Source organism: Bos javanicus, chromosome 23 (assembly GCF_032452875.1).
Source record: "Bos javanicus breed banteng chromosome 23, ARS-OSU_banteng_1.0, whole genome shotgun sequence".
Classification (NCBI taxonomy): Eukaryota; Metazoa; Chordata; class Mammalia; order Artiodactyla; family Bovidae; genus Bos; species Bos javanicus.
This window is the reverse complement of record NC_083890.1, coordinates 29,145,784-29,434,141: the sequence shown is the minus strand read 5'-3', so window position 1 is coordinate 29,434,141 and position 288,358 is coordinate 29,145,784. Positions and strand designations below refer to the sequence as shown.

The window sequence follows — 288,358 nt, the reverse complement described above, 5'->3', positions numbered from 1 at the left end:
CAGCATAGTCATTCATTATTTTTACAGATCATGCTCCATTAAAAGTTATTACAGGATAATCACTATAATTCTATCTGCTACACAATGTATCCTGGTTGCTTATCTCTTTTCTTTTTTAATGGATAAGCAACAAGGATACATTGTGTAGCACAGAGAATTATATTATTATATTACCTTTCCTTTTTCTTTTTATTTATTTCTATTTATTTATTTATTTTTAGGCTTCCCTCATAGCTCAGTTGGTAAAGAATGCGCCTGCAATGCAGGAGACCCTGGTTTTACCCCTGGGTTGGGAAGATGTGCTGGAGAAGGGATAGGCTACCCACTCCAATATTCTCAGGCTTCGCTTGTGGCTCAGCTGGTAAACAATCTGTCCACAATGTGGGAGATCATGGTTCAATCTCTGGGTTGGGGAAGATCCCCTGGAGAAGGGGAAGGCTACCCACTCCAGTATTCTGGCCTGGAGAATTCCATGGACTATATAGTCCATGGGGTCACAAAGAGTAAGACACGACTGAGCAACTTTCACTTTTATTTTTTTTTAAGTTTTATTTTTATTGGCGTATAGCTGATTAACAATGTTATGTAGGTTTCAGGTAGACAGCAAAGGGACTCAGCCATACATACATCTGTATTCATTCTTCCCCAAACTCTCCTCCCATTCAGGCTACCACGTAACACTAAGCAGTGATCCACGTGGTAGAGATCAATCTCTCTCTCTCTGGCCCAATTATATTTCTTTGCAGTTTGCTGATATGGACAACCTGCTTTTGACTGCCATGGGTATCAACTGCTACGCTGCCATCTGCCATCCTCTGCACTATGCACTCCTTTTTTTTTTTATTTTTTTATTTTTAAACTTTACAAAATTGTATTAGTTTTGCCAAATATCAAAATGAATCCGCCACAGGTATACATGTGGTCCCCATCCTGCACTCCTAATGACTCTTTGCAGATGTGGGCTGCTGGTGGGTGGGTCATGGGGAGTGGCCCACTCTGACTCTTTGACCCAAACCTTGATGCTAACCTATCATTCTATACTAATCTAGAGATGCCTCATTTTTTGTGTGTGATTTTAAACCTCTCTTAAGGCTTTCCTGCTCTGATGCCCACCTTAATGATGACCTGATGATGGTTCTGACAGGACTCTGAGGAATCAGCCCTCTCTTCTGCATCATAAGCTCTTATGCCCATATATTCCTTGCTGTAGCTTGGGTTCCATCAGCACAGAACAGAGGATAAAGAAAGCCCTGGCCACATGCACCTCCCACCTCTCCATGGTCATCCTCTTCTATAGCTCGGTCTTTGCCACCTACCTGAAGTCCCCAAGCCACTGGGGAGTGGAAGAAATGAAGCTGGCTTATGCATCTGAAGAAAGAAATTGCCTTGTGAATAGAGATGGAGTCTTCCAGCAATTTTGGCATCCCTTTAAAGATGTAGAGATTGTCAAGGAAGGACAGAAATAAAAACATGTGAAATCATAACAATAACTTAAACAAAGAGCACATAATAATTATTTATTTGTTATATTCATGGCATACTATAACAAGCAATTATTATAATGAATATATAATGAACTGCAACGCAACAAAAATGAACTGTGATACATGGACAAAGTACATGGCATATACAACAATAATTAGAATGCTTGGATCCATGTCACATTGCATATAGGTATTCCTTGGATGAAGCAGAAAGAAGATTGTTACCTAAAGGGTACAGCAATAAGTGAAGATACACATTGGAGAGACCAGCCTCAGTCTCCTGGAGATAAATGTGAGCTTTCGGGGTCCCAAAATTAAAGAAAATATTTAAATGTTACTACCAGCGGTGAATAGTCAGATTTGAAAGGCACAAAAGCAATACTACTTCTTCCTAGTCCTCTTTTTTGTTTTCCATAGAATCACAGGAATAAATGAGTATAATATTTTAATGATAATCAATTTTCTGTATGGATCAATGGGATCTGACTGGCCCTCATTCCTTAACGGTCATTGCCCGATTTCCTTCCATTTTTCCATGGAAGTCCTCAACATGAGAAAGTGTATCCAAATCTCTGTCCCAGGAAATGAAAGGTAATTAAAGAAATCCTGAGGCCCTTGAGAACTGTACTGTCTGTGGTTATGAAACTAAGAAAGAAAGAGAGTAAGGAAGGAAAATAAGGAAAAAATGGAACTCAAGATCAAAATTCCCCAAGGAGAATTCTCTTATATTACAGGTATAGAAAGGTAACTTGTTTATTCTTTCAATAATCCTCCCAAACCCCAGGGACACTCTCTCTCAGGCTTTGAATATCTCAAGATCTGTGGATCATAAAAGACAGGCAGAATTTCAGAAAGAAGAGATTTCAGAAGATGAAGAGCTTATGCTGTAATTCCAGTATAAACTATCACATCAAATATTTTTCTACTCTTTATTTTTCAAAAACTTTTCTACTATTTACTTTTCAGAAGTGTCAATCTGATAAGCCTTCTTAGCTATGAATTTGAACACTCAATCAGGTAGGAGAATGAACCAGGAGACAGGCTGGGGAGTTGCCCATATCCTCTGTCTTCTTGCCTGTATTAAATGTACAAGTCAAGGATTTAGACCTGTTTCCTATCTTACCATGAACCTTGTCTTTGTGGATTATGAAGAGTCTTTGTTGCCTACATTTTTATTTCCATATCTCTAGGTAGTCTCCAAAGTAAATATGTAATTGATAAATATTCAAGATGCAGTGAAATAAATATTTGGTACAGAAAATCTCATTGTTATTTTCTTTAAATGTTAGGGAAAGATTTTGCCCCCAAGGGAATTTTTTTAATATAATTTTCTTTTGCAAGCAGAGAATCAAAAACGATGTTTGACATATGTGTATCTTGATCAAGAGTGATAAAGTTTAACAGTATACAAAATATACATGGCTATCAAGGAAGGCTACTCTGAATTCCTGAAGCCATCTTTACAAAAAGGATGTGCAGCGTCCAGCACAGCAGGTGAGAAAGACCTGAAACCTGGGGGGGGGTGGGGGGGGGGTGGGGGGGGGGCACGTAATGAAAAGACAGATATATATATAATTTGGCAAGCGGGGAGTCAGGGGGCCCTCCTGCTCTCCATGGCAGGAAGACAAGATGGCTCCTTTCAGCCCTCACTTTTATTGGCACAAGTCCCATGAGATCATTAGGAAATAGCTATACTGGGGAGTTTGATCATCACACCATCAAGAGGAAGTAAAATTAAGGCTCTGCTGTTAATCAGGAACATCTTGCTTGGTTTCCATGAGGACGGACACAGGGGCAGCCAGTGAGGCAGAGCAGAGAGCACGGCCAGCTCCACATATGTCTGTCGAGCGTGCTTACTAGGACAATCTCGGGGGCGCGGTTTGCCGCACCCTCCTGTCATGGGGCAGGTTCTGATCTCTGCCCTGCCAGGCTGCAACAAATATGTAATAAAGGTTAGATAATTTCTCAGAATTTTCTCTAGCTACAAAAGTGATAATCCCTGGGGATCTCTGGCAATGTTCTCTAGTTGATTCACTTTTTTATTCTAGTCAAATCAAATCTTTCTCCTTTCAGAGATTCCCCAAACTTTGAATGATTCGTTTTTATAGGAAGTGCTCCAATGTCTGCATCTCGATTCAGATTTCCTTATAGCTCTTATTATTGTCTCATTGTCTATTTTTCTTAAGCAAAGACTTCAGATGGTTTCTTCCTAGGTCAAGAGATAGCACTGTGGTGGAGTGCTTAAAATTTACCTGCTTTTGGAGTTGATTTAGGATGATAAAAGGCAAGTTGTATCAGAGAAGATGATTGTCTGGCTAAATCCTGGAGAGAGAAAAATATTAATGATAAATCTAATTCTTAAACTGTTTGAGTAACAGTCCATAACCAACACGTGACCTTATTTAAATAGCAATATTCCTCAAAAATTTTATTGTCTAGATGGGAAATCCTCAGCTGTGGGACTCTGTTCCCATCAGATATCGCATTCCATATGTTATTTCCTCAATCACTGAATTTCTCCTGCTGGGAGTGACAGACATCCAAGTACTGCAGCCTGTTCTTTTCCTGATTTTCCTTGCAATTTACATTGTCAATGTGGCTGAGAATGCAGCCATCCTGATGGTTGTCATCTCTGATCCAAGACTTCATTCTCCTATGTATTTTTTCCTGGGAAACCTGTCATGTCTAGATATCTGCTACTCCACAGTGACTCTGCCAAAGATGCTGGAGAACTTCCTCTCTACACACAAAACAATTTCTTTCTTGGGATGCATAAGCCAGCTTCATTTCTTCCACTTCATGGGCAGCACAGAGTCCATGTTGCTGGCCGTGATGGGTTTTGACCGCTTTGTGGCTATCTGCAAACCACTTCGTTACCCTCTTATCATGAGTCATCGGGTCTGTGTCCAGATGGCTATCACTGTCTGGATTATTGGGTTTTTCCATGCCCTGCTACACTCAGTAATGACCTCTAGCTTAAACTTCTGTGGTTCCAACCACATCCATCACTTCTTCTGTGATGTTAAGCCATTGTTGGAGTTGGCCTGGGGGAACACTGAGCTCAATGAGTTGGCTGCTCAATACTGTCACGGGGACCTTTGCCGTTGGCCCATTTTTTCTAACACTTCTATCTTATTCCTACATTATTATCTATCTTTTTTTCAAGACCCATTCTTGCAGCATGCTCCATAAAGCACTGTCTACTTGTGTCTCCCACTTCATGGTAGTTGTTCTTTTCTATGCTCCCGTAGTTTTCACTTATATTCGTCCTGCCACAGGTAGCTCTGTGGAGCAGGAACGGATCATTGCCATTATGTACAGCGTGGTCACTCCTGTGCTAAATCCACTGATCTATACTTTGAGGAACAAGGAAGTGAAGGGGGCCTTGAGGAGAGCGACCAGTAGAAGATTCTAACCTGAAGTCTAGAGAATTCTTCTGAGGCACAAATATAAAGGGGCAATGAGAAAATTGACATGTGAAGTTATACTGCTTTTCTAATTGTTTACCATTTGTAAAAACAGAAGGAAGTATATAAAGGAAATGTAAATGGGTAAATCCAGTATATTTTGTTAAATAATGCATTTCTAGATAATATAATGGAAACTTAAACAAACAGACGTGGAATCTTAATGCTGAATCTGTTTGGGAGATATCTATTGATGAAACTGATTTGCTATGTATTCTTTTGTGTTCTTGAATAAAATTAGATACAGAAATTTGTCTTAGTTACCCATTCACTCTGTAGTTGAATAGTATTTATGTCTGTTTACCTGTGTGTTCCCTGTAAGTTTATATATCAAAATGTGAACAATAAAAGTCTTATGCTGTAATATTTTAAGGTATTGCATTAATGGCCCTGATTACTCAACCTGAAAAATAAATGGTAACTCACATATGAGCCAAAGGATATTTTTAAGTGATAAATCATATATGTCATGATTTGTTTTTCTCCAATCCAGAAGCAAGTAAGTACTTAAAGCAAAACATATTTTGAGTATTAATTAACAGAGATAAAATAAACAAAGGTTTATCTAAAGAATTTTGTGAACTCTGACTCCAAATATGTTTTATAAGTCAAATGGACCACCTGTCAAAGATAATTGTAAAATATTGTTATAAGTGGAGGCAACTTAAAAAAAATGTCTCGGGAATACCTTTCTTGCCCATTGGTATATTTTCCCCTCAATTTTTGGTCTCTTGAAAATTGAGTTTCAAGACTTTGAAATATCACTGATTATGATATTTCCTTATATCATATAATTATGATTATAATTATATTACATCATATTATATCACACTGTAATCTGTGAAAGTAAATATAGAAATCAAAAATAAAATATATTAAATGGAAAAGTCTTGAACTGAATTTTCAAGAGATCAAAAATTGAGGGGAAAATATACCAATGGGCAAGAAAGGTATTTCTGAGACTTTTTTTTTAAGCTGCCTCCATTTATAACAATATTTTACAATTATCTTTGACAGGTGGCCCAATTGATTTATCATTCAGGTATGATCTAAATCAAGTCCCTTATGATTATACAGTGGAAGTGAGAAATAGATTTAAGGGCCTAGATCTGATAGATAGAGTGCCTGATGAACTATGGAATGAGGTTCGTGACATTGTACAGGAGACAGTGATCAAGACCATCCCCGTGGAAAAGAAATGCAAAAAAGCAAAATGGCTGTCTGGGGAGGCCTTACAAATAGCTGTGAAAAGAAGAGAAGCAAAAAGCAAAGGAGAAAAGGAAAGATATAAGCATCTGAATGCAGAGTTCCAAAGAGTAGCAAGGAGAAATAAGGAAGCCTTCCTCAATGATAAATGCAAACAAATAGAGGAAAACAACAAAATGGGAAAGACTAGAGATCTCTTCAAGAAAATTAGAGATACCAAGGGAACATTTCAAGCAAGGATGGGCTCGATAAAGGACAGAAATGGTATGGACCTAACAGAAGCAGAAGATATGAAGAAGAGGTGGCAAGAATACACAGAAGAACTGTACAAACAAGATCTTCACAACCCAGATAATCACGATGGTTTGATCACTGACCTAGAGCCAGACATCCTAGAATGTGAAGTCAAGCGGGCCTTGGAAAGCATCACTATGAACAAAGCTAGTGGAGGTGTTGGAATTCCAGTTGAGCTATTCCAAATCCTGAAAGATGATGCTGTGAAAGTGCTGCACTCAATATGCCAGCAAATTTGGAAAACTCAGCAGTGGCCACAGGACTGGAAAAGGTCAGTTTTCATTCCAATCCCAAAGAAAGGCAATGCCAAAGAATGCTCAAACTACCACACAATTGCACTCATCTCACATGCTAGTAAAGTAATGCTCAAAATTCTCCAAGCCAGTCTTCAGCAATATGTGAACTGTGAACTTCCTGATGTTCAAACTGGTTTTAGAAAAGGCAGAGAAACCAGAGATCAAATTGCCAACATCCTCTGGATCACGGAACAAGCAAGAGAGTTCCAGAAAAACATCTATTTCTGCTTTATTGACTATGCCAAAGCCTTTGACTGTGTGGATCACAATAAACTGTGGAAAATTCTGAAAGAGATGGGAATACCAGACCACCTGACCTGCCTCTTGAGAAACCTGTATGCAGGTCAATAAGCAACAGTTATAGCTGGACATGGAACAACAGACTGGTTCCAAATAGGAAAAGGAGTACGTCAAGGCTGTATATTGTCACCCTGCTTATTTAACTTCTATGCAGAGCACATCATGAGAAACGCTGGACTGGAAGAAGCACAAGCTGGAATCAAGATTGCTGGGAGAAATATCAATAACCTCAGATATACATATGACACCACCCTTATGGCAGAAAGTGAAAGGAACTAAAAGGCCTCTTGATGAAAGTGAAAGAGGAGAGGGAAAAATGGGCTTAAAGTTCAACGTTCAGAAAACGAAGATCATGGCATCCGGTCCCATCACTTCGTGGGAACTAGATGGGGAAACAGTGGAAACAGTGTCAGACTTTATTTTTGGGGGCTCGAAAATCACTGCAGATGATGACCGCAGCCATGAAATTAAAAGACGCTTACTCCTTGAAAGGAAAGTTATGACCAACCTAGATAGCATATTCAAAAGCAGAGACATTACTTTGCCAACAAAGGTCCATCTAGTCAAGGCTATGGTTTTTCCAGTAGTCATGCATGGATGTGAGAGTTGGACTGTGAAGAAAGCTGAGCACAGAAGAATTGATGCTTTTGAACTGTGGTATTTGAGAAGACTCTTGAGAGTCCCTTGGACTGCACGGAGATCCAATCAGTCCATTCTGAGGGAGATCAGCCCTGGGATTTCTTTGGAAGGAATGATGCTAAAACTGAAACTCCAGTACTTTGGCCACCTCATGGGGAGAGTTGACTCATTGGAAAAGACTCTGATGCTGGGAGGGATTGGGGGCAGGAAGAGAAGGGGACGACGGAGGATGAGATGGCTGGATGGCATCACTGACTTGATGGACGTGAGTCTGAGTGAACTCCAGGAGTTGGTGATGGACAGGGAGGCCTGAGGTGCTGCAATTCATGGCATCTGAAACAGTCAGACACGACTGAGCAACTGAACTGAACTGAACTGAACTGAATATCAGTGAAATATGAAGAACTCATCCAAAATTTCTCTTGTTTTCCTTACCTGTCATCAAGCTTATAATACGTGAAAACTATTAAATAGTAATTTCTGAAGTATTTTTTGGAGTTAATAGACAAGAATTACTATGTTCCTCACTTTCTATCACATCCAGAGAGATCCAGACCGCCGTGCGCTTGCTGCTACCTGGGGAGCTGGCCAAGCATGCCATGTCCGAGGGCACTAAAGCTGTCACCAAGTATACCAGCTCCAAGTAAATATAATATGCCTTGCCGCTGTTAACGGAGAAGGTAATGGCACCCCACTCCAGTACTCTTGCCTGCAAAATCCCATGGACGGAGGAACCTGGTGGGCTGTAGTCCATGGGGTTGCTAAGAGTCGAACATGACTGAGCGACTTCACTTTCACCCTCTAAGTTCTTAGAAGAGTCACTGGACCTGAAACCATGGGGAGTGCCAGCACTTACAACTATTAGAGATACAGGATTCCCTGGTGTCCCTGGAGTGGTTAGGACTATGCACTTCCACTGCCAAGGGCTGAGGTTCAATCCCTGGTTAGGGAACTAAGATTCCACAAGCTGGGCAGCACAACCACAGGAAAAAAAAAATAATAATAAGTAACTAAAATAGAGATAAATACAGGTAAGAATATAGGAGGATATTTTGAGGTTACGGACTGATCGTTCACATTGTTTACATTCACTTTTGTAGATCCAAAGAATTTGGTTCTAATCTTACTCACATGGTTCTTCAACTCTACCTTCTTTGGTCCAGTTTTGTTTCAGTGACAAAACAGTGACGATTCCAGTTTTGTTTATAAAACAAAGTGTTTGGGGAGAAGGCATCTTAACCCTGAACTATCTCAGACCAGAATTTCTATGGATCAGAATTTTTTACATAATCTAACCTTCATAGAGACTAAACTATAGAGGAGTGCATGGCTACCTACAGCTGCATGACACACTGTTTCCCAAAATACAGAAGTTTAAACACATTTAATTAAGCTGCATTATTCTGTGGTTCAGAAATTGGGAAGAGTACAGCAGGGAAGCACTGGCTCCATTTAATATATTTCAGGTCTCAACTGAGATGACTTTATCAATAGATGTATGAAAATAATTTTATAAACTTCAATATATTTTATGACAAAAGTTCAGAGCACTAAAAATAAAAGGACACATATGATAGAGTGTAGCTGTATATCAGTCTCTTCAAGTTATTCTTACATAAGGAGACAGAGCAGTGAATAGTAGAAGTTTTGTGTTTTAAGTAATTTTTCTAAGGTACTTCCAAATCAATGTTAGGCTTCTGTTTAATTGTTAAGTTGCATCCTCAACCCTATCTACAGGAAACTTTCTCAACAGAAAATTCCTCTAGGTTTTTCACTAATGAGTAACTTTGGGAACTGAGTCTCTAAGCCAGAAAGATTTCTTTTGCAGCCAAACTCTTTCAGGTCCCAAGAGAAATGAAGATTGATAATGCTCAGCTCCTAAATGCATTGTCTTTAGCTGGTACATCAGAGTATTCCAAGCCCTAAAATTCTTTGTTCTTTCCCATCCACCTGCCAATAACATTGGATAGAATGAATATTTCTAAGGTCATCACTTATGGAATAAAGATTAGAGAAACCAGAGGCAAGGGTTGAAGATGTCATGTGGCAAATGGAGTAATGGAATCAGCTTTCAAAATGGACCATAGAGAGTTCAAGTTCCGTACTTGGTGGGCTACAGAACATAAAAAGTCTCTTTTGATTTGTGTATCTGTTTCCAAGGCAGTATATAAATCAAACCAGCTGAAAGAACATATCTTAAATGGTAAAACTGCTATTGTAGAAATGTTTAGTTGGAAATTAAATATATATGTCTAGAGTTAGAAAAATAAGTTGAAATTAAAGGTATAATTTGAAAGCTATGTGTTTACAGATATATGAAACACAAAAGACAGAAAAGAGGAGAGGTACAAAAGTGAATAAGAAGAAGGAAGAGCAGCAAGCAGCCAAGGAGACTGAAAACAAGTCTGCACTGGAAAGTGAGAGCTTGATGGGTATTCTGAAAGCAAGGTTTTTTTGTTTTTGTTTTTGTTTTAAGTGTTTGAGGTAAGAAGAAAACGATCAAGTCTGTTAAGTGTTACTGAGAGGTCAAGTAATTTAAAGACTGAGAACTGAACTTTGATGTTGACAAGAGTGAATTCAGTGGAATGGTAAGAGCAAAAGTTTGAAGTCAGTTCAAGAGAAGATTAAAGGCAAATAGTTTGAAAGGAATTGGCAGTGAGTAGTGGAGACACTGAGCTTTTTGAAGACTTTGCTCTAAAATCAGAGAAGTGGGCCATCATCTGGAGAAGGCTACGGGAACTCACCAGGTTTAGGGTATGCTCTGAGGCCAAAATTTTAAAGATGGATAGAAAACCCTCATTACTTTGAGGTGTTGAAACAGTATTTAGGTAATTTCAGTATTGAGCCACACTTGTGCTGAGACCTAAGGTAAACCATCCATTCTCTAGAGTTTTAAATATATATACATATATATAATAGTATAATTCTCTCATTTATACTATAATTGAGAGGTGGATATAATATTAACCTAGAGGTGGGTATAATAACAGTGAGACTATTCAGTAACAGTCAAGAAGGCACAACCTGAGAGATTTGAAATGTGAGAATTATGGCCCTGTCTGAGCTGAAGAAGTAATATTCTAAAACGATAAGTGGAGAAAGAAATGGCAACCCATTCCAGTATTCTTGCCTGGAAAATCCCATGGACAGAGGAGCCTGGCACGCTACAGTCCATGGGGTCCCAAAGAGTGGAACACAACTGAGTGACTGAACTGAAAGAAATAAAGGAGTACAGGAAGACTTAATCTTGTAAAAGTTGGAAATCTTTCAGTTCTCAGTAAAAAAGGATAGAGAAAATGAAAGCAAAAAGAGTAATACAGATTATAAAAGAATGTATTTTGCTATATTTGAATTCTACACAGCACATTAATGACATCCACATCATGTGATGTTGGAGAATGATAGAAAAGCAAATTTTCATGTTCCGCCTCAGACCTCTTAAATCAGAACCTCTGGGTGGATCCCAGGAACCTGGGACTTTACTGACTCAGCAAATGATCCTTAAACATGCTAAGGTTTCAGAATCTCTGTTCTTGCATATTTTTCAACGCTTGGCTTGAAGAAGGAAACCATTATGTTTCTTTATCCTGAGTCAGTTCACATTGGAACATTTAAAGTTTGTTAGAAACAAGGGAGGAATGATACTATCAGTGGAAAAGAAAATGTAACTGAGCCTATCACAAGATTCCTTATAAGACTTTGATTATAGATGCCACAGACTGCAAAAATGTTGAAGATCATCTACTTTACACAACTCATTATTAACAGACACAAATAAAACTTTTATTCAAGTGTAATTGACTATTTCCAAGAAGCAGAGTATAGCTCATCTCTTCACTGTGGTTGACAGAAAGGGCATTTTCTCCTCTACTCACACATGAGAAATGCATAGATATCCTCATGTTTTGAGAGCAACTACTGAACAATAATCCTTGGAAACAACCATATACTCATGTCTTAGGCAGTGCTTAAAATATTTTAAAGAACCATCATCTCTACTGGGCTTCCCAGGGGGCACTAGTAGTAAAGAACCTGCCTGCAAATGCAGAAGATATAATGTATCTTTAATCCCTAGGTCAGGAAGACCTACAGTCTTGCCTGGAGAATCCCATGGACAGAGGAGCCTGGCAGGCTACAATCCATAGGATTACAAAGAGTCAGACACGACTGAGTGACTTAGCATGCATGTGCTCATGCATGGTCCCTACTCCCAGGAATTTATACTACAATTGAGAAAAGGAGAATGAATACTGCTGAGTAATGGAAAATCTTATCTCATTGATTCGAGGATGCAGATGCAGAAGTTCTTGATAAAGAGGCACCAGTGGATATGTGATGCAACATGAAAGAAGATATTAGAAAAATATAAACCAGGGAGAATCAGGCCCAAAGAAGAGAGCCCTAAAATTTATGGCAGATGCTGACAGCTTGGATCTTAGCAACTAGAGGTAGAGACAGTGAAGCCTGTTAGCTGCTGGTGAAACTAACTGGGAATGAGTTGACTAGAGAAAGCTCAAAAAGGATAACAATTAAAAAAGTGAGAAAGAGTCTGAAATGAAGGACGTTTCATAGGAAATAAAACTTATCATACTTGGTCACAACTTGATGAAGGAATTAGATGAATCAATGTTTCAATCCATGTTACTAGGACAGTTTTTGTCGGAAAGAAATTTTATTCTTGAAATGGAGAAATACTTTTGCAGGAAGACAACCCATCATCCTCTCCTACCTTCATTTATCATTTATTTCATTTTCTGACATATACTATACTTTGTATTCCAAGCACTGGAGAGGAAAATCTAATTCAGTCTCAGCCATAATGATCTTATCATTTTGTGAGGGAGACCAACATTAACTAAATAACTTAAATATTTAAATAAATGTGATTGTGATTACATCCTCCATATTACAATAGCAGTAAACTACCAAGGTGCCATGAGAACACAGAAAAGGAAGCATTGTCTTAGACAAAGAGGCAATGGAGGACTTTCCTAAGAAAGTTAGAGGTTAGAAGGATGAACAAGAACTGACTTAAAGCAGAGAATGAATGTGGTGTATGTAAGGTTATGCAGTCAGCCAGTGTTGCTGGGGAACAGACGATAAATGGACAGTGAGACACCTCGAGGTCAAAACCAAATGAGCTTTTTAAGACGTGACAGGGTATTTTTCATAAGAGCAATGGTTCTCTGGAGATTCAATTTTTTAAATCTAATTTAAATATGGTTGATTTACAATATTGTTTTGTTTTTTCCCTTTTAATAGCTTTTATTTTTATGTATTTATTTTTAATATAAATTTATTTATTTTAATTGGAGGCTAATTACTTTACAATATTGTATTGGTTTTGCCATACATCAACATGAATCTGCCACAGGTGTACACATGTTCCCCATCCTGAAACCCCCTCCCACCTCCCTCCCCATACCATCCCTCTGGGTCATCCCAGTGCACCAGCCCCAAGCACCCAGTATCATGCATCGAACCTGGACTGGCGATTTGTTTCATATATGATATTATACATGTTTCAATGCCATTCTCCCAAATCATCCCACCCTTTCCCTCTCGACAGAGTCCAAAAGACTGTTCTATACATCTGTGTCTCTTTGCTGTCTCGCATACAGGGTTATCGTTACCATCTGTCTAAATTCCATATATATGCGTTAGTATACTGTATTAGTGTTTTTCTTTCTGGCTTACTTCACTCTGTATAATAGGCTCCAGTTTCATCCACCTCATTAGAACTGATTCAAATGTATTCTTTTTAATGGCTGAGTAATACTCCATTGTGTATATGTACCACTGCTTTCTTATCCATTCATCTGCTGATGGACATCTAGGTTGCTTCCATGTCCTGGCTATTATAAACAGTGCTACAATGAACACTGGGGTACATGTGTCTCTTTCAATTCTGGTTTCCTCGGTGTGTATGCCCAGTAGTGGGATTGCTGGGTCATAAGGAAGTTCTATTTCCAGTTTTGTAAGGAATCTCCACACTATTCTCCATAGTGACTGTACTAGTTAGCATTCCCACCAACAGTGTAAGAGGGTTCCCTTTTCTCCACATCCTCTCCAGCATTTATTACTTGTAGACTTTTGGATAGCAGCCATTCTGACTGGCATGAAATGGTACCTCATTATGGTTTTGATTTGAATTTCTCTGATAATGAGTGATGTTGAGCATCTTTTCATGTGTTTGTTAGCCATATGAATGTCTTCTTTGGAGAAATGTCTATTTAGTTCTTTGGCCCATTTTTTGATTGGGTCATTTATTTTTCTGGAGTTGAGCTGTAGGAGTTGTTTGTATATTTTTGAGATTAGTTTTTTGTCAGTTGCTTCATTTGCTATTATTTTCTCCCATTCTGAAGGCTGCCTTTTCACATTTATAATAGTTTCCTTTGATGTGCAGAAGCTTTTAAGTTTAATTATATCCCCTTTGTTTATTTTTGCTTTTATTTCTAATATTCTGGGAGGTGGGTCATAGAGGATCCTGCTGTGATGTATGTCAGAGAGTGTTTTGCCTATGTTCTCCTCTAGGAGTTTTATAGTTCCTGGTCTTATGTTTAGATCTTTAATCCATTTTGAGTTTATTTTTGTGTATGGTGTTAGAAAGTGGTCTAGTTTCATTCTTTTACAAGTGGTTGACCAGATTTCCCAGCACCACTTGTTAAAGAGATTGTCTTTAATCCATTGTATATTCTTGCCTCCTTTGTCAAAGATAAGGTGTCCATATGTGCGTGGATTTATCTCTGGGCTTTCTATTTTGTTCCATTGATCTATATTTCTGTCTTTGTGCCAGTACCATACTGTCTTGATAACTGTGGCTTTGTAGTAGAGCCTGAAGTCAGGTAGGTTGATTCCTCCAGTTCCATTCTTCTTTCTCAAGATAGCTTTGGCTATTCGAGGTTTTTTGTATTTCCATACAAATTGTGAAATTATTTGTTCTAGCTCTGTGAAGAGTACCGTTGGTAGCTTGATAGGGATTGCAATGAATCTATAAATTGCTTTGGGTAGTATACTCATTTTCACTATATTGATTCTTCCAATCCATGAACATGATATATTTCTCCATCTATTAGTGTCCTCTTTGATTTCTTTCACCAGTGTTTTATAGTTTTCTATATATGGGTCTTTAGTTTCTTTAGGTAAATATATTCCTGAGTATTTTTTTCTTTCCGTTGCAATGGTGAATGGAATTCTTTCCTTAATTTCTCTTTCTGTTTTCTCATTATTAGTGTATAGGAATGCAAGGGATTTCTGTGTGTTGATTTTATATCCAGCAACTTTACCATATTCATTGATTAGTTCTACTAATTTTCTGGTGGAGTCTTTAGGGTTTTCTATGTAGAGGATCATGTCATCTGCAAATAGTGAGAGTTTTACTTCTTCTTTTCCAATTTGGATTCCTTTTATTTCTTTGTCTGCTCTGATTGCTGTGGCCAAAACTAACAAAACTATGTTAAATAGTAATGGTGAAAGTGGGCACCCTTGTCTTGTTCCTGACTTTAGAGGAAATGCTTTCAATTTTTCACCATTGAGAATAATGTTTGCTGTGGGTCATATATAGATTTTATTATTTTGACGTATGTTCCTTCTAGTCTCCCTTTCTGGAGAGTTTTTATTATAAATGAGTTTTGAATTTTGTCAAAGGCTTTCTCTGCATCTATTGAGATAATCACATGGTTTTTATTTTTTAATTTGTTAATGTGGTGTATTACATTGATTGATTTGCGGATGTTGAAGAATCCTTGCATCCCTGGGATAAAGCCCACTTGGTCATGGTGTATGATCTTTTTAATGTGTTGTTGGATTCTGATTGCTAGAATTTTGTTAAGGATTTTTGCATCTATGTTCATCAGTGATATTGGCATGTGGTTTTCCTTTTTTTGTGTGGCATCTTTGTCAGGTTTTGGTATTAGGGTGATGGTGGCCTCATAGAATGAGTTTGGAAGTTTATCTTCCTCTAAAATTTTCTGGAAAAGTTTGACTAGGATAGGTGTTAGCTCTTCTCTAAATTTTTGGTAAAATTCAGCTGTGAAGCCATCTGGACCTGGGCTTTCGTTTGCTGGAAGATTTCTGATTACAGTTTCAATTTCCATGCTTGTGATGGGTCTGTTAAGATTTTCTATTTCTTCCTGGTCCAGTTTTGGAAAGTTGTACTTTTCTAAGAATTTGTCCATTTCTTCCACGTTGTCCATTTTATTGGCATATAATTGCTGATAGTAGTCTCTTACGATCCTTTGTATTTCTGTGTTGTCTGTTGTGATCTCTCCATTTTCATTTCTAATTTTATTGATTGGATTTTCTCCCTTTGTTTCTTGATGAGTCTGGCTAATGGTTTGTCAATTTTATTTATCCTTTCAAAGAACCAGCTTTTGGCTTTGTTGATTTTTGCTATGGTCTCTTTTGTTTCTTTTGCATTTATTTCTGCCCTAATTTTTAAGATTTCTTTCCTTCTACTAACCCTGGGGTTCTTCATTTCTTCCTTTTCTAGTTGCTTTAGGTGTAGAGTTAGGTTTTTTATTTGACTTTTTTTCTTGTTTCTTGAGGTATGCCTGTATTGCTATTAACTTTCCCCTGAGGACTGCTTTTACAGTGTCCCATAGGTTTGGGGTTGTTGTATTTTCATTTGTTTCTATGCATATTTTGATTTCTTTTTTTATTTCTTCTGTAATTTGTTGGTTATTCAGCAGTGTGTTGTTCAGCCTCCATATGTTGGAATTTTTAATAGATTTTCTCCTGTAATTGAGTTCTAATCTTACTGCATTGTGGGTCAGAAAAGATGCTTGGAATAATTTCAATTTTTTTGAATTTACCAAGGCTAGATTTATGGCCCAGGATGTGATCTATCCTGGAGAAGGTTCCATGGGCGCTTGAGAAAAAGGTGAAATTCATTGTTTTGGGATGAAATGTCCTATAGATATCAATTAGGTCTAACTGGTCTATTGTATTGTTTAAAGTTTGTGTTTCCTTGTTAATTTTCTGTTTAGTTGATCTATCCATAGGTGTGAGTGGGGTATTAAAGTCTCCCACTATTATTGTGTTATTGTTAATTTCTCCTTTCATACTTGTTAGCATTTGTCTTACATATTGCAGTGCTCCTATTTTGGGTGCATATATATTTATAACTGTTATATCTTCTTCTTGGATTGATCCTTTGATCATTATGTAGTGACCTTCTTTGTCTCTTTTCACAGCCTTTGTTCTAAAGTCTATTTTATCTGATATGAGTATTGCTACTCCTGCTTTCTTTTTGTCTCTATTTACATGGAAAATCTTTTTCCAGCCCTTCACTTTCAGTCTGTATGTGTCCCCTGTTTTGACGTGGGTCTCTTGTAGACAACATATATAGGGGTCTTGTTTTTGTATCCATTCAGCCAGTCTTTGTCTTTTGGTTGGGGCATTCAACCCATTTATGTTTAAGGTAATTATTGATAAGTATGATCCTGTTGCCATTTACTTTATTGTTTTGGGTTCAAGTTGTGTTTCCTGTCTAGAGAATATCCTTTAGTATTTGTTAGAGAGCTGGTTTGGTGGTGATGAATTCTCTCACCTTTTGCTTGTCTGTAAAGCTTTTGATTTCTCCTCCATATTTGAATGAAATCCTTGCTGGGTACAGTAATCTGGGCTGCAGGTTATTTTCTTTCATCACTTTAAGTATGTCTTGCCATTCCCTCCTGGCTTGAAGAGTTTCTATTGAAAGATCAGCTGTTATCCTTATGGGAATTCCCTTGTGTGATATTTGTTGTTTTTCCCTTGCTGCTTTTAATATTTGTTCTTTGTGTTTGATCTTTGTTAATTTGATTAATATGTGTCTTGGGGTGTTTCACCTTGGGTTTATCTTGTTTGGGACTCTCTGGGTTTCTTGGACTTGGGTGATTATTTCCTTCTCCATTTTAGGGAAGTTTTCAACTACTATCTCCTCAAGTATTTTCTCATGGTCTTTCTTTTTGTCTTCTTCTTCTGGGACTCCTATGATTCAAATGTTGGGGCATTTAACACTGTCCTGGAGGTCTCTGAGATTGTCCTCATTTCTTTTAATTCGTTTTTTCTTTTTTCCTCTCTGATTCATTTATTTCTACCATTCTATCTTCTAACTCACTAATCCTATCTTCTGCCTCTGTTATTCTACTATTTGTTGCCTCCAGAGTGTTTTTAATTTCATTTATTGCATTATTCATTATATATTGACTCTTTTTTATTTCTTCTAGGTCCTTGTTAAACCTTTCTTGCATCTTCTCAATCCTTGTCTCCAGGCTATTTATCTGTGATTCCATTTTGATTTCAAGATTTTGGGTCATTTTCACTATCATTATTCAGAATTCTTTATCAGGTAGATTCCGTATCTCTTCCTCTTTTGTTTGGTTTGGTGAGCATGTATCCTGTTCCTTTATCTGCTGGGTATTCCTCTGTCTCTTTATCCTGTTTATATTGCTGAGTTTGGGGTGTCCTTTCTTTTTTCTGGCAGTTTGTGGAGTTCTCTTTATTGTGGAGTTTCCTCACTGTGTGTGGGTTTGTACAGGTGGCTTGTCAAGGTTTCTTGGTTAGGGAAACTTGTGTCGGTGTTCTGGTGGGTGGAGCTGTATTTCTTCTCTCTGGAGTGCAATGAAGTGTCCAGTAATGAGTTATGGGATGTCTATGGTTTTGTAGTAACTTTGGGCAGCCTGTATATTGGAGCTCAGAGCTGTGTTCCTGTGTTGCTGGAGAATATGCATGGTATGTCTTGCTATGCTTGGTTTCAGTGTAGGCATGGAGGCGTTTGATGAGCTCCTGTCAATTAATGTTCCCTGGAGTCAGGATTTGGACTTAAGCCTCCTGCTTCCGGTTTTCAGTCTTATTTTTACAGTAGTCTGAAAACTTCTCCTTCTATACAGCACCACTGATAAAACATCTACGTTAAAGATGAAAAGTTTCTCCACAGTGAGGGACACCCAGAGAGGTTCACAGAGTTACATTGAGAAGAGAAGAGGGAGGAGGGAGTTAGAGGTGATCCAAATGAGATGAGGTGGAATCAATAGAGGAGAGAGCAGGCTAGCCAGTAATCACTTCCTTATGTGCACTCCACAACTGGACCACTCAGAGATGTTCACGGAGTTATACAGAGAAGAGAAGAGGGAGGAAGGAGACAGAGGTGGCCAGGAGGATAAAAGGGGGCAGTGAAAAGGAGAGAGACAGATCCAACCAGTAATCAGTTCCCTAAGTGTTCTCCACCATCTGGAATACACAGAAATTCACAGAGTTGGGTAGAGCAGAGAGGGGTTACGGAGGAGATACAGGTGACCTGGTGGAGAAAAAGGAGAGTCCAAAGGGGGAGAGAGCAATCAAGCCAGTAATCTCACTCCCAAGTGAAAATGGGTACTGAAGATTGGGTTCTTAAAGGTACAAAATTGATAACAAATACCAAAAAGCAAAAATTAAAAATCTAGAGTTTGGAATTTCAAAAAATATAATGTTAAAGAAAAGAAGAAGAAAAAGAAAGAGAGAAAAAAACAAAGTCACAAAAATTATAAAGAAAATATAGGTACAAAATTGATAACAAATACCAAAAAGCAAAAATTAAAAACCTAGAGTTTGGAATTTCAGAAATACAATGTTAAAAAAAAGAAGAAGAAGAAAAAGAAAGAGAAAAAAAAGTCACAAAAATTATTTTTAAAAAATATAGGTACAAAATTGATAACAAGTACCAAAAAGCAAAAATTGAAAATCTAGAGTAGAGTTTGGAATTTCAAAAATACAGTGTTAAAGAAAAGAAGAAAAAAAAAAAAAGAAAGAGAAAAAAAGTCAAAAAAATTATAAAAAATATATATATGAAGTTTGCTTTTTTTAAAAAAAAAGGGAGTCTTTTTTTGCAAAATAATAGTAGGTTATAAAAGTAAAAATTAAAGGAATAATAGAGGACTTAAAATTTTTTTAAAAATTTTTAAAAAAAGAAAGAATGATCGTAAAAATATATCTAGGACTTTCTCTGGTGGTGTTGTGGGTATTGTGGGGTCAGTTCATTTTCGGCTAGTTCCTTGGTCCGGCTTATATTTCTCGAGATCTATAGGCCCCTTCCTATGTAGTCAGCACTAACGACAGGGTTTTAATCTATTGCACCTGTCACTTCAATGCGGTTCCCTCTGTTTTAGCTTCTTCTGTTCGCCGGTCTCTTCAGTATCTGATTTCTGCCCTGACACAAAGAGGGCGGTGGTAGAAACTTTTTTTTTAAGGCTCACTTGTTCAGTCGTGCTGAGGGGAGGGAGGGACACTGCAAACAAATAACACTGGCATGTGCTCGCAGTGTCTCAGCCACACTGGGCCTGTCTCCGCTCACGGTGCGTGTACCCTCCCTGCCCACGCTGCTCAGGCTCTAGGTTGCTCCACCGAGAACCATCTGAGGCTGGCCCTGGGCTGCGTGCACCTCCCAGATCTAAGCTGCTCAGGTTCAGGCACTCGGGTAGTCCTCCGAGGTGCAGACTCCGTTGGGCCTGCGTTTTGTGCCCTTCCCAGGTCCGAGCAGCTCAGGTGATGAGGTGTTTGGCGAGCGCAGTCGCTGCGACTTATTGCCTCCAGACCGCTCAGTTTTCTGGGTGTACAACCGGCGCACCTTCTCAGGCGGATGTTGACCGTCCAGAACCCCAAGAAGTCTTAGTTAGCAAAGAAGCCTGCTTACAGTTTTGTAGATAATGTCTTTCTGGGTCTGTGATTGCCCCCTTCCGGCTCTGGCTGCCTGTCACCAGAGGGGGATGGTCTGCAGCCCGCTATCTCTGTTCAGTCCTTTACTCTGTGCGCAGGCCTGGCAGTGTCTTAGGTTAGGGCTGGCTTTTCGCGTGGTAGTTATCCCACAGTCTGGTTTGCTAGCCCAAGTTAGTTCACTCAGATAGTGCTTGGAGCATTCTGGCCAGATCCTTACTCTAAGCAATGCAGCCCATGCCTCCCTGCCCAGCCCCCGCTTGCTAGTGGCGGGTGCAGACGTCTGCACTGCTTCTCCGCTGGGGGAGTTACCGTTGGGCTCATAATCTGTGGGTTTTAATTGTTTATTTATTTTTCCTCCCTGTTATGTTGCCCTCTGTGCTTCCAAGGCTCGGCACAGACTCAGCAGTGATAGTGTTTCCTGGTGTTTGGAAACTTCTCTCTTTTTAAGACTCCCTTCCCGGGACAGAACTCTCCCTCCCTCTTTTGTCTCTTTTTTTGTCTTTTATTTTTTTTCCTATCTCCTTTCGAAGACAATGGGCTGCTTTTCTGGGTGCCTGATGTCCTCTGCTGGCTTTCAGAAGTTGTTTTGTGGAATTTACTCGGCGTTTAAACGTTCTTTTGATGAATTTGTGGGGGAGAAAATGGTCTCCCCGTCCTATTCCTCTGCCATCTTAGCTCCTCCCTTGTAGACTTTTTAATGGTGGGCATTCTTACTCAAGTAAAGTGGTACCTCATTGTAGTTTTGATTTGCATTTCTCTAATAATTAGCAATGCTGAGCATCTTTTCATGCACCTATTGCCCATTTGTATGTAGAGACTCATTTTTTAAACAATGAAGTGACATGATGAGATCTTCTTTTTTGAAAAGACCATAGTATGGAGAATGTATTGGATGGGGCATGAGCCTTGTGAAAACAGTTAGGAGGATACTGAATGTGTAGGTGGGTAGGTATTTATTGAGCCCCTTCTATGTGTCAGGCATTAAGCTAGATACTGAAACACAGCCTCTGCCTTAAAAGATTCATGATTCTGTGAAGAAAACAGATTAACAAGCAAGTAGTTAAATCACCAATTATACAAAGTATCATTCAGAAAACCCTTTACACTTTAATACCTCCAGGGAATCTCTGTTGTTTCTCTCATTCTCTTACCTTGATGTCTCCTTAATTTGACCATCTTTTGTGAGGTACACCTCTTGTCTTCCCCACTGTTATTTTGTTTATCCATTCTTCCCATTGGTAGTATAAGTAAAACCCATCGCCAAGAGAAAGGATCCAAGGTTTTATCCATCTGCAGCTAACTGAGTGGGAGAAGGCAATGGCACCCCACTCCAGTACTCTTGCCTGGAAAATCCTATGGACAGAGGAGCCTGGTAGGCTGCAGTCCGTGGGGTCACTAAGAGTTGGACACGGTTGAGCAGCTTCACTTTCACTTTTTACTTTCATGCACTGGAGAAGGAAATGGCAACCCACTCCAGTGTTCTTGCTCGGAGAATCCCAGGGATGGAGGAGCCTGGTGGGCTGCCGTCTATGGGGTTGCACAGAGTTGGACACGACTGAAGTGACTTAGCAGCAGCAGCAGCTAACTGAGTAAATCCTCTTCATGCTGATTCTTTTCTTGTAGCCCATCAAGACCAGAAATGAACCGCAGCAGGAACCCTGACTTTGTCCTCTCAGGACTGTCCAGTGACACAGACAAACCACAACTCCTCTTTGGTCTCTTCCTGGGCCTCTACTTGCTGAGTCTCTTAGGAAACTCACCACTGTTGCTGGCTATTGTTGCTGACATCCACCTCCACACCCCCATGTACTTCCTCAGCCAGCTCTCCCTGGTCGACCTCTGCTTCACTACCACCACAGCCCCCCAAACCCTAGAGGCACTGTGGACCAGCAGCAGATTGATCTTCTCTGAGTGTCTGGCCCAATTAAATTTCTTTGCACTTTTTGCTAATGGACAGTCTGTTTTTGATGGCCACAGCAATCAGCCACTATGCTGCCATCTGCGATCCTCTGCACTACCCATGCCTAATGACTCCTTGCAGATGTGGGCTGCTGGGGGGTGGGTCATGGGGAGTGGCCCACTCCGACTCTTTGATCCAAACCTTGATGCTAACCCAACTATCATTCTATACTAATCTCAGAATTCCCCACTTTGGGGAGATTTCAGCCCACTCTTAAGGTTTTCCTGCTCTGATACCCACCTCAATGAGGACCTGATGATGGTTCTGACAGGACTCTTAGGAATCGGCCCCCTCCTCTGCATCATAAGCTTCTATGCCCATATTTTCCTTGTTGTAGCTTAGGTCCCCTCAGCATAGGGCAAAAAGAAAGCCCTGGCCACATGCAGTTCCCACCTCTCCATGGTCATCCTCTTCTACATCTCAGTCTTTGCCACCTACCTGAAGTCCCCATCAGCTTCTCATGCCTCTGGGGAGCTGGGTGCTGCTATCATGTATGCCCTGGTAACCCCCACTCTCAATCCTTTCACTTATAGTCTGAGAAATAAGGATGTGAAGAGTTCCTGAAAAGTGTTCATGGCATTAGGAATAATCCCATAAACAAGTATTTAGGGGAAAAAAAAAAAACACACACTCTCCACCACCACACTGATAAACACCAAGTCAGTTAACACCAAGGCCATTGCACAGTATGTTATGCTATAGTGTAAAGAGCACTAAACAGGAATTAGAACTAATTTCTAGAACCCTTTTAACTGCTAGATTTAGGTTTATATATTATCTATATTATTATATCAAAATATGTCAGTAATATGTCAAAGTGAAATTGTTAGTCACTCAGTTGTGTCTGATTCTTTGTAACCCTATGGACTGTAGCTCATCAGGCTCCTCTTGTCCATGGCAAGAGTACTGGAGTGAGTTGCCATTCCCTTCTTCAGAGGATCTTTCTGACACAAGGATTGAATCTGGGTTTCCTGCATTTGCAGGCAGATTCTTTGCAGTCTGAGCCACTAGGGAAGCCCATTTCAGGTTGTGGTGGTTTAGTTGCTAAGTCATGTGGGACTGTTGCAACCCCATGGGCTGTAGCCCTCCAGGCTCCTCTGTCTATGGTATTCTCCAGGCAAGAATACTGGAGGTGGTTGCCATTTCCTTCTCATGTATATATGAATACAATATATATTATAATATAAATAATTAGGTATATTAGCTAAAAATAATATACTTAAGAGTGGATTGGATGAGCTGTTCTTTATATATTTTTTTAAATTTTATTTTATTTTTAAACTTTACAGTATTGTATTAGTTTTGCCAAATATCAAAATGAATCTGCTACAGGTATACATGTGTTCCCCATCCTGAACCCTCCTCCCTCCTCCCTCCCCATACCATCCCTCTGGGTCGTCCCAGTGCACTAGCCCCAAGCATCCAGTATGGTGCATCGAACCTGGACTGGCATCTCGTTTCATACATGATATTTTACGTGTTTCAATGCCATTCTCCCAAATCTTCCCACCCTCTCCCTCTCCCATAGAGTCCATAAGACTGTTCTATACATCAGTGTCTCTTTTGCTGTCTCGTACACAGGGTTATTGTTACCATCTTTCTAAATTCCATATATATGCGTTAGCATACTGTATTGGTGTTTTTCCTTCTGGCTTACTTCACTCTGTATAATAGGCTCCAGTTTCATCCACCTCATTAGAACTGATTCAAATGTATTCTTTTTAATGGCTGAGTAATACTCCATTGTGTATATGTACCACTGCTTTCTTATCCATTCATCTGCTGATGGACATCTAGGTTGCTTCCATGTCCTGGCTATTATAAACAGTGCTGCGATGAACATTGGGGTACACGTGTCTCTTTCCCTTCTGGTTTCCTCAGTGTGTATGCCCAGCAGTGGGGTTGCTGGATCATAAGGCAGTTCTATTTCCAGTTTTTTAAGGAATCTCCACACTGTTCTCCATAGTGGCTGTACTAGTTTTCATTCCCACCAACAGTGTAAGAGGATTCCCTTATCTCCACACTCTCTCCAGCATTTATTGCTTGTAGACTTTTGGATCGCAGCCATTCTGACTGGTGTGAAATGGTACCTCATAGTGGTTTTGATTTGCATTTCTCTGATAATGAGTGATGTTGAGCATCTTTTCATGTGTTTGTTAGCCCTCTGTATGTCTTCTTTGGAGAAATGTCTATTTAGTTCTTTGGCCCATTTTTTGATTGGGTCATTTATTTTTCTGGAGTTGAGCTGTAGAAGTTGCTTGTATATTTTTGAGATTAGTTGTTTGTCAGTTGCTTCATTTGCTATTATTTTCTCCCATTCTGAAGGCTGTCTTTTCACCCTGCTAATAGTTTCCTTTGATGTGCAGAAGCTTTTAAGGTTAATTAGGTCCCATTTGTTTATTTTTGCTTTTATTTCCAATATTCTGGGAGGTGGGTCATAGAGGATCCTGCTGTGATGTAGGTCAGAGAGTGTTTTGCCTATGTTCTCCTCTAGGAGTTTTATAGTTTCTGGTCTTACATTTAGATCTTTAATCCATTTTGAGTTTATTTTTGTGTATGGTGTTAGAAAGTGTTCTAGTTTCATTCTTTTACAAGTGGTTGACCAGATTTCCCAGCACCACTTGTTAAAGAGATTGTCTTTAATCCATTGTATATTCTTGCCTCCTTTGTCAAAGATAAGGTGTCCATATGTGCGTGTAAAATGGACAATGTGGAAGAAATGGACAAATTCTTAGAAAAGTACAACTTTCCAAAACTCGACCAGGAAGAAATAGAAAATCTTAACAGACTCATCACAAGCACGGAAATTGAAACTGTAATCAAAAATCTTCCAGCAAACAAAAGCCCAGGTCCAGACGGCTTCACAGCTGAATTCTACCAAAAATTTAGAGAAGAGCTAACACCTATCCTGCTCAAACTCTTCCAGAAAATTGCAGAGGAAGGTAAACTTCCAAACTCATTCTATGAGGCCACCATCACCCTAATACCAAAACCTGACAAAGATCCCACAAAAAAAGAAAACTACAGGCCAATATCACTGATGAACATAGATGCAAAAATCCTTAACAAAATTCTAGCAATCAGAATCCAACAACACATTAAAAAGATCATACACCATGACCAAGTGGGCTTTATCCCAGGGATGCAAGGATTCTTCAACATCCGCAAATCAATCAATGTAATACACCACATTAACAAATAGAAAAATAAAAGCCACATGATTATCTCAATAGATGCAGAGAAAGCCTTTGACAAAATTCAACACCCATTTATGATAAAAACTCTCCAGAAAGCAGGAATAGAAGGAACATACCTCAACATAATAAAAGCTATATATGACAAACCCACAGCAAACACTACCCTCAATGGTGAAAAATTGAAAGCATTTCCTCTGAAGTCAGGAACAAGACAAGGGTGCCCACTTTCACCATTACTATTCAACATAGTTTTGTTAGTTTTGGCCACAGCAATCAGAGAAGAAAAAGAAATAAAAGGAATCCAAATTGGAAAAGAAGAAGTAAAACTCTCACTATTTGCAGATGACATGATCCTCTACATAGAAAACCCTAAAGACTCCACCAGAAAATTACTAGAAATAATCAATTAATATAGTAAAGTTGCAGGATATAAAATCAACACACAGAAATCCCTTGCATTCCTATACACTAATAATGAGAAAACAGAAAGAGAAATTAAGGAAAGAATTCCATTCACCATTGCAACGGAAAGAATAAAATACTTAGGAATATATCTACCTAAAGAAACTAAAGACCTATATATAGAAAACTATAAAACACTGGTGAAAGAAATTAAAGAGGACACTAATAGATGGAGAAATATATCATGTTCATGGATTGGAAGAGTCAATATAGTGAAAAAGAGTATACTACCCAAAGCAATTTATAGATTCAATGCAATCCCTATCAAGCTACCAGCAGTATTCTTCACAGAGCTAGAACAAATAATTTCACAATTTGTATGGAAATACAAAAAACCTCGAATAGCCAAAGCGATCCTGAGAAAGAAGAATGGAACTGGAGGAATCAACCTACCTGACTTCAGGCTCTACTACAAAGCCACAGTTATCAAGACAGTATGGTACTGGCACAAAGACAGAAATATAGATCAATGGAACAAAATAGAAAGCCCTGAGCTGTTCTTTAAAGTTGACTTATAACACTAATAGTATTGAAACTTAAGCATCTGTTCTTATATTACCACCATTTTGACCATCATTTCCATGGCTATCACTGGTTTAATAATGAAGATTCTCACCATCAGTTTTACTATAGTCAGTATCATCTTTTTGTCATTAGCATAATCTTACAAATTACCATCATCAGTTCTTTCCCCATCAATACTGCCAGTACCATCACCATGAATAAGAGAGTGGAAACTGGTTCTATGCATTTTTTTTATTTTTAATGCCTCATTTTTCAGAATCTTCTATTTCTTTGTGTCTTCATGCTATGTTGATAATTGCGGGAAGTATCATAATGGCATGGTGGATATCTTTTATAAAAATGTCTTAATAAATTTGAGAATATAATAAATATTTACATTTGGAACACATGATTACATAGTTCATATAACATAATACATACACAATGTCTAAAACTTTCTTTAAATTATTCCAGAAAAAAAGGAATGCTAGATATTTGGCACAATATTGGCAAAATGTTGATGTCAAAGCAAGATGATAGCTACAGAAAAGTTTTTACACCACTGTCTGTATTTTTCTGAATGTTTAAAATTTTCTACATTAAACATTAAAATGAAAAAGTAAAGTGAATTCAGCTTTAAATATTTTTTAAAATATCAATGTCTTTAGATACAACAATCAATCCATAAAGAATGTATCAAGGTAAATTCTGAATATAAATAATACTTTTATAGGAAAAGAATTGACTACAACTAAAACTTTCCAGTGCTAAATGTTTATTTATTTGGAATTCTCCAGACCAGAATACTGGACTGGGTAGCCTTTCCCTTCTCCAGGGTATCTTCCCAATCCAGGGATCAAACCCAGGTCTCCTGCATTGCAGGCAGATTCTTTACCAGCTGAGGACACTAATTTAAGAAAGCATTACAATATCAAACAACAATGCAAAAACCACGATTACTTTTGCACCAAAGATACAGCAGGGCTTCCCCCAATGGCCCAGCAGGTAAAGAACCTGCCTGCAATGTAGGAAACACAGCTTTGAGCCCTAGGTCGGGAAGACCCCTGGAGGAGGGCATGACAACCCGCTCCAGTATTCTTGCTGGGGAAATCCCATGGACAGAGGAGACTGCTGGGTCCAATGTGGCCTGAAGGGTCAGATGTGACTTGAGCAACTGAACCCAAAGGATACAGCAAGAAGTGAAGGCACTTTGGAGAGACCAGCCTCATTCTCTTAGAGAGAAATATGAATTTTGGGAATCCCAAAATTAAAGAAAATATTTTAACATTATCACTAACAGTGAAGAGTCAGATTTAGAAAGAACAAAAGCAATACTACTTCTCCCTCTTCTTTTTTTTTTTTTTCATAGAATCACAGTAATAAATTAGTAGAATATTTAAAAGATAATCATCTTTCTGTATGGATCCATGGGATATGACTGGCCCTCATTCCTTAACTGTCATTGCCCAATTTCCTAATATTTTATACAAAGTTTTTCCAGGGAAGTCCCCAAGACAAGAAAGAATATCCCTCTGTCCCAGCAAATGAAAGGTAGTTTAAGAATTCCTGAGGCTCTTGAAACTGTACTGTCTATGGTTCTGAAACTGAGAGAGAAAGATAATAAGGAAAGAAAACAGGACCAATGAAAAAAATAGAACTCAAGATAGGAATCCTCCAAGGAGAATTTTCTTATATTGCAAGTATAGAAAGGTAGCTTGTTTATTCTTTCAGTAATCCTCCCTAACCCCAGGGACACTCTGTCGCAGGGTTTGTATATCTAAAGATCTGTGGATCATAAAAGACAGGCAAAATTTTAGAAAAAAGATGTTTCGGATGATGAAGATCTTATACTGTAATTCCAAAATAAATGATCACATCAAATACATTTCTACTCTGTTTTTTCATAATTTTTTCTACTATTTACTTTTCAGGAATGTCGACCTGAGACGCCTTCTTAACTGTGGATTTGAACAGTCAATCAGGTAGGAGAATGAACCAGGAGACAGGCTGGAGAGTTGCTCATATTCTCTATCTTCCTGCCTGTATTAAATTTACATGCCAAGGATTTAGAGCTGAATCCCTATCTTATGATGAATATTGTGTTTGTGGATTTTGAAGACTTTTTACTAGCTGCATTTTTATTGCCATATTTCTAGGCATTTTTCAAAGTAAGTATATAGTTGATAAATATTCAGGATGCAGTGGAATAAGTATTTAGTACAGAAAGTCTGATTGCTCTTTTATTTAAATGTTAGGAAAAAGTTTTTTACCCCAAGTGAATTTTTGATACAATTTTGTTTTGTGAGTAGAGAACCAAAAACAATGCTTGGCATGTGTGTTTCATAAGCAGGAATGATAAAGTTTAACCATATACAAGATATATATGGCTATTGAGGAAAGTTACTCTTAATTCCTTAAAGCCAGCCTTCAACAAACGTTAAATAATTTTATTTAATTAAATAATTTCTCAAAATTCTCACTACATTTAAAGGTGATAATCTCATGGGATTTCTAGAAATGTTCCCTACTAAATTCACTTTTTTATTCTAGTCACATCATATCTTTGTCTTCTCGTTTCATGGGTTTCCCAAATATTGAATGATTCCTTTTAATAGAAAGCACTCTAATATTTACATCTCCATTCAGAGTTCTTTATAGCTCTTATTATTCCCTCACTGTCAATTTTTCTTAGGTTAAAAACCCTTCAAATGATTTTGTACTAAGTCAAGAGACAATAGTGTGGTGGAGAGCTTAATAATTTACCCTCTGTTAGAACTTAGGATGATAAAAGACAAGTCTTTATCAGAAAAGATGGTAGGCTGGCAATTTGCTCTGAATTCTTGGAAAAAAGAAAAGATTTTCTCTTGAAAAGAGGTATGTGTGTGTATATGTGTGTATATATATATTTATTTATTTAAAAAGATATGTCAAAAAAAGTGAGTAACAATCCATAAACAGCATATAATGTTAATATTTAATAATCTAGTGATCCAAATATTGTATAATCTGTGATGCTGAGATTATTTAAAACATCACTGCTCTCCTTCAAAATATTACTGTCTAAATAGGAAAATCCTCAGCTGCGGGACACTGGTTCCCATCAGAGATAGCATTCCATATGTTATTTTCTCTTTTCTTTCAAGTGATGCTGAATCAAACCTCAGTCACTGAATTTCTCCTCCTGGGAGTGACAGACATCCAAGAACTGCAGCCTGTTCTCTTTGTGGTTTTCCTTGCAATTTACATTGTCAGCTTGGCTGGAAATGGAGCCATCCTGATGGTTGTCATCTCTGATCCAAGACTCCATTCTCCTATGTATTTTTTCCTGGGAAACCTGTCATGTCTGGATATCTGCTACTCCACAGTGACTCTGCCAAAGATGCTGGAGAACTTCCTCTCTACACACAAAGCAATTTCTTTCTTTGGATGCATAAGCCAGCTTCATTTTTTCCATTTCCTGGGCAGCACTGAGTCCATGTTGCTGGCCGTGATGGCCTTTGACCGCTTTGTGGCTATCTGCAAACCACTTCATTATACTCTTATCATGAATCATCAAGTCTGTATCCAGATGGTTGTCACTGTCTGGATCACTGGTTTTTTCTATGCCCTGCTGCACTCAGTAATGACCTCTCACTTAAACTTCTGTGGTTCCAACCATATCCGTCACTTCTTCTGTGATATTAAGCCATTGCTGGAGTTAGCCTGTGGAAACACTGACCTCAATGAGTGGCTGCTCAATACTGTCACAGGCACCATTGCCATGGGCTCATTCTTTCTAACATTTCTGTCCTATTTCTATATTATTATCTATCTTTTCTTCAAGACTCATTCTTGCAGCATGCTTCATAAAGCACTGTCTACGTGTGCCTCCCATTTCTCGGTAGTTGTTCTTTTCTTTGTCCCTGTTGTTTTTATTTACATTCATCCTGCCTCAAGTAGCTCCATGGACCAGGATCAGATCATTGCTGTTATATACAGTGTGGTCACTCCCGTACTAAATCCACTGATCTATACTTTGAGGAACAAGGAAGTAAAAGGGGTCTTAAGGAGGGTGATGTGAAGGAGGCTCTGACTTGAAGATATCTGAAGAACTCTTCAGAGGCATAAATAAACTGGTAATGAAAAACTGAAGATAGCGAGTTTATACTGCTTCTCAAATTGTTTACACTTTGTAAAACAGAGTGCGTGTGTGCTAAGTTGCTTCAGTTGTGCCTGACTTTTTGTGACCCTTGGACTGTAGCTTATTGGGATCCTTTGTCCATGGGATTCTCCAGGCAAGAATACTGGAGTGGGTAGCCATTTCCTCCTCGGGGGGTCTTCCCAACTCAGGGATTTAACCCACGTCTCTTATGTCTCCTGTATTAGCAAGTGGGTTCTTTACCACTAGTCCCACCTGAGAAGCCTATGAAACAGAGGCAATAGTATAAAGAAAAAATAAATGAAAAAGCCCAGTAATTTGTTAAACAGTGCATTCCTAGGGAATATAAGGGAAATTTGAATAAATGTACACTATTCATGGAATCTGAAAGTTGAATTTGTTTGGGAGATATTGGTTGATACAACTGATCTGTCATGTTTGTGCTCTTAAATAAAATCCAGTACAGAAAGTTGCCTCAGATACTCATACACTGTATAGCTGGAAAGTGCTTAGGCCAATTAATATGTGTGTTTACTGCAAGTAAACATATTATAATGTGACCAGTAAAATTATTATGCCATTATATTTTAAGAATTTAGGATCATGGGCTCAAATGGAAAAGTAAATATTAACTCACACATGAGTGAAAGGACATTTTTAATCAGTATGTCGTGATTTCCTTTTCTCTAAGCGGGGAGGCAAGTAATTAAAACAAATTTTGCTGTTACTTCTACTTAACAGAGGTAAAGTAAACAATGGTTTATCTAAAGAGTTTTGTGAACTCTGACTACAAAGATGTATTATAAGTCAACTGACAACCTGTCAAAGATTACTGTAAAATATTGTTAAAAGTATAGTCAGTTTGAAAAAAATCTCAGGAATATATTTCTGGCTTTTAGCATGTTATTTTCCCCTCAGTTTTTGGTTATGAATATTGAGTTTCAGAACTTTCCCTATCATTTATTTTGTTCTTTGATTTTTATACTTATTTTCACAGATTGTAATGTGATATCAGTTCAATTCAGTTCAGTCGCTCAGTCGTGTCCGACTCTTTGTGACCCCAAGAATTGTAGCATACCAGGCCTCCCTGTCCATCACCAACTGCTGGAGTTCACTCAAACTCATGTCCATCAAGTCAATGATGCCACCCAGCCGTCTCATCCTCTGTCGTCCCCTTCTCCTCCTGCCCCCAATCCCTCCCAGCATCAGAGGCTTTTCCAATGAGTTAGTTCTTCACATCAGGTGGCCAAAGTACTGGAGTTTCAGCTTCAGCATCATTCCTTCCAAAGAACACCCAGGACTGATCTCCTTTAGAATGGACTGGTTGGATCTCCTTGCAGTCCAAGGGACTCTCAAGAGTCTTCTCCAACACCACAGTTCAAAAGCATCAATTCTTTGGCACTCAGCTTTCTTCACAGTCCAACTCTTACATCCATCCATGACCACTGGAAAAACCATAGCCTTGACTAGACGGACCTTTGTTGGCAAAGTAATGTCTCTGCTTTTGAATATGCTATCTAGATTGGTCATAACTTTCCTTCCAAGGAGTAACTGTCTTTTAATTTCATGGCTGCAATCACCATCTACAGTGATTTTGGAGCCCCAAAAAATAAAGTCTGCCACTGTTTCCACTGTTTCCCCATCTAGTTCCCATGAAGTGATGGGACTAGATGCCATGATCTTCGTTGAGCTTTAAGCCAACTTTTTCACTCTCCTCTTTCACTTTCATCAAAAGGCTTTGTAGTTCCTCTTCATTTTCTGCCATAAGAGTGGTGTCATCTTCATATCTGAGGTTATTGATATTTCTCCCGGCAATCTTGATTTCAGCTTGTGCTTCTTCCAGCCCAGAAATATAAAGAATTCATCAAAAATTTGTCTTACTTTCTTTATCTGTCACCAAGCTATACTAAGTGAAAGTTATTAAATAATAATTGCTGAAGTATGTTTGGAGGCTAATAGACAAGAATTACTATGTTCCTCACTTTCTAAGTTCCTAGATGTGCCACTGAATCTGAAACCATGGTGGGTGCCAATACGTACAACTATTTAGAGATACAGAATTCCCTGGTGTCCAGTGTTTAGGACTCCATATTTTCCCTGCCGAAAGCACAAGTTCAATTCCTGGTTGGGGAACTACAATCCCACAAAACAGGTAACACAGTCAATAAATTAAAAGTAAGAATAATATATAAATAAAAAAGAGATATAGACAGATAAGACAAGACTATAAAAGAATATTTTGAGGTCACAGACGTACTGTTCAAATTTTTTACATTCACTTTTGTAAACCCAAGAAATTTGGTTCTAACCTTACTCACATGGTTCTTCCATCTTCGACCTCTACCTTCTTTGGTCTCTTGATTCCAATTTTGTTTAGAAAAGAATGTGTGTGGGAGAAGGCATCTTACATCCTGCACTATCTCAGACAGAATTGCTATTGAACGGAATTTTTGGCATAATCCAAGCTTCGTAGAGACTGTAAACTGTAGAGGAGCACATGGTTACCTATTGCTCTATGACATGCTGTCACCCTAAACACAGATGATTAAACACCTATTTAATTAAACTGCATTATTCAGTGATTCAGAAATTCGGGAAAGTACAACAGAAAAGCACTGACTCTATTTAATGTTTCAGGTCTCAACTGAGATGACTTTATCAACAGATGAATGAAATAATTTGTTAAACATCAGTGTATTTGTATGACAAATGTTCTCAGAACAATAAAAAGACACATATAATGTGTTATGACCATATGGCAGTCTCTTCGAGCCATTCTTATATAAGGAGACAGGGCAGTGACTAAACAGAAATTGTGAGTTTTAAGTAATCTTTCTGATTTTATGTCCAGATCAGTGTTAGACTTCTGTTTATTGATTTTATTCCTCAGCCCTATCTATAGGAAATTTTCTCAAGAAACAATTCCTCCAGGTTTTTCTCTAATGAGTAACTCTGGGAACTGATCTCTAAGGCCAAAATGATTTCTTCCTCAAAATCCTTCTGATCACAAGAGAGATAAAGATTGATAATGCTCGGCTTCTAAGCTACATTATTTTTACCTGGTCTCATCAGTGTATTCCAGGGCCCTGGCTTCCTTGTTCTTTCCCATCTACTCACCAATATCATTGGGTAGAATGGATAATTCCAAAGTCATTGTTTATAGAGATTGGGGTAGCCAGAGGCAAGTGCTTAAGCTGTCATTTGGCAAATGGAGTAATAGGATCGCTTTCAAAGCGGACTATAGAGAGTTCAAGTTCTGCACTTGGTGGACTGCATAAGGTTGACGGTCTATTTGATTTGTGTATCTGTTTCCAATGCAGTATGTAAATCAAGCCAGCTGAAAGAAAATATCTTAATGGTTAAGACAGCTACTGTAGAACTGCCTAGTTGGAAGTTAAATATATAAGCCAGAGTTAGGAAAATAAGTTGAAATTAGAAGTATAACTTGAGAGTTATCTGTTTATAGATATATAAAGCACAGAACTAGAAGACAGAGAAGAGGAGATGCACAAAAGTGGATAATAAGGAGGAAGAGCAGTAACCAGCCAAGGAGACTGGAAAGGAGTCACCATGGTGGCTCTCCTGAATGCAGTTGTTTTTTTTTAATTGGAATATAATTGCTTTACAAGGTTGTGTTAGTTTCTGCTGTACACATAAATCAGCTATGCTGCTGCTAAGTCGCTTCAGTCGTGTCCGACTCTGTATGACCCCACAGGTGGCAGCAAACCAGGCTCCCCCGTCCCTCGGATTCTCCTGGCAAGAACACTGGAGTGAGTTGCCATTTCCTTCTCCAATTCATGAAAGTGAAAAGTGAAAGTGAAGTCGCTCAGTCGTGTCCGACCCTCAGCGACCCCATGGACTACAGACTTCCAGGCTCCTCCATCCATGGGATTTTCCAGGCAGGAGTACTGGAGTGGGGTGCCATTGCCTTATGTACACACTTATCTTTTCAAAATGTGTTTCAGATGCCAATGGCATGGATGCTGATGGCATGGGCATTAGTAATTGAGGGTAGAGACAGTGAGCCTGTTAAGCTGCTGATGAAATTAATAATTAAGAAATTATTAATGTGATGAATATATTATGAAATTCGGCAAAAATGAAACACAATGGAAAAGTGGTCAGAGTACACTGCATTTGTAATGGTAATTAGAAAGCTTGGCTAGATGTTGAATTGCATATAGATATTCCTTGGATGAAGCAGATAGAAAGCTACTACTAAAGAAAGCAAGAAGTAAAGATACACTTTAGAGATATCAGCCTCATTCTCCTAGGGAGAAGTGTGAGGTCTGGGACACCAAAACAAAAGAAAATATTTGAGTGTTAATATCAACTGTAGGAGAGTCCTGGTGGTCCAGTGCTTAAGAATCTGCCTGCCAATGCAGGGGACACAGGTTTGATTACTGGTCCGGGAAGATCTTATATGCTGCTCAGCAGCCAATCCCGTGTGCCACAACTCTTGATCCCAAGCTCTAGAGCCTGTGAACCACAACTACTGAAGCCCGCATCCTCTAGAGCCCATGCTCTGCAACCCGAGACGCCACCACAATGAGAAGCCCGTGCACCACAACGAGGGAGTAGCCTGGGCTCACCACAGCTGGAGAAAGGCAGCGCACAGCAGTGAAGACTCAGTGAGGCCAAAAATAAACAAATAAAAGTTTTAAAAAAACACCAACAGTGAAGTGTCAGACTCAGAAGGAACAAAAGCATTACCGCTTCTCCTCATTCCCCTCTTTTGTATTCCATAGAACCACAGTAATAAATGAGTAGAATACCTAAACGATAATCATCTTTCTGTGCAGATCAATAGGATGTGACTGGCGCTCATTCCTGAAGTGTCATGGCCCAATGTCCTTCCATTTTATATAGAATTCTCCCAGAGCAGTCCCCAAGATGAGAAAGTATATCCATACCCCTGTCCCAGGAAGTGAAAGATAATTTTAGAGAGTGCGATACTAAGTGAAGTGAGTCAGAGAAGGAGAAATATAATATGACATCTTTTGTATATGGACTCGCAAAGAAATGATACAAATGAACTTACTTGTGGGACAGAAAAAGACTCACAAACTTAGAAAATGAACTTACAGGTGCCAGGGGAAGGGAGAGTTAGGGACTTTGGTATGGTTGTGTACACACTGCTGTATTTAAAATGTATAACCAAAAAGAACCTATTGCATGGCACATGGAACTCTCTCAGTGTTATGTGCTGGCCAGGATGCGAGGGGAATTTGGAAGAGAAGAATGGATACATTTACTTGTATGACCTGAGTCCCTTCACTCTTCATGTGAAATTACCACAACATTGTTTATTGGCTATACTCCAATTAAAAATAGAAAGTTTAAAGTTTGGGGGAAAAAAAGAAAATGTAGGCCATTGAGTGGAGAAGGCAATGGCAACCCACTCCAGTACTCTTGCCTGGAAAATCCCAGGAACGGAGGAGCCTGGTGGGCTGTGGTCCATGGGGTCACTGCAAGTCAGGCACGACTGAGCAACTTCATTTTGACTTTTCACTTTCCTGCATTGGGGAAGGAAATGGCAATCAAGTCCAGTGTCCTTGCCTGGAGAATCCAGGGGACGGGGGAGCCTGGTAGGCTTCAGTCTATGGAGTCGCACAGAGTCAGACACGACTGAAGCGACTTAGCAGCAGCAGCAGCAGCAGGCCATTGAGACCTATGCTGTCTGTGATTCTTAAACTAAGAAAGAAATACAGTAAGGAAAGAAAATAGGAATGATGGAAAAAAACAAAAATGAAACTCAAGATAGGAGTTCCCCAAGGAGAATTCCCTCATACTGCAGGTATAGAAAGAGCCTCCCAAACCCCAGGGATATTCTCTCTCAGGGTTTGTCTGAAGATCTGTGGAACATAAAAGACAGGCAGAATTTCAGAAAGAAGAAGTTTTGGAAGATGAAGAGCTTATATACTTAGTCCCCATGTAAGCTGTCACTTCAAATATATTTTTACTCTTTATTTTTCTCAATGTTTTTCTACTATTTACTTTACAGGAGTGTCAACCTGGTAAGCTTTCTTAGCGGTGAACTTGAACACTCAAACAGGTAGGAGAATGAGCCAGGAGACAGGCTGGGGAGTTGCTTTCTTGCTAGTATTAAAGTTGAATGCCCAGGATTTAGGGCTAGTTTTCTATCTTATGATGGACTCCCCATTGTGTCTGTGGATTATGAAGGCTCTTTACTGCCTACATTTTTATTGCCTTTCTCTAAGTGTTCTCCAGGGTAAATATGTGATCTTTAAATATTCAGGATGCAGTGAAATAAATCATTTGGTACATAAAGTCTGATTACTATTATCTTTAGATGTTAGGAAATGGTTCTCTTCCGAAGGATTTTTGAAACAATTTTGTTTTGAGGGGAGAGAACCAAAAATGATATTTGGCATATCATGCATCTCTTAAGCAGGAGTGATAAAGTTGAACAATATAAAAACATACATGGTTATCAAGGAAAGCTACTCTGAATACCTGGAAGCCAGCCTTCAATAAAGGTGAAATAATGGTTAGATATTTACTCAAAATTTTTTCTAGCTATAAGGGTGAGAATCCCATGGGATTGCTAGAAATGTTCCCTACTGAATTCACTTTTTAATTCTAGTCACATCAACTCTTTTTCTTCTCCTTTCAAGGATTTCCCAAACTTAAAATGTTTCCTTTTTATAGAAAGCATTCCATGGTTTGCATCTCTATTTCAATTTCCTTAGAGATCTTACTGTTCTCTCTTTGTTGATTTCTCTTAAGTAAATCAAATGAGTTCTTACTTTGTTAAGAAAAAGCAGCGTAGTGGACTATTTAAAAATTGACTCTCTGTTAGATCTTAGGATGGTAAAACACAAGTGTTATTAGAGAAGACGGTAGGCTGGCAACATGCTCTGAATCCCTGGAAGAAAGAAAAATATTGATAAATCTAATTTTTAAAAAGTGAGTAACAGTCCACAAACACCATGTAACTTCAATATTTAATAATCTAGTGGTATAAACATTGTACAACCTGTGATGCTGGGACTATTTAAATAGCAATGCTCTCTCTCAAAATATTATTGTCTGGGTGAGAAAATCTCAGCAGGAGGACTCAAGATCCCATCAGAGAAGGCATTCCATGTTATTTTGTTTTTTCTTTCAAGTGATGCTGAATCGAACATCAGTCACTGAATTTCTCCTCCTGCCAGTGACAGACATCCAAGTACTGCAGCCTGTTCTTTGTGCTTTTCCTTGCAATTTACATTGTCAATGTGGCTGGGAATGGAGCCATCCTGATGGTTGTCACCTCTGATCCAAGACTCCATTCTCCTATGTATTTTTTCCTGGGAAACCTGGCATGTCTAGATATCTGCTTCTCCACAGTGAGTCTGCCAAAGATGCTGGAGAACTTCCTCTCTACACACAAAGCAATTTCTTTCTTGGGCTACGTAAGCCAGCTTCATTTCTTCCACTTCATGGGCAGCACAGAGGCCATGTTGCTGGCCGTGATGGGCTTTGACCGCTTTGTGGCCATCTGCAAACCACTTCATTATACTCTTATCATGAATCAAGTCTGTATCCAGATGGCTGTCACTGTCTGGATCATTGGTTTTTTCCATGCCCTGCTGCACTCAGTAATGACCTCTCGCTTAAACTTCTGTGGTTCCAACCAGATTAATCACTTCTTCTGTGATGTTAAGCCATTGCTCAAGTTGGCCTGTGGGAACACTGAGCTCAACCAGTGGCTGGTCAATAATGTCACAGGCACCATTGCCACGGGGTCATGCTTTCTAACATTCCTGTCCTATTTCTATATTATTGTCTATCTTTTCTTCAAGACCCACTCTTGCAGCATGCTTCGTAAAGCACTGTCTACGTGTGCCTCCCACTTCGTGGTAGTTGTTCTTTTCTACGTCCCTGGTGTTTTTGTTTACATTCATCCTGCCTCAAGTAGCTCCATGGACCAGGATCAGATCAGTGCCATTATGTACAGTGTGGTCATTCCTGTGCTAAATCCACTGATTTATACTTTGAGGAACAAGGAAGTAAAGGGAGCCTTGAGGAGGGTGATTTCAAGGAGTCAATGACTTGAAGAAATCTAGAGAACTTTTCTCAGGCATAAATCAACAGACAATGAGAAACTGGAGATATGGAATTATACTGCTTGTCAGAGTGTTTACTATCTGTGAAACAAAAGGAACTGTCTAAAAGAATAATAAATGGAAAATCCAGTAAGTCATGTTAAACAATGCACTCCTACATAATGTAAGGAAAACTTGAATAAATGGGATACTGTCCATTGAATTTGATTGTTGAATTTGTTTTGGAGATATCAGTTGATAAAAATGATTTGTTATCTACTTTTTGTGTTCTTAAATAAAATCAGATACAGAAATTTGCCTCAATTACTCATACATTGTATAGTTGGATGGTACTTAAGTATGTTTACCTATGTGTTCCCCGCAAGTGAACATATCATAATGTGAATAATAGAATTATTCTGTTTCAGGGACTTCTCTGGTGGCCCAGTGGTTAAGACTCCAAGCTCCCAGTGCAGAACATACAGGTTCAGTCCCTAGTCAGGAAACTAAGATCCCACATGTTGCATGGCACAGCCAAAAAATAAAATAAATTTAAGAAATATTACACTTTAAATTAAACTGTTTTCTTAAACTGCTACACTTTAAGGATTTTAATTTAGGGCCATGGACTCCACAAGAAAGAAAATGTAAACTCATATATGAGTTAAAAGGACATTTTTAAGCAGTAGGTCATGATTTATTTTTCTCTAAGCAGAGAGGCAAGTAATTAAAATAAACAGTAGTCTGAGTTCTAATTAATACAGGTAGTGTAACTAATGGTTTATCTAAAGAGTTTTGTGAACTCTGACTCCAAAGATATTTAATAATTCAATTGAATAACCTGTCAAAGATTACTGTAAAATATTGTTCAAAGTGGAGTCAGCTTGAAAAAAATCACAGGAATATCTTTCTAGTTCATTATTATGTTATTTTCCCCTCAATTTCTGGTCATGGAAAATTGAGTTTCAAAATTCTTCCTTTTTATTTAGCTTTTTGATTTCTATACTTATTTTCACAGACTGTAACATGATATATTATACGATGAATATATATATATACATGAATATATCATGGTATAATATGTCATTGGTAATATCAATGAAAAATGCTGCTGCTGCTGCTAAGTCACTTCAGTCATGTCCGACTCTGTGCGACCTCATAGACAGTAGCCCACCAGGCTCCCCTGTCCCTGGGATTCTCCAGGCAAGAACACTGGAGTGGGTTGCCATTTCCTTCTCTAATGCATGAAAGTGAAAAAGGAAAGTGAAGCCGCTCAGTCATGTCCAACTCTTAGCGACCCCAACAACTGTAGCCTACCAGGCTCCACCATCCATGGGATTTTCCAGGCAAGAGTACTGGAGTGGGGTGCCATTGCCTACTCTGATGAAATATGAAGAATTCATAAAAATTTTTTGTCTTGTTTTTCTTTTCTGTCACCAAACTTATACCAAGTGAAAACTATTAAATAGTAATTGCAGAAGTATTTTTGGAGCTAATTGACAAGAATTACTATGTTCCTCACTTTCTAAGTTCCTAGAAATGCCACTGGACCTGAAACCATGGTGGGGGCCAGCACTGAAAACTATTTATAGATACAGAATGCTGAGGCAGTTGAGTGGTGAAGAGTCTGCACTTTCACTCTCGAGGGTCCGGGTTCAATCCCTGGTTGGGAAATTAAGATACCACAAGACAGGCAGCACAGCTAATAAAAAAATATATTAAATAGAGATACAGACAAATAAGACTGTAAAAGAATATTTTGAGCTGATAGACTATTCAAATTGTTTACATTCAGTTTTATAAATCCAAAGATTTTGGTTCTGATCTTACTCACATGTTTCTTCTATATTCCAACTCTACCTTCTTTGGCCTCTTAATTTCAGTTTTGTTAATAAAAGAATGTATGTGGGGGGAAGATATCTTACACTCTGGACTATCTCAGAATTTCTGTTGAACAAAATTTTTGACATAATCCAACCTACATGGAGGCTGTAAACTATAGAGGAGTACATGATTACCTATAGCTGCATGATACACTGTCACCCTAAACAGAGAAGGTTAAGCACTTATTTAATTCAACCGCATTATTTTGTGATCCAGAAATTGGGAAGAGTACAGCAGGGAAGCACTGACTCTGTTTAATGATGTTACAGGTCTCAACTGAGATGACTTTATTTACAGATGTATGAAAATAATTTGATCAACTGCGATATATTTTCATGACAGAAATTCTCAGAACAATCAAAATAAAAGGACATATATAGCAGTCTATGCCTGTATGTCAGTCTCTTCCAACTATTCTTACCTAAGGAGACAGGGCAGTAATGAGGCAGAAATTTTCAAGTTTTAAGTAATCTTTCTAATTTTATTTCCAAATCAATATTCAGCTTCTGCTTAATTGTTGATTTTATTCCTCAACCCTATCTATAGAAAATTTTCTCTAGAAAAAAATGTCTCCAGGTTTTTCTCTAATGAGTAACTGTGGGAACAATTGAGATCTAGTTTCTTAGCAAGTTTAATAACTTTTATCTTTTTTAAATTGAATTATGGTTTATTTACAATATTATCCTACTATCAAGTGTACAGCATAGTTATTCATTATTTTTACAGATCATGCTCCACTAAAAGTTATTACAGAATAATCACTATTATTCTATCTGCTACACAATGTATCCTGGTTGCTTTTCTCTTTTCTTTTTTAATGCATAAGCAACATGGATACATTGTGTAGCACAGAGAATTATATTATTAAATTACCTTTCCTTTTTCTTTTTTTTTTTCCAACTACAATTTTATTTTATTTTTAAACTTTACAAAATTGTATTCGTTTTTTAGGCTTCCCTCATAGCTCAGTTTGTAAAGAATGCTCCTGCAATGCAGGAGACCCTGGTTTTACCCCTGGGTTGGGAAGATGTGCTGGAGAAGGCATAGGCTTCCCACTCCAATATTCAGGCTTCACTTGTGGCTCAGCTGGTAAACAATCTGCCCACAATGCGGGAGACCAGGGTTCAATCTCTGGGTTGGGGAAGATCCCCTGGAGAAGGGAAAGGCTACCCACTCCAGTACTCTGGCCTGGAGAATTCCATGGACTGTATAGTCCATGGGATCACAAAGAGTAGGACACGACTGAGCAACTTTCACTTTTTTTTTTAAGTTTTATTTTTATTAGAGTATAGCCGATTAACAATGTTATGTAGGTTTCAGGTAGACAGCAAAGGGACTCAGCCATACATATATCTGTATTCATTCTTCCCCAAACTCTCCTTCCATTCAGGCTACCATGTAACACTGAGCAGCGATCCATGTGGTAGAGATCAATCTCTCTCTCTCTCTGGCCCAATTATATTTCTTTGCAGTTTGCTGATATGGACAACCTGCTTTTGACTGCCATGGCTATCGACCGTGACACTGCCATCCGCCATCCTCTGCACTATGCACTCCTAATGACTCCTTGCAGATGTGCACTGCTGGTGGGTGGGTCATGGGGAGTAGCCCATTCCAACTCTTTGACCCAAACCTTGATGCTAACCTATCATTCTATACTAATCTAGAGACGCCTCATTTTTGTGTGTGTGATTTTAAACCTCTCTTAAGGCTTTGCTCTGATGCCCACCTCAATGAGGATCTGATGATGGTTCTGACAGGACTCTGAGGAATCAGCCCTCTTTTCTGCGTCATAAGCTCTTATGCCCATATATTCCTTGCTGTAGCTTGGGTTCCATCAGCACAGGGGAAAAAGAAAGCCCTGGCCACATGCACCTCCCATCTCTCCATGGTCATCCTCTTCTATAGCTCACCCTTTGCCACCTACCTGAAGTCCCCATGCCACCGGGGAGTGGAAGAAATGAAGCTGGCTTATGCATCTGAAGAAAGAAATTGCTTTGTGAGTAGAGACGGAGTCTTCCAGCAATTTTGGCATCCCTTTAAAGATGTAGAGATTGCCAAGGAAGGACAGAAATAAAAACATGTGAAATGAGAACAATAACTTAAACAATGAGCACACAATAATTATTTATTTATATTATATTCATGGCATACTATGACAAGCAATTATTGTGATGAATATATAATGAATGAAATGCAACAAAAATGAACTGTGATAGATAGACAAAGTACATGGCATTTACAACAATAATTAGAATGCTTGGATCCATGTCACATTGCATATAGGTATTCCTTGGATGAAGCAGAAAGAAGATTGTTACCTAAAGGGTACAGCAATAAGTGAAGATACACATTGGAGAGACCAGCCTCAGTCTCCTAGACATAAATGTGAGCTCTGGGGATCCCAAAATTAAAGAAAATATTTAAATGTTACTACCAGCAGTGAATAGTCAGATGGAAGGCACAAAAGCAATACTACTTCTTCCTAGTCCTCTTTTTTGTTTTCCATAGAATCACAGGAATAAATGAGTATAATATTTTAATGATAATCAATTTTCTGTATGGATCAATGGGATCTGACTGGCCCTCATTCTTTAACTGTCATTGCCCAATTTTCTTCCATTTTTCCATGGAAGTCCTCAACGTGAGAAAGTGTATCCAAATCTCTGTCCCAGGAAATGAAAGGTAATTAAAGAAATCCTGAGGCCCTTGAGAACTGTACTGTCTGTGGTTATGAAACTAAGAAAGAAAGAGTAAGGAAGGAAAATAAAGAAAAAAATGGAACTCAAGATCAAAATTCCCCAAGGAGAATTCTCTTATATTGCAGGTATAGAAAGGTAACTTGTTTATTCTTTCAATAATCCTCCCAAACCCCAGGGACACTCTCTCTCAGGCTTTGAATATCTCAGGATCTGTGGATCATAAAAGACAGGCAGAATTTCAGAAAGAAGAGATTTCAGAAGATGAAGAGCTTATGCTGTAATTCCAGTATAAACTATCACATCAAATATTTTTCTACTCTTTATTTTTCAAAAATTTTTCTACTATTTACTTTTCAGAAGTGTCAATCTGATAAGCCTTCTTAGCTATGAATTTGAACACTCAATCAGGTAGGAGAATGAACCAGGAGACAGGCTGAGGAGTTGCCCATATCCTGTCTTCTTGCCTGTATTAAATGTACAAGTCAAGGATTTAGACCTGTTTCCTATCTTACCATGAACCTTGTCTTTGTGGATTATGAAGACTCTTTGTTGCCTACATTTTTATTGCCATATCTCTAGATAGTCTCCAAAGTAAATACGTAATCGATAAATATTCAAGATGCAGTGAAATAAATATTTGGTACAGAAAATCTCATTGTTATTTTCTTTAAATGTTAGGGAAAGATTTTGCCCCCAAGGGAATTTTTTTAATATAATTTTCTTTTACAAGCAGAGAATCAAAAACGATGTTTGACATATGTGTATCTTGATCAGGAGTGATAAAGTTTAACAGTATACAAAATATACATGGCTATCAAGGAAGGCTACTCTGAATTCCTGAAGCCAATTTTTACAAAAAAGATGTGCAGTGTCCAGCACAGCAGGTGAGAAAGACCTGGAACCCGGGAGTGGTGGGGGGCGGGGGGCCGGGGCACGTAATGAAAAGACAGATACATATAATTTGGCAAGCGGGGAGTCAGGGGGCCCTCCTGCTCTCCATGGCAGGAAGACAAGATGGCTCCTTTCAGCCCTCACTTTTATTGGCAGAAGTCACATGAGATCATTGCTGCTGCTGCTGCTAAGTCGCTTCAGTCGTGTCCAACTCTAGGCGACCCCGTAGACCGCAGCCCACCAGGCTCCCCCGTCCCTGGGATTCTCCAGGCAAGAACACTGGAGTGGGTTGCCATTGCCTTCTCCAATGCAGGCAAGTGAAAAGTGAAAGTGAAGTCTCTCCGTCGTGTCTGACTCTTAGCGACCCCATGGACTGCATCCCACCAGGCTCCTCCGTCCATGGGATTTTCCAGGGAAGAGTACTGGAGTGGGGTGCCATTAGGAAATAGCTATACTGGGGAGTTTGATCAGCGCACCATCAAGAGGGAGTAAAATTAAGGCTCTGCTGTTAATCACGAACATCTTGCTTGGTTTCCGTGAGGACGGACACAGGGGCAGCCAGTGAAGCCGAGCAGAGAGCACGGCCAGCTCCACATATGTCCGTCGGGCATGCTTATTAGGACAATCTCCGGGGCGCGGTTTGCCGCACCCTCCTGTCATGGGGCAGGTTCTGATCTCTGCCCTGCCAGGCTGCAACAAAGATGTAATAAAGGTTAGATAGTTTCTCAAAATTTTCTCTAGCTACAAAAGTGATAATCCCTGGGGATCTCTGGAAATGTTCCCTAGTTGATTCACTTTTTTATTCTAGTCAAATCAAATCTTTCTCCTTTCAGAGATTTCCCAAACTTTGAATGATTCCTTTTTATATACGAAGTGTTCCAATGTCTGCATTTAGATTCATATTTCCTTATAGCTCTTATTATGCTCTCATTGTCTATTTTTCTTAAGTAAAAACTTCAGATGGTTTCTTCCTAGGTCAAGAGATAGCACTGTGGTGGAGTGCTTAAAATTTACCTGCTTTTGGAGTTGATTTAGGATGAAAAAAGGCAAGTTGTTTCAGAGAAGATGATAGTCTGGCTAAGAAAGTCTGGCATTTTTCTTTCCTGGAAGAAAGAAAAATATTAATGATAAATCTAATTCTTAAAATGTTTGAGTAACAGTCCATAACCAACACGTGACCTTATTTAAATAGCAATTCCTCAAAATATTATTGTCTAGATGGGAAAATCTTCAGCTGTGGGACTGTTCCCATCAGAGATCGCATTCCATATGTTATTTTGTCTTTTCTTTCAAGTGATGATGAATCGAACATCAGTCACTGAATTTCTCCTCCTGCCAGTGACAGACATCCAAGTACTGCAGCCTGTTCTTTTCCTGATTTTCCTTGCAACTTACATTGTCAATGTGGCTGGGAATGCAGCCATCCTGATGGTGGTCATCTCTGATCCAAGACTTCATTCTCCTATGTATTTTTTCCTGGGAAACCTGTCATGTCTAGATATCTGCTACTCCACAGTGACTCTGCCAAAGATGCTGGAGAACTTCCTCTCTACACACAAAGCAATTTCTTTCTTGGGCTGCATAAGCCAGCTTCATTTCTTCCACTTCCTGGGCAGCACAGAGTCCATGTTGCTGGCCGTGATGGGTTTTGACCGCTTTGTGGCTATCTGCAAACCACTTCGTTACCCCCTTTTCATGAGTCATCAGGTCTGTGTCCAGATGGCTATCACTGTCTGGATTATTGGGTTTTTCCATGCCCTGCTGCACTCAGTAATGACATCTCGCTTAAACTTCTGTGGTTCCAACCATATCCATCACCTCTTCTGTGATGTTAAGCCATTGTTGGAGTTGGCCTGCGGGAACACTGAGCTCAATGAGTGGCTGCTCAATACTGTCACTGGGACCTTTGCCATTGGCCCATTTTTTCTAACACTTCTATCTTATTCCTACATTATTATCTATCTTTTTTTCAAGACCCATTCTTGCAGCATGCTCCATAAAGCACTGTCTACTTGTGTCTCCCACTTCATGGTAGTTGTTCTTTTCTATGCTCCCGTAGTTTTCACTTATATTCGTCCTGCCACAGGTAGCTCTGTGGAGCAGGAACGGATCATTGCCATTATGTACAGCGTGGTCACTCCTGTGCTAAATCCAATGATCTATACTTTGAGGAACAAGGAAGTGAAGGGGGCCTTGAGGAGAGCGACCAGTAGAAGATTCTGACCTGAAGTCTAGAGAATTCTTCTGAGGCACAAATATAAAGGGGCAATGAGAAAATTGACATGTGAAGTTATACTGCTTTTCTAATTGTTTACATTTGAAAAAACAGAAGGAAGTATATAAAGGAAATGTAAATGGGTAAATCCAGTATATTTTGTTAAATAATGCATTTCTAGATAATATAATGGAAACTTAAACAAACAGACATGGAATCTTAATGCTGAATCTGTTTGGGAGATATCAATTGATGAAACTGATTTGTTATGTATTCTTTTGTGTTCTTGAATAAATTTACATACAGAAATTTGTCTTAGTTCCCCATGCACTCTGTAGTTGAATAATGTTTAGGTCTGTTTACCTGTGTGTTCCCTGTAAGTTTATATATCAAAATGTGAACAATAAAAGTCTTATGCTGTAATATTTTAAGGTATTGCATTAATGGCCCTGATTACTCAACCTGAAAAATAAATGGTAACTCACATATGAGCCAAAGGATATTTTTAAGTGATAAATCATATATGTCATGATTTGTTTTTCTCCAATCCGGAAGCAAGTAAGTACTTAAAGCAAAACATATTTTGAGTATTAATTAACAGAAATAAAATAACCAATGGTTTATATAAAGAATTTTGTGAACTCTGACTCCAAATATGTTCTATAATCAATTGGACCACCTGTCAAAGATAATTGCAAAATATTATTATAAGTGGAGGCAGCTTAAAAAAAAATGTCTCGGGACTACCTTTCTTGCCCATTGGTATATTTTCCCCTCAATTTTTGGTCTCTTGAAAATTGAGTTTCAAGACTTTGAAATATCACTGATTATGATATTACCTTATATCATATATAATTATGATTATAATTATGATATTACATCATATTATATCACACTGTAATCTGTGAAAGTAAATATAGAAATCAAAAAGAAAATATATTAAATGGAAAAGTCTTGAAACTGAATTTTCAAGAGATCAAAAATTGAGGGGAAAATATACCAATGGGCAAGAAAGGTATTTCCAAGACTTTTTTAAAGCTGCCTCCACTTATAACAATATTTTGCAACTTTCTTTGACAGGTGGTCCAATTGATTTATCATTCAAGTATGATCTAAATCAAATCCCTTACGATTATACAGTGGAAGTGAGAAATAGATTTAAGGGCCTAGATCTGGTAGATAGAGTGCCTGATGAACTATGGAATGAGGTTTGTGACATTGTACAGGAGACAGGGATCAAGACCATCCCCATGGAAAAGAAATGCAAAAAAGCAAAATGGCTGTGTGGGGAGGCCTTGCAAATAGCTGTGAAAAGAAGAGAAGCAAAAAGCAAAGGAGAAAAGGAAAGATATAAGCATCTGAATGCAGAGTTCCAAAGAGTAGCAAGAAGAGATAAGGAAGCCTTCCTCAACAATCAATGCAAAGAAATAGAGGAAAACAACAGAATAGGAAAGACTAGAGATCTCTTCAAGGAAATTAGAGATACCAAGGGAACATTTCAAGCAAAGATGGGCTCGATAAAGGACAGAAATGGTATGGACCTAACAGAAGCAGAAAATATGAAGAAGAGGTGGCAAGCATACACAGAAGAACTGTACAAAAAAGATTTTCATGACCCAGATAATCATGATGGTTTGATCACTGACCTAGAGCCAGACATCTTAGAATGTGAAGTCAAGTGGGCCTTAGAAAGCATCACTACGAACAAAGCTAGTGGAGGTGATGGAATTCCAGTTGAGCTATTTCAAATCCTGAAAGATAATGCTGTGAAAGTGCTGCACTCAATATGCCAGCAAATTTAGAAAACTCAGCAGTGGCCACAGGACTGGAAAAGGTCAGTTTTCATTCCAATCCCAAAGAAAGGCAATGCCAAAGAAAGCTCAAACTACCGCACAATTGCACTCATCTCACAGGCTAGTAAAGTAATGCTCAAAATTCTCCAAGCCAGGCTTCAGCAATATGTGAACCGTGAACTTCCTGATGTTCAAGCTGGTTTTAGAAAAGGCAGAGGAACCAGAGATCAAATTGCCAACATCCTCTGGATCACGGAAAAAGCAAGAGAGTTCCAGAAAAACATCTATTTCTGCTTTATTGATTATGCCAAAGCCTTTGACTGTGTGGATCACAATAAACTGCGGAAAATTCTGAAAGAGATGGGAATACCAGACCATCTGAGCTGCCTCTTGAGAACCTGTATGCAGGTCAGGAAGCAACAGTTAGAACTGGACATGGAACAACAGACTGGTTCCAAATAGGAAAAGGAGTACGTCAAGGCTGTATATTGTCACCCTGCTTATTTAACTTATATGCAGAGTACATCATGAGAAACGCTGGACTGGAAGAAACACAATTGGAATCAAGATTGCCGGGAGAAATATCAATAACCTCAGATATGCAGATGACATCATCCTTATGGCAGAAATGAAAGTGAAAGAGGAGAGTGATTTAAGTGGGCTTAAAGTTCAACATTCAGAAAATGAAGATCATGGCCTCTGGTCCCATCACTTCATGGGAACTAGATAGGGAAACAGTGGAAACAGTGGCAGAGTTTATTTTCTGGGGCTCCAAAATCACTGCAGATGGTGACTGCAGCCATGAAATTAAAAGACACTTACTCCTTGGAAGGAAAGTTATGACCAACCTAGATAGCATATTCAAAAGCAGAGACATTACTTTGCCAACAAAGGTCCATCTAGTCAAGGCTATGGTTTTTCCAGTAGTCATGCATGGATGTGAGAGTTGGACTGTGAAGAAAGCTGAGCACAGAAGAACTGATGCTTTTGAACTGTGGTGTTGGAGAAGACTCTTGAGAGTCCCTTGGACTGCAAGGAGATCCAGCCAGTCCATTCTGAAGATCAGCCCTGGGATTTCTTTGGAAGGAATGATGCTAAAGCTGAAACTCCAGTACTTTGGCCACCTCATGCGAAGAGTTGACTCATTGGAAAAGACTCTGATGCTGGGAGGGATTGGGGGCAGGAGGAGAAGGGGACAACAGAGGATGAGATGGCTGGATGGAATATCTGACTCGATGGACGTGAGTCTAAGTGAACTCCGGAATTTGGTGATGGACAGGGAGGCCTGAGGTGCTGCGATTCATGGGGTCGCAAAGAGTCGGACACGACTGAGCGACTGAACTGAACTGAACTGAACTAAATATCAGTGAAATAAGAAAAACTGATCCAAAATTTCTCTGGTTTTCCTTACCTGTCATCAAGCTTATAATACGTGAAAACTATTAAATAGTAATTTCTGAAGTATTTTTGGAGTTAATAGACAAGAATTACTATGTTCCTCACTTTCTATCACATCCAGGGAGATCCAGACCGCCGTGCGCTTGCTGCTACCTGGGGAGCTGGCCAAGCATGCCATGTCTGAGGGCACTAAGGCTGTTACCAAGTATACCAGCTCCAAGTAAATATAATATGCCTTGCCGCTGTTAACAGAGAAGGTAATGGCACCCCACTCCAGTACTCTTGCCTGCAAAATCCCATGGGCAGAGGAGCCTGGTGGGCTGTAGTCCATGGGGTCACTAAGAGTCGGACACAACTGACAACTTCACTTTCACCCTCCAAGTTCTTAGAAGAGTCACTGGACCTGAAACCATGGGGAGTGCCAGCACTTACAACTATTAGAGATACAGGATTTCCTGGTGTCCCTGAAGTGGTTAGGGCTATGCACTTCCACTGCCAAGGGCTGAGGTTCAATCCCTGGTTAGGGAACTAAGATTCCACAAGCTGGGCAGCACAACCACAGGAAAAAAAATAATAATAAGTAACTAAAATAGAGATAAATACAGGTAAGAATATAGGAGGATATTTTGAGGTTACGGACTGATCGTTCACATTGTTTACATTCACTTTTGTAGATCCAAAGAATTTGGTTCTAATCTTACTCACATGGTTCTTCAACTCTACCTTCTTTGGTCCAGTTTTGTTTCAGTGACAAAACAGTGACGATTCCAGTTTTGTTTATAAAAGAAAGTGTTTGGGGAGAAGGCATCTTAACCCTGAACTGTCTCAGACCAGAATTTCTATGGATCAGAATTTTTTACATAATCTAACCTTCATAGAGACTAAACTATAGAGGAGCGCATGGCTACCTACGGCTGCATGACACACTGTTTCCCAAAATACAGAAGTTTAAACACATTTAATTAAGCTGCATTATTCTGTGGTTCAGAAATGGGAAAGGGTAGAGCAGGGAGACACTAACTCCATTTAATATATTTCAGGTCTCAACTGAGATGACTTTATCAATAGATGTATGAAAATAATTTTATAAACTTCAATATATTTTATGACAAAAGTTCAGAGCACTAAAAATAAAAGGACACATATGATAGAGTGTAGCTGTATATCAGTCTCTTCAAGTTATTCTTACATAAGGAGACAGAGCAGTGAATAGTAGAAGTTTTGCGTTTTAAGTAATTTTTCTAAGGTACTTCCAAATCAATGTTAGGCTTCTGTTTAATTGTTAAGTTGCATCCTCAACCCTATCTATAGGAAACTTTCTCAACAGAAAATTCCTCTAGGTTTTTCACTAATGAGTAACTTTGGGAACTGAGTCTCTAAGGCCAGAAAGATTTCTTTTGCAGCCAAACTCTTTCAGGTCCCAAGAGAAATGAAGATTGATAATGCTCAGCTCCTAAATGCATTGTCTTTAGCTGGTACATCAGAGTATTCCAAGCCCTAAAATTCTTTGTTCTTTCCCATCCACCTGCCAATAACATTGGATAGAATGAATATTTCTAAGGTCATCACTTATGGAATAAAGATTAGAGAAACCAGAGGCAAGGGTTGAAGATGTCATGTGGCAAATGGAGTAATGGAATCAGCTTTCAAAATGGACCATAGAGAGTTCAAGTTCCATATTTGGTGGGCTACATAACATAGAAAGTCTCTTTTGATTTGTGTATCTGTTTCCAAGGCAGTATATAAATCAAACCAGCTGAAAGAACATATCTTAAATGGTAAAACTGCTATTGTAGAAATGTTCAGTTGGAAATTAAATATATATGTCTAGAGTTAGAAAAATAAGTTGAAATTAAAGGTATAATTTGAAAGCTATGTGTTTATAGATATATGAAACACAAAAGACAGAAAAGAGGAGAGGTACCAAAGTGAATAAGAAGAAGGAAGAGCAGCAAGCAGCCAAGGAGACTGAAAACAAGTCTGCACTGGAAAGTGAGAGCTTGGTGGGTATTCTGAAAGCAAGGTTTTTTTGTTTTTGTTTTTGTTTTAAGTGTTTGAGGTAAGAAGAAAACGATCAAGTCTGTTAAGTGTTACTGAGAGGTCAAGTAATTTAAAGACTGAGAACTGAACTTTGACGTTGACAAGAGTGAATTCAGTGGAATGGTAAGAGCAAAAGTTTGAAGTCAGTTCAAGAGAAGATTAAAGGCAAATAATTTGAAAGGAATTGGCAGTGAGTAGTGGAGACACTGAGCTTTTTGAAGACTTTGCTCTAAAATCAGGGAAGTGGGCCATCATCTGGAGAAGGCTATGGGAACTCACCAGGTTTAGGGTATGCTCTATCTGAGGCCAAAATTTTAAAGATGGATAGAAAACCCTCATTACTTTGAGGTATTAAAACAGTATTTAGGTAATTTCAGTATTGAGCCACACTTGTCTTGAGACCTAAGGTAAACCATATATTCTCTAGAGTTTTAAATATATATACATATATATAATAGTATAATTCTCTCATTTATATTATAATTGAGAGATGGATATAATATAAACCTAGAGGTGGGTATAACAACAGTGAGACTATTCAGTAATAGTCAAGAAGACACAACCTGAGAGATTTGAAATCTGAGAATTATGGCCCTGTCTGAGCTGAAGAAGTAATATTCTAAAGCGATAAGTGGAGAAGGAAATGGCAACCCACTCCTGTATTCTTGCCTGGAAAATCCCGTGGACAGAGGAACCTGGTGGGCTAGAGTCCATGGGGTCCCAAGAGTGGGACACAACTGAGTGACTGAATTGAGAGAAATAAAGGAGTACAGGAAGACTTAATCTTGTAAAAGTGGGAAATCTTTCAGTTCTCAGTAAAAAAGGATAGAGAAAATGAAAGCAAAAAAGACCAATATAGATGATAAAAGAATGTATTTTGCTATATTTGAATTCTACACAGCACATTAATGACATCCACATCATCTAATGTTGGAGAATGATAGAAAAGCAAAGTCTCATGTCCCACCTCAGACCTCTTAAATCAGAACCTCTGGATGGATCCCAGGAATCTGGGACTTCACTGACTCAGCATATGATCCTTAAGCATGCTAAGGTTTCAGAATCTCTGTTCTCACGTATTTAAAAATGCTTGGATTGAATAAGGAAAGTGTTAAGTCTCTTTATCCTGAGTCAGTGAACACTGGAACATTTAAAGTTTGTTAGAAACAAGGGAGAGATGATACTACCAGTGGAAAAGAAAATGCAACTGTTCCTATCACAAGATTCCTTATAAGATTTTGATTATAGATGCCACAGACTGCAAAAATGTTGAAGATCATCTACCTTATACAACTCATTATTAGCAGACACAAATAAAACTTTTATTCAGGTGTAATTGATTACTTCCAAGAAGCAGAGTATTGTTCATCTCTTCACAGTAGTTGACACAAAGGGCATTTTCTCCTCTACTCACACATGAGAAATACATAGATGTCCTCATGTTTTGAGAGCAACTACTGAACAATAATCCACGGAAACAACCATATACTCATGACCTAGGTGGTGCTTAAAATATTTTAAAGAACCATCATCCCTACTGGGCTCACAGGGGACACTAGTAGTAAATAACCTACATGCAAATGCAGAAGATATAATGTATCTCCAATCCCTAGGTCAGGAAGACCTCCTGGAAGAGGGCATGACAACACACTTCGATATTCTTGCCTGGAGAGTCCTATGGACAGAGGAGGCTGGCAGGCTACACTCCATAGGATTGCAAAGAGTCAGATACCACTGAGAGACTTAGCACACATGCACTCATGCATGGTCCCTACTCCCAGGAATTTATACTATAATTGAGAAAAGGAGAATGAATGCTGCTGAGTAATGGAAAATCCTACCTTATTGATAGGAGGATGCAGATGCAGAAGTTCTTGATAAAGAGGCACCAGCGGATATGTGATGCAACATGAAAGAAGATATTAGAAAAATGTACACCAGGGAGAATTAGGCCCAAAGAAGAAAGCCCTAAAATTTATGGCAGATACTGACAGCTTGGATCTTAGCAACTAGAGGTAGAGACAGTGAAGCCTGTTAGCTGCTGGTGAAACTAACTGGGAATGAGTTGACTAGAGAAAGCTCAAAAAGGATAACAATTAAAAAAGTGAGAAAGAGTCTGAAATGAAGGACATTTCATAGGAAATAAAACTTATCATACTTGGTCGCAACTTGATGAAGGAATTAGATGAAGCAATGTTTCCAACCCATGTTACCAGGACAGTTTTTGTAGGAAAGAAATTTTATTCTTGAAATGAAGAAATACTTTTGGGGGAAGACAACCCATCATCCTCTCCTACCTTCACTTACCATTGATTTCATTTTCTGACATATACGATACTTTGTATTCCAAGCACTGGAGAGGAAAATCTGATTCAATCTCAGCCATAATGATCCTATCATTTTGTTAGGGAGACCAACATTAACTAAATAACTTAAATATTTAAATAAATGTGATTACATCCTCCATATTACAATTGCAGTAACTACCATGACACCACCCTTATGGCAGACAGTGAAGAGGAACTAAAGAGCCTCTTGATGAAAGTGAAAGAGGAGAGTGGAAAAGTTGGCTTAAAGCTCAACATTCAGAAAATGAAGATCATGGCATCTGGTCCCATCACTTCCTGGGAAATAGATGGGGAAACAGTGGAAACAGTGGCAGACTTTATTTTGGGGGGCTCCAAAATCACTGCAGATGGTGATTGAAGCCAGGAAATTAAAAGACACTTACTCCTTGGAAGGAAAGTTATGACCAACCTAGATAGCATATTCAAAAGCAGAGACATGACTTTGCCAACAAAGGTCCATCTAGTCAAGGCTATGGTTTTTCCAGTGGTCATGGGTGGATGTGAGAGTTGGACTGTGAAGAAAGCTGAGCACCGAAGAATTGATGCTTTTGAACTGTGGTGTTGGAGAAGACTCTTGAGAGTCCCTTGGACTGCAAGGAGATCCAACCAGTTCATTTTAAAGGAGATCAGTCCTGGGTGTTATTTGGAAGGACTGATGCTAAAGCTGAAACTCCAATACTTTGATCACCCCATGCGAAGAGTTGACCCAGAGGACGGTTCAGGATGGGGAACACATGTATACCTGTGGCGGATTCATTTTGATATTTGGCAAAACTAATACAATTATGTAAAGTTTAAAAATAAAATAATATTAAAAAAGAAGAAGAAGAAAAAAAAAAGAAGAAGAGTTGACCCATTGGAAAAGACTCTGATGCTGGGAGGGGTTGGGGGCAGGAGGAGAAGGGGACAACAGAGGATGAGATGGCTGGAGGGCATCACCGACTTGATGCACATCCATTTGTGTGAACTCCAGGAGTTGGTGATGGACAAGGAGGCCTGGCGTGCTGCAATTCATGGGGTCACAAAGAGTCAGACATGACTGAGTGACTGAACTGAACTGAACCAAGGTGCCATGAGAACACAGAAAAGGAAGCATTGTCTTAGACAAAGAGGCAATGGAGCATTTTCCTAAGAAAGTTAGAGGTTAGAAGGATGAGCAAGAACTGACTTAAAGCAGAGAATGAACATGGTGTATTAAGGTGATGCAGTGAAGCCAGTGTTGCTGGGGAACAGACGATGAATAGACAGTGAGACACCTCGAGGTCAAAACCAAATGAGCTTTTTAAGACGTGACAGGGTATTTTTCATAAGAGCAATGGTTCTCTGGACATTCATTTTTTAAAATCTAATTTAAATATGGTTGATTTACAATATTGGTTTAATTTCTGCTGTACAGCATAGTGACTCAGTTATACATATTTTATTTTTCATGTTCTTTTCCATTATGGTTTATCAGGGAATATTGAATATGTTCCATGTGCCACATAGTAGGATCTTGGTGTTTATCCATCCTGTACATAATATTTTGCTTTGCTAATCCCAAATGCCCAATACTTACCTCCTCCACCTGTTTCCTCCTCTTCCCGCTCCCCCTTGGCAACCACATGTCTGCTCTTTTTTGTCCCTGCTGTTAGAGGACTTTAGTTCCCTGACCAGGGATTGATCCCCGGCCATGGCAGGCAGTGGGAGCAATGAGTCCTAACTATCGGACTGCAAGGGAACTCGCACAAGCCTGTTCTCTAGTCCTGTGAATCTGTTTCTGTTTCATAGATATGTTCATTTGTGCCATTTTTTAGATTCCACATATAACTGATATCATATGGTATTTGTCTTTCCCTTTCTGATTTACTTCACTTAGTATGATCATCTCTAGGTCAATCTATGTTGCTGCAAATAGCATTATTTCCTTTTTTTAATGACTGAGTAATATTCCATTGCAATAACCTCAGATATGCAGATGACACCACCCTTATGGCAGAAAGTGAAGAGGAACTAAAAAGCCTCTTGATGAAAGTAAAAGAGGAGAGTGAAAAGTTGGCTTAAAGCTCAACATTCAGAAAACTAAGATCATGGCATCTGGCCCCATCACTTCCTGGGAAATAGATGGGGAAAGAGTGGAAACAGTGGCAGACTTTATTTTTCTGGGCTCCAAAATCGCTGCAGATGGTGATTGAAGCCATGAAATTAAAGACGCTTACTCCTTGGAAGGAAAGTTATGACCAACCTAGATAGCATATTCAAAAGCAGAGACATGACTTTGCCAACAGAGGTCCGTCTAGTCAAGGCTATGGTTTTTCCAGTGGTCATGGATGGATGTGAGAGTTGGACTGTGAAGAAAGCTGAGCACTGAAGAATTGATGCTTTTGAACTGTGGTGCTGGAGAAGACTCTTGAGAGTCCCTTGGATTGCAAGGAGATCCAGCCAGTCCATTCTAAAGGAGATCAGTCCTGGGTGTTCATTGGAAGGGCTGATGCTAAAGCTGAAACTCCAATACTTTGGCCACCTCATGCAAAGAGTTGACTCATTGGAGAAGACCCTGATGCTGGGAGGGATTGGGGACAGGAGGAGAAGGGGAGGACAGAGGATGAGATGGCTGGATGGCATCATCTACTCGATGGACATGAGTTTGAGTAAATTCCGAGATGGACAGGGAGGCCTGGCGTGCTATGATTCATGTGGTCGCAAAGAGTCAGACACGACTGAGCAACTGAACTGAATTGAACTGAATATTCCATTGTGTTCTATGTTTACAACATCCTCTTTATCCATTCATCTGTAAATAGGTATTTAGGTTTTTCCATGTCTTTGTTATTGTAAATAGTGTTGCTATGGACATAGGAGTACATGTGACTTTTTTAGTCATAGTTTTGTCTGGGTACATGCCCAGAAATGAAACTGCTGGGTCATATGGCAACTCTATTTTTAGTTTATGGAGGAACCTCCATACTGTTTTCCACAATGGATGCAACAATTTACATTCCCACCAACAGTGTAAGAGGGTTGCTTTTGCTCCATGCTCTTCCCAGCATTTATTATTTTGTAGACTTTTTAATGGTGGGCATTCTTACTCATGTAAGGTGGTACCTCATTGTAGTTTTGATTTGCATTTCTCTAATAATTAGCAGTGATGAGCATCTTTTCATGCACCTACTGGCCATTTGTATGTAGAGACTCATTTTTTAAACAATAAAGTGACATGATGAGATCTTTTTTGAAAAGACCATAGTGTGGGGCATGATCCTTGTGAAAACAGTTAGGAGGATACTGACTGTGTAGGTGGGTAGGTATTTATTCAGCCCCTTCTATGTGGTCTAGATACCGAAACACAGGCACTAAGCTAAATACTGAAACACAGCCTGTGCCTTGAAGGACTCATGGTCTTGTGAAGAAAACAGATTAACAAGCAAGTAGTTAAATCACCAATTATACAAAGTAACATTAGAAAACTCTTTACACTGTAATACCTCCAGGAAATCTCTATTGTTTCTCTCATTTTCTTTTCTTTTTTTTTTTTAATTAATTTTATTTTATTTTTAAACTTTACATAATTGTATTAGTTTTGCCAAATATCAAAATGAATCCACCACAGGTATACATGTGTTCCCCATCCTGAACCCTCCTCCCTCCTCCCTCCCCATACCATCCCTCTGGGTCGTCCCAGTGCACTAGCCCCAAGCATCCAGTATCGTGCATTGAACCTGGACTGGCATCTCGTTTCATACATGATATTTTACATGTTTCAATGCCATTTTCTTACTTTGATGTTTCCTTAATTTGACCATCTTTGTGAGGTATGCCTCTTGTCTTCCCCACTGTTATTTTGTTTATGCATTCTTCCCATTGGTGGTATAAGTAAAACCCATTGCCAAGAGAAAGGATCCAAGGTTTTATCCATCTGTAGCTAACTGAGTGAATGCTCTTTATGCTGATTCTTTTCCTGTAGCCCATCAAGACCTGAAATGAACTGCAGCAAGAACCCTGACTTTGTCCTCTCAGGACTGTCCAGTGACCCAGACAAACCACAGCTCCTCTTTGGTCTCTTCCTGGCCCTCTACTTGCTGAGTCTCATAGGAAACTTGCTACTGCTGCTGGCTATTGGCGCTGACATCCACCTCCACACCCCCATGTACTTCTTCCTCAGCCAGCTCTCCCTGGTCGACCTCTGCTCTACTACCACCACAGCCCCCAAAATGCTGGAGACTTTGTGGACCAGCAGCGGATTGATCTCCTTCTCTGAGTGCCTGGCCCAATTATATTTCTTCGCAGTTTTTGCTAACATGGACAACCTGCTTTTGACTGCCATGGCTATCGACCGCTATGCTGCCATCTGCCATCCCCTGCACTATGCACTCCTAATGACTCCTTGCAGATGTGGGCTGCTGGTGGGTGGGTCATGGGGAGTGGCCCACTCCGACTCTTTGATCCAAACCTTGATGCTAACTCAACTATCATTCTATACTAATCTAGAGATTCCTCACTTTTTTTGTGATTTCAAACCACTCTTAAGGTTTTCCTGCTCTGATACCCACCTCAATGAGGACCTGATGATGGTTCTGACAGGACTCTTAGGAATCAGCCCTCTCCTCTGCATCATAAGCTCCTATGCCCATATTTTCCTTGCTGTAGCTCGGATCCCATCAGCACAAGGTAAAAAGAAAGCCCTGGCCACATGCAGCTCCCACCTCTCCATGGTCATCCTCTTCTACATCTCAGTCTTTGCCACCTACCTGAAGTCCCCATCAGCTTCTCATGCCTCTGGGGAGCTGGGTGCTGCTATCATGTATGCCCTGGTAACTCCCACTCTCAATCCTTTCATTTATAGTCTAAGAAATAAGGATGTGAAGAGTTCCCTGAAAAGGATTCTGAGTGTGAAAAGTTCTTGGGATTAAGGATAATCTCCATAAAAAAGCATTTGGAAAAAATCTCTCCCCACTTCATCACGACATTTACAAAGTGCATCAGTTAACATCAAGATTCTCACAGAGCATTACATAGACAACTGGAAATAAAACTGATATAGAAACCAGGACAACTTCCATATTTAGGGAATATTTCACGCAGGGAATTCCCAAGGTTGTGAATCAACACATGAGCAATCCCACTCACCAAGAAAGCAAAGATCAGAGTTTGAAACATGGGGTACCTCAAGCAACTAAAAGTTATAGAATAAGGCACAAGAGAAGAGGGATCTTTGCAGAAGATATCCAAAAATAGTTTGGGGGAAACAGATGCTGTGGCTGTGGCTGACTTCAAGGTATGAATGGAAAGACCACTTTAGACTTATCAGAAAGAAGCTGCTATAGGATTGAAATAAAATACACTAGAAGTGGAGCAGGGCTTGGAGAAGAGCAGTACCAGGAAAGTGGGTTGCTCTGCACACCTTATTAATACTCTTGTTATCAAACTATCACTCTTAAAGTCCAAGTCTTAAGAGTAAAAATCACATCCTTGAGTAAGCCCTACACTAGACCCGACTGAACACAGGCTAAATCCAAACCCCTGACCATGACACCAGGAAGAGAGAATTTGGAGGCTGAGTCATATCACAAAAGAGAGTGACACCTTGGGCTTTCCACAAATCCATACTCCCAGAGCATAAAACCAAGCCTACTTGATTCAAGATGATCTTCAAGTTCAAGATGACCTTCCATGACTTGAAATGTCTGCTAGAACAAAAACCAATCTTCTTCTAAAGAAAGTAAGAGAATCCAGAGTTTCCTCAACAACCTATATTTAATCAAAAAATTATTAGTCATACAAATAATTGGTAAAATCTGATCAATATTCAAGAGAAAAGGAAATGAATAAAAACTAAATTTGATGTGGCCCAGATATAGGAATCCACAGACAAACGTTTTACAACAGCTACAAATACATTCAAAACATTAAAAGAAAATATATGTTCAAATAATTAAATCATTTTGGCATTAATCAGCAACTTTTATCAACTTTTATCACCTAAAGATATTAGGTGAAAATCTGATTGAAAACTGAATACACAGATCAGACAGATGCCGCCTGAACCCTCTGGTCTATAATATAAATAGCATCACTAAAAATAGGACAACCAATCATTGTGCACCTCATGATATGGTGCAGTAGAAATCACAGGAGCTCTATGATATTCTGCTAAAAAGCTAACCCAGATCCAGTCAAGCTTCTATCTTAATATTAGTTTTGTAGTTTAAGTGCCTGATAATTACCCTTTTTATTGTAATGTAAATGTTTGACATGAAGGTTCTGATTGCCAGGCATTTATTTCAAACACATTTATCTCAAATAAATGTATAGTCAACTACACATCTAGATAAAGAGCTGGGCCACCCCACCCATGAAGTTCTTCTTTTAGAAAACCCTGGATGACCTCCATTAACTGACCACTTGAGTTACTCTGCTTTTCCCACCCTTTCTTTAATTCCTGCTCCCATGTTTTATATTCACCTATAAAGAGTGAACCTATGAAACCCTAGGCACCGCCCACCCTTGACCCTAATAACTGCAGAGCCTCTGTCTCTCTTTCTTTCTCCCTAAATTATCTTTGTGTGGCCCCAGGTGTTCCATGCAACCTCCAAGACCTATGAATAACAAACCTTATTTTTTCAGGGCTTTCCTGGTGGCTCAGATAGTAAAGAATCTGCCTACAATGCAGGAGACCTGGGTTTGACCCCTGGATTGGGAAGATCCCCTGGAGAAGGGAACAGCTACCTACTCCAGCATTCTGGCCTGGAGAATTCCATGGACAGAGGAGCCTGGCAGTCTACAGTGAGCCTGGCAGCCTACAGAACTTTGAAAAAACAAGGTTTGAAAAAACCAACCTTGTTTTTTCAAAGTTCTATCATGCTGCGGTTCATGGGGTCGCAAAGAGTCAGACACGACTGAGCGACTGATCTGATCTGATCTGATCATGATTGTTGCTGAGGTGCATCCTGCAATCATAATAAGAACCACAAGGGTCAGCCCAGCCACATCATTGGCCTTTATCAGAGAAATGTCTGTGGGGTCAGCCCAGGTGAGTGCCCCAGGCATTCTTAGCTGATAGCATCGCAACACCATCAATAGGCTGAGACCAAAACAAAACAATTTTATATAAAATACAAGATATAGGGATAGACACCAAACAAAACCATAAGTCAGAAGAAAGTCTAATGTAGAATATAAACTGTTCTACAGATAAAGAGATTTCTCCAATAAGTCAAAGGCATGAAAAAAAAAAGAGAGAGAAGGACTGCTATGAAATAAAGGACTAAGAAATATAAGATACATTGTGTGAACTTTGTTTACATCTTAATTTTAAGAATTTACTTAAAGATAATTAGAGAAATTTGAACCCAGTCTGTGTATTAGATGCCACTGGAATAGTATTTTAAAATATTGTAGCATCAGGTTTGGCACTTTTTTTTCTTTAAATGCCTTTATCAGTCACCGAGCATACCAAATACAGTAGACCCTTGAACAACACCAAGATTAGGGGCAATGAACCACTGAGAAGGTGAAAATCCACCCATAACCTTGAGTTGATCCTCCATAAACATGGTTCCTCTGTACACATGAAGTTCCCTATGCACAGATTCAACCAGCCACAAATCCTGTACTGCTGTAGTTTTTACTATTGCAAATGTCTGCCTGTGAGTGGACCTGTGCAGTTCAAACCCATGTTGTTCAAGAATCACACAGAATACAATTCTTGCACACAGAATACAATTTATACAACACACACAACACAATACTTATAAAACTGAAATTTGCTCCAAAATTTTCCAGAAAAAGAAAAAAGAAGAAGTTTTAGGCAGTAGAAATAGGATTGGCAAATATTTATATTGATGCTAGATGATGGCTGTATGGGGTTCATTATAATGTTCTATCTACTTTTGTGTACATTTGAAATTTTCTACAACAAAATAGCTAAACAATTAAAATGCGTTCAGCTTTAAATTTATCTTAATATGCTTTTCCGTAAACGTGGCAATTCAACTCCTAAGAATTTATTGTAGGAAAATCTAAATGTGAACTATATTTGTATGGTGAACTAAGAGCTTTGACAATAGAAGATTACTTAAATCATGTTTCAGATCAGATCAGATCAGTCGCTCAGTCATGTCCGACTCTTTGTGACCCCATGAATCGCAGCACGCCAGGCCTCCCTGTCCATCACCAACTCCCGGAGTTCACTCAGACTCACGTCCATCGAGTTGGTGATGCCATCCAGCCATCTCATCCTCTGTCGTCCCCTTCTCCTCTTGCCCCCAATCCCTCCCAGCATCAGAGTCTTTTCCAATGAGTCAACTCTTCGCATGAGGTGGCCAAAGTACTGGAGTTTCAGCTTTAGCATCATTCCTTCCAAAGAAATCCCAGGGCTGATCTCCTTCAGAAAGGACTGGTTGGATCTCCTTGCAGTCCAAGGGACTCTCAAGAGTCTTCTCCAACACCACAGTTCAAAAGCATCAATTCTTCAGCGCTCAGCCTTCTTCACAGTCCAACTCTCACATCCATACATGACCACAGGAAAAACCATAGCCTTGACTAGATGAACCTTTGTTGGCAAAGTAATGTCTCTGTTTTTGAATATGCTATCTAGGTTGGTCATAACTTTCCTTCCAAGGAGTAAGCGTCTTTTAATTTCATGGCTGCAGTCACCATCTGTAGTGATTTTGGAGCCCAGAAAAATAAAGTCTGACAGTTTCCACTGTTTCCCCATTTATTTCCCATGAAGTGATGGGACCAGAGGCCATGATCTTCATTTTCTGAATGTTGAGCTTTAAGTCAACTTTTTCACTCTCCACTCTCACTTTCATCAAGAGGCTTTTTAGTTCCTCTTCACTTTCTGCCATAAGGGTGGTGTCGTCTGCATATCTGAGGTTATTGATATTTCTCCCAGCAATCTTGATTCCAGCTTGTGTTTCTTCCAGTCCAGCGTTTCTCATGATGTACTCTGCATATAAGTTAAATAAACAGGGTGACAATATACAGCCTTGACGAACTCCTTTTCCTATTTGGAACCAGTCTGTTGTTCCATGTCCAGTTCTAACTGGCGCTTCCTGACCTGCATACAAATTTCTCAAGAGGCAGGTCAGGTGGTCTGGCATTCCCATCTCTTTCAGAATTTTCCACACTTTATTGTCATCCATACAGTCAAAGGCTTTGGCATAGTCAATAAAACAGAAATAGATGCTTTTCTGGAACTCTCTTGCTTTTTCCATGAGCCAGCAGATGTTGGCAATTTGATCTCTGGTTCCTCTGCCTTTTCTAAAACCAGCTTGAACATCAGGAAGTTCACGGTTCATGTATTGCTGAAGCCTGGCTTGGAGAATTTTGAGCATTACTAGCGTGTGAGATGAGTGCAATTGTGTGGTAGTTTGAGCATTCTTTGGCATTGCCTTTCTTTGGGATTGGAATGAAAACTGACCTTTTCCAGTCCTGTGGCCACTGCCGAGTTTTCCAAATTTGCTGGCATATTGAGTGCAGCAATTTCACAGCATCATCTTTCAGGATTTGAAAGAGCACAACTGGAATTCCATCACCCCCACTAGCTTTGTTCATAGAGATGCTTTCTAAGGCCCACTTGACTTCACATTCCAGGATGTCTGGCTCTAGGTCAGTGATCACATCATCGTGATTCTCTGGGTCATGAAGATCTTTTTTGTACAGTTCTTCTGTGTATTCTTGCCACCTCTTCTTCATATCTTCTGCTTCTGTTAGGTCCATACCATTTCTGTCTTTTATTGAGCCTATCTTTGCATGAAATGTTCCTTTGGTATCTCTGATTTTCTTGAAGAGATCTCTAGTCTTTCCCGTTCTGTTGTTTTTCTCTATTTCTTTGCATTGATTGCTGAAGAAGGCTTTCTTATCTCTTCTTGCTATTCTTTGGAACTCTGCATTCAGATGTTTATATCTTTCCTTTTCTCCTTTGCTTTTTGCTTCTCTTCTTTTCACAGCTATTTGTAAGGCCTCATCAGACAGCCATTTTGCTCTTTTGCATTTCCTTTCCATGGGGATGGTCTTGATCTCTGTCTCCTGTACAATGTTATGAACCTCATTCCATAGTTCATCAGGCACTCTATCTATCAGATCTAGTCCCTTAAACCTATTTCTCACTTCCACTGTATAATCATAAGAGATTTGATTTAGGTCATACCTGAATGGTCTAGTGGTTTTCCCTACTTTCTTCAATTTAAGTCTGAATTTGGCAATAAGGAGTTCATGGTCTGAGCCACAGTAAGCTCCTGGTCTTGTTTTTGCTGACTATATAGAGCTTCTCCATCTTTGGCTGCAAAGAACATAATCAATCTGATTTCGGTGTTGACCATCTGGTGATGTCCATGTATAGAGTCTTCTCTTGTGTTGTTGGAAGAGGGTGTTTGTTATGACCAGTGCATTTTCTTGGCAAAACTCTATTAGTTTTGCCCAGAAAATGACATTGGAGAAGGGAATGGCAAACCACTTCAGTATTCTTGCCTTGAGAACCCCATGAACAGTATGAAAAGGCAAAACGACAGAATACTGAAAGAGGAACTCCCCAGGTCAGTAGGTGCCCAATATGCTACTGGAGATCAGTGGAGAAATAACTCCAGAAAGAATGAAGGGATGGAGCCAAAGCAAAAACAATACCCAGCCGTGGATGTGATTGGTGATAGAAGCAAGGTCTGATGCTGTAAAGAGCAACATTGCATAGGAACCTGGAATGTCAGGTCCGTGAATCAAGGCAAATTGGAAGTGGTCAAACAAGAGATGGCAAGAGTGAATGTTGACATTCTAGGAATCAGCAAACTTAAATGGACTGGAATGGTTGAATTTAACTCAGATGACCATTATATCTACTACTGCGGGCAGGAGTCCCTCAGAAGAAATGGAGTGGCCATCATGGTCAACAAAAGAGTCCGAAATGCAGTACTTGGATGCAATCTCAAAAATGACAGAATGATCTCTGTTTGTTTCCAAGGCAAACCATTCAATATCACAGTAATCCAAGTCTATGCCCCAACCAGTAACGCTGAAGAAGCTGAACGGATCTGTGAAGACCTACAAGACCTTTTAGAACTAACACCCAAAAAAGATGTCCTTTTCATTATAGGGGATTGGAATGCAAAAGTAGGAAGTCAAGAAACACCTGGAGTAACAGGCAAATTTGGCCTTGAAATACGGAATGAAGCAGGGCAAAGACTAATAGAGTTTTGCCAAGAAAATGCACTGGTCATAACAAATCATGTTTAGCTATGCTAAAAATCTCACAAGAATAAATAAGTACATACTGGTCAAAATAAAAAGAGATTCAAGACATAGTCATCAATGAAAACTAGATTACAAACTTCAATGATTCAACTTGTTTTATATATATAATATAGGTAGCCAAGATCTCTAGATTTGCTTTGTGTTGTTATTTTTGCATAGCTATTTACTATAGGAAATATTGACAGCCTATTTAATAAAGAAATAATAAAATATTAAAGTAAAATGTTTTAAGTAAGCACCTTAAAGTTATTGTTCTACAATACCCATTTTTAGTATAACTATTAAACTTATCACAGAGGGAAATGTCAAAATGGAAGTTATTCCTACCCAACCAATCCTGGAAGACATGCCAAAGTCCAAATAACATCTTTACCACCATCCTCCTTCAATCGTTTCAGTTTGCTTAACATACAGAAGCCTCCATAGTGCCTGTTGAACTTCCTTATTCCTCAGAGTATAAATCACAGGATTGAACACAGGAGTGACCACAGTGTAGAGCAGGGCAAAGACCTTAGTGAGGAGCTGGGAGTGGACAGCAGAGGGCGCAATGTACAAGACCATGAGAGAGCCATAGAATGTGGACACTACAGCTAGGTGGGAGGAACATGTAGAGAAAGCCTTCCTTCTGCTGGCCCCAGCAGGAACTCTCAGCACAGCCACCACGATCCGGCCATAAGATGTCAGAATCAGTCCAAAGGGAACAGTGAGGCAGACCACAGACAGAATGAATGTTGTCCTCTGGGCTACACTGGGATCTGAGCAGGCCAGGCTCATTAAAGGCATGAAATCACAGTAAAAGTGGTCAATGTGGTTGCGGCCACAGAATCTCAGTTGGGCTGTGAGGGCTACAACCAGTCCATCTACCATGAAGCCAGAGAGCCACGCTATGACCACCAGCCCCAAACACCATCTGGGTCCCATCAGGAGAGGGTAGCGGAGCGGGTAGCAGATGGCCAGGTAGCGATCATATGCCATGACAGCCAGTAGGAAGCACTCAGCAGTGGCTAAAGAACCAAAGATAAAGAACTGGAGCAAGCAACCAGCCACAGAGATGGCCGCCTCCTGCAAGAAGCCCTCCAACATCTTGGGCACCACTGAGGAAGTATAGAGGATCTCCAGGAAGGACAGATTAGCCAGGAAGAAATACATGGGTGTGTGGAGCCTCTGAGAGCTAACCACCGCCACAATGATTAGCATGTTCCCTAGGATGATGGACGCATAGATGACAGTGAACACAATAAAGAGAAGGAGATGCAGCTCAGCTTTGACATAGAAACCAAGAAGGACAAATTCAGTAATCGTTTGGTTTCCTATGGAGACCGTTTCCATGAAGATCATCCAAGTTTCTGCAGTGATTAAGTGACAGATTCTAGTGCTTCTTTGCATCTTCTACACCAAGCCCGAGATAAGTAGAGCTAAAATGAAAAAGATAAAAGTGAATCTCAAAAACAAGAATCTTTAACACACGTTGTCCTTTTCTCTCCCTTTTTTAGTTGCTTACTGCTTTTCCAACTCCTGTCCTCCACTGCATTCCTTAACTATGCACATATTCAAGACTCAAGAAAGTTGGCCCAAACTCACAGTTTTCAGTCTTCAGAAACCTTAACCTATTAGTTCAATCTAATATTTTTATGATATAATACATTCTACCTTCCCAATCTCTATAACCAGTCATAGAGCCTTCCTCGTGAGCAACAGTATAATGCCATTCAAATGTCTGCTTTGTGTCCTATCACAGCTTACAATCAGCATGATTTTTTTTAAATCTTTTTTTATTATTTTATTTTATTTTTTAACTTTACAATATTGTGTTGGTTTTGCCATATATCAACATGAATCAACAGGTATACATGTGTTCCATATCCTGAACCCTCCTCCCTCCTCCCTCCCCGTACCATCCCTCTGGGTCATCCCAGCGCACCAGCCCCAAGCATTCACTATCGTGCATCGAACCTGGACTGGCAATTCGTTTCATATATGATATTATACATGTTTCAATGCCATTCTCCCAAAAATAAATAAGTAAAGGTTTAAAGGGCAAAAGTCCAACATGAATTATTTTAAATTTTCATATGTTTCCCCTAATATTGTTAGATTACCAGTCTCTATCTGGACATTTTAGTTAGATACAATATCTAACTAATATTTTAAATAAAATATCTAAAAATTTAAAAAATAAAATAAAAAATCTCTTTTATCTTTCCTGAGCACAACCAGCTCCATTGTGAGTGGTTTGAAAATTCTGCCTGATACTCAAGTTTGCTGTATTGTCGTCATCTTTATCTTAACACTGTCTCTTATTCCTCTAGCACCTTATCAATTGTTGCTTGGGAAATTCTTATATAGCCCCTCTCTGCTATCCCACCATTAGTGTCATGACCTCTTTAGGACTATCTTAGCACAATTTTGGCCTCACAGTCTCTAGATTCCCCTCTCCCTTACCAAAATAATCTTCTTTACATTCTAGTTTCATACAAGGTTTTATACTACAAACATGACAAATAATAAGATTGAGGAATGTACAGGTGCCACGTGAGTAGAGAGAAACTCAACCCAGACTAGGATCTGAGGGAGTGTAATAATCAAGGTCAGAGAGGTTCCCTGAGGAAGTAATTGTAGGTAAAGTCTTGAAGAACAAGAGTCAGCCAGGCAAAGGATAGGAGAGTGAGCTCAGCATTCTAGGCAGGAGAGACACAATGGAAAGCAAAGATATGTAACTGAGTGAAGAGCTGAAAATACACCTGAGTACCTGCGAGGAAGATCTCATATGCTATCCAAAGGGATGTGTGTGTGTTTATTAAAAATGAGAATGCATCGAATGATTGGAAGCAGAGGGGAAAAGTATAGGGAAAATGCAGCTATTCCTGTGTGTGTGTGTTATCACAGAATCAGCTAGTAGAGTTTGTGAAAATATGGTTGTCATCTCTACACGAGACTGTTCTTGGGAATGTTTTAAAAATTTACTCAGGTACTTCCATAGAGGTCCAGTGGTTAAGACTGTGCACTTCCACCACAGGGGCATGGGTTTGATCCCTGGTCAGGGAACTAAGATCCTGCCTGCTATGCAGCCAAAAACTGTTAATAAAATAATTTTTTTTTTAATTCACTCACATGAAAACTATTTTCAAATCATAACACAATCCTGGTTTTTCAGATCACCACATTTTCACTCTATTTTTCAAGGGTTGGGGAAGTGGGAATAAAGAAGGAAAACAGAAGATAAAAGGAAGTGAGGATTATAGAGAAATGGGAAAGTTTTAGTGGAAGACGTTGCAACACTGGAATTCCAGAGGACAACTGGGATTTCTTCAAATGCCTTTGAAAAACAGACTTTTGACTCTCTGGGTTAAACAAAATGTGTTTATGATCAGAGGAGAAAACCCCATAAATACCAATTCTTTACCTATATTTTAAAGAGTCTGTGAACTAAGCTGTAAACAATTATACAAAAATAAGAAACTCACCTGCAAGCACTTCCAAAGGAAAAAAATTGTGAAAAGCAGACTATGTGCTAAGATCTTCCAAAGAGTTCAGATTATTGAAGTTTCCCAACTTCAACTCCTCCCTTCTTGAGCTCAACCTGAAATAATGTAGGACATTGATTAGAAATGTCGCACCTGTCACCTTCCACTTCCCAGAGTCATTCTCTCTTCCACTCTCCATCTCCTTTTCTAGGTCCCCAATTCCTTTGGCTTTTCTTTGTTGTAGGTCCTTCCCTTTATCACAAAAGAGGGCTGACAATTGCCTAGAGGGGAGGGGCCCCTGAGAACCAATTACAGATTGACTGGAGAGAAACCTTAAATGAAAAGGAAATATCAGCCCCCTGAGATATTTGTCTTTCTCCAGAGGAGGTTCCTGATCTGTTGGCTTGACCAAAAGTAGAGCAGAAATCAAGGGTTATATGGAAACCCACCTTTCCATCTCCATGGGGGCTAATGCTCTCCACTAAGCTCTCAATCCTTCCACCCTACACCCAGCTTTCATACCTTTCACCATCCCAGAAAAGTATTTCAGTTGAGACAGCCCTTGAGGAGTCGTTTATGTGGGTTATCAAGGCCTTGCCAATGCTGGGCCTGATTCAAGGGGAAGGAAGCTGGTACATTATTACAAAGTAACATCTACATGATTATATGGCCTTTCAGTGTCCTCCATGCCCAAATGCCTGCCTGACAGCTCGTCTCCTACTATTCCCTTCTGCAAATTCTCCACAGATACCAGGCTGATCTATTGACTTCTCATCCCCAGCAGTGTGTTCAGTCACTTCGTCATCCATCTGAGTCAAACCCTTACTTCATTCCCATTGCTTTTCTAACAGACCAACAGGGAAAGCCCCCTTCTTTGAACTCCTGTAAGGTCCACTGTCTACAGCCAAAAGTAAATGCCGCCTACATTCTTTTTTAATTCTATAGCTTAAATTGTAACTATAATACACCCTAACTGTAACAATTCAAATAAAATAGTAATCTCTAAAAAAAAAAAGAAGATTCTCTTTTTCTTCCCCCCAAACACTCCACACAACTGATGAAATCATTGTGAAATGTTGGTGTCTGTCTTTAAATATCTTTCTGTTTACTTACAAAAACATATGCAGACATAATGTTGGTGCTCAGTTGCTCAGTCATGTCTGACACTTTGTGACCCCATGGACTATCTGTAGCCCACTTGCTTCCTCTACCCTTGAAATTTTCCAGGCAAGAATGCTAGATCAGGTTGACATTTCCTACTCCAGAGGATCTTCCCAACCCAAGGCTCAAATCCATGTGTTGTGTTGTGTCTCCTGAACTGACAGGTGGATTCTTTACCAAAGTGCCACTTGGTTAGCCATAGTATCCAATGATTATTTCCAATGGTGCCAAAGAATTCCATGATACTTGTCAAACAGAAAAAATAAAGTACAAAATAGTATGTTTAGTATGTTCCCATTTGTGTAAAAAGCATAAAATAAACCACTCATATCTGTTTATATGGGCATAGTCAAGAAACTGAGACAGGCCTAGTAGCTGGGACCTTTTGCTATAGTGCTGCAAAGCTTGCACATGGACACACCTCTCTTCCAGCTACAAAATACAAAGAAACTATATGAAACTAAAGATAACTGTGGGCCTGGGCGAGTTCTGGACCAAAAGATACAAAAGACTAAAGACCCAACTGCCATTTCTGAAGAGCTAGGAGCAAAAACTGGGTGTTGGGAGCAAAAGCAGGGTACTGAGGATGCCCCCCTGCACTTAACAATACAAAATGGTAGGCAAACAATCTAAGCCACCCCTCTGGCCCCATCCCTCTTCCCACCCTCAGCCTCACCTCATGTAAGGAAGGAGCTCATCCTTCCTCTGTAGCAAGCAATCGAATCTGTTACTTGTTTTCACTCCTTCATGCAGGGAGTGAAGGAGCCCCAGTAAAGTCTTGCCTGAATTTCTTGTCTGGCTTCTAGTCAATTTCTATTGACTGGGGAAAGTCAAGAACCCTGGTGGGTATCAAAACTACTCTATCTGTACCTGGATTCTAGGTAAGCATATCAATGGTTTCAGGTGATGGAAAGATATAATTTTCATTGTATACATTTAAAAAAATTTACTGTGTAAAAACTTTACCAGGTTTAATTTTTTACATTTACCAGTTATCATATAAACAGCTCTTTAAATTTTTTATTTATTTATCAAATTCCCAAAGTAATAGATTCATATTATAATAAATGAAAACATAATGGGTCCCCCATGTCTCTAGGCTATTTCACAAACCAGAGCCCAGTTCTCTTATCTGGTTATTATTAATAGTTCCCCGATCCCTTCCCTTGGATCTTAAGAAATTTGCACCCAAGGAGTCTTTAACAACAGGATTTCATGGACCTAACTTGAAATATTATTTTATCCCATACCTTCCAAAACTTCTTGAAGATCAGAGATTCAATTTTACACAAAAGAGATGGTATTCTATCCAGCCAGATTTTAACAAGACAAATCATAGCCTTTTGTGGTTTCTATTAGAAATTTAGCCTTCTTCTTCACTAGACTCAAGCTAGAAATAAGTAATAATACTCAGTAATACTTAGCGCATCCTATTCGTCTTTGTTCCAGAAGTACATTGTAGTTGTTTCATAAGTGGTTAGCAAAACAATGAATAGAAATGCCTTCATGGATGCCTAAATGAAAAACATGGGTATTTGACTCATAATCCTTGGCTTTCTGAAAATGTCTTAAAGTTTCAGCTGTGAAGAAAACACCAAAGATTGCAAGAGTAGAGAAGATTAGAATAGTCAATATTCATAATTTGTATATTCAGTATTTGTCAAAACGCTTGCTCTCTAAAATTTATGTGTAATCCTAAAATCAATATTTTCAGTACTTTTCTACTTATGCATGGGTGTTAGCATGTGCACATGGCAAAAAATTGAGTCAGCTGATAGACATGTTGCCAGCTTAGGTTGAACAAGATAAAGTTTTGCCCTCTTACTTCAGTTCTATGCTATAAGTAAGTGGCCTTTTCATAGTATATTTAGTGCCACGTTTTTCACAGTTTGGGATGTTTTTTGGTGATCTCACTGGTCCCCAAGTGTAGTATTAAAATGCTGTCTAATTTACCAAGGGCAAAAAGACTGTGATGGGCCTTACAGAGAAAAATGCATGTATTAGATAAGCTCTTTTCAGCCATGGGTTACAGTGCTATTCGCTGTGAGTTCAATGTTAATGAATGACATATATGTAGTGTCTTTAAGCAGAAGCACACTTAAAACAAGACTACACGTTCATCAGTGGACAAAAAGGTGGCCAAGGGCTTGTAAGAATATAACTCTGAATTTCCCCTAGAGCAAAAATAAGCATTTGATACTCACAAACAACTTCAGTGTTCAAGGAAATTTTATATAAAAAGCATAACTATGGCAAATAGCAAGACATTGTTGCATCTCACTTTTTTAAATTAAGTCTTCATTGAACTTGTGACAATATGGCCTCTGTTTTATGTTTTGTTTTTTTGGCCAGGAGGCATGTGGGATCTTAGCTCCTGGACCAGGAATCAAACCCACACCCCCTTCACTGGAAGGCAAAGTCTTAACCACTGGACTACCAAAGAAGTCCCTGTAATCTCATTTGAAAATGAGAAATCTAAACGCCTATCCTACTCAAACTCTTCCAGAAAATTGCAGAGGAAGGTAAACTCCCAAACTCATTCTATGAGGCCACATCACCCTAATACCAAAACCAGACAAAGATGCCACAAAAGAAGAAAACTACAGGCCAATATCACTTACGAACATAGATGTAAAAATCTGCAACAAAATTCTAGCAAACAGAATCCAACAACATAATAAAAAGATCATACATGATGACCAAGTGGGCTTTATCCAGGGATGCAAGGATTCTTCAATATTTGCAAATCAATCAATGTGATACACCACATTAACAAATTGAAAATTAAAAACCACATGATTATCTCAATAGATGCAGAGAAAGCCTTTGATAAAAGTCAATACCCATTTATGATAAAACAAAACTCTCCAAAAAGCAGGCATAGAAGGAACATACCTCAACACAATAAAAGCCATACATGATAAACCCACAGCCAACATTATCCTCAATGGCAAAAAGTTGAAAGCATTTCCCCTAAAGTCAGGAACAAGACAAGGGTGCTCACTCTCACCACTACTATTCAACACAGTTTTGGAAGTTTTAGCCACAACAATCATAGAAGAAAAAGAAACAAAAGGAAACCAGATTGGAAAAAAAGAAGTAAAACTCTCACTGTTTGCAGATGACATGATACTTTACATAGAAAACCCTAAAGACACCACCAGAAAATTACTAGAGCTAATCAACTTGCAGGATATAAAATTAATACACAGAAATCCCTTGCATTCTTATACACTAACAATGAGAAAACAGAAAGAGAAATTAAGAAAACAATCCCATTCACCATTGCAACAAAAAGAATAAAATACTTAGGGATCAGATCAGATCAGATCAGTCGCTCAGTTGTGTCCGACTCTTTGCAACCCCTTGAATCGCAGCACGCCAGGCCTGCCTGTCCATCGACAACTCCCAGAGTTCACTCAGACACGTCCATCGAGTCAGTGATGCCATCCAGCCATCTCATCCTCTGTCGTCCCCTTCTCCTCTTGCCCCCAATCCCTTCCAGCATCAGAGTCTTTTCCAATGAGTCAACTCTTCGCATGAGGTGGCCAAAGTACTGGAGTTTCAGCTTTAGCATCATTCCTTCCAAAGAACACCCAGGACTGATTTCCTTTAGAATGGACTGGCTGGATCTCCTTGCAGTCCAAGGGACTCTCAAGAGTCTTCTCCAACACCACAGTTCAAAAGCATCAATTCTTCAGTGCTCAGCCTTCTTCACAGTCCAACTCTCACATCCATCCATGACCACAGGAAAAACCATAGCCTTGACTAGACGAACCTTTGTTGGCAAAGTAATGTCTCTGCTTTTGAATATGCTATCTAGGTTGGTCATAACTTTCCTTCCAAGGAGTAAGCGTCTTTTAATTTCATGGCTGGAGTCACCATCTGCAGTGATTTTGGAGCCCAGAAAAATAAAGTCTGACACTGTTTCCCCATCTATTTCCCATGAAGTGATGGGACCAGATGCCATGATCTTCGTTTTCTGAATGTTGAGCTAAAGAAACAAAAGACCTATATATAGAAAACTATAAAACACTGATGAAAGAAATCAAAGATAACACAAATAGTTTGAAAATATACCATGTTCATGGATCGGAAGAATCAATATAGTGAAAATGAATATACTACCCAAAACAATCTATAGATTCAATGCAATCCCTATCAAGCTACCAATGGCATTTTCCACAGAACTAGAACAAGTAATTCCACAATCTGTATGGAATTACAAAAAAAACCTCGAATAACCAAAGCAATCTTGACAAAGAAGAATGGAACTGGAGGAATCAACCTGCCTGACTTCAGACTCTACTACAAAGCTACAGTCATCAAGACAGTATGGTACGGGCACAAGACAGAAATATAGATCAATGAAACAAAATAGAAAGCCCAGAGATAAATCCATGCACCTATGGACAACTTATCTTTGACAAAGGAGGCAAAAATATATAATGGAGAAAAGACAATCTCTTTAACAAGTAGTGCTGGGAAAACTGGTCAACCACTTGTAAAAGAATGAAACTAGAACACTTTCTAACACCATACACAAAAATAAATTAAAAATGGATTAAAGATCTAAATTTAAGACCAGAAATTATAAAATTCCTAGAGGAAAATATAGGCAAAACACTCTCTGACATAAATCATAGCAAGATCCTTTATGATCTACCCCCCCACCCCCAGTGTAATGGAAATAAACAAATGGGATCTAATTAAACTTAAAAGCTTTTGCACAACAAAGGAAACTATAACAAGGTGAAAAGACAGCCTTGAAAATAATAGCAAATGAAGCAACTGACAAAGAATTAATCTCAAAAATATACAAGCAGCTATACAACTCAATACCAGAAAAATAAATGACGCAATCAAAAAAAATGGGCCAAAGAACTAAACAGACATTTCTCCAAAGACATACAAATGGCTAACAAACACATGAAAAAATGCTCAACATCACTCATTATCAGAAAAATGCAAATCAAAACCACAATGAGGTACCATCTCATGCCAGTCAGAATGGCTGCTATGAAAAAGTCTACAAACAATAAATGCTGGAGAGGGTGCAGAGAAAAGGGAACCCTCTTACACTGTTGGAGGGAATGCAAATTAGTACAACCACTATGGAGAACACTGTGGAGATTCCTTACAAAACTGGAAATAGAACTGCCATACAACCCAGCAATCCCACAGCTGGGTATACACACTGAAGAAACCAGAATTGAAAGAGACACATGTACCCCAATGTTCATCGCAGCACTGTTTACAATAGCTAGGACCTGGAAGCAACCTAGATATCCATCGGCAGATGAATGGATAAAGAAAGCTGTGGTACATATACACAATGGAATATTACTCCGCTATTAAAAAGAACACATTTGAGTCAGTTATAATGAGGTGGATGAAACTGGAGCCTATTATACAGAATGAAGCAAGTCAGAAAGAAAAGCACCAATACAGTATATTAAGACATATAAATGGAATTTAGAAAGATGGTAACAATGACCCTATATGCGAGACAGCAAAGGAGACACAATAAGAAAAGAAGAAACACATGGAAAGCAAGGAGGAGGACAAGGCATCAAATAAGCTTTGGGGGACTTTCCAGTATTAAAAAGTTTGTTGTTGTTGTCATTTAGGCACTAAGTCGTCCTCATGGACTGTAGCCTGCCAGGTTCCTCTGTCCATGGGATTTCCCAGGCAAGAATACTGAAGTGGGTTGCCATTTCCTTCTCCAGGGTATTGAACCCCACTCTCCTTCTTGACAGGCAGATTCTTTAGTACCAGGGTCCAGCCCCGGTTGGATCCAGGGATTCCCTCGGGAGGACGGCATTGGCGAAAGAATAGATAAAGAGATAAGGAAACAATTTTGCAGTTAAGAAATAGAGGAGAGAAAAGAGGCTGATATTCCGTGGTTTACACAGAAAGCTAATAAAGCCCCCGCACGGGACTTGCTCTGTTCACGTAGGCCACAGGCACCCTCTCGAATCGCGGAATGTGCCCCACCTTAGGCACTTTCTTGAGTGGGTCTTAGAAGCCCAGGCAGGAAAGTGAACACAGAGAGCCCCTGCGCTCCATGGAGATCAACCTGAATAGGAAAAGGAAAGAGAAAGAACGACATGGGGAGACCAAGCTTCGGTAAGCAAGGCCCACACTTTATTTTCAAAAGTAGTTTTTATACCTTAAGTTGTGCATACAAGATAAAGGGGGAAGGGGTAGAGTCATGCAAGGTCAGCAGTCCTTGATCATTATCAAAGCCAGGCTTTCTTCCTGCAAACTTATCATATGCAAAAGTTTTAGGTGATTTACATCATCTTCTGGCCAGGAGGCCTGTTAACATTTTATGACCCTTTTCCTCAGAAAACTTATTTTTCTCTCAAGGTGATTATTCTAAAGTCATGCGTCACACTCCCAAAGCATTAGATAAAGTTGCATACCTATAGGGCAAAAGTGGTGGGCTATAATAAGAAACAGTATGAAAAGGCAAAATGATAATACTGAAAGAGAAACTCCCCAGGTCAGTAGGTGCCCAATATGCTACTGGAGATCAGTGGAGAAATAACTCCAGAAAGAATGAAAGGAAGGAGCCAAAGCAAAAAGAATACCCAGCCGTGGATGTGACTGGTGATAGAAGCAAGGTCTGATGCTGTAAAGAGCAACATTGCATAGAAACCTGGAATGTCAGGTCCGTAAATCAAGGCAAATTGGAAGTGGTCAAATGAGATGGCAAGAGTGAATGTCGACATTCTAGGAATCAGTGAACTTAAATGGACTGGAATGGGTGAATTTAACTCAGATGACCATTATATCTACTACTGCAGGCAGGAATCCCTCAGAAGAAATGGAGTGGCCATCATGGTCAACATAAGAGTCCAAAATGCCGTACTTGGATGCAATCTCAAAAACGACAGAATGATCTCTGTTCGTTTCCAAGGCAAACCATTCAATATCACAGTAATGCAAGTCTATGCCTCAACCAGTAACGCTGAAGAAGCTGAAGTTGAACGGTTCTATGAAGACCTACAAGACCTTTTAGAACTAACACCCAAAAAAGATGTCCTTTTCATTATAGGGGATTAGAATGCAAAAGTAGGAAGTCAAGAAACACCTGGGGTAACAGGCAAATTTGGCCTTGGAATACAGAATGAAGCAGGGCAAAGTCTAATAGAGTTTTGCCAAGAAAATGCACTAGTCATAATAAACACCCTCTTCCAACAACACAAGAGAAGACTCTATACATGGACATCACCAGATGGTCAACACCGAAATCAGATTGATTATATTCTTTGCAGCCAAAAATGGAGAAGCTCTATATAGTCAGCAAAAACAAGACCAGGAGCTGACTGCGGCTCAGACCATGAAATCCTTATTGCCAAATTCAGACTGAAATTGAAGAAAGTAGGGAAAACCACTAGACCATTCAGGTATGACCTAAATCAAATCCCTTATGATTATACAGTGGAAGTGAGAAATAGATTTAAGGGCATAGATCTGATAGATAGAGTGCCTGATGAACTATGGAATGAGGTTCGTGACATTATACAGGAGACAGGGATCAAGACCATCCCCATGGAAAAGGAATGCAAAAGAGCAAAATGGCTGTCTGGGGAGGCCTTACAAATAACTGTGAAAAGAAAAGAAGTGAAAAGCAAAGGAGAAAAGGAAAGATATAAACATCTGAATGCAGAGTTCCAAAGAATAGCAAGAAGAGATAAGAAAGCCTTCTTCAGCAATCAATGCAAAGAAATAGAGGAAAACAACAGGACGGGAAAGACTAGAGATCTCTTCAAGAAAATCAGAGATACCAAAGGAACATTTCATGCAAAGATAGGCTTGATAAAAGACAGAAATGGTATGGACCTAACAGAAGCAGAAGATATTAAGAAAAGATGGCAAGAATACACAGAAGAACTGTACAAAAAAGATCTTTATGACCCAGATAATCACGATGATGTGATCACTAACCTAGAGCCAGACATCCTGGAATGTGAAGTCAAGTGGGCCTTAGAAAGCATCACTACGAACAAAGCTAGTGGAGGTGATGGAATTCCAGTTGAGCTATTCCAAATCCTGAAAGATGATGCTATGAAAGTGCTGCACTCAATATGCCAGCAAATTTGGAAAACTCAGCAGTGGCCACAGGACTGGAAAAGGTCAGTTTTCGTTCCAATCCCAAAGAAAGGCAATGCCAAAGAACGCTCAAACTACTGCACAATTGCACTCATCTCACATGCTAGTAAAGTAATGCTCAAAATTCTCCAAGCCAGGCTTCAGCAATACACGAACCGTGAACTTCCTGATGTTCAAGCTGGTTTTAGAAAAGGCAGAGGAACCAGAGATCAAATTGCCAACATCCTCTGGATCATGGAAAAAGCAAGAGAGTTCCAGAAAAACATCTCTTTCTGCTGTATTGACTATGCCAAAGCCTTTGACTGTGTGGATCACAATAAACTGTGGAAAATTCTGAAAGAGATGGGAATGCCAAACCACCTGATCTGCCTCCTGAGAAATTTGTATGCAGGTCAGGAAGCAACAGTTAGAACTGGACTTGGAAAAACAGATTGGTTCCAAATAGGAAAAGGAGTATGTCAAGGCTGTATATTGTCACCCTGTTTATTTAACTTATATGCAGAGTACATCATGAGAAATGCTGGACTGGAAGAAACACAAGCTGGAATCAAGATAACCTCAGATATGCAGATGCACACCACCCTTATGGCAGAAAGTGAAGAGGAACTCAAAAGCCTCTTGATGAAAGTGAAAGTGGAGAGTGAAAAAGCTGACTTAAAGCTCAACATTCAGAAAACGAAGATCATGGCATCACTTCATGGGAAATAGATGGGGAAACAGTGGAAACAGTGTCAGACTTTATTTTGGGGGGCTCCAAAATCACTGCAGATGGTGATTGCAACCATGAAATTAAAAGACGCTTACTCCTTGGAAGGAAAGTTATGACCAACCTAGATAGCATATTCAAAAGCAGAGACATTACTTTGCCAACAAAGGTTCGTCTAGTCAAGTCCATGGTTTTTCCTGTGGTCATGTATGGATGTGAGAGTTGGACTGTGAAGAAGGCTGAGCACCGAAGAATTGATGCTTTTGAACTGTGGTGTTGGAGAAGACTCTTGAAAGTCCCTTGGACTGCAAGGAGAGCCAACCAGTCCATTCTGAAGGAGATCAGCCCTGGGATTTCTTTGGAAGGAATGATGCTAAAGCTGAAACTCCAGTACTTTGGCCACCTCATGCGAAGAGTTGACTCATTGGAAAAGACTCTGATGCTGGGAGGGATTGGGTGCAAGAGGAGAAGGGAATGACAGAGGATGAGATGGCTGGATGGCATCACTGACTCGATGGATGTGAGTCTGAGTGAACTCCGGGAGTTGGTGATGGACAGGGAGGTCTGGTGTGCTGCGATTCATGGGGTATCAAAGAGTCGGACACAACTGAGCGACTGATCTGATCTGATAACAAGAAAAGAATTAACTCAAGGGTCTAAGGTTATAAACATTAAAGCTACTACTTACATTTCTATACACCAACTATATTAATCAATACACTCCCAGGGACACAGTAGGTAAGGGATATGGAAACTTGGCAGCAAGCATTAGCTCAACAAAGAAATCCTCTACTAGTTCTATTTAACAACTTTAACTCTCTGAGAAGCTCTGCATTGTTAGAATATCTTAAGCTTCCTGTGCCTCTCGTGGTTGGGAGGCTGTGAATTTGAACAAATCTGTCAGGCAAGCTAGAAAGTCATCAGAGAGGTTTGAATTGAAACATTCCTATTATGTCCAGGAGACTTATTAACTAGAGTTTCAAGTTGATTTTCTTACAGAGAAGGTGGTGGGGGATAGCCGCTGTAAATGTCAGAAGAGTTGGTGAAAGTCGTGAAATAGCAAAACAGACAGATTTTGGTTTTGGGGTACATGCTCAGGCAGGCCCAGAGGGGCACCCCTTGAGTTCTGGCTCGCCTTGCCCACCAGAACTCTCCCACATGGCCTTGTCATGGGGTGGGGACTCCCGTGCTGGCTCCTGGCACATTAGCACTAAGCCACCTGGGAAACCCATGTCCAACAGGAAGAGAGAATTTGGAGTCTGAGTCATGTCACACAAGAGAGTGACACCTTAGTCTTTCCACAAATGCATACTACCAAAGCATAAAATCAAGCCCCCTTGATTCAAGATAATCATCTATTTCAAGATGATCCTCCGTGACTTGAAACATCTCCTAGAACAAAAATCAATCTTCTTCTTCCAGATCCAATTAAGCTTCTATCTTAATATTAGTTTGTAGTGTTAAGTGCCTGATAATTACCTTTTTTATTGTAATGCAAGTGCCTAACATTAAGCTTTTGATTGACAGGCATTTATTTCAAACACGTTTACCTCAAATAAACATATAGTCAACTACACATTTAAATAAAGAGCTGGGCCACCCCACCCATGAATTCCCCTTTTAGAAAACCTTGGATGGCCTCCATTAACTGAGCACTTGAGTGACCCTGCTTTTCCCTCCCATGCTTTAATTTCTCCTCTTGTGTTTTATTTTCATTGATAAAGAGTAAACCCATGACACCCTAGACACCCCACCCTTGATCCCAATAATGGCAGAGTCCCAGATCCATGCTCTCTCTCTCCCTAAATTCTCTTTGTGTGGCCCCAGGTGTTCATGTAACCTTCAGGACCTATAAGTAATAAACCTTGTTTTTTCCAAATTTCCATAATGATTGTTGCTGAGATGCATCCTGCAATCATAATAGGAACCACAAGGGTCAGCCCAGCCACAGCATTAGCCTTGGTCAGAGAAACGTCTGTAGGGAGAGCCCAAGTGAGTGCCTCAGGCATTCTTAGCTGATGGAATCACTACCCTATCAATAGACTGAGATCGACACAAAATATGTTTATATAAAATACAAGATATAGGGATAGACACCAAACAAAACCATAAGTCAGCAGAAAGTCTAATGTAAAATATAAACCATTCTACAGTGAGCTTAATTTCCCCAAAGTCAAAAGTATGAAAAAAAAATAGAGGAGAAGGACCACTATGAAATAAGGGACTTAAAAACACAACAAGATACAGTGTGAATCTTGTTTACATCCTAATTTTAAGAATTTACTTAAAGATAATTGGAGAAATTTGAACATAGTCTGGGTATTAGATGCCATTGGGGAGGTATTTTTAAATATCATAACATCGGGGTTGGCATGTTTTTTTCTTTAAATGCCTTCATCGATAAAACATACTGAGTACACTTGACCCTTCAACAATACCAAGGCCAGGGGTGACAACTCACTGAGAAATTGAAAATCCACCTATAACTTTGAGTTGGCTCTCTGTACACATGGTTCCCCTGTACATATGAGGTTCCCTATCTACGGATTCAACCAGCCATAAATCCCGTACTTCTGTATTTACTACTAAAAAAAAAAAGTCGGCCTTTAAGTGAAACTGTGCAGTTCAAATCCATGTTGTTCAAGGATCAAATGTATTTGCACATGGAAAACATCGCTACACTTCTCACATAACACAATACTTACACATCTGAAATTTGCTCTAAAGTGTTCCAGAAAAAAAAGGAGCTATAGGCAATAGAAATAGGATTGGCAAATGTTGATATTGATGCTAGATGATGGCTGTATGGGATTTATTATAGTGTTCTATCTACTTTTCTGTATATTTGAAATTTTCTACAATAAAGTAGTTAAACAATTAAATGCATTCAGCTTTAATTTTTTAATATGCTTTCCCTTTAACCTGACAATTCAACTCTTAAGAATTTATTGTAGGAAAATCTAAATGTGAACTATATTTGCATGGTGAAAAAATTAAAAATGACTATGAGCTTTCACAAACAGAGATCACCTAAATCATGTTCAGCTATGCTGAGAATCTCTGAAGAATAAATACATACATATTGGTTAAAATAAAAAGAGGTTCAAGACATAGTCATCAATGAAAAACCACATTACAAACTTCCATGATTCAACTTATCTCTAGGTTTGTTTTGCATTGCTGTTTTCATATATTTGTTTCCTATAGGAAATATTCAAAGCCTATTTGGTAAAGAAATTATAAAATATTAAAGTAAAAAATTTAAAGCACTTTAAAATTATTGCTCTACAATATTCATTTTTAGTATGAGTACAGTAACTATAAAACTTTTCACAGAGAGAAACGTCAAAACAGGACAAAGTTATTTCTACCCAACCAATCCCAAAGTCCAATTAACATATTTACCACCATCCTCCTTCAATCATTTCAGCTTGCTTAACATACAGAAGCATCCACAGTGCCTGCTGAACTTCCTTATTCCTCAGGGTATAAATCACAGGATTGAAGAAAGGGGTGATCACAGTGTAGAGCAAGGCAAAGACCTTCATGAGGAGCTGAGAGTGGACAGCAGAGGGCGCGATGTATAAGACCATGAGAGTACCATAGTATGTGGACACTACAGCTAGGTGGGAGGAGCACGTGGAGAAAGCCTTCCTTCTGCTGGCCCCAGCAGGAACTCTCAGCACAGCCACCACAATCCGGCCATAAGATGTCAGAATCAGTCCAAAAGGAACAGTGAGGCAGACCACAGACAGAATGAATGTTGTCATCTGGGCTACACTGGGATCTGAGCAGGCCAGGCTCATCAAAGGCATGAAGTCACAGTAAAAGTGGTCAATGTGGTTGTGGCCACAGAATCTCAGTTGGGCCATGAGGGCTATAATCACTACACCTACCATGAAGCCAGAGAGCCACACTATGACCACCAGCCCCAAACACCATCTGGGTCCCATCAGGAGAGGGTAGCGGAGCGGGTAGCAGATGGCCAGGTAGCGATCATATGCCATGACAGCCAGTAGGAAGCACTCAGCAGTGGCTAAAGAACCAAAGATAAAGAACTGGAGCAAGCAACCAGCCACAGAGATGGCCGCCTCCTGCAAGAAGCCCTCCAACATCTTGAGCACCACTGAGGAAGTATAGAGGATCTCCAGGAAGGACAGATTAGCCAGGAAGAAATACATGGGTGTGTGGAGCCTCTGAGAGCTAACCACCACCACAATGATTAGCATGTTCCCTAGGATGATGGAAGCGTAGATGACAGTGAACACAATAAAGAGAAGGAGATGCAGCTCAGCTTTGACATAGAAACCAAGAAGGACAAATTCAGTAATAGTTTGGTTTCCTATGGAGACCGTTTCCATGAAGATCATCCAAGTTTCTGCAGTGATTAAGTGACAGATTCTAGTGCTTCTTTGCATCTTCTACACCAAGCCCTAGATAAGTAGAGCTAAAATGAAAAAGATGAAGGTAAGTCTCAAAAACCCCTTTTTAGTTGCTTTTCCAATTCCTTACCTCTGCTGTTTTCCTTAATTGTGCACATATTCAAGACTCAAGAAGTTTGATCAATGATTTAAACTCACAATTTCCAGTCTTCAGAGACCTTAACCTATTAGTTCAATCTAATATTTTTATTAAAGAAGGAAATGGCAACCCACTCCAGTATACTTGTCTGGAGAATCCCATGGACAGAGAAACCTGGCAGGCTACAGTCCACGGGGTCACAAGAGTCAAACACAACTTAGCGACTAAACCACCACCAATATTTTTATGATTTACTAAATTCTACCCTCCTGATCTCTGTAACCAGCCATAGAGCCTTCCTCATGAGCAACAGTATGCTATGCTAAGTCACTTCAGTCATGTCCGACTCTGTGCGACCCCACAGATGGCAGCCTTCCAGGCTCCCCTGTCCCTGGGATTTTCCAGGCAAGAGTACTGGAGTGGGGTGCCATTGCCTTCTCCGGAGCAACAGTGTAATGTCTTTCAAATGCCTGCCTTGTGTCCTATCACAGCTTACAGCTTGTTATAGGAAAAAGAAAAAAAAAAAAAAAACTGTTTTATCTTCCTTGATCACAACCAGCTTCACTGTGAGTGGTTTGGAAATTCTGCCTGATACCCAAGCTTACTATATTGCAGTCATCTTTATCTTAACATTGTCTCTTCATTCCTCAAGCACCTAATCAATTGTTACTTGGAAAATTCCTATGTATTCTCTCTTCATTAGTCTTATAACCTCTTTATCTTAGCACAATTATAACCTTATAGTCTCGAGATTGCCCACTCCCTTAAAAATAATGTTCTTTAAATTCTAATTTCATACAAGATTTTATAATACAAATGTAATAAATAATATGATTGATGAAAGTATAGGTGCTGTGTGATTAGAGAGAAAACCAACTCAGACTAGGAACTGAGAGAGTGTGAGAATCAAGATCAGGGAGGCTCCCTGAGGAAGTAATTGTAGCTAAAAAGTTTTGAAGAACAAGTGTCAGCCAGGCAAAGGATAGGAGAGTGAGCATAGCATTCTAGGCAGGAGAGACATAATGGAAAGCAAGGATGTATAATTGAGTGAAGAGCTGAAAATGCCCCTGAGTACCTGCAAGGAAGATCTCATATGCTATCCAAAGCGATGTGTGTGTGTTTATTAAAAATGAGAATGCATCAAATGATTGGAAGCAGAGGGCAAAAATGCAGATATTTGTTGGTGCATGTGTGTGTGTGTGTGTGTATGTGTGTCACAGAATCTGCTAGCAGAAAGTATGAAAAATATGGTTGTCAACTCCACAATAAGACTGTTCTTGGGAGTGTTTTAAAAGTTCAGTCAAGATCTTCCCTGGTGGTCCAGTGATTAAGACTCCAAGCTTCCACTGTTTGGAGGACAGTGGACACTGGGGACACAGGTTGAATCCCTGGCTGGAGAACTAAGATCCCACATGCTGTGTGGGAAAAATAATAATAATAAAATTAAGTTTAAAAAAAATCACTTACATGAAAACTATTTTCAAGTCATAGCATAATCGTGGCTTTTCAGATCACCACATTCCCACTCTATTTTTCAAGGGGTTGGGGAAGTGGGGAGAAAGAAGAAGGAAAAGAGAAGATAGAAGGATGTGAGGATTATAGACAAATGGGAAGGTTTTAGTGGAAGACATTGCAACACTAGGATTCCAGAGGAATGACTTTGAAAAACTGACTTTTTGACTCTCTGGGTTAAACGAAATGTGTTACTAATCAGAGGAAACAACTCCATAAATACCAATTCTTTACCCTTTTATAAAAAGTCTGTGACCTAAGCTGTGAACAATTATACAAAAATAGGAAACTCACCTGCAATAGTCCTTCTAAAGATAAAAATTGTGAAAAGCAGAATATGTGCTAAGATCTTCTGAAGAGTTCAGATTATTGAAGTTTCCCAATTTCAACTCCTCCCTTGAACTCAACCTGAAATAATGCAAGACATTGATTAGAAATGTCACACTTTTCACCCTCCACTCCCCAGAGTCATTCTCTTTTCCACTCTCCATCTCCTTTTCTAGTTTCCCGATTCCTTTGGCTTTTCCACTGTAGGTCCTTCCCTTTATCACAAAAGAGGGCTGACAATTGCCAAGAGGAGAGGGGCCCCTGAGAACCAATTACAAACTGACTAGAGAACAACCTTAAATGAAAAGGAAATATCAGCCCCCTGAGATACCTGTCTTTCTCCAGAGGAGGTTCCTGAACTGTTGGCTTGACCAAAAGTAGAGCAGAAACCAAGGGTTATATGGGAACCCTCCTTTCCATCTACTTGGGGGCTAATGCACTCCACTAAGCATCCCATCCCCCATTCCTAGGCTCTTTCCCCAGAACTTATCACAAAACTCTCCTAAGTTCTCTACAGCATCCCTAAACCACCATGCCCAAGAGTGGTCCTCCCAGAAGACTGCTCTCAACCCTTCCACCCCACACCCAGCTTTCAGACATTTCACCATCCCAGAAAAGTATTTCAATTGAAACAGCCCTGGGGAGTATTTCATGTGGATTTTCAAAGCCTTGCCAATGTTGGGCTGATTTAAGGGGAAGGAAGCTGGCATATTATTACAAAGTAACATCTACATGATTAAATGGCCTTTCAGTGTCCTCCATGCCCAAATGCCTACCTGACAGCTCCTCTCCAATTGTTCCCTTCTGTGAATTCTCCACAGACACCAGGCTGATCTATTGACTTCTCATCCCCAGCAGTGTGTTCAGTCACTTCACTGTCATCCATCTGAGTCAAACCCTTACTTCATTCCCATTTTTTTCCCAACAGACCAACAGAGAAAGCCCCTTTCTCTGAACTACTGTAAGGTCCACTATCTACAGCAACAGTAAATGCTACTACTTTTTTTTTAATTCAATAGCTTAAATCATAGATATAACGCACTCTAACTATAACAATTCAAATAAAATAGCAATCTCTAAAGAAAATGAATACTCTCTCTTTCTCCCCGCAGAACACTCCACCTACCCTGATGAAACCATTGTTTAAATATTGACATCTGTCTTTACATACTTTTCCCTTTACTTATAAAAACATTTGCAAACATAATGCCTCAGCAGGCAGATTCTTTACCATTGCATCACCCAGGAAGCCCTAATATCCCATGATTATTTCCAATGGTGCCAAAGAGCTCTACGATATTTGTTAAACAGAAAAAAAAATCAAGTACAAAATAGTATGCTTAGTGTGTTCCATTCTCATTTGTATAAAAAAGTAAAATAAACCACTCACATCTGTTTCTGTGGACATAATCAAGAAATTGAGACAATGCTGAGACCTGGGATCCTTTGCTGCAATACTGCAAAGCTTACACCTGGACACACCTCTCTTCCAGCTACAAAATACAAAGAAATTATATGGGACTAAAAATTACTGTGTGCATGCACAGTTGGGGCAAATTCTAGACCAAAAAATACAGAAGTCCCAACTGCCATTTCTGAAGAGATGGAAGCAAAAACTAGGTATTGGGAGCAAAAACAGGGTACTGCACATGCCCTCCTGCACTCAACACCACAAAAGGGTGGGCAAACCACCTAAGCCACACCTCGAGCCCAAGCCCTGGACACACTCCTTGTTGTTAGTCACTACATCGTGTCCAACTTTCTGTGGCCCCATGCACTGTAGCACACCAGGCTCCTCTGTCCTACACTATCTTCTAAAGTTTTCTCAAATTCATGTCCATTGAGTTGATCCATTAGTTAATTAGCATCAACTAACCAAGATGATTAGATGAGACCTAACCATCTCATCCTCTGCTGCTCCTTCTCCTTTTGCCTTCAATCTTTCCCAGCATCAGGATCTTTTCCAATGAGTCGGCTCTTTGCATCAGGTGGCCAACGTACTTTGGAGCTTCAGCTTCAGCAACAGTCCTTCCAATGAATAATCAGGGCTAATTTCCTTTAGGATTGACTGGTTTGGTCTCCTGGCAGTACAAGGGACTCTCAAGAGTTTCTCCAGCAACACTATTTGAAAGCATCAATTCTTCGGTGCTCAACCTTCCTTATGGACCAACTCTCACATCCGTACATGACTATTGGGAAAACACTCCTACCCTCAGCCATGTAAGGAATGAGCTCGCCCCTCCACTGGGACAAGCAAGGGAACATGTTACTTGCTTTCTCTCCCTCCTGCAGCTGGCACAGGAGCCCCAATAAAGCCTTGCCTGAATTTCTTGTCTGATCTGTAGTCAGTTTCTATTGACTGTGGAAGGCCAAGAACCTGGTTAGCATCAAAACTACTAATTCTTGCTACTGGGGATTTGGGGTGATATACATGATTTTTATTTTCATACATTTTTTGTTTTTTCCCATATAAAAACTTTACCATGTTTAAATTTTTTATGTGTTTGCCAATTACCATACAAATTGCTCTTTAAATTTATTTTCTATTTATCACCTTCAACAACCAAGATCAAAACCCTGGCCTGTTCACTGCTCTCTCTGCTATATGCTTACTTCCTAGGACACAATAAGAAAAGAAAAAACACACAAGGGAAATGAGGAGGAGGACAAGGCATCAGACAAGCTTTGGGGGATTTTCCAATACCAAAAATGTTGACCCTCATGCAGCAATGAATTGAAAACGTTATAGAATGAAAAAAACAGCATATTCATTGTAATGATTATTCAAACTTGATGGGACTTTTCCTGTCCCATCACAAACTGTACTTGGGAGAATTTCCTCAAGCCCTCATTAGTGAATTCAGGCAAGTTGCTGTTACCTTTCCCCTCCTTAACTCTCTTTACTCCCACAGAGGAAGGTCTTCCCTAAAGCCCGAAAAGAAATGTTTGTGTTCAACAAAAGCATAAGAAGTGGGCACTGGGGACTTCCCTGGTGATCCAATGACTAAGACTCCACGCTCCCAGTGCAGAGGGTCCAGGATCTATTCCTGGTCAGGGAACAAGACCCCACATGCTGCAACTAAGACTCGGTGCAGCCAAATAAATATATCATTGCTGTTGTTTGGTCTCTCAGTTGTGTCTGACTCTTTGAGGCCCCATAGACTGTGGCTCACCAGTCTCCTCTGTCCATGAGATTTCCCAGTCAAGAATACTGGAGTGGGTTGCCATTCCTTCTCCAGGGGATCTTCCTGACCCAGTGCTCGAACCTGCATCTCCTGCATTGCAGAAAGGTTCTTTACCGTTGAGCCACCAGGGAAGCCCAAATAAATAAAAAAAACATAAAAAAATTATAACCTTAAAAAAAAAAGGTGGGCATTGGACACACTCTTATTACTAACAGTCATTACTGACTGTACAGGACTCTGTGTGAAGAGTGATCTTCTTCAGTGGCTCTAGATCGAACAATATGACACCAAGAAATTCTGGAATCAACAGCCTCAGAGCTAACATTCCAGACAGCAGAAGAGGAAACCTGGTCCCCATCAGCCTGCTCCATACACAGAGAGGCAGATGTGGTCCTTCTACAGGGAATTGTCTGCACTGGCAGGGCTTTCTGACTCTAAGGGAACAGTGTGACCGCTGGGCTCCTGATACCAATCATCTCTGTGAGTCACCTTAGGGTGTGTGGGTCTCAGGGAGTACAGTTCCCCTGAGGAAAAAAGACACACCAACAACACTTCCCTTCACAGGGCAGTCACCTCAGAGCATGGAGGCTCAAATCTGGAAAATAAACTATACATGCTTCTGAAGATTCCATGGTTTTCCAGAGACCCTGACCCCCTAAGGAAGACATGCTTCTGAAAAGGGAGCTGGGAGAAGAGGACACAGGGAGCTCCTCTCCAACACCACCTCTCTCAGTTGGACTTTGTTACTGTTTTTCCTAAGACAGAAGCTGCACCCTACCTCTTTGTCCCACAGAACCAACTGATGCATCTTTCCAGTCCTCTTTCCCATCATTGGTGAGTGCTATCTTCTCCTGCCCTGATGCCCAAGGCAATGAGGGTCAGTGTCTTTGGTCATGTAAAAAGAATTAGGAATGGAAAGTTAGAGTGTAACTAATGATAGTGAGCCAGATCTTCTCTCTTAGTCAGAATTCAGTTGCATTATCCCTATTTTAAAGGCTTCGGCAGTGGCTGACAGAATCTGCCTGCAATGCAGAAGCTTCAGGAGACTCAAATTTGATCCCTGGGTGGGGAAGATCCCCTGGAGGAGGACATGGCAACCCACTCCAATATTCTTGCCTGGAAAATCCCATGGACAGAAGAGTCTGGAGGGCTACAGTCCATAGGGTCGCAAAGAGTCGGACATGACTGAAGTGACTTAGCATGCATCCCTATTTTAAAAAGAAAGAAAAGGGGTAGGGGAAGGAAGGGAGGAAAACTTAAATTCAAAATAGCCGAGATAGGACACTCCAAAAGTAACCTGAAGCTTCACTGAATAGCAGAATGGTGTAGAGTATTTCTCTCTCTCTTTAGAAATAGAGAATAAATGTCCGGAGTGATGGATGAGAGAAAAGTATTCTTTATCAGCTGCTGAAGTAGAGAGAGAGATGGAGAAGGTGGAGCACCTAGAGTTGTTCATTTCTGAATCATACTCAGCTTCTCAGAGACAGCTGAACACCAACCTGCTGTTTGACCTCTACCTGATATTTTTAAAGACTGACCATTTTCATATATATCCCTCTGACTCAACTTTGTCCATAACTTCACAAAGGGCAGTGACACAGTCAATGGCTCTAACTCAATAATATTTTAAATTTTATTTTCAATAAAATTATATGTTTGCCTGTTTTTTAAATTAAATAATAAATGAGGGTAAGAAAAGGAAAATATTTATATTGGTTTGACATTTTTCAAGAGTCTTTATAGTTAGGATTAGAGATGATTTGTCCAAAGTTTCAGAAGAAACCTTGACTCAAAAAATTAAATGAATTCTTTAAGATGACCAAATGAGAGATGATAGATGCCATTTCTTAATTCCTGGCCCAAATTCTAGGCATAAATATTGTGATACCAGCAACTACAAGCACAGCCTCTTGGTGGTAAGAGGAAGGGGACCACTACTTATTTGACCACAAAGTTTATGGAAGCATAGAGTCTGTTTTACTCCCCCTATACATTCTCACTCATTCCCATTCTGGAAAATAAAATACAGTAAGGAATATCATAGATTTATACAGGGAAAAACAATAGTATTGTGAACACTGGTTCCAGGGTACAAAGATAAAATATAAATATGCTGCCATCAGTTCTGTTGTTCAGAATCCAGCACGGATGAAAAGAGATGAGATTGTTCCAAGACCCTTCCTCTCTGGGCTGCGGAACACTTATTATAGGTGAAGTTTATTGCATCAGAATTTCCAGGTCCAGTTGCCATTCTTCTGAACTGTATAGCTCTCTGAACAGTAAGAATTCAGGATTATTTCACTAGTCCCTGGACTAGAACATTTGGCTGAGACTTCATAAATGAATCAAAAACAATGGTTGCTGTTTTACAAAACACAGGGGAGGATGCCAAGCATGAGCAAAGGCACTGAGGCAGAAAGGAATCTAGGGTTTGGGGCAAAATAAGGAAAGCTGCCTAAAATGGCCCCCAACCTTTAGATTCTCTAAATGTTAAATGTGCATCAGTGATTGCTGATATATGAATATAATATACTAAGACTCAACGTATGGACTGCAAATGTACAGCAGTTGTATTTTTATGGTTACTGCCATACACCGTGCTCTGCTTACTGCCTCCCTTTCCACTGGGTCACCAACTGCCTAATGACCCTGAGTCAGATTCCCTAATTTGTCAGTCATGTTTATGTTTCAAAGTGTTCTCTGGCTATTAAGACATTCACTTTTCCTTTGCTTCTATTAGGGTGAAACTTTGCACACAAATCCCTGTTAGTTTTTGTTCCAATCACATTTTCATATCAATGTTCCTTTTTAATAACCCCAGCCAACAGCCAGTCCTAGATCTGCTCTTAGCTCTGCTAGCAGTAAAAGGGAGAGAGCCTGGTCTGCTCACATGACCCCCATTTTTCCCCCATATCTACTTTTTCTGGTCAGGCAGGTAAGGAAATAGATAAATATGCTGGTAAGGTTGCATCCTCTTCTTGGTTGGAACTTTGGCTCAAGCCAAAGTTAATTTAAACAGAAGTCGAGCAGCTCCCTTAAGCCTTGGCCATCCACTCAGTTTCGTCTTGCCAGTTGACTCCCAACTGAGAGCCTCATACAAAATTCCTGATGCCCCAAACTCTTTGCCCGATGATCCAGTATGGGCCCAAATGCATCAGCTCTCTATAACCCTGACTCTGGAACCTGTACCTACACACGGATTGTCTTCATTCCAGTGGGAAATCAATAATTCAGGGAAGCAAGGTCTATTTCTTCTCTGCCAGGAGGTCTCACTGTATCACCTCTCCCAAAGCTCCTCCCCTAGCCCCATCAGTATCTGCTGGTGGGTGAGCGACCAGTGAGGAAATCAGAAGTCAGTGTCTTTTCTCTGCAGGTCTTACTTTTCCTTCAGGGGAAGAAAGGAGTTGACTTAGGGAAGAAGACTGTTGGAAGGTCAGAGATGGAGATAGCCTGTCCGTGCCAGCAAGCCCTGCCTTCCCCGCAAAAATGACCCACCCCTTCCTCCCAGCCCTTACCTTAATCAAAGCCCTAGGGAACTCCTCAGTGTCAGTTCATGCCTCCGTGCATTGGCAAACACCCTGCTCTTTGATACCTAAAAACTCCTTTGTATTCATAAAGACTGATGTTGAATTTGACCTTTTCTGTGAAACCTTTCTCTGCTTCTAAAAAGTCAGATCCTTCAACTGCAGTGGTTTCCTTAAGGTCCTTTAACTAGCCCATGTTTATAACACTTACCAAAATACTTCATGAAACATCTGTTTATATCTAGATTTCTACTATTAGACATGAGCTCCTTGAAGTCAGAAGCTCAATGGTAATCATAGATAAGTAAAAATTTGGGGCTGGAGAGAGTGAAGAGGAAGAGTGTTTTCTTCTGACATAAATCTCTCAGCAGTTCTTACTGGGAGAAAACAGACACAGAAAGTTTGTATTTAGAATGAGCTCTGGGGAAATAGGAATAATCCCACTGGCAAACTTAAAAATACACTTTCTTAGACAGGTGGTATAGAACACATGTTTCAGGGTCTGCAAAAGAATGCCAATCCAAGGAATTGGAACCTGATATAATGTATTATAGGAATCACAGGCAAAAGATTGATGGAATGAAAACTGTGTCCAAAAAAAAAAAAAAAAAAACTGTGTCCAGGAAAATCCATCTGGCAGGGAATTCTGGACACTTTGGAAGAGAAAGAAGCTGGATAACAATTAGCAAGCAGCTTTGATGGTGTATCTATTCATTCCTCCACCTGACACTTAGTTTTTACTGCTCTGTCTTCCATGCTGTATCCCAGGTTTTGAGAATAAAACCTTGAATAAAGTAGAGCTCCCAACTTCAAGGGATTTAATAGTAGATCTGAGTAAATCTTAAATACTGAGATTTAATAGTAGACATAAACAGAAAATACATAATATAGACATAAACAGATATATCACAAAGCACTTTAGTAAGTATTGACATGGGGGCAAAGAAAGAGAGAGGGGAAGAAGGGAGTCATTGAACATTAATCCATATTTGCAGCATGAGAAACCTGATGGGTGGTAGTGTCATGAACAAAGGAGATGGTACTAAGCCTGAATCAGGAGATGGCAGTGGAAGAATGGAAAGTAAAGGATGGACAGTTCAGAAATTTCTTTTTATGGTTTCAAGTGTGCATTTGTCTTTGCATGTGTATGTGTGTATAAATACATAAATGAAAATACTTCAAAAGTTAACATTCCAATATAAATAATGTTTCTCACACTGACTGGAAAATATTCAGATGATTCTTAATTTCTTTTTAATATTTGTCAATTTTCTCTAGTTTTTCTCAACTAACTCAATGCATTCTTTTTTAATACTTATTTATTTATTTGACTATGCCAGGACTTGGTTGCAACCTGAAGGATCTTTATCAACTAACTTATTTCTGACATCAAAATAAAATAAATATTTTAATAGCAAAATAAAATATCCCTCTTGATATTGAAATTGTATTTATTATGAAGTGGTGACACAAAAATTTACATTTAAGAAGTCACTGGTAATCTATATCTTGGGCATACATACCAGATCATATTGAATATTAGATTTTGCATCACACCTTTACATTGTGTCAAAACAATTTCTCGTGTATTTTGTTTATTTCATGTATTTTAATGTATAGCATAATTAATCTTACTCCTAATGTTGAATATATTTGATATTTCCATTTTTAGAGCACTTCAAATGAAGACACCTGCAAGATGTGGAAAATATGTAAAACTCACAGCTCAATAATGTCAGTGCTATCACCTTCATCCATTCCAATGAACTTCAGCTATGCAAACCTGAGTATCCTCTGAGCCTTGCTTTTGTGATTAGTTTGGATTTAAGCACATATCTATAACAGTTGTTTCCTTTCAAGGATCTTATCCCATCCCCAAATTCCCATCTGGGAATCCAAGCCTACGTTTACTCTTCACGTTAAACTATGTTCCACTCCTTACCCTCCACTGAGCAAGAAGAGCTCTCCTACTCTGCCTTTGATTCTCAGAATCAGAGTCTCCATGAAGGGCCTCTATCCAGTCTTGTGCTGGAATCTGTACAAAGGTAAACACACTCACTACTCCCCATCTTCTGAGATCTGATGGCAAAAGACAGAGCTACTGTCCAGAGCAGGAAGATAGAAGATCAGTAATATCCCATATCTTCTGCAAGCCTGAAGGTTAAAGATTCTTGGGATCAGAGAGCTCAAGGATACACACTAACCAATCCTTGGAAATATTAAGTTAAATAATATAAACTTCCTGGTCTGACGTCCAAAAAAGTTGATATCTACAATAATATGCAATTCAACCTATGCTTAGGGACAGCGTGGCTCCATGTTCACTCTAGTTAGAGCCACAGCTGAGTCCTCTCCTGTAATCTTTCTAAAGAGAATTACTGGGAAATGTGGCATTTTAGGACCTATTTCAATGAGGAGAAAGAGAGAGTGTCTTGAATATTTAGTAACCCTACTTTTGAAGAAGTAGCGTGCTCTCTGCTTTGGAGAAGCTCTGAGGCAGTCAAAGAGTGAATTAAAAGGAATACTGGGAGTGTGTGGAGTCCAGATGGTGTAATAAAGCTGGAGAGGAAACCATGTAACTTAAGACATCTCAAGATCTTCATATGTCTCCTCCATGCCCAGTTGACCCACCAGGCTGAATGGAAAGAGCCAACCGCACCTTGGTCACTCAATTTATCTTCATGAGATTTTCCAACTCTCCACTTCTGCAGCTGCTCTTCTTCTCCCTCTTTCTCCTGGTCTACCTCTTATCCCTGGTGGGCAATGGGCTCATTGTGCTCATTGCGGCCCTGGACAGACGCCTCCACACTCCCATGTACTTCTTTATCTGCAACCTCTCCTTGGTAGAGCTCTGGTACACCACAGTCACCGTGCCCAAAATGCTGGCCAACTTTCTCAGTTCCCAAGGGGTCATCTCAGTTCCCAGCTGCATCACCCAGTACTACTTCTTCTTCTCTTTGGCTGCCACAGAACTCTTCTTTCTCACTACCATGGCCTATGACTGCTATGCAGCCATCTGCCGACCACTCCACTACCCACTTCTGCTCAGCCCTCAAACGTGTGGTACCCTGGCTGGCATCTGCTGGTGTGTGGGATTCCTCTGCCCCATGTTCCCTTCATTCCTCCTTACACAGATCTCCTTCTGCACCCCCAACCAGATCAACCACTTCTTCTGTGACGCTGACCAGATTTTCCGCCTTTCTTGCACAGACACATACGCCATCCAAGCCGTGGGCTATGCTTTTAGCACTGTCATTATCCTAGGGGCCCTGGTCTTCACCATGGCTTCCTATGCCCACATCCTGGCCACAATTCTAGCCATGGCCTCAGCTGCTGCTCGGCACAAGGCCTTTTCCACATGCACAGCGCATCTTTCCGTGGTCACCATCTACTTTGGCACTCTCATATTCATGTATGTCCGCCCTGCTGTTAGGTATGAGTCAAGTATCAACAAGATTGTGGCTATTTTCTACTCAGTCATCACTCCCCTTCTCAATCCTCTCATCTATACACTCCATAACAAGGATGTCAAGGAAGCTCTGAAAGTCTTGGTGTCCCGGATGAAAAAGGTCTACCACTCAAGCGGGGAAACAAAGTGATGGAGCCACAGGAAAAGCAGAGAAAGCAAAGCTGGTGGGGTATCCAGCAGAAAATAACTCCTAGTCATTGAATTTTACCTGTGCAAGGTAACTTTTTTAATCATTAAGCTTAGCTTTTTATTTATTTATTTTTTTAATTTTTGGTTCCAGTGTTTTCATTGCTTTGTGCAACCTTTCTCTAGTTGCAACAAGTAGGGCTTGCTCTTGCCAGTGCACTGGCTTCTCATGGCAGTGGCTTCTCTTGTTCTGGAGCACAGGCTCGAGGCGCAGGAGCTTCAGTGGTTGCAGTGCATGGGCTCAGTAGTTGCTCGCAGGCTCTAGAGCTCAGGCTCAGTAGTTCTGCCACACCCACTTTAGTTGCCCCAAGCATGAGGAATCTTCCCAGAATAGGGATTGAGCAAGTGTCCCTGCATTGGTAGGCAGACTCCCACCCAGGGAAGTCCAGTCATTAAATCTATATATTTGCTCTGGGGAGTTATCTGTGGCACATTTTAAGTGAAACAGTTGCTCCTCCTGCCACCCAGCATGTCCATTTTTGCCTATTCTTTCCATTGCTCAGCTTCTCCAGAGGAGTGAATACTCTCATGTTCATATAAAGTGCTGGGAAATCGCACGTGGTTTGTAGTCTGTACATCTGGGTTGGACATCCAGCTCCTTCACTTGCTATCAGGCAGGTAACCAAAGAACATAAAATCCTTTTCAGTTCTCTCAGAGAGAAGTTCTGATGTTCAGTAGACTTAATAACATGCAAAGCAGTGAATGAAGAAATGATGCAAAGCCGAAGAATTGATGCTTTTGAACTGTGGTGTTGGAGAAGACTCTTGAGAGTCCCTTGGACTGCAAAGAGATCCAACCAGTCCATCCTAAAGGAAATCAGTCCTGAATATTCATTGAAAGTACTGATATTGAAGCTGAAACTCCAATACTTTGGCCACCTGATATGAAGAACCGACTCATTGGAAAAGACCCTAATGCTGGGAAAGATTGAAGGCGGGAGGAGAAGGGGACAACAGAGGATGAGATGGTTGGGTGGCATCACTGACGCGAGGGACATGAGTTTGAGTAGGCTCCAGGAGTTGGTGATGGACAGGGAAGCCTGGTGTACTGCAGTCCATGGGGTCGCAAAGAGTCAAACACGGCTGAGTGACTGAACTGAAAGCAGTGAACAAGTGCTGGTTTATTAGATTAGATTGGCGTGTAGTTTTCTTTCCTTGTAGTGCTGTTATGCGCTGGACTGTGTGTGACCACCTCTCTCACCCCCAGAAAAATTCATATGTTGAAACCCTAATGACCAATGCCTCAGAATGAGGCTGTATCTGGAGACAGCATCTTTAAAGAGATGATTAAGGATAAAAGAGTTACCTGGAATGGGGCCTAATCCAATATGACTACTAATATCCTTTTAAGAAGAGGCAACCAGGACACAGATACACAGAGGGAAAACCAGTGTCTTAATACATAGGAGAAGACAGCCTTCTATAAGCAATGAGAGTAGACTCAAGAAACTAACCTTGCCAACACTTGGATCTCCAGACTCCTGTGGAGTCTGTGAGATAATGAATCTTTTTATTTAATCCATCCCATCTGTGATACTTTGTTGCTGCTGCTGCTGCTAAGTCGCTTCAGTCGTGTCCAACTCTGTGTGACCCACAGACGGCAGCCCATCAGGCTTCCCGTCCCTGGGATTCTCCAGGCAAGAACACTAGAGTGGGTTGCTATTTCCTTCTCCAATGCATGAAAAGTGAAAAGTGAAAGTGAAGTCGCTCAGTCGTGTCTGACTCTTAACGACCCCATGGACTGCAGCCTACCAGGCTCCTCCATCCATGGGATTCTCCAGGCAAGAATACTGGAGTGGGGTGCCATTGCCTTCTCCGTTATGGCACCCCAAATAAAGTTTGCCTGTTATTTTCTTTTTTATTGAAGTTTAATTGATTTAAAATGTTATGTTAGTTTCAGGTGCACAGTAAAATGATTCATATATAGATATATAGATATATATAGATATATATATACAGTCTTTTTCAGATTCTTTTCCCTTAAAGGTTATTACAAAATAGTGAGTACAGTTCCTTGTGCTATACAATAGATTCTTTGTAGGTTATCTATTTTACATACAATAGTGTGTATATGTTAATAGCAAACTCCTAATTTTCCTTCCCCTCCTTTCCCCTTTGGTAGCCATAAGTCTGTTTTCTATGTCTGTGAGTGTATTTCTGTTTTGTATAGATATTCATTTGTATCATTTTTTAAATTCCACATATAAGCAATATTATATAATATTTGTCTTTGTCTGGCTTACTTAGTATGATAATCTCTAGGGTCCATCCATGTTGCTGCAAATGGCATTATTTCATCCCTTTTTTGGCTGAGTAATATTCCTGTGTGTGTGTGTGTGTGTGTGTGTACTACATCTATATCCATTTATCTGTTGATGGACACTTAGGTTTCCTCCATTTCTTGACAATTGTAAATAATGCTGCTATGATCATGGGTGCATGTATCTTTTTAGTGTTTTGATTCAGTTTGGTTTGGTTTGGTTTGGTTTGGATATATACCCAGGAGTGGAACTGCTGGGTCATAGTTCTATTTGTAGTTTTTTGAGAAACCTCTGTACTGTTTTCCATAGTGGCTGCACCAGTTACATTCTCACCTCAGTGTACAAGGGTTCTCTTTTCTCCATATCCTCACCAACATTTGCTGTTTGTGTTCTTTTTGATTACAGTCATTCCAATAGATGTGAGGTGATAGGTCATTGTGTTTCAGGTTTGCATTTCCCTGATAATTAGCAATATTAAGCATCTTTTTATGTGCCTGATGGCCATCTGCATTTCCTCTTTGGAAAAAATGTCTCTTCAATTCATCTGCCCATTTTTTAATTGGGTTAGTTTTTTGATATTATGGGAGAGCTACGAAAAACAATAGCCCTGGACATTTTCTCTGATATGCTCTTGACAGGTCACCCTACAATTTCTGCAACCTAAGAAACAGACTTTAAAATAACACATTAATTGGTTGTGTGAAGAGCACTTCCCTTTGGAAAGTCAAATATGCTTGGAGACTCAGGTCCTCAGAGACATGAAAGAGACACCAAATTGAACAGTACCTTCCTCGGGAGGGATCCACTGTGTAGAGAAAGGAGAAAATAAGCAAGTCATCAAAGACCATCTGCCTTTATCACTGGCTGTTTCTTCAAATAAAAAGAAAGAATTCTGATAGCATCTCCTGAAAAACACTGAAAGAGCCACTAAGGTGGAATGAACCAAGGACTCTCGAACTGCAAAAGGACACCAGTGTGTGAGCTTGTATTTTTAATAGATGTTCCTGAATATGGTTTTACGTTTGCAAAGAATTTAGATGTGTGCTTCTATTATATATCTGGGTGTATTTATATTCCTAGGTTAAATGTATTTTCACATTCATTGTTATTTGTAGTGATATTTGTGTGTATATACAATACATGATTTATTTGTGACCTTAGCTGACTCTAGCATCTGAGGATATTGGACTATTTTTCTGTGCTTGTGTTTAGAAATGTACTATGTTAGTGTGTGGATCTGTGAAGTTTACACGTGTGGCTTGGGTTTTTGCATACATATTAAGATAAATAGAGATGAGGTTTGAGGGCTGTAAAATGCAAAAATAAGCAACCAGGAAGGACCTTGTCATCTCCTTCCTGAGTATCTTTAAAAACTAGAGCGATTCTCACTCCTTTGGATAATTAACAGTTTAACTGCCTATAAGAGAGAGAATCTTTCCAATTTCTTCTCTCCCCTTTGAAAACCATGAAATTTATCTCATTGCCATTAGATAGGAAACTGACAGAAAAAAAATAGAGAAAGGTTGAGTGGATCTGGTAACTGAAGAAAGAGTTGAAGTTGGGGGGCGGGGGGTGGGGAACTATATGAAAATTGTGTGAGAGGGGAGACAAATTGAGAGGCATGGGAAAAGGAAACATGTGAAAGAAGGAAAGTAAAAGACAAATATAGAAGGACTCAAAAAGGAAAAAACACAGAGAAAATTCCGACTAAATTGGGATTTTTCATGCCCTCCCTGAACATGGAACACATCTAACTTTGAGGAGGGAAATATCTGCTGGGAGGGAAAATTCTGTCCCCAGCACTGTGGGAAGGATGAGCAAGGGAGAAAAGAGTAAAAAGGAGGCTAGAATGATCCAGCCCTCATCCCTGGAGTAACTGAAAACAGAATTCAGTGTGTTGTTATGAAAGGCTGGCACCACCAGGGAGAAGTCAGGTGAGGGAGTTAGGCACAGAGCCGCACTATTCACCCAGGGTTCCAAGAGCCAGCAAGAGTCTAATATGGACTCAAGGCTGTGCTGCCTCAAAGGCCATGAAAGTCTAAAAGACAGAAGTTCCAATGCTTTGCTCAGATACAAGAAGAGGTCATCTTTTTTAAAATTTCAAATTTTGAAACAGGGTTTATTTCTTTTTAATTGTTGGCCAGACCCTGTGTCACGTGAGATCTTAGTTCCCCTACCAGGCATGGAACCCGCATCCCCTGCACTGGAAGGAGCAGTCTTAACCACCTGACCGACAGAGAAGTCCCAACAAGACGCCATCTTTGCCCACCTCACAATTCCATAATTGCAACTTTCCCTCGCCATTTCTTTCATCCTTCATCAGAAGGGATTTGAGCAGGATGTCTACAAACACCTCCGTGGTGACCGAATTCATTCTTGTCGGTTTCTCCCGCCTGGCCGACCTCCAGGGCTTACTCTTCTCCTTCTTTCTCACCGTCTACCTGCTCACCGTGGCTGGCAACCTCCTCATCGTGCTGCTGGTCTCTGCTGACGCTGCCCTCCGGACCCCCATGTACTTCTTCCTTCGAAACCTCTCAACCCTGGAGATCGGCTACACGTCTGTCACGGTCCCCCTGCTGCTTCACCACCTCCTCACCGGTCAGCGCCACATCCCTCGCTCTGGTTGTGCTCTCCAGATGTTCTTCTTTCTCCTTTTTGGTGCCACGGAGTGTTGCCTCCTGGCAGCCATGGCCTATGACCGCTACGCCGCCATATGCCAACCCCTTCGCTACCCACTGCTGCTGAGCCAACGGACGTGCCTGTGTCTAGCTGGGTCAGCGTGGGCCTGTGGGGCACTGGTGGGCCTGGGCCACACCTCCTTTGTCTTCTCCTTGCCCTTCTGTGGCCCCAAGGCCATCCCACACTTCCTCTGTGAGATCCAGGCTGTCCTGCAGCTGGTATGCGGGAACACCTCTCTCAACGAACTGCAGATTATCCTGGCCGCTGCTCTCCTTATCCTCTGTCCCTTTGGCCTCATCCTGGGTTCCTATGGGCGTATCCTGGCTACTATCTTCCGGATCCCGTCTGCTGCTGGCCGCCTCAAAGCCTTCTCCACCTGCTCCTCCCACCTGGTGGTGGTGTCCCTTTTCTATGGCACCGCCATCTTTATCTACATCCGGCCTAAGGCCAGCTATGATCCCGCCAGTGACCCTCTTGTCTCCCTCTTCTATGCTGTAGTCACCCCCATCCTCAATCCCATCATCTACAGCCTCCGGAATGCTGATGTCAAGGCTGCCCTAAAGAGAACCATCCAGAAAATAGGGCCGGCAGGGATTTGACAAAGCGTTGCTGATGATGACCCCCATTTCCAGTCAGCCCCAAATCACCAAAGATCAAAGGGAGAAGAGGCGTGGTTCTTGGGAGAGGGCAGCTTGTCAAAAAGAAAATGTTACCTTAAAGAACTACTGGAGTCAAACGCCTCCTCCAACTTCAGCAACCCACGCACGCACAAGCACGCAAACACTATTCTGCCTTCTCCTAAGAAACAGGAAATATTTAGGATGGAGGATTAACTCTACAAGCAGAGCAAGTTGACAATTGGGAAAATGTTACAAATTGTCATCCTCACCAATGAAGGTAATAAAATTTCCAACCAGAGTAATGATCCTTGAAGTTATTTGACATTTGTACATTCTAAGGTAAGGCATTTATTCTCTGAGTGGTCCTGCTCCTTAGTACTTAGCACACATAATTATACCTAAGTAAATCTATCACCAGGTAGAAAGGAAAGCCCTTAAGAAGTGAGAGCAATGAAAAAAGTTTCAATAAAGGTAAGTTCTTATGAGAATCGGACTTCCCTGGGGGCTCAGCTGATAAAGAATCCCTCTGCAATGCAGAAGACCTGGGTTCCATTCATGGGTTGGGAAGATCACCTGGAGAAGAAATAGCTACCCACTCCGGGAGTGGTTAAGAGAATAGATTATAATGTCTGTAATTCAAGATCATAATTTTTCCAAGTGATTACCTGTGTGATAACAGGAGAACTATATCATCACTCTGAGCCTTAATCTATTTATCCATAAAATTTGCATAATAATAGAGTATTTCTTTGGGTTTGTTGAGGATTTATAGACTTGTTAAATAGCCAAATTCAATGTCTCACACAAAATAGTGTCTCCATAAATGGTTTTATTAGAGAGTCAGACAGATCTGTACAGAGGATAATATCCATTGCACATTGGGCACCTTTGCTGGGAGAGAGAAGGATCTTCTTGGAGTGTCAGTGACCTCCTGCACCAAGATTCAAAGGAGTGGAGGAAGAGACTCCACACCCATCACAGACATAAAGACAACCAGGCCACTATAGAGCAGATATGATGGCAAAGTACAGAAGAGTCAGAGACACACAGAACAAAAAAATGAGATGAGCTGAGACCATCAGAAACCATGTCTCGGGGGCAAATACTCAGTCAGTATTAAAAATCCAATCCATACTCGTTTTCTTATATGCAATATTTTATTCAGTTTTACAAGCATTTACTGAAGGTCTTCCGTATGCCCACTGCTGTGCTTGGCACTGTGGTGAATACCAGAGAAATATAGGGTGGTGATTTTGCCCAGATGGTGCTTGCTAGCTGGTTGAGGAAATAATGCTGACTCCCATGAATCTGGGCTTCCCTGGCAGCTCAGTTGATAAAGAATCCACCTACAATGTGGGAGACCTGGGTTCAATCCCTGGGTTGGGAAGATCTCTTGGAAAAGGGAAAGGCTACCCACTCCAGTATTGAAGCCTGGAGAATTCCATAGTGTAGTTCATGGACATGACTGAGCACACACAAACACACACACACACACACACACTTGTGAAACCATTCCCACATGCATGATATGAAAGAATTCAAGCCCTTCAAAAGTTTTCTCATGTCCTGTTTCAATTTCTCCCTTCTACCCCTCCACACATTGCTCATTCCCAAACCTCTGACCAGCTTTCCGTGGCTATAGATTATTTTGCCTTTTCTAGAGTTTTATATAAATGGAATCACAAAGTATGTACTCTTTTATGACTTCTTTCATTCAGCACAATTAATTTGAAAGTCATCTATGTTGTGTGAATCAACAGCTCGTTTCTTTTTATTGCTGTGTTATTCCATTATACAAACATATGACAAAATATTTATCCATTAACCTATTGGTGGAAATTTGGGTTGTTTTCAGTTTCTGGTTATTACAAATAAAGCTGCTCTGAACACTATGTGCAAGTCTTTGTCTGCTTTTATTTCTCTTCAGTTAGTATTTAGGTGTGGAATAGCTGGATCATACGGAAAGTGTTTAACTTTTTAAGAAACTAATTAATCACTTTTCCCTGCTTGCATGACAACCAGTAAACTTAAAGCCAAATTTATAAGCCATCTCCAGGAAATGTACATTCCCTCACAGTGCACTTTTGAAATATTCACCTGATATCTGACATCACCTTAGTTTTTCTATTCTGCCATTTTCTTTGTTCTCTCTACCTCATCCTTACTTTGTGGATAATATGTAAAGCTTGTTAAAGTTTTTCTAGAACAAGATCTAGGGTCATGAGCATAGAAAAGATAGCAGAGAGGAGGGCTGAAAGGAAAAGGGCTGACTCAAATGAGCTCTATGTCAGGTTCAAGCTCCACTATTTCATGTCAATTTCCCTGAGGACTTTCTGCTTCTTGTGGCTAATTCTTGGATAAAGAACCAAAAAAAAAATCTGGTAAATGCTCCCTCCCCACCATTGCTACTAAGGGATCTTGAACTACATTGTATATGTGTTAGTCACTCAGTTGTGTCCAATTCTTTGCTACTCCATGGCTCCTCACCAGGCTCCTCTGTCCATGGTTCTTCAGGCAAGAATACTGGAGTGGGTAGTCATTACCTTCTCTAGGGGATCTTCTGACCCAGGGATTGAATCTGGGTCTCCTGCATTGCAGGCAGACTCTTTAACCATCTGAGCCACCAGGGAAGCTTGAATCTTGGCCAATACAAGCTGTCCGCTTGGTTGCCTGGCAAATACCACTCAAAATAGACAGCAAGTTTCTAAATTCTGAACTATGACCCCAGATATAAGAGAATTCACATTTCTGTTTATTCACATGGGGATTTCTAGCAGAGAACAGACAAGCATATGGTCATCAGGAAAGAAGGAAAATATACAGGGAGGAGCCAGTTATCAGAGAGATCTCTGGGTGGCCGATGTACACCCTCACCCAAGGTTAAGGAATCTACTGACAAATCCGAATCTGCTCCCCAAATCCATTGTGGCTTCTGCCCCATCTTTCTGATGGATGCTCATCATATCTGGGAGCTGTATCTAGACAGCCAGGATCTCACTAAGAAAATGTCATCTGAGGTTACTGTCTCACACAGGCCATAGCCCTGTGTCTGGATGAGATCTCCCAAAGAGGGGAAGTCTCATCAGCATCTACGGTATTATTAGGAAGCAGTCCCAACATCGTGGTGGATTTGCACACCAAACACATGCACTAAAAATAGTAACACAGCTGCCTGAGAAGGTGCCTGAAGCCCACTTTTAAAGACTCATAAAAGCCCTTCCCTTTGAATCACAGGCAATTTTTACTTCAGGAATTTCTGAAACGTGATCATTTTTCATTCACAGGTTAATGTAGAGTTCTAAGAGCAAGACACCTCAGAACATGAAACCTAGACATATAGAGAGGCCAAACAAAAACAAAGGGTCGGGGAACTTCCCTGGTGGTCCAGTGGTTAAGACTCTGTACATCCACCGCAAGGGGGTACGGATTCCATTCCTGGTCAGGGAACTAAGATTCCACATGTCCCCCAGCCAAAATGTTAAGTAAATAAAATAAAAGGAAGAGTCTGAAAAGGTGGCCAAGTTCGATTTTGTCCATGTCCCAGTGTGCCCTGGTCAATCGTAGGGCTTCTCCTGGGTAAGCCAGACTTCATCTGGGCTCTCTCATTTCCTTGCACTTCTCTGAGCTTTTCCAGATGAACTAATGAGACAACAGACTATTTTATAACGCGCCCCCTTGTGGTCAGGGACTGGTACAGATTACAATCTCCATCTCTTCAATACAGACTGTACAGACGGGAACACCCTGATTACCCTTGGTTTGGATTTGGGTGGGAACGTGCAGTGATGGAGCTGAGGGCTCTATACTACTGGCTTTTAACTAAACTAGGACAGAGATTCTTAAAATGCAGTCTCCTAACCAGAAGGAACGACATCTCTCAGGAACATAGAAATGTAAAATTCTCAGGGGCCTCCCCAGACCTACTGAATCAGGAATTCTGTGGGTAAAATCCATCTTAAAGACTAAAATTAGTATCCTAGACCTTAGCTCAAGGGATACTTGCTACAGTATTTCAGGATCGGGTCTTGCTCTCCAGAATTCTGGAGATGATTCAGTTCTCTATTATGACCACAGGGTGGCATACCAATCCTGACATCCTGAAGTTCAGTCGCTCAGTCTGACTCTGCCAACAGGCAGAGTCCCCATGGAGGGCAGCACACCAGGCTTCTGTCTTCCACTATTTGCCAGAGTTTGTTCAACTCATGTCCATTAAGTCGATGATACCATCCAACCATCTCATCCTCTGTCATCCCCTTCTCTTGCCTTCAGTCTTTCCCAGCATCAGGGTCTTTTCCAATGAGTTGGCTCTTCATATCAGGTGGCCAAAGTATTGGGAGTTTCAGCTTCAGCATCAGTCCTTCCAATGAATATTCAAGATTGATTTCCTTTAGGATTCGCTGGTTTGATCCCCTTCCAGTCCAAGGGACTCTCAAGAATCTTCTCCAGCGCCACAGTTCAAAGGCATCAATTCTTCAGTGCTCAGTATTTTTTATTGTCCAGTTTTCACATCTGTACATAACTACTAAAAAACCATAGCTTTGACTATATGGACCTTTGTTGGCAAAGTACTCTCTCTGATTTTTAATATGCTGTCTAGATCGGTCGTAGCTTTTCTTCCAAGGAGCAAGTGTCTTTTAATTTCATGACTACAGCCATCGTCGGTTGTGATTTGAAGCCCAAGAAAAGAGTCTGTCACTGTTTCCATTGTTTCCCCATCTATTTGCCATGAAGTGATGGGACCAGATGTCATGATCTTCTTTTTTTGAATGTTGAGTTTTAAGCCAGCTTTTCACTCTCCTCTTTCACCTTCATTAAAAGGCTCTTTAATTCCTCTTTCCTTTCTGCCATTAGGGTGGTATCATCTGCATATCTGAGGTTATTGATATTTCTCCCGGCAATCTTGATTCCAGCTTGTGCTTCATCCAGTCCAGCATTTCCCATGATGTGCTCTGCATATAAGTTAAATAAGCAGGGTGACAGTATACACCCTTGACGTACTCCTTTCCCAATTTTGAACCAGTCCGTTGTTCCATGTGCAGTTCTAACAGTTGCTTCTTGACTTGTATACAGGTTTCACATGAGGCAGGTAAGGTAGTCTAGTGTTCCCATCTCTTTAACAACTTTCCACAGTTTGTTGTGATCCATACAGCCAAAGGCTTTGTCATAGTCAATGAAGCAGAGGCAGATTTTTCTGGAATTCTTTTGCTTTTTCTATGATCCAGTGGATGTTGACAAATTGATCTCTGGTTCCTCTGCCTTTGCTAAATCCATCTTGTACTTCTGGAAGTTCTTGCTTCACATACTGTTGAAGTCTAGCTTGAAGGATTTTGAGCATGACCTTCCTAGGATGTGAAATGAGTGCAATTGTGTGGTAGTTAGAATATTCCTCAGCATTGCCTTTCTTTGGATTTGGAATGAAAATACCTTTTCCAGTCCTGTGGCCACTACGGAGTTTTCTAAATTTGCTGGCATATTGAGTGTGGCACTTTCATAGCATCATCTTTTAGTATTTGAAATAGCTCAGCTGGAATTCCATCACCTCCACTAGCTTTATTCATACCGATGCTTCCTAAGGCCCATTTGACTTTGCACTCCAGGATGTCTGGCTCTAGGTGAGTGATCACACCCTCACAGTTATCTGGGTCATGAAGATCATTTTTATATAGTTCTTCTATGTATTGTTGCCACCTCTTCTTAAAATCTTCTGCATCTGTTAGGTCCATACCGTATCTGTCCTTTATTGTGCCTAGCAGGAGGGCCGAGAGGAGCTGCTCCACATTCAAGGTCAGGAGGGGTGGCCGTGAGGAGATACCCCTCATCCAAGGTAAGGAGCAGCAGCTGCACTTGCTGGAGCAGCCATGAAAATACACCCCACATCCAAGGTAAGGGAAACCCAAGTAAGACAGTAGGTGTTGCAAGAGGGCATCACAGGGCAGACACACTGAAACCATAATCATAGAAAACTAGCCAATCTAATCACACGGACTACAGCCTTGTCTAACCCAATGAAACTAAGCCATGCCGTGTAGGGCCACCAAAATGGGCAGATCATGGTGGAGAGGTCTGACAGAATGTGGTCCACTGGAGAAAGGAATGGCAAACCACTTCAGTATTCTTCCTTGAGAACCCCATGAATAGTATGAAAAGGCAAAATGATAGGATACTGAAAGAGGAACTCCCTGGGTCGGTAGGTGCCCAATATGCTACTGGAGATCAGTGGAGAAATAACTCCAGAAAGAATGAAGGGATGGAGCCAAAGCAAAAACAATACCCGACTGTGGATGTGTCTGCTGATAGAAGCAAGGTCCAATGCTGTAAAGAGCAATATTGCTTAGGAACCTGGAATGTCAGGTCCATGAATCAAGACAAATTGGAAGTGGTCAAACAAAAGATGGCAAGAGTGAATGTCGACATTCTAGGAATCAGTGAACTAAAATGGACTGGAATGGGTGAATTTAACTCAGATGACCATTATATCTACTACTGTGGGCAGGAATCCCTTAGGACAAATGGAGTAGCCATCATGGTCAACAAAAGAGTCTGAAATGCAGTACTTGGATGCAATCTCAAAAATGACAGAATGATCTCTGTTCGTTTCCAAGGTAAACCATTCACTATCACAGTAATCCAAGTCTATGCCCCAACCAGTAACGCTGAAGAAGCTGAAGTTGAATGGCTCTATGAAGACCTACAAGACCTTTTAGAACTAACACCCAAAAAAGAAATCCTTTTCATTATAGGGGACTGGAAGGCAAAAGTAGGAAGTCAAGAAACACCTGAGATCAGATCAGTTGCTCAGTCGTGTCCGACTCTTTGAGACCCCATGAATCACAGCATGCCAGGCCTCCCTGTCCATCACCAACTCCTGGAGTTCACAGAGACTCATGTCCATCGAGTCAGTGATGCCATCCAGCCATCTCATCCTCTGTCGTCCCCTTCTCCTCTTGCCCCCAATGCCTCCCAGCATCAGAGTCTTTTCCAATGAGTCAACTCTTCCCATGAGGTGGCCAAAGTACTGGAGTTTCAGCTTTAGCATCATTCCTTCCAAAGAAATCCCAGGGCTGATCTCCTTCAGAATGGACTGGTTGGATCTCCTTGCAGTCCAAGGGACTTTCAAGAGTCTTCTCCAACACCACAGTTCAAAAGCATCAATTCTTCGGCATTCAGCCTTCTTCACAGTCCAACTCTCACATCCATACATGACCACAGGAAAACCCATAGCCTTGACTAGACGAACCTTTGTTGGCTAAGTAATGTCTCTGCTTTTGAATATGCTATCTAGGTTGCTCATAACTTTCCTTCCAAGGAGTAAGCGTCTTTTAATTTCATGGCTGCAGTCACCATCTGTAGTGATTTTGGAGCCCAGAAAAATAAAGTCTGACACTGTTTCCACTGTTTGCCCATCTATTTCCCATGAAGTGATGGGACCAGAGGCCATGATCTTCATTTTCTGAATGTTGGGCTTTAAGCCAACTTTTTCACTCTCCACTTTCACTTTCATCAAGAGGCTTTTGAGTTCCTCTTCACTTTCTGCCATAAGGGTGGTGTCATCTGCATATCTGAGGTTATTGATATTTCTCCTGGCAGTCTTGATTCCAGCTTGTGCTTCTTCCAGTCCAGCGTTTCTCATGATGTACTCTGCATATAAGTTAAATAAGCAGGGTGACAATATACAGCCTTGACATACTCCTTTTCCTATTTGGAACCAGTCTGTTGTTCCATGTCCAGTTCTAGCTGTTGCTTCAAGATCTGCATACAAATTTCTCAAGAGGCAGATCAGGTGGTCTGGTATTCCCATCTCTTTCAGAATTTTCCACAGTTTATTGTGATCCACACAGTCAAAGACTTTGGCATAGTCAATAAAACAGAAATAGATGCGTTTCTGGAACTCTCTTGCTTTTTCCATGATCCAGTGGATGTTGGCAATTTGATCTCTGGTTCCTCTGCCTTTTCTAAATCCAGCTTGAGCATCTGGAAGTTCATGGTTCACATATTGCTGAAGCCTGGCTTGGAGAATTTTGAGCATTACTTTACTAGCGTGTGAGATGAGTGCAATTGTGTGGTAGTTTGAGCATTCTTTGGCATTGCCTTTCTTTGGGATTGGAATGAAAAATGACCTTTTCCAGTCCTGTGGCCACTGCTGAGTTTTCCAAATTTGCTGGCATATTGAGTGCAGCACTTTCACAGCATCATCTTTCAGGATTTGGAATAGCTCAACTGGAATTCCATCACCTCCACTAGCTTTGTTCGTAGTGATGCTTTCTAAGGCCCACTTAACTTCACATTTCAGGATGTCTGGCTCTAGGTCAGTGAACACCTGAGGTAACAGGCAAATTTGGCCTTGGAGTACAGAATGAAGCAGGGCAAAGGCTAATAGAGTTTTGCCAAGAGAACGCACTGGTCATTGCAAACACCCTCTTCCAACAACACAAGAGAAGACTCTACACATGGATATCACCAGATGGTCAACACCAAAATCAGATTGATTACATTCTCTGCAGCCAAAGATGGAGAAGCTCTATACAGTCAGCAAAAATAAGACTGGGAGCTGACTGTGGCTCAGATCATGAACTCCTTATTGCCAAATTCAGACTGAAATTGAAGAAAGTAAGGAAAACCACTAGACCATTCAGGTATGACCTAAATCGTATCTCTTATGATTATACAGTGGAAGTGAGAAATAGATTTAAGGGACTAGATCTGATAGATAAAGTGCCTGATGAACTATGGACAGAGGTTCGTGACCTTGTACAGGAGACAGAGATCAAGACCATCCCCATAGAAAAGAAAAACTAAAAAGCAAAATGGCTATATGAGGAGGCCTTACAAATAGCTGTGAAAAGAAGAGAAGTGAAAAGCAAAGGAAAAAAGGAAAGATATAAGCATCTGAATGCAGAGTTCCAAAGAATAGCAAGGAGCGATAAGAACGCCTTCCTCAGCAATCAGTGCAAAGAAATAGAGGAAAACAACAGAATAGGAAAGACTAGAGACCTCATCAAGAAAATTAGAGATACCAAGGGAACATTTCATGGGCTCCATAAAGGACAGAAATGCTATGGACCTAACAGAAGCAGAAGATACTAAGAAGAGGTGGCAAGAATGCACAGAAGAACTGTACAAAAAAGATCTTCATGACCAAGATAATCACGATGGTGTGATCACTCACCTAGAGCCAGACATCCTGAAATGTGAAGTCAAGTGGGCCTTAGAAAGCATCACTACGAACAAAGCTAGTACAGATGATTGAATTCCAGTTGAGCTATTCCAAATCCTGAAAGATGATGCTGTGAAAGTGCTGCACTCAATATGCCAGCAAATTTGGAAAACTCAGCAGTGGCCACAGGACTGGAAAAGGTCAGTTTTCATTCCAATCCCAAAGAAAGGCAATGCTGAAGAATGCTCAAACTACCACACAATTGCACTCATCTCACACACTAGTAGGGAGAAGGCAATGGCACCCCACTCCAGTACTGTTGCCTGGAAAATCCCATGGATGGAGGAGCCTGGTAGGCTGCAGTCCATGGGGTCCTTTAGAGTCAGACACGGCTGAGCAACTTCACTTTCACTTTCCACTTTCATGCATTGGAGAAGGAAATGGCAACCCACTCCAGTGTTCTTGCCTGGAGAATCCCATGGCCAGAGAAGCCTGGTGGGCTGCAGTCCATGGGGTCCCACAGAGTAGGACACGACTGAAGCGACTTAGCAGCAGCAGCAGCAGCACACACTAGTAAAGTAATGCTTAAAATTCTCCAAGCCAGGCTTCAGCAATACATGAATCGTGAACTTCCAGATGTTCAAGCTGGTTTTAGAAAAGGCAGAGGAACCAGAGATCAAATTGCCAACATCTACTGGATCACGGAAAAAGCAGGAGAGTTCCAGAAAAACATCTATTTCTGTTTTATTGACTATGCCAAAGCCTTTGACTGTGTGGATCACAATAAACTGTGGAAAATTCTGAAAGAGATGGGAATACCAGACCACCTGACCTGCCTCTTGAGAAACCTATATGCAGGTCAGGAAGCAACAGTTAGAATTGGACATGGAACAACAGACTGGTTCCAAATAGGAAAAGGAGTATGTCAAGGCTGTATATTGTCACCCTGCTTATTTAACTTATATGCAGAGTACATCATGAGAAACGCTGGACTGGAAGAAACACAAGCTGGAATCAAGATTGCCGGGAGAAATATCAAGAACCTCAGATATGCAGATGGCACCACCCTTATGGCAGAATGTGAAGAGGAACTCAAAAGCCTCTTGATGAAAGTGAAAGAGGAGAATGAAAAAGTTGACTTAAAGCTCAACATTCAGAAAACAAAGATCATGGCATCCGGTCCCATCACTTCATGGGAAATAGATGGGGAAACAGTGGAAACAGTGTCAGACTTTATTTTTGGGGGCTCCAAAATCACTGCAGATGGTGACTACAGCCATGAAATTAAAAGACACTTACTTTTTGGAAGGAAAGTTATGACCAACCCAGACAGTATATTCAAAAGCAGAGACATTACTTAGCCAACAAAGGTCCGTCTAGTCAAGGCTATGGTTTTTCCAGTGGTCATGTATGGATGTGAGAGTTGGACTGTGAAGGAAGCTGAGCACCAAAGAATTGATGCTTTTGAACTATGGTGTTGGAGAAGACTCTTGAGAGTCCCTTGGACTGCAAGGAGATCCAACCAGTCCATTCTAAAGGAGATCAGTCCTGGGTGTTCATTGGAAGGACTGATGCTAAAGCTGAAACTCCAGTACTTTGGCCACCTCATGTGAAGAGTTGACTCATTGGAAAAGACTCTGATGCTGGGAGGGATTGGCAGGAGGAGAAAGGGATGACAGAGGATGAGATGACTGGATGGCATCACCGACTCAATGGACATGAGTTGAGTGAACTCCAGGAGTTGGTGATGGACAGGGAGGCCTGGCGTGCTGCGATTCATGGGGTTGCAAAGAGTTGGCCACAACTGAGCGACTGAACTGAACTGAACTGAACTGAACTTGCATGAAATGTCCCTTGGTATCTCTAATCTTTTTGAAGAGAGCTCTAGTCTCTCTCATTCTATTGTTTTCCTCTATTTCTTTGTATGTCTCCTTGCTATTCCTTGGAACTCCTGATATTTTGACCTAAAGTGTATAGTATGCAACGACATAGGGAAAGGCCTCTTCCCAGAACTTGATAGGCTCCAGGAACGTTGAGGAAAATTAGAAAGTCAAAATCAAAGTATTTTTAAACCAGTTGCCAAGACTGCACAGGAAAGTGTGGCTAGTCATATAATTCATGTAGAAAGAGAAGTGCTGGCTTCCACCAACCACAAGCTTAAAAATAATTTTCTTCCAGCAAAACGACAGCTGATTGAAGGGAAAAGTCGGTGCACAAGGAAACATATAGGAAGTACCAACCTCCAGGAAGTGCATCCAGTGGAATTTGGTGATAATTTCCAGCTCCATAACGTCTGATTTTCGGTTAGAGGACTGAGCAAAGAATGGTATTGCTACCCTCACCGTATCAACTCTGACACCTCTTCAACCAGAAAACATCAAGTGCTGAGAGGAAACCAGGCCGCTAACTCTCCACCACCATGTCCCCTGTGTTTAACTTCTACCCCCTGTTTTGAGTTCTGTGGAAACACAAAAAAGTGTTGCTTGTTTGGCTTTTTTAATTGCTAGTTACACAGACTCCCACCACATCCTGCCCTAATGCAACACAGGCAGGAAGTTACACCAGTGAAGCAGAGTACAATTTCAAAGAAAACAACACAACCCTGTAACACCAAAATTCAGAACTCTGAAAACCAAAGATTTGGGTGAGGGAGGAGGAGCAAGGTGACCATGGGGTGGTACAAATGAGGACACTTGGACTGCAGGGCTCAGGTCATTTAGGAGGTGAAAATATTTCAGGGGACCTCTTCAAAAGGGGGCCACCTGCTCCTCCCTCTTTATCTTCTCCCATGAGATAGACTAGGGGCTCCAACAAGTGAGAATAAAAACCTTAGAAAATAAGATGATGTAAGTTAGATAAAAAAAAAACTCTACAAACAGATTTAACCTGAGCACCTACCACCTGCCCTGTACCTTCTGCTCCAAGATCATTCCCTGAGGACCCAGAGATTAGCTGTCTGATGCTCTCTAGCATTTCTTACACTTCTGGATAGGGGCATGGAAGACACTGAAGAGGCAGGAAGGACCGAGGCCTGCTTAGAAACCCTACTTAGTAACCATCAACCCCAGATATTTGCCTGAAGGCCACTCAGTTCAGTTTATAGTTACTCAGTCATGTCTGACTCTTTGCAATTCCATGGACTGCAGCACGCCAGTCTTCCCTGTCCATCACCAACTCCCAGAGCCTACTCAAATTCATGTCCATCAAGTCAGTGATGCCATCCAACCATTTCATCCTCTGTCATTCCCTTCTCCTCCAGCCTTCAATCTTTCCCAGCATCAGGGTCTTTTCCAATGAGTCAGTTCTTCACAACAGGTGGCCAAAGTATTATAGCTTCAGCTTCAGCATCAGGTCTTCCAATGAATATTCAGAACTTATTTCCTTTAGGATGGACTAGTTGGAGCTCCTTCAGTCTAAGGGACTCTCAAGAATCTTCTCCAACACCACAGTTCAAAAGCATCAGTTCTTTGGTGCTCAGCTTTCTTTATAGTTTAACTCTCACATCCATACATGACTACTGGAAAAACCATAGCCTTGACTAGACGGACCTTTGTTGGCAAAGTAATGTCTCTGCTTTTTAATATGCTGTCTAGGTTGGTCATAGCTTTTCTTCCAAGGAGCAAGCATCTTTTAATTTCATGGCTGCAGTCACCAACTTGCAGTGATTTTGGAGCCCCCCAAAAAACAAACTCTCTCACTGTTTCCATTGTTTTCCCACCTATTTGCCATTAAGCTGAAGGAGGAAACAGAACAGGCTCTATCTTGAAAGCAGGACTCCATCTTGGGCGGACTGTGGACTTTGAGCTATATGCCCAGTATCTATGGAAACGACACACCAACTGGAAACCAGACCCCCAGAAGAAAGAGCCCCAGGGCTCTCTGTAGCCTAAAAGAATACCCTAATTATCTGGGTAACCAAATATAATCATACATTCTATTATGCTTATTGGGGTATGACCACAGGCCTATTGATAATTCTCCACTGTTAACTACCTAGCCTTCAGTTCAGTTCAGTCTCTCAGTCGTCTCGACTCTTTGCGACCCCATGAATTGCAGCACGCCAGGACTCCCTGTCCATCACCAACTCCCGGAGTTCACCCAAACTCACGTCCATCGAGTCAGTGATGCCATCCAGTCATCTCATCTTCTGTCGTCCCCTTCTCCTCCTGCCCCCAATCCCTCCCAGCATCAGAGTCTTTTCCAATGAGTCAACTCTTCACATGAGGTGGCCAAAGTATTGGAGTTTCAGCTTTAGCATCAGTCCTTCCAATGAACACCCAGGACTGATCTCCCTTAGAATGGACTGATTGGATCTCCTGTCAGTCCAAGGGACTCTCAAGAGTCTTCTCCAACACCACAGTTCAAAAGCATCAATTCTTCTGCACTCAGCTTTCTTCATAGTCCAACTCTCACATCCATACATGACCACTGGAAAAACCATAGCCTTGACTAGACAGACCTTTGTTGGCTAAGTAATGTCTCTGCTTTTGAATATGCTATCTAGGTTGGTCATGACTTTCCTTCCAAGGAGTAAGCATCTTTTAATTTCATGGCTGTAGTCACCATCTGCAGTGATTTTGGAGCCTAAAAAAATAAAGCCTGACACTGTTTCCCCATCTATTTCCCATGAAGTGATGGGACCAGATGCCATGATCTTCATTTTCTGAATGTTGAGCTTTAAGCCAACTTTTTCACTCTCCACTTTCACTTTCATCAAGAGGCTTTTGAGTTCCTCTTCACTTTCTGCCATAAGGGTGGTGTCATCTGCATATCTGAGGTTCTTGATATTTCTCCCGGCAATCTTGATTCCAGCTTGTTTCTCATGATGTACTCTGCATATAAGTTAAATAAACAGGGTGACAATATACAGCCTTGACATACTCCTTTTCCCATTTGGAAGCAGTCTGTTGTTCCATGTCCAGTTCTAACTGTTGCTTCCTGACCTGCATATAGGTTTCTCAAGAGGCAGGTCAGGTGGTCTGGTATTCCCATCTCTTTCAGAATTTTCCACAGTTTGTTGAGATCCACACAGTCAAAGGCTTTGGTATAGTCAATAAAGTAAAAATAGATGTTTTTCTGGAACTCTCTTGCTTTTTCCATGATCCAGTGGATGTTGGCAATTTGATCTCTGGTTCCTCTGCCTTTTCTAAAACCAGCTTGAACATCTGGAAGTTCACGGTTCACATATTGCTGAAGCCTGGCTTGGAGAATTTTGAGCATTACTAGCGTGTGAGATGAGTGCAATTGTGCAGTAGTTTGAGCATTCTTTGGCATTGCCTTTCTTTGGGATTGGAATGAAAAATGACCTTTTCCAGTCCTGTGGCCACTGCTGAGTTTTCCAAATTTGGTGGCATATTGAGTGCAGCACTTTCACAGCACTACCTAGCCTTAAGGCATATGAATCATGGGTTAACTTTGATTGTATCTTTCTTTTTCCTTTGTTCAGACTAGTTTCAGGGAATTTGGGGAGGTGGGTTTGTGCATGTACACTTAGGGTATATAAGGTTTTCACAAAAACTGGTCAGGATCCTTGGCTAAGAGGAGACTCTGCCTTGGGCCTGCCCGTGTAATAATCTGCACTCCATTATCTGCATTGTCCTTCTGAGTGAGTTTGTTTCCCAGAACTCGTGGCTACAACAAAGTGATGGGACCAGATGCCATGATTTTAGCTTTCTGAATGTTGAGTTTTAAGCCAACATTTTCACTGTCTTCTTTCACTTTCCTCAAGAGGCTCTTTAATTCTTAGCTCTGAGAAAAGGCAAAACCCTGGTTGTTGCTGTTCAGTAGTTCAGACGTGTCTGACTCCTTGCGACCCCATCACTGCAGCACACCAGGCTTCCCTGTCCTTCAAAATCTCCCAGAGCTTGCTCAAACTCATGTCTGTTGAGTCGGTGCTGCCATCCAACCATCACATCCTCTATCATCCCTTCTCCTCCTGCCTTCAATCCTTCCCCAGCATCAGGGTCTTTTCCAGTGTGTCCATTGTTCCCATCAGGAGGCCAAAGGCTTGCAGCTTCTGGATGTGATGAGGTTGGTTTTAGGACTGAAGCTCCTGCCGCCCCCACCCCGCCCCCCAACCCCGGTCGGCCGCGCAGCCTTAGGGTTTCTTGCGCATATGGACCCTGTGGTGCGCGACCATCTGCTGAAGCCCTGGTCTTAGCCATCCCTAGCCACAGGTACGGGATGAGGTGCGAGCTCCGTGCCACCCCGCCACTTGTCTTGCCGGGCTTCCCGCCGGCGGGGACCCGCCTGTGCGGAATGAGGTTGGCGCGGTGGCTGAAACACTTGGTACAATCCGCGCACTTGTGGGGTCTCTTGCCACCGTGGATGCGCCAGTGCCGGGTCTTGGCCAAGGTGGAAGCACTTGTCGAAACTCACTGCCGCGGTAGGGCTGCTGGCCCCTGTGGATTCGCTGGTGCGCGAGCATGACGAGATGCGGCCAAAGCTGCGGGTGCACTGCGGGCAGGGCAGCTCAGCGACGTGCGTGCACTGCTGGTGTCCCGTGTCCTCAGCAACTCTAAAGATTTGAGGCCAAAGCGCTCCGCGGACGGCGCGCAGCTTAAAGGAGCCTCCCCGCGGTGCCTGCAGCAGTGGCAAGTCGGATCTGAGCTCCAGCTCAGGCTCTCATTGAGCTGTGGACACTGGAAAAGCTTCTTCTCGCTGGGGATGCGCTGTTGGCGGTTCCTTTTGGAGGGGTGGCTGACGCCCTTGCCCCGCAGCGGGCACTGGTAAGGCTTGCGTGGATCTGGAGCAGAAAAGGGTCATCAGGGAGAGTCGATGGCAGTGCAAAGGGTCAGTTCCTTGCCCTCGAGGGGCATCAGTAGAGAACCTTGTCAGAATGCTCCTCGGAGACCTCATCCCCACTAGGCAGGGCTGGGGAAAGGAGTCCCTGCCTCACAGACCTCCTGGGTTCAGTAAGGATTTCATGATGTCTCCTGCAGGGGAAAGCAGAAGCCAGGGTTTGAGATGGGTGGAAATGAAGTGCAGTGCAAACTGGCAGATTTGAGCCTTAGTACTGAGGCTAATATTGACCTGTGGGGCAAATCACTCAGGATCTCTAAGCCTTCCTCATCTGTAAAATGGGGGAAATAAGACATACTTAACAAGTCTGTATGGTTATAAAGCTGTTTAATAAATATGTGCTGAATGGAGCACTTGGAAAGGGAAAGGGGAAGGTGTCAAGGGTTACTTCAGACTCCATGGTCTCCATACTCGCAAGAAACTCAGACATTTCAAAAAGAAAGCAAATAAAAGGTTGTTTCTACTTGGTCTTAGTAGATTTAATTTCCTGATTCTACTTGACTTACCATTATTTAGGGGTTAAGGAGGTTAAGGTGGAGGGGAACTTTTAAAATATCTGAGTGAGGCAGGCACTCAGCAAATACTCTCACCACCAACAACAAAAACAAAATAACTGTACAGATTTGTCAAAAACGATAATGGAAGGGCTCTAGAAATTGACCAAAGGCATCTATCGACTTAAAAAATATTGACTTTAAACAACCTAAAACTTCAGCTTTGTTTTACTCAGTGGGAATTTTTAGGACTTAAGCCCAGGAGAGAGCATCTCAAGTGAACCTAAGAGAACCGCTCTGAGGAGCTGATGGGAAGAAGCCAGGTTTTATAGAAGTCTTACAACAAAGAGCAGATAGTCTAAATATCAAAAGATACAGTTCAGTTCAGTTCAGTTCAGTCGCTCAGCCGTGTCCGACTCTTTGCGACCCCATGAATCGCAGCACACCAGGACTCCCTGTCCATCACCAACTCCCGGAGTTCACCCAAACTCACATCCATTGAGTCCGTGATGCCATCCAGCCATCTCATCCTCTGTCGTCCCCTTCTCCTCCTGCCCCCAATCCCTCCCAGCATCAGAGTCTTTTCCAATGAGTCAACTCTTCGCATAAGGTGGCCAAAGTATTGGAGTTTCAGCTTTAGCATCAGTCCTTCCAATGAACACCCAGGACTGATCTCCTTTAGAATGGACTGCTTGGACCTCCTTGCAGTCCAAGGGACTCTCAAGAGTCTTCTCCAACACCACAGTTCAAAAGCATCGATTCTTCTGCGCTCAGCTTTCTTCACAGTCCAACTTTCACATCCATACATGACTACTGGAAAAACCATAGCCTTGACTAGACAGACCTTTGTTGGCTAAGTAATGTCTCTGCTTTTGAATATACTGTCTAGGTTGGTCATAACTTTCCTTCCAAGGAGTAAGCGTCTTTTAATTTCATGGCTGCAGTCACCATCTGCAGTGATTTTGGAGCCTAAAAAAATAAAGTCTGACACTGTTTCCACTGTTTCCCCATCTATTTCCCGTGAAGTGATGGGACCAGATGCCATGATCTTCGTTTTCTGAATGTTGAGCTTTAAGCCAACTTTTTCACTCTCCACTTTCACTTTCATCAAGAGGCTTTTGAGTTCCTCTTCACTTTCTGCCATAAGGGTGGTGTCATCTGCATATCTGAGGTTATTGATATTTCTCCCAGCAATCTTGATTCCAGCTTGTGCTTCTTCCAGCCCAGCGTTTCTCATGATGTACTCTGCATATAAGTTAAATAAATAGGGTGACAATATACAGCCTTGACATACTCCTTTTCCTATTTGGAACCAGTCTGTTGTTCCATGTCCAGTTCTAACTGTTGCTTCCTGACCTGCATACAGATTTCTCAAGAGGCAGGTCAGGTGGTCTGGAATTCCCATGTCTTTCAGAATTTTCCACAGTTTGTTGTGATCCACACAGTCAAAGGCTTTGGCATAGTCAATAAAGCAGAAGTAGATCCTTTTCTGGAACTCTCTTGCTTTTTCCATGATCCAGTGGATGTTGGCAATTTGATCTCTGGTTCCTCTGCCTTTTCTAAAACCAGCTTGAACATCTGGAAGTTCACGATTCATGTATTGTTGAAGCCTGGCTTGGAGAATTTTGAGCATTACTTTACTAGCGTGTGAGGTGAGTGCAATTGTGCAGTAGTTTGAGCATTCTTTGGCATTGCCTTTCCTTGGGATTGGAATGAAAATGGACCTTTTCCAGTCCTGTGGCCACTGCTGAGTTTTCCAAATTTGGTGGCATATTGAGTGCAGTACTTTCACAGCATCATCTTTCAGGATTTGGAATCGCTCAACTGGAATGCCATCACCTCCACTAGCTTTGTTCATAGTGATGCTTCCTAAGGCCCATTTGACTTCACATTCCAGGATGTCTGGCTCTAGGTGAGTGATCACACCATCATGATTATCTTGGTCATGAAGATCTTTTTTGTACAGTTCTTCTGTGTATGCTTGCCACCTCTTCTTCATATCTTCTGCTTCTGTTAGGTCCATACCATTTCTGTCCTTTATCGAGCCCATCTTTGCATGAAATATTCCCTTGGTATCTCTACTTTTCTTGAAGAGATCTCTAGTCTTTCCCATTCTGTTGTTTTCCTCTATTTCTTTGCATTGATCGCTGAGGAAGGCTTTCTTATCTCTTCTTGCTATTCTTTGGAACTCTGCATTTAGATGTTTATATCTTTCCTTCTCTCCTTTGCTTTTTGCTTCTCTTCTTTCAACAGCTATTTGTAAGGCCTCCTCAGACAGCCATTTTGCTTTTTTGCATTTCTTTTCCATGGGAATGGTCTTGATCTCTGTCTCCTGTACAAGGTCATGAACCTCCATCCATAGCTCATCAGGCACACTATCTATCAGATCTAGTCCCTTAAATCTATTTCTCACTTCCACTATATAATCATAAGAGATTTGATTTAGGTCATACCTGAATGGTCAAGTGGTTTTCCCTACTTTCTTCAATTTAAGTCTGAATTTGGCAAAAAGGAGTTCATGTTCTGAGCCACAGTCAGCTCCCGGTCTTGTTTTTGCTGACTGTATAGAGCTTCTCCATCTTTGGCTGCAAAGAATATAATCAATCTCATTTCGGTGTTGACCATCTGGTGATGTCCATGTGTAGAGTATTCTCTTGTGTATGTGTAGAGTCCAAGGAGCGCTGGCTGCGCTGGTGCAGGAGGGCTGAGAGAAGCTACTCCACGTTAAAGGTCAAGAGGTGCGGCCATGAGGAGATACCCCTCATCCAAGGTAAGGAGCAGTGGCTGCACTTGCTGGAGCAGCCGTGAAGAGATACCCCATGTCCAAGATAAGAGAAACCCAAGTAAGATGGTAGGTGTTATGAGAGGGCATCAGAGGACAGACATACTGAAACCATAATCACAGAAAACTAGCCAATCTGATCACATGGACCACAGCCTTGTCTAACTCAATGAAACTAAGCCATGCCGTGTGGGGCCACCAAAGACGGGCAGGTCATGGTGGAGAGGTCTGACAGAATGTGGTCTACTGGAGAAGGGAATGGCAAACCACTTCAGTATTCTTGCCTTGAGAACCCCATGAACAGTATGAAAGACAAAATGATAGGACACTGAAAGAGGAACTCCCCACGTTGGTAGGTGCCCAATATACTACTGGAGATCAGTGGAGAAATAATTCCAGAAAGAATGAAGGGATGGAGCCAAAACAAAAACAATACCCAGTTGTGGATATGACTGGTGATAGAAGCAAGGTCTAATGCTGTAAAGAACAATATTTCATAGGAACCTGGAATGTCAGGTCCATGAATCAAGGCAAATTGGAAGTGGTCAAACAGGAGATGGCAAGAGTGACTGTCAACATTCTAGGAATAAGCGAACTAAAATGGACTGGAATGGGTGAATTTAACTCAGATGACCGCTGTATCTACTCCTGTGAGCAGGAATCCCTCAGGAGAAATAGAGTAGCCATCATGGTCAACAAAAGAGTCCAAAATGCAGTACTTGGATGCAATCTCAAAAATGACAGAATGATCTCTGTTTGTTTCCAAGGCAAACCATTCAATATCACAGTAATCCAAGCCTATGCCCCAACCAGTAACACTGAAGAAGCTGAAGTTGAACAGTTCTATGAAGACCTACAAGACCTTTTAGAACTAACACCCAAAAAAGATGTCCTTTTCATTATAGGCGACTGGAATGCAGAAGTAGGAAGTCAAGAAACAGCTGAATTAACAGGCAATTTTGGCCTTGGAGTACGGAATGAAGCAGGGCAAAGGCTAAAAGAGTTTTGCCAAGAGAACACACTGGTCATAGCAAACACCCTCTTCCAACAACACAAGAGAAGACTCTACACATGGACATCACCAGATGGTCAACACCGAAATCAGATTGAGCAAAAGATTATTGTTAATTAAAGAAAATCAGATATCTCAAGTTAAGAAATTTAGCACTTTTCTATGTATGGGAGGATGCAAGAAAGAATCTGAGCTAACTGAAATCATTCCTTTCATATCCGTCTCAGCTATCCGGGGCCAGCATCTTATGTTTTTCACATCCTAAGCTCCCTTGGGCTCACTGTAGGGAGTGGCTGCAACCTGATGGCTATTAGATCTCAGATATTCTTCTACTTCCTGAGTGCCTTTATGCTCAGATTGGAGGTCTGGAATTGCTGACGACTGTGGACTGTGACATCATTGTTCACTAATATGGCAGGAAATGTTCCATTTCTCACATCCAACAATTTGAGAAGTGTTTATTCAAGAATACTTTCCTAAACTTTAGCAAGAACCCTCTTAGGCTGGAGTTTCTCCTTTCACCCACCCAACTGAACAAAGGAAGGATTAAGATACAATGAGATCTGGGTGTTGGACTGTGAAGTACTGACAAATGAAACTCTCTTAAAAGTTGGGGGGGGGGGGGGGCTGGGGGAGACATGCAGAATGACCATTCCAGGATGAGGAGTTCTATAAGGAAAACAGTCCAGATACCCTCACTCTTCCCAGAAGAAACTCAAAGCCAACTTCTCAAATGTCAGCAACCCTGGAATAGCATGTGAGCCCAAGGATGAGCCCCATAAGGGCTGATAGACAAGAAAGGACATTCAAATATGAAGAGGAAGCAAGATTCAAAGACACAGAGAAGAGATGGCATAAGGAGCAGATAAAGGCAGAGTGACCTGAACCAATGGGACCGAATGAATTAGGTGGCCAGCACTGCTTAATAAACATAACTCCAGCATCAAGGAGTCAATAGGGCATTTGAGCAGAAAAGTGGGCTTATCTGGTCTAATTCCATCATTTGGAAGATGAGAAAACAAAGACATAGATAGACTTAAATGTGTCCATGGTCACAAAGCTACCTAGTGCAGAACCAGAATCCTAGGTTTCCTTTGGCCCAACCAAGTTCTCTGGCCATTGTGATCTTGCCTCTACATACATGCTGAATGAACAAATGAATGAATCCCACCCACCTGGTTTCATCATAAGACAAGTCAGAGCTTTTGGTTCAGAGAAAACTGAAACAGTCAGGCTTGTGAGATGGAGTAAAAGGAAAGAGATGGCTGAGTACTAGCCCAAAGAGCAAAAAGGAAAAGGAACACAGAGTCACCATAAAAGTAGGAAAGAGGAAGAGGTAGAAGAAAAGACAAGGGGGAAGTCAAGAGGCCACATTCTCCCCTGAACCCCAGTTGCAAAGTGCATGGATGTCACAGTTAGTCTGTGGAGGATGAAGACAGGGGAAAGTTAAGCTGGGGAGGCCATTGAGAGATTTCATTCTTGAGGGTATCACCCCCCACTCCATTCTGCCTCCCTGAACCTGACACCTAGAAGCTATTACCCCTATTCACATCCTGCTCTATTCTCGGATCCTGCCCTTGCCCACAACACCCACTGGTCCTCCTCTTCACCTCCCACTGCCCTTTCTGTCAGGCTTCCTCTTCCCCACCTCTCTCCCCAGACTTTCCCATAACTTTCCCATCCTCAGAGCACCCACCCTCTAAAGTGTGCCCCACCCCTAGACATCTGCTCCGGAAGTGGCCTCCTCCCCTCACTCTGCAGAATTGAAGTGGGAGGTGACTGGGATGGGAATAGGAGGGGTGCAGGCAGGGTGACCCGCTGGTGGAGAAAAAGAAGGGCCACCACAAAAGCCCAGAGGAAAACTCACTAGCTCACAGGGAAATTTGTGTCTGGGCTCCCTGGGCCAGCCTCTTTTAGGAGCTAAGGAGCAGCACACTCACCCATGGATCTCACCTCCCCAGCCTGCACTCTCGGATCCCCCTGCTTCACCTCCTCCCCAGGCTCTCTCACATTCACAGATCAGGGTCCCAGGGAGGGACTGGAGAGCCTGGCAGGAGAGGATCTCCCTTGGGAGCCAGAAAAGAGATGTAGAAAGCAGGAGTGGCTGAGGAATAGAGACAAAGGTTTCAGCTCAGTCCAGAAAACATGAGTGGGTGCTCACTCTGTTCACTGGCACCCTCTTTGTCTCTCTAGGGTATGTACTGTCACTGTCAGGGTCAACCAGGGAAGAGGCAAGGAAAGTGGGAGAAACTCAGGTGCCATGGGGCTGAGAAACAGAAGCGCTGGGTCCTCCAGAGATATTGGACCAGGGATTGAACCCAAGTCCCCTGAATTGGCAGGCAGATTCTGACCCATTGAACTACCAGGGAAGCCCTATAATGAAATGAAAAGCAGAAGGTGAAAAAAGATTGTTTGTTTTGCAAATTCTAAAGGCTGTGGGAAGTGAGAAGAGGCTTAGAAAGGCTTCCTGGAGGAGGGGATGCTTGTTTTGAAGCTGGAGGGGTAGGGAGGAATGAGGTCGGTGTAAAGGGACAAGGAGGGCATTCCTTCAAGCAAAGATACAGAGGTGGGGATGCGCAAAGAGTCACCCAACCCCACCAGGGCAACAAGTTTATGTGAGAAAAAGCAGAACACGTGCCAGGCCTGGAAACTTGAGGCTGGATTCTTAGAAGCCTTGAATGCCAGACTACTGGCTCTATCTGGGGAGAGGGGGCACTGGAGAAAGTCACATATTTCTCCAACCTTCCAACACTCTTATTGAGGCAGGAATCATTTAAGTTAATTTCAAGATGAATACAAGGATTCTGAAAGATCCTGAGAGACATGGAAAGAAGATCAAAGGGACCATGGTGAAGGTTTCTGGGTTCAAGTGTCTTCACTTGGCCCCTGAAAGAGGCAGCTTACAGAATGGGAGGAAATATTTGTAAACCATATTATCTGATAAGGGGTTAATATTCCAAAAAAAAAAAAAACATATACAACTCACTAGCAAAATAAATTCAATTAAATAATTGTCAAAGGACTTGAACAGATATTTTTCAGGAAAAAAAAATCTGATCAAAAAGTGGACAAAGGATCTGAATAGATGTTTTTTCCAAAGTCATAAAAAAGGGCTACCAGGAACATGAAAACATGCTTGACATCACTAGCCATCAGGGAAATGCAACTCAGAACCACAATGAGAGGGGGCTGGACTTCCCTGGTGGTCCAGTGGTTAAGAATCTGCCTTTCAATGCAGGAAACACGGGTTCAATCCCTGGTCTGGAAACTAAGATCCCACATGCCCCGGAGAAACTAACCTCGAGTGCCACAAATAGAGAACCAGCACACCACAGCTAAGACCCATCACAGACGTCCCCGTCCCCCCCAAAAAAGCACAATGAGACATCACCTTACACTTATTACAACAGCTATCATCAAAAAGACAAGAGAGATAAGTGTCAGTGAGGATGTGGGGAAGAGAACCCTGGTGTGCTGTTGGTGGGGATGTAAAGTGATACATACATATGTGTGTGTTTCAAAGGAAAGCAAAGTGGGTGAGGTGGGAAATGACAGCAATGAGGAGTGTCGAGGGTAAAGCTGAAGTGAGAGCCGAAGCTGCGTTCAAAACTGAAGATGACCTCATCAAATCTATAATATCTCCCACAGGTCAGGGTTGCTACCTACGTTTTACAGATGGTGACACCAAGAATCACTAGGTTGAACAGCTGGCTGAAGGTCACCCTACAGAGAATGAAATCCTAAACCAGTTAAAAATTAAGAGTAGCAACAATGTGAGAAGGAATCGCGCTGCCTCTGGCTTCCACATACTGCCAGGGACACTCTACCCAAAAGGACCATTCCCTCTAGTATCTTCCCTTGCCTACCCTGGGAGAGCTCTCTCTCCGGATACCTCCATACGAAGGACTAATTATGGGAGAGGGTCAAAGAGTCCCCAGAGCTCCACCCTCTCTCTAAATAACAGGAATCGGTTAATTCCCCGGCTCCTTCTTCATTCTCTACAACTGCTCTGTCCTTAAGAATCAGGAAGAACATTTTTTTTTTCTATTTTTTAAAAAATATTTTTATGCTTTTTGTTGGTTTGTTTTAAATACATAAAGAATCAAATCTAGTAAAATGGGATATGGACTTTTTCTATTTTTTAAAAAACATTTTTATGCTTCTTTTTTTTGTTTTGGACACATAAGAATCAAATCTAATAAAATGAGATGTGGGCTTTTTTTCATTTTTTAAAAAACATTTTTAAGGAAAGACATCTTTGCTGCCACTACCAACAATACTGATTTGCCATCACCACAAGGATCAGGTCCTCGCCTTGTCTAAACCTTATTACAGGGTTCTCCGGGAACCCATATCACCACCTGTACCTGGGTCTCAGTGTATCCCAGGACTTACGGGGCTTCTTGCCCCAGGTCATTCTATTCATTCCTCTGCTGACCAGCAAGAAGCATCCACCCTAAGTCTTCTTCCCTAAGGTAGCTGCTCTGATCTCAGGCACCCATTCCAGAAATAACAGTCATGTGACTTGGCCTTTCTTTCATCCCTCCCCCGGCCACTTCAAACCCAGAGAATCCAGAGCAGGAGCACAAGACCAGCCTCTCATCTGTTAGCTGAAGGCCTAAACACCAGTGCCAAAGAATAAGACATGAAGGTAGGTTTATTACCACATCCCACTTTTTAAAAATGGTCTTATGGATGAGGGGTGCATTCTAGAACACCAAATGATGTGTGAGGACAGATTAGAATATTTTTTACAACATATTTTGTGTTCTGGATGCTTGAGGGGGATTATGGGGTGTTTGTATGTGTGTACAAACGTGTCTGAGCTACTTGTTTGGGAATTTGTATGTACCTGCAGTAAAGATGTCTGTGCAATTTTACCACTGTGTGCCTGTTTTCAGAGTTTGGTGGGTTTGCAGAAGAATGTCTTAAGGCTTGCCTGGCTGAACTGTTGTGTATTTATGTAGCCACAGAATTAGAAAATTTGACTTTTTATAACTCAACGTCCCTAACGCCATTGTCAGCTTTCATACTTTTTTCATCTTTGATATGACTATAATATTATCCAGAAATAAAGGTAAATCTTTGTATGGAATTTTATCCATCACAGTCCTTAACATATTAGAGCCTGGTTCCTTTAAAAAAAGCAAGGGTCCCCGAATTAATCAGATTTGAGTTGAAATCCTGAGAGGCATTTACAAACTATGTGACTTTGAGCATGTTATTTAACCTCATTTGCCCTCCTCTCTTATTATATAAAGTAAGGATATTATCTAATTTTTCACATAAGGTCAGAGTGAATATATGAAAAGGGATATAAATTCACACACCAGCTTTGTCCTGACCTAGTGTAAGAACCCTCTAGAAGCCTATTCCCTGATATGAAATAGGGTTTGATAGTTAACATTCATTCACCATCTACTACATTGTCAGAAACTGATCTAAGAGCTTGACATGTTTGACCTACTTAACCAATTCTACTTTCACATCAGGAAACTGAGGCACAGAGAGGTTAAACAACAGTGGCCAAGGTTGCTCGGGTAAGAAATGAGAGAAGCAAGAATGGAACAGGGGCAGTCTGACTCCCAAATCCTTGTGGGTTTTTTTTTAATTATTTTTATTTATTTATCAGTATTTGGCCGTGCCGGGTCTTGGTTGTAGCATAAAGCATCTTCACTGCGGCATGCAGGACTCTTTCGTTGTGTCCTGGGAACTGTTAGGTGTGGCACGTGGGATCTGGTTCCCTGACAAGGGATTGAACAAAGCGTCTCTGCATTGGGAGCGTGGAATCTTAGCCCCTGGACCACCAGGGAAGTCCCCCAAACCCTTATTGTTAATCAAAACATTAATACTTGTTCTGCTTTAATGAAGATAAATGAGAGAACCATACAAATACAATGTTGTATTAGGGGAAAGAAGGTTCTTTTCTGAACAATTAAAAATACAGGATTATAATTTAAGAACGGCAAATATGATTTTTAAAATAAGTTATCCTTACAATGATAACCTGTCAGAGACCATGCAGTAGGAAGCTTTCTATGTGACTTTTATCCATCACATCAACCATGATGGTTTCTGTACTGTTAGAAATTTGATTCGGCATTACCTCAAGGATTAAGACTTTTGCATCCACTTTTACTTTGCTTGAAAAATAGTTATTAAAGTGAAAAAAATATTTATTAAAATGAGAGCCAGGAAGGTAGTACAGGAACTTCAGATGTCATTTAGTTCTTACTCAATGGTTCACACATGAAAAAAAATTGAGGTGGAAAGAAATGAAATGACGTCCCCATATCAAATCATTAACAAAAGGGAGTTCTACTAGGTGAAACCCAGGTCTCCTGGCTAGTGGTCTTTCTCTACCCAGATGACTCTGGATTTAAAGGCTGGTACATATGTGTCCATCTGTGTTGTTCACGCTCATCACAGTAGCTGGTAAGCAGGAGTGACATGTACATTGCACACAGCCTAGAAGAGAGATTCACCACAAATTAAAGTTTCTCCTTCTGGCAGGAAAGCCACTGATAAAACACTGATTTTGGAAATCAAACAGTCCTGAATACACTTCCACAGGGGCACTCACTTATCTATGACCTTGGGATGCTTTACCTTACTGAGCCCCAAGTCTGTTCATCTCTAGGAGGGAGATTCTATTTCCTCATAGAATTTTCTGGTAAATATATAACTAGAGCATACTAATATATGGCTGCCTTCCTAAACTAAAGGTTCAGATCTGTAAATGAGCTCCAGTGGACACCTAAGCATGTGTGTGCTGCCTGCCATCTGTTCCCCCTCCCCACTCCCATGGTCCGGGTTTTCCTTTGCTTGTAAGGGACACATCGCCCTGTGTATCGTCCTTCCAAACCTGCGAGTTTCCCTCTTCAGGGCAACCACAGCACAGAGGAGCGCTTCCTCCTGCTGGGCTTCTCCGACTGGCCCTCCCTGCAGCCTGTCCTCTTCGTCCTCGTCCTCCTCTGCTACCTCCTGACTCTGATGGGCAACTCGGCGCTGGTGCTGCTGGCGGTGCGCGAGCCGCGACTACACACGCCCATGTACTACTTCCTCTGCCACCTGGCCTTGGTGGATACGGGCTTCACCACGAGCGTGGTGCCACCCCTGCTGGCCAACCTGCGCGGCCGGGCCCTGAGGCTGGAGCGCGGCGGCTGCCTGGCGCAGCTGTGCGCTTCGCTGGCGCTGGGCTCGGCCGAGTGCGTCCTCCTGGCGGTGATGGCTCTGGACCGCGCAGCCGCCGTATGCAGTCCGCTGCGCTACGCCGGCCTCGCCTCCCCCCGCCTCTGCCACACTCTGGCCGCTGCCGCCTGGCTCGGTGGCCTCACCAACTCTGCCGCGCAAACCGCGCTGCTGGCCGCTCGGCCGCTGTGCGCGCCCGGTCGGGTGGACCACTTCATCTGCGAGCTGCCCGCGCTGCTCCAGCTGGCCTGCGACGGCGGCGGCCAGGACTCCACCGAGCGCCAGATGTTTGCTGCCCGCGTGTGCATCCTTCTGGTGCCGTCCGCCGTCATCCTGGCCTCTTATGGCGGCGTGGCCCGTGCTGTATGGGGCATGAGGACCAGAGGCAGCCGCAGGAAAGCGGTGGGCACCTGTGGGTCTCACCTGACAGCCGTCTGCCTGTTCTATGGTTCAGCCATCTACACCTACCTGCAACCCACGCACAACTACAACCAACGGCGGGGCAAGTTCATTTCTCTTTTCTACACTGTAGTCACACCCGCCCTCAACCCACTCATCTACACCCTCAGGAATAAGGAAGTGAAGGGGGCAGCGAGGAGGCTCCTGGGGGCTGTGGGGAGAGGACAAGATGCACAGTGAGTCAATTGGGGAGGGAAGGAGGGGAGTGTTACCCCAAGGCCCAAGGATGGGAATGCCCAGTGGAAAGAAAGGGTTTAGCCTTCAGGCTGTTCATTTCTCTACATGAATCCGTAAGACTTGTCCTTAAGAAGCCCATGATTAATGGGGAGGTCCCTTCCTCCCATCAGGAAATGTTCTTGTGCTATAGGGAAAACCCCCCATGTCCTTTAACTGTGCAGGTTTAGTGAGGGGAAAATGGCCCTTGGGCTTTCTCCAAAGCTGATGAAAATAAGAAAGTGAGATTTGGGGAAGACCTTTCCCATCTTCAGGCTTACCATATCCCCAAGTCAAGAGTCCGTATGCTGGTAAGAAGATGTATGAAGATCCCAGTCTAGTGGAGGAGGCCATGGAAGACCCCATGGTGTCTGTCATCAGACATATCCCTAAGTGACAATAAAATCATAGACTCAGCCCTGCGGGAGATTCCATCCAAAAAAAGAAGACAGGTCTCTCATTGCAGGGAATCAGTGCAAACAAATGCCCTCCTACCCAGTTAAATAGTGCCCACCCCAGAGAACTTGACCCATAATTATACTGAGCAACACGTAAGTGCGGTTTGTGCTGAGTGCATTAAGTTCAGAAAGGCTTCTGCAGGAAGTGGTTCTTGAGACAGTTATAAACAAGAGAAGAGACTAGTGGGGAAGAGGGTGGACATGTTTCAGGCTGCAAGAAAACATATAGGTGATTGGGAAGGAGACCTAAGGTGGTGAGACATAGGAGTAAAGGAAGGGAGAGAGATGGAGGAAGCAGAGAGGGGAACACTCCACTAGCCAGAATGTGGGCAGAATGTTGGGGTCAACCCAGAAACCAATCCTCAGCCCCCATCCAACCCAGAGAAGACCTGCTAGAGCCCTAGGCAGTCAGGACAGAGACTGCTCCACAATCACTCAATTTTCTGAAAATCTGTTCCCACCTAAAGTACATCTACTCCCAAGGAGCCCCCACTAGAGGCATAAAATCTCTAGATCCCACCATGAATATCTTGCCATGACCACCATCATCCCCAGAAATAAGAATGGTTTAATAAGAGTGTGAGAAACAGAGAGTAGAAAGGGGCATGGTACCAAGTTTCACTTCATAACAAATAGCTTTAAATAAGGCTAGGGGAAGTTGTTTGATTGAATTTCTAAATTATTTATTAATAAGATTGGAATCATCACAGTAAATAGTTCAATAATAAAGCATTTCACTATTCTCTATAAGTAGAAAGTAAATGTAGCTCAACAATTTTTGAGTGATATGATAGAAGAAGCACTGCACTAACAATAGATGCAAACACAGTAATTAGAAGAATATGGATCACAACCTAAAATGTACTTTTGTTGATTGGGAAAGGAAATAGGAGTTTTTCTATGAGTCAGAACCAATTCAGGATTAAACTGCAAGCTGGCTTTGAATGTTACCTCTAAGAGGTGTTCAAATTCCAATATATTCTAACATATCAACATATAATGTATTATATGCAATTTTGCAATTATTCAATCATGTGAAAATGAAAGACTCAATGAATTAGAAATGTTCTACAACATTCTTCACCAGCCCAACCTAAATCTTCTCTTTCTATTTATCTTTCACATTAATTTTGGGAGATTTTCAGAGGGTGTGATTAGTGAGTAAGAAGTAAAAGGAAATGAGCTCTTTCGTTTCTGCTATCATTCCATCTGCAGGGTCATCATCCGCCAATGCAGGGATATGTCAGGAAGAGTAAATGGCCCTTTTTGATGCCATAATCTCCCATGATCTTCCCATCTTCCAGTTTCTTTCCATTGCAGTTCACAATCTGATTCTTAGGGGGTATAGCGGTCTTCATCTTGATCATCTCCTTCACCTGGGTCACTAAGCTGGACCTTCGCACCTGGAGCTCATGCCTCTGCCCCCCCTCACCAGGCTCCACCAAAACCAAGGGCAGCTCCTCATCACTGGGCTTCACCACCTTCAGGGTGAGGTGGATGGTCGTCTCCTTGTCGATGCCATACGATGACAGAGTTCTCTGCGGCTTTAGGGTCTTCGAGCCCAGCTGGAGAACCTGGTCCTGCACGGGAACCCTGGTCTTAGAGCGCACATGTTCCTTGATCTTATTCACTCTGTCTCCCGGATGGGCAGGGAAGGTCATCGGTTTCCATTTCTCAGAATAGACAGTCACCTGGACAAAAGTGGCCAAGAGAGAGTTGCCTATGACTGCACTCATCTATACCCTTTGTACCCCCTCCTCCATTGCTCCCACCCCTCTCTGCCTATCTGGTCCTCCAGATCCTTTACAAGCTGTGCCCCTCCCTTGTTTGAAACTTGTTTTTGAAATTTCCAGGTTATAATGCAAGAAAACCAGTTTTATCCCTTTGTCCTCTTATCCATTGCAAAATGTTATTGATAATTTCCTATCTTTTTTACCTGTCTCCTCTCCAGATAAATGTTGTCAAATGTCAAAAACTAAATACACCTAGAAAGCATCCAAAGATGTACACCAGATTTGAAAAACAGCTCTCAAACAGAATTCCCAAGACCTGACAGCCTAATGGAATACTCACATGTCCTCTGTGACTATGACTTCTTTAGAAGGAAATTCTGTTTATGACACATCTTTTCTGTATTGTTAGTTTCTTTCTTAATGCTTTAAATAATAACTCACACATTGTAGTGAAGCTATGTTCAATATCACCTGCTCATCTGTTTCCTGTGTTCTTATATCCACCTGTTGTAGAATATGATCCCTCCTTTAATTGAATCGGGGTCCCACTCACAGAAAGTAGGGACTACATCTGAGTCTTATTTCAATAATATGAACACAAGGAATCTCACTCCTGTGCTATCACCTGAAAGTCTTGGAGGACCTCTTTCAGGCTTCATTCAAAATATCTTCCCAAACTAGATGCCACAGACATTTCTTCACTGAATTCACACGCTTCTATGCTAAGCATTAGCCTCATTCCAAGTTCCTTTTGTAGAGCATATAGTCTTACACAGGCATTAACAACTTAGAATAAATGAATTCTGTAGACCTCTCTTTTGGTAAAAGAAGAAAGCTCAAGTTTAAGAGCCCTGGAGGCCTAAACAGGGTAAGACAGAAAAGGATCAAGAAAATATTCCCATAGTTTCAAGTCTTGCCAGCCCTGCTGAGCACAAAGCCCACTCCCACTTCCTACCACGTACCCCTAAGTGTGACCAGTGCAAGGTCTCAATGCAAGAGAACTCAGGAGCCAAGCGACCTGGTTCTCTTCATGGAAACTTTCTTCACGTTCAGTAAGTAACAATGCCTATCTCCTCCCCTTCCAGATGCCTTTCCAGCAGCGCCCCCTTCACTTCCCAGCACTGTCCCTCATCCATTCCCAATTCTCTCCCATGACTCAGAGGTCCTCTCCCTTTCTCCACCCTCAGTATCAAATCCCAACTCACATCGACCACAGTGGCCATGTCTGCAATCAGAGGAGCAGAATCAGAAGACAGAGCAAAGGACCTCGCCTCCAGTTTATATAAGCAGCTAAATTGGAAATCCCCTGCCTGGTTTTCAAGGTACGGTGGTTTTCAAGTTTTTCTCTACCCTTTGTTATCAAACCTCCTCAAGTTACTTTCACTTTTGCTACTGGGGAGTCAGTAAACAAAAGTACCTTATGATTAGGCACTTGGCCCCACAATCAACCCATTTGTCCTCCCTGTTCCAAACATGGGATGGTCTTTCTCTGTTGAGAATTTTCCCCTGATTTACAACCCACCACTCCTAATCCTGACTTGTGACTTCCTAGCCCGCAGCTCTGACCTTCACTAGCTTAAAGACCTTTAACTCTTGTGGTCCTCCCCTTAGCTTTTAAGAGCCCCCTCGCCATTAGTCAGAGAACTTCCTGAGAACAGAGGTGCCCGGGAGAGGACCGTGAGAGTTGCCATGAGTGATGTGAGCCTGTTAACCCTAGCCTAGCAGAATGTGTGAAGCTGACCTGGAGAAAACACATAAATAACCCTGGACTGAGAAGAGCCATGAGTTCCAGTCCCAGGGCTGACACTCAATTAACCTGGGCAAGTCTGTTCACCTCCCTGGATATTGGCTTTCTGGTCTACAAAAGGATGATTGGAGAGAATTCCTAAGTGTCTTCCAGACTCATAAAATTTTGTTTATAAATGTCCTTTACAAAGAACTTTAGATTCCTGGGTCTTGAGTTTTCTAACATTCTTCTCATGCTGTCTGAGAACCTGGAAACCAAGTCCACTACTTGAGAACAATCTGAAGCCAACAATCAAACACTGACTCCCACCTTCCACATGCAAAACAACCACATATCCTTGTCTCACTACAGTGCCTCTATTTTCTCACCCTTACCCTGGACCCTCACTAGCGTGACCTCACAAATGCCTAAGGAGCTGTTTACCCGCTGGATCTTCAAATTTTGACTGGGGACAAAAAGAGAGGGGACTTTCCTGGTGGTCCAGTGACTAGGACTTCAAGCTCCCAATCCAGGGGACCCGGGTTCAGCCTGGCCAGGGAAATGTATCCCACATGCCTCCACTAAAGATGCCCATGCCATCCCACCTGCTGCAGCTATGACCTGGCACAGCCAAGTAAATGAACAATTTTTTTAAAAAAGAGAGAGAGAACATAAACTGTGCATGCTCAGAGGATTTTCTTGATCACTCTGATCTCCTAACATTTCAAGTTAATCCCTGCTCTCTCTGAAAGTCTCAGGACATCTCCATAAAACCCATTTTTTTCTAACAAAACATGTATTTAAAGTGCTCCAAATAATTTCAAAGTAAAAAGTCTGTAAAAAAAAAAAAAAGCCAAGTTAATTTCTTTACTGTGTTTTCAGTGAAAATTTACTGTCCCTTCATTCACTGATAAATTTCACATGATCGCATTTTATTTCAGGAGTTTCCAGCCTAGAGAACTTGGCTTTGCAGAAGTGTCTACACAAGTAATGGGACCCAAGAACTCATTCCAATATTTCAATAGGCTTAACATAAATAATGTTCTTTTAACTGAAGCTCTTATTAGATAGTTAATAAAGTTGGTAAAACTAATTATTATTTAAATATACTTTGTGAGGCGGACAAACTTTTTTATAAACAGAATGAATATGGAAAGGGAAGAATGCAACCTGATGGAACAGACTGAAAGCCCTGACCTGCTCTTCTCCCTTTAGATATTTCTGCAGGTTCCAAGAATCTCTCTGTTTAGAAAACATGATTGTGACCTCCCGGCTACCCTACAGTAGAAAAGGAGTACCCTGCACCCACTGTCCAATAAGATTTGAGAACTCTGAAACATCATCAGTGGCCAGGCGAAAAACATCAGATGAAGTTGAGAGTGATAGAAAAAGTGAAACTCCTCTAGCAGGACAAGGATGGCTGTTGGGTCTGGAGAGAGAAAGAAAAAGCTGTACAAAGCAGACTTGAGGAAACAGCTTTCAGTTTTCACATTTTGTTTGCATCCCTCAATTTCTTAGGTCTCCACATCATTATTGGAAAGAGAAGTGGGAGAACAGATGGTTAAGCTCCTTTAAATTAAATCATTCTTTTTTCATACCCTTTCTGCTTTGCCTTTCTGCCCTGGGAGTGTAAATATTGGCACCTATACCACCTTGGTGCCAATGTTTACATTCTCAGGGGGAGGAGGATCCCAGGAATATTTCCCAGGGGTGTTATTTGTCTGCTGACACACTTCACATCTGTATCCATAGTCCCACCCTGAGCTGCAGATCTGTATGTCTAGCCACTTCTTTCCATGCACAGGGTCCTGAATTCCCTGTGTATTTTTGAACATGCCAGGCTCTCCACCACCAGATCATTGAACATGGCTTTCCCTTTAACTCTACCCCCCAACACCATGGATTTATAAGAATATACAACAGAAGCAGCGTCCCCTCCAGGAAGACCTCCCTGACTCTCTTCCATCCTATGCTGGGTTACATGCCCATTTTCTGTCCTTCTATACGCCTTCAGCAAACTTCCCAGAGCATGTTTCTCTAGAAATAATGTCATCGGTGTACTTGTCCTTCCCCCCTCAGTAATCAATGAGACTCTTGAGGGCCATGGCTAAGTCTTAACTTGTATCTTCAACACTTCCCAGGCTGTCTGACACTCCATTCTTACTAAATATTTGCCAAATGTATGAGTAAATCAATAAATGAATGAATAAGTAAGTGAATATTAATAGGAAAATAACACTTAGTGAGTACCAATTACATTACAGGAACTGCACAAGGTTTTATTAAATGGTACCTCATTAAGTAATTTAGGATTCTGAAGTAGTAGTACCTTTATGGATAAACAGGATGCTAACTTACCCACAGTCATATTAGTGCTAGCTGGTAAGTAAGGGTTCCACAGGCTTCCCTGGTGGCTCAGCAGTAAAGAATTCACCTGCCAATGAAGGAGAAACGGGTTCGATCCATGGATCCACAAGATCCCCTGGAGAAGGGAATGGCAACCCACTCCAGTATTCTTGCCTGGGAAATCCCATGGACAGAGGAGCCTGGCGGGTACAGTCCATAGGGTCGCAAAGAGCGGAACACAATTGAGAGACTAAACAACAACAAGTAAGGGTTCAAATGCAAACCTCTATTTCTACAGTCCTCATCGTCTCACGTTGTGCTTGAGTGGAAAGAAGGGCGGGGAGTATATGCCCTTGCATACCTTTTTATTACAGGAAAAGTACGAGTTGGAGGAATAAATAGATAAAGGAAAGCAGAGGATGCAAGGAGCCTTTGGATGCATGTGGCAGCCCCTGCCTGGGCAGAGGTAAACAAAGAGCAGTGGAGAGTGCAGGACTCAGAGCCTGGAGGAAGACTGCACCCTGGGAGAGAGCTGCTCTCCCAGGACTGTGAGTAATAAAAGACAGCACTGCGAGGCAATTCCCCAGAGCGGTAGAAAAACTGCCCACTGGAGCTGGGGATTTTATAGCCTTGAGTTACTCTAGGGCAAGCCACAGATTTTCCCAGGAAAAACTAGTTCAAGTGATTCCCTCCCCAGATAGGATCTGGATTCCGAGAAATTCAGTCCTTTCAAGGAAGAGAATAACAAATCTGGACTCTGATCTCTCTTTGCCCTCCTCCCTTCTTACGTGAAATTCCCTCCTAGCCTAAGTCTGGGGGAGGGGCTGTCCCAAACACCCTGGTGTCCCTTGCTGTCTATAGGTTCTTCTTGGGAACTGACTCCTCCTTGCTTCTCACCACAGTGTCCATCTGACTTGTTTTTTCCCTCTGTGTCACAATGCACTTTTTCAGAGGCAAAAAGATCTTTTTTCCTTTGCCCCTCTAACAAATGCAGAAAACTAGCCAAGTTCAAAGATCATGCTGTGGAAACTTTGGCAGGTTTTAAAACAAATGTCTCTGACATCCATAGCCTCCCAGCTTGGCCCTAGCTGCCCGGGTGGTCTATTGCATGTCACTGTCCCTACTGGGACTCCTTGGAGCAGAAGCCTCTTTCCCATCTCTTTCAAAACACTCATGAAACAGTTTGTAAAACTGCCTTGAGATCAGGAATATTGCTTCAGAAATTCCAATCAGAAGGCTTCTCTGGTGGCTCAGTGATGAAAAATCTGCCTGCCAATGCAGGAGACATGGTTCAATCCCTGGTCCGAGAAGATCCCACATGCCGCGGAGCAGCTAAGCCCGTTTGCCCCAACTATTGAACCTGTGCTCTAGAGCCCGGGAGACACAGCTACTGGACCTATATGCCACAGCTACCAAAGCCTGCTGGCCCTATAGCCTCTGTTCTGCAACAAGAGAAGCCACTGCAATGAGAAGCCCGTGTACTGCAACTAAGAGAGAAGTCCCCACTAGCAGAAACTAGAGATAAGTCCATGCAGCAAGGAAGACTCAGATAGACATAAATAAAAAGAAATGCCAACCAAACTCAATCAAAATACATCTGTAAATTCTTGTTTAATAATGGCTATAGGGAAAGTCTGTCTAATCTCAAAGAATGACCATTTGGAAAATATTTGTCAAAATGAAAAATGGACATGCCAAACTAAAACAACCCAAATACCTTTCAGTAATAGGGACATAGATAACTAAACTGTAGAACAGCGTCAGCAATAAACATGGTTGAATTATACCTGCAAGCAACGATATGGATGGACATGCCACATACCAGCTGAGCGAAAGAAAACAAGGCCAGGGAGACTACAGAGGGTATGCTACTATTCATAATTCTTCAAAACAAGCAAAAGTACACAGAGAAGCAGAGAAAGAGATTAGCTACTTTGAAATTCAGAGTATATTTGTTTTCTAAATAAATGAAGCCCAATCTACGTGCTGCAAGGGGTCACTTGAAGATTTTCAACAGCAAATAAGACATTTGAGAGCCCTCTGATAGCTCATCCTGTTGCATGCTGTGCTGTGCTCAGTCGTGTCTGACTCTTGGTGACCCCATGGACTGTAGCCCGCCAGGCTCCTCTGTCCATGGGGATTCTGCAGGCAAGAATACTGGAGTGGGTTGCCATTTCCTTCTTCAGCGGATCTTCCCAACCCAGGGATCCAACCCAGGTCTCCCGCATTGCAGGCATATTCTTTACCAGCTAAGCTACTAGGGAAGCCCCATCCTGCATTTACAGTTTAAAGTTTAACTTTGGGAACTTAATGTTTCGTGAAGCAATGCATTGAATGTAACTAATATATGTTGCCTTATTAATTAATTAAGAGAAAACACATATTCAGTCAATTAAAAATAAAATAATGTTATAACCTAAAGGATAAATGTTCTAAAGGAAAATAAATACAAGCAAAACAACAATTAGTGTTTAAGACCATATAGTGTGTCATCAAGCTGTCATAAAAACGTAAAAATCATAAGTGTTGATTATGACACAATTACGCTTTAGAGTTTATATATGTTACATAATTCTTTTGTGGTACCAAAGCTATAACTAATTCTTTTTTTTCATCTATCTATCCTAAACCCAGCAATTTCACTTTAGGAATTTATTCTATCAGTATACTCATATATGTATGAAATAAGATATGTATCAATACAAGCATATTCATGCGGTATTACTTGTCATCCAAAAAATGGAAACAACATTTATCAACAAGGAATTAAATAAATGAAAGTGTATACAGAGGAATTAACTGAAAGAATCAAGTTACAAATGTATAATTTTCTGATATTTAAAAAAGAATAATATATACACACATATGCTGAAATATGCATGCATGCAATATCTCTGAGAGGAAACAAACTGTATTGCCTAAGAAACTGGAATGGGAGGGAGATTTACTTATTATGTGCCTTGTACTGTTACTGTTTTTAGTTTTGTATTGTCGACTAAAAAAATATATTCACCACCTAAAAGTTCAGTTCAGTTCAGTCGCTCAGTCATGTCCGATTCTTTGCAGCCCCATGTATCGCAGCACGCCAAGCCTCCCTGTCCATCACCAACTCCCGGAGCTTACCCAAACCCATGTCCATTGAGTCGGTGATGCCATCCAACCACCTTATCCTCTGTTGTCCCCTTCTCCTCCTGCCCTCAACCTTTCCCAGCATCAGGGTCTTTTCCAATGAGTCAGCTCTTTGCATGAGGTGGCCAAAGTATTGGAGTTTCAGTTTCAACATTAGTCTTTCCAATGAACACCCAGAACTGATCTCCTTTAGGATGGACTGGTTGGATCTCCTTGCAGTCCAAGGGACTCTCAAGAGTGTTCTCCAACACCACAGTTCAAAAGTATTAATTCTTCGGTGCTCAGCTTTCTTTATAGTCCAACTTTCACATCAATATATGACCACTGGAAAAACCATAGCCTTGACTAGACAGATCTTTGTTGGCAAAGTAATGCCTCTGCTTTTTAATATGCTGTCTAGGTTGGTCATAACTTTCCTTCCAAGGAGTAAGCGTCTTTTAATTTCATGGCTGCAATCACCATCTGCAGTGATTTTGGAGCCCCAAAAATAAAATCTGACTCTGTTTCCACTGTTTCCCCATCTATTTGCCATGAAGTGGTGGGACCGGATGCCATGATCTTAACCTAAAAGTTAAGCATTGTGTTTTCTTCAGAGGACAGGCCAACAAATTAGAGCTCCAGAGCAGCACCTCAAGTAACGCTGAGAAAACTGCTTCAAGAAGGTGAAATGGAAACTAGGATATATAGGAGTTTTGCAACAAAAGGCAGGTACTAGAAATAAAAGATTACTGTTAGTAAAAGAAAACTAGGTGTCTTAAGGAATTTAGTGCTTTTCTACCTATGGGAAGATGTAAGAGTCTGGGCTCTTTGAAATCCTCCCTTTGATATGCGTCTCAGCTCTCTGGGGCCAGTATCCTGTGTTTTCTCATGCTGAGTTCCCTCAGGGCTCACCAGCTCAACTGTGCTGCAATCGCTGATGACTGTGACTGTTTTCTGATACAGCCGGCAATATTCCATTTCTCCGCCTCCAGTGTATGTATTACCTGTTCAATAGCAAAAGAGAGGAGGGAACAGAGAAAGGGGTGGAGGAAGGGGTATGCATCTTTTTTATGCCGTCACTAGCTCAAGATAGAACTGGCTACAAGCTATGCACCATGCACTGATGGGAACCAGTTTCTGTACTCAATCACTTGCTGCTAAGCAGATGGCCATGAAAAGCTAGCACTATAGTAGGTCATCCCACACGCTAATAAAGTAATGCTCAAAATTCTCCAAGCCAGGCTTCAGCAATACATGAACCATGAACTTCCAGATTTCAAGCTGGTTTTAGAAAAGGCAGAGGAACCAGAGATCAAATTGCCAACATCTGCTGGATATTCAAAAAAGCAAGACAGTTCCAGAAAAACATCTATTTCTGCTTTATTGACTATGCCAAAGCCTTTGACTGTGTGGCTCAAAAAAATAAACTGTGGAAAATTCTGAAAGAGATGGGCATACCAGAGCACCTGACCTGCCTCTTGAGAAATCTGTATGCAGGTCAGGGAGCAACAGTTAGAACTGGACATGGAACAACAGACTGGTTCCAAATAGGAAAAGGAGTCTGTCAAGGCTGTATATTGTCACTCTGCTTATTTAACTTATATGCAGAATACATCATGCAAAATGCTGGGCTGGAAGAAGCACAAGCTGGAATCAAGATTGCCAGGAGAAATATCAATAACCTCAGATATGCACCACCCTTATGGCAGAAAGTGAAGAAGAACCTAAAGAGCCTCTTAATGAAAGTGAAAGAGGAGAGTAAAAAAGTTGGCTCAAAGCTCAACCTTCAGAAAACAAAGATCATGACATCCAGTCCCATCACTTTATGGCAAACAGATGGGGAAACAGTGGAAACGGCAGCTGCCTTTATTTTCTTGGGCTCCAAAATCACTGCAGATGGTGACTGCAGCCATGAAATTAAAAGACACTTACCCCTTGGAAGGAAAGTTATAACCAACCTAGACAGCATATCAAAAAGCAGAGACATTACTTTGCCAACAAAGGTCCATCTACTCAAGACTATGGTTTTTCCAGTAGTCATGTATGGATGTGAGAGTTGGACTATAAAGAAAGCTGAGTGCTGAAAATTTGATGCTTTTGAACTGTGGTGTTGGAGAAGACTCTTGAGAGTCCCTCAGACTGTGAGGAGATCCAACCAGTCCATCCTAAAGGAGATCAGTCCTGAGTTTTCATTGGAAGGACTGATGTTGAAACTGAAACTCCAATACTTTGGCCACCTGATGCGAAGAGCTGACTCATTTGGAAAAGACCCTGATGCTGGGAAAGACTAAGGGAAGGAGGAGAAGGGAACGACAGAGGATGAGATGGTTGGATGGCATCACCGACTCAATGGGCATGGGTTTGGGTAAGCTCCGGAAGTTGGTGATGGACAGGGAGGCCTGGCGTGCTGCAGTTCATGGGGTCGCAAACAGTCTGACAGGACTGAGTGACTGAACTGAACTGATAGTAGGTTAATTGTCATGATCCTGTGCCTTCCCTACTCCCAAACATGCAACATCCACTAATATTTTACATAATCCCAAACTTGGAAAAATCAATAATATACTCTATAATATTATCTGAAATCAAGAGAATTTAATATTAGCTAAAATCAGAGGTCAAATCTAATCTTTGGTTAGATTTTTGGTCAAATCTAATCAAATAAACCAAATATATGTAATGTATATATATATATACAACTCAAAACTATCACTGAGCCATGATCTTAGTCTGATGGCAACATGTGAAAATTGACTAAATGGACAAAATACCCGGAGTAGTTACTGCACTAGGAGGTGTGGGATGGCCTGTGGGCCAGTGGCCCACATCCACTTTGCAGCTCTCAGGCCTTCCTAGAATAAATTCAGACTCTGCTTCCTACTTTTATGCAAGCTCTTTAACTATCCTCAAGCTTAGTACTTTCTTCTGTCAGCTGGAGATTTCATTTAGGATTAAGCTCTGTTATTATTAACAGATACCTAAAAATATTTGGCTTTGTAAAGATATAAGTGGCTTCAAAATTCAGAAGTAGAAGATTCAGAGCCAATGTGGTAGTTCTGTTCAAAAAAAAGCAACTCAGGACCCCCTTCCTTTGAAGGGGGTCTGACCTTTTAGGACACGGTCCACATTGTTGTGGTCCAAAATGGTATCTAGTGCTCCGGCCATTACATCATTATTCCAGGAACAGAGAGCTTCAGTGGTATTTTTTAAAAGGCTCCATGAAATGGCCAGAAGAGATTTCTCCTACATCCTATTGCCTAGCATCTTACAACCACATGAAATTGAAAGGGAGGCTGTGAAATAGTCCTTAAGTAGGCATGCTGTTGTTCCCCTTGTTGTTGCTGTTTGGTTGCTAAGTCATGTCCAACTCTTTTGTGACCCCATGGCCTGTGGCCCACCAGGCTCCTCTGTCCATGGGATTTTCCAGGCAAGAATACCGGAGTAGGTTGTCATTTCCTTCTCCAGGGGATTTTCCCGACCCAGAGATTTAACCCGCATCCCCTGCAGCTCGTGCACTGGCAGGCAGACTCCTTACCACTGAGGGAAGCCCATGACACTCAGGAGGTGGTAGTAAAAAGAAAACAATACCCTTGTACTCCCCTGTGACACAGGGGAGCAGAGGGAGACCTTTCTATTTACCAAAGGGAGCGATGTTTCTGGCACATTTACTCTAGATCTTCCTGTCTTTTCTTAACCATGATTAGTGGCAGTCGCTAATTAGCTGTGAATTGCGAGGCCCCCAGTCTTGGCAGAATTGAGGAGGTGTTTCTCTCATGGGATAAGAGTCCTGGGATCACTCCCTTCATCACCTCACCACTCTTCCCTTTTTACCTCCAGTACCACTAAAAGAGAAGTTAACTTCCTGGATTGAGGAGGAGAACTTGTTATCAAAAAGCTCCACAGTAAAAGGCTGCCTCTGGCCTCACATGCTCAGCAAAGTGATGGTGGGATGTGGTTATTACATGACCTCCTCAGCCACCACCCTGGGTTCAAATCTCAGCGGTGGTGCTTGCTAGCTACACTTTCAGAACAAGTGATTCATCCTCTGTTCATTCTCATTTCTGTGTCCGAAAAAGAAGATAATAATTGTGCCCATCTCTTGAAGTTGTCATAAAGAGCAATCTACTGTGATGTGCTTTGCAAAGTGACTGGGGAAGGAACCCATAGCAATCATTACCCTTACCTGAAATCTGAGCTTTAATCAATTTCAAGGATATAGTATTTCTCATAATTTGCTTTTAGTTTTCAGTATGAGGATCAAGTGAAGGCTCAAACCAGTCCAAAGCTCCATATCCTGGGGATGCTCTGGCAGCAAGGTAATGAGGAGACTGACTTGATTGTGGGTAAGTCACATATTTATTCTTCTCCTATAGCCCATCCATTACTATATATCATCATTAATATTATGAATGAAACAGGGTCTAGAAATCTGGCCCTGGCACTTACTAGCTGGATCATCTTGGGTGACTTACTCATCCTTTCTGAAGCTGTTTCTTCTATAAATGAGGGATAGTATCAAGTTTTTTCATGGTTTTTGTGAAATACAGATATTGAGAATTTTTTTTAACATAGTGCCTGGTGCTTAGGAAACACTCAAGAGATGATAACTATGAAAATAATATGAGATTATCATTACTGGATGTGGAATTTGCATCTCATGACCTTGTAGCTCTTAGAAATGACTGACTCTTTGGTGACCGATAAAAGATTAAACATGCACATGAATATTGGAATCAATGGGAACTGGAAGTAGTGTTTGCTTTTCTTGGTGTAAGAGAAAAGAAGAACCTAGAGAAAGAGGATGAGGAAAAGACCTGTTACGAAAAACAGACAAAAAGAAGGAACGGAGAGTCAAAGGAAGATAGAACCTAAAGATATCCAGAAATAACATACAGAGTAAGGAAACACATTGCCAAGAAAATAAGAATATGGGAAATTCTACAGCTGATGGATAAATAGAACTTGGTGGGTAATTGCTGAGATACAAGCAATAGGACCACTATAAAGTTCAAAAGAAATTTAAAATAAGCCAAATACCAATTACTTCCTAAAGGGCAAAGAGAAGATGTCTCTTTGTGATCAGATGTGATCAGAGAGGTACCCAGAGCTATGGGTAACATTTGTTCTGCTCTTAAATTGAGTCGGGGGCAGATATGCCATGTGTTTATTTTATTATCCTGTAAAGCTTATAGACATATTTTATACACTCTTTATTACTCAAATTGTTGGGAATTCCCTGGTGGTCCAGTGGTTAGGACTCCACATTTTCACTGCATGGATTCAATGCCTGGTCAGGGAACTAATATCCCACAAGCTACCAAAAAAAAAAAAAGTTATTAAAGGGAACAAATCTTATCCTCAAAGGGAAAGTAATGATGGAAGAAGAACTAGAGAAGAAGATAAAAAGGAGTCCTAACAAAAAGGGGAAGAAATACAGCTTCTAACACAAAATGGTGACTTTGTGATGAAGAAATGCTTTGTTGTTGTTGTTTAGTAGCAAAGCCGTGTTGACTCTTTGGTGACCCCATGGACTGTAGCCTGCCAGGCTCCTCTGGAATCTTCCAGGCAAGAATACTGGAGTGGGCTGCCATTTCCTCCTCCAGGGGATCTTCCCAACCCAGGGGTCAGACACACATCTCCTGCATCCCCTGCACTGGCAGACAGATTCTTTACCACTGAGCCAACATGGAAGCCTATCCCATTCCAAAAGCTTCTGGGACATTTTCTGCCATCAAAGCTACCCACATGCTTGCCACCACATCCCCTCAATGGTTTCCTACGATTGTCTCTTCTCAGAAGACCCCCAATTCTGCCCCTTGACTGCCAGAGTGGTTCCACATCTTGCAACCATCTGTGGGCTCAGTTCAGTTCAGTCACTCAGTCATGTCCAACTCTTTGAAACCCCATTGACTGCAGCACGCCAGGCTTCCCTGTCCATCACCAACTCCTGGAGCTTACTCAAACTCAGGTCCATCCAGTCGGTGATACCATCCAACCATCTCATCTTCTGTCATCCCCTTCTCCTCCTGCCTTCAATCTTTCCCGGCATCAGGGTCTTTTCCAATGAGTCAGTTCTTCGCATCAGGTGGCTAAAGTATTGGAGTTTCAGCTTCAGCATCAGTCCTTCCAATGAATATTCAGGACTCATTTCCTTTAGGATTGTTTGTGAGCTCACCTGTGACCCAAACTATCTTTCACAGCAAAGATTTGGGTCACCTTCTCCAGGATGTTTTCTTGACTTACTTGCCCAGAATCCTCCTTACTGTTCAGACTTCCTTCTCCCACACACCCATCATCTTTGCTTTATTTGCCTTCAATTTCTTGGCGATCTCAACATTTTCTATGCCTTTCCTCCCTTTTGAACTACTGCATGAGGCCAGCTGTACACCAATCTCTGCTTCTTCTGGTGAGACTTGAACCCATCACTGAAAAGTTGTTGTTGAATCACGCGAAGACACTGGGATTCTTGGCCCCCGGAGGAGAAGAATTCAATCCGGGCCAGAGACGAGGCTTGATCGCTCAGAGCTTTTGTGTAATAAAGTTTTATTAAAGTATAAAGGAGATAGAGAAAGCTTCTGACATAGGCATTAGAAGGGGGCAGAAAGAGTACCCGCTTGCTAGTGTTAACAATGAAGTTATATAATCCAAAGAATGTCTGGAGATTGTAAAGACCTCATCAGACCTACTCCCATAATTTACATTTTAAGATAACAGCCAGAAGGTTTGATCCAGACACTGTCCTTAGGCAGGATACATTATTGTTATATAATCCTAAGGAATGTAGAGAAAGAAAAAAAGTTTGTCCTTTCTTCCTCCTTGAGAATTCCAGACCCTTCTCTCCTTGGGGACCCCTAGACTCCTTATCAACCTGCCTAGGAAATGACTCTCTCATCACCTTATACCTGAAGACGTTTTCATTTCAGTAGCTAAGGAAAGGCTACTATACGACCAAGGTCACACATAAGTGATAGGCACCAGATCTTTTATGGGGAAATTTGCTATAAAAAAACATTACTATGAGTATGAACAAAATTATGAGTATGAGCTACAGTCAATGTTTTGCCAATGGTGGATTTTCTATATTGAGTAGCTGTACTGTGTTTACATAAAAGAATTTCCTTCTGATTAGAAACTACATATTAACATATAAAGGTGTGAAGAAGCATTATGTATGCAACCTACTCGCCAATAGCTCTGAATAAATATAACTGTGTATATAAAGAAAAGATAGAATGATTTAAAAGTGGCAAATACTAACAATTCATTGATCAAGAATAAACAAGAATTTTTAGACTTGGAAATTTTCTGCAAGTTTCAGAGTTGGATATAGAAAGTTTTAAAATCTCAAATACTGAGTAGAATTAAGAAAGCATTCAACAAATTCTATATTCTACTTAAATATCTCAATAGCAACTCAGCATATTTTGCTTTTGATGTAATCTTATCTGAAAGGGAAAGTATTTTTTTAATTACATCATCTTCCTTATTTCAAGGTCCAATTAGTATAGATGTTTCTACTTCCAAAGCAAGACAACTGGCAGCCTGTTTGGTCTTATTTTGTGACATGCATGTAATGTTAAGTTGAGCTTAGGGCTTTATTAAAAAAAATATTTATTTATTTATTTATTTATTTGGATGCATGAGGTCTTAGTGTGGCACGTGGGATCTTTAGTTGTGACATGTGGGATCTAATTCCCTGACCAGAGATCAAACCTGGGCCTCCTGCATTAGGAGCTCGAAATCTTAGCCACTGACCACCAGGGAAGTCCTCAGGTTTTTTAGTTATAGAAAATGCTCTTGTACTTAGTTTAATAAATCACAATTTTTTTAAATATTTATTTGTCTGTGCCAGGTCTGATATGTATGTGGGATCTGGTTCCCTGATCAGGGATCGAACCCTAGCCCCCTGTATTGGGAGCTCGGAGTCTTAGCCACTGGACCACCAGGGAAGTCCCAATCACAATTTTTTCATGGGACAAGATAACTTAGTTAATATCTCTATAGTGGGGTCACTTCATACAGAGAAGAAATGTCCTTAATTCATACATTCTGCCTCTGGTGGCTCTCCTACAAATGAAAGTAAAGCGGATAAAACATGAGTGATCCAGAAAATTTATCATCCAAAGTAGGAAGTACTGCATAGATACTCTCAGGAAGGAAACTCAGTAAAAATGATTCCTTTGGTAATGATTTCTGACATAAGGGAATATCGAAAACTACCACAGTCCTCAGAACAAAATAGGCATTCAATAAATGATTGGTGAATTAAGGAAAACTAATTAATTATTCCATATTTCACATCAGTTTCTTTTGCCTTCACTCAGTAAGTCTGAGATACCAGTGTGAGTCTCCATCTGTCTTCTGCACATTCACGGCTTCCTCACTCTCACTGGACCACATTTGACCAGGAGGAGCAGGAGAAGAGAAGGAGCTGCTGGATGGTGATGTGCTGGGAAAGAGGCTGAGTGAGTGACGACAGAAGAGAAATGCCCACCTGGTATGACCTGACAAGTGCCCAGGGTGAGTTATTATAAGACAGGTGGGAACACACAGCTCAGACAGCCCTCATCCCTCTAGGTCTGGACAAGAACAGGCCATGGTCAACCACAGCTTCCCAGTGGACTTCCTCCTTCTGGGCTTCTCTGAACACCCAGGGCTTGAAAGAATCCTCTTCATGGTTGTCTCAATCTCTTACCTCCTGACTCTGGTGGGCAACACACTCATCATCCTGCTGTCCATGCTGGACCCCAGGCTCCACTCCCCGATGTACTTTTTCCTCTCCAACCTCTCCTTCCTGGACCTCTGCTTCACCACAAGCTGTGTCCCGCAGATGCTGGTCCACCTCTGGGGCCCAAGGAAGACCATCAGCTTCCTTGGCTGCTCTGTCCAGCTCTTCATCTTCCTGTTCCTGGGGACCACGGAGTGTGTCCTCCTGACCGTGATGGCCTTTGACCGTTATGTGGCTGTCTGCCAGCCCCTCCACTATGCCAACATCATCCACCCCTGCCTGTGCTGGCAGCTGGCGGCCGTGGCCTGGGTAATGGGTCTGGTCCAATCGGTAGTCCAGACACCACCGACCCTCCGCCTGCCCTTCTGCCCACATCGGCAGATAGATGACTTTGTGTGTGAGGTCCCTTCTCTAATTCAACTGTCCTGTGGAGACACCACCTACAATGAAATCCAGTTAGCTGTGTCCAGTTTCATCTTCCTTGTCATGCCACTTACCCTCATCCTTATCTCTTACGGTGCCATTGCCTGGGCAGTGCTGAGGATTAACTCGGCCATAGCATGGAGGAAGGCTCTGGGGACCTGCTCTTCCCATCTCATTGTGATCACCCTATTCTACAGTTTAGTCATTGCTGTCTACCTCCAGCCCAAAAATCCTTATGCCCAGAAGAGAGGCAAGTTCTTTGGTCTCTTCTATGCAGTGGGCACTCCTTTACTTAATCCCCTCATATACAGCCTGAGGAACAAGGAGGTAAAGGGGGCGCTCAGGAGGTTGCTGGGGAAAGACAAGGACTCCAGGGAGAACTAAAGGTAAGCTGTTTGATGTGCTTTCATTGAGAGGATATTCTTTATTCTTTTTTGGACAAGTTTGACCTCTCCAGTCTACAGCCTTCCCTATACCTATCCAAGCCGCTACGGTGAGTCACAGTGTATGCGTGTGTGTGTGTGTGTGTGTGTGTGTGTGTGTGTTACAGGAGACATGTATGTTGGAAAGGGGAAACAGAGTTTAAAAAAAAAAAGAATAGAGAGAACTTCGAAGAGCTTTGGTATGAGTGAAAACAAGGAGAAGTTTGGGGTCTACGTGTAGGCAGGAGTAAGCATCATGATGCTTAGGCCTTGCCTGATGGCAGGCCTTCCCTGGGACCCGCCCCCCCATGTACTTTTCCCATACTTTCTAGAAGGAAGAGAACAGCCCCTGAATGCAGGGGACAGGGCCTGGAGGAAGCATGCAGCCTGGAGGACAGGTAGACAAGAGCTGTTCTCCCAGGACTGTGAGTGTTCAGGGCCCCACCAGCCTGTCCTCCAGGTGACACTTGCGCCCATCAGCTGATGCCACGTGGCCTGCAGGCTTCTGCAGGGTTGCCAGGGCCTCAACAGTTGAGCAAAGCAAAGACTAAACCCCTGAGGTCTCCACTCCCAGGCAGAATATATTAATCGTGTCTTTCATTTGTTATATCCTCATGCTTTGACAGAAAAACATCTGTTTCTGCTTTATGGACTATGCCAAAGCCTTTTATCACAATAAACTGTGGAAAATTCTGAAAGAGATGGGAATACCAGGCCACCTGACCTGCCTCTTGAGAAACCTATATGCAGGTCAGGAAGCAACAGTTAGAACTCGACATGGAACAACAGACGGGTTCCAAATAGGAAAAGGAGTACGTCAAGGCTGTATATTGTCACCCTGCTTATTTAACTTACATGCAGAGTACATCATGAGAAATGCTGGGCTGGAAGAAGCACAAGCTGGAATCAAGATTGCCAGGAGAAATATCAATAACCTCAGATATGCAGAAGACACCACTCTTACGGCAGAAAGTGAAGAGGAACTAAAAAGCCTCTTGAAAGTGAAAGAAGAGAGTGAAAAAGTTGGCTTAAAGCTCAACATTCAGAAAACGAAGATCATGGCATCTAGTCCCATCACTTCATGGAAAATAGATGGGGAAACAGGGGAAACAGTGTCAGATTTTATTTTGGGGGGCTTCAAAATCACTGCAGATGGTGACTGCAGCCATGAAATTAAAAGACGCTTACTCCTTGGAAGAAAAGTTATGACCAACCTAGATAGCATATTGAAAAGCAGAGACATTACTTTGCCAACAAAGGTCCATCTAGTCAAGGCTATGGTTTTTCCAGTAGTCATGCATGGATGTGAGAGTTGGACTGTGAAGAAAGCTGAGCACAGAAGAATTGATGCTTTTGAACTGTGGTGTTGGAGAAGACTCTTGAGAGTCCCTTGGGCTGCAAGGAGATCCAACCAGTCCATTCTAAAGGAGATCAGTCCTGGGATTTCTTTGGAAGATCAGATCAGATCAGTCGCTCAGTCGTGTCTGACTCTTTGCAACCCCATGAATCGCAGCACGCCAGGCCTCCCTGTCCATCACCAACTCCTGGAGTTCACTCAGACTCACGTCCATCGAGTCAGTGATGCCATCCAGCCATCTCATCCTCTGTCGTCCCCTTCTCCTCTTGCCCCCAATCCTTCCCAGCATCAGAGTCTTTTCCAATGAGTCAACTCTTCGCATGATGTGGCCAAAGTACTGGAGTTTCAGCTTTAGCATCATTCCTTCCAAAGAAATCCCAGGGCTGATCTCCTTCAGAATGGACTGGTTGGATCTCCTTGCAGTCCAAGGGACTCTCAAGAGTCTTCTCCAACACCACAGTTCAAAAGCATCAATTCTTTGGCGCTCAGCCTTCTTCACAGTCCAACTCTCACATCCATACATGACCACAGGAAAAACCATAGCCTTGACTAGACAAACCTTTGTTGGCTAAGTAATGTCTCTGCTTTTCAATATTCTATCTAGGTTGGTCATAACTTTCCTTCCAAGGAGTAAGCGTCTCTTAATTTCATGGCTGCAATCACCATCTGCAGTGATTTTGGAGCCCAGAAAAATAAAATCTGACACTGTTTCCCCATCTAGTTCCCATGAAGTGATGGGACCGGATGCCATGATCTTCGTTTTCTGAATGTTGAGCTTTAAGCCAACTTTTTCACCCTCCTCTTTCACTTTCATCAAGAGGCTTTTTAGTTCCTCTTCACTTTCTGCCATAAGGGTGGTGTCATCTGCATATCTGAGGTTATTGATATTTCTCCCGGCAATCTTGATTCCAGCTTGTGCTTCTTCCAGTCCAGCGTTTCTCATGATGTACTCTGTATATAAGTTAAATAAACAGGGTGACAATATACAGCCCTGACGAACTCCTTTTCCTATTTGGAACCCGTCTGTTGTTCCATGTCGAGTTCTAACTGTTGCTTCCTGACCTGCATACAAATTTCTCAATAAGCAGGTCAGGTGGTCTGGTATTCCCATCTCTTTCAGAATTTCCCACAGTTTATTGTGATCCACACAGTCAAAGGCTTTGGCATAGTCAATAAAGCAGAAATAGATCCTTTTCTGGAACTCTCTTGCTTTTTCCATGATCCAGTGGATGTTGGCAATTTGGTCTCTGGTTCCTCTGCCTTTTCTAAAACCAGCTTGAACATCTGGAAGTTCACGGTTCACATATTGCTGAAGCCTGGCCTGGAGAATTTTGAGCATTACTTTACTAGCACGTGAGATGAGTGCAATTGTGCGGTAGTTTGAGCATTCTTTGGCATTGCCTTTCTTTGGGATTGGAATGAAAACTGACCTTTTCCAGTCCTGTGGCCACTGCTGAGTTTTCCAAATTTGGTGGCATATTGAGTGCAGTACTTTCACAGCATCATCTTTCAGGATTTGGAATAGATCAACTGGAATTCTATCACCTCCACTAGCTTTGTTTGTAGTGATGCTTTCTAAAGCCCACTTGACTTCACATTTCAGGATGTCTGGCTCTAGGTCAGTGATCACACCATCGTGATTATCTGGGTTGTGAAGATCTTTTTTGTACCGTTCTTCTGTGTATTCTTGCCACCTCTTCTTAATATCTTCTGCTTCTGTTAGGTCCATACCATTTCTGTCCTTTATCGAGCTCATCTTTGCATGAAATGTTCCTTTGCTATCGCTGATTTTCTTGAAGAGATCTCTAGTCTTTCCCATTCTGTTGTTTTCCTCTATTTCTTTGCAATGATCGCTGAAGAAGGCTTTCTTATCTCTTCTTGCTATTCTTTGGAACTCTGCATTCAGATGTTTGTATCTTTCCTTTTCTCCTTTGTTTTTTGCTTCTCTTCTTTTCACAGCTATTTGTAAGGCCTCCTCAGACAGCCATTTTGCTTTTTTGCATTTCTTTTCCATGGGGATGGTCTTGATCCCTGTCTCCTGTACAATGTCATGAATCTCATTCCATAGTTCATCATGCACTTTATCTATCAGATCTAGGCCCTTAAATCTATTTCTCACTTCCACTGTATAATCATAAGGGTTTTGATTTAGGTCATACCTGAATGGTCTAGTGGTTTTCCCTACTTTCTTCAATTTCAGTCTGAATTTGGCAATAAGGATTTCATGGTCTGAGGCACAGTCAGCTCCTGGTCTTGTTTTTGCTGACTGTATAGAGCTTCTCCATCTTTGGCTGCAAAGAATATAATCAATCTCATTTTGGTGTTGACCATCTGGTGATGTCCATGTATAGAGTCTTCTCTTGTGTTGTTGGAAGAGGGTATTTGTTATGACCAGTGCATTTTCTTGGCAAAACTCTATCAGTCTTTGCCCTGCTTCATTCCATACTCCGAGGCCAAATTTGCCTGTTACTCCAGGTGTTTCTTGACTTCCTACTTTTGCATTCCAGTCCCCTATAATGAAAAGGACATCTTTTTTGGGTGTTAGTTCTAAAAGGTCTTGTAGGTCTTCATAGAACCGTTCAACTTCAGCTTCTTCAGCATTCCTGGTTGGGGCATAGACTTGGATTACTGTGATATTGAATGGTTTGCCTTGGAAACAAACAGAGATCATTCTGTTGTTTTTGAGATTGCATCCAAATACTGCATTTCGGACTCTTTTGTTGACCATCATGGCTACTCCATTTCTTCTGAGGGATTCCTGCCTGCAGTAGTAGATATAGTGGTCATCTGAGTTAAATTCATCCATTCCAGTCCACTTCAGTTCGCTGATTCCTAGAATGTCGACATTCACTCTTGCCATCTCCTGTTTGACCACTTCAAATTTGCCTTGATTCAGGGACCTAACATTCCAGGTTCCTATGCAATATTGCTCTTTACAGCATCAGACCTTGCTTCTATCACCAGACACATCCACAGCTGGGTATTCTTTTTGCTTTGGCTCCATCCCTTCATTCTTTCTGGAGTTATTTCTCCACTGATCTCCAGTAGCATGTTGGGAGTTTCTCTTTCAGTATCCTATCATTTTGCCTTTTCATACTGTTCATGGGGTTCTCAAGGTAAGAATACTTAAGTGGTTTGCCATTCCCTTCTCCAGTGGACCACATTCTGTCAGATCTCTCCACCATGACCCGCCCATCTTGGGTTGCCCCACGGGCATGGCTTAGTTTCATTGAGTTAGACAAGGCTGTGGTCCTAGTGTGATTAGATTGACTAGTTTTCTGTGATTGTGATTTCAGTGTGTCTGCCCTCTGATGCCCTCTTGCAACACCTACCATCTTACTTGGGTTTCTCTTACCTCGGGCGTGGGGTATCTCTTCACGGCTGCTCTAGCAAAGCGCAGCCATTGCTCCTTATGCTAACGCTGAAACTCCAGTACTTTGATCACCTCATGCGAAGAGTTGACTCTTTGGAAAAGACTCTGATGCTGGGAGGGATTGGGGGCAGGAGGAGAAGGGGACGACAGAGGATAAGATGGCTGGATGGCATCACCAACTCGAGTGAACTCGAGTGAGTTTGAGTGAACTCTGGGAGATGGTGATGGACAGGGAGGCCTGGCGTGCTGTGATTCATGGGGTCACAAAGAGTCAGACACGACTGAGAGACTGAACTGAACTGAACTGATGCTTTGACATCTGGGGTTTTGTTGACCCTGGAGGGACTTGCCCCAAGACTAGCTCATTCCTGGACCTCCCTGGTGGCACAGTGGATAAGGATTCGCCTGCCAGTGCAGGGGACACAGATTCAACCCCTGGTCCTGGAAGATTCTGATGCCTCGGAGCAATGGTGCCGCAACTAGCAAGCCCCTACTCTAGAGCCTGAGAATCACAACTAATGAAGCCTGCTGGCTCTAGAGTCCTTGAGCCAAAACTAGTGAACCCCAATGCTGCAGCTTCTGAAACCTGCGTGCCCTAGAGCCAGCAAGCCACAATTACTGACCCTGAGTGCTGCAACTACTGAAGCCCGTGCACCTAGAGCCTGTGCTCTGCAATAAGAGAAGCCACCACATGTGAAGCCTGTGCACCGGAACTAGAGAGCAGCCCCCGCCACAACTAGAGAAAGCCCTGGCACAACAGTTGCACAGTAAACAGATCACCCTGAGAACGGCTTTTCAAATGCAAATCAACCAACTCAGAGCTCAGTCCCCAACCACCTCCTTCATCAAGCCCTCATACTCCAGGCCACCATCCACCTGCCCAAATCTCACCAGGGCCGGGTTCCAGACAACTAGAAATAGCCCCTTTGTCAGAGTCCACTGACATTATACAAACTAGCTAGTTCTCAACCTCCTTCTTCTGTCTTGTCCATTCCTTTCTGCTGAAACCACATGAAAGCCTCCTGTCCACAGTTCTCTGCTCCTGTCTCTTCCTGTGACCAACTTTGCTGCTTTCTAACATGGCCCTGCACGGCCACCTCCTCTTGAAATCTATGAGTAATAAACCATCTCTTCAGAGGCCATCATTTTTGAAACTGTTGACATAACCGAGTTTCATATCTGTATCTATTGATACACTATACTTTAAGACACAGAGTTTTAGAGGTGTGTCAGTTACCTCTTCCTGTCAAAGTAAGTTCCCCTCCCCTTACAGATTTCACAAATAGAAATCCTCACCTCCAACCTCACTGAGTGTCATGTGGCTCCTGACTGGCCAGACCCTAGTGACAACAGAGAACCTGCCCACTGGAGCTGGGGATTTACAGCCTGCAGCTGTTACAGGGGGAAACATGGGCTTCTTCCGAGAAAGACTAACCCAGGGGATTTCCTACCCAGTGAGGGCCAGAGTTCAGGGAAATGCTGCCCTTTAAAGAAATGTGGAAAAAAGCCTAGGATCCTGGTCATCCCCCTTTGCTCCTCCCTTCCTGTGTGATATGACCTCCCTCCCAGAGACAGAACAGACCCGGACTCCCCAGCTGCCTCCATTCCTGATCAAAAACATTTTTTTTCCTCAGGAGTTTTCACACGTGCTTGGCTATGAATGCAGCATCAGAATGGATTCTCTTGCTCTGTGTCCTAAAAAAGTAAAATTCTCTTAAAGACAGAATATTCTCAGCTTATGTATTCTCTGTAGTTTTTGTTGCTTAGTTGCTAAGTCATGCCTGACTCTTTTGTGACCCTATGGACTGTAGCCTGCCAGGCTCCTCTGTCCATGGGCTTTCCCAGGCAAGAATACTGGAGTGGGTTGTCATTTCCTTCTCCAGGGGATCTTCCCTACCCAGGGATCGAACCCACATCTCCTGCATTGGTTCTTTACTACTGAGCCACCTGAGAAGACCCTGTTTATTCTCTAGCAATATAAAAATAAATCAGACAAGGAGTAGAATTAGACTGTGGGAATTCTGACAGGTTAAGGAGATGGAGTAAGTAGCACATCTTGCCCCAGGATGATGGAGTGGCCTTGACCAAATCAATCCACCCATCAAGTCCTCCCTGGGGAAGATGCTTCCTTTCCTTCTAGAAGTAAAGTTTCATGAGAGAATGTGAGAAAGTGCTTTGAAAACACACTATTAATAGAATAGAAAAAATAATGCTTTAGAAATGCAAACCAAACCCAAACCCAAACCTACTTTGATTTTTATGTACTGATGGTTAGAGTAGAAATTCAGTGGAGGCAGAATGCCTAGGTGAGAGGTTCTAGCAAATCTTCTTCTCAAAACAAATTAATAAAACAACCATTTCAGAACCTCTAGGAGTTAACCAAAGGCCACATAAGAAACTAAGAAGATCATCTAGCAAATGAACAAAATAAGGTGTGCAATGTATAAATAATGTGCTGGCAGTATCCTTTAAAAACATATTGATTGGTGTCTTTATTCTTGTTTGTTTTTAAGGCTTTTATTGAATTTGTTACAATATTGCTTCTGATTGATGTTTTCAACTCACACCCCTTGCATTGGAAGGCAAAGTCTGGACCACCAAGGAGGTCCCTATGCTGGCAGTATTTTTAAAAGGAAGGACAGTAGGGAATTCCCTGGTGGCCCAGTAGTTAGGACTCTGTGCTTTCACTGCTGAGGATGCAGGGTCAATCCCTGTTCTGGGAAGTAAGATCCCACAAGCCACACAGCCCAGTCAAAAGTATAAAAATATTAAATTTTTTTAAAAGTAAGGACATTGCAAACTTATATTTATTTTATTTGTAGATGCGTACCAGTTACCAATATATTGACTCAGCTCCAAATTCAGCTTCAGTAACTGTTATGCATTAATGGACAGAATTCCTTTCAAGATTTCTCCTTTACAGTGAGGAGGACATTAAGCTTTTTCAGAGGGTTCGGGAGGAACTGCAGGAGAAAGGGCTTCTCTCTCTGGGTCCAGTGGTTGCACTGGTCCAGGGAGGAGGTATGAGGACATCCGGTGTTGCCCTGTCCCAGCTGTGTGCCCAGAAGACACGAGCCCTCAGCAGTCCCACAGCCCTAACCCAGCCTGATGGTCGCCTTCTCACAGCCCTTCCAACGTGGGTGCCCCACACTCCACATCTCCCACCCACTCCCACCTCTCTTACTCCAAAGACCAAAGGGCAGTTGTAGAGATTCTACCAAGTACGTACATTCCAGTTCTATATTCAGGGTCTTCAATGGTGACTACCGGGTAGGTCCATGCACCTAACAGATCCATTGAGATCTGGACTGGGCCAGGATGCCATTTATTAGAGAACTCCATAAGCCCTGCTCTGATGGGGGAGGGGCGTGATAATGATGCAGCTACATCATATGAGGGTTAGACTGAACGCTTAGTGCTCTTCCAACCCTAGGCTTTTATAATTCTGTGTCACAGTGTGCTCTGACTCAAAAAGACTGAAATGGAAAAGGAAGAAGTAGAGAACTTTAAAAAGCAGGCAAGGACTTCCCTCATGGTTCAGTGGTTAAGAAATCACGTGCCAATGCAGGAGACGGGGGTCTGATCCCTGGTCCTGGAAGATCCCACATGCCCAAGCACCACAACCAGAGAGTAAGTCCCACTGGCTGCAACCAGAAAAAGCCTAGCATAGCCACCCAAAAATAAAATTAACCGATTAATTTTTAAAAATAAAATAAACATGGCATCCTGGGATTTCCCTGATGGTCCTGAGGTTGAGAATCCACCTTCCAATGCAGGGGATGCTGGTTCAATTTCTGTTCAGGGAATTAAGAACCCACATGCTATGAAACCCTGGCATCACAACTAGAGAAAAGCCTGCCCACAGCAACTAAGACCTCAGGTAGAGCCCAAAAAATAAAAATGGGATCCTGAATTGATGAATCAGAGGCTTGAAAGGACTATCTGGAAGCCTGGGGGGACTCTCTGGAGGTGGAGAAAAGGAGAGATCACTTAGTTCTCCCTATTGACAGAATCGGTTGGTGACCTTTTTACCTCCCACAGGGATGACTATTGCTGAAGCATCTCCTCTAGATATTCCCCCGAGGGAATATCTAGCTAGTTGCCTGTAAACCGTGAGGCCCCAGGGTCTTAGCACAGTAATGAGTGCTACCTCTCCATGGGATGGGTGTCCTGGGACTCCTCCCTCCACCACCACACCAGTGTCAATCCTTAACCTCCCTTCCCACAAAAACAGGTTAACAGCTCCTGCAGACAGAGGGAGAAGATTCTTTTGCCATTTCACTCCCAAGGTAACTCTGACCTCCACTCCATTGACCTCACCTTCCCTCCAGAGATGCTCAGGGCTGTGGTTGGGGCGCAGTCTCTGCAACCCACTGCATGAGTGTGTGCTAAGTCACTTCAGTCTTGTCTGACTTTTTGTGACCCTATGGACTGTAGCCTGTCAGGCTCCTCTGTCCATGGGATTCTCCAGGCAAAAATACTGGAGTGGGTTGCCATCCCCTCCTCCAGGGGATCTTCCCAACCCAAGAATCGAACCCTCATCTGGTTCTTTACCACTAGCGCCAGCAGGGGAGCCCCTACAACCCACTGTGCTGTGCTTAGTCGCTCAGTCATGTTCAACTTTTTACTACCCCATGGATGGTAGCCCCCTAGTCTGATCTATCCATGGGGATTCTCCAGGCAAGAATACTGGAGTGGGTTCTACAACCCACTACTTAGATTCAAATATCAGCTTACTAACTACATTGTCTGGGTAGTTATTTAAACATTCTTGAGCAGGGGCCATGCTAATCTTCTCTGTATCATTTTAATTTTAGTATATGTGCTGCCCAGAGGGAGCACAAGCTATTTAAATATTCTTAGTTTCAATTTTCTCATCTTACTCAGTGACTAAACCACCACCACCACCACCAAAAGGAAAATAACACACGGAACTGTGGTAAGGACAATCAGAGATGTGCTGGCAAAGGTTTAACAACCAGCTGGGCTGTGGGGAGACAGAGCCCTAAATTGAAGTGTTGCCAGTTTCCATTATGTAAATATGGCTGCCATGGCTGACTCAAGCTACCAATAGTTTAGCATGTGTCTCACAAAATTCCTGAAAATTTAACAATCAAGAGCTGCTGCTGCTGCTAAGTCGCTTCAGTCGTGTCCGATTCTGTGTAACCCCATAGACAGCAGCCCCCCAGGCTCTGCCGTCCCTGGGATTCTCCAGGCAAGAACACTGGAGTGGGTTGCCATTTCCTTCTCCAATGCATGAAAGTGAAAAGTGAAAGTGAAGTCGCTCAGTCGTGTCCAACTCTTAGCGACCCCATGGACTGCAGCCTACCAGGCTCCTCCGTCCATGGGATTTTCCAGGCAAGAGTACTGGAGTGGGGTGCCATCTCCCTCTCCAAACAATCAAGAGCTAGTATGAGTCAACTGCAACATATGACATGTCCATATGCTTAGAAAAGTGCCTAGCAGTAAGTATTAACAATCTGTATTGTGATCAGACACCTACTGCCCATTCAAGGATGTCCATTCCTCTTTACTTTAGGCTTTCCCCTTGATGTCCAAAAGAAGGCTAAGCACCAGTTAAGAGTTTTGTCATCATTGGCAGCAAAAGAGATTTTTATCTAACTGAAGGTAAGTGAAAAGTTTGTTCTCCTCCTTTGAGGCAAGAGTTTTCACATTTCACATGTCCTCAACAGCTTCAAACTAAAACAGGGACTAGAATCCCAGCCCAGAAACTAACTGGCTGGTTGACCTTAGTCAAGTTACTTAACTTCTCTGAAACTGTTCCCTTCTTGGTAAATGTGGGATAATAACATAATATTTCAGCGTTACTATGAGAACTGGGTGTTCAAAGAGTTGATTGGCACCAAGCTTGACTCATAGGGAGCATTTAACAAATGTTATGGCTAATAGCAAGAGCAGGTACTGATCACTGGATTATGTAAAACTCCTTTTAGTGGACCCGCCAACCCCTGCCCTGGCTCCTAGCACAAGGCTGGTACTTTGGGGGTGCAAAAACTGAATCAATGTATAAGCTGACGAATGAATGTGTCAGAGGGAAAAGGACTAGGAGAAAGATGTTAAATGAAAATAAAACTCGAAAAGACAGATCAAAGGAGAGAAAAAGGAGAGACTCACTAAGAAAGATCTCATTTAAAGAGACTCAGGAATAAAGCAGAGGAAGCAAGGGAGTGAAATGGCAAAAGAATGAGAAAGTTAGAAATGAAAAAAAAAAAGATTAGGATGATAGTTGGTGAATTAATCTTAAAAAATAGTTGGTTTTTGATTAAGGGTACAAGGACTTTTATAGTAAAGAAAATAAAGGAGGTGATGACTGCTCAAGGGGCCTGGGATTTCTTTTTCTGGAGATGAAACATTCTGGAATTGATAATGCTGGTTGCACAATTTATGAATATACTAAAAACCATTAGGTTATACCCTTTAAAAGGGTGAATTTATGGTGTGTAAAATATATCTTCAAAAAAGAAAACAAAGGCACAATTTAAAATTCAAAATGTTAAAAACAAATTCAAAACGGTGGTTACACTTTCAGGAATGGGCAATTGAGCAGTCAGGGAGGGGCCCCTAGGAGCTTCTAAGATACTTGAGACATTGATTCGGTCCAGGTTGGCACATATACCAGGGTTGACTTTATTACTCATTAGACTATAGAGATATGCTTTGTTTACACTTTCATTTGAGTATAACAATCTGAAAGTACTTTTAAATATATCCTATAAAGGAGAAAAGAACTACAGGAGAAAAAGAAAGAACAAACCAAGAAAGATGCAAAAGCAGAACTTTCTGGCATAAGGGGGATGCAATAGAGCTTAAACACGGATGGAGATCTTGTGATGGGAGATGTTCAGGCCGCCATAGAGCTGCAGGGCACTTTTGCCGCCTGCCACCATCCCCCAGCCGCCTTCTGAAGGTCTTGTAAGACCAGAGAACCCTGAGTCCTTGTCTCTCAACTGCCAGAGTGGCTGCAGCCTCCGCCCCATTCCTGAGCTGACCTTCTATACCCCAGTACTTCCCTATTTATTTTTTTTAATCCAGTTACCTCCTCTAGGAAGCTTTCCCTGTTACACCTACCCAAGTTGGTCCTTCATCTTTCTGACTTTTTCTCTAATTCACTCAGTGTGTTGGTATTCCTGACTTTTATCTTGGAGTCTTTGACAGTGTTCCTGAGATCTCCTCCATGATTTTAGTGTGCACGGGACCACCTCACCTCCTGCCTGTAGGCTTCCCAAGGCAGAGACTGAGCATGTGGACCAGCTTGCCAAGCAGGAATGTTGGTTCTGTGACTCAGGCAAGCAAACTGATCTGTCATTAGACACAAAGGGAAAACCTGTCTCATAGATAAACATTCCATCTCTGATAAGCTGCTTCGCAAATAAACAAGCATAAAATCCAGGGAGTATAAATAAGTAGCTCTAAAAATTCATCAGAACAATAGAGAAATGATCAAATCTACAGACATCATTTACAATCAGAAAATGTATTCAAAGTATATACCTTGCTATTTCTTCCAACAAATATATAAGGAAAAAGACAACACTTAGAATAGTGCTCTGAAAATAGCAGCACTCCGTAAATGCATGTTGGGTGAACTAATTAATCCATGCTTTACACCAGCCCCCTTTAAACTGAACCAGTGAATCTGAGACCAGTGTGAGTCTCCGTCTGTCTTCTGCACATTCACAGCTTCCTCACTCTCACTGGACCACATTTGACCAGGAGGAGCAGGAGAAGAGAAGGAGCTGCTGGATGGTGATGTGCTGGGAAAGAGGCTGAGTGAGTGACGACAGAAGAAAAACGCCCACCTGGTATGACCTGACAAGTGCCCAAGGTGAGTTATTATAAGACAGGTGGGAACACACAGCTCAGACAGCCCTCATCCCTCTAGGTCTGGACAAGAACAGGCCATGGTCAACCACAGCTTCCCAGTGGACTTCCTCCTTCTGGGCTTCTCTGAACACCCAGGGCTTGAAAGAATCCTCTTCATGGTTGTCTCAATCTCTTACCTCCTGACTCTGGTGGGCAACACACTCATCATCCTGCTGTCCATGCTGGACCCCAGGCTCCACTCCCCGATGTACTTTTTCCTCTCCAACCTCTCCTTCCTGGACCTCTGCTTCACCACAAGCTGTGTCCCGCAGATGCTGGTCCACCTCTGGGGCCCAAGGAAGACCATCAGCTTCCTTGGCTGCTCTGTCCAGCTCTTCATCTTCCTGTTCCTGGGGACCACGGAGTGTGTCCTCCTGACCGTGATGGCCTTTGACCGTTATGTGGCTGTCTGCCAGCCCCTCCACTATGCCACCATCATCCACCCCCACCTGTGCTGGCAGCTGGCGGCCATGGCCTGGGTCATTGGGCTGGTGGAGTCAGTGGTCCAGACACCACCGACCCTCCGTCTGCCTTTCTGCCGCCACCGGCGAGTGGATGATTTTGTGTGTGAGGTCCCAGCTCTAATTCACCTCTCCTGTGGAGACACCACCTACAGTGAGATCCAGATGGCTGTTGCCAGTGTCTTCATCTTGGTTGTGCCACTCAGCCTCATCCTGGTTTCTTACGGTGCCATTGCCCAGGCAGTGCTGAGGATTAACTCAGCGGTAGCATGGAGGAAGGCTCTGGGGACTTGCTCCTCCCACCTCATTGTGGTCACTCTTTTCTACAGCTCGGGCATTGCTGTCTACCTCCAGCCCAAAAATCCCTACGCCCAGAAGAGAGGCAAGTTCTTTGGTCTCTTCTATGCAGTGGGCACTCCTTTACTTAATCCTCTCATATACACCCTGAGGAACAAGGAGGTAAAGAGCGCGCTCAGGAGGTTACTGGGAAAGGCTGTGGACTCCAGAGAGAGCCAAGGGAATGCTGCCTGATGTGCTGGAAAAGCAAGAACAGCTTCTCAGTGGTTTTGCCAGGAAGTCTGTGTCCACACAACTCTGCTCTCCTCACATCCATCATACCACAGAAATGAATGGCAGCCCCCTCTGTGTTCATGCAAGTGTGAGTGTGGGTGTGTGACACAGAGAGATGCCTCAGAAATGGATGACAGCCCCTATGTGTGTGTGCATGCAAGTGTGTGTGTGACACAGAGAGACACACACAAAGAGAAACAAAAATTGAAAATGTGTTAAGTGGACTTATGTAGCCCTATATGAAACATATGAATCAAATTTAATATTTTGTGCTTCACACAAAATGTTGATCTCCCCAACTTTATCATTTCTATTTTAGCTCACCTCCTTGTCACATTGTCACTATTTCTTCACCTCCACTTCTAATTTCTACTGTAGTTTCTTTAGTTCTCCCTTAAGGTTTTTCCACTTCCCTATGTGTCTATTTTGCTATCTCATTCTATTTTACATCAAGGAGACAGGGAGGTGAAGCCCAGGGGGTTCCAAGATGCACCCAAGGACACACAGTGTTAGGACTAAATCCCAGGCCCTATGACTTCCATCTGGCAGCTTCACAATTACAGGCAGTTGTTTTCCATATACTTGGGCTGGAAGTCAGAACAGAGGCTTAGGAGAAACCTTAATTTCTTCAGTTCTACTGCCTCCTCTTCTCTGGCACCCACAGATGACAGACCAACCACTAAGACAGAGAGGGAGACATCAAAATGTTTATGCTGGTGAACAGTTTTGACAAGGAGGGATTGGTGCCATCTAATGGATCTTCCCTGTAGTTCGGATGGTAAAGAATCTGCCTACAAAGCAGGAGACCGGGGTTCTATCCTTGGGTTGGGAAGATTCTCTGGAGAAGGGAATGGCAAACCACTCCAGTATTCTTGCCTGGAGAATCCTATGGAAAGAAAAGCCTGGAGGGCTACAATTCATGGAGTCGCAAAGAGTCAGTCGGACACGACTGAGTGACTAACACTACTAATGGCAATATGTGGTATTACATCTGGCATCTCAGACTCCTGACCTAAGACCTGTCCAGGGTCATCAGTCCTTTACTCTTGCTCAGAAAGATGATAATGATCGTATTGTTATTATTACGTATTAAATAGTGGGTGTTCGTCTAGTCAAGGCTATGGTTTTTCCTGTGGTCATGTATGGATGTGAGAGTTGGTGAAGTTGTGAAGAAGGCTGAGCACCAAAGAATTGATGCTTTTGAACTGTGGTGTTGGAGAAGACTCTTGAGAGTCCCTTGGACTGCAAGGAAATCCAACCAGTCCATTCTGAAGGAGATCAGCCCTGGGATTTCTTTGGAAGGAATGATGCTAAAGCTGAAACTCCAGTACTTTGGCCACCTCATGCAAAGAGTTGACTCATTGGAAAAGACTCTGATTCTGGGAGGGATTGGGGGCAGGAGGAGAAGGGGACGACAGAGGATGAGATGGCTGGATGGCATCACTGACTCGATGGACGTGAGTCTGAGTGAACTCCAGGAGTTGGTGATGGACAGGGAGGCCTGGCATGCTGCGATTCATGGGGTCGCAAAGAGTCGGACACGACTGAGCGACTGATCTGATCTGATGATATCCCAGGTACCATTTAAAGTAGTTCACACACATTGGCTCTTTTAATCGCTATTACAATACTATGAAACATGTAATATCCTTTATCAGATGCAGAAACTAAGACCCAGAATTTAGTAATAGCTTAACAATGTCAGAGCTTTGGACCCAAGAGGACTGGGTTAAGTTTTCATGATCTTCATCCTACAGTTGGATACAAATAGTGTCTCCCTAGCCCAGGTGAGAATTCTCAAGCTCTCAGTAAACTTTGAGGAAATTGGGGACTTCTCTGACCATGCTTCCACGCCTGGGTTCCATGCCTGATTAGAGAACTAGACCCCACATGCCCATGCCTTAAGTGTTCACATGCTACAACTAAAAGATCTTGTATGCTTCAACTGAGACCCAGTGCAACCAAATAAGTTTTTTTTTTAACTTTGAGGAAGTCATCCCAATCTAAAAAAAGTGTTTAGTTGGTTTGCTCCCCTTGAATAAGAGTTTACAATATGCTCCAAAGCATCCCATGGAAACAAGAAACAATAGCCTCCTGGAGGAAGTTTTGGTACATGGTGTATGCTCCTCAGTTCCTGCACTGGACTTCAGAGTCCTAGAAGCAAGGACCAGGAAGTTGCGCTAAGTTGGCCCCTAATTAGTTCTATAAAAGAATGAGTGAGTGAATGTCTCCGAAGAATATGTAAAGGGTTTTGGGGTCCTAATCTCACAGATACCGTCTCCCAGCTTTCCCATGGCAATGGCAACAATACCAAATTCTCTCAGGTATGTGCTGATAAAATAAGAAAAAGGAAAAGCCTAGGTTTGGTGGCTCAGATGGTAAAGAATCCACCTGCAATGTGGAGCCCAGGTTCAATCGCTAGGTCAGGAAAATCCCCTGAAGAAGGGAATGGCACTCCAGTATTCTTGCCTGGAGAATTTCATGGACAGAGGAGCCTGGCAGGCTACAGTCCATGGGGTCACAAAGAGTTGGACACGACTTACTGACTAACACTTCCACTTCCATTCCAGTCCCAACACAAAATGGCTTGGATTCAACATTTACTCTGGCATCAGCAAAGAACAGCAGCATTAACTCTATTTTAATCCTAATCTTCATTTCAGCCATCTATTAGTCCAATCTTCTTGTCTTCTTGGCCTCCTTTACCAGCCTTATCATAATTTCAATGTAGATCTCCCATTTTATTTAATAATTCTAATCTTGCCCTACAATGAATGCTAAGCCTAATTCCACTTTTCAAACATTTGTAATACATGTTTTTCATGATTACCTATTAGGCTACACCATGAAGTTTCTCAAGCCCTGTAATCACCCAGCCTTAAGTCTGAAGAAAGAGCCCAGAACAGTGACAGAGACATCAATGATTTACTGAATATCAGTTTATTGGATAGAGAAAGGTCCTGGAGTGACCCCCACAGAGCATAAGGCAGAGAGCAGACATTAGCTGTGGGGGTAGGAATGAGGGAAGGTTACCAGTTAAAGGGGGAATTGACTTCTGGTTGGCCCATCTGTTACCAGGGAAACAAGCAGAGGAGCACACCTCTCATCAGGTCAGTTTAGTTCAGTCGCTCAGTCATGTCCAGCTCTTTGTGACCCCATGGACTGCAGCATGCAGACCTCCCTGTCCATCACCAACTCCTGGAGTTTACTCAAACTCATGTCCATGGAGTTGGTGATGCCATCCAACCATCTCATCCTCTGTCACCCCCTTCTCCTCCCGTCTTCGATCTTTCTCAGCATCAGGGTCTTTTCCAATGAGTCAGTTCTTTGCATCAGTCCTTCCAATGAATATTCAAGGCTGATTTCCTTTAGGATGGACTGGTTGGATCTCCTTGCTGTTCAAGAGACTCTCAAGAGTCTTCTCCAACACCACAGTTCAAAAGCATCAATTCTTTGGCTCTCAGCTTTCTTATAGTCCAACTTTCACATCCATACATGACTACTGGAAAAACCATAACTTTGACTAGATGGACCTTTGTTGGCAAAGTCATGTCTCTGCTTTTTAATATGCTGTCTAGGTTGGTCATAACTTTTCTTCCAAGGAGCAAGTGTCTTTTAATTTCATGGCTGCAGTTACCATCTGCACTGAGTTTAGAGCCCCCCAAAATAAAGGCTGTCACTGTTTCCACTGTTTCCCCATCTATTTGCCATGAAGTGATGGGACCAGATGCCATGTGATTAGTTTTCTAAATGTTGAGTTTTAAGCCAACTTTTTCACTCTCCTCTTTCACTTTCATCAAGAGGCTTTTTAGTTCCTCTTCACTTTCTGCCATAAGAGTGGTGTCATCTGCATATCTGAGGTTTTTTATATTTCTCCTGACAGTCTTGATTCCAGCTTGTGCTTCTTCCAGCCCAGTGTTTCTCATGCATATAAGTTAAATAAACAGGGTGACAATATACAACCTTGACATATTCCTTCCCCTGTTTGGAACCATTCTGTTATTCCATGTCCAGTTCTAACTGTTGCTTCTTGACCTGCATACAGATTTCTCAGGAGGCAGGTTAACCCCTCCATTAAGCCTGTCAAGGATCAGATGTTTTTCTCTGATAAACTAGCATAGTGAAACTGTTTTGACCTGACCCAAAGATAAGAACAATGACTGCTGGAGCCTGGGGCCAGCATGGAGATAGTTACTGATTAAGCTCTATGACTAAGAGGGGGAAGGTCAGTCCTGTGAGTAGGGTGAGGTAAGGCAGGAACTGGTCAGCAGGAGTGAACAGATAGAGCAAGAGAGCACCCATCTTGAGTGGCCTAACCATACACCACCTTCATCTTCTTTCTCTTAGTGGAACCAAAAAACCTCTACTCTTCTTGCCTGTTTATCAACTCCCTCTGCTCAGAGGCCCTAATGTTCCCATATAAGAAAATCCTTTCTAGACAGACTGTAGGGGAAATACAATAGAGAATTAAATGAAGCTGTGTAAACAATATGTTTTCATGAAACCTGATTTGTTGAATAAATGGTTTAACAGAGACTTTAGGACTAAAGCCTCTTCTCCCTGGAGAAGGAAATGGCAACCCACTCCAGTACTCTTGCCTAGAAAATCCCATGGACGGAGAAGCCTGGTGCAGGCTACTGTCCATGGGGTCGCAAAGAGTCGGACACAACTGAGCAATTTCACTTTCACTTCACTTAGGACTAACATTCCGAATGTACTCAGTCTGTGTGGACAGTTATCTATTAGATACTCGAGGACAAACTCCAGCATGAGATCACTCAATCACAACCTCAAAGTGTCTGAAGCAGATCAAGATGGTCAGAGACACAATTTCAACATAAGTAGCCACTGCACAACTGAGTTTGGGGCAAGTACGAGGCCAAAGGCATAGAGAATGAAAGAATAAAGTGTACGAGTGTGTGGGTGGTGTGGGTATCAGAGAATTCTTCCAAGAGGTTTGAAACACGGCAGAGAGAACAATATTAATATGAAATATTTGCCAATTTACTATGTGGAAATGAGCTAATGTATGTTGTGCATTAAGATAGGAAGAGTTACACCAGGGAACCAAATGATTAAAGAGAAAAATGGAGGTTATTTTAGAAACATAGAGGGGCTTCCCTGATGGTTCAGCAGGTAAAGAATCTGCCTGCAATGAAGGAAATACAGGTTCAATCCCTGGGTTGGGAAGATCCCCTGGAGGAGGAAATGCCAACACACTCCAGTACCTCTTGCCTAGAAAATCCCATGGACAGAGGAGCTTAGAGTCCACAGGGTCACAAAGAGTTGGACATCACTTAGCAGAGCAGACAGAAACATATAGAAGCTACTGAATTGGATACAAATGGAAACATTTGTACAGATAATTAAAAATCAGAAGATCTACAGCCTATGAGTGTATTCAATAAGACACATAAGTTGGCAGTACTTAAGGGACATGATTCAAAAATCTCAGGATATGATCACCAGTTCACTTCTGAAAGGCTCACTGAACCATGAATAGGTCCTGACTTCTTTGAAGCCCTGAGTGTTCAGAGGAGCCCAGAAGGAGTAAGTTCACTGGGGAGCTGTGGTAACTACAGCCAATTCCTGTCCAGACCTAGAGGGCTGTCTGAACATGTGTTCTCACCTGTTTTATAATAACTCACCCTGGGTGCTTGTCAGGTCATACCAGGTGGATGATTCGTCACTCACTCAGCCTCTTTCCCAGCACATCACCACCCAGCAGCTCCTTCTCTTCCCCTGCTCTTCCTGGTCAAATGTGGTCCAGTGGGAGGGGGGAAGGCGTGAATGTGCAGAAGACAGATGGAGACTCACACTGGAATCTCAGACTTACCAAGTGAAGACAAAAGAAACTAATGTGAAATATGGATTAATTAATTAGTTTTCATTAATTCAGCAATCAGTTATTGAGAGCCTATTTTGTTTGGACTATTGCAGTATTTCTCAATATTCTGTTATGTATCCAGAAAGTATTAACAAAGGAATACTTTTGACTGAATTTCTCTTTCATAAGTATGTAGTTTGGGGATAGCGGGGGGGTTGTCCTTTTGCAGTTTCCTCTTTCCTGGGATTTCTCCTTAATTTCATGCAGAATAACTCTCTTTTTTCAAGGGTCAAATGTCCTCTAGTTTCTCCTTGCTTTTGATCACTCCCTCTGACTTTATGTGCTGTTTTTTTAATATTTTTTATTTTCAGAGAATTTATAATTATTATTGACAGGAGAAGCAATCTAATGCAGACTATTCTCTTTGTTGTAAATTTTCAGATTCTTTTATTTTATTCTCTGTGTTGGACTACAGGGTAAGAAGCACAAATTCTAGAATCTGAAGTTTTGAAGAGCCATTTAGGATATTGTTTAATCTTCATCTGATGCAACAAAATCCCCTTATAACTCATCATTTTTTGAATCATCTGAGGTCATTTTTTCCCATTTATTTTTTTTTTAGTTCCTTATTGATAAATGTTGTTTCTATTTTTAATTACAAATAATACCACATGACTATATACTTGCATTGGTATATATCTTATTTAATACATATATGAGTATATTAATAGAATAAATTCCTAAAGTGGAATTGTTGGATTTAGGATATGTATATGAGTTTTTTAAAAAATTATATTTTTGTCACCAAATTTGGTACCACAAATGAATAAATGTAATATATGTAAACTCTAAAGCATAATTTTGTCATAATCAACATGGTTTTCAAATTTTTATGACAGCTTAAAAGCATACATATATGGTCCTAAACACTGATTGTTCAGTTTTGTTTATATTTATTTCCTTTTAGAACCATTTATGTTTTAAGTCATAATACTGAGTGACTGAGTAAGTGAAAGTCACTCAATAGTGTCCGACTCTTTGCAATCCCATGGACTATACACTCAATGGAATTCTCCAGGTGAATACTGGAGAGAAGATCCCTTCTCCAGGGGATCTTCCCAACCCCAGGATCAAACCCAGGTCTCCTACATTGCTGGCAGATTTCTTCACCAACTGAGCCACCAGGGAAGCCCAGGTCATAACATTATTGTACCTTTAAGAGAGTGAATATATGTTAATCTCTTAATTAATTAATAAGAGAACACACATTATGGAGAAGGAAATGGCAGCCCACTCCAGTATTCATGCCTGGAGAATCTCATGAACAGAGGAGTCTGGCGGGCTACAGTCCATGGGGTCACAAAGAGTTGAATACAACTGAGCGACTAACACAAAACATACATTAGTTACATTCAATACATTGTGTCACCAAACATTAAGTTCCCAAAGTCAAACTTTAGACTCCAAATATAACAGGATGAGCTATCAGAGGGCTCTTAAATGCCTCATTCCCTGTTGAAACTCTTTAAGTAACTCCTATCAGCATTTAGAATGGGCTTTATTTATTTAAAAAACAAATACACTCTGAATTTCAAAGTAGCTTATCCCATTCTCTGTCTCTCTGTGTAGTTTTGCTTGGTTTGAAGAGTTATGAATAGTATCATACTTTCTGTAGTCTCCTTGACCTTGTTTTCTTTCATTCAATTGGTATGTGGCATGTCCATCCATATCGTTGCTTGCAGGTATCATCCATCCATGTTTATTGCTGATGCTGTTCTACAGTTCAGTTATCTATTTCCCCATTACTGAAAAATATTTGGGTTGTTTTAGTTTGGCATGTCCATTTTGGAATTTGGCAGATATTTTCCAAATGGTCCTTCTTGAAAGTGGACAGACTTTCCCCCTAACCATCATTATATAAGAACTCACAGGTGCATTTTTGTTGAGTTTGCTTGGCATTTCTGAAGCAATATTGCTGATCCCAGTTTTACAACTTCTTTCATGGGCATTTATGAAAGAGATGGGAAAGAGGCATCTTCTCCAGGGAGTCCCAGTGGGGAAGTGATGAGCCCTAGATCACCCGGCCAGCTAGGACCATGCTGGGCGGCTCTGGATATCTGAGACATTTGTTTTAAAACCTGCCAAAATCTCCACAGCATGATCTTTGACCTTGACTGGTTTTCCAGATTTGTTAGAGGAGCAAAAGAAAAGAGATTTTTATTTGCCTCTGAAAAAGTTTATTGTGACAGATGGGAAAATGTCAGATGGACACTGCAGTAAAAAGCAAAGAGGAATCAGTTCCCAAGAAAAACCTGTGGTCAGCAAAAGGACACTGGGGCACTTAGGAGAGCCTTCCCCCTGGACTTGGGCTGGGAGGAAATTTCATATAAGAAGGGAAGAGGGAAAGAGAGATCCAAGTCCAGATTTGTTATTTTCCTTCCTTGAAAGGACAGTTTCTCAGAATCCAGATCCTGTCTAAGCAGGAAATCCCCAGCTCCAGCGGGCAGTTTCTTTACTGCTCTGTGTAATTGTTTCGCAGTGTTGTCTTTTTCCACTTATAGTCCTGAGAAGCAATTCTCCTCTACCTTTGCACCAGGGTGCTGTCTTCCTCCAGGCTCTGAGTCCTGCACTCATGAACTCTTTGGTCCCTTCTGCCCAGTGGAGGCATATATGTTCTTCCAGGCAGGGCGCACCACTCAGGGATGCTCCTGCCTATGTATAGACCCCACTCCACCAAACCCTTCTTGCTCTCATTCATCCTAAGGCTCCTTGCATCCTCAGCTTTCCTTTATCTCTCTATTCCTTCCCTCAACTTTTATCTTTGCTATAATAAAAAAGCACACACGTGTACACACGCCTCTTTTCTTTCCACTGAAAGAGGAAACAGGAGAAGACAAGGAGTGTAGAAATAGAGGTTTGTATTTGACCCTTGCTTACCAGCTACTACTAATAGGACTCCTGCTTACCAACAAAATTACTAACACTTACCTCACTAGAATGCTAAAATCTTAATGAGGTACCATTTAATAATACCTTGTGCAGTTTCTGAAATATAATAATACTCACAAAATGTTATTTCTCACTTTTTATTCTTATTTATTCATTTAATAATTCATTCATGCACTTACTAAATATTTATTGTTTAAAGTGCCAGACAGCATGCCTGAGGAGTGCTAAAAACACAAGACAATTAAGACACAATTTATGAAGGACTTCCCTGGTGGTCCAGACATTAAAATGCACTGTTTCCAATGCAGGGGGGCACAGGTTTGATCCCTGGTCAGGGAACTATGATCTCATAAGCTGCATGGCACAGCCAAAAATGAGACACAATTATGACCTCCTAGACTCCTACTGGGGAGGCCTTACAAATAGCTGTGAAAAGAAGAGAAGAAAAAAGCAAAGGAGAAAAGGAAAGATACAAACATCTGAATGCAGAGTTCCAAAGAATAGCAAGAAGAGATAAGAAAGCCTTCTTCAGCGATCAATGCAAAGAAATAGAGGAAAACAACAAAATGGGAAAGACTAGAGATCTCTTCAAGAAAATCAGAGATACCAAAGGAACATTTTATGCAAAGATGAGCTTGATAAAGGACAGAAATGGTATGGACCTAACAGAAGCAGAAGACATTAAGAAGAGATGGCAAGAATACACAGAAGAACTGTACAAAAAAGATCTTCACAACCCAGATAATCACGATGGTGTGATCACTGACCTAGAGCCAGACATCATGGAATGTGAAGTCAAGTGGGCCTTAGGAAGCATCACTACAAACAAAGCTAGTGGAGGTGATAGAATTCCAGTTGAGCTATTCCAAATCCTGAAAGATGATGCTGTGAAAGTGCTGCACTCAATATGCCAGCAAATTTGGAAAACTCAGCAGTGGCCACAGGACTGGAAAAGGTCAGTTTTCATTCCAATCCCAAAGAAAGGCAATGCCAAAGAATGCTCAAACTACCGCACAATTGCACTCATCTCACATGCTAGTAAAATAATGCTCAAAATTCTCCAAGCCAGGCTTCAGCAATATGTGAACCATGAACTTCCTGATGTTCAAGCTGGTTTTAGAAAAGGCAGAGGAACCAGAGATCAAATTGCCAACATCCGCTGGATCATGGAAAAAGCAAGAGAGTTCCAGAAAAACATCTATTTCTGCTTTATTGACTATGCCAAAGCCTTTGACTGTGTGGATCACAATAAACTGTGGGAAATTCTGAAAGAGATGGGAACACCAGACCACCTGACCTGCCTCTTGAGAAATTTGTATTCAGGTCAGGAAGCGCCAGTTAGAACTGGACATGGAACAGCAGACTGGTTCCAAATAGGAAAAGGAGTACATCAAGGCTGTATATTGTCACCCTGTTCATTTAACTTATATGCAGAGTACATCATGAGAAACGCTGGATTGGAAGAAACACAAGCTGGCATCAAGATTGCCGGGAGAAATATCAATAACCTCAGATATGCAGATGACACCACCCTTATGGCAGAATGTGAAGAGGAACTCAAAAGCCTCTTGATGAAAGTGAAAAAGGAGAGTGAAAAAGTTGGCTTAAAGCTCAACATTCAGAAAACGAAGATCATGGCATCCGGTCCCATCACTTCATGGGAACTAGATGGGGAAACAGTGGAAACAGTGTCAGACTTTATTTTTCTGGGTTCCAAAATCACTGCAGATGGTGACTACAGCCATGAAATTAAAAGACGCTTACTCCTTGGAAGGAGAGTTATGACCAACCTAGACAGCATATTTAAAAGCAGAGACATTACTTTGCCAACAAAGGTTCGTCTAGTCAAGGCTATGGTTTTTCCAGTGGTCATGTATGGATGTGAGAGTTGGACTGTGAAGAAAGCTGAGCGCTGAAGAATTGATGCTTTTGAAGTGTGGTGTTGGAGAAGACTCTTGAGAGTCCCTTGGACTGCAAGGAGATCCAACCAGTCCATTCTGAAGGAGATCAGCCCTGCGTGTTCTTTGGAAGGAATGATGCTAAAGCTGAAACTCCGGTACTTTGGCCACATCATGGGAAGAGTTGACTCATTGGAAAAGACTCTGATGCTGGGAGGGATTAGGGGAAGGAGGAGAAGGGGACGACAGAGGATGAGATGGCTGGATGGCATCACTGACTCGATGGACATGAGTCTCAGTGAACTCATGAGGAGTTGGTGATGGACAGGGAGGACTGGCGTGCTGCAATTCATGGGGTCACAAAGAGTCGGACACGACTGAGCTACTGATCTAATCTGATCTGATCTGAGACTCCTACTGTTGAGTGAGGGTAAAGCACAAGTAAGCAGGTGAACTTATGGCTGGAGAAATGGCCTCTGAGAGGTTTGCAGAGGAAGTATAAAAGAACAGAAGATGGGCATGTAACCCAGAACAGGATGGAAGAGAGTCAAGAAGGTTTTCCTGGAGGAGATGCTGCTTACCTTGCATATTATTGTAAATTCACAGTGTTGGGAATACAGTGGACAGAAAGTCATGCTCAGTGACCCGGTGACAGAGAGACCTTGGCATGTTCAAAACATGCAGGGAGTCCAGGGAACCATGCATGGAAGCAGCTAGACCTACAGATCTGCAGCTCAGGGCCAGCTGCGGGCACAGATCCAAGGGGTATCAACAAACAAATATCATCCCTGGGAAATGTCATTCCTGGGCTCTCCCACCAGGAGATTCTGACTAAAGTTCCCTGCCTCCCCAGAGAATGCAGATTTGGCACCAAGATGGTGTAGGCTAGACTTCCCTGGAGGTCCAATGGCTAAGACTCCACTCTCCCACTGCAGGGGGCATGGGTTCAATCCCTGGTCCAGAGAACTAAGATCCTGTATGCCTCAGGGTGAGAGAAAGGTTATGAGAAGAGAGAGATTTAATTATGAGAAGTTTTAACCATCTACTCCCCCTGTTCCCTTTCCAGAAATGACATGAAGACCTAAGGTACAAATAAAATTTGAAAACTGAAAACACTTCCCTCAAGTCTGCTTTGTGCAGCTTTCCCTTTCTCTCTCCAGACCCATCGTCCACCCTTGTCCTACTGCAGGGGTTTCACTTTCTCTATCACTCTCAGACATTTTCTGCCTGGCCACTGGTGATGTTTCAGAGTCCCCATATCCTATTGGACAGTGGAGGAGTTAGAGGTCTTAATAATGTTTTCTAAATAGAAAACATAGTGAGATATCTGAAGGGAGAATAGAAGATCAAGGTCTCCAAGTTATTCCATCAGGCGTTCTTTCCCCTTCAAACACTCCCTATGAGTTTAGAAAAGTATGTCTATCCCACAAAATAATTTAAATAGCAATTCGTTTTTCCAATTTTATTAACTGTCTGATAAGAGCTTCAAATAGGAAAACATAATTTGTGTTAAACTTATTGATATATTGGAGTGAGCTCTTGGATCCCATTACTCTGTGTAGGCACTTGTGTAAAGCCAAGTTCTCCAGGATGGAAATCCCTGGGATAAATGGGATCATTTGATATTTCTCAGTGAGTGAAGGTATGGTAAACGATCACTGAAAGCACAGTAAACAAAGATGACAACTTGGCCTTTTTATAGATCGTTCATTCTGAAAACATTTAAAGCACTTTCAATAAATGTTTTTCTTAAAGTGGGTTTGGGGGATTCCCAGGAGGCACTAGTGGTAAAGAACCCGCCTGCCAATGCAGGGACACAAGAGATGCGGGTTTGATGCCTGGTCAGGAAGATCCCTTGGAGGAGGGCACAGCAAACCACTCCAATATTCTTGCCTGGAGAATCCCATGGACAGAGCAGCCTGCAATCCATGAGGTCGCAATGAGTCAGACACAACTGAAGTGACTTAGCAGGCATGGACCTGAGACTTTGCACAAAGACAGCAATTAATTTGGAATGTTAGGAGGAGATATCAAGAAAATTCCCTGAGCACACACAGTTATGTATTCCCTTTTTATCCTAATCCAAATCTGAAGAGCCGGGAAGCAAATAGCTTCTAGTGAGTATCCAGGAGTAAAGGTGAGGAAATAGAGGCACTTTGTGTGAAAGGGATGTGTGATTGTTTTCCATGTGGAAGGCAGTAGTCAGCTTTTGACTGCTGGATTTGGGTTGCTCTCAAGTAGTAGGTTTGGTTTGTAGACACCGTAGGAAGTGCTAGAAAGCTCAAGACCCAGCAATCTAAAGTTCTTTGTAAAGGATATTTATAAACAAAATTTTCTGAGCCTGGAATACACTTAGAAATTCTCTCCAATCATCTCATTTTATAGACCAGAAAGCCAGCATCCAGGGAGGTGAACAGATTTGCCCAGGTTAATTGAGTGTCAGCCCTGGGACTGGAACTCATGGCTCTTCTCAGTCCAGGGTTATTTATCCCATGTTTTCTGTAGGCCAGCTTTTCACATTCTGCTAAGCTGGGGTTAACAGGCTGCTCCTGGTCACATCACACATGGCAACTCTCACTGTTCTCTCCCGGGTACCCCTGTTCTAAGGAAGTTCTCTGACTAATGGCAAGGGGGCTCTTAAAAGCTAAGGGGAGGATCACCAGTGTTAAAGATCTTCAAGCCAGTGAGGGTCAGAGCTGCAGGCTGGAAGTCACAAGTCAGGATTGGGAGTGGTGGGTGATTAATCAGGGAAAAATTCTCAACAGAGAAAGACCATCCCATGTTTGGAACAAGGAGGGCAAATGGATTGGCTGACCTGAGAAGTGCTTGGTCGGGAGGTATTTTTGTTTATTGACTCCCCAGTAGCAAAAGTGAAAGTAAATTCAGCATACCATGCAAGAGCAAAGGGTACGGGGAAGCTTAATAAATACAGCAGTCAGGCAGGGTATTTCCCGTTCGGCTGCTTATTTAAACTGGAGGCCCGGTCCTTTGCTCTGTCTCCTGATTCTGCACCTCTGATTGAAGACATGCCTGCCACCCTCCTTGTGAGTTGAGATTTGATACCAGGGGTGGGGGAAGGGAGAAGACCTCTGAATCATGGGAGAGACTCAGGAATAGATGAGGGACAGTTCTGGGAGATGAAGAGGGGGATGAGTGTTGCTGGGAAGACATCTGGAAGGGGAGGAGATGGGCATCAATACCTACTGAATGTGAAGAAAGTTTCTATAAGAGTTCTTGGGCTCCTGAGTTCTCTTACATCGAGACCTTGCACTGTTCACACTTAGGGATACTTGGTAGGAAGCAGGAGTGGGCTTTGTGCTCAGCAGGGCTGGCAAGCTTGAAACTGAAAATATTGTCTTGATCCCTTTCTCTTTTACCCTGTTTAGGCCTCCAGGGCAATTAAACTTAAGCTTTCTTCTTTTCTTAAAAGAGAGGTTGACAGAATTCACTTATTTTAAGTTGTTAATGCCCTGTTACATTACCTTATGTGAGACTATATTCTCTACAAAGAGGACCTGGAATGAGGGCAATGCTTAGCACAGAAGAGTGAGAGTTCAGTGAAGAAATCTCTGTGGCATCTGGACTGGAAAGATATTTTTGAATGAAGCCTGAAAGAAGTCCTCTGAGACTTTCCAGCAAGAGCGCAGGAATGAGATTCCCTTTGTTGAGATTACTGAAGTAAGACTCAGATGTAGTCCCTACTTTCTGTGAGTGGAGCCCCAATTTGATAAAAGGAAGAGATCATATTCTATAATGGATGGATAGGAAAACATAGGAAATACATATGGCCAAGTGATACTGAAAATAGGGACACTATAAAAAATGAATTATTGTTACCAAAAAAAAGTACAAATAGTACAGAGAAGATGTTTCCTAAACAGGGTTTTCATCTAAAATAGTCACGTCATGGAGGACAGCCCTATGAGTATTCCATGAGAATGTGAAGTCTGCGAAATTCTCTTTGAAAGGTGTTTATAAACTCTGGCGTATATTTTTAGATGTTTTGTTTTTAACATCTGACAACTTTTACCTGGATAGGAGACAGGTAAATTAGGTGGGAAGTCATTGATAACATTTTGGGGAAGGATAAGAAGTGTGGTTACAAAAGAATCAGACTGGTTTTCTTGCATTAGAACCTGATAATTTCAAAAGAGACGTTTGAAACAAGGGAAGGACACAGCTTGTTGTAAAGGATCTGGAGCACCAGACTGGCAGTGAAGGGTGGGAGCAATAAAGGAGGGGGAACAAGGGGTGTAGAAGAGGGCAGGAAATCTAGGCAACTGTCTCTTGGCCTTTTTTTGTCCAGGTGACTGTCCATTCTGAGAAATGGAAACCAATGACCTTCCCTGCCCATCTGGGAGACAGAGTGAATAAGATCAATGAACGTGTCCGCTCTAGGACCAAGGTTCCTGTGCCGGATCAGGTCCTGCAGCTGGGCTCGAAGACCCTAAAGCCAAAGAGAACTCTGTCATCGTATGGCATCGACAAGGAGAAGTCCATCCACCTCACCCTGAAGGTGGTGAAGCCCAGTGATGAGGAGCTGCCCTTGGTTTTGGTGGAGCCTGGTGAGGGGGGGCAGAGGCATGAGCTCCAGGTGCGAAGGTCCACCTCAGTGACCCAGGTGAAGGAGATGATCAAGATGAGGACCGCTATACCCCCTAAGAATCAGATTGTGAACTGCAATGGAAAGAAACTGGAAGACGGGAAGATCATGGGAGATTATGGCATCAAAAAGGGCCATTTGCTCTTCATGACATACCCCTGCATTGGTGGGTGACCATCCTGCAGATGGAGTGATAGGAGAAGCAAAAGATTTGGGGTGAATTGAGGTGGAAGACTAGAATATTTATAACCAATTGATTCTTTAATTCTAGTGTGATTGAATAATTGGCAAAATTGCATATATTTGATATGTTAGAACATATTAGAATTTGAAGGCCTATTAGAGATGACATTCAAAGACAGTTGCAGCTGCATCCTGTCTTGGTTCTGTCCGATTCATAGAAAAACTCCTATTTCCTTTCCCAGTCAACAAGATAGATTGTGATCGATGTTCTTCTAATTACTGTGTTTCATCTATATTTAGCTCAGTGTTTCTTCTCTCATATGACTCAATAATCATTGAGTCAAACTGACACTCTGCCTGTAGACAATAGTGAAATGACTTATTATGAAGTGATTTATTTACTGTGACATAATGTTAATAAATAATTTAGAAAAATTAAATTACTTCCCCTCTCCTTATTTAAAGCTGTTTGTTATGAAGTGAAACTTGGCACCATGGCCCTTCTTACTCTGTTTCCCACACCCAATTAAACCACTCTTATTTCTGGGGATGATGGTGGTCATGGCAAGATATTCACCTTGGGGATCTAGAAATTTTATGCCTCCAGTGGGGGCTCCTTGGGAATAGATATACTTTAGGTGGGAACAAACTTCCAGAAAAGTGAATGAGTGAGAGAGCAGTCTCTGGCCTGCCTGCCTGAGGCTCTGCCAGGACTTCTGTGCTGGGGGTAGGGGTTGATTTCTGGGTTGACCCCGACACTCTGCCCACAGTCTGGCTAGTGGAGCTTGTCCCTCTCCGTGTCCTCCATCTCCTTCCCTTCCTTTCTTCCTCCATCTCATTTCTCCCTCGTGATCACCTGTATGTTTTCTCACAGCCTGAAACATGTCCACCCTCTTTCCCACTAGTCTCCTCTTCTTTATAACTGTCTCAAGAACCACCTCTGGTAGAAGCGTTTATGAACGTAACCCCACTCAGCACAAAGCACACTTATACATGTTGCTCATTACAACGATGAGTCAAGTGCTCTGGGCTGGGCACTACTTAACTTGGTAGGAGGGCATTTGGTTGTACTGATGCCCTGCGATGAGAGACCAGAGCTTTTCTTTTTTTTGGATGGAATCTCCTACAGGGCTGAGTATGATCTGATTGTCACTTAGGGATGTCTGATGTCAGACACCATGGGGTCTTCCATGGTCTCTTCCACTAGACTGGGATATTCATCATCTCTTACCAGCAAATGAGCTATTAACTGGGAGATATAATACCCCCGAAGATGGGAAAGATCCTCCCAAAATCAAAGTTTTTTTTTCATCAGATTAGGAGAAAGCTCAAGGGCCAATGCTCCCTCACTAAACTTGCACAGATAAAGGACATGGGGGTTTTACCTACAGCACATGAACCTTTCCTGATGGGAGGAAGAGACCTCCCCATTAACCATGGGCTCCTTAAGGACAAATCTTGCAGATCCTCATAGAGAAATGAACAGCCTGAAGTCTAGTCTTTACACCGGACATTCCCATCCTTGGGCCCTGGGTAACATTCCCCTCCTTCCTTCCCTGACTGACTCACTGTGCTCTTGCCCTCTCCCCAAATCCCTCAGGAACCTCCTCGCTGCCTCCTTCTCTTCCTTATTCCTGAGGGTGGAGAGGAGTGGGATGAGGGTGGATGTGTGACAGTGTAGAAAAGAGAAATGAACTTGCCTGCCACTGGTTGTAGCTGTGCATGGGTTGCAGGTAGCTGTAGAGGAGGGATCCACAGAACAGTCAGATGGCTTTCAGGTGGGACCCACAGGTGCCCACCACTTTCCTGAGGCTGCCTCTGGCCCTCATGCCACAACAGCATGGGCCGTGCTGCCAGGTAGGCCAGGATCACGGCAGAGGGCACGAGCAGCCACATGATCCAGAGCCATCACTGCCTGGGGGACACACTCAGCCGAGCCCAGAGCCAGCGATGCGCACAGCTGCACCAGGCACCCACCGGCTCCAGACTCAGCACCGGATTGTGCAGGATGGCCAGCAGGAGAGGCACCACACTTGTGGTGAAGCCCACATCCACCAGGGCCAGGTGGCAGAGGAAGCAGTACATGGTCGTGCACTGCCAGCAGCACCAGCGCCAAGTTGCCCCTTAGAGTCAGGAGGTAGCAGAGGAGGATGAGGGCAAAGAGGACAGGCTGCAGGCAGGGCCCGTCGGAACAGCCCAACAGGAGGAAGAGCTTCTCTGTGCTGTGGTTGCCCTAAAGGGCAAACTCGCAGAAGGTTTGGAAGGATGACACACAAGGGTGATGTATCCCTTACAAGCAAAGGGATGGGGAGTGCAGAGGGGAAATGGATGGCAGCATACACATGTTTAGGTGTCCATGGGAGCTCATTTACAGATCTGAATCCTTAGTTTAGGAAACAACCATGTATAAGGATACCCTAGTTGATGTATTTACCATAAAATTCGATGAGGAAGATAGAATCTCCCTCCTAAAGATGAACATACTTGAGCTCTATAAGATAAAGCGTCCAAAGGTCATAGCCACTGAGTGGTCCTTTGGACATGTACTCAGACCTGTTTGATTTCTGAACCAATACACTTGTGCTGCTTCCCTGTTTCTGGTGTATTCCTAGGAGCCAAAGTAGAAAGTAGAAACCTAAACTTCCTCTCACATGATAGCCCTTCAGATATTTGAAGACAAATTTCTTTTTTGAGCCTCCTGACCCCCTTCTTTGGAAGCATGTAAAAAAATGCCTAAAAATAGATGCAATGCTCCAGGTTAGTATAACTAAAAATGGGTAGATCAGAACTGTCACCCTTTTGTTTGATGTGCTCTACCTCCATTAATACAGCCAATATACTGCTGAATGCTGAATTTTAATCTGTGGTGAGTCTCTCTTCCAGGCTGTGTCCAATGTCCACGCCACTCCTGTTTACCACCTAGTATGACAATCATGAGCAACACAGATGGGCACATGTGTAACAGGAAAAAACATAAGTCAGCAGACCTGGGTTCCACCTAACAGAACCACCTTGGTCCAGTGATTTGATGATTTTATAGTCATACTGGAGATGAATAAATGCAAGAGATGACATTCAGGCTTATAGACCCATGGTTCTAGAGATGTAGAGTTATAAAAAGTCAAATCACCTAATTCTGTGATTACACAGACACACACTAGTTCAGACAGATAAACTTTAAATCTCTCCGGGCCCATTCCTAGTCCCTGTCCTGCTGCAGGACTTTCTCTTTCCAGATCAACCTCAACCTGATCTGAGTTTTTCTGCCTGGACACGGGTGAGGATTCAGAATTCCCCGATCCTATTGAACAGTGAACTCAGGGAGGGTCAGGGGAAGCCCTTTGCTGCTGTGCTTCAGCCCAAGGTCATAATCTTGTCTTCTAAACTCAGGGACAATAGGAACCTGGAGAACTATCTGAAGGGAGGAAAGGCAGGTAAGGTTTCCACTCGATTCCATCAGATATTCTTCCCCCTTCATACTTATTCTGTGTGTTTCAGAATGTATGTCTTTCCACACACACATGAAATACACTTAAATAAGTATTAGGTTTTCAAACTTGATTCTCTCTCTCGTGAGAGCTTCAAAGAGGAGAACATGATTTATGGTAAGGCTTTTAAAGTACTCGAATGAGTTCTCGGCTCCCAGTACTTTGTTGTTGTTGTTGTTTTGTAGTGGTTTTGCCATACATTGCCATGAATCAGCCATGGGTGTACATGTGTTCCCCATCCTGAACCTCCCTCCCACTTCCCTCCCCATCTCATCCCTCTGGGTCATCCCAGTACATCAGCCCTGAGCACTCTGTCCCATGCAGCGAACCTGGTATGGCAATCTGTTTCACATCTGATAATATACATGTTTCAATGCTATTCTGTCAAATCATCCCACCCTCACCTTCTCCCGCTGAGTCCAAAAGACTGTTCTTTACATCTGTGTCTCTTTGCTGTCTCACATATAGGGTTATAGTTACCATCTTTCTAAATTCCATATATATGCGTTAGTATACTGTATTGGTGTATTTTTTTCTGACTTACTTCACTCTGCATAATAGGCTCCAGTTTCATCCACCTCATTAGAACTGATTCAAATGTATTCTTTTTAATGGCTGAGTAATATCCCATTGTGTATATGTACCACTGCTTTCTTATGCATTCATCTGCTGATGGATATCCAGGTGGCTTCCATGTCCTGGCTGTTATAAACAGTGCTGCGATGAACATTGCAGTACATGTGTCTGTTTCAATTCTGGTTTCCTCGGTGTGTATGCCCAGCAGTGGGATTGCTGGGTCATATGGCAGTTCTATTTCCAGTTTTTTAAGGAATCTCCACACTGTTCTCCATAGTAGCAGTACTAGTTTGCATTCCTACCAACAGTGTAAGCAGGTTCCCTTTTCTCCACACCCTCTCCAACATTTATTGTTTGTAGACTTTTGGATAGCAGCCATTCTGGCCACTGTGAGATGGTACCTCACTGTGGTTTTGATTTGCATTTCTCTGATAATGAGTGATGTTGAGCATCTTTTCATGTGTTTGTTAGCCATCTGTATGTCTTCTTTGGAGAAATGCCTGTTTAGTTCTTCGGCCCATTTTTTGATTGTGTCATTTATTTTTCTGGAATTGAGCTACAGGAGTTGCTTGTATATTTTTGAGATTAATTCTTTGTCAGTTGCTTCAGTTGCTATTTTTTTCTCCCATTCTGAAGGATGGCTTTTCACCTTGCTTATGGTTTCCTTCGTTGTGCAAAAACTTTTAAGTTTAATTAGGTCTCATTTGTTTATTTTTTATTTTATTTCCATTACTCTGGGAGGTGGGTTATAGAGGATCCTGCCATGATCTATGTTGGAGAGTGTTTTGCCTATGTTTTCCTCTAGGAGTTTTATAGTTTCTGGTCTTACATTTAGATCTATAATCCATTTTGATTTTATTTTTGTGTATGGTGTTAAAAAGTGTTCTAGTTTCATTCTTTTACAAGTGGTTGACCAGTTTTCCCAGCACCACTTGTTAAAGGCATTGTCTTTTCTCCATTGTATATTCTTGCCTTATTTGGCAAAGATAAGGTGTCCATAGGTGTGTGGATTTATCTCTGGGCTTTCTATTTTGTTCCATTGATCTATGTTTCTGTCTTTGTGCCCGTACCATACTGTCTTGATGACTGTAGTTTTGTAGTACAGCCTGAAGTCAGGCAGGTTGATTCCTCCAGTTCCATTCTTCTTTCTCAAGATTGCTTTGGCTATTTGAGGTGTTTTGTACTTCCATACAAACTGTGAAATTATTTGTTCTAGTTCTCTGAAAAATACCATTGGTAGCTTGATAGGGATTGCATTGAATCTATGGATTACTGGGTAGTATACTCATTTTCACTATATTGATATTTCCAATCCATGAACATGGTATATTTCTCCATCTATTTGTGTCCTCTTTGATTTCTTTCATCAGTGTTTTATAGTTTTCTATATATATGTTTTTTGTTTCTTTAGGTAGATATATTCGTATGTATTTTATTCTTTTCATTGCAATGGTGAATGGTATTGTTTCCTTAATTTCTCTGTTTTCTCATTGTTAGTGTATAGGAATGCAAGGGCTTTCTGTGTGTTAATTTTATATCCTGCAACTTTAACCCTGCACTTGATTCCATCAGGCATTCTTCCCCCTTCATACTTATTCTGTGTATTTCAGAATATATGTCTTTCCCCACACATGCATGAAATATGCTTAAATATGTATTAGGTTTTCCAACTTGATTCTCTCTCTAGTGAGAGCTTCAAAGAGGAGAACATGATTTATGTTAAGGTTTTTAAAGTATTGGAATGAGTTCTCAGCTCCCATTACTTTCATTACACGGACACTTCTGTAAAATCATATTCTCCAGGATGGAAAGAGCTAGAAGTAAAATGGGATCATTCAAAACCTGTCAGGGAGTGAAGGTACACTAAAGGGTCACTGAAACACAGCAAACAAAGATGAATACCTGGCATTTCTGAAGACTTTTTACATTGAACTTTAGGAGGAACTTTTAGTAATCACTCTCAGAAAAGGGGAGAGGAGGGTGTAGAAACATCCTGAGCCTTAGGAAAAGGGCAGAGATTAATCTGGGAAGTTAGGAGATCGGGGTAAGGAAAAAAATTCCAGGAGAACACAGAGCTTATGTACTCCCTTGTCATCCTGATCCAAATCCAAAGAGGCACAGAGTAAGAAGCACCTTAGGAACGTGTGAGATGACACTAGTGAGTCTCCAGGAGGAAAGGCCAAGAAGTAGAGGAACTATGGTGTGAGAGTGGATGTGTGATTGTTTTGACATCTAGAAGGTGAGAGTCAGCGTTTGACTGGCAGTTCCGGATAGTTCTCAGGTAGTGGATTTGGTTTGCAGGTTCTCCCACAGGAGAAGAAGAGTGCTAGGAAGCTCAAGAATCGGGAATCTAAAATTCTTTGTAAGGGACAGTATATAAAGAAAGTTTCTTGAGCCTGAAGACCCTTAGGACTTCTCTCCAATCATGTCATTTATAGACCAGAAAACCAACATCTCGGGAGATGAACAGATTTGCCCAAGTTAATTCAGCAAGTGGCATCCCTGGACTGGAATCATGTCTCTTCTCAGTGCAGGTTTATGTGTCTTATGTCTGCTTCTCCTGGTGTATTTCACACATTCTGTCAGGCTGGTGTGAACAGGCTGCTCCTGGTCACATCACCCACAGCAACTCTCACTGTCATGTCCAGGGCACTCTTCCTCTCAGAAAGACCCCTAAATACTGGCAGGAGAAGGAGGGGTCATGGGCCAGTCAGATCAGATCAGATCAGTCACTCAGTTGTGTCTGACTCTTTGCGACCCCATGAATCGCAGCACACCAGGCCTCCCTGTCCATCACCAACTCCTGGAGTTCACCCAAACTCATATGCATCAAGTCAGTGATGCCATCCAGCCATCTCATCCTCTGTCGTCCCCTTCTCCTCTTGCCCCCAATCCCTCCCAGCATCAGAGTCTTTTCCAATGAGTCAACTCTTCGCATGAGGTGGCCAAAGTACTGGAGTTTCAGCTTTAGCATCATTCCTTCCAAAGAAATCCCAGAGCTGACCTCCTTCAGAATGGACTTGTTGGATCTCCTTGCAATCCAAGGGACTCTCAAGAGTCTTCTCCAACACCACAGTTCAAAAGCATCAATTCTTCTGTGCTCAGCCTTCTTCACAGTCCAACTCTCACATCCATACATGACCACAGGAAAAACCATAGCCTTGACTAGACGAACCTTTGTTGGCAAAGTAATGTCTCTGCTTTTCAATATGCTATCTAGGGTTCTTAAAAGCACTGGAGAGGATCACCAAGTGTTCAGATTCTTCCAGCCCCTGAGGGTCCAGGACTACATAGAAGTCAGGATTGGGAGTGGTGGGTGGTTAAGCACACAACAATTTCCAACACAAAAGGGTCATGTCACATTAAGAACAAGAAGGGCAATGGATTGGCTGAAAGGAGACATGCTTGATTAGGTGACATTTCTGCTTACAGAATCCTCTGTAGAGAAAGTGAAAGCACTTGCAAGAACAAAGGGTCCAGGAAAGCCTTATACAAACAGCAGGCAGGCAGGGGATTTCCAACTTAGCTGCTTCTATAAATGGGAGGCCAGCTCCTTTGCTCTCTCTCCTGTTTCTACTATCTTGAGCACAGAGATAGCTGCCACCAGTTTCATAAGTTAGGATTCGATACTGCAGAGGGGAAAGAGAGAGAACCTCTGAGACATGGTGGAACTCTCAGGGGTACATGAGGGACAGTGCTGGGGAGATGGGGTGGCAAGGAAGACATCTCGAAGGGAAGGAGATGGGCATAGATACCTACCCAATGTGAAGAAAGTTTCTGTGAAGAGGACCTGGTCATTGGGCTCCTGAGTCCTCTTGCATTGAGACCTTGCAGGGTCCACTGGTAGGGTCTGTGGGACTGTTGTAGCCACACATTCTGGGAAACAAACTCACTCAGAAGGACAATGCAGATACTGGAGTGCAGTTTATTACACTGGCAGACCCAAGGCAGAGTCTCCTCTTAGCCAAGGACCCCGACCAGCTTTTGTGAAAACCTTATATACCCTAAGTGTACTTGCTGAAACCCAGCTCCCCAGATTCCTTGAAACTACTCTGGACGAGGTAAAAGAGAGATACGATCAAAGTTAACCCATGATTCATGTGTCACAAGACTAGATAAACAGTGGACATTTATCAATAGGACTGTGATCATATCCCGATAAACATAATGGAATTTACAACTTTGTTCTGTTACAGAGATAATTAGCATATTCTTTTAGGCAATGGAGAGTCCAAGTACAAGTCCTGGCTCTTGCATGGTCTCCTGAATTTACTTTCACTTTTGCTATTGGAGAGTCAATAAAAATACCTCCTGACCAAGCATTTCTTAGGTCACATCCATGTAAATGGTTCCTATTTCTGGGGATGATGGCAATCATGGCAAGATACTCACCTTAGGGATCTAGAGATTTTATGCCTCTCATGGGGGTCTTTGGGAATAGATGTGCTATAGGTGGGAACACTTTCAGAAAGGTGGGGTACTGGGGAGCAGTCTCTGTCCTGCCTGCCTTAGGCTCTAGCAGGTCTTCTCTGGGTTGAGTTAAGGGGGTGGGGATCGGTTTCTGGGTTGACCCCAACACTCTGTCCAAAGTCTGCCTAGTGGAACTTTTTCCTCTCAGCCTCCTCCGTCTCATTCCCTTCCTTTCCTCCTCCATGTCACCACCTCATGTCTCCCTCCTGATAACATTATGTTTTTCTCTCAGCCTGAAATATGTCCACCCTCTCCCACACTAGTCTCTTCCCTTCTTTATAACTGTCTCAAGAACCACTTCCTGCAGAAGTGTTTCTGAACGTAACCCCACTCAGCACAAGGCACACTCATAGGTATTGCTCATTACAATTATGAGTGGTGTACTCTGGGGTGGGTACTATTTAACTGGAAAGGTAGACATTCAGTTGCACTGATTTTTTTTTGAATGGAGTCTCCTTCAGGGTAGAGTCTATTTTATTGTCACTTGGGATTTTTCTGATATCAGACACCATGGCATCTTCCATGGTGTTTTCCATCAGACTGGGATCGTCATGCATCTCTTACCAGAATTTGGTCTCTTGACTGAGGGATACGTTATCCCCCCAAAAGTCCTCCAAAAATCATTTTTTTTTATCAGCTTAGGAGAAAGCCCAAGGGCCATTTCCCCCTCGCTAAACCTGCACAGATAAAGGATGTGGGGTTTTTTACTTATAGCACATGACCCTTTCCTGATGAGAGGAAAGGACCTTCCCATTAACCATGGGCTCTTTAAGGACAGATCCTGCAGATTCTCATGGAGAAATGAACAGCCTGAAGGCTAAACTGACTGACTTTCCAAAGGACGTTCCCATCCTTGGGCTCTGGGGTAACACTCCCCTCCTTCCCTCCCTGATTGACTCACTGTGCATCTTGCCCTCTCGCCTGACCCCTCAGGAATTCCTCACTGCCCCCCTTCACTTCATTATTCCTTAGGGTGGAGAGGAGTGGGTTGAGAGTGGGTGTGACTACAGTGTAGAAAAGAGAAATGAACTTGCCCAATGTTGGTTGTAGCTGTGAGTGGGTTGTAGGTAGGGGTAGATGGTGGATGAATGGAACATGCAGACGACTCTCAGGTGAGACCCTCAGGTGCCCACCGCTTTCCTGAGACAGCCTCCGGTCCTCATGCCGAATACAGCATGGGACACGGTGCCATAAGAGATCAGGATGATGGCGGATGGAAGTAACAGGATGAAAATGCAGTCCAGAGCCATCATCACTGGGAGGACGCACTCAGCAGAGCCCAGCGCCAGCGATGCACACAGCTGTTCCAGGCAGCCACTGCACTCCAACCCCAGCGTCCAGCTGCACAGGTTGGCCAGCAGGGGTGGCACCATACTTGTGGTGAAGCCCACATCCATCAGAGTCAGATGGCAGAGGAAGCAGTACATGGGTGTGTGCAGGCGCATGTGAAGGCTAGCACCACCAGCAGCCAGTGCTAAGTTGCCCATCAGAGTCAGGAGGTAGCATAGGAGGACGAGGACGAACAGGACAGACTGCAGGGAAGGCCAGTTGAAGAAACCCAGCAGGAGGAAGTGCTTCTCTGTGCTGTGGTTGCCCTAAAAGGGGAAAGTTGCAGAAGGTTGGGAAGGACGACCCACAGAGGGTGATGTATCCCTTACAAGCAAAGAAAAATCAGGACCATGGTTGGTGGTGGGTGAGGGAATGGATGGCAGCACACACATGCTTAATGTCCACTGGAGCTCATTTATACTTCAGAACCTTTAGTTTAGGAAAGCAGCCATGTTTAAGTATACCCTAATGATGTATTTCCACAAAATTCTATGAAAGAGAAATCTCTATCCTAGAGATGAACACATCTGGTCTTAATGGAGTAAGTCATCCCAAGGTCATAGCTAGTGAGTGGCCCTGTGGACGTGTACTCAGGCCTGTTTGATTTCCAAACAAGTGCCCTTTTGTGGCTTCCCTGCTTCTGGTTAAACTTATAGAAGCCAAAGTAGAGATCTAACCTTCCTCTCACATGATAGCCCTTCAGATATTTGAAGTCCGATCTCTCTTTGAGCCTCCCAATCCCCTTCTTTGAAAATATGTAGTGTCTAAAAATAGGTGCTACCAGTCCACCTGACCTGCCTCCTAGGAAACCTATATGCAGGTCAAGAAGCAACAGTTAGAACTGAACATAGAACAACAGACTGGTTCCAAATAGGAAAAGGAGTACACCAAGGCTATATATTGTCACCTTGCTTATTTAACTTCTATGCAGAGTACATCATGAGAAACGCTGGATTGCATGAAGCACAAGCTAGAATCAAGATTGCCAGGAGAAATATCAATAACCTCAGATATCCAGATGATACCACCCTTATGGCAGAAAGTGAAGAAGAACTAAAGAGCCTCTTGATGAAAGTGAAAGAGGAGAGTGAGAATGTTGGCTTAAAGCTCAAATTCAGAAAACTAAGATCATGGCATCCAGCCCTATCACTTCATGGCAAATAGATGGGGAAACAGTGGCTGACTTTATTTGGGGGGGCTCCAAAATCACTGCAGATGGTGACTGTAGCCATGAAATTAAAAGACACTTACTCCTTGGAAGGAAAGTTATGACCAACCTAGACAGCATATTAAAAAGGGGAGATATTACTTTGTCAACAAAGGTCCGTCTAGTCAAGGCTATGGTTTTTCCAGTAGTCATATCCGGATGGGAGAGTTGGACTATAAAGAAAGCTGAGTGCTGAACTGTGGTGTTGGAGGAAACTCTTGAGAGTCCCTTGGACTGCCGGAGATCCAACCAGTCCATCCTAAAGGAAATCATCCCTGAATATTCATTGGAAGAACTGATGCTGAAGCTGAAACTCCAACACTTTGGCCACCTGATGTGATGAGCTGACTCATTTGAAAAGACCCTGATGCTGGGAAAGGTTGAGGGCAGGACGAGAAGGGGACGAGAGAGGATGAGATGGTTGGATGTCTTCACCAACTCAATGGACATGAGTTTGAGTAGGCTCTGGCAGTTAGTTATGGAGAGGGCGGCCTGGCGTACTGTGGTTCATGGGGTCACAAAGAGTCAGACATGACTGAGCAACTGAACTGAACTGAAAATGGGTGCAGTAGGCCAGGTTAGTATAACTAACACTGGGTAGATCAGAACTGTCACCTTCTTTGTTTCAGGTGCTCTATCTCCATTAATACAGCCAATATACTGCTGAATGCTGAATTTTAATCTGTGGTGAATTTCTTTTCTAGGCTCTGTCCAATGTCCATGCCACTCCTGCTTACCATCTAGTGCAATGATCATGAGCAACACAGATGGGCACATGTAACAGCCTTTAAATACAGAGTCTTCTGGGTAGAGGAAAACTCATTAGTCAGGAGACCTGGGTTCCACCTAACAGAACCCTCTTGGTCCAGCGATTTGATATGAGGAAGTCACCTCATTTCCCTTCATCTCAATATTTTCATGTATAAATGGTCATCTAGATGACTAGATGACTGCTGAGATTCCTGTACTACTTTCCTGGATCTCAGATTGATCAGTATTTTTCAAACAAATGAATGTGGATTCAAAGTCTTTAACTCTTGACTGTGATGCTGAATCAGTGGTATGGAAACCATCGTAGTTGATGTGATGGATAAAGTTAATGGAACCTTTCTACTGCAATTTTGCCAATGGGTATCTTTTATAGATAACCTATTTTCAACATCATTTTTACTGTTCTTCATTTGAAATAATAATCTTGCAATTTTTTATTAATTTTTCAGTAAGGAACTCTTTTCATCCCTGTATGTATACATGGTTGTCTAGTCCCAATAGGTAGACCAAATATTAATATTGTGATTAAGAATACATGTTTGGAAGTCAGCCTTCAGAGATTCAGTGTTGCTCTGCCAATTCATAGATGAGCATCCTTACGCAATGTTGCTTAACCTTCCACACCTGTTTCTTGACTTGAAAATAATATTTGTTAACTAGTCAAACATTCAGAGCTCTTAAAATTGTGCCTGACAACGTGTGTGTGTGTGTGTGTGTGTGTGTGTGTGTGTGTGTGTGTGTATGTTAGTCTCTCAGTCCAGTCCAACCCTTTGTGACCCCATGGACTGTGTATAGCTTTCCAGGCTCTTCTATACAGGGTATTTCCCAGGAAAGAACCACAAAACCATGCTTGGAAGGAGCTAGATCCACAGATCTGCAGCTCAGGGTCGGGCTATGGGTAGAGATCTCAGGGGTATTGGCACACAGATATCATTGCTGGCAAATGACATTTCTGGGCTCAGCATCCTGGACATTCTGACCAAGGTTCCCTGCTTCCCCTGAGAATGCAGACTTAGGCACCAACATGGCATAGGCCCCTGGAGCCAGAAGGGCAAGACAAAAAAGCTCTGAGAAGACGTGATTTAATTTTGAGGTGCTTTAACCATCCACACTTCCTCTTCTCTTTCCAGAAGTGGCGTGGAGATTTAAGAAATTAAATGAGTGCCAGTAAAGTTTGGAAATTGAAAACAGTTTACTCCAGGCTGCCTTGTCCAGTCTTCCTTACTCTTTCCAGGCCCCTCCCCCATCCCTGTCCTGCAGCAGGACTTTCTCTTTCCAGATCACCCTCAAGCTAATCTGAGCTTTTCTGCCTGCCCACTGGTGAAGTTTCAGAATCCCTGGATCCTACTGGACAGTGGACTTGGGATAGCCCTTTACGGCTGTGCATCAGTCAAAGCTCACAATCGTGTTTTCTAAACACAGGGGCAGTAAGACCCCGGAGAGCTGTCTGAAGGGAGAAAAGGCAGGTCAAGGTTTCCACTCTATCCCATCAGGCATTCTTCCCCCTTCACACTCATTCCATGTGTTTCAGAATGTATGTCTCCCTACACAAAATACACTCAAACAAGTATTAGGTTTTCCAACATGATTCACTCTCTGGTGAGAGCTTCAAAGAGGAGAACATGACATCTGATTAAGGTTTCAAAAATATTGAAATGAGTTCTCTGCTCCCATTCCTTTCATTACATGGACACTTCTGTAAAACCATGTTCTCCAGGATGGAAAGACCTGGAAAGGACCACCAAGTGTTCAAAGTCAAGCCACTGAGGGTCCAGGGCTACATAGAAGTCAGGATTGGGACTGGTGCGTGGTTAAGCACAGAACAATTTCCTACACAAAAGGGTCTCTCACGTTAGGAACAAGGAGGACAATGGATTGGCTGAGACGAGACATGCATGATTAGATGACATTTCTGTTTAGGGAATCCACTGTACAGAAAGTGACAGAAAATTCTCTAGCACTTGCAAGAACAAAGGGTGCAGGAAATCCTGACACACACAGCAGGCAGATAGGAGATTTCCAACTTAGCTGCTTCTGTAAATGGGAGAGCAGCTCCTTTGCTCTCTCTACTGTTTCTACTCCCTTGAATGCAGAGATGGCTGCCGCCCCTGGTGTAAGTTGGGATCTGATGCTGTGGAGGGGAAAGAGAGAGGACCTCCGAGACATGACAGAGCTCTCGGGGTGCATGAGGGACAGTGCTGAGATGGGGCCACTGGGAAGACATCTGGAAGTGGAGCAGACAGGCATGGATACCTACACAATGTGGAGTAAGCTTCTGTGAAGAGGACCCGGTTATCGGGCCCTTAAGTTCTCTGGTATTGAGACCATGCCATGGCCTCTGATAGGGTACGTGGTATGAAGTGGGAGTGGCCTTTGTGCTCAGCAGGGCTGGCAAAACTTCAAACCATGGAAATACTGTTTAGATTCCCATTTCCCTTATCTTGTTTAGGGGTCCAGGGCTCTTAAACCTCCTTCTAGTCCCCAGAGAGAGGTTCACATAACTCTGTTATCCTATATTCTTTATGACCTGAGCTGTTAACTGACGTAAGAATATAAACACTCGGAAGGAACTTGGCATGAGGGCAATGCTTAGCACAGAAGAGTGAGACTTCAGGAAAGAAATGTCTGTTGCATCTAGATTAGGAAGATATTTTTGAATGAAGACTGAAAGAGGTCCTCTGAGGCATTCCAGTGACAAGATAGGGATTAGTTCAGTTCAGTTCAGTCGCTCAGTCCTGTCCAACTCTTTGCAACCCCATGGACTGCAGCACACCAGGCCTCCCTGTCCATCACCAACTGCTGGAGCCTACTCAAACTCATGTCCATTGAGTCGGTGGTGCCGTTCAACCATCTCATCCTCTGTGGTCCCCTTCTCCTCCTGCCTCAATCTTTCCCAGCATCAGGGTCTTCTCCAATGAGTCAGTTCTTCGCATCAGGTGGCCAAAATTTTGGAGTTTCAGCTTCAACCTCAGTCCTTCCAATGAATATTCAGGGATGATTTCCTTTAGGATGGACTGGTTGGATGTCTGTGCAGTCCAAGGGACTCTCAAGAGTCTTCTCCAACACCACAGTTCAAAAGCATCAATTCTTTGGTGCTCAACTTTCTTTATAGTCCAGATCTCACATCCATACATGACTACTGGAAAAACCATAGCTTTCACTAGATGGACCTTTATTGGCAAAGTAATGTCTCTGCTTTTTAATATGCTGTCTAGGTTGGTCATAGCTTTTCTTCCAAAGAGCAAGGGTCTTTTAATTTCATGGCGGCAGTCACCATCTGCAGAGAGTTTGGAGCCCCCCAAAATAAACTTTCTCACTGTTTCCGTTGTTTCCCCATCTACTTGCCAGGTAGTGACTGGACCAGATGCCATGATCTTAGTTTTCTGAATGTTGAGCTTTAAGCCAACTTTTTCACTCTCCTCTTTCACTTTCAACAGGACGCTTTTGAGTTCCTCTTCACTTTCTGCCATAAGGGTGGTGTCATCTGCATATCTGAGGTTATTGATATTTCTTCCAGCAATCTTGATTCCAGCTTATGCTTCATCAAGCCCAGCATTTTGCATGATGTACTCTGCATATAAGTTAAATAAGCAGGGTGACAATATACAACCTTGACGTACTCCTTTTCCTATTTGGATCCAGTCTGTTGTTCCATGTCCAGTTCTGCCTGTTGTTTCTTGACCTGCATACAGATTTCTCAGGAGGCAGGTCAGGTGGTCTGGTATTCCCATCTCTTTCAGAATTTTCCACAGTTTGTTGTGGTCCACACAGTCAAAGGCTTTGGCATAGTTAATAAAGCAGAAGTAGATGTTTTTCAGGAACTCATTTGCTTTTTTGATCATCCAGTGGATGTTGGCAATTTGATCTCTAGTTCCTCTGCCTTTTCTAAATCCAGCTTGAACATCTGGAAGTTCACAGTTCATGTACTGTTGAAGCCTGGCTTGGAGGATTTTACCTTACTTTGTTAGTGTGTGACATGAGTGCAATTGTGCAGTAGTTTGAACATTCTCTGGCATTGCTTTTCTTTGGGATTGGAATGCAAACTGACCTTTTCCAGTTTTGTGGCCACTGCTGTGTTTTCCAAATTTGCTGGCATATTGAGTGCAGCACATTCACAACGTCATCTTTTAGGATTTGAAAAAGCTCAACTGGAATTCCATCACCTCCACTAGCTTTGTTCATAGTGATGCTTCCCAAGGCCCACCATCAAGGTACTGCTGCCTCATAAAAAGAGTTTAGCAGTGTTCTGCCCTCTTCAATTTGAGGGAAGGTTTTGAGAAGAATTGGTTTTAATTCGTCTTTAAAATTTTGGTGGCATTCATTTCAAAACAATGTAGTCCCGAGCTTTTCCTTATTGGGAGGCTTTTGATTACTGATTCAATTGCCTTCCTTGTTATTGGTCTGCTCAGATTTTCCAATTCATCATGATTTCAGACATGGTAGGTTATATTATATTGCTAGCAATTTATCCATTTCTACTAAGTTATAAATTTGTTGGCATATAATTGTCCATATTCATGCAACACAGGAGTGAGCATCCCTATGTTCAGAATATTGAAGTAAGACTTAGATATACTCCCTACTTTCTGTGAGTGGAACCTTTATTTGACTAGGAGGAGACTATATTCTATACTAGGTGATATTAAAACATGTTAAGTCGCTTCAGTCGTGTCCGACTCTGTGCGACCCCATAGATGGCAGCCCACCAGGCTCCACCGTCCCTGGGATTCTCCAGGCAAGAATACTGGAGTGGGTTTCCATTTCCTTCTCCAATGCATGAAAGAGAAAAGTGAAAGTAAAGTCGTTCAGTCACGTCCAACTCTTAGCAACCCCGTGGATTGCAGCCCACCAGGCTCCTCTGTCCATGGATTTTCCAGGCAAGAGTACTGGAGTGGGGTGCCATTGCCTTCTCTGATATTAAAACATAGGAAATGTTAAAAAGAATACATTTGAACAAGTTCTAATGAGGTGGATGAAACTGGAGCCTATTATACACAGTAAACTAAGCCAGAAATAAAAATACCAATACAGTATACTAACGCATATATATACATATGGAATTTAGAAAGATGTTAACAATAACCCTGTATACGAGACAGCAAAAGAGACACTGATGTATAGAACAGTCTTTTGGACTCTGTGGGAGAGGGAGAGGGTGGGATGATTTGGGAGAATGGCATTGAAACATGTATAATATCATATAAGAAATGAATTGCCACTCCAGGTTCGATGCAGGATACAGGATGCTTGGGGCTGGTGCACTGGGATGACCCAGAGGGATGGTATGGGGAGGGAGGTGGGATGGGGGGTTCAGGATGGGGAACACGTGTGCACCCATGGTGGATTCATGTTGATGTATGGCAAAACCAGTACAATATTGTAAAGTAATTAGCCTCCAATTAAAATAAATAAATTTAAAATTTAAAAAAAAAATAGAAAATAAAGGTGAATGAGAGATATTGAACATACCATCACCAGAACATGTAGGTTGTTACTATATAGCAGTGGGACATTAAAAGGAAACTTACAGCACAGAGAATATGTGTCCTAACCAGGATCGCCTCCTCACATAATCATGGAAGACAGCCCTGTCAGTATTACACTAGGCTGTCAAGTGCTGGAAACTCTCTTTGGGAGTTGTTTGGAATGTCAAGAACATCTTTGGATGCTTGGTAGCTGTATATACTTTTGACAGTTGACAAAGTTTATCTAAACAAGAAACAGGGAAATAAGGTAGGAAATCATTAATAACATTTTAAGATGGGTAAGAGATATGGTAATAAAGGAATATCACCGCTTTTCTGACATTATAACTTTGAAAATTCAGAAAAAGCAGCACCACAGATGGAAGGGACAGAGATTGTTGTAAAGAAAGTGGAGAACCAGACTGGCAGTGAAAGGTGGGAGCAATTAAGGCAGTGGCACAAAGGATGTAAAATGGGGCAGGCATTCTGAGTACCAGTCTCCTGGCCTTTGCTGTCCAGGTGAATGTCCTTTGTGAGACCGTGGGATGCATGACCTTCAAAGTCAACTTGAGACAAAGAGCAAAGGAGATCACTGAACAAGTGTGGCATAAGACCAAGGTTCCCATGCAGGACCAGGTCCTCCAGCTGGGCTCAAAGACCCTGAAGTCCCAGAGAACTCTGTCATCTTATGGCATCGACAAGGAGACAACGATCCACTTCACCCTGAAGGTGGTGAAGCCCACTGATGAGCAGCTGCCCTGGGTTTTGGTGGAGCCTGGTGATGAGGAGCAGAGGCACGACCTCCAGGTACGAAGGTCCAGCTCAGTGGCCCAGGTGAGACAGGTGTTTCCGACTCAGAGAGCTGTAACGCCTAAGAAACTGATTGTGGCTTGTTGAAAATGGGTTTTATTGATTGAACTTGAAGCGCAGTACCAAGACTCGTGCCTGCACCCATGTCAAGGGACTTTTTGCCCATGTTTCATTCTAAGAGTTCTATGCATAAACACATTACAAGAGAATCTTTACTCAACTCCATGTGAATTGTTGTGAATGGGAATGAGATAGAGATCCTTTTTCATTTTTCAGCATGCAGATACCTAGTTTTCCCAACAAGATTTACTAAAAATTCTATCTTTCCCCATTGAGCATTCTTGGCTCCCTTGGGAAATATGAGTTAACTCCATTTGCATGGGCTTATGGAGAAGGAAATGGCAACCAACTCCAGTGATCTTGCCTAGAGAATCCCAGGGACAGAGGAGCCTGATGGGCTGCCGTCTAGGGGGTCACACAGAGTCGGACATGACTGAAGCGACTTAGCAGCAGCAGCAGCAGCATGGGCTTAAATCTGACCTCTCAGTTCTGGTCCACTGGTCTATATGTCTGTTTTTCATCCAAGTACCAAACTTTTTCAATACGATAGCTTTGTCTCATAGTTTGATATATTGATGAAAGTGAAAGAGGTGAGTGAAAAAGTTGGCTTAAAACTCAACATTCAGAAAACTAAGATCATGGCATCCGGTCCCATCACTTCATGGCAAATAGTGGAAACAGTGTCAGACTTTATTTTGGGGGGCTCCAAAATCATTGCAGATGGTGATTGCAGCCATGAAATTAAAAGACGCTTACTCCTTGGAAGGAAAGTTATGATCAACCTAGATAGCATATTAAAAAGCAGAGACATTACTTTGCCAACAAAGGTCCATCTAGTCAAGGCTATGGTTTTTCCAGTGGTCATGTATGGATGTGAGAGTTGGACTGTGAAGAAAGCTGAGCGCCAAAGAATTGATGCTTTTGAAGTGTGGTGTTGGAGAAGACTCTTGAGAGTCCCTTGGACTGCAAGGAGATCCAACCAGTCCATCCTAAAGGAAATCATCCCTGAATATTCATTGGAAGGACTGATGCTGAAGCTGAAACTCCAATATTTTGGCCACCTGATGTGAAGAACTGACTCATTGGAAAAGACCCTGATGCTGGGAAAGATTGAAAGCAGGAGGAGAAGGGGATGACAGAGGATGAGATGGTTGGATGGCATCATCGACTTGATGGACATGAATTTGAGCAGGCTCCAGCAGTTGGTGATGGACAGGGAAGCCTGGCACACTGTAGTCCATGGAGTCACGAAGAGTCAGACATGACTGAGCGACTGAACTGAACTGAAGTACTCAAGAAATTTTGCTTCCTATTTTTACTCAATTATTCATTCATTAATTCATTCATTAATGCATTTGGTAACTAGTCTAGTTAGTAAATACATCCTGTGCCCGAAAACATGCCAAGAAAGTGCTGAAGGTATAGGGTAATGCAGACATAGTCATGACCCTCAAGTTTTCCATTGTTGACTAAATGTAAAGGACAAGTAAGCAGATGAACTTATCGCTGGAGAGCATTGCAGAGGGGCTGGAAAAGGACAGGAGATGAGGATATAACCCAAGAGAGGGTGGAGGACTGTCAGGGAGGACTTCCAGGAGGAGATGTTGCTCACATTGCATATTCTAATAAATCCAAGGTGTTGAGGGTAGAGTCGTTGGGAAAGGTGTGCTCGGTTTCCAGGTGGCAGAGTGCCAGGAAAGTTCAAGGACACACAGGGAAGTCCATGGAACCATGCATGGAAGCAGCTAGATCCACAGATCTGCAGCTCATGGCGGGGCTGTGGATAGAGATCTCAGGGATATTGGCACACAGATATCATCGCTGTCAAATGACATTTCTGGGCTCAGCATCCTGGAGATTCTGACCAAGGTTGCCTGCTTCCCCTGAGAATGCAGACATAGGCACCAACATGGCATAGGTCCCTGGAGCTAGAAGGGCAAGACAGAAAGCCTCTGAGAAAATGTGATTTACTTTTAAGCAGCAATGGCACCCCACTCCAGTACTCCTGCCTGGAAAATCCCATGGAGAGAGGAGCCAGGTAGGCTGCAGCCCATGGAGTCGCTAAGAGTCGGACATGACTGAGCGACTTCAATTTTACTTTTCACCTTCATGCATTGGAGAAGGAAATGGCAGCCCACACCAGTATTCTTGCCTGGAGAATCCCAGGGACGGGGGAGCCTGATTGGCTTCCATCTATGGGGTCGAACAGAGTCAGACACGACTGAAGTGACTTAGCAGCAGCAGCAACCATCCACACTGTCTCTGCTCTTTCCAGAAGTGTCATGAAGAGTTAAGAAATTAAGTGGATGCAAGTAAAGTTTGAAATAGATGGGGAAACAGGGGAAACAGTGCAAACAGTGTCAGACTTTATTTGGGGTGGGGCTTCAAAATGACTGCAGATGGTGACTGCAGCCGTGAAATTAAAAGACGCTTACTCCTTGGAAGGAAAATTATGACCAACCTAGATAGCATATTCAAAAGCAGAGACATTACTTTGCCAACAAGGGCCCATCTAGTCAAGGCTATGGTTTTTTCAGTGGTCATGTATGGACGAGAGAGCTGGACTGTGAAGAAAGCTGAGCACTGAAGAATTGATGCTTTTGAACTGTGGTGTTGGGGAAGACTCTGGAGAGTCCCTTAGACTGCAAGGACATCCAACTAGTCCTTCCTAAAGAAGATCAGTCCTGGGTGTTCATTGGAAGGACTAATCCTGAAGCTGAAACTCCAATATTTTGGCCACCTCATGTGAAGAGTTGACTCATTGGGAAAGACCCTTATGCTGGGAGGGAATGAGGGCAGGAGGAGAAGGGGACAACAGAGGATGGGATACCTGAATGGCATCACCGACTCAATGAACATGAGTTTGGGTAAACTCCAGCAGTTGGTGATGAACAGGGAGGCCTGGCGAGCTGTGATGCATGGGGTCGCAAAGACTCAGACACGACTGAGAGACTGAACTGAATGGAAAGTTCAGTTGAAAACACTTTACTCCAGGCTGCCCTGTTCAGTGTTCCTTACTCTTTCCTGGCCCATCCCCCATCCCTATCCTGATGCAGGGTTTACTCTTTACAGATCACCCTCAATCTGATCTGAGCTTTTCTGCCTGGCCACTGGTGAGGTTTCAGAATCCCCCGATCCTGTTGGACAGTGCACTGTTGGACAGTGCACACACAGGGGCACCATTTTGCTGCTGTACTTCAACCAAAGGTCACAATCTTGTTTTTTAAACACAGGGACAGTATGACCCTGGAGAGCTATCTGAAGAGAGAAAAGGAAGGTCAAGATCTCCACTCAATTCCATCAGGCATTCTTCCCCCTTCACACTCATTCCACGTATTTCAGAATATATGTGTCCCCCAACAAAATACATTCAAAATAAGTATTAGGTTTTCGAATATGATTCACTCTCTAGTGAGAGCTTCAAAGAGGAGAACATGACATCTGATTAAGGTTTTCAAAATATTGAAATGAGTTCTTGGCTCCCATTCCTTTCATTACACGGACACTTCTGTAAAACCATGTTCTCCAGGGTGGAAAGACCTGGAAAGAACCACCAAGTGTTCAAAGTCTTCAAGACACTCAGGGTCCAGGGCTACATAGAAGTCAGGATTGGGGGTGGTGGGTGGTTAAGCACAGAACAATTTCCTACACAAAAGGGTCTCTCATGTTAGGAACAAGGAGGACAATGGATTGGCTGAGAGGAGACATGCTTGATTAGATGACATTTCTGCTTACGGAATCCACTGTAGAGAAAGTGACAGTAAATTCTCCAGCACTTGTAAGAACAAAGGGTCCAGGAAAGCCTGACACACACAGCAGGCAGATAGGAGATTTCCAGCTTAGCTGCTTCTATAAACGGGAGGCCAGCTCCTTTGCTCTCTCTCCCATATCTACTCTCTTGATCACAGAGATGGCTGCCTCCCCTAGTGTAAGTTGGGATTTGATACTGTGGAGGGGAAAGAAAGAGGACCTCCGAGACATAATGGAGCTCTCAGGGGTGCCTGAGGGACAGTGCTGCAGAGACTTTTCCCCTAACCATCATTATATAAGAATTCCCAGGTGCATTTTGATTGAGTTTGCTTGGCATTTCTGAAGCAATATTTCTGATCCCAAAGCAGTTTTACAACCTCTTTCATGGGCATTTATGAAAGAGATGGGAAAGAGACGTCTGCTCCAGGGAGTCCCAGAGGGGACAGTGACGAGCCCTAGACCACCCTGTCAGCTAGGGCCAAGCTGGGAGGCTGTTGATATCTGAGACATTTGCTTTAAAACCTGCCAAAATCTCCACAGCATGATCTTTGACCTTGGCTGATTCTCCGGATTTGTTAGAGGGGCAAATGAAAAGAGATCTTTTTGCCTCTGAAAAAGTTTCTTGTGACATTGATGGGAAAATGTCAGATGGACGCTGTAGTTAAAAACAAAGAAGAGTCAGATCCCAGGAAGAACCTGTGGTCAGCAAGCGACACTGGGGCGTTTAGAACTCCCCTTCTCCCGGACTTGGGCTGGGAGGTAATTTCACATAAGAAGGGAGGAGGGGAAAGAGAGATCAAAGTCCAGATCTGTTATTCTCATTCCTTGAAGAGACACCATTTCTCGGAATCCAGATCCTGTGTGAGCTGGAGATTCCCAGCTCCAGCAGCAGTTTCTCTACTGCGCTGTGGAATTGCCTTACAGTGTTATCTTTTGTCACTCACGATTCTGGGAGAGCAGTTCTTCTCTACCTTTGCACCAGGGTGCAGTCTTCCTCCAGGCCTGAGTCCTGCACTCACAGACTCTTTGTTCCCCACCACCCAATGGAGACACATAGATTTTTCCAGGCGGGGCCCACCACCCAGGCATGCTCCTGCCCACACAGAGACCTCCCAAACGCTTCTTCCTTTCATTCATCCTAAGGCTCCATGCATCCCCTACTTTCCTTTCTCTCTATTCCTTCCTTCAACTTGTACCTGTGCTGTAATAAAAAAACATGCACGTGTACACACTCCTCACTTTTCTTTCCACTGAGGCACAACAGGAGAAGACAAGGAATGCAGAAATAGAGGTTCACATCTGAACACTTGCTTACCAGCTACTACTAATAGGACTTCTGCTTATCAACAAAAATACTAATACCTACCTCATTAGAATGCTAAAATTTTAATTAAGTATCATTTAATAATACCTTGTGCAGCTTCTGAAATATAGTAAGTACTAGGTAAATGTTATTTCTCACTTTTTATTCACTTCCTTATTCATGCATTTCATAATTCATTCATGCCTTTACTAAATATTTGTTTATTTAGTGTGCCAGACAGCATGCCTGAGGAGTGCTGAAAATGCAAGACAATTAAGACCCAATTATGAAGGACTTCCTTGGTGGTCCAGACGTTAAAATGCCCCACTTCCAGTGCAGGGGCCCCAGGTTAGATCCTTGGTCAGGGAACTGTGGTCCCATTTGCTACATGGTCCAGCCAAAAACAAAAAGAGAGACACAATTATGACCTTCAAGATTCCTACTATTGACTGAGGGTGAAGGGTAAGTAAACTGATGAACTTGTGGCTGAAGAAATGGCCTCTGAGAGGTTTGTAGAAGAAGTATAAAAGGACAGAAGATGGGCATGTAACCCTGAATACTATGGCATAGGATGCAAGAGAGTCAGGAGGCCTTCCTGGAGGAGATGCTGCTTGTGTTGCATATTCTAGTACATCCACAGTGTTGGGGATACAGTGGGACGGAACGGTGTGCTCAATGACTCAGTGACAGAGAGAGCTTGACAAGTTCAAGGACACACAGGGAGTCCAGGAAATTATGCATGGAAGCAGCTAGACCTACAGATCTGCAACTCAGGGCTGACTGTGGATACAGATCTGAGGGGTATCAATGGACAAATATCATCCCTGGGAAATGTCATGCCTGGGCTCTCCCTCCGGGAGCCTCTGGCCAAGGTTCCCTGCTTCCCCAGAGAATGCAGATATTGGCACCAGGATGGTGCTTGTACAATAGACTTTCTTGGCAGTTGACTCCTGCTCCCACTTCAGGGGCATGGGTTCAATCCCTGGTTCCAAGAACTAAGATCCTGCATGCCTTAGGGTGAGAGAAAGCCTGCAAGAGAGAGATTTAATTATAAGAAGCTTTAACCATCTACTGTCCCTCTTCTCTTTATTCAGAAATAACATTAAGACCTAAGAAAGTATTAGATACAAATAAAATTTTGAAGGTGACGGCAGCTTATTCAACTCTGCTTTGTACAGCTCTCCTTTCTTGCTCCAGACCCATTCCCTCATGCTTATCCTGCTGCAGGGGTCTCACTTTTCCTATTGCCCTCAGCCTCATCTGACATATTCTACCTGGCCACTGATGACCTTACAGAGTTCCCAAATCCTATTGAACTGTGGATGCAGGATCAGTACAGGTAAACCTTTTCTACTCTGAAGCAACCAGATATCACAAACTTGTATTCTAAACAGAGAACTTGGAGAATTATCTGAAGAGAGAATAGTAGGTCAAGATTTACAGTCTTCCATCAAATGTTCTTTTCCCTTCATACTCATCCTGTGTGTTTAAATAAGTATGACTGCACCACAAAATAATTGAAACAACAATCAGTTTTTTCAGTTTGATAAGCTGTCTAATAAGAGTTTCAAATATGTGATTTATGTTGTTTGTTAAAATACTGGAATGAGCTCTTGAGTCCCAGAACTCTGTGTAGCCACTTCTGTAACCCAAGTTCTGCAGGATGGAAACTCCTAGAATAAATGGGATCATCTGATATTTATCAGTGAGTGAAGGTACAATAAATGACCACTGGAAACACACAAAAGATGACAACTTGCATTTTTACAGATGTTTCACTTGAAAACGTTTGAGGCACTTTTAATAAATGCTTTTCTTGAAGTGGGATGTGGCGATATTCTGAGAATTTGGGAAACGAGAGCAATTCATTTGGAATGTTAGGAGATCAGAGTGATCCGGAAACTTCACTGAGCACTCACAGTTTATGTACTCTCTTTTTGTCCTAATCCATACATATCTGAAGAGCCAGGGAGGAAAGAGCTCCTAGTGAGTGTCCAGCAGTAAAGGTGAGGAAGTGGAGCCACTGTGGGTGACAGGGATGAGTGATTGTTTTCTCTGTGGAAGGTGGGAGGCAGTGTTGGATTGTTGGTTTGGGGCTGTTCTCAAGTAGTGGGTTTGATTTGCAGGTTCACAGACAGCACAGGAAGTGATAGAAAGCTCAAGATCCAGGAATCTAAAGTTCTTTGTAAAGGGCATTTATGAACAAAGATTTCAGAGCCTGGAAGACACTAGGAATTCTCTCCAACCATATCATTTTATAGACCAGAAAACCAACATCCAGGGAGGTGAACAGACTTGCTCAGGTTCATTGAGTGTCAGCGCTGGGACTGGAACTCATGGCTCTTCTCAGTGCAGGGCTATTTATCCTCCAGGTGTGCTTCAGATATTCTGCAGGCTAGCGTGAACAGGCTGCTCCTGGTCACATCACCCACAGCAAATCTCACTGTCTTTTCCTGGGTACACTTGCTCTCATGAAGGTCCCCAGCTAATGTGGGCGGGTCACTTAAGAGCAGCAGGAAATGACCCCAAGTGTTAAAGGTCTTAAGACCAGTAAGGGTTCAAGGCTGCAGGCTAACCTTTTTCTCAGTTGTTAATCAGAAAAATTCTCAACAGAAAAATATCATCCCATGTTTCGAAAAAGGAGAGCAAATGCTTGGGCAGGAAGTATTTGTATTGACTCTCCTATAGCAAAAGTGAAAGTAAATTCAGGAGACCATGCAAGGGCCAAGAGTATAAGGAAGCTTGATAAACACAGCAGGTGGGCGGGGCATTTCCTACTAACCAGCTTGTTTAAACTGGAGGACAAGTCTTTTGCTCTGTCTCTTGATTCTGCCTCTCTGATTGCAAGACATGGCCGCCCGGGACACTGCCTCTGTGAGTTGGGATTTGATACTGGGTTGGGGGAAGTGAGAGGACTTCTGAGACATGAGAGAGTCTCAGGAATGGATGAAGAACAAGCTAGGAGGTGAAGGGGCCATGCTGGAAATGCATCTGGAAGGGGAGGAGATGGGTATTGATCCCTATTCAATGTGAAGAAAGTTTCCATGAAGAGAACCAGATCATTTGGCTCCTGAGTTCTCTTGCATCGAGAGCTTACACTCGTCACTGGTAGGGGTACTTGGGAGGAAGTGGGAGTGGGTTTTGTGCTCAGCGCCAAAGAATTGATGCTTTTAAACTGTGGTGTTGGAGAAGACTCTTGAGAGTCCTTTGAACTGCAAGGAGTTCAAACCAGTCCATCCTAAAGGAGATCAGTCCTGGGTGTTCTTTGGAAGGACTGACACTGAAGCTGAAACTCCAATATTTTGGCCACATCATGGAAGAGTTGACTCATTGGAAAGACTCTGATGCTGGGAGGGATTGGGGGCAGGAGGAGAAGGGGACGACAGAGGATGAGATGGCTGGATGGCATCACCAACTCGATGGACATGAGTGGGTAAACTCTGGTTTTGGTGATGGACAGGGCAGCCTGGCATGCTGTGATTCATGGGGTCGCAAAGAGTCAGCCACGACGGAGCGACTGAACTGACCCATTACAGAGACCTTCACTGACCAACTGGAAGATGGAATGAGCAAGAAACCCTGTTTAGAAAACATCTTCTCATAGTGTTTTTGCTTTTATTTTATAATATTAATTCGTTTATTATAGTGACCCTATTTTCAATATTATTTGGCCGTATGTATTTCTTATGTTTTTATATCTGACCATTATAGGATGATTATCCAACCATTGCAGAGACCTCCGATAACTCACAGGAAGACAGCATGAGTCAGACTAATGAAGCAACCCTGTATTACCCACAAGGCTCCTCTCGCAATCCAATCGTCCAGGTGAGAATACTGGACTGGGGGGCCATTCTCTTCTCTAGGTGATCTTCCCCACCCAAGGACTGAACCCAGCGTCTCCAGCACTGCAGCCTGACAGCATAATAGGATTTTAATACATGGTAACTATTATCCTTATTTCACATCAGAAAAGAGATTTTTTTTAAATTTTATTTTATTTTTAAACTTTACATAATTGTATTAGTTTTGCCAAATATCAAAATGAATCCGGGTACTACGCAAGGTAAAGACAGACTGGGGTATAAATTTATACCACTTTTCATATATTAATCCTAAGCTTAGTCATCTGAAAATTGGTTACTACTTCTATTTTATACAGCAAAAAAACAAGGTAATTGAGATTAAATAATAGGCCCAGGGTCACATGGTTTGTAAATGCTTATCAGGATTTCAACACAAATCTGACTAATTGAAAGGTCCTTCCTTTTTTCATGAACCAGGCTCTAATATGCTAGGGATAGTGAGAGATAAAAGACAAAGACAAGGCAAAGACTGACCTTAAAGTCTAAATAATTTTATAGTCATACTGGAGATAAATAAATGCAAGAGACAACATTCAGGTGTATAGACCACTGGTTCTAGAGATGTAGAGTTATAAAATTAAAATCACCTTATTCTGTGATTACATAGCCACACACTAGTAAAGACAGGCAAGCCAAACCAAAGATGCCAAACTCTGAAAACAGGCACAGAAGGATAAAACTGCACAGACATCTTTACCACAGGTACACATGAATTTCCAAACACATAGCTCAGACATACTTAGACACGTATACAAAAACGAACGCCAAAATTACTCTCAAGATCCAGGACACAACTCTGTCTGAAATAATGTTCTATAATGTGTCCCTACACATGATTTGGGATTCCAGAATGTGCTCCTCATCTGTAGGACCATTTTTTTAAAGTGTGGTGTGTACTATGCCCGCCTTGGTGTCTTATTCTGTGGCAAGTATATATAGACCTTCAGTTTCCAGGTGAGAAGTTGGTTTCTTGCTCCTGCTCTGGATTCTCCAGGTTTGAAGTGGCCATGGCGGGATGCAAGAAAGACCAAGTGACACGACTGTTGATTTCTGAAATGGGTGCTTGAGATCAGAGCAGTAACCATAGGGCAGAAGAACTGGGGTGCATGCTTCCTGCTGTTTAGCCAGAGAATGAATAGAATGTCTTGGGAGTATGAAGCTCCCTTGCCAGGGTCCAGCCCCGGTGGATCCAGGGAATTCGAAGCGGGGACGGCGTCGGCGAGGATCAGGAAACAATTGCTTAATTAAATGTTAATTAAGGATATAAAGAGTAATAGAATAAGGATAGCTCAGTGAGGAAATTCAGTGGAGAAAAGAGGCTGAAATGAGGATAGCTCAGTGAGGAAATTCAGTGGAGAAAAGAGGCTGAATAATTCAGCCAGAAAGGTGAGAGAAAGAACGACATGGGGGACCAAGCTTCGGTGAACAAGGCCCACACTTCATTTTCCAAAGTAGTTTTTATACCTTAAGTTATGCATAGAGGATAATGGGGGAAGGGGTAGAGTCTTGCAGTAAGCCAGGCTTTCTTCCTGCAAACTTATCATATGCAAAAGTTTAGGTGATTTGCATCATCTTCTGGCCCAGAGGCCTGTTAACACTTTAAGACCCTTTCTTCAGAAAACTTCTTTTTCTCTAAAGGTGATTAGTCAGGCGCCACCCTCCAAAAGCATTAGATAAAGTTGCATTCCTACAGGGCAAAGGTGTGGTGGGCTATAACAAGAAAAAGAATCAACTCAAGGGTCCAAGGTTACAAACATTAAAGCTGCTACTTACACCAATTATGTCAATCAATACACTGCCAGGGACACAGCAGGTAAGGGATATGGAGACTTAGCAGCAAACATTGGCCCAACAAGTGAAAAACCCTTCACCAATACAATTTCTAATCAATCTTTTAACTGCTCAAAGGAACCTGTATTTAGACAGTTTAGAACATCTCATGCCTCTGACAGCTGGGAGGCTCTGAGCAATCACATGTGGCCGGAAAAACCTATTCAGGCAGGCTAGAGGACTTCCAAAGGAGTTTGTAGGTTGAAACACTATCACACCCAGGAACTTTATTAACTGGAGCTGTAAGTTAACTCTTTTTTTCAGACAGAGGTAGTGGGGGACAGCCCCCGGTAAAGTCAGAGGTGTAGGTGAGAGCACAAAGCAGAAAGTAGGCAGACTCTGGTTTTGGGGGTAGATGCTCGAGAATTTCCAGGGAGACTCCTGAGGCTCAATCCTGCCTTTGCCTATCCAGAGCCTCCTTCCTCATGACCTTTGTCACGGGCGGAGCTCCTGCTCCAAGCACTCCCTAAGTCCTGGGAAGCATTGAAATCCTCCCCAAGTCCTGGAAAGCAGAGGTGAGGATGTGGGTTCCTAGAGAACCCTGTAAGGAGGTGTAGACAAGGCAAGGGCCTGACCCTTGTGGCAATGGCAAATCAGGATGAGCTGGTGGTGGCAGCAAAAACGTCCTCCCTGGTTATAAAGGGCAGAGCAGTTGTAGAGAATGAGAAAGGGTGTTGATGAGCCTCTTACTGGAGAGGAAACCAGGGAATCAACTACTCCTGGTAGGAGAGAAGATGGAGCTCTGGAGACTCTACGACCCTTGCTCTTAATTAGTCTTTGTATGGAATATTCAGAGTGAGCTCCCCCAGTGTAGCGAAGGGAAAACATTGGAGAGAAAGGCCCTTTTGGGTAGACTGTCCCTGGCAGTGTGTGGAAGCCAGAGGCAGAACAATTCCTTCTCACATCATGGCTACTCTTAATTTTTAACTGGTTTAAGATTTCAATCTCTGCTGAGAGACCTTGGCCAGCTATTTAGCCTCATACTGCTTGGTGTCATCATCTATAATGCATGTGTTGCAACCCTCATCTGTGGGGGATTTTTGTTGGTCTGGTGCCTACGAGTCCACCAGCCAGTGCAGGAGACACAGGTACCATCCCTGATCTGGAAAGTGCACACATTCCCTCTGAGCAACAAAGCCAGTGCCCACAACTACTGTGCCTGTGCTCTAGAACCCGTGCTCAGCAACAAGAGAAGCCACAGCAATGAGAAAACTGCGTACCACAACAAGAGAAAGCCCGTGCACAGCAACGTAGACCCAGGGCAGCCAAAACTAAATAAATCTTAAAAAAAAAAAAAAAAAAAAAAGAATACCTTCCCTGTGGGAGATGTTGTGGATTAAATGACATCATCCTCAGTTTTGACTGCAGCTTTGCCCCCTAACCCTCCTAGCTGCTGTCATCCCCACCTCACCCTCTTGGTCCCTTTTTTCCATGAAGGGCTTTGTCCTGACTCACTCTCACTCTCTCCACAGCTACCTCTGTGATTCCTGAGAATTCAGTATCCACAGAGACTGTACTTCTGTAGCATCTCCTTTCAGTTTCTTCCTCAGTATGCACCTAGACATTTATCACTGTGCTTCATCTCCCTCATATCTTTACATCTCTCTCTCCAGTTTAGATTCCCTAGGCAGTCATTATAATTACTTTTTTTTTTTCACACATACTCTCGAGGTTTGTGTTGAAATCCAGCTAAAATCCTAGCCTTTCCCTGCATCTGTTCAGTTGATTGTGGATGAAGAAAAGGCCATAGTTGTGTTGAGAAATTTCATATAGCATCATGACCACTAACTTCATTTTTATATTTTTGCAGCTTTATTGAAAAGTGATTTTCACTTAACAGCTTGTCAGTTTAAAGCATATATTACGACTTATATACCTATACATGGCAAAGTGTTTACCACACAAAAGTTAGCACATTCTTCATCTCATAATCAACATTTTGTATTGTGATGGTGGTGAAAACATTAAAATTCTACTCTCATAGCAACTTTTAAGTATCCAATACAATAATATTAACTATGGTCAACACCAGCACTCCCCAACCTTTTTGACACCAGGGACTAGTTGCGTGGAAGAGAATTTTTCCAGGGACCTCGGCCAGGGAGCTGGGAAAGGTGGGGATGGTTTTCATTTCTCCTGCCATTCACCTTCTCTGGGCAACCCATCTCCTAACAGGCCACGGTTTGGTTCCTGTTCATTGCCTGGGGTTGGGGACCACTGGTCAACACACTGATCATTAGATTCCCAGACCTTATCATTTCATACCTGAGACTTTGTACCCTCAGAACATCCACCTCCGCATTTCCTGAAACCCTCAGTCCCTGGCAATGTCAAGGGCCTTTTCCTCTGTATTTCATTCTAGGAGCTCTATGCTTAAATGTCTTACATTTTAATCTTTACTCCATTCAACATTGTGAGGGGGAGTGGGACTGAGATCTGTTTCAGTTTTTCATCATGCAGACATCCCATTTTCCCAACACTATTTATTAAAAGGTCTGTCTTCTCCCCATTGAGCATTCTTGGCTCCCTTGTGAAATAGGCATTGACCATATATGAATGGGCTTACATTTGGCCTCTCGTTTCTGTTCCACTGGTCTATATGTCTGTTTTTATCCAAGTACCAAACTACTATCAACAGTATAGCCGCATCTATAGTTTGAGGTATCAATACTCAAGAAATGTTTCCTTTTCTACTCACTTATTCATTCATTTATTAACTTATTCATGCATTTGGTACCCAGTTGGTAAGTACATCCTGTGTCCGTCAACATGCCTGGGAAGTGCTGAACATATAGGATAATTCAGATACAGTCATGACCCTCAAGATTTCCACTGTTGACTAAGGGTAAAGGACAAGCAAGCAGATGACCTTATCGCTGGAGAACATGCTCTAGAAGGCTTGCAGAGGGTCTGGAAAAGGACAGGAGATGAGCATATAACCCTGGAGAGGGTGGAACAGAGTCAGAGAGGACTTTCTAGAGGAGATGCTGCTTACATTGCATATTCTAATAAATCCAAGGTGTGGAGGGTAGAGTCGGAGGGAAAGGGTGCTCAGTGCCCAAGTCGCAGAGAGCCAGGCAAGTTCAAGGATGCAGGGAAGTCCACAGAACCATGCATAGAAGCAGCTAGATACACTGATCTGCAGCTCAGGGTTGGGGCTCTGGGTAGAACTCGGAGGGCTCAGAGGTATTGGCACACAGATATCATTGCTGGCAAATGACATTTCTGGGCTCAGCATCCTGGAGAGTCTGTCCAAGGCTGCCCTGAGAATGCAGACATAGGCACCAACATAGCATAGGGCCCTGAAGCCAGAAGGGCAAGACAGAAAGGCTCTGAGAAGACATGATTTAATTTTGAGCAGTTTCAAGCATCCATACTTCCTCTTCTCTTTCCAGAAGTGGCATGGAGATTTAAGAAATTAAATGAGTGCAAGTAAACTTTGAAAATAGGCTGCCTTGTTCAGTCTTCCTTACTCTTTCCAGGTCCCTCTCCCATCCGTGTCCTGCCACAGGACTCTTTCCTTCCAGATCACCCTCAACCTAATCTGAGCTTTTTTGCCTAGCCACTGGTGAGGTTTCAGAATCCCCAGATCCTACTGGACAGTGGACTTGGGATAGCACTTTACTGCTGTGTCTCAGTCAAAGCTCACAATCCTGTTTTCTAAACACAGGGAGAGTAAGACCTGGGGAGCTGTCTGAAGGGAGAAAAGGCAGGTCAAGGTTTCCACTCGATTCCATCCAGCATTCTGCCCCCTTCACACTCATGTGTTTCAGAATGTATGTCTTCCCCCCAAAAACACACTAAAACAAGTATTAGGTTTTCCAACATGATTCACTCTCCAGTGAGAGCTTCAAAGAGGGGAACATGACATCGGATTAAGGTTTTCAAAATATTGAAATGAGTTCTCGGCTCATGCCAGAGAAAGCCTGGCATGTTCAAGGACATGCAGGGAGTCCAAGGAACCATGCATGGAAGCAGCTAGACCTGCTGCTGCTAAGTCGCTTCAGTCGTGTCCAATCTGTGCGCCCCCATAGACTGCAGCCCACCAGGCTCCCCCGTCCCTGGGATTCTCCAGGCAAGAACACTGGAGTGGGTTGCCATTTCCTTCTCCAATGCATGAAAGTGAAAAGTGAAAGTGAAGTCGTGTCTGACTCTTAGCGACCCCATGGATTGCAGCCCACCAGGCTCCTCCGTCCAAGGGATTTTCCAGGCAAGAGTACTGGAGTGGGGTGCCATTGCCCTCTCCATAGCTAGACCTACAGACCTGCAACTCAGGGTTGGCTGTGGGTACAGATCTGAGGGGTATCAACAGACAAATATCATCCCTGGGAAATGTCATGCCTGGACTCTCTCTCCGGGAGCCTCTGGTGAAGGTTCCCTGCTTCCCCAGAGAATGCAGATATTGGCACCAGGATGGTGCTTGTATCATAGACTTTCTTGGCAGTTGACTCCTGCTCCCACTTCAGGGGCACGGGTTCAATCCCTGGTTCCAAGAACTAAGATCCTGCATGTCTTAGGGTGAGAGAAAGCCTGCAAGAGAGAGATTGATTATAAGAAGCTTTAACCATCTACTGTCCCTCTTCTCTTTATTCAGAAATAACATTAAGACCTAAGAAAGTATTAGATACAAATAAAATTTTGAAGGTGACGGCAGCTTATTCAACTCTGCTTTGTACAACTCTCCTTTCTTGCTCCAGACCCATTCCCTCATCCTTATCCTCCTGCAGGGGTTTCACTTTTCCTATTGCCCTCAACCTCATCTGACATTTTCTTCCTGGCCACTGATGACATTTCAGAGTTCCCATATCCTATTGAACAGTGGGTGCAGGATCAGCACAGGTAAACCTTTTCTACTCTGAAGCAACCAGATATCACAAACTTGTATTCTAAACAGAGAACTTGGAGAATTATCTGAAGGGAGAATAGTAGGTCAAGATTTCCAGTCTATTCCATAAAACGTTCTTTTCCTTTATACTTTTTTCTTTTCTTTCCACATACTCATCCTATGTTCTTTTCTTTCCACATGCTCATCCTGTGTGTTTAAATAAGTATGTCTACACCACAAAATAATTGAAATAACAATCAGTTCAATTAGCTGTCTAACAAGAGTTTCAAATACGTGATTTATGTTAAGTTTGTTAAAATACTGGAATGAGCTCTTGAATCCCAGAACTCTGTGTAGCCACTTCTGTAACCCAAGTTCTCCAGGATGGAAACTCCTAGAGTAAATGGAATCATCTGATATTTATCAGTGAGGGAGGGTACAGTAAATGACCACTGGAAACACACAAAAGATGACAACTTGCATTTTTACAGACCTTTCACTTGAAAACGTTTGAAGCACTTTTAATAAATGCTTTTCTTGAAGTGGGATGTGGCAATGTTCTGAAACTTTGGGAAACGAGAGCAATTCATTTGGAATGTTAGGAGGTCAGAGTGATCCGGAAACTTCCCTGAGCACTCACAGTTTATGTACTCTCTTTTTGTCCTAATCCATACATATCTGAAGAGCCAGGGAGGAAAGAGCTCCTAGTGAGTGTCCAGCAGTAAAGGTGAGGAAGTGGAGGCACTGTGGGTGAAAGGGATGAGTGATTGTTTTCCCTGTGGAAGGTGGGAGGCAGCATTGGATTGTTGGTTTGGGGCTGTTCTCAAGTAGTGGGTTTGATTTGTAGGTTCACAGACAGCACAGGAAGTGATAGAAAGCTCAAGATCCAGGAATCTAAAGTTCTTTGTAAAGGGCATTTATGAACAAAGATTTCAGAGCCTGGAAGACACTAGGAATTCTCTCCAACCATATCATTTTATAGACCAGAAAACCAACATCCAGGGAGGTGAACAGACTTGCTCAGGTTCATTGAGTGTCAGCGCTGGGACTGGAACTCATGGCTCTTCTCAGTGCAGGGCTATTTATCCTCCAGGTGTGCTTCAGATATTCTGCAGGCTAGCGTGAACAGGCTGCTCCTGGTCACATCACCCACAGCAAATCTCAGTCTTTTCCTGGGTACCCTTGTTCTCACGAAGGTCCCCAGCTAATGTGGGCGGGTCACTTAAGAGCAGCAGGAAATGACCCCAAGTGTTAAAGGTCTTAAGGCCAGTAAGGGTTCAGGGCTGCAGGCTAACCTTTTTCTCAGTTGTTAATCAGAGAAAAATTCTCAACAGAAGAATATCATCCCATATTTTGAAAAAGGAGGGCAAATGGATTGGCTGACCTAAGAAATGCTTGGGCAGGAGGTATTGTTATTGACTCTCCTATAGCAAAAGTGAAAGTAAATTCAGGAGACCAAGGGAGAGCCAAGAGTACAAGGAAGCTTGATAAACACAGCAGGTTGGTGGGGCATTTCCTACTAACCAGCTTGTTTAAACTGGAGGACAAGTCTTTTGCTCTGTCTCTTGATTCTGCCTCTCTGATTGCAAGACATGGGCACCCCACACACCGCCTCTGTGAGTTGGGATTTGATACCGGGTTGGGGGAAGTGAGAGGACTTCTGAGACATGAGAGAGTCTCAGGAATGGATGAAGAACAAGCTAGGAGGTGAAGGGGCCATGCTGGAAATGCATCTGGAAGGGGAGGAGATGGGTACTGATACCTAATCAATGTGAAGAAAGTTTCCATGAAGAGAACCAGGTCATTTGGCTCCTGAGTTCTCTTGCATCGAGAGCTTACACTGGTCACTGGTAGGGGTACTTGGTAGGAAGTGGGAGTGGGTTTTGTGCTCAGCGCCAAAGAATTGATGCTTTTGAACTGTGGTGTTGGAAAAGACTCTTGAGAGTCCCTTGGACTGCAGGGAGTTCCAACCAGTCCATCCTAAAGGAGATCAGTCCTGGGTGTTCTTTGGAAGGACTGATGCTGAAGCTGAAACTCCAATATTTTGGCCACATCATGGAAGAGTTGACTCATTGGAAAGACTCTGATGCTGGGAGGGATTGGGGCAGGAGGAGAAGGGGACGACAGAGGATGAGATGGCTGGATGGCATCACCAACTACATGGACATGAGTGGGTAAACTCTGGTTTTGGTGACGGACAGGGAGGCCTGGCATGCTGTGATTCATGGGGTTGCAAAGAGTCAGCCACGACTGAGCGACTGAACTGACCCATTACAGAGACCTTCACTGACCAACTGGAAGATGGAATGAGCAAGAAACCCTGTCTAGAAAACATCTTCTCATAGTGTTTTTACTTTTATTTTATAATATTAATTCATTTATTATAGTGACCCTATTTTCAATATTATTTGGCTGTATGTATTTCTTATGTTTTTATATCTGACCATTATAGGATGATTATCAAACCATTGCAGAGACCTCCGCTAACTCACAGGAAGACAGCATGAGTCAGACTAATGAAGCAACCCTGTATTACCCACAAGGCTCCTCTCGCAATCCAATCCTCCAGGTGAGAATACTGGACTGGGGGGCCATTCCTTTCTCCAGGTGATCTTCCCGACCCAAGGACTGAACCCAGAGTCTCCAGCACTGCAGCCTGACACCAGAACAGGATTTTAATATATGGTAACTATTATCCTTATTTTACATCAGAAAACAGATTTTTTGAGGGTACTACGCAAGGTAAAGACAGACTGGGGTATAAATTTATACCACTTTTCATATATTAATCCTAAGCTTAGTCATCTGAAAATTGGTTACTACTTCTATTTTATACAGCAAAAAAACAAGGTAATTGAGATTAAATAATAGGCCCAGGGTCACATGGTTTGTAAATGCTTATCAGGATTTCAACACAAATCTGACTAATTGAAAGGTCCTTCCTTTTTTCATGAACCAGGCTCTAATATGCTAGGGATAGTGAAAGATAAAAGACAAAGACAAGGCAAAGACTGACCTTAAAGTCTAAATAATTTTATAGATGTACTGGAGATAAATAAATGCAAGAGACAACATTCAGGTGTATAGATCACTGGTTCTAGAGATGTAAAGTTACAAAATTAAAATCACCTAATTCTGTGATTACATAGCCACACACTAGTAAAGACAGGCAAGTCAAACCAAAGATGCCAAACTCTGAAAACAGGCACAGAAGGATAAAACTGCACAGACATCTTTACCACAGGTACACATGAATTTCCAAACACATAGCTCAGACATACTTAGACACATATACAAAGATGAATGCCAAAATTACTCTCAAGACCCGGGACACAACTCTGTCTGAAATAATGTTCTATAATGTGTCCCTACACATGATTTGGGATTCCAGAATGTGCTCCTCATCTGTAGGACCATTTTTTAAAGTGTGGTGTGTACTACGCCCGCCTTTGTGTCTTATTCTGTGGCAAGTATATTTAGACCTTCAGTTTCCAGGTGAGAAGTTGGTTTCTTGCTCCTGCTCTGGATTCTCCAGGTTTGAAGTGGCCATGGCGGGATGCAAGAAAGACCAAGTGACACGACTGTTGATTTCTGAAATGGGTGCTTGAGATCAGAGCAGTTACCATAGGACAGAAGAACTGGGGTGCGTGCTTCCTGCTGTTTAGCAGGAGAATGAATAGAATGTCTTGGGAGTATGAAGGGAAGCACTGAAATCCTCCCCAAGTCCTGGAAAGCAGAGGTGAGGATGTGGGTTCCTAGAGAACCCTGTAAGGAGGTGTAGACAAGGCAAGGGCCTGACCCTTGTGGCAATGGCAAATCAGGATGAGCTGGTGGTGGCAGCAGAAATGTCCTCCCTGGTTATAAAGGGCAGAGCAGTTGTAGAGAATGAGAAAGGGTGTTGATGAGCCTCTTATTGGAGAGGAAACCAGGGAATCAACTACTCCTGGTGTTTAGGAGAGGAGAAGGAGCTCTGGAGACTCTATGACCCTTGCCCTTAATTAGTCTTTATATGGAATATTCAGAGTGAGCTCCCCCAGTGTAGCAAAGGGAAAACATTGGAGAGAAAGGCCCTTTTGGGTAGGCTGTCCCTGGCAGTGTGTGGAAACCAGAGGCAGAACAATTCCTTCTCACATCATGGCTACTCTTAATTTTTAACTGGTTTAAGATTTCAATCTCTGCTGAGAGACCTTGGCCAGCTATTTAGCCTCATACTGCTTGGTGTCATCATCTATAATGCATGTGTTGCAACCCTCATCTGTGGGGGATTTTTGTTGGTCTGGTGCCTACGAGTCCACCAGCCAGTGCAGGAGACACAGGTACCATCCCTGATCTGGAAAGTGCACACATTCCCTCTGAGCAACAAAGCCAGTGCCCACAACTACTGTGCCTGTGCTCTAGAACCCGTGCTCAGCAACAAGAGAAGCCACAGCAATGAGAAAACTGCGTACCACAACAAGAGAAAGCCCGTGCACAGCAACGTAGACCCAGGGCAGCCAAAACTAAACAAATCTTAAAAAAAAAAAAAAAAAGAATACCTTCCCTATATGAGATGTTGCAGATTAAATGCCATCATCCTCAGTTTTGACTGCAGCTTTGCCCCCTAACCCTCCTAGCTGCTGTCATCCCCACCTCACCCCTTGGCTCCCTTTTTTCCTTGAAGGGTTTTGTCCTGACTCACTCTCACTCTCTCCACAGCTACCTCTGTGATTCCTGAGAATTCAGTATCCACGGAGACTGTACTTCTGTAGCATCTCCTTTCAGTTTCTTCCTGAGTACGCCCCTAGACATTTATCACTGTGCTTCACCTCCCTCATATCTTTACATCTCTCTCTCCAGTTTAGATTCCCTAGGCAGTCATTATAATTACTTTTTTTTTTTTCCACACATTCTATACAGGTGTATGATAAAATCCAGCTAAAATCCTAGCCTTTCCCTGCATCTGTTCAGTTGATTGTGGATGAAGAAAAGGCCATAGTTGTGTTGAGAAATTTCACATAGCATTCATGACCACTAACTTCAATTTTATATTTTTGCAGCTTTATTGAGAAGTGATTTTCACTTAACAGCTCGTCAATTTAAAACATATAATATTATGACTTATATACCTATACATGGCAAAGTGTTTACCACAAGGTTAGCACATTCATCATCTCATAATCAACATTTTGTATTGTGATGGTGGTGAGAAATTAAAATTCTCCTCTCACAGCAACTTTTAAGTATCCAATACAATCATATTAACTATGGTCAACACCAGCACTCCCCAACCTTTTTGACACCAGGGACTAGTTGCGTGGAAGAGAATTTTTCCAGGGACCTCGGCCAGGGAGCTGGGAAAGGTGGGGATGGTTTTCATTTCTCCTGCCATTCACCTTCTCTGGGCAACCCATCTCCTAACAGGCCACGGTTTGGTTCCTGTTCATTGCCTGGGGTTGCGGACCACTGGTCAACACACTGAACATTAGATTCCCAGAACTTATCATTTCATACCTGAGATTTTGTACCCTCAGAACATCCACCTCCGCATTTCCTGAAACCCTCAGTCCCTGGCAATGTCAAGGGCCTTTTCCTCTGTATTTCATTCTAGGAGCTCTATGCTTAAACATCCTACATTTTAATCTTTACTCCATTCGACATTGTGAGGGGGAGTGGGACTGAGATCTGTTTCAGTTTTTCATCATGCAGACATCCCATTTTCCCAACACTATTTATTAAAAGGTCTGTCTTCTCCCCATTGAGCATTCTTGGCCCCCTTGTGAAATAGGTGTTGACCACATATGCACGGGCTTGCATTTGGCCTCTCGTTTCTGTTCCACTGGTCTATATGTCTGTTTTTATCCAAGTACCAAACTACTATCAGCAGTATAGCCGCATCTATAGTTTGAGGTATCAATACTCAAGAAATGTTTCCTTTTCTACTCACTTATTCATTCTTTTATTAACTTATCCATGCATTTGGTACCCAGTTAGTAAGTACATCCTGTGTCCGTCCACACGCCTGGGAAGTGCTGAACGTATAGGATAATTCAGACACAGTCATGACCCTCAAGATTTCCACTGTTGACTAAAGGTAAAGAACAAGCAAGCAGATGACCTTATCACTGGAGAACATGCTCTAGAAGGTTTGCAGAGGGTCTGGAAAAAGACAGGAGATGAGCATATAACCCGGGAGAGGGTGGAACAGAGTCAGAGAGGACTTCCTAGAGGAGATACTGCTTACATTGCATATTCTAATAAATCCAAGGTGTTGAGGGTAGAGTCAGAGGGAAAGGGGAGCTCAGTGCCCAGGTGGCAGAGAGCCAGGCAAGTTCAAGGATGCAGGGAAGTCCGCAGAACCATGCATGGAAGCAGCTAGATACACTGATCTGCAGCTCAAGGTGGGGGCTCTGGGTAGAACTCAGAGGACTCAAAGGTATTGGCACACAGATATCATTGCTGGCAAATGACATTTCTGGGCTCAGCATCCTGGACATTCTGACCAAGGTTCCCTGCTTCCCTTGAGAATGCAGACATAGGCACCAACATGGCATAGGGCCCTGGAGCCAGAAGGGCAAGACAGAAAAGCTCTGAGAAGACACAATTTAATTTTGAGCAGTTTCAAGCATCCATACTTCCTCTTCTCTTTCCAGAAGTGGTGTGGAGATTTAAGAAATTAAATGAGTGCAAGTAAAGTTTGAAAATAGGCTGCCTTGTTCAGTCTTCCTTACTCTTTTCAGGTCCCTCCCCATCCCTGTCCTGCCACAGGACTTTCTCTTTCCAGATCACCCTCAACCTAATCTGAGCTTTTCTGCCTGCCTACTGGTGCAGTTTCAGAACCCCCGGATCCTACTGGACGGAGGACTAGGGATAGCTCTTTACGGCTGTGCCTCAGTTAAAGCTCACAATCGTGTTTTCTAAACACAGGGAGAGTAAGACCTGGAGAGCTGTCTGAAGGGCGAAAAAGCAGGTCAACATTTCCACTCAATTCCATCCGGCATTCTTCCCCCTTCACACTCATGTGTTTCAGAATGTATGTCTTCCCCCCAAAAACACACTAAAACAAGTATTAGGTTTTCCAACATGATTCACTCTCCAGTGAGAGCTTCAAAGAGGGAAACATGACATATGTTAAGGTTTTCAAAATACTGAAATGAGTTCTCAGCTCATGCCAGAGAGAGCCTGGCATGTTCAAGGACATGCAGGGAGTCCAAGGAACCATGCATGGAAGCAGCTAGACCTGCTGCTGGTAAGTCGCTTCAGTCGTGCCTGATCTGTGCGACCCCAGAGATGGCAGCCCGCCAGGCTCCCCCGTCCCTGGGATTCTCCAGGCAAGAACACTGGAGTGGGTTGCCATTTCCTTCTCCAATGCATGAAAGTGAAAAGTGAAAGTGAAGTCGTGTCTGACTCTTAGCGACCCCATGGATTGCAGCCCACCAGGCTCCTCCGTCCAAGGGATTTTCCAGGCAAGAGTACTGGAGTGGGATGCCATTGCCTTCTCTGCAGCTAGACCTACAGATCTGCAACTCAGGGCTGGCTGTGGTACAGATCTGAGGGGTATCAACAGACAAATATCATCCCTGGGAAATGTCATGCCTGGGCTCTCCCTCCGGGAGCCTCTGGCCAAGGTTCCCTGCTGCCCCAGAAAATGCAGATATTGGCACCAGGATGGTGCTTGTATCATAGACTTTCTTGGCAGTTGACTCCTGCTCCCACTTCAGGGGCACGGGTTCAATCCCTGGTTCCAAGAACTAAGATCCTGCATGCCTTAGGGCGAGAGAAAGCCTGCAAGAGAGACATTGATTATAAGAAGCTTTAACCATCTACTGTCCCTCTTCTCTTTATTCAGAAATAATGTTAAGACCTAAGAAAGTATTAGATACAAATAAAAATTTTAAGATGACCGCAGCTTATTCAATTCTGCTTTGTACAGCTCTCCTTTCTTGCTCCAGACCCATTCCCTCATCCTTATCCTTCTGCAGGGGTTTCACTTTTCCTATTGCCCTGGCCACTGATGACGTTTCAGAGTTCCCACATCCTATTGAACAGTGGGTGCAGGATCAGCACAGGTAAACCTTTTCTACTCTGAAGCAACCAGATATCACAAACTTGTATTCTAAACAGAGAACTTGGAGAATTATCTGAAGGGAGAATAGTAGGTCAAGATTTCCAGTCTATTCCATAAAACATTCTTTTCCTTTATACTTTTTTCTTTTCTTTCCACATACTCATCCTATGTTCTTTTCTTTCCACATGCTCATCCTGTGTGTTTAAATAAGTATGTCTACACCACAAAATAATTGAAATAACAATCAGTTCAATTAGCTGTCTAACAAGAGTTTCAAATACGTGATTTATGTTAAGTTTGTTAAAATACTGGAATGAGCTCTTGAATCCCAGAACTCTGTGTAGCCACTTCTGTAACCCAAGTTCTCCAGGATAGAAACTCCTAGAGTAAATGGGATCATCTGATATTTATCAGTGAGGGAGGGTACAGTAAATGACCACTGGAAACACACAAAAGATGACAACTTGCATTTTTACAGACCTTTCACTTGAAAACGTTTGAAGCACTTTTAATAAATGCTTTTCTTGAAGTGGGATGTGGCAATGTTCTGAAACTTTGGGAAACGAGAGCAATTCATTTGGAATGTTAGGAGGTCAGAGTGATCCGGAAACTTCCCTGAGCACTCACAGTTTATGTACTCTCTTTTTGTCCTAATCCATACATATCTGAAGAGCCAGGGAGGAAAGAGCTCCTAGTGAGTGTCCAGCAGTAAAGGTGAGGAAGTGGAGGCACTGTGGGTGAAAGGGATGAGTGATTGTTTTCCCTGTGGAAGGTGGGAGGCAGCATTGGATTGTTGGTTTGGGGCTGTTCTCAAGTAGTGGGTTTGATTTGTAGGTTCACAGACAGCACAGGAAGTGATAGAAAGCTCAAGATCCAGGAATCTAAAGTTCTTTGTAAAGGGCATTTATGAACAAAGATTTCAGAGCCTGGAAGACACTAGGAATTCTCTCCAACCATATCATTTTATAGACCAGAAAACCAACATCCAGGGAGGTGAACAGACTTGCTCAGGTTCATTGAGTGTCAGCGCTGGGACTGGAACTCATGGCTCTTCTCAGTGCAGGGCTATTTATCCTCCAGGTGTGCTTCAGATATTCTGCAGGCTAGCGTGAACAGGCTGCTCCTGGTCACATCACCCACAGCAAATCTCACTGTCGTTTCCTGGGTACCCTTGCTCTCATGAAGGTCCCCAGCTAATGTGGGTGGGTCACTTAAGAGCAGCAGGAAATGACCCCAAGTGTTAAAGGTCTTCAGGCCAGTAAGGGTTCAGGGCTGCAGGCTAACCTTTTTCTCAGTTGTTAATCAGAGAAAAATTCTCAACAGAAAAATATCATCCCATGTTTCAAAAAAGGAGGGCAAATGGATTGGCTGACCTAAGAAATGCTTGGGCAAGAGGTATTTTTATTGACTCTCCAATAGCAAAAGTGAAAGTAAATTCAGGAGACCATGCAAGGGCCAAGAGTACAAGGAAGCTTGATAAACACAGCAGGTTGGTGGGGCACTTCCTACTAACCAGCTTGTTTAAACTGGAGGACAAGTCTTTTGCTCTGTCTCTTGATTCTGCTCCAATGATTGCACACATGGCCACCCCCCACACCGCCTCTATCAGTTGGGATTTGATACCGGGTTGGGGGAAGTGAGAAGACCTCTGAGACATGAGAGAGTCCCAGGAATGGATGAAAGACAAGCTAGGAGGTGAAGGGGGCATGCTGGAAATGCATCTGGAAGGGGAAGAGATGGGTATTGATACCTACTCAATGTGAAGAAAGTTTCCATGAAGAAAACCAGGTTGTTTGGCTCCTGAGTTCTCTTGCATCAAGAGCTTACACTGGTCACTGGTAGGGGTACTTGGTAGGAAGTGGGAGTGGGTTTTGTGCTCAGCACCACTGGCAAGACTTAAATTAAAACTATGGAAATATTGTCTTGGTCCCTTTCTCTCTTATCCTGTTCAGGCCTCCAGGGTTCTTAAACCTAAGATTTCTTGTTTTCCCAAAAGAGAAGTTCACAGAATTCATGCATCCTAAGTTGTTAATGCCCTGATACATTACCTTCTGTAACACCATATTCTCTACAAAGAGAACTTGCAATGAGGACAAAGCTTAGCACAGAAGAGTGAGGATTCAGTGAAGAAATCTCTGTGGCACCTGGACTGGGAAGATATTTTTGAATGGAGCCTGAAAGAAGTCCTCTGAGGCTTTCCAGTGAGAGCACAGGAGTGCGATTCTCTGTGTTCAGATTATAAAAGTAAGATTCAGATGTAGTCCCTACTTTCTGTGAGTGGGGCCCTGATTTGGTTAAAGGAAGAGATCATATTCAATAATGGGTAGATATAAAAACATAGGAAATACATACGGCCAAGTGATACTAAAAATAGGGACACTGTAATAAATGAATTATCATTATTTAAAAAAAAAAAAAAAAGTACAAACACTATAGAGAAGATGTTTCCTAAACAGGGTTTTCATCTAAAATAGTCATAGTCATGGAGGAAGCCCTAGGAAATTGCCATTAGCCTGTCAAGTTTTGGAAATTCTCTTTGAGAGGTGTTTATAAACTTCGATGTACATTTTTAGATGCTTGGGTTTTAACATTAGACAAACTTTATCTGGATAGGAGAAAGGCAAATAAGGTGGGAAATCACTGATAACATTTTGTGGGTAGATAAGAGGTATGATTACAAAAGAATAAGACTGGTTTTCTTACATTATAACTTGGTAATTTCAAAAGAGAAGTTTGAAACAAGGGAAGGACACAGCTTGTTTTAAAGGATCTGGAGCATCAGACTGGCAGTGAAGGGTGGGAGCAATGAAGGAGGGGGCACAAGGGGTGATGAAGAGGGCAGGCATTATAGGCTGCTGTCTCTTGGCCTTTTTTTTGTCCAGGTGACTGTCCATTCTGAGGAATGGAAACCGATGACCTTCCCTGCCCATCCGGGAGACAGAGTGAATAAGATCAAGGAACATGTGCGCTCTAAGACCAGGGTTCCCGTGCAGGACCAGGTCCTCCAGCTGGGCTCGAAGACCCTAAAGCCGCAGAGAACTCTGTCATCGTATGGCATCGACAAGGAGACGACCATCCACCTCACCCTGAAGGTGGTGAAGCCCAGTGATGAGGAGCTGCCCTTGGTTTTGGTGGAGCCTGGTGAGGGGGGGCAGAGGCATGAGCTCCAGGTGCGAAGGTCCAGCTTAGTGACCCAGGTGAAGGAGATGATCAAGATGAAGACCGCTATACCCCCTAAGAATCAGATTGTGAACTGCAATGGAAAGAAACTGGAAGACGGGAAGATCATGGGAGATTATGGCATCAAAAAGGGCCATTTACTCTTCATGACATACCCCTGCATTGGCGGGGGACACTCTGTGAAAGAAATGGTAGGAGAAGCAAAAGATTGGGGATGGATTGGGGAGGAAGACTAGAACATTTCTATCTGATTGATTCCTTCATTCTAGCATGATTGAGTAATTGACAAAATTGTGTATATTGGGTATGTTAGAATATATTAGAATTTGAAGGCCTATTAGAGATGACATTCAAAGACAGTTGCAGTTTCATCCTATCTTGGTTCTGTCTGATTCATAGAAAAACTCTTATTTCTTTTCCCAATCAACAAGATAGAACCAACTGGAAGATGGAATGAGCAAGAAACCCTGTTTAGAAAACATCTTCTCATAGTGTTTTTACTTTTATTTTATAATATTAATTCGTTTATTATAGTGACCCTATTTTCAATATTATTTGGCCGTATGTATTTCTTATGTTTTTATATCTGACCATTATAGGATGATTATCCAACCATTGCAGAGACCTCCGCTAACTCACAGGAAGACAGCATGAGTCAGACTAATGAAGCAACCCTGTATTACCCACAAGGCTCCTCTCACAATCAAATCATCCAGGTGAGAATACTGGACTGGGGGGCCATTCCTTTCTCCAGGTGATCTTCCCCACCCAAGGACTGAACCCAGAGTCTCCAGCACTGCAGCCTGACAGCATAATAGGATTTTAATACATGGTAACTATTATCCTTATTTTACATCAGAAAACAGATTTTTTGAGGGTACTACGCAAGGTAAAGACAGACTGGGGTATAAATTTATATCGCTTTTCATATATTAATCCTAATCTTAGTCATCTGAAAATTGGTTACTACTTCTATTTTATACAGCAAAAAAAGAAGGTAATTGAGATTAAATAATAGGCCTAGGGTCACATGGTTTGTAAATGCTTATCTGGATTTCAACACAAATCTGACTAATTGAAAGGTCCTTCCTTTTTTCATGAACCAGGCTCTAATATGCTAGGGATAGTGAAAGATAAAAGACAAAGACAAGGCAAGGACTGACCTTAAAGTCTAAATAATTTTATAGATGTACTGGACATAAATAAATGCAAGAGACAACATTCAGGTGTATAGACCACTGGTTCTAGAGATGTAGAGTTATAAAATTAAAATCACCTAATTCTGTGATTACATAGCCACACACTAGTAAAGACAGGCAAGCCAAACCAAAGATGCCAAACTCTGAAAACAGGCACAGAAGGATAAAACTGCACAGACATCTTTACCACAGGTACACATGAATTTCCAAACACATAGCTCAGACATACTTAGACACATATACAAAGATGAATGCCAAAATTACTCTCAAGACCCGGGACACAACTCTGTCTGAAATAATGTTCTATAATGTGTCCCTACACATGATTTGGGATTCCAGAATGTGCTCCTCATCTGTAGGACCATTTTTTAAAGTGTGGTGTGTACTACGCCCACCTTTGTGTCTTATTCTGTGGCAAGTATATTTAGACCTTCAGTTTCCAGGTGAGAAGTTGGTTTCTTGCTCCTGCTCTGGATTCTCCAGGTTTGAAGTGGCCATGGCGGGATGCAAGAAAGACCAAGTGACACGACTGTTGATTTCTGAAATGGGTGCTTGAGATCAGAGCAGTAACCATAGGGCAGAAGAACTGGGGTGCATGCTTCCTTCTGTTTAGCAGGAGAATGAATAGAATGTCTTGGGAGTATGAAGCTCCCTTGCCAGGGTCCAGCCCCGGTGGATCCAGGGAATTCGAAGCGGGGACGGCGTCGGCGAGGATCAGGAAACAATTGCTTAATTAAATGTTAATTAAGGATATAAAGAGTAATAGAATAAGGATAGCTCAGTGAGGAAATTCAGTGGAGAAAAGAGGCTGAAATGAGGATAGCTCAGTGAGGAAATTCAGTGGAGAAAAGAGGCTGAATAATTCAGCCAGAAAGGTGAGAGAAAGAACGACATGGGGGACCAAGCTTCGGTGAACAAGGCCCACACTTCATTTTCCAAAGTAGTTTTTATACCTTAAGTTATGCATAGAGGATAATGGGGGAAGGGGTAGAGTCATGCAGTAAGCCAGGCTTTCTTCCTGCAAACTTATCATATGCAAAAGTTTAGGTGATTTGCATCATCTTCTGGCCCAGAGGCCTGTTAACATTTTAAGACCCTTTCTTCAGAAAACTTATTTTTCTCTAAAGGTGATTAGTCAGGCGCCACCCTCCAAAAGCATTAGATAAAGTTGCATTCCTACAGGGCAAAGGTGTGGTGGGCTATAACAAGAAAAAGAATTAACTCAAGGGTCCAAGGTTACAAACATTAAAGCTGCTACTTACACCAATTATGTCAATCAATACACTGCCAGGGACACAGCAGGTAAGGGATATGGAGACTTAGCAGCAAACATTGGCCCAACAAGTGAAAAACCCTTCACCAATACAATTTCTAATCAATCTTTTAACTGCTCAAAGGAACCTGTATTTAGACAGTTTAGAACATCTCATGCCTCTGACAGCTGGGAGGCTCTGAGCAATCACATGTGGCCGGAAAAACCTATTCAGGCAGGCTAGAGGACTTCCAAAGGAGTTTGTAGGTTGAAACACTATCACACCCAGGAACTTTATTAACTGGAGCTGTAAGTTAACTCTTTTTTTCAGACAGAGGTAGTGGGGGACAGCCCCCGGTAAAGTCAGAGGTGTAGGTGAGAGCACAAAGCATAAAGTAGGCAGACTCTGGTTTTGGGGGTAGATACTCGAGAATTTCCAGGGGGACTCCTGAGGCTCGATTCCGCCTTTGCGAATGCTGAGCTTCCCTCCTCATGACCTTTGCCACGGGCAGAGCTGCTGATCCCGGCACTGCCTAAGTCCTGGGAAGCGTTGAAATCCTCCCCAAGTCCTAGAAAGCAGAGGTGAGGATGTGGGTTCCTAGAGAACCCTGTAAGGAGGTGTAGACGAGGCAAGGGCCTGACCCTTGTGGCAATGGCAAATCAGGATGAGCTGGTGGTGGCAGCAAAAACGTCCTCCCTGGTTATAAAGGGCAGAGCAGTTGTAGAGAATGAGAAAGGGTGTTGAGCCTCTTACTGAAGAGGAAACCAGGGAATCAACTACTCTTGGTGTTTAGGAGAAAAGATGGAGCTCTGGAGACTCTACGACCCTTGCCCTTAATTAGTCTTTGTATGGAATATTCAGAGTGAGCTCCCCCAGTGTAGCGAAGGGAAAACATTGGAGAGAAAGGCCCTTTTGGGTAGGCTGTCCCTGGCAGTGTGTGGAAACCAGAGGCAGAACAATTCCTTCTCACATCATGGCTACTCTTAATTTTTAACTGGTTTAAGATTTCAATCTCTGCTGAGAGACCTTGGCCAGCTATTTAGCCTCATACTGCTTGGTGTCATCATCTATAATGCATGTGTTGCAACCCTCATCTGTGGGGGATTTTTGTTGGTCTGGTGCCTACGAGTCCACCAGCCAGTGCAGGAGACACAGGTACCATCCCTGATCTGGAAAGTGCACACATTCCCTCTGAGCAACAAAGCCAGTGCCCACAACTACTGTGCCTGTGCTCTAGAACCCGTGCTCAGCAACAAGAGAAGCCACAGCAATGAGAAAACTGCATACCACAACAAGAGAAAGCCCGTGCACAGCAACGTAGACCCAGGGCAGCCAAAACTAAATAAATCTTAAAAAAAAAAAAAAAAGAATACCTTCCCTGTGGGAGATGTTGTGGATTAAATGACATCATCCTCAGTTTTGACTGCAGCTTTGCCCCCTAACCCTCCTAGCTGCTGTCATCCCCACCTCACCCTCTTGGTCCCTTTTTTCCATGAAGGGCTTTGTCCTGACTCACTCTCACTCTCTCCACAGCTACCTCTGTGATTCCTGAGAATTCAGTATCCACAGAGACTGTATTTCTGTAGCATCTCCTTTCAGTTTCTTCCTGAGTACGCCCCTAGACATTTATCACTGTGCTTCACCTCCCTCATATCTTTACATCTCTCTCTCCAGTTTAGATTCCCTAGGCAGTCATTATAATTACTTTTTTTTTTTTCCACACATTCTATACAGGTGTATGATAAAATCCAGCTAAAATCCTAGCCTTTCCCTGCATCTGTTCAGTTGATTGTGGATGAAGAAAAGGCCATAGTTGTGTTGAGAAATTTCACATGGTATTCATGATCACTAACTTCATTTTTATATTTTTGCAGTTTTATTGAGAAGTAATTTTCACTTAACAGCTTGTCAGTTTAAAGCATATAATATTACGACTTATATACCTATACATGGCAAAGTGTTTACCACAAAAAGGTTAGCACATTCTTCATCTCATAATCAACATTTTGTATTGTGATGGTGGTGAGAACATTAAAATTCTATTCTCACAGCAACTTTTAAGTATCCAATACAATCATATTAACTATGGTCAACACCAGCACTCCCCAACCTTTTTGACACCAGGGACTAGTTGCGTGGAAGAGAATTTTTCCAGGGACCTCGGCCAGGGTGCTGGGAAAGGTAGGGATGGTTTTCATTTCTCCTGCCATTCACCTTCTCTGGGCAACCCATCTCCTAACAGGCCATGGTTTGGTTCCTGTTCATTGCCTGGGGTTGGGGACCACTGGTCAACACACTGAACATTAGATTCCCAGAACTTATCATTTCATACCTGAGACTTTGTACCCTCAGAACATCCACCTCCGCATTTCCTGAAACCCTCAGTCCCTGGCAATGTCAAGGGCCTTTTCCTCTGTATTTCATTCTAGGAGCTCTATGCTTAAACGTCTTACATTTTAATCTTTACTCCATTCAACATTGTGAAGGGACTGAGATCTGTTTCAGTTTTTCATCATGCAGACATCCCATTTTCCCAACACTATTTATTAAAAGGTCTGTCTTCTCCCCATTGAGCATTCTTGGCCCCCTTGTGAAATAGGTGTTGACCACATATGCACGGGCTTGCATTTGGCCTCTTGTTTCTGTTCCACTGGTCTATATGTTTGTTTTTACCCAAGTACCAAACTACTATCAACAGTATACCCGCATCTATAGTTTGAGGTATCAATACTCAAGAAATGTTTCCTTTTCTACTCACTTATTCATTCATTTATTAACTATTCATGCATTTGGTACCCAGTTAGTAAGTACATCCTGTGTCCGTCCACACGCCTGGGAAGTGCTGAACGTATAGGATAATTCAGACACAGTCATGACCCTCAAGATTTCCACTGTTGACTAAAGGTAAAGGACAAGTGTGCAGATGACCTGATTGCTGGAGAACACGCTCTAGAAGGCTTGCAGTGGGTCTGGAAAAGGACAGGAGATGAGCATATAACCCGGGCGAGGGTGGAAGAGAGTCAGAGAGGACTTCCTAGAGGAGATGCTGCTTACATTGCATATTCTAATAAATCCAAGGTGTTGAGGGTAGAGTCGGAGGGAAAGGGGTGCTCAGTGCCCAGGTGGCAGAGAGCCAGGCAAGTTCAAGGATGCACAGGGAAGTCCACAGAACCATGCATGGAAGCGGCTAGATACACTGATCTGCAGCTCAGGGCGGGGGCTATGGGTAGAGATCTCAGAGGTATTGGCACACAGATATCATTCCCAGTAAATGACATTTCTGGGCTCAGCATCCTGGAGATTCTGACCAAGGTTCCCTGCTTCCCCTGAGAATGCAGACATAGGCACCAACATGGCACAGGCCCCTGGAGCCAGAAGGGCAAGACAGAAAGGTTCTGAGAAGACATGATTTCATTTTAGCAGTTTTAAGCATCCATACTTCCTCTTCTCTTTCCAGAAGTGGCGTGGAGATTTAAGAAATTAAATGAGTGCAAGTAAAGTTTGAAAATAGGCTGCCTTGTTCAGTCTTCCTTACTCTTTCCAGGTCCCTCCCCCATCCCTGTCCTGATGCAGGGCTTTTCTCTTTCCAGATCACCCTCAACCTGATCTGAGCTTTTTTGCCTAGCCACTGGTGAGGTTTCAGAATCCCTAGATCCTACTGGACTGTGGACTTGGGATAGCACTTTACTGCTGTGTCTCAGTCAAAGCTCACAATCATGTTTTCTAAACACAGGGAGAGAAAGACCTGGAGAGCTGTCAGAAGGGAGAAAAGGCAGGTCAAGGTTTCCACTCGATTCCATCTGGCATTCTTCCCCCCTTCACACTCATGTGTTTCAGAACGTATGTCTTCCCCCAAAAAATACACTCAAATAAGTATTAGGTTTTCCAACATGATTCACTCTCTAGTGAGAGCTTCAAAGAGGAGAACATGACATATGATTAAGGTTTTCAAAATATTGAAATGAGTTCTTGGCTCCCATTCATTACACGGACACTTCTGTAAACCCTGTTCTCCAGGATGGAAAGACCTGGAAAAGACCACCAAGTGTTCAAAGTCATCAAGCCACTGAGGGTCCAGGGCTACATAGAAGTCAGGATTGGGAGTGGTTAAGGATGTGGTTAAGCACACAACAATTTCCAACACAAAAGGGTCATCTCACTTTAGGAACAAGGAGGTCAGTGGATTGGCTGAGAGGAGACATGCTTGATTAGATGACATTTCTGCTTATGGAATCCACTGTAGAGAAAGTGACAGTAAATTCTCCAGCACTTGCAAGAACAAAGGGTCCAGGAAAGCCTGACACATACAGCAGGCAGGCAGAGGATTTCCAACCTAGCTGCTTCTATAAATGGGAGGCCAGCTCCTTTGCTCTCTCTCCCATATCTACTCTCTTGATCACAGAGATGGCTGCCTCCCCTGGTATAAGTTGGGATTTGATACTGTGGAGGGGAAAGAGAGAGGACCTCCGAGACATGACGGAGCTCTCAGGGTGCCTGAGGGACAGTGCTGCAGAGACTTTTCCCCTAACCATCATTATATAAGAATTCCCAGGTGCATTTTGATTGAGTTTGCTTGGCATTTCTGAAGCAATATTTCTGATCCCAAAGCAGTTTTACAACCTCTTTCATGGGCATTTATGAAAGAGGTGGGAAAGAGACATCTGCTCCAGGGAGTCCCAGAGGGGACAATGACGAGCCCTAGACCACCCCATCAGCTAGGGCCGAGCTGGGAGGCTGTGAATATCCAAGGCATTTATTTTAAAATCTGCCAAGATCTCCACAGCATGATCTTTGGCCTTGGCTGATTTTCCGGATTTGTTAGAGGGGCAAAGGAAAAGAAATCTTTTTGCCTCTGAAAAAGTTTCTTGTGACACTGATGGGAAAATGTCAGATGGATGCTCTGGTTAAAAACAAAGAGGAGTCAGATCCCAGGAAGAACCTGTGGTCAGCAAGCGACACTGGGGCGTTTAGAACTCCCCTTCTCCTGGACTTGGGCTGGGAGGTAATTTCACATAAGAAGGGAGGAGGGGAAAGAGAGATCAAAGTCCAGATCTGTTATTCTCATTCCTTGAAGAGACACCATTTCTCGGAATCCAGATCCTGTGTGAGCTGGAGATTCCCAGCTCCAGCAGCAGTTTCTCTACTGCGCTGTGGAATTGCCTTACAGTGTTATCTTTTGTCACTCACGGTTCTGGGAGAGCAGTTCTTCTCTACCTTTGCACCAGGGTGCAGTCTTCCTCCAGGCCTGAGTCCTGCACTCACGGACTCTTTGTTCCCCACCACCCAGTGGAGACACATAGATTTTTCCGGGCAGGGCCCACCACCCAGGCATGCTCCGGCCCACATAGAGACCTCCTAAATGCTTCTTCCTTTCATTCATCCTAAGGCTCCATGCATCCCCTACTTTCCTTTCTCTCTATTCCTTCCTTCAACTTGTACCTGTGCTGTAATAAAAAAACATACACGTGTACACATGCCTCATTTTTCTTTCCACTGAGACGCAACAGGAGAAGACAAGGAATGCAGAAATAAAGGTTCACATCTGAACACTTGCTTACCAGCTACTACTAATAGGATGTGTGCTTATCAACAAAAATACTAATACCTACCTCATTAGAATGCTAAATTTTAATGAGTTACCATTTAATAATATCTTGTGCAGCTTCTGAAATATAGTAAGTACTAGGTAAATGTTATTTCTCACTTTTTATTCACTTCCTTATTCATTCATTTAATAATTCATTCATGCATTTATCCTTATTAACTATGCTTATTAACTATAACTATTATCCTTATTTCACATCAGAAAAGAGATTTTTTGAGGGTTCTACACAAGGTAAAGACAGATTGGAATATAAATTTGTACTGCTTTTCATATATTAATTCTAATCTTAGTCATCTGAAAATTGATTGCTACTTCTATTTTATACAGTAAAAAAGGAAGATAATTGAGATTAAATAATAGGCCCAAGTTATCAGGATTTCAGCTGATAACAGCTTGAAAGAACCACCAAGTGTTCAAAGTCTTCAAGCCACTGAGGGTCCAGAGCTACATATAAGTCAGGATTGGGAGTGGTGGGTGGTTAAGCACAGAACAATTTCCAACACAAAAGGGTCATCTCACATTAGGAACAAGGAGGGCAATGGATTGGCTGAGAGGAGACATGCTTGATTAGATGACATTTCTGCTTACAGAATCCACTGTAGAGAAAGTGACAGTAAATTCTCCAGCACTTGCAAGAACAAAAGGTCCAGGAAAGCCTGACACACACACAGCAGACAGGCAGAGGATTTTAGCTGCTTCTATAAACGGGAGGCCAGGTCCTTTGCTCTCTCTCCCATTTCTACTGTCTTGAGCGCATGGCTGCCGCCCCTGGTGTAAGTTGGGATTTGATACTGTGGAGGGGAAAGAGAGAGGACCTCCGAGACATGACGGAGCTCTTGGGGTGCATGAGGGACAGTGCTGGGGAGATGGGGCGGCCGGGAAGACATCTGAAAGTGGAGGAGACAGGCATGGATACCTACACAATGTGGAGTAAGCTTCTGTGAAGAGAACGTGGTTGTTGGGCCCCTGAGTTCTCTGGTATTGAGACCTTGCGTGGCCTCTGATAGGGTACCTGGTATGAAGTGGGAGTGGCCTTTGTGCTCAGCAGGGCTGGCAAAACTTCAAACTATGGAAATACTGTTTTGATTCCCTTTTCCCTTATTCTGTTTAGGGATCCAAGGCTCTTAAATCTCCTTTTAGTCCCCAGAGAGAGGTTCACATAACTCTGTTATCCTATATTCTTTATGACCTGAGCTGTTAACTGACATAAGAATGTAAACACTTGGAAGGAACTTGGCATGACGGTAATGCTTAGCACAGAAGAGTGAGACTTCAGGAAAGAAATATCTGTTGCATCTAGATTAGGAAGATATTTTTGAATGAAGCCTGGAAGAGGTCCTCTGAAGTATTCCAGTGACAAGATAGGGATTAAAGTTCCCACATTCAAAATTTTGAAGTAAGATATGCCTCCTACTTTCTGTAAGTGGAACCCTGATTTAATTAAAGGAAGAGATCATTTTCTGCAACAGGTAAATTTAAAAACACAGGAAATACAGAGGAGCAAGTGATATTGAACATGAGCATGCTAAGTCACTTCAGTCGTATCTGACTCCTTGTGACCCCATGGACTGTAGCCCACTAGGCTCCCTTGTCCATGGGATTTGCCAGGAAAGAATACTGGAGTGTGTTTCCATGCCCTCTTTCAGGGGATCTTCCTGACCTAGGGACCAAAGCCATGCCTCTTAAGTCTCCTGCATTGGCAGAAGGATTCTTTTATTTTTTAATTTATTTTTTTACTGAAGGATAATTGCTTTACAGACTTTTGTTGTTTTCTGTCAAACCTCAACATGAATCAGCCATAGGTATACATATAGCCCCTCCCTTTTGAAACTCCCTCCCATCTCCCTCCCCATCCCACCGCTCTAGGTTGATACAGAGCCCCTGTTTGAGTTTCCTGAGCCATACAGCAAATTCCCATTGACTATCCATCTTACATATGGTAATGTAAGTTTCCATGTTACTCTTTCCATACATCTCACCCTCTCCTCCTCACTCCCCATGTCCATAAGTCTATTCTCTATGTCTGTTTCTCCATTGCTGCCCTGTAAATAAATTCTTCAGAACCATTTTTCTAGATTCTGTATATGTGTGTTAGAATACGATATTTATCTTTCTCTTTCTGACTCACTGCGCTCTGTATAATAGGTTCTAGGTTCATCCACCTCATCAGAACTGACTCAAATGCATTCCTTTTTATGGCTGAGTAATATTCCATTGTGTATATGTACCACAACTTCTTTATCCATTCATCTGTCGATAGGCATCTAGATTGCTTCCATGTTCTAGCTATTGCAAATACTGCAACAATGGACAGTGAGATACATGTGTCTTTTTCAATCTTATTTTCCTCAAGGTATATGCCTAGGAGTGGGATTGCTGGGTCATATGGTGGTTTTATTCCTAGTTTTTTAAGGAATCTCCATACCATCTTCAACAGTGGCTGTATCAATTTACATTCCCACCAACAGTGCAAGGGCATTCCCTTTTCTCCACACCCTCTCCAGCATTTATTGTTTGTAAACTTTTTGATGATGGCCATTCTGACTGCTGTGAGGTGATATCTCATTGTGGTTTTGATTTGCATTTCTCTAATAATGAGTGATGTTGAGCATCTTTCCATGGTTATTAGCCATCTGTATGTCTTCTTTGGAGAAATGTCTGTCTAGGTCTTTTTCCCACTTTTTGATTGGGTTGTTTGTTTTCCTGGTATTGAGTTGTATGAGCTGCTTGTATATTTTGGAAGTCAATCCTTTGTCAGTTGTTTCATTTGCTATTATTTTCTCCCATTCCAAGGGTTGTCTTTTCATCTTGCTTATAGTTTCCTTTGCTGTCCAAAAGCTTTTACGTTTAATCAGGTCGCACATCTTTACTTTTGTTTTTATTTCCATTACTCTAGGAGGTGGGTCATAGAGGATCTTGCTTTGATTTATGTCATCGAGTGTTCTGCCTATGTTCTCCTCTAAGAGTTTTATAGTTTCTAGTATTACAGCAGAAAGATTCTTTACCATAGTACCACCTGGGAAGCCCAAATATTGAACATTTTTGTTGCTGTTCAGTTGCCAAGTCATGTCTGACTCTATGCAACCTCATGGACTGCAGCACACCAGGCCTCTCTGTCCCTCACCATCTCCTGGAGTTTGCCCAAGTTCATGTCCATTGCATCAGTGATGCCATCCAGCCATCTCATCCTCTGATGCCCTCTTCTCCTTCTGCCCTCAATCTTTCCCAGCATCAGGGACTTTTCCAATGAGTCCGCTATTCACATCAGATGACTGAAATACTGGAGTTTAAACTTCAGGATTAGTCCTTCCAACAAGTATTCAGGGCTGACTTTCCTTTAAGACTGACTGGTTTGATCTCCTTGCTCTCCAAGGTCCTCTCAGGAGTCTTCTCCAGCACCAGAGTTCTAAGGCATCAATTCTTTGGTGCTCTGCCTCCTTTACAGTCCAGCTCCCACAACCGAATGTAACCACTGGGAAGACCATAGACTTGAATCTTGACTATATGGACCTTTGTCAGCCAGTAATGTCTCTGCCTTTCAACACACTAGGTTGTCGTAGCTTTCCTGCCAAGAAGCAGAGGTCTTCTGATTTCATTGCTGCGTCACCATCCACAGTGATTTTAGAGCCCAAGAAGAGGAAATCTGTCACTACTTCCACCTTTTTCCCTTCTATTTGCCATGAAGTAATGCGGACGGATGCCATGGTCTTAGTTTTTTTAATATGAGTTTTAAGCCAGCTCTTTCACTCTCCTCCTTCACCCTCATCAAGAGGCTCTTTAGTTCCTCTTTGCTTTCTGCCATTATAGTGGTATCATCTGCATACCTGAGGTTGTTGATGTTTCTCCTTCTTAAATTGATTCCACCTATATTGAACATAGTGTCTTTATAAAACATGAGCTATTACTATAAACCACTGGGAAATTAAAAAAGAAACTAACAGGACAGAGGATGCATCTTCTAACCAGGATTTCCTTGTAACATATTCAAGGAGGAAGCCCTGTGAGCATTTCATTAGGTTCTCAAGTCTGAGAAACTCTTTTTGGAAATCTGGTGTACATCTTTGGATACTTTGTGATTGTATTTAATTTTTTAAAATATTTTATTGGAATATAATGTCTTCCCAGGTGGCTTCCCAGGTGTCTCAGTGGTAAAGAAACTGCCTGCCATAGCAGGAGACACAAGAAATCCAGGATCCATCCCTGGGTTGGGAAGATCCCCTGGAGAAGGAAATGAAAACACAGTCCAATATTCTTGTCTGGAAAATCACATGGACAGAAGAGCCTGGCAGACTACAGTCCATAGGGCTGCAAAGAGTCAGACATGACTAAGCACATGTGTACGTGCCCGTACACACACACACACACACACACACACACACACAGTGTCTTCACAACGTCGTGTTACTTTCTGCTGTACAGCAAAGTCAATCAGGTATATGTGCATATATAGCACCTGTTTTTTTTGGATTTTCTTCCCATTTAGTTCAACACAAAGCACTGAGTAGAAGTTCCCTGTGCTATACAGTAAGTTCTCATTAGGTATCTATTTTTATGTCAATTCCAATTTGCAGTGAATTTTGACCTCTGACAAACTTTGTATGGATAGGAAATAGGCAAGTGAGGTGGGAAATCATTGAAATATTTTGGAATGGATAACAGGTATGATCACAAAGGAATAGGACAGTTTTTCTTGCCTTATAACCTGGAAAATTCCAAAGAAGGAAGGGATACAGCTTGTTGGAATGGATGAGGAGGATCAGGCAGGCATTGAAGGGTGGGAATAATAAGAAGGGGGAATAAAGGATGCAAATGGTAGCAGGTACTGTAGGTAATTGTCTCCTGTCCTTCGTTGTCCCGGTGAACGTCCAGTCTGAGCAAGGGAAATTAAAGAGCTTCACTGCCCTCTCACAGAACAGAGTGAAGAACATCAGTGACCACTCTCGATCTGAAGCCCAGGTTCCTGTGAAAAATAAAGTCCTTCCAAGGAGTTTGAAGACCGTAAGACCCCAGAGGACCCCCAGAGGATCCCGAGAGGATGGGGCCTACATGCCTAACATTGATGATGCAGTGAAGGACATCATGAGGCTGCTGTGCTCTGTCTCTGAGAAGAGGAAGATAAAGGTGGCCTTCAAGTACTCCTTGTTGGGTGGCCTAGTTACTGGGACTGTGGCCGCTGTGGGTGGTTTGGTGGGCGGTCCACCAGGAATAGCCATTGGAGGAGCCGTCGGGGGTCTGTTAGGTTCATGGATGATGAGTGGAAAGTTTAAGCCAGTTCCTCAGATCATAATGGAGCTACCAGCTGACAAACAGAAGAGGCTCTTTATCAATACCATTGCCATCCTTAGGAACCTGTCCTGGACAAGTGTTGAGCAGCTGACCATGCTAGTCATGGGCAGTAAGACCCTGCAGAAGCAGCTGGTGGATATGCTGAATAACTATTTCATCAAGGAGCTGGGATTAGAAATGAAGTAGGACAAGTAGGCCTCTGCCCTGGGAAGCAGAGTCCATTTGGATGATTCCAAATTTGTTATGGTTGATGTATAACTGATTTGCAATGTCACAGTTTTTTGTGGGGTACAGCAAAGATAATTTACTTTTTCTGCATTGATGGATGACCATCCTGGGAGTGCAGTGATACCCAGAGTAAAAGACCGTTTATCCTTTTTATTCTTACTCACTAATCACATCCTTTGAAAAATTCTCAAAATTAATCAGAAAGATAAATAGAACTCAAAGAGTGGACAGAGTAGGGAGGAAACCTGCAGAATATTTCTAGCTCAGGGATTCTCTGATTCTAACGTAATTGACTAAATGACAGAATTCATATAAGTATAATATACTATAAACTAATAAATGAAAATTTAAGGCAAATTAGAGATAACATTCAAGGAAGCTTACAATTTAATCCTTTCTTGGTTCCCTCTGATTTATCTCAAAATGTCTATTTCTTTTCCATCCAACAATATAGTAAGTTTTAGGTGGGGGTCTCATGTTTTACTCATATTTGTATTTGCATCTATGTTTAGCCCAGTGTTCCATCTGTCAAATCAGTAAATAAACATTGTACCAAACTCACTTTCTACTCACAGAGAAGAGTGAAATAGTTTATTATGAAATGAGTTATTACTTACTCTGACATGATTGCAGGTTTATTCATAAAAATTTAGAAATTCAATTCAAAAGTCCTCTTGACTCTTTAAAAGCTATTTGGTATGAATGAAACTTGGTACCAAGCCCCCTGTTATTCTCACACCCACTTAAATGGTTCTTATTTCTGGAGATTATGGTGATCATGGCAAGATATTCATCTTGGGGATCTAGAAATTTTATGCCTCTGGTGGGAGCTCTTGGGGAATAGATATGCTGGAGGTGGGAACACTTTCAGAAAGGTGGGGTATTGGGGAGCAGTCTCTTTCCTGCCTGCCTTAGGCCCTAGCAGGTCTTCTCTGGGTTGAGTGAGGGGGGCGGAGATTGGTTTCTGGGTTGACCCAATACTCTGCCCACAGTCTGGCTAGTGGAGTGTTCCCCTCTCTGCTTCCTCCATCTCATCCCCTTCTTTTCCTCCTCTGTCACCACTTCAAGTCTCCCTCCTGATCACATGTATGCTTTTCTCTTGACCTGATATATGTTCACCCTCTCCCCTACTAGTCTCTTCCCTTCTTTATAACTGTCTCAAGAACCACTTCCTGCAGAAGTGTTTCTGAACTTAACCCCACTCAGCACAAAGCACACTCATAGGTGTTATTCATCACGACTATGAATCAAATGTCCTGGGGTGGGCACCATTTAAGTGGGCAAGTGGACATTTGGTTGGACTGATTCCCTGAGACGAGAGACCAGGGCTTATGCTTCTGGATGGGGTCTCTTGCAGGGAAAAATCCATGACCCTCTTGTCATTTGGGGATACTCTGATAGCAGGCCACGGGGTCTTCCATGGTCTCTTCTAACAGCCGCGATCGAGTCGTACATCCTTTTAGCACATGGAATCTCTGGATCGGGGGGAGGTGGGAGGGTTGGTTATAGCATCCCCTGAGGATGGTGAAATTCTTCCTCAAATCATGTATTCTCTCCTTACTGGCTTAGAGAGAGGCTGAGGACCATCTCCACCAACACTAAACCTGCATGTGTACAGATATAGACACTTCCCTAGAAGCACATGAACCTTTCCTGATGGGAGGAAGGGCTCTCCCCCATCAACCATCGGCTGCTTAAGGACAAACCTTACAGATTCTCATGGAGAAATGAACAGCCTGAAGGCTAAACTGACGACTTTCCAGTGGGCATTCCCATCCTTGGGCCCTGGGATAACACTCCCCTCCTTCCTTCCCTGCCTGACTCACTGTGCGTCTTGCCCTCTCCCCACACCCTCCAGGTACCTCTTCGGTGCCCCCTTCACTTCCTTATTCCTGAGGGTGGTAAGGAGTGGGTTGAGGGCGGATGTGACTACAGTGTAGAGAAGAGAAATGAATTTGTCCAACGCTGGTTGTACCTGTGCGTGGGTTGCAGGTAGGGGTAGATGGCAGATCAATGGAACAGGCAGGTGGTTGTCAGGTGAAACCTACAGGTGCCCACTACTTTTCTGCAGCTGCCTCTGATCCTCATGCCCCATACAGCATGGGCCACGGCTGCAGGTAGGCCAGGATGACGGCAGACCGCACCAGCAGCCGCATGGTCCAGAGCCATCACCGCCAGGAGGACACACTCAGCCGAGCCCAGCACCAGCGATGCACACAGCTGTGCCAGGCAGCCACCACGCTCCAGCCTCAGCACCTGGCAATGCACGTTGGCCAGCAGGGGTGGCACCAGGCTCGTGGTGAAGCCTATATCCACCAGGGACAGATGGCAGAGGAAGTAGTACATGGGCGCACACTGCCAGCAGCACCAGCGCCGAGTTGCCAATTACAATCAGGAGGTAGCAGAGGAGGAGGGCGGAAAGGACAGGCTGCAGGGAGGGTCAGTTGGAGAAGCCCAGCAGGAGGCAGTGCTTCTCTGTGCTGTGGTTGCCCTAAAGCAGGAAATTCCAGGAAAGTTGGGAAGGACAACACACACAGGGTGATGTATCCCTTACAAGCAAAGGAAAACCCAGACCATGGGGAGTGGGGAAGGAGAACGGACCTCAGCACACACATGCTTAGGTGTCCACTGGAGCTCATTTACAGATCTGAACCCTTAGTTTAGGAAGGCAGCCAAATATTAGTATACCCTAGTTGAAGTATTTACCAGAAAATTCTATGAGGAAGATAGAATCTCCCTCCTATAAATAAATAAACTTGGGCTCAATAAGGTAAATCATCCCAAAGTCATAGCTAGTGAGTGGCCCTGTGTACTCAAGCCTGTTTGATTTCCAAACTAGTGCTCTTCTGCTGCTTCCCTGCTTCTGATTGTACTCCTCCGGGCCAAAGTAGAAATCTAATCTTCCTCTCACATGAAAGCCCTTCAGATATTTGAAGACAGATTTCTCTTTGAGCCTCCCAATCCCCTTCTTTGAAAGTGTGTTCTGCCTGAAAACAGATGCAATGTCCCAGGCTGGTATAACCAACACTGGGTAGATCACAACTATCACCTTCTTTGTGTCAGGTGCTCTACCTCTATTAATACAACCCAATATACTGCTGACTACTGAATTTTAATCTGCTGAATCTCTCTTCCAGACTGTGTCCAAAGTCCATGCCACTCCTGCTTACCATTTAGTGTGATGATTTTGAGCAACACAGATCAGCACATGTGTCCAACTTTTTGCAGAGCACATCTGTAGCAGCCTTTAAATCCAGAGTCATCTGGGTAGAGGAAACACCCTTAGTCAGGAGACCCGGGTTCCACCTAGCAAAACTGCGTTTGACCAGTGACTTGATATGAGGAAGTCACTTCATTTCCCTCTACCTCAATATTTTCATGTGTAAAAGGAAGACTTTGAGCCTAGATGACCTCTGAGGTTCCTAGCTGTAATTTAATAAATACTTCTCATTTAATTTTTTTGACCACATCACAAAGCATGTGGGATCATAGTTCTCTGACTAGGGATTGAACCTGAACCACTGCACTGGAAGCATGGGGCCTTAACCACTGGACCACCAGGGAAGTCCCAATAAATATTTTTCAAACAAACTAAAAGTGGATGCAGAAGACTTTTAACTCTCAGGATGATGCTGAATCAAATTTCCTAATGATATAGAAACCATCATGGGTGATGTGATAGATCAAAGTCACATAGAAATCTTTCTACTGCATGGTCCCTGACAGGTATCATTATAAGGATAACATTTTAAAAGTCATATTCACTGTTCTTAAATTATAAATTATAATCTTCTATTTTTATTGTTCAGGAAAGAACCTTCTTCCCCCCAACACAGCAATGTATTTATATAGTTCTCCCGTTTATCTTCATTAGGCAGAACCCATTATTAATGTGATTGAGACAAGGATTCAGGAGTCAATGTTTGGACAGTGTGGGTTTGGTGCCATCTAATGGCATAATGTGATATTGCATCTAGCATCCCAGACTCCTGACCTAAGACCTAGCAGTGGTCCACCGTGGTTATCAGTCCTGTGCTCTTGCTCAGAAAGATGATAATTATCATAATTGTTATTATTAGGTATTTATATAGTGAGTATGATATCCCAGGGGTAAATTAAAGTGGCCTACACATTTAATCTATGGTACAACACTATGAAACAGATAATATTCAGTTCAGTTCAGTCGTGTCTGACTCTGCGACCCCATGAATTGCAGCATGCCAGGCCTCCCTGTCCATCACCAACTCCCGGAGTTCACTCAGACTCATGTCCATTGAGTTGGTGATGCCATCCAGCCATCTCATCCTCTCCCAAATGCAGAGTTTAAGTAGCAGTTGAACCATGTCAGATATGTGGACCCAAGAGGACTGATTCCAGTCCTCGTGGTCTCAACCCTGCGGTTGGATACAAATAGTGTCTCCCTAGCCCAGGTGAGAAGTCTCAAGCTCTCGGTGAACTCTGAGGAAAATATCCCCATCTAGAAATAATTTGATCCCCCAGCTGAAGGAGGTTTGCTTCCCTGAACAAGAGCAGAGAGAAGGGAAGAGAGAAAGGAAGAGCAGAGGGAAGAGAGAGTTCCTAAGAGCATCCTACAGGCACTCCAAGGAACTTCTTGTTCCCTGGGAACAAGAAACAATAGCCTGCCTGGAGGAAGTTTGGGGACAGCTTATGGGGTGTGTTCCTCAGTTCTCCACTAGATTTCAGACTCCCAAAAGTACAGACCATAATGTTGCAGACAGTTGGCCCCTAATTAGTTCTATAAATGAATGAGTGAGTAAATGTCTCTAAAGAATGTGTCAAGGGTTGTGGGATCCTAATCTCACAGTTGCTGTCTGCCGCTTTTCCATGGCAAAGACAATACCAAATTCTCTTGGGCACATGCTGACAAAATAAGAAAAAGGAAAAGCCTAGTTTTATTCTAGTCCCAACACAAAAAGGCTTTGATTCAATATTTACTCTGGAATCAGCACAACACAGCAGTATTAACTCTATTTCAATCCTAATCTTCATTTTAGCCTTCATGGACTAATGTTCTTGACTCCTTGGCCTCCTAATTAGATTGTATCTTAATCTCAATGTAGACCCCCATTTTAAATTTAATAATCCTAATCTCAACCCTACAAGTGATGTCAACCCTAGTTCTACTTTTCAAATCACGTATGTAATACATTTTTCTCATGATCACCTCTGTCCTCTTTCTCTCAGTGGGACCTGGAAATTTCTGCTCTTTTTGTCTGTTTATCAGCTACCCATGCCCAAAAGCTCTAATGTCCTCATACAGGAAAATCCTTTCTAGAGATTCTAGGGGAAATACAACAGAGAATTAAAAGAAGTGTAAATAATCTGCTTTCATGAAACCTAATTTGTTCAATAAATGGTTTAACAGAGGCTTTAAGACTAACATTCCAAATGCATTCAGTCTGTGCGGACAGTTATCTACTGGATACTCCAGGAGAAAATCCAGCACAAGTTCACTCAGTCACAACCCTCAGAGTGTTTGAAGCAGGTTGAAATGGTCAGAGACACAATTCCAACATAAGTAACCACTACACAACTGAGTTGGGGCTCCCCAGGTGGCACCCGTGCTAAAGAACCCGCCTGCCAATGCAGGAGACACGGGTTCAATCCCTGGGTCAGGACGGTCCCCTGGAGAAGGGCATGGCAACCCACTCTAGTATTCTCACCTGTCACCTGGAGAATCCCATGGACAGAGGAGCCTGGTGGACTACAGTCCATAGGGTCGCAGAGAACTGAACAAGACTGAAGCGACTTAGCATGCACACAACTGAGCTGGGGGCAAGTATGAGGCCAAAGGCATAGAGAATGAAAGAATAAAGTGTGCGGATGTGTGGGTGGTGTGGGTATCAGAGAATTTTTCCAAAGGTTTGAAACACAGCAGAGGGAACAATATTAACATGAAATATTTGCCAATTTGCTGTGTGGAAATGAGCTAATGTATGTTGTGCATTAAGATGGAAAGATGTGAGGTGAGGAGTTACACCAGTGAGCCAAATGATTAAAAAGGAAAATGTAAGTTATTTTAGAAACATGTAGAAGCTATTGAATTGGATACAAGTGGAAAAAGGGATACCCTTACAGACAATTAAAGACTATAAGATTTACGTCCTGTGAATGTGGGCACTTCCCTATCCAGTAGGACACACGAGTTGGAAGCACTTGAGTTCAGTCACTTCAGTCATGTCAGACTCTTTGCGACCCCATGGACTAGCTCCCCAGGCTCCTCTGCCCAGGGGATTCTCCAGGCAAGAATACAGGAGTGTGTTGCCACGCCCTTCCCTAAGGGAACCTTCCCAACCCAGGGATGGAACTCTTGAGTCTCCAGCATTGGCAGGCAGATTCTTTACCACTAGTGCTGCCTGGAAAGCCCTGGAAGCACTTAAAGGACCTTATTCAGGAACCTCAGGGTATAACCTCCAGTTCACTTATGAGGGGCTCACTGCACCATGAATAGGTCCGGAAGCATAAGCCCAGCTTCTGTTGTGTCCCTCCAGCACCCACGGAAGCCAGCCTTCCCAGTTGCCCTGACCGGAATTCATCACTCATGCCTGAAAGGTTCCAGGATATGCTACCCCAGAACATGTCTCTTTGGCATATAGGTTATTTTAAGCTAAAGGCCATTAACCTGCAGCTGTGGGAAAAGCTCTAAAACAGAGCACAGGCTTTCTTTTTATAAAAGAAATTTGCATTTATTAAGGCGTCTCCCCATCATGTACCTGGAAAAGGAGTTTTAACAACACTCTTAAGGAGAGGGAACTGGCTTAAATCTGCATGACAAACCTTAGTAACAATACTTACTGACTACACTTTTCCTTCCCCTGTGGCACTAGTGGTAAAGAACCTGCCTGCCAATACAGTAGATTAAGAGATGCAGGTTCAACCCCTGGGTCGGGAAGATCCCCTGGAGGAGGAAATGGCAACCGACTCCAATAATATTGCCTGGAGAATCCCACAGACAGAGGAGCCTGGCAGGCTACAGTCCATGGGGTCGCAAACAGTCAGACACAATGGAAGCGACTGACTTAGCACACACTTTTCCTGATCGCTTTCCCAAAACTTGCCTCCACCCGGAAGCTCAAAACCCCTTTTCCTTTGTTTAGCCTAAAATGGTATATAAGCCCCAGTTCTAATGGTCTCTCTGGGTTTCTCATCACTGACTATTCCCACGTGCATGCACGATGCACATGGTAATAAACTTCTGTTTTTCTCCTGTTAATCTGTCTTTTGTTGGTCTCATTTCCAGGGCCCCAGCTAAATAAAGAACCTAGATGGGTTCTAGACGAAAAAGATTATTTCTCCTCCCCTCCACCCCAAGAACACTCCTGTCCTGCTTAGCTTTACTGCCACTCGGTCCCAGCACAGCGCCCTCTCGGGGAGGCCTCCATGCGGTTCTCGGTGGCAGCCCTTTCATCTTTGGGGGTTCCCTTCCTTGCTCCATGGGCTGTGTAAGTGGATGCTTCATTGATTAAGTATTTTGAAAATCAACCCTGCTGGTGGGGTAGGGGAGAGCGCTGTCTGATATGAAGCCCACTCTCCGATTCCCCTTGGGTTAATGGAACCTGAAGAACAAAGAGGATTTCCTGTTTCAAAAACCAGAGAGAATAAACTCTATCCAGAGTGGCCTAAAATTACAATGGACCGTAGGACGAACTACAGTTGGCAGGAAGGGCTAGGAGTGGGACTACTGCTGGCCCTGAAGCATCCAGAAGCAACCAAAGACCCAGAAAGAGACTGAAAGGCAGCAAACAGCAAGCAACGCCTGGGTGATGGGCCTGGGTGGGAACATGGCAGCGTGTGAGGTGCCATGAACACTGGCTTTGGAGTAGACAGACCAGATGCAGTGGATCATTCTTTCCAAAGAAGGCTGCAGCAACATATTTATCCCATCCCACATGTTCTTTTCACAGCGGGACTGATGCTTAGCCCAGCATGAAGTGAGGTCCGTTCTTCCTCTCCTTGAATCTGGGCATGGCCTTGTGACTGCCCCGACAATGGATGCTATGTGATGTACAAGGCTGTGTCAGAAAAAAAGTTGGGCTTCAACCTAGCTGGCTCCAACCCTTGCCTTTGGAACCCAGGCACCATGTTATAAGGAATCCCAGAGTGCATGCAAAGGCCAGGTGTAGGGGTTCCAGTCCACAGTCCCAGCTGAGGTCTTAACCAACTCCCATCTTGAGGCCCTTCTGAGGATTCCAGCCCCCAACCTTCAAATCTCTCCACTGTCCCCTGAGTTCCTGACCCACAAAGCCATGAGCCATAATAAATGATTATTTTCTTAAGCCACTGTTTTGGGGTAACAGGTTATGCAGCAACAGACACTAATTCACTCAACCTGGATGCTGTCTCCTCTCATCAACTGTGTGACCCTGGACCAGAGTCTTCCTCTTGGAGTTGCAGTCTCCTTGCCAGAAAACAGACATGAGCACATGACCCCTTCCCTCGGCACAGTCCCGAGCAGCAGAACTAACAACTGTGAGGTGCCGACACTCCTGGCTGTTCTCTCAAGCTACCTTGTTTAATTTACCTGCCTACTTACTTCAACTTTCCACTTTGAGAAGGTACATCCCACAAAAGCCCATCTTGCCTACTGCTCTGGTATCGTTTAGTTGCTAAATCCTGTCCAACTCTTGCGACCCCACGGACTGTAGCCTGCCAAGTTCCTCTGTCCATGGGATTTCTCAGCAAGAATACTGGAATGGGTTGCCATTTCTTTTTCCAGGGGATCTTCCCAACCCAGGAATCAAACCTGGGTCTCCTGCATTGCAGGTAGATTCTTTTTTGACTGAGCTACGAGGGAAGCCCTGCCCACTGCTCTACCCCAAGGCCTAGACAAGCACCTACCACCATAATTTCCCCATCAAAACCTGATTGACTGAAAAAAAAAAATAGTAAAACTAACATAGCAGCAAAGTGTTCACAAAATACTTCCTGTTAATAAGTGATCAGGGCAGGGAGGCAAAAGACCCAAGTCAAGGCAGAGCAGGGGCCACTGAAGTCTGGCAGACAGTCTAGAGTTCAAGATGTTCTACAGTCAGATCTGAAAGCCCAGGGGTGAAGCCCACCCTGACCCAGCAGGGCTGGAGAGGCCAAGGGAGCTCTTCCCAGAACTGCTGAGTAGTAGTCACACACTTCCTCCCCACACCAGGGGCCTCCGCTAGCCCTACCATTTGACCTGGCCCCTGTCTGTGCTGCCAGCCAAGAATGTCTGGCTTAACCACGGCACAGTAGAACTGATCTTCTCTAATCCGCAGCCCTGCTAAGTGCAAAGAGGGCTTCCAAGGTGGCTCAGTAGTAAAGAACCCACCTGCCAAGCAGGAAACGCAGGTTCAATACCTGGTCGGGAAGATTTCGCTGGAGAAGGAAATGGCAAGCCACCCCAGTATTCTTGCCTGGGAAATCCCATGGACAGAGGAGCCCAGCAGGGTATAGTTCACAGGGCTGTAAAGAGTCAGACACCACTTAGTGACTAAACAACAAGTACAAGGAAAGTTCAAGGTGGTTAACTCTAGTCTTTTCTGTTCTGCCCAGGGCTGGGAGGTAGCTCCCACTACTGCTTCTGAAGCCAACTGTCCATTTTCTACACTACCAGCTGACCTCTTCCACAGGCCTCTTTCCTTTGCCTTGAGAATGCTCCATTGTGGGATGAAGGGCAACTCGATATAAATCCTAGTGATCCAAAGCGGATACTCACAGTGAAATGGTTTTCAAGTACTGGTCCAAGATTTAACTTCCCCTGCTCTTGGGAAACTTCAGAAATTGGCTATTAAATAGGGTGGTGAAATGACAGAGCCCATCCAATCCTTGCAGCACTTTCGGAAAAAATATATGAAAATCACTTTTAAAAAAATCAATGCTATGGGGAAGGAGAGAAACAGAGCTTCGGAAAAAAAAAAAAAACCACTTCTCCAAGGGGACACAAAAAATTACAAAATTGTCGAGCAATGTTTTGTTTCCATTGGCCATTGAGGACTTTCTTTCATGTGGACAGCAAACTCCTGCCAAGATGCTCAGAGTTCTCAATGACTTTTCAGCCTGGAAGAACTCAGGGACCATCTAATCTGCTACCTCTGAGCGGTCATGTTTTATTATTATCCTCAATTCCTAGGAGGAATAGCCCTCACATCTGTTCAGCCACATGCTCCAGGCTCCCAATACATGCCCATCACTGTCAGAGACCTCATTAAACAGTGACAGTGGCTTGTTTACCCAACATGCTCCGTGAGCCAAGAACCATCGTGAGCACTCGTCCTGGCATCCACTCCACAGAGGGATGGATATGAAGATGGTGGTGGGGACGATGACTATTACGTTCACACGTGAGGACGTGGAGACTAGAGATTGGGAATGTTTTTTGTGTGTGGTAGAATCTGAAGCTCTGGGAGTTTGACTCCAGCCCACACTTTTAACCTGTTATGTCACCCCTCACTAATCTCAGCCCTAACTGTGTCCTGCTTTGCCCTGCTAAGCCCTCGATGGATCAACACCTCTGTCCATCCCTCCACTGAAGTGCCTTTTCATCAATGCGGGGGCCCCCCAGAGCCTCCCTCCTTGGGCTGAAGCCCATTCGGTTCACAGTAAGGGACGAGTCACTCCATTCACTGGTTTATTGAGATTTGGGGAGCTCCTTCCCCCAAGACACCACAGTGCAAAAAGGACACCATCTCCTGCCACACAGGACCATCTTCCACCTCCACAGTCAGGGGTGCCTTCCTTTGGTCAGGCTTTTCACCAACCACCCACTGCAAGGAGCTCCCCCAACCTGCCCCCATTTCTTCTCCTTTCTTTCCCTCAGAAAAATACAAAACCGAAGGGAACACTCTTGTAGAGGAGGATTGTGAGTGTGGACCGAGGATGCTCCAGAGCACAAAGGAGAACAGGGTGAGTGCAAGCAGAAACCGAGTGTGATGTGGACCCAGACGTGGACGGCCCCACCAGGTGGGAATCGGGGGAAAGTCTGCAACAATGTGCAGGGTGGGTGCATATGGCTCTGCTGGAAGAACACAATGATTTTAAGGTGCAAAAAGAAGAGGGTACACGAGGGCACATAGGGCAAGTGCACAGGTAAACTTGGACGTGTACAAATGGCACACGCCCACCCACACAGCTCTCCCAAGGGCATATCCATGACCATGAGGGGGCACACGCAGCCATGAGCGAAGGGAATACAGCAGGGCACGTGTAGCCACGGGAAGGGTGGAGAGAGCACATGTGAAACGCATGTGCAAACAAGAAAGTGAGAACAGGGAGGATAGATGTGTGTTGGAAGAGGGAAGGAGCATGTGAGCCTTGACAAAAAGAGTGAGTGCCTTGCAAAAGCTAAATTCAAGAGGGATAAAACGTGTGGCTGTGTGGAGGGACAAGTGGGTTGGAAGGAGATGAGGATGGTGAGAGAAATGGCCAGGCCCTGTTGCCACGGGGAGAGCACTCTGGGGAGGCCCCTGCCGGTGGGAGCAGAGCACAAAGGCGAGGGGGCTGCTGGGTTGTCGTGGCAACCAGAGGAAAAGAAGAGGGGGTGTGTGTCCTGAGGCACCAAGGAGCCAGTGAGTGAGAAGCTTCAAGCCGGGTACAAACTCGATTATGAAGTAGAGATAGACAATGATACGAATGAATGAGAGAACAGGGCCCGGCTCCCACAGCACTGGAGACTCAGACGACGCTGGAACCTGGGACTCTGGGACTCAAGAGGGGCAGGTATTTACAAGAGATGGGATGGAACGGTGTTCTTCCCACCTAGGGTAGGGATCCCCTGCTTCGTCCCGAGCTCCCGCCCTTCTCCTTCTCCCTCTCCCTCCCCCTACTTGCCTGTCCCCCCTCACACCTCCCTCACTTGTAAAGCAAGTGGACTCGACTTCCATCACAGCTAAGCCGGTCAGGGGGCTCAGGGGGCCCCCTGGGCAGGCCCCCCGAGGGGTCTGGGGGTGTCGGAGGGTGACGCCGGGATCGGAGCTGCTGCCGAGACTGGAGCTGATGGCGCAGTTCAGAGACCCGCTCCTCTTTCTGGAAGAAGAACACAACCGGGCGAGTGGGAGAGAGAAGTCAGGAAAGGGTAGGAGGAGGGAAGGAGAAGCAGAGAAAAATGTGGGGGAGAGGGAGGGGAAGACGGACAGAAGAAAGGAACAGGAACCATCAGGCAGGAACAGGGAGAGCCGAAAGCACACACTGAACACAGTGGGGCAGCAGTTGAGATCAGCGAAAGAAAGGGGGTAGGGGAGGGGAAAAAGGGCCGAGCACATAGCTTCCGCTTCCGGTAACGCACTCAACAGATTAATGCCAACCCAGTTTGAACACCCCCAGCCTAACATTGCACTGGCCCCTAACTCCCGCTGGGGGCACTGCAAACACCCTGTATATCTGCCCAGACCCCTCTCACTGGAGTGTATACTCAACCCCCACAACCAGCCACGCCCAGCCCAGGGCCACGCCCTCGCCTCCAGGAGGCGGAGTCAACAATGCAGATCCTGCTCTAGAGCCCCTCTACCCGCTGAGGCCTGCTCTTGACCAGATTTTTACCTGAGACTGACTCCACCTTCTCCCCTTCCCTGTCCTCTTCCACTTACTCCCTGGCAGCTTGTCTCCTGAGACCCTCCCTTGGTAAATCACGTGCACAGGAACCCCGATCTCAAGCTCTACCTCTGGAAGCCTGACCCCACCCGAAACGTGGGCCTCCCTGACCTGCCGCCACCTCTGCCTTCACCACGTACCTCGGCGATGATCTTCTCCAGCTCGCGGTTCTCCTTCTCCAACAGCCTGGACTTCTCCTCCTCGTTGTTGTTGGTCGAGGACCCTGTCTTCATGGTGTCCTGTGCCTCCGACTGCCACTCCCCTCGGGTGATCAGCCTGCGCATCTGGGAGCAGGAGTTGGGGGTGTGGATGGGCCAGCACGGACTGTCAGCAATTAGCTCATGGTGGGTTGCAATTGGAAGGAAGGAAAACAAGAGGGAGCTGGGCCCAAAACAGACGAAGTGGGAGGAAGGGAAGTAGGGACACAGAGGGGACAGGGGCTGGAGAGGCTTGGAGGACAACCAGAGCCATACCTTGGGCACAAAGAGCACCACCAGGGTGATATAGGAGGAGAAAACTATGGCGAGAGAGGCGAAGGCGAAGGCAGCATCCTGCTGGCTCGACAGAATCATGGTGACCGGGGCAGTGATAAGGCATAGAACCTGGGGGCAAAGCGTGTGTGGGGTCACAGGCCTGCTGGCTTAGACAAGAGCCAGGGCCTTCTTCCCCCAGAAAAGTCTATGGGGACAGGTTCCTGGGGAACTTTCCATTCAAAAAAGACCCAAAGTCGGGATGTGAGAGTTGAACCATAAAGAAGGCTGAGCACTGAAGAACTGATGCTTTTGAATTGTGGGGTGCTGAAGAAGACTCTTGAGAGTCCTTTGGACAGCAAGGACATCAAACCAGTCAAACCTATAGGAAATCAACCCTGAATATTCACTGGAAGTACTGATGCTGAAGCTGAAGCTCCAATACTTTGGCCACCTGATGGGAAGAGCTGATTCACTGGGGAAAACCCTGATGCTGGGAAAGACTGAAAGCAAAGGAGAAGGAGGCAGCCAAGGATGAGATGGTTGGATGGCATCACTGACTCAGTGGACATGATTTTGAGCAGACTCTGGGAGATAGAGGAGGACAGGGAAGTCCATGGGGTCTCAAAGAGTAGGACATGACTTAGCGACTGAACAACAATAGTCAGGTTCATCCTCAAATGTAGGTTGGTAAGAATCCCAGATAAACTGTCCCAAACCAGCTCCAGCTCTAGGACAGCCCCTCCCTCCAGACAGGAGCCCCCAGGATCTCTGTACACACATCAGAGTCCTTAAGAGCCAGTCCTGAGCATCCCCGGCAGGAAATCTCATTCAGATTCCAGCTTGGGAACCACAGATGAGGAATTTCACCTGTTTCTGCTTCCGCATCTGTCTAGTGGGGATGCTAATCACCACATCACTGGGTGGTTGTACGAAGATTGATGTGCACTTTATACATTTATAAAGGGCTTTTCAAACCCAAGGCATTAGAAAACGTTTTAAGACTTCTACCCAACTGACCCCACACCGGGCACCTCATTCTTCCCAGGCCACCCCCATCTGGGTTGCTGTGGCCAGTCCCCATGGTCAATGCCAGGTGTCCAGGGAGCTCACCGCCACATTGTAGATGGCCATGCCCACAGCCCGGTGGTCATTGATCTTCTCGGTGGACACACTCTTGGTCTCATAAGCAAGAAAGATACCCAGCAGCAGCAGTAGCCCCTTGTAACCATAGAAGATCCCTAGGATGGCAGGGAAGGGTTATCCTCCACTCACTCCCCACTTCTCTGTGCTCCTTCTGATGGCAGTGACATGGGGGTCTCCTCTCCAACCCAGCCCCTCTGACCTAGTATGCCCCTCCCTGTCCACTGCCCCCGGGTCCACCCAACTCGCCCTGACCTCATTGCTTCCTCCTGGGACAAGAGCCCCATCACACAGGACGATGATGGTCATGAGTGGTTGTCAGTACACACAGTGTCTCACCTCCTCACCCTATGAGTGGGAAGATGGCTTTCCACGCTGAGGGCAGGTTTGCCATTTGTGGTCAGAGTGATATTAAAAGGGCCAAAGGGGCCTAACCCCTCGAAGCCCCAGTCTCACTCCAGGGAGTGAACCAGACAGAGATGGAGATGAGGGTGAGGCCACATCACTGGTCCCTCTGATGAACACAAGCTCTGCCTCATCCCTGCAGTGGACACTAAGCACTTCAGGCAAAAGACCAACTCTCCCCATGCTCAGAAAAGACTAATGCAGTGACAAACAGGAGGAGATTCAAACTGAGTTGACATGAGCTCTCTGCCTCTTTTTCCAAAGACCCTTCTCTCTTCAAAGCTACTGCCCACTGCATACACACTCCCTCCCTACTAGCCCCCCTTTATGGGCATCTCCCCCACCCCTCCCCCACACCCTGCACACCAAGCCACGTGTTCATTTTCTTGGAGCTACAGTGCTCCAGCTGGGGCAGAATAGACACGTCAATATCTTCCTTCGGCTCCTCCTTGGCAAAAGTCTAAGGAAGAGAGAGAGCCACAGGCAAGATGGTTGCCGTCCTCCCCTCCCCTCCCCACCTCTGCTCAGTCCCCGACTCCCAGTTCTGCCCCCTCTTTCTGAAGAGATCCTCAGTTCTCATTCCATATCCAACTCCAGGCCTGGGAACATTTGCCTAAACACTTTATAAGTGCTTGTTCCCTCACTTTCACGATGTCTGAAAATCTGCCCATCCTCCCAGATCCCCACCTCTTCCTTTCGTCACAGGAATTCAGAGTGTCTGCTAGGGCTCCCTCCAGGAAGCAGGGAGAGCTGCTGAGATACCCAGGGCTGGAACACACCTCCCATGGGCAGCTCTTCTCCTCAAGACCCCCTGCAGCTCCTGAGGCCCTTCCACCAGTGTGTCCTGCAAGGCCTCCTGACCCAAGCGCCTCCTCAAAGGGTACCTCAATGGTCCGGTGCAGGGGGTCCACAATCTGCCAGATGGCGAGGGTGAGGACGTCCATGCCCACCAGCAGGCCCACCGTGGCATACAGCTTCCAGGGCTCCAGGGTCTGAGTCAACACACAGAGTACAGGCATGTTGGGGTAGGGGACAGGGCCTCCCAATCCCTGAGAGCCCAGGTGCTAGGGGCTGAAGGATCTGGAGCAGCTCACCTTCCTCCACTCTTTCTTTTCCTCCTTCTTTGTGAAGACTGTATGGACCCACCAGATCTTGGTGAACATGGAGCCATAGCCCAGGCTAAAGCCCAAACCCAGGAGCCAAAGGCGGGCCTAGGAAAGGAGAGAGAGCAGGAGAGAATAGGGCAGGGCAGCAGGTGAGCAGTGCCAGGATGGGGCAAGGCTGTAGGAGGGAACGGATGACCAGACTGGCAGGATGCAGCCGGTAAGGGCTGGGTGGGGAAGGTGACTGGGCAGCAGACAGTCTCTTTGCACTTTGCCACCTGGATAATCTTGCTAAAAAATGGGTTTTAATAGCCAATCACTTCTGACTGTTCCCCAAGGCCTGCAGATTGCAGCCTGAACACCTCCAGATGTGGCATGAGACCCTTTACAACATGGTCCCACCCACCTTTCCAGCCTCTTCTCCCCCCAGACCCTTACCTGCCCCAGACACTCACCTGCCCCGTGCTCCAGCCCTGCTCAACTGCTTGCTTGCTTACCCTTGCCCTTGATCTACTCTCTTTTGTGCCTCTGCTACCCAGAGGACACTCCCTCCGCTCCTGGAGTAACCCTCTTTTATTTCTCCAGCTGACAAAAGCCCTGCATCCTTCACAATTTACATGCCGCCTTTGGTGACGTCCACGCAGCCACTCGGACAGTCAGCTGCTTTCTCTTCACTCCCACAGCAGATCCCTGCTCTGATACCTCTTGTGTGTCACTGCTAATTATCTACTTTCCCACTGTATTGGGTCTCTCTGAAGAATTGTAGGTGTATGTATGTGCAAATGCCATGTGTACAGACGTGTGATCAGGATAGGTACAGAGCAGAGGAGAAGAGTGAGAATGAGCAGGAAAGACAGGGGCAGTATTTCCCACCAGCATAAGAGAGAATCAAACAAATATTGCCGCTGAAGCCAGGCTTACTCTGTAGCCCCAGAACCTTCCATGTGCCAAGAGTCCCACAGGGCCTCCTCCCTGTGTGAGAGCAGTCCCTTCCCCCCAATTCTCCCTGCTGTTGGTTCAGATCCCCGCCTCCGTCCTTCCCAACCACAACTAAGGCTCCCACGGGAAGTCCCCAGTTCTTGTTCTCAGCCCCCGCGCCACAGACAGGCCACCATTGTCCGAGGGTTCTCTGTGCAGACCCCCTTCCTGTGCCTTCAATACCTCCCTACCCTTCTCTGCAAGGCATGCCATGGCAACCTTGGAACTGACAAGCCAGCTACAGAATGAAAAAGTCTGGAGGCACAGAAAGAAGGGACAGAGCCAGACAGAGATCAGAGGGCGATGTCAGGAGAAGAACTAGGGACAAGGAGGAAAGACAAGAAGGACAGGCAGGGGACGGCGCATCACAGAAGGCATTCCTGAGGGGGCGGGCCGGAGAACCATGCTGTGGCAGGAGACCTGCCACCCCCTCCTCACCTGGCAGACGAAGGGGAACTGACTTCTCCCGATGTGGTAACCATCCAGCCCGAGGGGGAAGACGGCGGCTAACGCTAGTGAGCAGCCCACAGCAGTCAGATTATTCAGGTTGGGCTGTGAGTTCTGGATATAACTAGGGCAGAGGCGGAAGGGTGGGAGAGATTGAAGAGCAGAATTACCCTCCTCTCCAGGGAGGCTCAGCTCCCCAAACACCCCGCAACAGCCTGACCCCAACCTCAGGACCAGGAGACAAAGCCAGTTCGGTCATGGGGTCCCACAGACGGCTTCCCGGGCACAGGACCCTGCCACACACACACTCTTTAGAACCCTAAATTATGTTACCTGATCCCAAAAGCTTTTTTATTTTTCCATTAGCTGCTTTGGAGCAGGGATGGGAGTTATACCTGGCTTCCCCCTTTTCATTCCCAGTCGTCACTGGGCAAACACTAATCCAGAGTGGCAACCTCAGAGACGCACCGCCTCAGGAGCTACATACGTTCCTTCTCACTCCCTTCAAGCAAATGACAGTTATCTTGGAGAAGCAGACAGGACAGGGAAATGTCAGAAGAGAAACTTACCGGACATGGGAGTTATAGATGTTAAAGGACAGACAGACAACAGCTAGAACAATGCCCAGGCTGGAGAGAACGGAGACGGAGATAAAGAGTTTCTGTGACAGGAAGCGGAACGTCTTGATGACCAAGGTCTGGTCAGCTGGAGGGGACCCTCCTGCGTGGCACAGGGGAGGGGGAAGAGAAAGGAGGAAGGACAAAGGTATGAAGGCGGGACAGGAGAAAGGGGAGAAGGACCAAGCTGCTGATGGGCACCCAGGTCTTTTAACTCTGAGGACAGGAGGCCCTAACTGCCCTGAATCAGGGCTTGCTGCAGCCCAAATGCTCTTTGATTCTGGGGCTCTTAGGAAGCAATCAGAAATGAAACAAGAAGATGGAGCTAGAGGCTGAGCTGTATCACCAAAGTTGTAGTCTTTTTGTTGTTGCTTTTTGTTCTTTGTGTTTTTTCATCTTTCTTTCAGGAAAGAAAAATGGAAGGGAAAGAGGGGGATACTAAGAAATAAATTTTATGAGGTCTCTTACAGCTCAAATCAGAAGCTGCAAAAGACAGTCATAGAGTCATGAAGCTAAAGTGCCTCAAAATAGAGTCTGGCCTCCTAACCTTAGGAGGAATTTTCTTTAAAAAAAAAAAAAAAAAAAAACTGATCTGTGATTTTAACCCTAGCTAGGTGATATTCCCAAAGGTGTTTCTCAGTTATTATTAAAGGGAAGCTCAAAGTTGTCACAGAATTCACAGAAAGCGGGGGGGAAAAAATGACTAATTTCAATTTGCTGAGCTTTAAAAAAAAAAAAAAAGGCATAATTTAGGCCATGAAGCATTTATAGCAATACAGAACACTGTCCTAAATTCAAATTATAAAAAAAAATTCAGAACTCCAGCAGTGCTGAGAACTACTCGATTTCAGCTGGGCAGGGCAGATGGCAGCTGTCTTCCATGGCTGTGCCCTTCCCCCTCCTGAAGACACCAAGCCTTTTTTTGATCAATAGAGTCCTCATTTTGCCTACCTTGAGTATATTTCCCATTTCCTATTATTTAGCCCACCAAGCACACAAGGAATATAATTGCTTCCTTTCTCTCCTTAAAAAGCACATTTTAACAGAAGACAATTAAATGAGGTTTTACGTCCTCTCCTACAATTTAAGTAACCGTCTTCCTAAGAAAGCTAAGAGGCAACTTGAGGCTTGAAGTAGCTGATTCAGATACATCAGGTCACCAGAACATCTGGGAAACCCAAATGGAGTTTTCATTTCCCGCCCCCTGCACCTAATCCCTAGTCGTCCCAGGAATGTACTAGTTTTAAGAATGCGTTGCTACCCACCACCTACACCCTCTCCAGATGCACCAGTCTCTCCTACCCACATCTTGGAGGTTTTATTCCTTTTCTCAGAAACCCAGCCCCTGGTTCATTTCAACCCCATGGTACCAACCACCCCACCCTCATTCAAACATAGTATTCATCAATGGTTCAGAAGGGTTAAAGGAAATTATAAACAAGACCCACTTACCAATCCACTTATCTGTTTTGGACCAGGAAAGGTCATCCTTGGTGCTGTCATAATAGCCAATCTTCTTGTAGCTGCCACCTGGACAGATGATAGGAGTAACCACAGGTAGGTGACGAGCTAATCCCAAGCATTCTCAACCTCCCACTTCCATAAAGTAGATCTCTGTGGTCATATCTGATTCTCCCTTCACCTGAGCCCCCAAAGGATACTTGGAAGGATCTGGGGGCCACTTGAAACAGTGATCTGATTGAAAAGCACTATAGGGTGGATTCCAAGGCAACACAAAGAAATTATTGTTTAGTCACTCAGTCATGTCTGACTCTTTTGTGACTCCATGGACTTGTAGCCTTGCAGGCTTCTCTGTCCATGGGATTTCCCAGAAGAATATTGGAGTGGGTTGCCATTTCCTTCTCCAGAGAATCTTCGCAGTTCAGGGATCAAACTCATGTCTCCTGCATTGGCAGGCACATTCTCTACCGCTGAGCCACCAGGGAAGCACACACGAACAAACAAGAATATCTTATATGCTTTAAGCCCTTCAGTGAAGAACGCTGCACAGGATGTCTGCCACCTATTCCATGGGCTCACACCTCAGGAAAATGTCTCTCACTGTGATTCTGGCTTAAAAATCTTTAAACATGTTTCTGCTTATTCTTCCTCTCCTGATATAATCACAAGATCTATTTTCCCAGAGGCTTTCATTTTAATTTTAGAAATTTCTCTTCCATTGACTTGGCTTCTAATTTCTTACACAAGTTGCATCTGCCTCTTAAAAAGCCACAAAGTAAAATTCAGCCACTCCTAAGATTTCTAGAGCTGCCCCAGTTACCATAACTTTTTCTTCTAAAGCCAACTCGCAGCCCTTGGACCGTGGCTGAAGTCTATTCGTTCTTGTCCTGGTTACAAAGATCTGAGAGGATGTAGGAGGTCAGGAGAAGGAAAAGAAACTTTTCACAGGAGGCCAAGAAATGGTTCTTTTGGCCCTGCTCTAAGAGTCTGAGTGGAGTGGAGTTGAAAAACTAATTCACAAGTTTTGCAAATACCTCACTGTGTGAAGTTATAAGCATATACCATCTAGAAAAGCCAAACTAGATGTACTGCAGAAAAATTAGAGCTAATTGTTTACATATCAAGGAAATGCAATAGGTTCCCTTTAAAAATAGCATGTTTCCTAGATTCAGCTTTCCTTGGGTCCATGAATATGCCACTGACAAGTCATGAACCCCTCAAGTCACCCACCAGAGGGAAATTTCTCAAATCAAAATGGGGGCCATTAGGGGAAAAGAATGGTGGTTTTCAATTTGCATGCACAACCACTGCAACTCAAAGAAATTCATCCATCGCTAAGCTTTTTATTATCAACATCATCATTATTTAAAAGCTTGGGGAACACGGAAGAGCAGGCAGGAGGTAGGGAGGCACCAAGGCAATGTCTTCATGTCTCCCAGGGTTCTCCTCCCAGACGTATCCTAGCCCAGCCCCAGCCTGGCCCCCTAACTGACCTCCCCATCCCCCCACATCCCTATGCTCACCCTGCAGCTGCTCGATGAGCGTCCATGCCATCCGAGAGCCGCTGGCATCAAACACCACATGGCCCTGAGGGGGAGAAACATGTGGAGGAAGGCAAAGGGGATAAAAGCAAGAGCGAAACGAGAACATCAGGGCCTCTTTGAATCCTTATGTTTTTGAAGTAATTGAGCTTCTGAATGAATTCTATTTATGGCATTTGCCTGCATATAGGACATACCCCAGATGCCCATACCCTAGATTTTAGAAACATTATTCTTTGGAAAAGAAGCTTCACCTAGGAGATTTGAATGGGAAAAATCCCCAGATGGAACACCAGGGGACCTGGCCTCTGGCTGTGTGACCTGAGCAAGTCACCAAGTCCCTCTGGATGCTGATTTCCCCACTTTAAGAGGAATAGGGAGAGGATCTTTCAGGCTGCTTCCTCTATTAAAATCCTGTAATTTTCATCTGACTCATAAATATCGGGACTGAGAGAAGTGAGGGGAGAGGTTGGAAGAAATGGAATATATCATCGTTCTTCTAGACTTCTGTGGGATTTTCTGGCTTAGGGGCTCCTACTTCCCTGGTCTGAGACTGATTATTGCAGAGAGGTAACTGAGACAGAAGGCATGTCTCCAGATGGGAGGACTGAGGCCAGCAAAGGGGTTGCTGTAACTCACGGAAACACCCTCAAAGGACGAGGAGTTCATTGCCCGGTAGATTTGGTCAGTTATGGTCTGGTTGTTGTAGTTGAAGTCTTCCAGGCGCACACCCGAACGGCCGCCCCCTCCGGACGTCTTGTTGAGGGCCAGTGCTAAGGCCCAGATGGCATCATAGGCTAGGGGTGCCTCCTGGAAGCCTCCCGTCTCCTCGGGGTGTCGTTTTAGTCGTTTGGTCAGTTTCTCCACAAATTCCTGGGACGTCTAGGAAGGGAAGAACAGGTCAAAAGGATTGGAGTAGGGTGGGCTTCTGAGTCTGGCTCTGACACTTTGACTTGAATGGATGGTTTGTGTTCTTGTCAGATTGAGCCTCTGTACATTCAACATCTTTAACTATACATGCGCGTCAAAGATCAGAAGCTACTAGACTAGAGCAGGGGTTAACTGGTTCCGATGGCCTTAGTGTGCACAGCTGCAAGCTCAGAACTGCAAGCAGAGAAGTTTAATAAATAGATACTCTGCATAATGAACAGCAGAGAGAATGAAATGAAAGCAGAGAGAGAGAGCAAAGCAAAGATGTGGCCCTGCCAGTGAGGAGCTGCAGCATTGGTGTTCTCTCAGCCTTCAGACTCTCCCAACAGAGCTGACGCAGGAACTAACAGCTCCTCCAAGTCTGAAAGAGCCCAGAAAAGGTGACACCACAGCCTTCCTCGCCCTGTCAACCAAAAAGATTTTTCTTTAGCGTGCTAACTTCCTGCCATCCTCATGTGCTTTCAGTTCACTGTCTCTTGGATGGTTTTCAGAAGACTAGGGATTGCAGAAACACCCTTCACACATTTGAAGTCGATTATTCAATCCCTACCCACACCCCTCCCAACCTTACATCTTCTTTTTCCAAGAAAGCTAAAAAGAATAAGAGCTCCTTTAACTCTGTCATGAAATGGATCAAGAGAGCTGAATTTCTATACCCGGCAGTAACACTGTTTACCTAAATGACTGCAAGTAAATTGCTTCTTTTTTTGGAACTGTCTTCTACATAATGGGGAAAATCATGTCTGCCCTTCCTTACCTCCCAGAAACCATACCAGGAAAGGCTCAGTGTCCACCTCTTGACAAGGCACAGCTAACACACAGGGGCACCACACAGCTCTGTTTAGACTTGGAATGTGTTAACATATATACATGGGCTTCCCTGGTGGCTCAGACAGTATAGAATCTGCCTGCAATGCGGGAGACCAACATACATACATACTCTAATGAAGGGATGAATAGATGAATGAAGAATAAATATGAATCTCTGTTCCAGATGCCCCGCCTACTTTCCCTTCTATTCAGCTTTCTGGAGACACGGGGGAATGGGAAATGCAAAGGATGTGCAGTGTGCTGAGGTAGAAACAGCCCAGGATTGAAGACAAGGAAGCCTGCACTCTGCTCCTCCTGAGGACAGGACCAGGGTCTCTTCTGCTCCTAATCCTCAGCATCCAGCACTGTGCCTCACCCATTCTGGACAAACAACAAGTGTCTATAGATGAAGGCAATGAAATGTGATTATCTATCTATCAACACCCACTCAATGTACAACACCAAGAGTGAGCCCTCTGTAAACAATGGACATTGAGTGTTAATGACGTAGCAGTATAGGTTCATCAGCTGTAAACACTCTGGTGGGGAATGCCAATAATGGGGGAAGCAGGGAGTGGGGCAGGGAGCATATAGGAAACCTCTGTGTCTTCCTCTCAATTTTCCTGTGAACTTAAAAACTGCTTCCAAAAAAACCATCTTTGGACTTCCCTTGTGGCTCAGTGGTAAAGAATCTACCTGCCAATGCTGGAGACATGGATTCAAACCCTGATCCAGGAAGAATCCACATGCCGAGGAGCAACAAAACCCATGTGCCACAACTATTGAGCCTGTGCTCTAGAGCCTGGGAGCACATCTACTGAAGCCTGCATGCCTTGGAGCCCATGCTCCACAACAAGAGAAGCTACCACAATGAGAAGCCCATACATCACAACTAGAGAGTAGCCCCTGCTTACTACAACTAGAGAAAGCCCACACAGCAATGAAGACCCAGCACAGCCAAAATAAATAAATAAATAAAATTATTTTTCAAAAAACCATCTTTAAGAAAAATGTCCATTGGATGGATAAGTGGAAAGATGCCTTCTAATTCCAAATAATCCACCAAGCTGCTATTTCATCTCAAACAAGTTATTAGATTTCACTATGGAATTATTCGGGCTTCCCTGGTGGCTCAGTCAGTAAAGAATTTGCCTGCAATGCAGGAGACCTGGGTTTGATCCCTGGGATGGGAAGATCCCCTAGAGGAGGGCATGGCAACCCACTCTAGTATTCTTGCCTGGAGAATCCCCATGGACAGAGGAGCCTGGCGGGCTGCAGTCCATGGAGTCAAAAAGAGTCGGACACAACTGAGCAATGAAGCACAGCACATGGAGTTATTTGGCTTTAAAGTGGGAGTGATATTAACTACCTTGAAAAGTTGTTATAAGGATGAAATTACAACATTATAAAATGCTGAGTATAACGTTACATTTTCTCTTTCAACCTCATCATTATTACCAATGTTCAAATCTGTAATTCCAGCTCAATATTTCAAGTCCTAAATCTCTGTCTCTAAGGCATTTGTAACTATATAATCAGTAATCTCAAATTAAAAATATCTAAGAATAAGCTTTATTTTTCCAACACTCCCCAGTATATAGGACTGAAACCTTAGGATCACCTTAGACTCTTTCAAATCACCGAGTCCTCTTAATACTTTTGTGCTGAAATGTTTCATTAATATCACTTCTTATACAGAATAATGTTCATCATAATTATAGCTGATATCTACATTGTTCTTATTATTGTCCTCGTATATGTCAACTTATTTAATTCTCAGATAACCCAATGAGGTAAATACTATATATGCTCATTTTAGAAAGTGACAAGGAACCTGAGACACAGAACAGTTTCACCTGCTTGAAGGTATGCTGCTAGCACATGGCTGAGCTGGGATTCCAATCCGTTCAAAGTCCATTCGCTTCCAACTACCCTGTAAACTGGAATGTCTCTCTCCAATAGCACCTGCTCAGCAGATAGCAACTAGCCTGAGCAACCTGTCAGCCTCCAAGCCCATCCAGCCTTCAGTTCAAAGTAAACCCTGCATCCAAAAATCACTCAGACAGGAAGGGAATCATCTGCTCTGCATGTCACTCTACCCAGCCCCGATCCTCATACTCCCCTGGCTTCCGGTCACCACCACTAACACACTTGGATACGGGGAGCACCACTGCCCTCAGGCATGACTAAAATTACCAAAAAGTCTCTCCTCTTTGGGTCAGCAATGATGGCTATATATTTTCAAATAGAAATGTTATAAGGCGGCTTAAGGAAAACGACAAAAATTCCACAAAACCCATAGAAAATAGTAAATTATTAATGAATTACCCAAGTACCAATGTATGATCCTAAATTTTTAACAGTCCTGTTGGCAGTCTCTATATGTGAGAACAGATGTCCAGTGGTGATCTAAAATGTATATCCTGAGGTAGATTTTTATTTTCTATTGTACCCAACTCCTCTATCCCAACCAGAATTTACTGACAATCTTTTTTTAATTTTCCAGACTCTTTAAAATCATTTATTTAATTAATTTTTATTTTTTGGCCTCTCCTGGTGGCATGTTGGATATTTTCCTGACCAGGGATGGAACCCTCCTGCCCTGAACTGGAAGCATGGAGTCTTAACTGCTGGAATGCCAAAGAAGTCCCCATATCTTATCCCCAGGTATACTGCCTCATACCTGAGCTCTAGTACAGCTCCAGCCTGGAGCTATTTTTCTCCAAAACCACTCTAATCCACTCTCCCATATATGGCTCCTAAAAACTCTTTCTCTAAACCAGAATTTCTCAGTCTCTGCACTATTGACATGTTGAGCAGGATAATCCTTTGTTGTGGGGATGATCCTTTGCATTGTAAGTTATTTAGAAGTATTCCTGGGGACTTCCCTGGTGGTCCGGCAGCTAAGACTCCACATTCCCAATACAGGGGGCTGGGGATCGATCCCTGGTCAGGAAACTAGACCTCACATGCCACAACTAAGAGTTCGAATGCCACAACTAAGACCCAACACAACCAAACAAATATTAAAAAAAAAGAAGTAGTATTCCTGGCCAACTCATTAGAAACCAGTTGTGACAACCAAAACTTCCCTAAATATTGCAACCTCTGATTGAAAAACACTGCACTACCAGGCCTCAAAGTGTGGTCCCCAGACCAGTAGCATCAACATCTCAGGGAACTTGTTGAAATGTATTAAGTTTCAGTCCCACTCTAGACACACTGAATCAGAACTTCCAAGGGAAGAGCCCAGTCATGGTTCTGATACGGGCTAAAGTTTGAGAACTACTGATCTAAATGCAAGGCCTTCCTTACAGAGAGAAGACAACTCTGCTTTTCTTCTAAATCTCCTCGGTTCTGGGTCGTAGGCTCCACCCTTGATTCCAATCCACTTCTCTTGGTCCTATCTGATCCATCTATAACCTTGTGTCTAGTTAATTATTAAGATGGCTTCTACACTCTGAAAAATCTTGGCCTCTTCATCTGGCATTTTAGGCTATCAAGCAGGCCTAGCAATACCTCTAGACCTCAAAGGCAGGCACCATCTTTCTCTAGAGACCAAGAGTCAGAAAGAGATCCTCCAACTCAAAAGCCCAGGGGCCTATATACGCCCAACTAAATCCCTGTTTCCTATCAGGGCAGAGGAGCAGAAGGCACTATTGGCAGGTCCTGGGCTCAGCGCACCAACCAGCTTTTCTGGCTTCAGTTACCACCTCCTCTACTTCCCCAGGGTCTCAGGACAACTCACCTCTCAGGTGATCTACATGGAAACGACATGGCAGAATTTTTCTATCATAATTTTTCAACAAGATCCCTTGAAAATGTCACAGCACAGTATCCATGATTAAAGTACACATAGCAACTGACCCTTCCATCACAATCCACTGCCAGAATAAACTTCCTGAATCTTATCTCTCTCTTGCTCAAGAACTGTCATCTGCTAAACAGTGTTAGCTGATATAAGGGCAAGCTTTTTAGTGAGACTTCAAGGTTTTCCATGGGAGGTTACAGAGCAGATGGTTTCGAGTTAGATTCAACTAGAATTCAATTCCAGCTTCACCACTCAGCAGCTGGTGACCTGTGATAAATCACTTAACCTCTCTGAGTCTCAATTTCTTGGTCTATAAGATAGAAATGAAAAATCTACATCAGAATATCACTATGAGAGTCACTGAAATCATGTGTCTAAGCTCCTGGTTTACTATATAAAAGTGATTATTACTACAGCATCTTAAAAAGATAAGATATTCTCAGGACTTCCATGGCAGTCCAGGGGTTAAAATTCCACACTTCTGATGCAAGGGCCATGGGTTCAATCCCTCATCCAGGAATTAAGATCCTACATGCCTCGCAGTGTGGCCAAAAAAATAAAAAATAAATAAGATATTCATATGGTTTTACAGTTATTCACGTGCTCCTAGAATGCTCTCCAAGGTAGGTATTCCAGATCTGGGGCTGTACCTGAATAATAAGCAGACACATAGGTTTCCCTATCAAGCTCAGCCAAGATTCTCATACTCTTTAGTGCAGTCCTGAACCAGAAAGGAGGCTCCCCACCACACCACACCCTACCCACTTATGCCCCTCACCTCTAGGCTGATTCCCACATCAACCAGTGTGTCTTTTAGCCCAAGATCTGTCACTAACCAGCTATCTGCAGCTAACTGATTTCAAAAATCCCTTCTGCATTTAAAATTCTAAAAGAAAATCATTTTTTAAAAAGCATCAGGAGCCAAGCTAATTGAGTATCAATCAAGAGTGAATACTAAGCAACTCTAAAGTGCTCTGAAGTCACCAAGAAAATAAAATGAATTTTTGCCCAGGAACAGCGCTGCTATAAAGGTGTGATTGCAGATGCAGCATCTATATTGTCATTAATACCTCTCCCTCATTTGACTTCTTGCCAACTGCTCCTTGTTTCCATGGTAACAGCCCTGCAACTCATCAGGGGCCCGCTGAACGTACCACTCTCTTAAGTCCCTCTTTCCTGCCCAAGGAAGTCATGGCAGAGATGGAATCCATAGAAAACACAATGCACAAGTTGAGGATGAGCAGAGGCCCCTTGCCCTCCTAAACCTCCAAGCCCCATACCTGCTCCCCACCTAAGAGACTCCCTCAGTCCCTTCCTCCTGCCCAGAGGCCATCTTCTAAGTCCTCACACACTCACCATGTTGGAAATGCTGCGAGTGTTGGCCGGGTTCAGCATGACGATCTCAGTGGTGATGTGGCCCTCCACCGCCTCGGTCATCTCGTCAACTGTGCAGTTGATGGACGGGTCATAGATCTTGAACCAATTGTCAGCATACCACCCGATGAGGAACCAGACATACTTCTTCCCAAAGAGCCGCTCCTTGTACACCTGAGTGCAGAGGAGGAGTGGGGCTGGGTCTTCGTTTCATTGCTTTGTCTTATCTCACATGACACTATTCAGCCTCTTTGGATTCAGAGAAAAGCAGAGCATTGAAAAGAGAAATCTACAAGTCTGGGGGTAATAGGGAAGGTTCAACTACTTCTCCTTCTAAGTGTCTCCCAGCCTCTATTTCTGAGTGGCCATTTCCAGCCAGACAGGAAAGATGAGATTCTTCCGGCTCCTCTGGAAACACAAAGTGATAGGAAAATGAGACCTGGAGAGAGTGTCACGTGTGTGAGAGGCCAAGATGTGGAGTCAGAGCCAACAGACAGGAATTTCATATTAATCTTATCTGCTGATCATTTGCTCAGAGAGGCAAAGAGGAGAGCCCAGGAGACACCCAAGGCAAAGAGCCCACCCAGCACCCCTCCTTTCTCAGATTCCAACTCCACCTCACAAAAAACTTTCCGGGCTTCAGTCTCATAGAAAAGTCCCACGATGATCCGGGCATCCTGGCGCTATGGAATGGAGAAAGAATAGAGCTCCTGAGGGATGCAGGAAGGGGCCAAGGCAAGCACTTTCACAGCTTTGACTTCCTGTCCCAAGGCACTCAGTGTAGGGTTCTGTTTAATGAGTAGTGGATAAATGTCAACTACAGGATGAAGCTAACCTTCCCCGGGAGATGCTTCTGCCTCAAAGAATCAAAATTATGTGACTTGATGCAGGTGTTAGCTAACGCTATAATGGTAATCAAACTGCAATAGATTAATGTACCAAATCAACACATTACACTTCTTAAATTTATACAACATTGTGTGTCAATTATATTTCAATACCAAAAAAAAAAACTATCCAACCCGTCCCTGTCTGCCTCTTTTCCCACCCACTACTGTTCCCCCCACCCAGACCCTTACAGGCTGGGCCCACCAGCCCCCACCAGCCCACCTTAAGGTTTTTGACGGGCACAGCTGGATCCGAGAAGAAACTCTGACGGAAGGTAATCTCGATTCCAGCCTCCTTAACCCGTTCCTCCAGGTCGTCCAGAGTCTTGGGAGGGGATGAGGAACAAACAGAGGAAGCACAGGGTGCACAGTGGAGTAAAGCCTGGAGGTGTCACCTGGGACCACATACTCAGAACAAAGGAAGAGCGGTTCTGAACCAACCGCTCTGTCCCCTGTGGGAAGAGTTTGAAGGAGAGCTTCTGGGGTCTTAGGACATGGCTTCCTGCTGGGAAGGTACTTGGTGAATCCCTCCTGAGGCTCTGAGTCCAGGGAAGTCACCCCATCACCCCACCCCTGCCTGACAGCAACAATTGGGGAAAGGAAAACAGAAGAACCAGGAAAAGACAAGGCAGAGTCTGGTCTAGGCAGGATGATGTCAACCTCAAGAGGCAAGTGGGCAGATAGACAAAAGGATCAGAGAATGTCCTGAGTCACTGAGAAGGTTGGGGGAGGATTAAAGAGTCACCGAATATGAGAGTGAATAGAGGACCCAAAGAATAGAATTAAAGAGAGGGAGCAGACTGTCTTCTTCGGGTAAAGAGCCAGGTATTTCCTTTCTACCCCCCTCAAGTCTCCCTTTTCCCCCTCCACCTCTCCCTGCACGTCTGCACCTCCGCGTCAATTACAAACCACATGCACGCACGTGTCTGTCTGCCTCTCTCTTCTCTCCCTCCTCCCTGGCTCCCTCTCTATTCCCTCTCTTCCCATCACACACGCCCACCACCTCCCCTGGAGTGCCTCTGGAATCTACTACCTCCCCAGGTTCTAGTTCCATATTCTCTCCCTCATCTTACTTCAACTTTAAAATGAACCTACTTTAATAGAACTGGGTTGCTTGGAGTCTATCTGTCTGGGGGATAGAGGCATCAAAGCAGGGAAAAATTAAAGATCCTAAAATCAAAAAGTTGGAGAGGGTCCTGAAAATCCAGCTGGTTCACTCCTCTGGTTACAGGAAGAGTATGCACTTAGCCCACTCAGAATGTGTCCTCTCTTGATAAAGAACCAAGGTCTTTGCCCCCAAAAGGAATCCCGTGTCGCATCCCTCTGGGCTGGGATTTGAGCCCAGGCAACCATCACCCCATCCATCCTCACCGAGGTGAAGACCTCAGTGGTCTGCTGGATGGTGGCGATCTTCTTCCAGCCCCACTTCTCGAAGAGTTTCACCCGGGTGGGATTGTGGAGTGTGGCCGACGGGTGAGTTCGGAAGAAGGTAGGAAAGCGTTGTCGGTTCGACAGGGCCGGTGAGCTGGAGCCGTAGGAAAGCTACGAGAGGAGGGACAGCCTTCTGTCCCAGTGTGTTCCTGGCAGCCTCACTAAGAGAGCTCCTTCCACCCTTCCCTGCCTCTGGGCTTCTCTCCCTCACTCTCACCAAGCCTCCCTACTTCTGCCCAAGGAAAAGTGATTCTCAAAAGCCCCCTCCCTCAGGGTACCCTTTCACTCATCTGCCTTCCATTCCTTCTGATGGTGAGCAGGTCAGCTGCAGCCCTGTCAGGCCACTGCTGCTAGCAGGCCAACTAGCTCAGGTCTCCAAATGACTCTGATTTTGGAAGCATGGCCACTGTGGTCCTCAATACACCCCCCTCTTTTGTAAATGGCCCAAGACGGGACAGCCCCACCTTCTGGCCCTCAGGGCCCCGCGTACCACAATGAGGTTCCACATCCTGGCAGCCTCAGCCACGAGCGTGGAGACAGAGCTGCAGCCAGGCATGAGGATGATCTTGATGGGGTCGTTGTAGAGCAGCTCGTACAGGTACTTGGTGGCTTGGCCCGGGTCACACTGCACGAGGGCGAGGATGGAGGGGGTGATGGAAAGCTACCCCAGGGCTCCTCCCCTCCCTGCAATTCCTACTCTCTTCTTTTCCCCAACAACCTAGTCACTTGCCTAGTTACCCATCCCCCTGCTGAATCTCTTCTCATTATCCCCATTTCTTCTCTTTCCTGAGTCTCCTTTCCCCTCATTCGTGAAACACCCTTCTCTGCCTCCCACCTGGCACCTTACCCACACCCTCTCCTGCATGCCCTCTGCCAGTGTACATGCAAACACTGCCTTCCCTCCTCTCAGTGCATCCTCAGACACCCCCTAGCCCACCTTCCCTCGACGACCCCCTCCCCTTTTCCTTAGGTTTCTATGCTCCAAACACTTGTGAGTAGAAAAGAGTCTGCAGGAATATGAATAAATTTTCCCCCAAGTCCCCAGACAGCCTTTTGAAAACCATATTATGAAAAGTCCTCCCTCACCTCTGCAAACTCCCTCTCCCACCTGCTAGTTTTTTTTTCTTCCCTCTTCTCTTATCAGGGCTAGAGACACACAAACAGGAGAGAACAGGGACAGACCCCCAGTGGGTCCTGGCTCAGTGGATTCATGCCCTCCTGCTGGGCTCTGACATTTGGTGCATTGGGAAAAAAAGACATTCAGGGGCAGAAGGGGGTGGGGAGAAACAAGGATGAGGGAAGAGCTGGGGAGAATAAATAGAATGGGATGCTTGAGAAACCAGATGCTTTCAGGGGTGCCTGCAAGAGAGGGACAGAGCTGGGAAAGTAAACAATGCAGAGAGCTAGAGGGGCGGAGGGGAAGTGAGGGGAGGAACAGCCAGCCGTGGGGCTCCCACTGCCTGTTCCCCTCCTGCTGAAATATGACATTTCAGAAGCTGCTGGAGCCCCAAAGGAAGGGGGGAAGAAATGGAAGCCAGTGGGGAGCCAGGGCAGAGGGGACAGACAGGAGGACTGGGGAGGGTGATGGAGGGCAGGGCAAGTAGAAGGAAATAAAGAAGGCCCCCTAGGGCCTGCTCACTTCCCACTGAGGCCTGACATTTGGGACACGGTGGGAAGTTGGAGAAGGGGGAGTCAGGGGAGGCTGGCCCATAGAAACTCCCTGCTGCCCACCCAGGCCTACCCCTGCTAAGGGCAGTGTTCAGTGCCTGCTCAACTGCATGTTTTGAAGGTTTGCATCCCTCTCACTTGGGCATCTTTGTGTATCTTTACCATCCTCACGTCCCAGCTTCCTGCATCTATCACTCCAGATCCTGCCCCCAGCTTCTCCCAAGGGTCCTCAGTGGTCCTCCCTTTCTTGTCTGAGGGGAGGTTATTAGGAACCATGAGGACATATAAGAACACATAAGAAACGGACAAACAGGGCAATGTACAGGACCCTAATGTCTTTCCTTCTGTTTCCTGTTTCCTTCCCTACATTCTCTTGCACTCCTTCCCCCTTCCACACTCTATCCATCACTGCACACTCCCTTGGCCACATGATTCTCACCCTCTCCCCAATAGACCAGAACTGTCTTCCTCTCTCTCCTTTCCTCTCTCTCCCAAGGAGCAACGATCCGGATTTGCAGGCAGGAAACGACACATTCCAGTTTGTCTGCCTTTTCATCTCCCCCTCGCCGCCTCTGCTATTTTCTCCTCCATCTCCCTTCTCTCAGGTCCCCATCTGCTCCCCAACACCTCCAGGGAATCACCTGTCATGGTGGATGAGTTGGAGCTCACACCCAGGGCTCCCCTAGCTCCCCATACGATCCCTTATCCTAAAGCCTGCACCCATCCCTCCCTGTCCCTCTCCCCAGATTCCCACTCCCATAGCCAATTACCATTCTTCTAAACTGACTCCTCCATGGGATCTGACCCTCTTTCTCATCCTGCCTCTCCTACACTAACTAGTTCTTTTCCTGTGTCCTGCTACCCTTCCTATAGGCATCCTGGGGTTAGCCACATAAGATTTTTATTGGTGAAAATGCAGACCCTTGGGACTCATCCCTGACCGAGGAATTAGAATCTGGATTCTTAACAAACTTCTCTGGTGAGGCTTAGGTACACTGAAGTTTGAAAATCACTGTGAAAGTGTCAGAAGAGATTCAAAGTTCCAGAAGAGTCCTTGTACCCTCTCCTACTCAAGCATCCCATCTTCAGCCCCACCTCTGCCCCCTCCTCCCTCACACAGGTATTTCTAGGTGTACACTGCTGTTCTAAAGAACGACTATAAATGCCCAGTCCACCCCAGGTGTAAGATCACCAGATGCTCACCCACCCCTGTGCTCTTTCACTCTCCCCCAAACCCTTAAGTCTCTGGGGCCTTCTGGGAGAAATGATAGATTTGCGGTCCCAAATCACCTTGCTTGCCTGGGCCACGTCCTCCCCCATACTCCTAGTCATTCATGGGGGGACTGGGGTGGGAAAGGAATCTTACAGAACTACCCCCTATTACCCCTGGACCTTTTCCCCTCTCCCACTTCCCCCTCTCCCTAACCCTACATTCCATTTCCCTTCTCACATCTTAAAAGGCCACAATGCTGCAGGGAAGACAAACTCAAGAGCCAAGTTCCACAAGACACCCCAGGGTCTCAGGCTGTCACCACTCCTCTTGCTGGCCCCCCTCCCCCACTGCCATTCTTTCCTGTTCTTTCTCCTCCCTGCATTCTGACTTCTTGCCATCCCCATGCTCTTGTGGGGGCTCCTGTGTAGACCTCTAATCCCCTTCATTTTCCTAGCGCCTCTGCCCATCTCTTGACCATTAGCCTTCCTGACTACAGTAGACCACAAAACAATTCCACGATCTAGGAATCCACAACAGGGTTGCAGACGGAGGGATGAGAAAGAGTCAGGTGGGGACCCAAGCTTCCGTGCTGTTTGTTGTGATAAATAAACTAGAGCACTCAAGTCCCTCAACATTTTCCTGATTGGGTCCCTATTCCTTCCGCTCCAACCTGCTGCCAAGATTTACCTTGTTACCATGGTAAATGTAAACCCCTGATCCAGCTCCATTCCCTCCATCCCCCAACCCACCCCAGGGTTAGTTTACTCCCGGGAGGAACCAGATCGGCTTGTTCCCTAAAGCCATCACCAGTTTTTCCAGCTACCCTCGACTTGGGCACTTCCAGGGGTCTCGGAGAACAGAAGGGTCTGCCTTGCAGCGTGATTAACCACCTCGAACCCCTAGACCCTCATCTTGAACCTCCAGCCTCTGCCACTCTCCCCAAGCTCCCACAACCCCCGCCTATCTCCAGCTAGTCACACATAGGAGGGGTCTGCCTGGCAATCGCAGACGCGACTCAGACTAAGGCACGTGCAGCAGGCCCCCTGCCCCCACCCAGCCTCCTCCCCCCCCACCCACCCACTCCCCTGTCCGGGGCTACCTTGCTGTCGTGGTGGATGAGCTTGAGCTCATAGTCCGGCAGGATGTCCCTGCGGCTATTCACGTCCTCCAGCGCCATCTCCACCGCGGGCTGGCAGGCCTGGCCCCCCGGCCAGCCCCCGCTCATGGGAAACAGCGCCCCGATGTACACAGCGCGCCGTTCTGAGGAGGGGTGCGGGGGGACCCGCGGGTGAGGCCGCGGGAGATGAGGGGAGTGGGAGGCCCGCACCAGAGTCACCCCCACCGCCAGCACCACCAGGACCAGCAGTGGCCACCCCACCCCGGGAGAGGGGGCCCCCGGACCCATGGCAGGGGGCGGGCGAGGGGGTGGGAGCTGCTTGCGGAGGGGGACGAGCTCAGGGGGGACACTTTTCCTGGGGAGGGCTGCTGAGGGGCTCTCGGGGAGGCGCCTCCATCCCTGGTTTTGTGCGGAGGAGGGAGATAGGGTCTCGGGAAAGCAGGGAAGGTTGGCCTCCTACGGCCCCCACGGCTCTGGCTCCCGCCACCGCCGCCGCCACCGCGGACTCTCCTCGCGGACTGACTGACCGACCGAGGGGAGGAGGCGGAGAGAGAGGCAGGGCTGGGAGGGGGCTCTGACGTCACGGGCGGCGCGCGGCGGCGGGGAGGGGGTGGGGGGACCGAGTTGGGGAGGGAGGCAGGGGGCGGGGACCGAGGCGAGAGCGGCTGAGGGAACCTCAGTCTGAGGGGAGGGGAGGAGAGGGCGGCCGCGACCCCCAGGGTGACAGGGACGGACGGGGAAGGGGAGGGTCCCAACCTAAGGGAACGTTCGGGGAGGAGGAAAGAGGGCAAGGGGTGTGCCAGGAGGGCGGGGTGGGCGGAGGGAACCGCGGGTGGCTGAAGCTCTGAGGGGCGAGGGATGGAGACGCGAGGACGAGAGAGGGACGCGAGAGAAAAGGGGCTGGCACCTGAGCGTCTTAATGGGGGTGTGAATAGATGGGGTGAAGGGCTGAGGGGTGGGGAAGAGGGCGATGGGAACGGTTTTGGAGAGAAAGGGAGAGCTGGGAGGGGAAGGCTGGGGTAAAGGCGTGGAAGTGGGGGGTGCGGATGATGTGGACAGAGCAAGAGAACAAGGAACTGGGTGGACAGAGTCTGGACAGAGAAAGGGTGGTGGAAGAAGGAACTGAGATGAAAGAGAAGGGAAAGGGCGTAGGGAAGGGAAGGATGTGGGGAGGCGCTGAAGGTAAGGGAGAGTGAGGCCTGGCAGTGGGTGATATGGGTGGGCCGGGCTGATGGAGTCAGCAGGTGAAATCCTAGTAAGGGGGCAGGCAGGAAAGGTTCCAGAGAAGGTCGGAAGGAACCCCACCGGGGCAGGCGAGGTGGACGCTCCGGGTCTCCCAGCACTCTGCCGCCCCCTGCTGGGGCTCTGCCATTTGGCAGAAGCGGAGTCTGGAGGAGGCGGAGCCGAGGGGGGTGCAGCCAGGCAGGGAGATGGGAGGGACCGCAGCCTCTCAGAAAACCGGGACTGGAGGCTGGAAACAGGTAGGGAAAGAAAGGGCCGGCCGCGTACTGGGGACTGGGGTGAGTAGGGGAAGGTGGGGCAGGGATGGGGAGGATGAGAACCCACAACCTAAGGGGCAGAATCCCTGGAGGTGGAGGGTGAAGAGTGAGGGGTAAGAGGATTGCAGTGCACGCGATGAGGGTTTCTGATCTCACCTGAGTGTGGCGTTCGATTCACTGGCAGCAGGAAAGACGGGGATCAGAGAAGAGTTACCAGTGGCGCCCGGCTTCCCAGGCCTGATCCCCAGCCCCCTCCCACACCAGTCCATGCCGAAGAAGACCAGGGGGGAGCAGAAGCCTGCGTTTCTGAGGGGAGGGTGCCTGGGAATAAGAGCAAGTGGGGCTGTGGGTCATGATTTGTGGTTTTCTTCTTTTATTTTTCATTGGACAACAGAATATGAGACAGGAGTGCCAACAGCTAAGACATGGGCAGATCCTGGTTTTGTGGAGCCTAAATATTATAAAATTTGGGGGTCTCTCTTTAAGAGAAAAAAAATTACAAATGCGATCGACTTGAAGCTACTGCTGTTAAAATATCTTACTCTGGCAGTTTTTACAAAACCCTGTGACCACGTGAACACATTATTAAACCCTCTACGTTTTTCTTTTCGAGCACAAGAAGAGGCCTGCATAAGAAACCCTGGAGCTTAAATTTTGTTAGTGTCATAGTTAATTCATCCCTGGATGGGACTCCCACTTCCCAGAATGGAGTGGTAAACCACAAACAGAATAATTAAAATGAAGAAAGCCAGGTCCAAGCATCTCGAGAGGCAGAGGGTCTACAAAGGTAGAGGAAGCGTGAGGTATGCCTGCATCCCAGGAGAGAAGATTGCAGAGGGAGAATCTGGGAGCCCAGGAAAGTGGGAAGTTTGCAGAACCAGATGGAGAAACAGGTAATGGACACAAGACAGATTCCCTTGGGGAATGATGGAGGTTGTCTGGGAAGTATAGAAAAAAGACTGTCCTCTTCCTTCCCCATCCCTGGATTGTTCTTAATGTTCTGACAATTCTGCCCCCACTTTGAAGTCTTTTAATTTTTACCCTGATAATTTTCCACCCTGGATATTCTTTTCAATCTTATTAATTTTTCTAAATATGACATATGGTTTATTGCTGAGTCTTTACAATAATTCAGGCATATAATGAATGGAGAGAGATCAATTCTAGAAGAGGATCATGCATAGGAAATGTTAAGTTTACAGAAAGGGACTGAGGCTGGGGGAAACTGTAGTATTTGAATCTTAAGAAGGGTGATGGAGGGTGAGATTCATAAAGGAAAGAAGAAAATGTGAGACCCAAGGGTTGAAAGCATGGGGAAGATATTAACAAGAGAAAGGTAAAAGAAGGAAGCCCTCAGCATAAAGTGGAAATGGGGAACTTCAGGAGGAAGTCTGAGGCAAGTGGATGGAGGAAAGAGTGGAGCATTCACCTCTGCCTCCCCAAAGCACCCTGTTCTCCCCACCACCCATTCCCATCCCGCTCCCATCCTCTGACAAGCGTCCTCATCCGCTGCATGCAGGCAGCTGTTCCCCTCACCCTGGCAGTGGGGCTTGGGGATGCTCCACTGGCCCTGACTACAGATGCTCCGGGAGCTGCCCACCAGATGAAAGTCGGGGTCACATCGGAAATCCACCCGGGCTCCGTCCAGAGCTGGGAGGTCCCCACCCGTCAGGAAAACCTTCCCATTTTCCAGGGTCAAATAAGACTTGGAGCAGATTCGGACTGTGGAGACAGGAAAATAAAGAGAGAGGCGAGTTGAAGAAGGCTCCTTCCCCTTAGAGAGAGGGAGGGGGCTCAGCTTTGAGTTTGAGTCCACAAGCATCCTACTCTGCGGGAAATCAGGTATTAAAAAGATAACTTCTCTAGTTTCCAGTCCGCCCTTAACCCTATAAGCATCTACATTCAGAAAAGAAACAAAAAAAAAGAAAAGAAACAGCATTTCCATCATAGGAACCCAAGATGGAGCTATAAGCACATAAAATGGGATCTCTTCAAAGTGGGCGGTTGTCTGGCTTTGAGATGTGTAGATGTATGTAACTTTAGATGCACAATCAGATTTGCCTTATTATAGTTGGCTTATACTCCAGTTAAACTGGATTTTAACTGAGGGGGGGGGGGAGGCGGGGCGGGGGGGGGGGGGTACTGGTCTCTCCACTGGAGACAGGAATTCCAAAATGGGATGAAATCATTTCAGAACGTTTTTGCATAAACTGCCACTGGTAATCCTCAAAGAGACTAACTCACAAGATATTTCCTCAGATGGTCAGTGGCCTAATGACGGGAGGATGAAATGAAACCTGCAGGCTGCTAATTTTACTGCCTGCAATTGCACACAACAAAGTCCCTCTTACATAGTAGTCATTCCATAAATGTACTTGTGAATTTAGTTACACTGGATTTAAAGTGCTGACTTGCCAGCAATGATGCCAAGTTTGAGGCAGGAAGAATTGGCCCGAAAAGGGGAGGGGCTTTAAGAGGCTACTCACCACAGCGGCTGGGCGTGTCCATATCTGTCCAGGAGCCGTTGGCCAGGCACTTGCGCACCTTGGGCCCCACCACCTCGCGCTCCCCCCGGCACACATACTCAATCTCATAGTCCACAGGCAGGAAGTTGATAGCCTTCACCTGGTCCCGAGTCAGGCCCCTGTACCTGATGCCCCCTTCCCAGGGCGGGTGTATGATCTGGCAACCTGGGGGGTGAGTCCACAGGGAGAGAGAAACAGAAGGATGGGGGGGGGGGGCGGGGACGAAAAGGCAGAGTCAGGAACCAGAGGCAGGGGAGTGTAGGGCGGGGTCTAGGGGGGGCAGGTGGAGGACAGTGCTGGGATGAGGTGCTGGAGGGTGGGAGAGGGGAGGAGTAGGAAGCCTTGGGCTAAAGGGCACAGCGGAATGGGCCAGGGTTAAGGCTATAGGGAGCCCACAAGTGGGAAGGGAAGGATGCTGGTTGGGGTAATGGAGAAAAGTAAGAAATTATGAAAGGGTATGATATGCAAATGACTTTGGTAAGAAAAGACTAAAGGAGAATCTGGTTGAATGAGGATGAGAGGAGAGGGGTGTCTTCCAAGGCCACCTGGGCAGCAATGTAGGACCAAGGAAAAAGCGGAACTGAGGTAGCAATGTGGGCCCGGGAAAGAGGGGCGAGGGGGGACAATGCGGGTCACAAAAGGTGGCCTAGTGTAGTAATAGGGGGCAGAGAAAGGGGGTGCTGGGTAATAATGAAGGATGATGGAAAGGAGGTCAGGAGTAGTAAAGTGGGGCTGAGCAGACAGGGTTGCCAGGCCCCGATGCCGTGTAGGGCTGACGGGAGAGTAGGGGGGATGCAAGGAAAGGGGGAGTGGGGTGGCGGGGTGCCCGAGGTCGCCGGAGAAGGGTGCACCTTCAGAGGTGGCGTTGGGGGTCTGCGCCCCGCCCGCGCCCGGGGGGCGGAGAAAGAGCGGCGCCAGCAGCAGCAACAGCAGCATCTGAGTGAGAGGCGGCAGTGAGGATCGGACCCGGGAGGCGGCCTGGCCTCCCTCCGGTCGCCTCGCGGGCTCCGACCCGGCTCAGCCCCGGGACCGGGAGAGCGCCCCGCGGAGGAGGCGGGGGCGGAGCCCGGCGCGGGGTGGGGGGAGAGGAGGAGAGAGAGCCTGTCCCCACCCTCCTCCTGCCTCCCTCGGCCCCCCCACCCTCCCGGGACTCCACCTCTCACCACCTCCTCTCCCCGGGCCCCGGCGGCTCGCCCGAGCCCGGCTGCCCCGCGCTCCCGGGATCGGCCGCCTCGCGGCTCCCGGTTCCCTTCCCCGCCGCTCCTCTGGCCCCCCAGCCCTCGGCTCGTTCCCTCCCCGCGCGCCCCTCTGCAAGCCCGGCCTCCCCCGGGCCCTGGCTCTTACCTTGGCGCGCCGGCCCGGCTCCCCGGCTCTCCCGGGCCTCAAGGCCCCAGGCCCGGCCGCTCCTCCCGGCTCCCCCCTCCTCCCTTGCTCCACCTTCCCCTCCTCCCTACCCTCCTCCCCGCGAATCCGCTTTCCAGCCCGGCCAGGGTCTCTCCCTCCGGTCTCACCTCCCCCAAACCCCACCCCCGTCTCTCCTTCCCCGGGGCGGCGGCGGCCGCGGGAGCGGGGAGCCGGGAGGGAAGGAGGCGGCGCCGGGGACCGGGAAAGCTCCCGGGCGGAGGGAAGAAGGAGGGTGCGGGAGGAGACAGGGCGGGGGGAAGAGGGGGAGACCGGGGAGAGGGCACCTCCCACAACCCAAACCCCGGGAGCCGCCCCGGATCCCGGCCCCGCCCTGGACCGCCCACAGCGCTGGGGGGCGGGCGGCGGGGGAGCGGGGCTCCGAGGTAAGGGAGAGGGGCGCCGGTGCACCCGCACACACACGCGCGCGGGGACCCGCGGGCCAGACCACTGGGAGCTGAGGAGGGGGCGAGGGGGCCCGAGCCAAAAGCCGAGGAGCTGGCGCTGAGACAGGGAGCCTGGGATGCAGGTGGAGAAAGACGGCTGCACAAAGAGAAGCAGCCCTGGTTGGGGTGAGACGGAAGAGGCTGAAGCCGACGACCGGGGGCAGGACGAGACGGGTGGGAGAGAAAGGAGAAGCCAGGGTCAGACAGCGGAGGGGCGGGGAGGGGCGGGGGTGAAGGCCGGGAGCCACCTCAGTGCGACAGGAGTTGTTGGATAGAGAAGACGAAGCTGGAGACCAGAGCGGCTCCGCGGGTCCAGCAGCGAGGCTACTCGCCTGCCGGGGGAGGGAACACAGAGGGAGGACTGGAAGCAAAAGAAGGGTAGGGTAACGTCAAGGAGAGAAATTGAAGTAGGTGGGGGGAGAAAGACAGAAAAAAGACCGGAGAATAAAGAACCTCCAAGTGGGCAGAAGCCAGCATTATCTCCGCTCCAGCAGGGCCTAGCAATCAATATTTCTTGACTAAGGAAAAACTGGGCGCTCTAGAGACAACGGGGCAAGTGCAGGCCTTTTGACAGTTCCAGAGGCTCCAAGCTATTGTCTGTCTGGTGGAGGAAGAAATGTGCATGTGTGCACGCACACGTGTGTGTATGGTTCATGGGGATGAGTTTGGGCTGCCAGAGGAGACAGAAGGCTCTTTTGTGGGGCGCGTTGGGGCGGGGGTGGGAGGGGAGGGATTTCTTTCTGACTTGTCCTGGGAAGGGGTGGGGAAAAGCTAAATACTATGAGACTGATTAGAACTGAAGTTCTCAACCTTCAGCCCTTCAAACATCTTGTCATAAGTCCTTTACTATGCTGAATTGAAACTCATAAAGGAAATAACCTACCTACACACAGAACTTTAAAAAAAAAATGCTTCCCTGACTGTAGCATAAGAAAGAAAAAAAAAAGTAATTTGTAGTAAAAGAACATAAACAGTATTTTAACGTGTGAGTGTTGAAGTCATGACGAAGTAGGCAGATGCTAGCACTTATCCATAGAATCACAGGGCTGGAACTGCTACAAATGCCGGTTGATACAGGTGCTGAGTTGGTGACTCAACTACCTCCAGCGTGTTGCCATCAATGAAGTGACTTAACAAAATGTTGAACAACTCTTGGTAGCAAAGTCAATCTTCCCTGAATTCACACAGAACTGTAATTGCATTCCTAGAAAGTTCATTGTATATTAAAGTCGCTTTTTTAACTGTATTAAATTCTAGGCTCAGATAATTAAATACAAGTTATCACCTACATGAAGGTCCTAGGGGATACTTGAGAATCTGGAGGAAGGACAGCTCTTCACTCTGCAGGCTATACTTTGAAGGATGTCTTGTTCCCCTGCCATACCCATTAGGGCCCTCGGTGACCCCCTCCATCACTTACAAAAAGAAAGCCCACAAATTTTCAAACTGTCCTTTAGGGAGTGGTTGAGATCTGCTGAGCTACAAAAAGGGCAAAAGAGAAGAAAAGAGAGGGGCAGGATTTCTAACCTCTCAAAATGATAGCGACCCCTCCTCTAAAGACGTGCTGTTTTTTCAGCAAGGCAGAATCAAAAATGTGGGTGTCAAGTTATTGGCAGCAGCAAAAAAAAAAAAAAAATCGTATGGATGAGAATTTTCCTAGACTGCTTTGAAAGAAGAGTTTCCTGACTCTACTGTGTCTATGGGCTAGGTCAGCTATCTGGTCTCCATGCTCTTTCTTGGTCCTGGCAAGGTTGAGAGCCCAGAGGACACCTTCCCCACTCCCAGCAGGGCCTTCCTGTAGGGGAGCATCTGAGTAGGAACTCTCCCAGAAGCCCAAAAGGTCCTCATCTAGTCTTCCCTTTCTTTTTTGACGAATGCACAGCTTGTGGGATCATAGTTCTCTGACTGGGGATCGAGCCCAGTAACTAGACAATGAGAGCACTGGGGAATTCCCTAATCTCTCACTCTGGAAACGTGTCTCTGTTTCCCTGAAGTCCTGAGTCCTTTACTACACTGAATTGAGGAAGGTGGAAGGACGGAATCCCCCACCCCTCAGAAAAGAGGAGTCTAAGATTCTATGAAATTGAAAATTATCTTGGTGATATTTATCACCACACTGCTGATGCTAGCCCAGAAAGGAAATAACTTTAATGTCCAAATCACAGAATGTTGATTCAATAAACTAGAATATTATTCATTCAAAGGAATAGTTATAAAAAACATGTTTAAAAGAGTGTTTAATGACATTTACATGGGAAAATAAGCAAATTTGAGGGGTGGAAGCAGAATACAAAATGTATACAATTGTGGTATACATGTGTTTAAAAGCTAAAAGAAAATACATCCACATATTAGCTATGATTACCTCTCGGGCCATAAAATTATTAGATACATTTTTTTGGTCATATTGGTTCAATTTTTTTTCAAATGTTACAAATATTACCTTTATCATACTTGTTTTTGTTTTTTTTTTTTAACCCTCAAAGGCATATTGAAGCAGTCTACCAATATCTGTTATTCAATGGGCAGAGGCATCTGAGGGTGTGGAGAGAGGCTCCAATTATATTCTCTATACAAAGCACTCACCTTTTTCCACCAGTAGCTGCAAGTCTTCCTTTCACACCTTTGTACTCTCCAATATGGCTTCCCAGCTTCCTGGTCCATATTCCTCAGGGATTTGCTGAGGTCCTTCCCCAGTCACAGCTGAGTATACTAACCCCTCCTCCCCACAGTCAATCCACTTCCTTCTTCCACATCCAGCTCAGAACTCGTCTCTTCCAGAAAAGTCCTCGGACCTGATTCCATCCTTCCATCGCTCCTGTATTCTTTATGCCTTTGGCAACACCAAAGGCAGTTTTCTCAGTTTTGGACTATTTTTTTATGGAGACAGTGGCATTCCCACTCAGATTAACTGAGAATTTCCATGACCAATTACCTGACCAATTTCCACGTTCATTTTATTTCCCATACTTCCAGTTACTTTCATCTCATCTGCCTCATGTTCTGTCCAGCCCTGAGAGGAAAAAGCCCAGAACTTAGCACCTCCTAAGCCCTAAAAACATATTAACCAAGCTGCTAAGTCACTTCAGTCGTGTCTGACTCTGTGCGACCCCACAGACCCCCACAGGCTCTGCTGTCCCTGGGATTCTCCAGGCAAGAACACTGGAGTGGGTTGCCATTTCCTTCTCCAACACGTGAAAGTAAAAAGTAAAACCGAAGTCGCTCAGTCATGTCTGACTCTTCGCGACCCCATAGCTGAAGCCTACCAGGCTCCTCTGTCCATGGGATTTTCCAGGCAAGAGTACTGGAGTGGGCTGCCATTGCGTTCTCCAAAGTACCTCAGTTAATTGATGATCTTCTAGATGCTTTCCTGGGCATCTAATATAATTTTCACACAACCATGCAAAATAGATGGCAATGTTTTAATTTTGTGAGAGGTGAAAGTGAAAGTCGCTCAGTCATGTCCAACTCTTTGGGACCCCATGGACTATACAGTCCATGAAATTCTCCAGGCCAGAATACTGGAATGGGAAGCCTTTCCCTTCTCCATGGGATCTTCCCCACCCAGGGATTGAACTCAGGTCTCCCACATTGCAGGAAGATTCTTTACCAGCTGAGCCACAAGGGAAGTTTTAATTTTGGAGGAAAGTAAACTGTGATTTAGAGAAGTTAAGAAGCAAATCAGAGGATACTGAGCTACAAAATCAGCAGAGCCAATATTTGAATTCCAAGTCTTTTACTTCATTTCCAAAGACTTTCCAGTGAATCCAGACTTAGTTTCAAGGCACATCTCTCATTCAACTCTCACCCCAAGGTATTCTTCATCAAAGATCACACTGCATTTCAGTTCTGTCTTCCCATCTGAAGCAGCAGCGGTCAGTGTGTGAAGGGAGGATATTTGTACCTTCTTACATTACCTTCCAGAGAAGGCAATGGCACCCCACTCCAGTACTTTTGCCTAGAAAATCCCATGGACGGAGGAGCCTGGTAGGCTGCAGTCCATGGGGTCACTAGAGTCGAACACGACTGAGCGACTTCACTTTCAGTTTTCACTTTCATGCATTGGAGAAGGAAATGGCAACCCACTCCAGTGTTCTTGCCTGGAGAATCCCAGGGACGGGAAAGCCTGGTGGGCTGACGTCCATGGGGTCGCACAGAGTCGGACACGACTGAAGCGACTTAGCAGCAGCAACAGCAGCACATTACCTTCAGGTTAGGTTTTCTGTCCTGCACAGCTCTTGCTGTTTAGAAAATGTATAGGACAAAGATTTAAAATTCAAACACAAGTTATTTGCATGCTGGGCTTCACTCAGGCATATACATGGGAATTCAATCAGGAATCCACAAAACTTCAATGAAATTAAAAAGCCACATTGTAAATGTCTGGCCCAGTACTTACCTCCCGTACCCACAAGATGCTCTGAGGTCATGGGGACCACTGTCTCTCAGCAGCTCTGGGCCAGTAGTAACCAGATTATAAGGGTGACACAGTGAGTTACCTCTGCAAATAATTTCCCCATAAATAAGCCCTTCTATAATAATGAATGAACACAATGTAATGAAATGCTAGGTTAACCTAAGCAATAAAAAAGGCAGTGGTTAGTTTGTCTCTCTTATAAAAGGTATATAAGGTCAGGTTAGCAGATCGAGAAAATATTCTGTTCTCACAAACAAATCTGGTAAGTATTTCTACTCTTGGAACTATGAGTTGATTGGATTTTTAAGATAAGGAAGTATCATGTTTAATTAAATATATATAATTAAGTATCTACACCAGGTATGAATATACACCAGGTATGCATAATTAATCATACCATCTCAAAAAGCACATGCATCAGAATGCATGTATGAAATTGGTTGGTAGAGATTCTACTTGTTCATTTTGCTGTAACAGATTTTTCTCTTCTGAAGTATCCAATTCACATATCTGTCGTGATTCTCACTAATGCTAAGCACTCTAGGACACTCAGTTCAGTTCAGTTCAGTCGTTCAGTCGTGTCCGACTCTTTGCGACCCCATGAACTGCAGCATGCCAGGCTTCCCTGTCCATCACCAACTCCCAGAGTTTACCCAAACTTATGTCTTTTGAGTCGGTGATGCCATCCAATCATCTTATCCGCTGTCGTCCCCTTCTCATTCTGCCCTCAATCTTTCCCAGCAGGGTCTTTTCAAATGAGTCAGCTCTTTGCATCAGATGGCCAAAGTACTGGAGCACTCTAGGACACTAACCAAATAATATTCAGAGTAAAAAGACACATCACCCAGATTTTTCTATTAGAAACCAAAGAATATTGAAAACTCCATTATTTGATATGTATATCCAGGTCTCAAGCCCATAATAAGCACAATTATGTTTCTGCAGTAAAATGCATGACTCTCAATACTAGGTTGAGTAAAGACCATAAATAGCTTTACCTCTGGCTTTGCCACAAAACAGAGGCGAGTCAAGCCAGGTTTTGCCACCAAATGAGTTTAGAAACAAAATTTTTGGTTTTCAGAGCATTGTGGATTTTGGAATTACAGAAAATGTTGTGTAGAACCCATTATATAAGTATGAGAAAATATTTACAAATAGATGTTTTTAGGAGTCAAATGAACACATCTGAGGCAACAGACTGGAACTAATTTTTTATTATTTTTTAATTTTTATTGAAGTATAGTTGATTTACAATGTTGCATTAGTTTCTGGTGATTCAGTTATATGTGTGTGTGTATACATACAGACTAGAAATTCTGCTTATGGAAATACCATAGAAACAGGGCTTCCCTGGTGGATCAGTCCATAAAGATCTCCCTGCAACACAGGAAATCTGAGTTTGATCCCCAGGTTGGGAAGATCCCCTGGAGACGGAAATGGCAACCCACTCCAGTATTCTTGCCTGGGAACTCCCATGGACAGAGGAGCTTGGCAGGCTACAGTCCATGAGGTCACAAGAGTCGGACATGACTTAATGACTAAATTACCACCACCATGACTATACCATAAAAACACCACTGAGGATTTCCATAAAGGCTCTATATGGAAACCATGACCCCACTACAGTGGGGCAGATGGGTCCTGCCCTGGTCCAGAGAATCATACCATACCACTCAAAGCCTAGCAGAAAGAAAGCCTCGAACAGCTGTGAAGCAAGCTCTGCTTTTAGCAACCTAGAGTAAACAAACACCTGCTGAGTTTTAACTCTTCCCTATTATTCCAAGACATCATTCTGAAATTCTAAAAACCAACATGACTCATCCACACCTTCAGATGCTTTCAGTATTTATTACACTTAGAGCAGCACGGAAACATAATACCTTATTGGTGTATCATTTACAAAGAACTTGCATTATCTCTCTTAATCCTTTCAACTGCTTCAGTGTGGTAATATCTCCATTTGTCAGATGAGAAAACTGCTGCTCAGAAAGTCTAAATGAACTCCCCAAGGTCACACAGCCAATAAATAGCAGAGCTGGGCAACAAACCCAGGCCTTTGGTCCTTCCTTCTCTCACTCACCATGCTCCAACCATGCTGGCCTGATTGCATTTTTTGTGTGCTTAGTCGTTCAGTCGTGTCCAACTTTTTGTGACCCCATGGACTGTAGCCTGCCAGGCTCCTCTGTCTGTGGGGATTCTCCAGTCAAGAAAACTGGAGTGGTTGCCATGCCCTCGTGCAGAGGATCTTCCCAATCCAGGGATCGAACCGAAGTCTGCTGCACTGCAGGCAGATTCTTTATCGTCTTAGCCACCAGGGAAGCCCAAGAACACTGGAGTACGTAGCCTATCCATTCTCCAGGGGTTCCTCCCGACCAAGAAATCAAACCAGAGTCTCCTGCATTGAAGGCAATCCTTTACCAGCTGAGCTACCAGGGAAGTCCTCTTCATGGTCTCTGTAGTTTGTCAAAGACCTTGCAGGTATTGGTGAAATAGGTACTTTCTTCCATGGGCTGTAATGGTGACACACCCTCCATACATGTAGGTCTTTCCATCCTGTGAGTTACAGGATCACAATAATAGCATTTATTGTATTATTAACAGTTTGGGGCTGTGTGATTTACTTAGACTGTCTCACTTGCTCCTTATAACATTCTCTGGTATAGATAGAATTTCCATTTTTATAAGCTGGGAAAATGAGAAGCAAGTGAATTTAATAATCTGCCCAGTGTCTCACACATAATAAGCTGAGATCAGAACATCTGTTTATCTGACTCCAAAGACCCTGCTCAGCCTGATGACCAACTGCGGGAGGTATTTTGAAAGCATCCAGGGGTCTGACTCCCTGGGAGTCCTCTGTGTATCAGCCATGCTGTTGTGGATGGAACCACCCGGGAAAACATTACATGAGTAAGATTTCTGTTAGAAGTAGATTCACCTGAGCATAGACAGAGCCAGGAGATTGGCAGGAACACAGGTAGGGTCCCTCTTCAGGAAGCCTTCTCCAGTATTTTCTGAGATGTTTCCTTTTAGCTATGGGCTTCCTAGATGGCTCAGCAGTAAAGAATCCACCTGCCAATGCAGTCGACAAAGATTCGATCCCTGGGTCAGGAAGATCCCCTGGAGAAGAAATGGCAACCCACTCCAGTATTCTTGCCTGGGACAGAGAACTGTCCATGGGACAGTCCATGCACACAACTCAGCAACTAAACAACTTGTAGCAATATGTCTCCTTAGTTGCCTTATTTGCAGGTGCTGTTGTTATCGGTCCATGGTGCTGGGATGCCCATAACCTTCCTGTAGTGTCCAGTAGGTGCATAGCCCATCCTAGTTGGATTAGTAAACTGAAGCTTCCTCACCAGTATTAAGCCTGACAGGATCTCTGCTCATTTCCCATCACCCTCGAATTTCCTCTAATGGCATTTTAGGTATAGTTTCTGGTGATGTATAAGTTTTCACCCACATGGCAGCACTCATGGTGGCCCATGTACCATGCTAGTACAGCAAGATGCTACTGGGAAGCTGGTCCTCCCACCCTTTCTGCTGCTCTTAAGGAAGGTGCCCTTCCAAAGATCAGTCTTCTTGGTCTTATTCTAAGATGCTGCTGTGAAATAGGGACAAAGGTGGAGATCGTCTCTCTGTATTTGGAGCACATTTTTATTCTGTCTCTTTAATTACAAGTAGGACAGGGGAAGGGGAAAAATAAAAAGAAGAGGGAGACCCAGTGGACCTTGGGAAAAGGACTGGTGACCCTATTGTCCCTGGTTGCTGTCAAGCAGCCGGCAGGCAAGACAGGGTGTCTTGTTTCATCCTCCTCTTGTGCTCACTGTCCTAAATCTGAGAACAGTCACCCTTTGAAGTCTCCTTCCCTAAACCCAAACCAACTGAAGCCATTGTGGGGGAATTTTTAAATAGCAAGTATCCCTGAATTTCCTACCCTCTTACCAACATGTTACTGAGGGGACTGGGGGTAATGATGTAGCTGCTACTCTAGGGGCCTGTGAGGAAAGAGCACAGGGTAAAGGAGGTTAATGTGGAGGGAGGAATGTGGATGCAGTGGTTGGGAAGGAGGATGAAATGGCTCAAAAGAGAAGCGCAACTAGGATGGGCTGCGCCCCTACAACCTTTTTTTTTTTTTTGGCCACCCGCTTGGCACGTGAGATCTTAGTTCCCCCAGCAGGGATTGAACCTGCACTGCCTGCATTGGAAGGGTGGTGTCTCAACCACTGAACCACCCGGGAAGTCCCCAACCATTCCTCTTGATTTTAACTCCTGAGTAATTTCCTCCTGTGGACACCGAGGGGTCATGCAATCTTCAAAGTCTATCTGGGAGTTACTGCAGCCTTAGGTTTCGTGTGGTTGTTGTTGTTGTTGTTGTTGTTGTTTGTTTTGTTTTGTTTTGTTTTTCAGGAAATTGGTTTACTTTTATTTGTGGGGAGGCGGGGCAGTAGATATATCTTTCTTCAGGTGAGCTCAAAAAGAATGTTAGAACTAGAACTGATTTATTGCAAAAATATTTAGAATAGAATAAATTTAGACTTCAGATTTATCTAATAAAATATGAATTGTTCAATTTACATGAACATAGTTTACAAGAACATTTTTATTCCATGTTGTGAGGTGCATTTATGTATTTTGTTTATTTATACATCATCTTTTTTTACATGTATTTTTTTGGTGGAGGAGAACAAACAGAGAGTCAAGTGTTATGCTTTCTTGCGTGGAGGAGAAAGAAGTAAGACTTGAAATATAAGATATGTCATGTCTGTACTTTTCTCAGTTATGAGACAGCTTCACAGGCAATATAATTTAGGGAGTTATTTTAGATGAGGGAAAGGCAGCAAAACATAAATAAAAGAGAAAAGAATTTGAAGTGGAAAAAGAAAAACCAACCTGAAATCAAAGAATCAGATCCGCCAGCAACAGCACCCTAGCAAACAGCACCCGATATGAGCAAGTGACCTGACGTTGCTGATCCCTAGTTTCTAACTATAAATGGAAAAAAATTCTACCATCACTCATTTGCTTTGCTAAATAATTATGAAGTTCAAACAACATAAAGCACTCTATATGACTGAAACCCTGACACAGTGTAAGTATGTAAAGTGTTACCGTAGGATGATCCAGGCCTCAAAGAGACAGGAAGACCAAGAAAATGAATTTGCCTATAAAGTAACAAATGTAGGAGGCACTCATAGATGGGGAAAAATGGAAACAGAGACAGATTTTCTTCTTGGGCTCCAAAATCACTACGGACATTGACTGCAGCCACAAAATTAAAAGACCCTTGCTCCTTGGAAGAAAAGCTATAAGAAACCTAGACAGCATATTAAAAAGCAGAGATACCACTTTGCTGACAAAGGTCTGTATAGCACAAAGCTGTGGTTTTTCCAGTAGTCATGTACGGATGTGAGAGTTGGACCAAAAAGGCTGAGTGCTCAAGACTTAATGCTTTCGAATTGTGGTGTTGGAGAAGACTCTTGAGAGTCCCTTGGATGGCAAGGAGATCAAACCAGCCGATCCTAAAGGAAATCAATCCTGAACATTCATTGGAAGAACTGATGCTGAAGTTGAAGCTCCAATACTTTGGCCACCTGATGCGAAGAGCTGACTCACTGGAAAAAACCTTGATTTGGGGAAAGACTGAAGGCAGGAGGAGAAGGGGGAAAAGAGGATAAGATGATTGGACGGCATCACCAATTCAATGGACATGAGTTTGAGCAAGTTCCTGGAGATAGTGAAGGACAGGGAAGCCTGTAGTGCTAGTCCATGGGGTAACAAGGAATCTGACATGGCTTAGCAACTTAACAACAGCAACAATTCATTGAATGTTTGTGGTTAATTTAGAAACAGAAACAGGGAGTCCTTCTGATTCCCCACCCCAGAAAGAATACCCTCCCACCATCCTCCACCAATAGCCAACTGGGAAGCCCCAGGATGTCTGAAGCAGCAAGCAAAGGGAAGCTGCTTCCTTTCCCCTCACAGAACCCTGAGAGGGCACTGGCCTCCTCCCAGAGTTCTTCACTCAGATTCTGAGATCTTTTCTGTATCTGGATGCTGCTGCTGCACCTGGTCCTGGATTCACCAGGAAGTACCCAGACGCCACAGCTCCAAGATTTACAAATAATTGCTTAGCCCTCTGTGCTTGCCTCATTCTCAAAATGAGGTAATAATATATGTCTCCTGGTGATCAAGTGAGGTAGTCTTGGATGTGAAAGTTCCTAGCCCACAGAGGCTCCCCAAAAGAGTTCCCATCCCCAACTCCTGTAAGTGCCCCCTAGCCTAGTCTCAGCTCAAACACCTCACAATGGGTATAGAAAAGAAGTTCTATCATGCCTTCATGACGGACAGAATTGATTTCTTATGTATTCTTTCAGAGACAGATTATGGCTATTTAAACAAATGTATTTCCCCTTTTCTGACACAATGTGATTGTGTTTGGAGAGATTGTTCTATAATAATTCACAAAGGCCTTCCTCTTGCTTTATCATAGCTGAATAATATTCTGTTGGATGGCTGTTTCCATACAATCATCATCCAATGGCTGAAAATGTATTTAATTAGCTCTCTTTTAATAGACCCAAAGATGTTTATAATATTTTGCAATTACAAACAAAGCTGCATTGAATAATTCAGTACATGCATCATTCTCACATGTGAGGATTTATTGGCAGGATCACTCCGTAAGAGTAGAAATGGGTAAATTCTGTATGAATTTGAGGGGTGGGGTTGCCAAATATTACCAAACTACTGGCAAAGGGAGGACCTCCCAGGTGGCTCAATGGTAAAGAATCCGCCTGCCAGTGCAGGAGCTGCAAGACACATTGGTTTGATTCCTGGGTCAGGACAAATCCCCTGGAGAAGGAAACAGCAACCCACTCCAGTATTCTTGCCTGGAAAATCCCATGCACAGAGGAGCCTGGCAGACTATAGTCCATGGGGTCACAAAGAGTCAGACACAACTGAGAGACTGAGCACAGAACACAGACAAAAGGGGACTCTTGCCTGAAAAAGAGAATATCATCAAGGAGTCTGCTCAGAAAAATAAAGGATTCAGAATGTTTTTATCTATATCATTGGCATTATTGTTAAGAGCCTCATAAGAAAATATTATGGTTCCATAACTATTATTGAAAGTATTACAGGTGTGTGAAGGAAACTGCATTGGCTGTAGGTTTTTGTTTTTGTTTTTCATTTATTCAACAGATATTTGTGGAGCAAAGCACAATGCCAGGCATGCTGGGGGGAGGGGGGGGGATCACACACCTGAGAGAGATATGGTGTTAGCCTTCATAGTCCTTATGATCTGCAAAAGTGATTTTAAAACTGGAATCTAGAAAGATAGTAAAATAAATCCATGCTTCAGGCTCTGGTTGTTTTTTTTTTTCCATTTAAAAAATAAAAACAGATAATATATATTTGTTATAAGAACTAATTAAAATATCAAGTTTCCTTACTCTGGGGTAGAATTATTCAAACCCATACACTCATAGCAATGACTAGAAGACTAGAGGAAGTTATAATTTAAAATAGGTTTGATTACTAAGAAAAAATTAATTATATACAAATTTTATGCTGTTGCTAAAAGTCATGTCTCCAAACAGAGTTCAGTTTGAGGAAAATAATAAAAAGGTATAGAAAGGGAATTAAAAGCTACAGAAATGGTAGAGAAAACTTAGTGAACCACTAGGTTCAATATCTAATTGAACTTAATAAAATATCTAAATATAAAACAAAGCCTGCATATCTCCACCCCTAACTGGAGCAGAAACATCTGGAAAAGAATGCCAGTCTGATAACCTAGAATTCAGGGTTCTAGGTCCTACCTTGACACCAATCATCTGGCGACCTGGGGCCCCTCACAGCATCTCTGGTCTCAATTTCATCATCTAAAAAAAGGAATAAAACTTTTATTTAATATTCTTATGCTACATATTATTGTGAGGAGCAAATATTAATACAATCATAGAAAACATTTTGAGGAGGTTAAAAAACTCCCCAAGAACGAGAATTAGTTATTTCCTCCACAATTAGCATTCAATGCTGGTTTGTAACACACCACCAAGTTCTTAAATGTGAGTTCATTGATGCATTAATATTTCAGTGAGTATAAACTCTGTACAACTTTGTCAACCAACTAAGGTACAATATGTCCTCCACTAAGTACTCTCACAGGGACAGACCCTGGCTGAACTTCACCCAGTGTCCCTCCATGCTTGCTGTGTCCAATCTCGGAGCAATAACTTAATTTGATCACTAGAGGGCACTGGTTACGAGCCAAGCTTAAATTCTTCCAGAAACTATTTTTCCCAATTAAAGAGCCTTTCCAGGCTTGTTTGTTTGCTAAGTTGTTTTTTTTTTTTTTTTAATCATTATTATAAAGGCCATATGTTCACTGTGAAACTATATCAAACACTGTATGAAATAAAAAGGAAATGTCTCGTTTCCTAGCCTTAATTGGAATGCAATAGTATGTAGCCTTGAT

At 43.3% G+C, this 288,358-nt stretch overlaps 14 protein-coding genes, 1 non-coding gene and 4 pseudogenes across 32 annotated transcripts; 14 read left to right on the top strand and 5 right to left on the bottom strand.

Moving 5' to 3' along the window:
• The first annotated feature begins 3,923 nt into the window (after positions 1–3,923).
• Positions 3,924–4,899, top strand: LOC133235983 (olfactory receptor 12D2-like; annotated as a pseudogene).
• Positions 4,900–21,997: 17,098 nt separating this feature from the next.
• LOC133235891 (olfactory receptor 7C2-like) lies at positions 21,998–22,882 on the top strand (annotated as a pseudogene).
• A 6,744-nt stretch (positions 22,883–29,626) lies between these two features.
• Positions 29,627–30,541, top strand: LOC133235889 (olfactory receptor 12D1-like). The gene has a single exon (XM_061397676.1). It carries the CDS (start codon positions 29,627–29,629, stop codon positions 30,539–30,541), a length of 915 nt encoding a protein of 304 aa, XP_061253660.1.
• Positions 30,542–37,754: 7,213 nt separating this feature from the next.
• Positions 37,755–38,676, top strand: LOC133235982 (olfactory receptor 12D1-like; annotated as a pseudogene).
• Positions 38,677–41,384: 2,708 nt separating this feature from the next.
• LOC133235981 (putative olfactory receptor 1F2) lies at positions 41,385–42,631 on the top strand (annotated as a pseudogene).
• A 2,812-nt stretch (positions 42,632–45,443) lies between these two features.
• Positions 45,444–46,370, top strand: LOC133235888 (olfactory receptor 12D1-like). The gene has a single exon (XM_061397675.1). It carries the CDS (start codon positions 45,444–45,446, stop codon positions 46,368–46,370), a length of 927 nt encoding a protein of 308 aa, XP_061253659.1.
• An 11,431-nt stretch (positions 46,371–57,801) lies between these two features.
• On the top strand, positions 57,802–58,830 carry LOC133235887 (olfactory receptor 1361-like). The gene has a single exon (XM_061397674.1). It carries the CDS (start codon positions 57,901–57,903, stop codon positions 58,828–58,830), a length of 930 nt encoding a protein of 309 aa, XP_061253658.1. The 5' UTR covers positions 57,802–57,900.
• Positions 58,831–65,536: 6,706 nt separating this feature from the next.
• On the bottom strand, positions 65,537–66,851 carry LOC133235980 (olfactory receptor 11A1-like). The gene has a single exon (XM_061397738.1). It carries the CDS (start codon positions 66,551–66,553, stop codon positions 65,537–65,539), a length of 1,017 nt encoding a protein of 338 aa, XP_061253722.1. The 5' UTR covers positions 66,554–66,851.
• Positions 66,852–81,611: 14,760 nt separating this feature from the next.
• On the bottom strand, positions 81,612–82,980 carry LOC133235886 (olfactory receptor 11A1-like). Its single transcript, XM_061397673.1, has one exon. The coding sequence runs from the start codon at positions 82,978–82,980 to the stop codon at positions 82,021–82,023; it is 960 nt and encodes a 319-aa protein (XP_061253657.1). The 3' UTR covers positions 81,612–82,020.
• Positions 82,981–94,327: 11,347 nt separating this feature from the next.
• LOC133235979 (olfactory receptor 6N2-like) lies at positions 94,328–95,287 on the top strand. Its single transcript, XM_061397737.1, has one exon. The coding sequence runs from the start codon at positions 94,328–94,330 to the stop codon at positions 95,285–95,287; it is 960 nt and encodes a 319-aa protein (XP_061253721.1).
• Positions 95,288–99,642: 4,355 nt separating this feature from the next.
• On the top strand, positions 99,643–101,568 carry LOC133235885 (olfactory receptor 10C1). Its single transcript, XM_061397672.1, has one exon. The coding sequence runs from the start codon at positions 99,944–99,946 to the stop codon at positions 100,880–100,882; it is 939 nt and encodes a 312-aa protein (XP_061253656.1). The 5' UTR covers positions 99,643–99,943; the 3' UTR covers positions 100,883–101,568.
• Positions 101,569–125,706: 24,138 nt separating this feature from the next.
• Positions 125,707–156,973, top strand: LOC133236532 (olfactory receptor 2H1-like). Of its 3 annotated transcripts, XR_009732920.1 has the most exons (4): positions 132,434–132,522; positions 142,623–142,723; positions 146,705–146,900; positions 156,918–156,973. XR_009732920.1 is itself a non-coding variant. In XM_061398614.1 (3 exons), the coding sequence occupies exon 3, from the start codon at positions 146,977–146,979 to the stop codon at positions 147,913–147,915; it is 939 nt and encodes a 312-aa protein (XP_061254598.1). In that variant the 5' UTR covers positions 125,707–125,797; positions 142,623–142,723; positions 146,705–146,976. The 3 variants fall into 3 exon arrangements, 2 of the variants coding, with proteins under 2 accessions (XP_061254598.1, XP_061254597.1); XM_061398614.1 differs by lacking the exons at positions 132,434–132,522; positions 156,918–156,973 and adding an exon at positions 125,707–125,797 and having other exon boundaries at positions 146,705–147,915; XM_061398613.1 differs by lacking the exon at positions 156,918–156,973 and having other exon boundaries at positions 146,705–147,915.
• On the top strand, positions 125,713–130,001 carry LOC133236530 (putative olfactory receptor 2I1). The gene is made up of 2 exons (XM_061398612.1): positions 125,713–125,797; positions 128,032–130,001. Exons 1-2 carry the CDS (start codon positions 125,792–125,794, stop codon positions 128,974–128,976), a joined length of 951 nt encoding a protein of 316 aa, XP_061254596.1. The 5' UTR covers positions 125,713–125,791; the 3' UTR covers positions 128,977–130,001.
• On the bottom strand, positions 127,541–132,481 carry LOC133236535 (ubiquitin D-like). 3 transcript variants are annotated; one of them, XM_061398623.1, is made up of 4 exons: positions 132,406–132,481; positions 129,291–131,158; positions 128,484–128,698; positions 127,541–127,614 (listed from the first exon to the last, which is right to left on the bottom strand). In XM_061398623.1, exons 1-2 carry the CDS (start codon positions 132,421–132,423, stop codon positions 130,688–130,690), a joined length of 489 nt encoding a protein of 162 aa, XP_061254607.1. In that variant the 5' UTR covers positions 132,424–132,481; the 3' UTR covers positions 127,541–127,614; positions 128,484–128,698; positions 129,291–130,687. The 3 variants fall into 3 exon arrangements, with proteins under 3 accessions (XP_061254607.1, XP_061254606.1, XP_061254608.1); XM_061398622.1 differs by having other exon boundaries at positions 128,484–131,158; XM_061398624.1 differs by lacking the exon at positions 128,484–128,698.
• Positions 156,973–163,174, top strand: LOC133236529 (olfactory receptor 2H1-like). Its single transcript, XM_061398611.1, has 2 exons — positions 156,973–158,311; positions 160,385–163,174. The coding sequence occupies exon 2, from the start codon at positions 160,606–160,608 to the stop codon at positions 161,557–161,559; it is 954 nt and encodes a 317-aa protein (XP_061254595.1). The 5' UTR covers positions 156,973–158,311; positions 160,385–160,605; the 3' UTR covers positions 161,560–163,174.
• Positions 157,418–157,525, bottom strand: LOC133237071 (U6 spliceosomal RNA). Its single transcript, XR_009733107.1, has one exon. It is a non-coding gene; the product is annotated as a U6 spliceosomal RNA (small nuclear RNA).
• Positions 163,175–175,235: 12,061 nt separating the features above from the next.
• On the top strand, positions 175,236–177,498 carry LOC133236536 (ubiquitin D-like). The gene is made up of 2 exons (XM_061398625.1): positions 175,236–175,316; positions 176,579–177,498. The coding sequence occupies exons 1-2, from the start codon at positions 175,299–175,301 to the stop codon at positions 177,047–177,049; spliced, it is 489 nt and encodes a 162-aa protein (XP_061254609.1). The 5' UTR covers positions 175,236–175,298; the 3' UTR covers positions 177,050–177,498.
• Positions 175,246–236,164, top strand: LOC133236524 (protein C19orf12 homolog). 14 transcript variants are annotated; one of them, XM_061398596.1, is made up of 6 exons: positions 180,411–180,492; positions 203,999–204,115; positions 213,261–213,377; positions 221,735–222,223; positions 222,632–222,748; positions 235,001–235,756. In XM_061398596.1, exons 2-6 carry the CDS (start codon positions 204,050–204,052, stop codon positions 235,559–235,561), a joined length of 1,350 nt encoding a protein of 449 aa, XP_061254580.1. In that variant the 5' UTR covers positions 180,411–180,492; positions 203,999–204,049; the 3' UTR covers positions 235,562–235,756. The 14 variants fall into 14 exon arrangements, with proteins under 14 accessions (XP_061254584.1, XP_061254580.1, XP_061254585.1 ...); XM_061398599.1 differs by lacking the exon at positions 221,735–222,223 and adding an exon at positions 194,884–195,198 and having other exon boundaries at positions 180,415–180,492; positions 235,001–236,164; XM_061398593.1 differs by lacking the exon at positions 180,411–180,492 and adding an exon at positions 194,899–195,198 and having other exon boundaries at positions 235,046–235,756.
• Positions 236,165–246,210: 10,046 nt separating this feature from the next.
• Positions 246,211–275,038, bottom strand: GABBR1 (gamma-aminobutyric acid type B receptor subunit 1). The gene is made up of 23 exons (XM_061398586.1): positions 274,957–275,038; positions 274,464–274,548; positions 273,574–273,777; positions 272,624–272,809; positions 271,244–271,264; positions 269,571–269,731; positions 266,081–266,215; positions 265,531–265,701; positions 264,383–264,484; positions 263,890–263,955; positions 263,255–263,446; positions 256,987–257,229; positions 256,330–256,393; positions 254,798–254,875; positions 253,298–253,448; positions 252,720–252,852; positions 251,295–251,411; positions 251,085–251,192; positions 250,567–250,660; positions 249,766–249,893; positions 248,656–248,784; positions 248,323–248,466; positions 246,211–247,618 (listed from the first exon to the last, which is right to left on the bottom strand). Exons 2-23 carry the CDS (start codon positions 274,546–274,548, stop codon positions 247,445–247,447), a joined length of 2,886 nt encoding a protein of 961 aa, XP_061254570.1. The 5' UTR covers positions 274,957–275,038; the 3' UTR covers positions 246,211–247,444.
• Positions 275,039–288,358: the final 13,320 nt, after the last annotated feature.

Excerpts from the sequence above, each read along its gene's own strand:
- LOC133235885 (XM_061397672.1), top strand. The coding sequence starts at position 99,944 with ATGTCTACAAACACCTCCGTGGTGACCGAATTCATTCTTGTCGGTTTC.
- LOC133235888 (XM_061397675.1), top strand. The coding sequence starts at position 45,444 with ATGATGAATCGAACATCAGTCACTGAATTTCTCCTCCTGCCAGTGACA.
- LOC133235886 (XM_061397673.1), bottom strand. The coding sequence starts at position 82,980 with ATGGAAACGGTCTCCATAGGAAACCAAACTATTACTGAATTTGTCCTT.
- LOC133235979 (XM_061397737.1), top strand. The coding sequence starts at position 94,328 with ATGGAAAGAGCCAACCGCACCTTGGTCACTCAATTTATCTTCATGAGA.
- LOC133235887 (XM_061397674.1), top strand. The coding sequence starts at position 57,901 with ATGAACTGCAGCAAGAACCCTGACTTTGTCCTCTCAGGACTGTCCAGT.
- LOC133236529 (XM_061398611.1), top strand. The coding sequence starts at position 160,606 with ATGGTCAACCACAGCTTCCCAGTGGACTTCCTCCTTCTGGGCTTCTCT.
- GABBR1 (XM_061398586.1), bottom strand. The coding sequence starts at position 274,548 with ATGCTGCTGTTGCTGCTGCTGGCGCCGCTCTTTCTCCGCCCCCCGGGC. Across the intron at positions 272,810-273,573 it reads GGACACGCCCAGCCGCTGTG|TCCGAATCTGCTCCAAGTCT; the intron begins GTGAGTAGCCTC and ends CTGTCTCCACAG. Across the intron at positions 264,485-265,530 it reads CCACTGAGGTCTTCACCTCG|ACTCTGGACGACCTGGAGGA; the intron begins GTGAGGATGGAT and ends TCCCCTCCCAAG.
- LOC133235980 (XM_061397738.1), bottom strand. The coding sequence starts at position 66,553 with ATGCAAAGAAGCACTAGAATCTGTCACTTAATCACTGCAGAAACTTGG.
- LOC133236532 (XM_061398614.1), top strand. The coding sequence starts at position 146,977 with ATGGTCAACCACAGCTTCCCAGTGGACTTCCTCCTTCTGGGCTTCTCT.
- LOC133236524 (XM_061398592.1), top strand. The coding sequence starts at position 194,914 with ATGACCTTCAAAGTCAACTTGAGACAAAGAGCAAAGGAGATCACTGAA. Across the intron at positions 195,199-203,998 it reads GGTCCAGCTCAGTGGCCCAG|GATGATTATCCAACCATTGC; the intron begins GTGAGACAGGTG and ends TGACCATTATAG. Across the intron at positions 222,224-222,631 it reads GACACTCTGTGAAAGAAATG|GATGATTATCCAACCATTGC; the intron begins GTAGGAGAAGCA and ends TGACCATTATAG.
- LOC133235889 (XM_061397676.1), top strand. The coding sequence starts at position 29,627 with ATGCTGAATCAAACCTCAGTCACTGAATTTCTCCTCCTGGGAGTGACA.